Below are 288,358 nucleotides of genomic sequence, written 5' to 3'. Positions count from 1 at the left end.
TTGGCATATCTGCTCAATTGATGCTCCGGCCCTCTCTGCCCAGGAGGTCACTAGCGCTCTAGTAGAGTGAGCCCTCAGGTGTGAGGGAACTAAAACCCCTGATTGCTCATAAGCTAAGGAGAGGAGGGAAGGGTGAAAAATGTAATCTCTGTCAACTGTTGAGTGTGTTTCCTGTCAGATGGAGCTAGTCATCTCTCAGGTGTGCCTTCCTGGAAGATGACTAGAGAAAATGGTAGTTTATAAAATGTTCATTATGCTCATGTGGCAAACAACTGCATGTTTAAAATCAAAATCAACATTATTATTATACAAGATTTAAATAGCGCCAAGAGTTTGCTCAGCGCTTTACAATATAAAGGGATACAATACAGCAATGATACAGTGCAATACAAGAGGGTTAGGAGGGCCCTGCTCCTTGGAGCTTACAATCTAAGAGGGAGGGGCTGGTGGTACAAATGGTAATAACTGTGGGAGATGAACTGATAGGAGGAATAGAAGATTCCGTTATTCGCTGACGGAGGGATAGGCTTTCCTGAAGAGATAGGTTTTCAGAGATCGCCTAAAAATGGGCAGAGTAGGCAATAGTCAGATAGATTGGGGTAGAGAATTCCAGAGGATGGGGAGGCTCTGGAGAAGTCTTGGAGACAAGCATTGGAGGAGGAGACAAGGGAGCTAGAGAGCAGGAGGACGTGCAAGGAGGGGAGAGTACGGTTTGGGTGATATTTGGAGAAAAGATTGGTGATGTAATTTGGGGCAGAGTTAGAAATGGCTTTATATGTTATTGTTAATATTTTTAATTTTATTAGTTGGGCAATGGGAAGCCAGTGAAGGGATTGGCAGAGAGGGAAGTCAGATATGGAAACATTAGTAAGGTGGATGAGTCTGGCGGCAGTATTCATGATAGACTGAAGAGGGGATAGCCTGCGATGAGGTAGGCCAGTGAGGAGGGAGTTACAATAGTCAAGGTGAGAAATAACCAGGGAGTGAATACGTTTTTTAGTGGTTTCAGAGGTTACGAACAAGCATACAGTATCTTGGAGATGTTGCAGAGGTGAAGTCTACAAGATTTGGACAACGATTGGATTTGGGGCTGAAAGGATAGATGGTAGTCTAGGATTACACCTAGTACCCTGGCATGAGGGGAAGGACTGATGGTTGTATTATTGGTCTTCATGGAGAAGTCAGGGGAGGGGCATAGGCTGGAGGAACTAGTATGAGCTCAGTTTTGGAAAGATTTAATTTGAGGAAGTGGAGTGACATCTATGCTGATATGTCACGTAGTAGGTTAGTAATGCGAGAGGAGACTGAAGGGGTGAGGTGAGGGGTAGAAAGATAGATTTGTGTCATTAGAATAGAGATAGTACTTGAAGCTGTGGGATGTTATAGATGGAGAACAGAAGGGATCCAAAGGACAGAACCTTGAGGGACCCCTACAGAAAGAGACAGAGTTATAGGTAGGAGAAGAACCAAGAGAGAGCAGAGTCTCGGAGGCCAAGAGAGTGGAATTTTTGAGGAGGAGGGGATTACATTACATTACATTACATTGAGCTTATATAGCGCCAAAGGGTTTGCTCAGCGCTGTACAATAGAGGGGGGGACAACACATGAAACATTACAGCAACTACAAACAGCACACGAGGGGTTATAGGGCCCTACTCTTTCGAGCTTACAATCTAGGAGGGAGGGGGTAGTGGTACAGGAGGAAGTGGCTGTGGGGGATGGAGTGGTAGGAGGAATGAAGGAGAGCAGCAGTTAGGTGAGGGTGGGGTAGGCTTCCCTGAAGAGGTGGGTTTTGAGGGAGCGCCTGAAGGTGAGGAGGGAAGGTGACAGTCTGATGGATTGGGGTAGTGAGTTCCAGAGGATGGGGGAGGACCTGGAGAAGTCTTGCAGACGTGCGTGTGAGGAGGAGACCAGGGAGCAAGATAGAAGGAGGTCCTGTGAAGAGCGAAGGGTACGGGTAACGTGGTACTTGGGAATCAGGTCGGTGAGGTAGTTAGGGGCAGTGTTGTGAATGGCTTTGTAGGTCAGAGTGAGTAGTTTGAATTTGATGCGTTGGGCGATAGGGAGCCAGTGGAGGGATAGGCAGAGGGGGGTGGCAGAGGTGGAGCGGCTGGTGAGGTGGATGAGTCTGGCCGCTGAGTTCAGGATGGTCTGAAGCGGGGAGAGCCTGCACTGGGGTAGGCCGGTGAGGAGGGAGTTGCAGTAGTCAAGGCGTGAGATAATCAGGGAGTGTACAAGTAGTTTAGCTGTGTCTGGGGTAATGGAGGTGCGTATTTTGGCGATATTGCGGAGGTGGAGTCTGCATGTGTTTGTAAGTGATTTGACATGAGGTTGGAAGGAGAGGTTAGAGTCCAGAATGACTCCAAGGACTTTGGCTTGCTGGGCGGGATTGATGGTGGTGATGTTAGTAGTGATGGATAGGATGGGGGGGGGGGGCGCGGGCAGGAGGGAAGACGAGAAGCTCGGTTTTGGAGAGGTTAAGCTTGAGGAAATGGAGCGACATCCAGTCAGAGATGTCGTTTAGGAGGTGAGTGATGCGGGCGGAGAAAGTGGAGGTGAGGTGGGGGGTGGAGAGGTAAATTTGAGTGTCATCAGCGTAGAGGTGGTAGTTGAAGCCGTGGGAGTGTATGAGTTTGCCAAGGGAGGAGGTATAGATGGAGAAGAGAAGGGGTCCAAGGACAGAGCCCTGGGGGACCCCAACAGAGAGGGGGAGGGAAGGGGAGGTGGCACCATTGTAGGCAACGCTGAAGGAGCGTCGGGATAGGTAAGAGGAGAACCAGGAGAGAGCGGTGTCTCTGATGCCAAGGGAGAGTAGTTTATTAAGGAGGAGGGGGTGGTCAACTGTGTCGAAGGCCGCGGAGAGGTCCAGGAGGAGGAGGACAGAGTAGTCGCCTTTGGCTTTGGCGGTAAGTAGGTCGTTGGTGATTTTGAGGAGGGCGGTTTCGGTGGAGTGTAGGGGACGGAAGCCAGACTGTAGTGGATCAAGGAGGTTGTTGTCAGTTAGGTGGGCGCTTAGGCGGTTGTAGACTAAGTGCTCCAGGAGTTTGGAAGTGAGTGGCAGCAGGGAGATGGGTCTGAGGTTGTTTGGGTCAGAGGGGTCCAGGGAGGGCTTTTTGAGTATGGGGGTGATGTGCGCATGCTTTAGGGGGGAGGGGAATACGCCGGTAGAGAAGGAGAGATTGAAGATGTGGTGAGGGAGCAGATGAGGGAAGAGGGGGGTGACTGGAGGAGTCGAGAGGGGATAGAGTCCAGGGGGCAGGTAGTGAGGCGGGCTTCAGAGAAGACCCTGGTGACTTCCTCAGTGGTAGCGGGGCTGAAGGAGTGCAGAGCTGGTGGGGTTACGGTAAGCGGGGTCTTGGGTGTGGAGGGGGGCAGTGCGGTTGCGAGGTCAGAGGAGGGAAGAAATGAGGGGGAGATGGGGGGGGGGGAGGCTAGGTGGGGAGGTAGATTGCGAGTTGACTATGTCCTGACGGATTGCATCAATCTTGTTGTGGAAATGAGTGGCAATTTCGTGGGCGGTGAGTGAGGTACTGAGTGGAGGAGGAGGGGGAGAGAGCAGGGAGTTGAAGGTGGAGAAGAGTCGGCGAGGGCAGGTGGAGAGGGTGTTAATCAGGTTTACGAAGTAAGCCTGCTTGGCGGCGTGGAGGGAGGAGGTGTAAGTGAGGAAGGCAGATTTGTAGAGGGAGAATGAACGGGGGGACCTGGTTTTGCGCCATAGTCTCTCTAGCGCGCGACTGCGACGTTTGAGGCATTTAGTGTGGTCGTTCTGCCATGGTTGGAGCGGTCTGGGTTTGATGTAGTGTGTGGTTAGGGGTGCCAGAGCGTCTAGGGTAGCTGATAGTGAGTCGTTGTACGTGTTAGTGGCTAGGTCAGGACAAGACAGTGGAAGGATGCTGTCGTGTAGGCGGTCGGCAGCTAAGTGGAGGGGGGCCGGGTTCAGGTTGCGGAGGTTGCGGCTGGTGATGGTTTGGCGCTCTGGGGGGGGGGGGAGTTAGAGGAAGGGGAGATGGAGAACGTGAGGAGGTGGTGGTCGGAGAGAGGGAAGGGGGTGTTAGAGAACTGGTTGAGGGTACAGAGGTGGGAGAAGACGAGGTCCAGGGTGTTCCCAATGATGTGGATGGAGGACTGAGTGTGCTGTGTGAGCGTGAAGGAGGAGGTTAGGTGGAGGAGTTGGGAAGTAGCCAGGCTGTTGTCATTGATGGGGATATTGAAGTCCCCGAGGATGATGGTTGGTAGCTCAGAGGAGAGGAAGAAGGGAAGCCAGGCGGCGAAGTCATCCAGGAAGCGGGGTATGGATCCGGGAGGCCTGTAGATCACTGCGATCCTTAGGGGGGTGGGGGTGAAGAGCAGGATACAGTGAGCCTCGAAGGAGGAGAAGGTTAGGGAGGGAGGGTTAGGGAGGACCTGGAAGGTGCTCAGCGGTGATAGGAGCAGGCCGACCCCACCACCTTTGTGACCGCTCAGTCTTGGTGAATGGGACCAGACGAGACCTCCATAGGAGAGTGCCGCAGGGGAGGTGGAGTCAGTGGCCTGTACCCAGGTTTCGGTGATGGCTAGGAGGTTAAGGGAGTGGGAGATAAAGAGGTCATGGATGGCAGTAAGTTTGTTGCAGACCGAGCGGGCGTTCAGGAGTGCAACCGAGAGAGGGGGGATGGATGCGGGGAGAAGGGGCACAGATATGAGGTTGAGGGGGTTACGGCAGCTGGCAGGAGCAGGGGGTTTCCTAGAGGAGGGGTGAGATGGCGAGGGGCCAGGGTTCGGGGAGATGTCCCCAGCAGATAGGAGAAGGAGAAGGGTGAGAAAGGTGGCATGGGGATGGGAAGTGTAGGAGCGTGTGGGTCTGATAGTGGTGGCATGTGGGTCGACGGGGGAGTGGAGTAGCAGGAGGAGGTGGTGAGTGCCGTAGTGGGGAGAGGGGAGAAGTGAAGGGGCAATGTAGAGCTGTTTTGGGGGGATAGGCAGGTAGAGGGAGGTGATTTTTGGGATGGTGGAGAGGAAAATGAGGAGGAGGAGTGCAGGAGGCATGTTGGGGTGGGTGGGGTGACAGTTGGGTCAGGGGAGGTGAAGGGATACAGGTCAGGGCAAGGTGGTGTGGGGAATCTGTATTGTGGATGGTCAACAGTATCAAAAGCCGCAGAGAGGTCAAGTAGTAAGAGTACAGAGTAGTGGCCATTGGTTTTAGCAGTTAGTAAATCATTAGTGAGTGTTAGTAGGGCAGTTTCTGTGGAGTGGAGTGGCTGAAAATAAGACTGTAAGGGGTCAAGAAGGTTGTTATCAGTGAGGTAGGAGCTCCGGCGATTGTAGACTAAGCATTCTAAGAGTTTAGAGGTAAACGGGAGAAGGGAGATGGGTCTTAAGTTGTTCAGGTTGGTGGGGCCCGAGAGCTTTTTAAGTATGGGAGTGATGTGTGCATGCTTTAGAGGGGTGGGGAAGGCACCATTGGAGAGGGAGAGATTGAAGATGTGAGTGAGGGAGCATAGGATGGAAGAAGAGGGTGCCCGTAATAGTTGAAAGGGGACAGGATGCAGAGGGCAGGTGGTGAGGCGGGCTTCTGAGAAAACTTTAGTGACCTCTTCAGTAGTGGCAAGGTCAAAAGAGGAAAGTGTTGAGGGAGATTTAGCACAAGATATGCTAAGTGGGATAGATGTCTGTGCAGTAGTGTGCCCCTACAAATTGCATCAATCTTGTTTTTGAAATGATTTGCACTGTTGTAAGCAGTGAGTTACTGGGTGGAGGTGGAGAAAGTAGAGAGTTAAAAGTAGAAAAGAGACGACGAGGACTGGATGACAAGCTATTGATGAGAGTGACAAAGTAGGCTTGTTTTGTAGCATGGAAAGAGGAATTGTATGTTAAGAAAGCAGATTTATATAGGGTGAAAGCTTGCTGAGATTTGGTTTTATGCCACATTCGCTCCAGTGCATGACTATGTCGCTTAAGATTTCTGGTGTTGTCAGTCTGCCAGGGTTGTAATGGTCTGGGTACGATACTTTGTGTAGTTAGGGGAGCAAGTGAGTCTAGTGTGGATGAAAGTGAACTGTTGTAGACAGCAGCGGCCAGGTCAGGGCAGGACAGGGGAGAGATTCTGTCATAGAGGCAGTCAGTTGCAGAGTGGAAAGGAGCAGGGTTCAAGTTGTGAAGGTTTCTGCGGGTAATTGTTTGCTGCTTCGGGGGATAGGTGTTTGAAGACACTGTGAAGGTGATGAGATTGTGATCAGAGAGAGGAAAGGGGGTGTTTGTGAGGTTGTAGGGAGTGCAAAGATGGGAGAAAACAAGGTCTAATGTATTCCCATCAGAGTGAGTGGAGGACTGTATGCATTGTGTTAAGGCAAAAGATGAGGTTAGGTTGAAGAGTTGGGATGTAGCCGGGTTGTTAGCATTAATGGGGATGTCAAAAACTCCAATATTGATAGAGGGTATTTCAGAGGAGAGAAAGTAGGGTAGCCAAGCAGAGACGTCATCCAGAAAGTGAGACACAGGTCCAGGAGGCCGATAGATCACTGCAATCCTCAGAGAAATGGGAGAAAAAAGCAGAATGCAGTGAGCCTTGAAATAAGAGAAGGATAGAGAGGACTTGAAAGGTGCTCAGTGGGGAGACATAATTGGCTATAAGGTGTTTTTTCCCTATAAATAGCTCAATCAGGTAAAAAAAGCATTATGGTCACTAGGTCCCTAACCCTCAAGGGGTGTACAATCTAAGGTCCCTAACTCACATTCATACATACACATACTAGGGAAAATTTAGACAGGATCCAATTAACCTACCAGCATGTCTTTGGAGCGTGGGAGGAAACCGGAGTACCCGGAGGAAACCCACGCAGGCACAGGGAGAACATGCAAACTCCATGCAGGAGGCGCCATGGTCGGGAATCGAACCTATGACCCATTTACTGCAAGGCAGAAGTGCTAACCACTAAGCCACTGTGCCGCCCAATCTGACCATATTTTAAATGTGTTAACGTACAGTTAAGGGGGGATATGATCTCCATGTATAATACATAAGGGGGGATATGATCACCATGTATAATACATAAGAGGGGATATGATCTCCATGTATAATACATAAGGGGGGACATGATCTCCATGTATAATACATAAGGGGGAATATGATCACCATGTATAATACATAAGGGGGATATGATCTCCATGTATAATACATAAGGAGGGATATGATCTCCATGTATAATACATAAGGGGGGATATGATCACCATGTATAATACATAAGGGGGGATATGATCTCCATGTATAATACATAAGGGGGGTATGATCACCATGTATAATACATAAGGGGGGATATGATCTCCATGTATAATACATAAGGGGGGATATGATCTCCATGTATAATACATAAGGGGGATATGATCACCATGTATAATACATAAGGGGGGATATGATCACCATGTATAATACATAAGGGGGATATGATCACCATGTATAATACATAAGGGGGGATATGATCTCCATGTATAATACATAAGGGGGGATATGATCTCCATGTATAATACATAAGGGGGGGTATGATCTCCATGTATAATACATAAGGGGGATATGATCTCCATGTATAATACATAAGGGGGATATGATCTCCATGTATAATACATAAGGGGGATATGATCTCCATGTATAATACATAAGGGGGGATATGATCACCATGTATAATACATAAGGGGGGATATGATCTCCATGTATAATACATAAGGGGGGGTATGATCACCATGTATAATACATAAGGGGGGATATGATCTCCATGTATAAATACATCAGTGGTTCATATAGTGAACTCGGTGTAGATCTATTCACACTGAGGTCATCACAGAGGACAAGGGGGCACTCTTTACATCTGGAGGAAAAGAAATTTAATCTCCAAATATGGAAAGGTTTCTTCACAGTAAGACCTGTGAAAATGTTGAATAGACTCCCTTTAACCTCCTTGGCGGTATTCCCGAGTGTAGCTCGGGGTAAAACTTCTATACCAAGAGCGGTAACCCCGAGCTACACTCGGGCTTACCATGCGGCGTTCTCCGGGGGTCCCTGCAGCACTTACCTTGTCCTTCGCTCCCGAGATGTGTCCCCTGCAGCGTCCCCGGCCATCTCCTCCAGCCGATGCCGGCATCCGGCTTCCGTGTTCCGGTCCCTGTGACGTCGGGACGTACGGGCGCCGGAAACGGCAGGAAATTTGAAATTTTTAAAAAATGTCATTTTTGCTGTCATTGCTGTTTTCAATGCATTTCACATACATTTTGTCCCTACTGCTTTGTCCTGTGCCCTGCCTGCATTTTGACTGTTCTTTCTGCCTGGAAACTTAGAAAAGTCCATGGCGTCCAAAAAGCGTCCCTTTACGTCAAAAGCAGTTTTAGACCAGCTAGAGAACAGCGATAGTAAATCAGAACCACTTGCAGAATTGAGTGATAATGATTCGTGGGGAAATTCATCATCAGACACTGAAAACGATTTTGCGACTTTGCTCAGCGATGTGCGAATTTGCCTCTGTATTTCAAATTTCAGTGTTTTTGGTTTGATTATATTATTGAATTAAATTTATTATTATTATATTATTATTTTTTATGATTATTTATTAAATTATAATTTATGATTTCGTGTTTCAAATTTTATCCTACCCGGGATGTTTACTAGACTCTTGTTCGTACAGGTTTCAGTGAGTTATTCCTAAAAATTACAGCCTACAATAAAAAACTACATATTTCCATGCAAAAAAATAGTACCGCTTTCAGCACAAAAAATCGGAAAGAATCATACCGCCAAGGAGGTTAAGAGTTGGTTCTGGCCAGCTCAGTGGATTGCTTTAAAAAAGGCGTGGAATATTTCTTGGATACACAGAATATAACTGGATATAACATTTATAGATACAGTTGATCCAGGGAATATCCGATTGCCTCTTGGGGGATCAGGAAGGAATTTTTTTCCCAGCAGAAGCAAATTGGATCATGCTTTGCTGGGTTTTTTGACCTCCTCTGGATCAACTGTGGGTGTAGGAATATAACTTTTTTTTTTTTAATGGTTGAACTGAGTGGATTTTTGTCTTTTTTCAGCCAGACTAACTATGTAACACCTACTGTAAAACATGGAATAATTAAAGAAAGCTGAAGATTCCTTTATGAACACTGTTAGCTGAGATGTCCATTCAGTAATTCTGAATACAAATAATTTAGGTTAGAAATCCTCTTAAATGTATATTTGTGATCTCCTTGTTTTATTTTCAATACTTAGGATTTCTATTTTTTAGATTTTATACACAAAAGGTGAAGATGCATTTTTCCTACAATTTTTATTATTCATGTATAAAGACTGACACAAAGGTATCCAAATTAATACTTTGGTAAACATTGTATCAGTGCCGCCTATCAGTACCCGTCAGTGCTGCCTATCAGCGCTGCCTAACAGTGCCAATCAGTGCCAAGCAGTAACTTTACTGCTATCATTTTGTCTTTTTGAGACACTGCAATGTATATATGTGTTAAGTCAGCAATATACTGTATAATATATATATACAGGTGTATATATATATATATATATATATATATATTTATATATATATATATATACACTCACTGACCACTTTATTAGGTACACCTGTTCAGTTGCTTGGTAACACATATTACTAATCAGCCAATCACATGACAGCAACTCAATGCATTCAGACATGTAGACGTGGTGAAGACGACTTGCTGAAGTTCAAACCAAGCATGAGAATGGGAAGAAAGGGGATTTAAGTTACTTTAAACATGGCATAGTTGTTGGTGCCAGACAGGATGGTGTGAGTATTTAAAATTTACTAAAATAATGGCACTTCCATGTTGTGTATACTGTGGGAGACCAGATATAGTGAATGCAGGATCCAGGGAGACCAGATATAGTGAATGCAGGGTCCCGGGAGACCGGATATAGTGAATGCAGGTTCCGGGGAGACCGGATATAGTGAATGCAGGGTCTGGGGAGACCGGATATAGTGAATGCAGGGTACTTGGAGACCGGATATAGTGAATGCAGGGTCTGGGGAGACCGGATATAGTGAATGCAGGGTCCTTGGAGACCAGGTCCTGGGTTTAGCAACACTTTAACCTCCCGACCCTTTAAGAGTTTCAGAAGCCAGGAGGAGGGCGGGTTTTAGGTTCACGTGACCGCTGTGATTCGCCATCATGGCGGTCACATGATCGGAAAAGGTCCCAATCGAAGGGAGAGATCAGGACCTTTCCATGAGTCACGGACATATGTGCTGGGAGCACGCAGGGTGTGCGCTCTCAGCACATATGTATTTTCTAATTGCATGCAAGTATGTGGCCGCTGGCATCAAGGCCTAGATGCCGAGAGTCCGCATATTTGCGTGTGCCCAGCGTCAAGGGGTTAATGTTTGTTGGAATAGATAGGGATGTAGGAGGTGCAAGTAGTCTATTGTCCTATAGGTGGCACTGTACCAACTCTACAGGGGAAAAGTGAACTCAGTCCTCTCTGGGAAGGTAGGTATTCAATATGATGCCAAATTCTTGCCAGAGATCAGGCAGCCATCTTATCAAGGAAGCCTTTAAAAAGGGAATCCTATGTCATTTGGGTGAACTTCTAGCGAGTGGTAAGTAAGGGAAGGGAATCCGCTGGTTAGAGACAATGCATAGGGAAAGGTTCCTGGTGAGTAGGGACAGAGCAAGGGCACTGTCTACTGCCGTAGCATCTCCCAACGATCCCTTTCATTGGGCCAGTACAGCGTGATTATACAGTGTGCTGCCACAGCTCCAGCAGAGGCTGTTTTTTGGGAACATCACTGTAACGCACACTACGGGGTCCTTTATTTTTTGCACTATAAACAAAAATAAGACCGACAATTTTGAAAAAACTTTTTTTTTGTAATTTCTGCTATAAAACATATCCAATAAAAATTTTTATAAATGTATCCCAATATATATTCTGCTACATATTTTTGGTAAAAAAATCCCAATAAGCGTACATTGATTGGTTTGCATAAAAGATATATCATCTAAAAACTACGGTGTATACTATAATTTTTTTTTTATACCATTAATGGTAGTGATCAGAGACTTATAGCGGGACTGCGATATTGAGGTGGGCAATCTGACACTAACTGACACTTTGTGGGAACCAGTGACACTAAAACAGTGATTAGTGCTAAAAATATACACTAATGACACTGGCTGGGAAGGGGTTAAACATCTAGGGCAATCAAATGGTTAACTCAGGGGCGGACTGACCATTTGGAAACTTGGGCAGTGCCCGAGGGCCCGGGGTCTGTAGGGGGCCCCATGAGATGCCCCTGGTAACTTTTTCATAGGCTTTTTTGAGTTTGGGCAAGGACACAGGGGCCCCATGATCCCCTATTGCCCGGGGGTTCCGTGAGTTGTCAGTCCGTCCTTGGGTTAACTGTGTGCCTAGCCAGTGTTTACATGTGTAGTTTGTAGTGTTTTTAGCAAGGGATGTGCTGGATTTTATTCCCTGAAAAAAATCCAGCAGATCGCTGCTGTGTCCTGTCTCTCTCCTTGCCAATCAGAGGGTGCAGGTGGTCATCTATTGGCCAGCACCCGATGATCGGCTTCTAGTCACAGCAGAACCCCCACCAGGAAGTGCAGAACCACGCATGTGTATTATATATATATATATATATATATATAATATTGTAAAGCACTGAGTAAAGTGTTGGCGCTATATAAATCCTGTATAATAATAATTATATATATATATAGTTCTGCGCACAGTAGCCGCCCTGTAGCAGTAAAGCTGCTATAGGCCGGTCCCCAACTGGTTATTATTGGGAACCCCTCCATGTTTATGGTGCATAGAGCCAGCAGTCCTTTCTACTTTTTTTTTTTTTTTTATACTTTCATTTAGGTCTTAAAAATTATATAGTCATGAAAAATGAAGGATTAGTTCACCATTTCACAAAAAATTGAAAAGATGAATTAAGTAACCACACCCTCCCTACCCATTGGTCATTGATGAACTTAGGTCCTTCATTGTGAATCTTTCACCACTAATGCTACCCAATGTAGCATTCTGGGCATTTGAAAAAAAAACTAAATTGGAAACAGTAAAAGTCTATACCAGGACTTTAAATATGCATCTCAGGAGTTATTGATTAACCACACAAAAATAATATCAACTGAAATGTGTGCTTTGATTGTATATACATCAGTATAAGTGCAAAAATAAAAGGATCTTTCTTCAAATACAGGTTCTGAGAGATTCTCACTGGTCTGCACATTCATGTGCCAGCACTAGCCAATGACCGCTTGTTGATTTTTTCAAATGTCCAGTGGCTGGTGTTAGCAGCAGAAAATAATTATCAAAAGGGCTGGGGGTTGGGCAGGGGTTTGTGAGTAACAATGGCCAACATTATACAATTTTCTTGTACAATTCTCCTTTAGATTTACCAAACCTAAACACTTTCAATGTTCATGCAGTCAGGCAGGCCCTTGCACTACATAGCTGAAGGTAATATAAAGAATATTGAATAAGAAAATTGTATAATGTATGGGCAGCATTAGTTTGCATTTTCACTTTTTGTACACCTCAAATTGTGGAGTCGACTGTTTCAACATACAGGTATTTGGACAGACAATCATTAGCACTTTATTCAAAGAATACCTATAGATAAAGGTGATGTACTTCAACATTTAACATGCAACATTTACATGTGTATTCAATTTTATGATCTGTATTAATGAAAATGCAGATTTGTCATTTGTAAAACGTAGGTATGCCCCCACATTTTCCACTTTTTCAAATCTGTAATATTGAGATCTGGTGTTTTTGTTTGGGTGCCAATGGTTAGAGCCTCCTTAGTAAGCATGCAGATGCAACCTGTCTTATTTAAAATTTGGCAATATAGGGTCTAGTGTTCTCTAGTTATTGACGTGTGACGTTCTCACTTGCTATTGACGTGTGTTGTGTCATCATGCCAGGATCAAAAGAGCTCTCTAAGGCCCTCAGAAAGGAAATTTGAGATATGGATAACACTGACTGTATAGGAGTCTGGAAAGGGATTTTAAAAAATTACCAAATAATTTTAAATCAATCATTCCACTGAAAGGAAAATAATCTTAAAGTGGTTTAGATTTCAAATGACTTTTAATTTATGAAAATCGTTAGAACCTCCTTAGTAAGTATGCAGGTGGGATCTGTCTTAGTTAAACCTCAGATATCTAACATCTGGTGTTCTTTGGATGATTTTGGATGCTTATGAATCTGGTAATGGATTTAAAAAGATTGCCAAATGATGGTCGCGTAGATTTAAAAAGACTTCTAGTTTGTCCAGGTCTAGGCGGCCCAGCAAATGCAACCCAAGAGCTGACCATTGGATGCTAAGAGAAGTCTCTAAGCATTCCAAAATGTAATTACGGGGTGTTTGGGTAACTCTTCCAACAGCTGAGGTCAAAAGAGATTGCACCAATTTAACCTGCATGATAGATGTGTTCAGAAATATCCTTAACTGTACAAAGAATAGAGAAAAACTGCAATTTGTTACTGAACATGTAGGTAAAAACCAGACCTTCCAGATGTCAGAGTCTGGTAGACAGGTCTACAAAATGCCAACAAGAAATCGACAAAGTCCTATGAGAAATTTTCAAAATACTTGAGGCCAATACAAATTTATTATTTATTAATATTTAATTAAAACCTCAAAAATGAAAGGTAGTGGCTGGTACAGTTACAATGTCATAATGATAATACATTTATTCCAAGTGTATCCCCATCAAAGAACATAGGAATCACTGATTGTGATAAATATATCCAACTCTCTCAGAGTCACACATTAAAGGAGTTATAAAGAAAACTCTAGACATGTTTTTTGAGTGTAAGATATTGACTTCAGAAAAAGTAGGGATTAACGATTTACATCATATTAATCAGCAAACCATTGTGTATATACATACCAAATGTAGTCCATCATATATAATTCAATGGCATAAGTACAGTTACACTTAATATAGCAATATGGAAGAACTATTAATTGTGCCTTTTGGATACATGTGAACCTTCCTCCTTTATGTCCTCACCACATGTGCCATGTGGGCAATGCTACCAGGACCCTTTCCCTTCACCCTGCTGAGTACAAAGGTCATCTCTATTTGTTATGGAAAACCTCTTCTATGGGTAGATGTGCCTTAGAAACCTAAGTAATGGGGACTGGTACTACCCAATACCGTTCTAAGTTGAACAGGAATTAAGTAAGCAATTTTACAACGTTATGGACAGGGGTTCACCTGGCATATTAAAACACCAGAAAATGTATTTTAAAGCATGTTGGCCTGGGATACAAGCAGCAGCAAAAACTACTGTGAGTCTTTTAATAGAGTGTCAAAAGTTGACCTCTAAGACCTATCATCATAGTCTGCGAGATCCATTACCTGCTGGTTCCATTAACAAATTTTATTGCAAAATGCAATCTGCCTACTCTATCCATCATAAATTGTGGACTATTCAATTGGGTGATGCAAATTTGTTTTTTTTATTTACAGATGCAATATACCCACTCAATTGTTCAGAAATGGCAGCTTGTCCATACAGATCTAATAGCTGGGGTGCAAAACTGTTACATAACCATAAAGACATTGTTTTTTAATTTAATATGATGGCTCAATCACTCAGAAATTGTAGCCTGTCCAAAAAGGATTAAAATTGTGGGGCAAATGTGTAAAATTTGTGTGTTTGCAATTTCAAACAAAACAACATAAACTTTTCATTATTTTTAGACGTAATACTGTATGCCCACTCAATCACCATCACCTGTCATCGCCTGGAAGGTGGTGGTTCTACACTGCGGATGGTATGTTTTGTCTCCGAGCCGGTGCATTGCAGCTGGAGGCCTAGTTATAGTACTGGTTCCGCAGGTGGATATCGGTTCTGGTTTGGTCCCTTCGAAGACCAACAACTTCTCCTATGTGTTTCTGTTTTAAGGAATGTTTTGTATATTGAAGTTGAAGTGTTAATAAAAGGCCGTGTTGGCCATTTTACTCCAATTGGTGTTATGTTTTTTCTTTAATGATAGGTTAAAGGAGGGTATGTGAGAGAGTGAGATGGTGGTGTAGGGGTGTAAGCCGCGTACCGGGGTGGGCTCCCCAGGATACAGTGAAGTCACGAACGAGGAAAGCAACCCCAACAGCAGCTTTTGTCACAACAGAATTTTACTTAGATGTGGCAAATAAACAAAAACACAAATGCTGGAATATACAATAAATTTACATACACTCAGCCCAAAGGCTGAGACCCCTGTGCTGCACAGCATGGCGCCTTCTGATGGATGGAAGGTAGAAAGTGTAGTAATTTATCTACTGGCGGGCACAACTAAGCTGCCACACCTTAACTGTTATTATCCTAAAAGAGCAGGAATCAGTGTATGGGTGTACGGTATGGGCTAGCCTGCGGTGCAGCACAACAGCTTACAATCTTACACAAATCTACAATATTCCCCCTCCCATAACTGGTTGTGTAGCACGTGCCTGAGTATTCCTTCTGAGCAAAATGCCAGTCTGGCTTGAGTTTGTAGGATTTTATCAGCTCTCCAATGTGAAATGTCACTTTAAGTTGTGGAGTCCTTCCAATGATCAGTAACAACACTTGTGGCCTGACACAAACAGAGACCCTAACTAACTATAGGCCTGTCTTAGTCCTATATGCGCCAACACTGAAATGAGGTGCGTGCACGATCTTACTGACCCGGGTCTGCTGGTGACTCTGAACAAGTGCCTCTCCAACAGGCCTGCGATATTGCAGTGTATGCTGCATTGTTCCTCTGCTCTCATCAGCTTCTTGGCAGAAATCTCATCAGCTTTCTGGCAGCAATCTCATCAGCTTCACCCAACTGAATTTCTGATTACAGAGGGCTGTCCTCACATCTGGATGGCATCGGATTCTCAGATCACACAGCCCCCCTTCTCTCTCTCAAGCATGGCTGCTCTCCTCTCTTTTTCCTGTTTCACTCTCCAAGTGTAAAACCCCACCCCTTCATGAATATAGAAATCTCTATGCAGTCTGAGGCTGTGTTAGAAAAAACAGTGACATCTTGTGGCTAAACTTCAGAATGTCAGTCAGAACGTTTTTAATTTACCTCAATCAGTGTTCAAACAATGAAAGCTGTTTCCCCATCTTACATGCCACCCCACTAGAGGTTGTCGTCCTCGGCAACCCTCCCCATACAAACTCAAACTCATTCTGGGCATAACGCTGTGGAGGCCCACCAGCATTGGGCCTTGTTGACCTTCGTAAAGTGACAGGCTCAGAAGCACTGGGGATGTCAGGCACATTTAATGGGAGAGAAGCTGCTGACTGCTCAACACTTTCCCTTGGTGGCAAACTTACTAAGGTTGGAGCCTCTGTGGGTACCAGGGCAGGGACAACCAACCATTCCTCCACCTCCTCTAAGGGGATTTCCTCTGTACTCTGAGCAGGAGGAGCCATCCCCTCCACGCACACTGGTTCATCAAAATTACAATGCCTCAACATGTTACGATGCAAGTTTTGTGAGGGCCCCCCAGTCCCTATTGGCTCTACCTCATAGACCACCTCCCACTGCCCATCCAACGTTCCAGACGGCCGCTTGGCTTTGACTATCACTCGATCACCCGGGGCATACCCTTCCTTCTGCACTGGACTTGGATTGGGGTGTACCACTTGTCTAAGGTGCTCCCCCACAACCTTGTGGATCGCTCTCAGCCAGCGGTGGTGCTTTTGCACCCATGCGGTGGTATTTCTTGGTGGTGGCTCCATCGGATCGGGCATTTGGAGATCTTCAATCTCCCATCCGGCCCTCCCAAACATGAGCATATGTGGGGAGTATCCGGTGGTACTGTGTACCCTGTTATTATAGGCCCACATCAGCTCAGGTAGGTTTTTGGGCCACCAAGCCTTTTGGCAGTCCTCCAGAATCCGCAGCAACTGGAGCAAGGTGTGGTTGAACCGCTTGCACGCCCCGTTTCCCTGGGGGTGATACGGGTTGGTGCGGGAACATTCAATCCCATACAGTTGGTACAACTCATTCATTAGAGTACCCTGAAAACATGCCCCCTGGTCCGAATGTATTCGCTGTGGACACCCGAACACCTGTATAAAATGTTTGTAGATCGCCTCAGCGGCCGACTCTGCCGTCTGGTCTCTGGTGGGCACAGCAACCACATACTTTGTGAAATTATCTGTCATGACTAGACAGTACAAGTGTCCCGTGGTAGAGTACCCAATCTGTACATAATAGATCATAAGGAGCTCTAGGGGTGCTGATGTCCGGATGGCCTGGACAGGAGCCTGCTGTTCAGTACTCCTACTCAGCCTGCAGGGCCAACACTTAAGGCATGCCTCGGCCACCATGTCTGCCAAATCTGGACAGTACACAAGCCATTGAAGCCACTTGAACGTTTTATCACTCCCAAAATGGGCACCCCTCTCATGGGCTTCCCGGGCAGCCTCCGGTTCCAATGACATCGGGATGACAATCTGTTGCCGGTACTGCAACTCTGACTGCAAGTATATGGTCCAACACAGGAGGCCCTGGGTAACAGTTAGCTTATTCCACTGCCTCAACAACTTTTGGCCCTCGGGAGTCAGACGAGCACGCTCTTCTGACCAAGGCCAGATCTTGGTCCGGACCCAATCTTTCACTTTCCACAGGTCCAGGCAGCTATCCTGGACCCTCTCCCAATCAGCCAATGTCTTTCCCAGCACCATTGGCATCCCACTTTAATGTGCCACGTCCTGGAACATGGGTAATCGACCAAGGTCAGGAGTTTCAGTGTCCTCTAGCTCCTCATCGGCACTCTGAGCTGACAACCCTACAGGGACTCGGGAGAGTGCGTCAGCATTGCCGTTCTCCCTACCTGACCGGAACTTGATGCGGTATTGGTACTTAGAGAGGTGAGTCAACCACCTCTGCTCAAGCGCACCGAGTTTGGCAATTTCCAGATGTGCTAAGGGGTTGTTGTCAGTCATCACGTTCACCTGTGCACCGGTCAGGTACTCCGCAATCTTTTCGGTCATGGCCCACACCAGTGCCAGTAGTTCCAATTTAAAGGAGCTATAGTTGTCAGGGTTGCGCTCTGACTCCCTCAGAGCTCGGCTGTCATAGGCAATGATTCTCTCACGTCCATCTTGGACTTGGGATAACACAGCCCCCAGACCATGTAGACTTCCGTCAGTGTACAACAGGAATATGGTGTCAAACCGCACATAAGCCAGAATCGGGGCACTAATCAGCGCCCCCTTCACTGCTTCAAAGGTGCCTTGTTGCCGGGGTCCCCACTCGATGGGACGATTCTTCGGGCTCCCTGGAGTGCCCCTTAATAACTTGTTTAACGGGCCCACCAAAAGAGCAAACTTGGGTATAAACCTCCTGTAGTAGCCGGCTAGTCCAATGAACGCCCACACCTCTTGTAGTGTACTCGGCATGGGCCACTTCTGGACGGCCTCCACCTTGTCGGGGGTTGGCTTTACCCCCTCCTGGGTGACCAAATGTCCCAAATACTCTATCTGTTGTCAAAACAGTTGGCACTTCTTGGGCTTGATTTTGAGCCCATGGTCTCGCAGCCATCCTAAGACCTGTCACAGTTTCTGGAGGTGATCCTCAAAAGAGGCCACAAACACTACTATGTCGCCAGGTATATCAATACCGACTTGGACAGGCCGAATGGCATCCTGTTGAACTCGTAGAGACCCATAGGTAGAATGAAAGCCGTCTTCGCTTTGTCCTTCTTGGCCATCAGTACCTGCCAATACCCACTGGCCAAGTCAAGAGTCGAGAAGAACTTCGCATGACTCAGGGCGGACAACGACTCCTCAATCCGCGGAAGGGGGTAGGCATCCAGGACAGTTTGGGCATTCAGCTTCCGATAATCCACGCAGAAACGGAGACTCCCATCTTTCTTCCGCACCAAGACTACTGGAGCAGCCCAAGAACTTTGACTCTCCTGGATCACCTGGTTTTCCAACATGCTGGTCACCATATCCTTCACCTCCTGGTACATTTTAGGCGGGATTTGTCAGTAATGTTCCCTGATTGGTGCAGCATTGCTGGTGGGGATTTCATGTTCGATGGTGGAGGCACACCCGAAGTCCTCATCATGTCTCGAGAAGGCCTCCTGAAACTCCCAAAGGGTGTCTTCCAGCAACTTCTGTTGTCCTGGAGTCAGGATCTTGCAGTCCACCCCCATCTGGGCCATGATCACTCGACCGTTCCACTCCGCTGTCAGGGTCTCCCTTTGATGGACCTCTACAGCATAGGTCCAGGCTGATCTCCTATCTGCCCGTAGCGTGAAGCTCCTCCGACAAGGAATATCCCCTTCAGACACATAAACTTTGGCTAGCAAGGTATTCCCAGGGACGGTTAACTCACAGTCTTCAACGTTGAGGCAGCGTACAGGCACACATCCATCCTTCACAATAGCGAGGGCCCGTGCTACCAGTGGACGAGTCTGCGTTTCTTCTTGGTAAGCGGGCTCGATCAGGACCTCCAGTCCATTCAGTCATTGTCCAGCCCCAACCGGCAGCATCAATATTCGCTCATGTCGAGGTGGGATCTTCACTGGGGTCCTCCGTGGCACCCTCACATGTCCAATGGGCCGACCAGACATGTTGCCCTTTCGCAGACTACAGCTCCTCACCATCTGCTGTAGAACCTTCTGGGTTGGCCGGTGTGTGGTGGCCCGTTGCCAATACCTCGGCCCTTCTTTGGCATAGAGTTGGTGGTCTAGGTCCCTCAGCATGTTCATACCTAGTGTCACAACCATCCTTCTCCTGGACGAATGATCCACCAGCACAACCCCCTTCTTGCTGACGTCTTGCCCACACAGCCGGACTCGCATCCAGACTATTCCTCGGATGTCCATCTCTCTGTTATTGGCAGCTGTCAGCTTGATGACACTCCCGTCTTCTGGCTCCATCATATGTCCAAAGTGTCTTTCAAAGAATTCCAGAGACATAAGGGTGCATTCGGACCCTGTATCAACTAGGCAGCGTACCTTCTGGCCTTCCAACTCGGCTTCCATAACGGGGCTGCTGGCATACAGGTCGTGTTCCTCATACTTAGGGCTTAGCTTCTGGTGTACCGCCGCGGGATGCCCAGCTACTGCGGCGGTCAGAAGTTTAACGTCGGCTCGGACTTCATCTGTTCTGGGCACTCTCTGTCCATGTGGCCATGCTGTTGACAAGCCCAACAGAGGGGGCCCCTTTTGACATGCCCCGCAGCTGAGTTATCCTGAGTGGAGTGGCACGAGGTGCTGAGGTCATTTCCGGAGTACGGGGAGATTCTGCCTTCATCTGGGACACTTCCAGCCGAAGTTCTCTTAATTCTGTCCGCAGGGCCTGGACCACATCCTTTAAGGATTCTGAGTCTTCAGATGCAGACTAACTTCTTGTAGCATGGGTACTACTCACTATTCTATGCACTCTTCCTCTCTCTCCACAGCGGCTAAGTAGATGCTGTAGAATGTCATGTTGGGGCCTGTCTGGGTCATCTCTTGCAATTTTTCCTGTAAGAACTTGTTGGAGAGCACCAGTATGAACTGGTCTCGTAGTAGCCGGTCCACCTCCTGGAAAGCTCCCATGGCCTCTGGATCTCGCCGCTGTATTTCATTTAGCGTCTCCTGTAGGGCATTGGAGTACTGCATCAGGATCTCGCCCTTTCGCTGTGGTCGGTTGAAGAAGTGGCTCTGCAGCTGCACTACTTTAGCACACCCCTGTTGGGCTCTCTCCAGCAGGGAGAATATTTTCTCTAGGGTGTCTCTCTCAGATTCGGGCCTTACCGTTACTGTCCATCTGATGTCACCCGCTAGAGCCCCCAATGCAACCTCTGCCCGCAACTCGGACGTCAGGTTACACATCCTAACCGCACTTTGCTTTCAGTTCAGTCCTGCAACGTCATATTTTTACCGTCAAATTTTGGCAGGTGACTCAACAGTGCCCCCATGGGAATGTACCCTACTGGTACGGGCAGGGTGGGGGCAAGCTGTATCAGCGTTGTTGGGACAACTTGGTCCTGCACCGGCGCACCCTGAGCTGGGTCCTGGACCAATGCCATTGGCGCCAGGGGAAGATCTCCAGCCGCTTTCCCGTCCATAACGGTCGCTGTATCCTGCCGACTACGCCAAGTTGTAAGCTGTGTACCGGGGTGGGCTCCCCAGGATACAGTGAAGTCACGAACGAGGAAAGCAACCCCAACAGCAGCTTTTGTCACAACAGAATTTTACTTAGATGTGGCAAATAGACAAAACCACAAATGCTGGAATATACAATAAATTTGCATACACTCAGCCCAAAAGCTGAGACCCTTGTGCTGCACAGCACGGCGCCTTCTGATGGATGAAGGTAGAAAGTGTAGTAATTTACCTATTGGCGGGCACAACTAAGCTGCCACACCTTGCCTGTTACTACCCTAAAAGAGCAGGAATCAGTGTATGGGTGTACGGTATGGGCTAGCCTGCGGTGCAGCACAACAGCTTACAATCTTACACAAATCTACAATATTCCCCCTCCCATAACTGGTTGTGTAGCATGTGCCTGAGTATTCCTTCTGAGCAAAACACCAGTCTGGCTTGAGTTTGTAGGATTTTATCAGCTCTCCAATGTGAAATGTCACTTTAAGTTGTGGAGTCCTTCCAATGATCAATAACAACACTTGTGACCTAACACAAACAGAGACCCTAACTAACTAACTATAGGCCTGTCACACTGAAATGAGGTGCTTGCATGATCTTACCGACCCGGGTCTGCTTTGCATCCGCTGGTGACTCTGAACAGAACAAGTGTCTCTCCAACAGGCCTGCGATATTGCAGTGTATGCTGCGTTGTTCCTCTGTTCTCATCAGCTTCTTGGCAGAAATCTCATCAGCTTTCTGGCAGAAATCTCATCAGCTTCACCCAACTGAATTTCTGATTACAGAGGGCTGTCCTCACATCTAGATGGCATCGGATTCTGAGATCACTTAACCCCCTTTCTCTCTCTCAAGCATGGCTGCTCTCCTCTCTTTTTCCTGTTTCACTCTCCAAGTGTAAAACCCCACCCCTTCATGAATATAGAAATCTCTATGCAGTCTGAGGCTGTGTTAGAAAAAACAGTGACATCTTGTGGCTAAACTTCAGAATGTCAGTCAGAACATTTTTAATTTACTTCAATCAGTGTTCAAACAATGAAAGCTGTTTCCCCATCTCACAGGGGGTCTTGACTAACCTATCTCTTGTGCACTAGTCAAGAGATGCCCGTAGCGAAAGAAAAGAAAATAGCGCAGGGCAGACATGACGAGGCTAAGAGGGGGTTAAAAAGACAGAAAAGGGTTAAAGAAAAAGGAAGAGGTGGATTTTAGTATATGGCCAAGTACCTCATTGGTAACTGGGGGGTGTAAGGTGGGGTCTGCGAAACCTTTGGGTGTGGATGGGGGAGGGTCATCTAGCAGTTCAGGAAGAGACAGCAGAGAGCGAGCTTCCCTCCCGCCCTCCCTTGGGGTTGTGTGGGTGTTTTGTCACTCCCTGGGGGTTGGGGTTTGTTTAGATTTCGGGGGGGCAGTTGTTGGTCTCTGGAGGCAGCACTTATTTTGAAGCTAAAGATAATGATTTGTGACCCATCGGCAGTATGGTCTGCCCGGGGGCAATCCAGTTAACCAAGGTTTAACTGGAAGGTGGTGGTTCTTCACTGCGGATGGTATGTTTTGTCTCCAAGCCGGTGCGTTGTGGCTGGAGGCCTAGTTATAGTATTGGTTCCGCAGCTGGATATCGGTTCTGGTTTGGTGCCTTCGAAGACCAAAAACATCTCCTATGTGTTTCTGTTTTAAGGAATGTTTTGTGTTGAAGTTGAAGTGTTAATAAAAGGCTGTGTTGGCCATTTTACTCTAATCGGTTTTATGTTTTTTCTTTAATGATAGGTTAAAGGGGGGGTATTAAGAGAGTGAGATGGTGGTGTAGGGGGTCTTGACTAGCCTATCTCTTGTGCACTAGTCATGGGTGAATCTGCACATACATTTCTAGGGCCACAAATCTAAATCTCAAACCTTTGAATTAGCCTCAACACCATGGTGGCAGTAGATTCGAAACCCATCCCTATTTATGAGGATACTGCTTCTAGGTTGTATACCTTAAGGAAATGTGGATTCCACTGGATTGCACTGTTATTAATGTTCATTTCATAGTTGTCATCTTTTTGCTTATAAAATCCAACCATCTTTGTTTGCCTTGTCTTGTTTGGCCATGCCACAAAGTTTAAAACATCAAACTTTACAGGAAAACTCCCATCTTCATTAAAATACACCTCCTCTCCACCAAGGGTCTTAAAATAAACATTCTTCAGAGAATGACTGAGCTATGAAAAAGAAAAATAGTGTGTTAATTACATATCCAGATAACATTGTCGAAGGATCAATTGTACCATTAACAAAATGAACACTTCCTCCCTAGCCCCTCCAAACAAATCTGCCTGTAACCTCCTCAGTACTGGACAGTTTCACCTCCTTCCTGCCCAGGACATTTTAATTACTTGAGCTCCAGAAGGTTTTACCCCTTTCACGACAAGACCATTTTTTGGTGTTTGCACTACTTTAACCGGCAATTGCGTGGCCATGCAACATTGTACCCAAATGAAAATGTTATCAATTTTGTTTCACCAAATAGAACTTTCTTTTGGTGGTATTTGGTCACTACTGTTTTTTTTTTTTAAATTATTTAATATATGAATGTAAAAAGACAGCAAATGTTGGAAATAGAGATGAGCGAATCGAACATGACGAAGTGGAATTCGTTCCGAAGATTTGGAAAAATTATATTCGCGGGGATCTCTGGGAAGGCGCGCAGACAAGGCGCGCTGACCCATAATGCATTCATGACATGTGATCGCATTAGCCAATCAGCAGCCAGCCAGCACTATATATCGCGGCCATCTTAGAATTCTCCATTAGCCTCCGGTCATTCAAGAGAGACAGACCTGTGTGTATTAAGGGACAGAGTTAGGGCCACAGAGACTTTAGGGCCACAGAATCGTTGCTCAGGGACACAGAATCGTTACTCAGGGACACAGAATCGTTACTCAGGGACACAGAATCGTTACTTAGGGTCACAGCTATCAAAGAATCGAAAATTTAAAGTGACATACACCCTTTTTTTTTTTGGTGGCTGTCGTGCACAGTTGGTGCTGCAGTTTGCCGATGTGCAAAATAAACTGACTTTCTGCTTCACAACCACTATTGTACATTCAAAGAGTTAAATCCATTTACACGCCGGCTGGCGGTAATATTTTTTGGGTGATTAGTGCATTCCAGTGACACAAACGTACAGTTTCCAGCCAACGGCAAGCTGCAATTGACCGATTGTGCTAAATAAACTGACTTTCTGCTTCACAACCACTATTGTACGTTCAAAGAGTTAAATCCATTTACACGCCGGCTGGCGGTAATATTTTTTGGGTGATTAGTGCATTCCAGTGACAGAAACGTACAGTTTCCAGCCAACGGCAAGCTGCAATTGACCGATTGTGTACAATAAACTGACTTTCTGCTTCACAACCACTATTGTACGTTCAAAGAGTTAGATCCATTTACACGCCGGGTGGCGGTAATATTTTTTGGGTGATTAGTGCATTCCAGTGACATAAACGTACAATTTCCAGCCAACGGCAAGCTGCAATTGACCGATTGTGCTAAATAAACTGACTTTCTGCTTCACAACCACTATTGTACGTTCAAAGAGTTAAATCCATATACACGCCGGGCGGCGGTAATATTTTTTGGGTGATTAGTGCATTCCAGTGACAGAAACGTACAGTTTCCAGTCAACGGCAAGCTGCAATTGACCGATTGTGCTAAATAAACTGACTTTCTGCTTCACAACCACTATTGTACGTTCAAAGAGTTAGATCCATTTACACGCCGGGTGGCGGTAATATTTTTTGGGTGATTAGTGCATTCCAGTGACATAAACGTACAGTTTCCAGCCAACGGCAAGCTGCAATTGACCGATTGTGCTAAATAAACTGACTTTCTGCTTCACAACCACTATTGTACGTTCAAAGAGTTAAATCCATATACACGCCGGGTGGCGGTAATATTTTTTGGGTGATTAGTGCATTCCAGTGACATAAACGTACAGTTTCCAGCCAACGGCAAGCTGCAATTGACCGATTGTGCTAAATAAACTGACTTTCTGCTTCACAACCACTATTGTACGTTCAAAGAGTTAGATCCATTTACACGCCGGGTGGCGGTAATATTTTTTGGGTGATTAGTGCATTCCAGTGACATAAACGTACAATTTCCAGCCAACGGCAAGCTGCAATTGACCGATTGTGCTAAATAAACTGCCTTTCTGCTTCACAACCACTATTGTACGTTCAAAGAGTTAAATCCATATACACGCCGGGTGGCGGTAATATTTTTTGGGTGATTAGTGCATTCCAGTGACATAAACGTACAGTTTACAGCCAACGGCAAGCTGCAATTGACCGATTGTGCTAAATAAACTGACTTTCTGCTTCACAACCACTATTGTACGTTCAAAGAGTTAGATCCATTTACACGCCGGGTGGCGGTAATATTTTTTGGGTGATTAGTGCATTCCAGTGACATAAACGTACAGTTTTCAGCCAACGGCAAGCTGCAATTGACCGATTGTGCTAAATAAACTGACTTTCTGCTTCACAACCACTATTGTACGTTCAAAGAGTTAAATCCATATACACGCCGGGCGGCGGTAATATTTTTTGGGTGATTAGTGCATTCCAGTGACAGAAACGTACAGTTTCCAGTCAACGGCAAGCTGCAATTGACCGATTGTGCTAAATAAACTGACTTTCTGCTTCACAACCACTATTGTACGTTCAAAGAGTTAGATCCATTTACACGCCGAGTGGCGGTAATATTTTTTGGGTGATTAGTGCATTCCAGTGACATAAACGTACAGTTTCCAGCCAACGGCAAGCTGCAATTGACCGATTGTGCTAAATAAACTGACTTTCTGCTTCACAACCACTATTGTACGTTCAAAGAGTTAAATCCATATACACGCCGGGTGGCGGTAATATTTTTTGGGTGATTAGTGCATTCCAGTGACATAAACGTACAGTTTCCAGCCAACGGCAAGCTGCAATTGACCGATTGTGCTAAATAAACTGACTTTCTGCTTCACAACCACTATTGTACGTTCAAAGAGTTAGATCCATTTACACGCCGGGTGGCGGTAATATTTTTTGGGTGATTAGTGCATTCCAGTGACATAAACGTACAATTTCCAGCCAACGGCAAGCTGCAATTGACCGATTGTGCTAAATAAACTGCCTTTCTGCTTCACAACCACTATTGTACGTTCAAAGAGTTAAATCCATATACACGCCGGGTGGCGGTAATATTTTTTGGGTGATTAGTGCATTCCAGTGACATAAACGTACAGTTTACAGCCAACGGCAAGCTGCAATTGACCGATTGTGCTAAATAAACTGACTTTCTGCTTCACAACCACTATTGTACGTTCAAAGAGTTAGATCCATTTACACGCCGGGTGGCGGTAATATTTTTTGGGTGATTAGTGCATTCCAGTGACATAAACGTACAGTTTTCAGCCAACGGCAAGCTGCAATTGACCGATTGTGCTAAATAAACTGACTTTCTGCTTCACAACCACTATTGTACGTTCAAAGAGTTAAATCCATATACACGCCGGGTGGCGGTAATATTTTTTGGGTGATTAGTGCATTTCAGTGACATAAACGTACAGTTTCCAGCCAACGGCAAGCTGCAATTGACCGATTGTGCTAAATAAACTGACTTTCTGCTTCACAACCACTATTGTACGTTCAAAGAGTTAGATCCATTTACACGCCGGGTGGCGGTAATATTTTTTGAGTGATTAGTGCATTCCAGTGACATAAACGTACAGTTTCCAGCCAACGGCAAGCTGCAATTGACCGATTGTGCTAAATAAACTGACTTTCTGCTTCACAACCACTATTGTACGTTCAAAGAGTTAAATCCATATACACGCCGGGTGGCGGTAATATTTTTTGGGTGATTAGTGCATTCCAGTGACATAAACGTACAGTTTACAGCCAACGGCAAGCTGCAATTGACCGATTGTGCTAAATAAACTGACTTTCTGCTTCACAACCACTATTGTACGTTCAAAGAGTTAAATCCATATACACGCCGGGTGGCGGTAATATTTTTTGGGTGATTAGTGCATTCCAGTGACATAAACGTACAGTTTACAGCCAACGGCAAGCTGCAATTGACCGATTGTGTACAATAAACTGACTTTCTGCTTCACAACCACTATTGTACGTTCAAAGAGTTAAATCCATTTACACGCCGGCTGGCGGTAATATTTTTTGGGTGATTAGTGCATTCCAGTGACCTAAACGTACAGTTTCCAGCCAACGGCAAGCTGCAATTGACCGATTGTGTACAATAAACTGACTTTCTGCTTCACAACCACTATTGTACGTTCAAAGAGTTAAATCCATATACACGCCGGGTGGCGGTAATATTTTTTGGGTGATTAGTGCATTCTAGTGACATAAACGTACAGTTTCCAGCCAACGGCAAGCTGCAATTGACCGATTGTGCTAAATAAACTGACTTTCTGCTTCACAACCACTATTGTACGTTCAAAGAGTTAAATCCATTTACACGCCGGCTGGCGGTAATTTTTTTTGGTGATTAGTGCATTCCAGTGACCTAAACGTACAGTTTCCAGCCAACTGCAAGCTGCAATTGACCGATTGTGTACAATAAACTGACTTTCTGCTTCACAACCACTATTGTACGTTCAAAGAGTTAAATCCATATACACGCCGGGTGGCGGTAATATTTTTTGGGTGATTAGTGCATTCCAGTGACATAAACGTACAGTTTACAGCCAACGGCAAGCTGCAATTGACCGATTGTGCTAAATAAACTGACTTTCTGCTTCACAACCACTATTGTACGTTCAAAGAGTTAAATCCATTTACACGCCGGCTGGCGGTAATTTTTTTTGGTGATTAGTGCATTCCAGTGACCTAAACGTACAGTTTCCAGCCAACTGCAAGCTGCAATTGACCGATTGTGTACAATAAACTGACTTTCTGCTTCACAACCACTATTGTACGTTCAAAGAGTTAAATCCATATACACGCCGGGTGGCGGTAATATTTTTTGGGTGATTAGTGCATTCCAGTGACATAAACGTACAGTTTACAGCCAACGGCAAGCTGCAATTGACCGATTGTGCTAAATAAACTGACTTTCTGCTTCACAACCACTATTGTACGTTCAAAGAGTTAAATCCGGTTTTATTTTTGGGGTGCTTATTGAATTAAAGAGTATGTCAGACAACACGCAGAGGAGTGGCAGAGGAGGCAATGTTTCAGGAGCGAGCAGACGTGGCAGCAGAGGAAGGGGTCGAGGCAGCACTAGTCGCAGCCAGAGGCCAGTGCTCTCGGTGTCATCCAGCGGTCGTGTCTCCACCGACAACCCTGCCGTCATCGATTGGTTGACTCGGTCGTCTTCCTCTTCCCAGGTCACCTCTGACACCTACAGCCAATGGTCGGTGGGTACGTCAGACACAACCGTTAGTTGGCATGGCCCGGGAGCAAGCCCACTGAAATCACGTGTCCTCGACCTGCCCCTGTCCTTTGGTGTTCCCTCACCAAGCGAAGTATCGCATGCTGTGGGCTCAGCCCCACTGTACAGTGAGGAAGAGCTAACAGAGGGCGGTCAGGAACGGGGGGAGACATCCGCCTCTTCAGCAGCCAGGCGAAGAAGTACTGGCGAGGAGAGTGGCTCGGTAGCCGGTCTAGAGACAGGTCTGTCTCCTGACCCACACGCAGCCGAGGGGGCTAGTAGTGACGCGGAGACCCTAATTGATGATGATGAGGCTGATCGCACTTGGCAGCCTCGTCGTCATCAGGCTATTGCTTCCGCATCATCAGGAGAAGAGGGTGCCAGCTTGCCAGCGAGCAAAACAGTCGGTGGGTTGCCCAGGAGGCAGCAGGGTCGCAGCAGTGTCAGTGGAGCCAAACGGCCACGGAGTAGAGCACCAGCTCCACTGCAGCCTACCATCACGGCCAGTAGTGGTGCTGGTGTGCACGGAGGAAGTAGCAGTCAGCCAGTGAGGAGTAGCGGGGGCAAAGTTTCCTACTCGGCGGTGTGGCAATTTTTCGTCAAGCCGCCCGAGGAAGTAAACGTAGCCGTATGTCGACTATGTGGCCAGAAAGTCAAGCGTGGCCAGGGGGCCCATGTTGGGACTACAGCGTTGCGTCAGCATATACAGCGTCGCCATTCGGTGGCCTGGGAAAACCGTGATAAAGATACGGCGGTTCTGCCTGCCCCAGCCCCCGCTCCATCACCCGCTCCATTACTTGCTCCGTCACCCAACGTCAATCGCCCTCTATCAGCCAGTCAAGGCTCCAACACCTCTGCTGAGGGGAGTTGTCGCTCGTTGGCATCTTCCGCTCGTTCAGATGCTCCTTCTCCTGCTACTCCTCTTCACGGATTCCGTCAGCAGTCTTTCTTGGAATCCTTTTCCAAGAGACAACAGTTTGCGAGCACGCACCCGACGGTGCAGAAGCTGAACGTCCTCCTCTCCAAGTTGCTGGTGCTGCAGTCCCTCCCTTTCCAAGTGGTGGACTCAGCACCTTTCCGAGAAATGATGGCTTGTGCCGAGCCGCGGTGGAGAGTGCCAAGCCGTCATTTCTTCACCAAAAAGGCAGTGCCAGCCCTGCATTCACATGTAGAAGAGATGGTGGGCCAGTCTTTGAGCATGTCGGTCTCTGCCAAAGTGCACGGCAGCGCCGACGTGTGGAGCTGTAACTACGGTCAGGGACAGTACATGTCATTTACGGCCCACTGGGTGAACGTGGTGCCGGCACAGCCGCACCAGCAACTTGGACAGGTCACGCCGCTTTTGCCTCCACGTTTGCAGGTCCTTGGTCCAGCAAAGATGTCCGCCTCTACCAAAACCAGTCTCTACCACAAATTGGACCCAGACCTGCCCAGGGTCTCGTAACTAGATTGCACGGAGGAGTAGAGTCCGTTATCGGAATTAAATAGACAAAACGCCACACCAAAAAGAGTGGCCATTTCCAACACTTATTCCAGAAAGAGGAACAACCCGTTTCATATACGGCCCGTAGACGTTTCACGTCTGCCACATTCAGTCGATTTAAGACGCAAGCTCCACTTCCTGTGGTCTCTGACCGTCGATATACCTTTAAGTGTCAGCTTTGAAGCTATATTCCCTCCGGAGCACTGACACTGGTGCCCTTCCGTCAACATGCCTTTAAGTTTCAGTTTTCAACCATATTCCCCACAAAAGCCAAACTCTTGGGTATCCCAGAATCTGCTCAGTGGGTCAGGGGCAGGCAATAAAGCTCCCGGTTCGCAGGTTGTTCTGTCTTATGGATGGAAGTACGACGGTATATGATCTTCTTCGCACCCACGGCATTACCTCATAAAATTTCTGCATTGCATCTGCAATCACAACGCTGACTTCCCGGATCGCCACTCAGCCATTGGACTCTTGATAGTTGTCTCCCCACACTGCTGCTGGGGGGACTTTTTAACCTAGGCCTGTGTATGGCCTTCAATTGAAGCTGCTTCCGCTCCGCCACTCTGCCATTGGACTCTTGATAGTCGTCTCCCCACGCTGCTGCTGGGGGGACTTTTTAACATAGGCCTCTGTATGGCCTTTAATTGAAGCTGCTTACGCTCCGCCACTCTGCCATGGGCCTCTTGGGTATCCCAGAAGCTGCTCAGCGGGTCAGGGCAATAAAGCTCCCGGTTCACAGGTTGTTCCGTCTTATGGATGGAAGTACGACGGTATATGATCTTCTTCGCACCCACGGCATCACCTCATAGAATCTCTGCATTGCATCTGCAATCACAACGCTGACTTCCCGGATCGCCACTCAGCCATTGGACTCTTGATAGTCGTCTCCCCACACTGCTGCTGGGGGGACTTTTTAACCTAGGCCTGTGTATGGCCTTCAATTGAAGCTGCTTCCGCTCCGCCACTCTGCCATTGGACTCTTGATAGTCGTCTCCCCACGCTGCTGCTGGGGGGACTTTTTAACCTAGGCCTGTGTATGGCCTTCAATTGAAGCTGCTTCTGCTCCGCCACTCTGCCATTGGACTCTTGATAGTCGTCTCCCCACACTGCTGCTGGGGGGACTTTTTAACATAGGCCTCTGTATGGCCTTCAATTTAAGCTGCTTACGCTTCGCCACTCTGCCATGGGCCCCTGTACCGCCTCCTCTTGCTGCTGCCAGGTCCAGAGTGTGTCATGGGTCCCTGTACGGCCTCCCATTGCTGCTGACTTCATCTCCAGACTCTGCCATGTGCCACTTTCAGGTCTCCTTACACTGTTGGTGGGTTCCATTTTGTGATAGGGTGCTGTATGGCCTTCCATTGCTGCTGCCTCCACCGCCACCCTGCGCCATGTGCCTCTGTCGTCTGCTCACGCTGCTAACGGCTTCCGCTTTTTAACCGAGGCCTGTGTTTGGCTTCCGAATACTGCTGCATCCACCGCCACCCTGCGCCATGTGTCTCTGTCGTCTGCTCACACTGCTGACGGCTTCCGCTTTTTAACCTAGGCCTGTGTATGGCTTCAGAATAATGCTGCCTACACCGCCACCCTGCGCCATGTGTCTCTGTCGTCTGCTCACGCTGCTGCCAGGTCCATACTGATTCATGGCCCCCTGTACCGGCTCCTCATGAACGTGGTTCAGCGGGTTTGCATCACTTAACGGCAAATCGTTGACAAACGCTGGGACGTTCAGTGTTGTGCGCATTAAGCCAGACACCAAAGGGCAGCACAGACCTGTTATTACTCGCTCAAGCATGGCTGAACAAAACCAGTCTCTACCACAAATTGGACCCAGACCTGCCCAGGGTCTCGTAAGTAGATTGCACGGAGGAGTAGAGTTCGTTATTGGAATTAACTGTGAGGGACTTTTAAACCTAGGCCTGTGTATGGCCTTCAATTGAAGCTGCTTCTGCTCCGCCACTCTGCCATTGGACTCTTGATAGTCGTCTCCCCACGCTGCTGCTGGGGGGACTTTTTAACATAGGCCTCTGTATGGCCTTCAATTTTAGCTGCTTACGCTCCGCCACTCTGCCATGCGCCCCTGTACCGCCTCCTCATGCTGCTGCCAGGCCCGTAATCTGCCATGGGCCCCCGTACCGACTCCTCATGCTGCTGCCAGGCCCGTAATCTGTCATGGGCCCCTGTACCGCCTCCTCATGCTGCTGCCAGGTCCAGAGTGTGTCATGGGTCCCTGTACGGCCTCCCATTGCTGCTGTCTCCATCGCCACACTCTGCCATGTGCCACTTTCAGGTCTCCTCACACTGCTGGTGGGTTCCATTTTGTCATAGGGTGCTGTATGGCCTCCCATTGCTGCTGCCTCCACCGCCACACTGTGGCTCCACACTCTGGTTTTGGCCCCGTGACTGCCCAAATGAGTGAAGCGTGCGGTGATTCTAAGATCGACGGCACTCATCTGCATGTCATACTGACTGACAGTATTATTTCTCTTCCCCAGCAGACTCCAAGGGCATTTAAATTAAAGGTACAGTGTTCTGCACTAATATAAAGGCTCTCTGAAGCCTAGAAACACCCTTTTTATAAGTTAAATTCGCAGCGAATATATTCGGCTCGAAGCGAATTTATTCGGCGAATTCGGCGAATCAGCCGAACCGAATTTTTGAATAATTCGCTCATCTCTAGTTGGAAACAATAGATATTTTCTATTTTGTATTATAAAATACATCCAGTGAAAAAATGAAAATATCAATTTTTTTTATAAATTTGAGCAAAAATGTATTCTGCTACAGCGGTCATAAATGGATTTCCCATTCATGAACAGCTCACTTTTGATTGTGATCTGTGATTGGCTAAGCTAATCACATGGTACAGGTAGCCAGGTACCATGTGATTGCTGTGAGCCAATCACAAATCACAACAATAAGCAAGCTGTTCATGAATGGAACGCTATTCATAACAGGTTGTTTTCCATGTTATTATTATGCAATTGCTGTGACCAATCATAGCAATCACGTAATACCCAGTTACCGGTAACAGTGATTCTGTGTCCAGCTGGGATGCAGTATACTCCTAAACCAGGGCAGGCTCAATCTCATATATATATATTTATACCTGACTGAGCCTGCATGTCCTGCCCTGCTGCAGTAATTGTACTGTAGTAGGGTAGCAAGTGGCTATGTTTTCAGCGCTGTCAAAATCTGAATGACTATTACTCAGTCAAGGAACACTGTACCCAACAAAAATGTTTATAATATTTTATGACAGATATATATTTCTTTTGGTGGTATTTACTCATTACTGGGTTTTTAATTTTTTGCTATATATATGAAAAATATGCTGAACATTAAAAAAAAACATGCTTTTCTCCGTTTCTGTTATAAATGTTTGGAAATAAATAATCTTTCTTCATAAATTTGGGTCAAAATGTATTCTGCTACATTTCTTTGGTATAAAAACCCCAGATAAGTGTATATTACTTACTCTGTGTGAAAATTATATAGTCTATAAAACTATGGTGTATATATATATATATATATATATATTTGAAAATTGACTATTACTGATGTACTGATGGTCTATCTCATTTCTTGAAGCCCTAATATGCCAGGACAGTACAAATACTCCCAAATAACCTCTTTTTTAGAAAGTAGACATCCAAGCTATTTAGTTAGAGGCACGGGCATGGTGAGTTTGTTAAAGTTATAATTCTTTGCCACAATTTATGGAAAATTAAGAAATTAATTTTTTTTCATACAGTTATCGTTTTAACAGGAGATGTCTCAAACACATCACAGGCATACTTCTAATTACAACCCCAAAACAAATTCTGCTATGTTTCCCGAGTACAGCGATACCACATGTGAGACTTTTTCACAACCTAGATACATAGAAGGGCCCAAAATCCAAGGAGCACTTATGGGCTTTCAAGAAGCATAGATTATACGCAAGTTACTTATCTAATTTCCACACTGCCTATCTCATTTTTGGAGACCCAGAAGAAACAACCACAAAATGATATCATTTTTGAAAGTGAACACCTCAAGTTATTTTCTAAGAGGCATGGTGGGTCTTTTGAAGACTTTATTCTTTTGCCATAAATTTTTGGAAAATGAGAAAGGATTTTTTTGCAAAGTTGTACATTTACCGGCCTGATGGTGTACCCACATATAACCCGCATGTCATGGCTATAACATTTGGGGAATATTTTGAGAAACTTTACAATTGTCTTGCTCCTGAGATCCATCCTCCTTTCCAGATTATTATTATACAGGATTTATATAGCGCCGACAGTTTGCTCAGCGCTTTACATTATGGTGGGAGACAGTACATGAGAAAGTACAGTAACAATACGATTCAATACAAGAGGGGTTTGAGGGCCCTGCTTCTTGGAGCTTACAATCTAGGAGGGATAGTGGTACAGGAGGAAATAGCTTTGGGGGATGGAGTGGTTGAAAGAGTAGAGGAGTTCAGTATTAGCTGAGGGCGGGGTAGGCTTCCCTGAAGAGATAGGCTACTTTTGATATATTTTTTTACTCCTTGCGTTTACGTCTGTCGGTCTCTGATGTTACTGCGTTGAGCGCGGGGGTCTCCATAGAGGAACTCCTAGATGTTGTTAAGAATCTTCCCACTCACAAGTCTCCAGGACTGAATGGTCTTCTCTGCTCATATTCTAAATCCTTTATTAGCATCCTCGCCCCTATCTTTTTAACCAGTTTCAGGCTCTCCTGCAGGGATCCCAACTGCACAATGATTTTACACACTCATACATCTCTGTGATCCTGAAGCCGGACAAGGACCATTCTCTCCAGATAATTACTGCCCCATAGCCTTATTGAACTCTGACTATGAAATAGTCACAAAAATGCTAGCCAATAGACTGGCCAAATGTATCTCCAAACTTATACACAGAGATCAGGTGGGATTTGTCCGAGCTAGACACACGGGGGGATGACACTAGGAGGACCATTGACTTGATCGATCTTACCAAGTCCCCGAAACCCACTCTCTTGTTAAGCTTAGATGCCCAAAAAGCATTTGATAGATTGGGCTAGCCTTATATGTTTCTTGTCCTGGAGAGATTTGGATTCAGTGGTTTGTTTGTAAATGCTTTGACAGCCCTCTACTCCACTCCCTCTTCCCAGGTCAAATTGGATTTGTACTTATCAGACGTTTCAGATGTCTAATTGAACGCGCCAGGGATGCCCTCTTTCCCCTTTACTGTTTATTCCGTGTCTAAAGCCTCTAGTAATAGCTATCAGATCCAATCTTTGTATCAATGGGATACATACTCACAATAGTGAGTTTAAGCTATCTTTATTCGCAGATGATATACTACTAACACTGATGGATCCCCATACCACGCTTCCTGTTCTGCATCATACTCTCCAACTCTTTGGTGCCTTGTCCGGATATAAAGTTAACACTACTAAAACAGAAGCGTTACCCCTTCACATACCCCCAGACATTTTATCCTCCCTTAAATTAAATTACCCTTACCGCTGGTGCTCCTATTCCTTGAGGTATCTAGGTACTAACCTTACTTCCACTTACCACTCCCTCTATGAAGCTAATTTTCCAATCCATTACTCAATCCTTAAACTCTTGGGACAAACTTGCCATCTCCTTCCTGGGAAGGATTCATGTACTAAGAATGACCAACCATTCTGCCCAAACTCATGTATCTGCTTGAGACGCTTCCAGTCCCTATCCCTATGTCCAAGCTACGTTCTCTACAGAAATCTTTCCTCCACTCTATCTGGCATAATGAATCTCCCCGAATTGTCCACACAGTTCTCCTTTCACCATGATCTCAGGGAGGCCTGGGGGCTCCAGATTTTGTGACATACTATTTGGCTACTCATCTCCGTACTCTTGTTTATTGGTCTTCTCAGAGTCCCCCTAATAAATGGTCCGAGATTGAATGGCTTCAGCTATGTCCATTACACCCTTGTTTTCTAGTCTGGTCCATGACCCCCACTGAAATTGCCTCACATAAACACAGCCTGCTCGGGTCAATACACTTCACGTTGTCCATATGGAGGCGCTGCAACAGTAAATTCTCTCTAACTTCCCCTTGGTCGCCTCTGACCAATGTTATATTTAATTCTAATCTCCCTGCTAGCTCAACCCCTGCCTGTATCTGCCCTTGGGCTACAGCCAATTTATTTCAACTGAGACATCTGGTAAACCTGGTGTCTCGAAAGCTTAAACCCTTTATAGAGTTACAAAAATCTGTGCACCTGCCTCCTCATCAAGATTATGTTTACCTGCAAATAAGACATTTTTTATTGTCCATGATCCCTTTCCTGACTCTAGAGAAGCCTACTTCTTTTGAACTCATTTGCATTCATGGTCCTTGCCAATGGGGCCTTATTTCCTCCATTTATAAACTATTACTGGACACTTGTCCCTTATCTACAGACCTACATCTTTATATGCGGAAATGGTCCCATACTCTTCAGCGAGATATCCCCCTAGATCAGTGAAATAGGATCATGTGTGGTATATAAAGAAAATACTTACAAAAGTTTGATGTTTTGGTACAAGACCCCTGAGGTTCTCCATGCCTGCAATCCGAATGTTTCTCCTGTCTGCTGGTGATGTGGCAGGGAAATTGGCACCCTTTTTCATATTTTGTGGCTTTGCCAACACATTGCACCTTTCTGGAGTGAAGTGCAAAGCCTTTTTCGGCTTCTTTTACGGGTTCATATCCCTTTTGATCCTATTCATTTTTTATTAGGCCTACCTGTTCCAGGTCTCTCCAAGTTTGCCAAGAAACTATCTTCCCATGTCTTATCAGTGGCCAGGAGAACCATACCCATGCACTGGTTATCTACTACACCTCCCTCACGGTCAGAACTGTTGAAAGTTATTGGTGAGATTAGAACAATAGAGTATTTAAGTGCCATACATGCCAGCCTTGTTCCCCCTTTCGAAGCAATTTGGGATCCATGGGACCATTTTATCTCCAATATGTCTATTCAGATGTCTGATTTTACCGGTTAAGCCACTGTTATCCTACGACATTGTCTATCTGTGCATTTTCATTGATGGGTTCTGTTTCGTTTTTCTTTTGTTGATTTGTGATATGTTACTGTTGTCTCATAATACTATGCAACTTCTTGTCTGTTGTACGTCTTTAAAAACTCAATAAAAATATAATTAAACAAAAAAAAGTTTATAGTACATTTATTAAAATATTTCTCACATACAGCTTGCTGCAACTCCTTCAACACACATGCTACTACTCCTTCTGGGTATGGCAATGCTACATATGTGAGACTTTTTCAGTGCCTTGTCTGATTATGTAGCAGACATTGTATCTCCCGTATCACACAAATCAAACAATTGTATCAAAAATATACTTTAATGGTTGCCTCTGTATGAGAGGTCAGGGAATACAGCTTAGTTAGCATCACGTATTGCAGTCTCTGTTCCTAAAAGCCAACCAAGCCTGGCCTACTGTTAGATGGCTGCTCCCAGGAACACCATGTTCACTGGTAAGGAAGTACAATAAGCTAAAGAATGTTCTTCCAGGAACATAGTCAGTTTGCCGTGTAGATGAGTCAGTTGAGGCTCAGGAAGAGACATGGTCAGTATACGAGCACAGGATCGGTACAGGCATCAGGCAGAAATGTGGTCCATAAGCAGGCAAACTAGGAACACTAATTCTAGCTACACTGGTCTTGTGACACTGTGGCTAGTGCTGTGGTGATTGAGAACTGTTACTGGCTGCGCTATTAGGGCTCGATCACTCGTTGGGGGTAGTAAAACTTTGTGGTTGAGCCACGGACTTACCACTTTTCAACCACTACCCCCTTTAGCTGTAGAGGCAGTGGCTGGGAGTGTACATCTGCTATGACTGTGTCACATACCTAGGTAGTGAGCCTGACATGCAGAGGAAGACCTCTCATACAGCTCTGACTCAGGGGCCACTGAAGGTGGAAAAGCAACCACGAGAGCATGGTGAGGTATGAGTGCCTGAACAATCTGGTAGTCTGCAGCAGTAGCCGACAACTTGCTGGATGGATGGCTGGAGTAGCGCAGTTGACTGTAGGCAGATGTTGCAGCAGAGCAGGCTGGCAGTAGGTGGCACAGCAGAGCAGGCTGATAGCAGATTGGCTGCCAGCAGACAGGGGCTCAGCAGAGCAGGCTGGCAGTAGGTGGCACAGCAGAGCAGGTTGATAGCAGATTGGCTGCCAGCAGACAGGGGCTCAGCAGAGCAGGCTGGCAGTAGGTGGAACAGCAGAGCAGGCTGATAGCAGATTGGCTGCCAGCAGACAGGGGATCAGCAGAGCAGGCTGGCAGTAGGTGGCACAGCAGAGCAGGCTGGTAGCAGATTGGCTGCCAGCAGACAGGGGCTCAGCAGAGCAGGCTGGTGGCAGGCAGGCTGGCAGCAGGCAGATGGCACAACAGAGCAGGCTATTAGCAGGCAGGCTAGCAGTAGACAGCAGTGCGGGATGGTAAGGCAGGATGCAGAGTCAGAAGAACCAGGGTCGGTAACAAACAGGCAGATCAGGCATAAAATGGCAGACAGAAGAGAAGTCAGTTCCCAAGCCAAAGTCAGCAACGGTGGGGGCAGACCAGGCAGAGGCAGGATGCAAGAAGCAAGCTGAGGTCAGGGCAAGTAATGTTCAAGTGAGGTCAGGAGAAGCCGAGTCAATCACAAGAACAGGAATACAGGGGGAGATGCAGATCAGCCAGCAATCTCAGTGCAGCTGCTGCACTTACTTAGGCCATTTGGAGCCAGCATTAGCAGTGAATGTCTGCACGCCTGAGTTAGGCACCTGCAGGATCACACCTGAGCATCTGTGTGTGCCTCAGAGCTCCAGTTGTGGCATGGCCAGTGCATTCCTGACATTGCCGACTCTTATAGTCAACCTCTGGATGCCCACTTGGCTCTCTTTCTGTGGAAAAAGTATTAATAAGGCAGTGACAAGCTGTGACCAATCACAGCTCTCACAGTATTTCTCAATGGCTGCAAGAATGAAGCCAGAGAGGAGAAATGATTGCTTGTACAGCCTTTATGGGTGTAAAAGCAATCAGTGTAAAAAAAAGAAAAAATCTTCATCACCCCTTACAAGTAGTACAGTGTCACTATGGTGACACTATACTGCTAGGGAGACAGTGTGTTAAAAAAAAAGAACATAAATAATAATATAAAAAAATAAAATAAAAATGTAAAAAATGTTTTGAAAAATTATACGTTTTGGTTATAAACTAATTTGGGTTATTTTTTTTTACTAAACAGATAACCGAATAAATTTTGGCCAAGATTTATGAAAAACACTTTTTTTCAACATTTTTGGACTTTCATTTATAGAGCAAAATAAATAAAAATCCTAGTGGTGAATAAATACCACCAAACTAAAGTTTTATCTGTCTCAAAAAAATGCTAAAAAATTCATACGGGTACAGTGTTGCATGACCGCGCAATTGTCATTCAAAGTATGATAGCAATGATAGCTGAAAATTGGCCTGGACAGGAAGGGGGTAAAAGTGTCCGGACTGGAAGTGTTTAAACAGGAGTAGGGAACTTTGGCACCATCTGTCTCCCACATATTATATTACATCATCTCTATCCCGGCATTTTGGCAACAATACACGCCTTCAGCCATGTTTATTGAAAGTGTAACACCTATGCAGACAACATGAGACCAAAGTATGTCATTCAAAGTATGATAGCAATGATAGCTGAAAATTGGCCTGGACAGGAAGGGGGTAAAAGTGTCCGGACTGGAAGTGTTTAAACAGGAGTAGGGAACTTTGGCACCATCTGTCTCCCACATATTATATTACATCATCTCTATCCCGGCATTTTGGCAACAATACACGCCTTCAGCCATGTTTATTGAAAGTGTAACACCTATGCAGACAACATGAGACCAAGAATGGCATATAGTAAGTAACCAGAACAGGATGGATCCATATCTTTCACACCTCTTATCCTGTTCTTGGACAATCAATAACTGCCTAACATTGGGGTGCATATGCTACCTGTGTGGATGTGCAGTAAATGATGGGGAATCTTCCTGACACTCATCAGAATTAAATAAGTGGCTTGTATAATCTACAAAGTGTCTTCAACATTACAGGACAAGTCCAGTTGATTGTGACTAAGTAATACTAGCTGCACAATGACGTTGATAAATGAGACCCTTCAAAGTTATGTTCACTTAGAGCTTTATTATGTTTTAGTAGTCCTATCTCTATAACATGTAATACATGGTAGCTCAGTCTGAGTGTTACCTCCAACGTCTGCCAGTGTTCACGTCTCGTAACTATTTTTCCACCAGACTTGTAATAAATCATCTCATGCAGTGCATGTGCTAGGGCAATGACCGCGGCATACACCTGGAAGGTAATTCGGAAATGTTCCACGTCATAGTAAATCTGCGACAATGTGCTGAGGCTCTCTGTCCCATTGCACTCCCCCCAAAAATTTTCTTTCATTTTTTTAGGCAAACAATCAAATAAGATCTTCCACATATTTTTTATGGTGGGAATATCAGGAAACTTCTCAGGGCTGACAGTCAGCAAGTAATTTTTAAGATCCGGAACCTCCGCTTTACCGAGATGCAACTGTAAGGAGCCATTCAGACTGACAACTCTAACAAAGTCTAAATGGTCTGGAAAGTTAAAAACAAAAATGAAGACATTTCTTAGGTCTGTCTTACTGGTCAGTTCTGAAAATAGGTGAAACTTTTCTTGGTTTCCAATGAAAAGGATAGCGGTACAACTGGACTTTGTTATTATTCTGGCAAGTGCTTTCTGCTCATAAATAAAGAGGATGTCTTTGATTATCAGGGTGAACTCTACACAGATCTTATTTTGTTCCATCATCTGCTGGAGCTCAACACTTGAACGTTGGCTGCTCTCATCACCCGAATACACAATACCAACCCAGGTCCAACCAAAGTGCTTCAGTAACTGAATGATAGCATTATATTGCTTTCTCCCAGCAGGAAATATGGGGTAAAATGAAGGAGACTGAATCCTCTCTTTAAAAAAAGAATCCTGGGTCCCATAGCTCATCTGTGAAAACATAAGGGAAGCCATGGACAGTTGCTTAACGGGATCTACTATAAAAAAAATTACCATTTTTACCACCTTGATAAACATTTAACTGCAGGTGTTCTTGTCACTTCCAGTTAAACTGGAAGTATGAAGCAATGTATACCTTATTCTGTAAACGACCAACGTCCCCAACCCCATACAATAGAGATTAACAAAGGCAGACATGTTTAGTAGTCATTCTGGGTGACAACCATGGATCCTTCCATTCATACAGAGGTAGGCATAGCCACCCTAAGATGGGAAGTATGTTGTTTGCAGATTTATTAGGTGAAAATAAAGGAAGAAAAGCCTGAGGCTTCATTCACACAAGTGCATTGTGGGAATGTGTGTAAAAAATTACGCACTCTGACAGGCTCACAGCACAAAAAAAGGCACTGCAAAATGTACACTGCTCAAGCAAATTAAAGAAATACTTTTTAATCAAAGTATAGCATCAAGTCAGTGAAACTCCTGGGATATTGATCTGGTCAGGTAAGTAGCAGAGGGGGTTGTCAATCAGTTTCAGCTGCTTTGGTGTTAATGAAATTAACAACAGGTGCACTAGATGGGCAACAATGAGATGACCCCCAAAACAGGAATGATTTTACAGGTGGACGACACTGACATTTTTTTCCCTACTCTTTTCTGACCGTTTTTCACTAGTTTTACACTTGGCTAGGATCAATGTCACTACTGGTAGCATGAAGCAATACCTGGACCCTACAGAGGTTACACAGGCAGTCCAACTCCTTCAGGATGGCACATAAATACGTGTCATTGCCAGAAGATTTGCTGTGTCTCCCAGCACAGTCTCAAGAGTATGGAGGAGATTCCAGGAGACAGGCAGTTACTCTAGGAGAGCTGGACAGGGCTGTAGAAGGTTCTTAATTTATCAGCAGGACCGGTATCTGCTCCTTTGTGCAAGGAGGAACAGGATGAGCACTGCCAGAGCCCTACAAAATGACCTCCAGCAGGCCACTGGTGTGAATGTCTCTGACCAAACAATCAGAAACAGACTTCATGAGGGTAGCCTGAGTGCCCAATGTCTTCTAGTGGGCCCTGTGCTCACTGTTCGGCATCCTAGAGCTCAATTGGAATTTGCCATTGGACACCAGAATTGGCAGGTCCACCACTGGCACCCTGTGCTTTTCACAGATGAGAGCAGGTTCACCCTGAGCACATGTGACAGACGTGAAAGGGTCTGGAGAAGCCGTGGAGGACGTTCTGCTGCCTGTAACATTGTTCAGCATGACCGTTTTGGTGGTGGGCCAGTGATGGTCTGGGGAAGCATATCCATGGAGGGAGACAGACCTCTACAGGCTAGACAATGGCACCCTGACTGCCATTAGGTATCGGGATGAAATCCTTGGACCCATTGTCAGACCCTACACTGATGCAGTGGGTCCTGGGTTCCTTCTGGTGCACGACAATGCCTGGCCTCATGTGGTGAGAGTATGCAGGCAGTTCCTGGAGGATGAAGGAATTGATACCATTGAATGGCCACCACGTTCGTCTGACCTAAATCCAACAGAACACCTATGGAATGTCACGTTTCAGTCCATCCGACACCGCCAGGTTGTACCTCAGACTGTCCAGGATCTCAGTGATGCCCTGGTCCAGATCTGGGAGGAAATACCCCAGGACACCATCCGTTGTCTCAGTAGAAGCAGACCCTGATGTTGTCAGGCATGCATACAAGCACGTGGGGGCCATACAAGCTACTGAGGACCATTCTGAGTTGCTGCAATGACATTTCAGCAAAATGGACTAGCCTGCTGCATAATTTATTTCCCTGATTTTCAGGGTGTCTTTGAATTCAGTCCTCTGTAGGTTGATCATTTTCATTTCCATCAAATGATGGGGCATCCTTACATTCCTAACACATTACCCCGTCCATATCAATATAGAGATCCAATATATTTCCCCATTGGAAGCTGATGTGTTTTCAAAGTGTTCCTTTCATTTTTTTTGAGCAGTGCACAACCATATTCTTCTCTTAGGGATTGTATACGGAATACTGGAGGATGTAGTACCTGTAAATCCAAAAAATTATGGAGGCAGCCATTGAATCCATATTCCTCACTTTCCTGGATTTTGCGTTGGTTTTTATGCAAGTTCAATTAAATAAAATATATCCTATATATTCCATCCTCATACCGGATGCATTTCATGACTACTATAACTTAAAGTGGTTCTAAGGACCAGTTCACACTCCATGCGTTTCGGTTGCTTTTTTTTCTGCATCCAAAATGCACAGAAAGTAGATTATATAGTTGTTAATGTCATAGTTCACATCAGTGCATGCAGTTCAAGTGCATTACGGTTGCAGCAAAAAAATGTAGGACAGGCTGCATTTTTTTTCTGCACAGAACTGTACTGGAACACAGTAAAACGCATCAAAAATGTACCGAAATGCACTGGAATGCACAAAAACACATAAGTGCCGTATGGTCTTGTTCCTGTTCCTAGTGCTGAGATTGCTTGTTGCCGAACCTGCCTGACCCGGATTATCGTGACCTTCTCCTGCCCTGATCCCTGGCTTGTCTGACCATTCTCCTGCCTTCTCCTGTTTGTCTGATCTCCTGTTGCTGAACCTGGCCCGTGACCTGTTTATCCTTTTAATGCAATAAATAATTTGCGCTAGTAAATGTATATAAATATATAAAAAATATAAAAATCATCAAATCATAAGTCCAAAAAAAATATATATGCCAATACCACAAAAAAAGTGCAAAAAAACTTTTAAAGTGCAAAAAACTTTTGTGCAAAAAAATGTCTAAATATGAAAAATTTCACCAAAAAAACCTTGATAATATGATGGCAGATCATCCATAGATATATTTTCAGAAACGAAACTCTGCAACACACCAATCCTCATAGATCAAATAACAGGATGAAAGAAACTTTGCAATTAATCGGAAATCCACTTCTCCAGAAGAAAGAGACCACCTTCAATCGTATCCATGGGGGGAAATGCCAGACACTCGAGAGAAACAGAAAGACTTCATGGTGCAATATTATAAAAGCCAATTCCTTTATTAGGTACTCATGGCACTTACTCAAGAGGTGTCCCAGCCGACACCAGCATCAACAGCATGACAGCAATCACATAAAACGAGCCTAGCTACTCAGCACATGCGCAGTAGCTGGCAGCCAAAAAACGTAATGATGTCACATCAATCAAGCTCCGCCCTACGCGTTTCGTCATCGACGTCCTCACGGAGCGGATGCAATTTACATTTACTAGCGCAAATTATTTATTGCATTAATTGTTACATTTACTAGCGCAAATTATTTATTGCATTAATTGTTACACTTTATATATGGTGATTTTTTTGCAGCTGGTACAGTATAAGTAAGTTATATAATTTTGGCCATAGGCGCTATTATTAATTTTTTCTCTGTTTATCCTTTTGCCTGCCGCTCTGTACCGTCTACCTCCGCTGTTACCGACCCGGCCTGTCTGACTACGCTACTACCTCTTCACATCCTGCTCTCACCGGCCACCTGCCATTAGTGGCTACCTCTACCACAGCTGGTTGTACTTGGGGGTCGCGACCTGGTCTCAGGCTGCTTCAAGTCCATCCCCACCATCAGGGGCTCTGGTGAATCAGCAGGCTGAGGCTTAGACTCCGCGCCCCGGGGAACTCCGGCCTGTGGGTCACTAGAGGCTACCACCAGTCAGCTCCTAACAGAACCATACAGGCATGACTGAGCCAGGAGGAGGTCCCTCACCCTTGGATGAGATATGCCAATACCTGGCGGCACTCACCCAAGCTGTCAAAACTCTCCAAGAAAGCTATACACATCTGGAAGGATGAATTCAGACCCTAACCACGCCATCAGCCCCGGCTGATCCGCCTCTTGCCAGGGACCCCGCAGGATCGTCCACTGGAGCAGTGGTCACCATGCCTGTGCCAGAACCTCGAGTGCCAAAGCCTGAGCGGTTCAATGGGGATTGAGGGAAGTTCAGGGCCTTCCAGAATTCCTGTCTATTATACTTTAGCCTGCAGCCATGGACTTTTTCATCAGAATCTGTGAAAGTGGGGTTTGTAATATCCTTACTGCAGGGGGAACCCTAAGGCTGGGCCCACCGTCTGATGGAGAGCCTCCATTCGCACCTGGACTCAGTTTCCTCATTTTTCAAAGCAATGGTGGAACTATTTGATGACCCGCAACGAGCTGCTTCGGCTGAAGCAGTTCTACATACTTTGCAGCAGGGTCGCCGGGCAGCAGAGGACTATGCCTCAGAATTCAGGCATTGGTGCGGGGATACCCAGTGGAATGACGCAGCCTTGTGTCACCAGTTCCGCTTAGGCCTTTCTGATCCGCTGAAAGACGAGCTTGCCAGAGTAGGTGTGCCTGATTCCCTTGAAGGTTTGATAACTCTGGCAATTCAGATCGACCGCAGGCTTCAGGAACACAGGTCTGAAAGATCCAGTAAAGGGATAACCATGAGAGGGAGCCAAACCTATGCAACTGGGGTTGATGCGGCCTTCCCTAACATTTGAAGAGCGCCAGAGACGCTGGGTAAACAACCTTTGCCTATACTGTGGAGCAGCAGGCCATGTGGTACGTTCCTGCCCGGAGAAGTTAAGTAAGTGTTCTTCCATTATTTCTTCTATGACTCCTGCCTGTGTGCCTGTGTAGATAAACCCTCTCACTTGGCCAGACCAATCTCATTTCAGCTTCGCGAGAAGAACGATGCAGGTGATGGCCATTATTAACTCGGGGGCCTGCAGTTGTTTTATTGATCTTAAATTTGCAACGCAGCAACAGATTCCCTTACTGACCAAGGAGCACGGCCTGAACATCCTCTTGGCCGATGAAACTCAAGTTAAATCTGGGTTTGTAGATCGGGAGACCCCTCCTATATGCACTATAATGGCTGATCATCATCAGGAACTCCTCCGCTTGGACGCCATTGCGTCCCCTCTTTTCCCAGTTATTTTGGGGCTTCCTTGGCTACGTGCACACAGCCCCCAAATTAACTGGAGGACTGGGTCAGTTCAGTTTAGTTCACCCTATTGCCAGGAAAATTGCTACCCCAGGTCACCACCAGACACCCAGACTCTGCTTTGTGTAAACACAGACACTGAGCTAGCACAAACGGTTCCTACCGCATACCATCAGTACCTTGACATTTTTAGTCCCCGGGGAGCAGACATCCTTCCCCTGCACAGGGCGTATGACTGTCCCATTGACCTTCTCCCGGGATCTGAAATTCCCTTCGGCCGAATTTTTCCCTTGTCTGAACGGGAGTTGGGGACTTTAAAGGAATATTTTGATGAAAGCCTAAGAAAGGGATTTATCCGTCCGTCCGTCCACATCACCGGCAGGGGCCGGAATCTTCTTCGTGGAGAAAAAGGATAAATCCCTGAGGCCCTGTATTGACTATAGGGAGCTGAACAAAACTACGGTTAAAAACTGTTATCCTCTCCCCTTAGTCCCCAAGTTTTTTCAGAGGTTGAAATCAGCCTCTATTTTTACCAAACTAGACCTCAGGGGTGCATATAACCTGGTTTGTATACGCGAGGGGGATGAGTGGAAGACAGCTTTCCGCACTCGGTTTGGTCATTTTGAATATTTAGTCATGCCCTTCGGGTTATGTAATGCACCGGCCACTTTTCAACACTTTGTGAATGATATATTTAAAGATTTCTTGGACATCTTTGTAATTGTTTACCTAGATGATATCTTGAACTTTTCATCATCTTTGGAGGCACATCAAGGTCACGTCAGAAGCGTGTTGGAGCGACTTTGCCAACACGAGCTCTACACCAAAGCAGAAAAATTTAGTTTTGAACATCCCAGCATCCTATATCTGGGGTTAATCATTTCCACCACTGGAATTGCTATGGACCCTCAAAAAATCTCGGCCATCCAGGAATGGCCGGTACCCACAGATAAGAAAGGGGTTCAGCGATTCATTGGCTTTGCCAAGTTTTATAGGAAGTTTATAAAGAACCTCTCTGGCCTGGTATTTCCTATCACCCAACTCACAAAGATGGGAGTACGCTTTCAGTGGACACCAGAGGCACAGGTCGCCTTCAAGTCTCTCAAGAAGCTGTTTATGACAGCTCCCATTTTAAGTCACCCTGATGCGTCACTACCCTATATATTGGAGGTAGATGCGTCAGAAAACGCAGTGGGGGCAATCCTGTCACAGAGGGTGTAAAGGAACTGATGAATCCGGTGGCTTCTTTCTCCAGGAAGCTTACCCCGTCAGAAAGGAATTATGACATCGGAGATCGGGAGTTGTTGGCCATTAAAACGGCACTAGAAGAATGGAGATACCTATTGGAGGGAGCCTTGCATCCCATTCTGGTCTACACAGACTATAAAAACTTGGAATATCTGAGGACTGCTAAACGCCTCAGACCGCGTCAAGCCAGGTGGATGTTATTCTTTTCAAGGTTCAGCTTCCACATAACATACCGACCAGAGTCCAAGAATACAAAACCTGACGCACTCTCATGTATGTATGAGGACCCCAAAGAAACGCCCAAACCAGATACCATCCTGCCGGCAGATAATTTACTATTATTACAATCAGAGTTCCTGTCTAAATTACAGGCTGCATCCATGGAGCCCCCAACTTACCTGGAATCTCGATACAGAGTAGGGAGGGTCTCTTATGGAAAGGGGAGCAGATCAGGGTACCAGAAGGAGCTTGGACCTTGGTCCTGGGCTACTGCCACGAGCCCACGACCATCCGTTGGCGGGTAATTTCGGAGTACACAAGACCCTAGAGTTGGTGCAACGCACATTTTGGTGGCCAAGTATGGCCAAAGATTGCGAGGCTTATGTAAGTACCTGTGTGGTCTGCAACAGGAGTAAGCCCTCCAGGAGCAAAGCTTGGGGCCTGTTACGTCTTTTACTGGTGCCCGACAGACCATGGAGCATGATCTCCATGGACTTCATAGTGGAACTACCACCATCGCAGAATCATACTGCAATTTTCGTGGTGGTGGACTGCCTGTCAAAGATGGCCCACTTCCTTCCACTGAAAAGTACCCCATCTGCTTCCGAGACAGCACAAGTCTTCATCAGGGAGATAGTGAGACTGCATGGTGTACCCAAAAATATAGTCTCAGATCAGGGTGTTCAATTCACTTCTAAATTCTGGAAAGCTCTATGCGAAAGTCTGGAAGTGGAACTGTCCTTTTCCTCAGCCTACCACCCACAACAAATGGGTAGACTGAGCGAACCAACCAAACGTTGGAATTAGAGATGAGCGAATTATTAAAAAATTTGATTCGGCTGATTCGCCGAATTTGCGGGAGAAATTCGATTCGATGCGAATTTATTCGCTGCGAATTTAACTTATTTAAAGGGTTTCTAGGCTTCAGAGAGCCTTTATATTAGTGCAGAACACTGTACCTTTAATTTAAATGCCCTTGGAGTCTGCTGGGGAAGAGAAATAATACTGTCAGTCAGTATGACATGCAGATGAGTGCCGTCGATCTTAGAATCACCGCACACTTCACTCATTTGGGTAGTCACGGGGCACGACGACGACGAAGAAGAAGAAGAAGAATGAAAAGAAGAAGAAGAAGAATGAAAAGAAGAAGAAGAAGAATGAAAAGAAGAAGAAGAAGAATGAAAAGAAGAAGAAGAAGAATGAAAAGAAGAATGAAAAGAAGAAGAAGAATGAAAAGAAGAATGAGAAGAATGAAAAGAAGAAGAATGAAAAGAAGAAGAATGAAAAGAAGAAGAATGAAAAGAAGAAGAATGAAAAGAAGAAGAATGAAAAGAAGAAGAAGAAGAATGAAAAGAAGAAGAAGAAGAATGAAAAGAAGAATGAGAAGAAGAATGAAAAGAAGAATGAGAAGAATGAAAAGAAGAATGAGAAGAATGAAAAGAAGAATGAAAAGAAGAAGAATGAAAAGAAGAATGAAAAGAAGCAGAAGAAGAATGAAAAGAAGAAGAATGAAAAGAAGAAGAAGAATGAAAAGAAGAAGAATGAAAAGAAGAAGAAGAATGAAAAGAAGAAGAATGAAAAGAAGAAGAAGAAGAATGAAAAGAAGAATGAGAAGAAGAATGAAAAGAAGAATGAAAAGAAGAATGAGAAGAATGAAAAGAAGAATGAAAAGAAGAAGAAGAAGAAGAATGAAAAGAAGAAGAAGAATGAAAAGAAGAATGAAAAGAAGAAGAAGAAGAAGAAGAATGAAAAGAAGAATGAGAAGAAGAATGAGAAGAATGAAAAGAAGAATGAAAAGAAGAATGAAAAGAAGAATGAGAAGAATGAAAAGAAGAATTAAAAGAAGAATGAGAAGAATGAAAAGAAGAATGAAAAGAAGAAGAAGAAGAAGAATGAAAAGAAGAATGAAAAGAAGAAGAAGAAGAAGAATGAAAAGAAGAATGAAAAGAAGAAGAAGAAGAATGAAAAGAAGAAGAAGAAGAATGAAAAGAAGAAGAAGAAGAATGAAAAGAAGAATGAAAAGAAGAAGAAGAATGAAAAGAAGAAGAAGAATGAAAAGAAGAAGAAGAAGAAGAAGGAAAAGAAGAAGAAGGAAAAGAAGAAGAATGAAAAGAAGAATGAAAAGAAGAATGAAAAGAAGAAGAAGAAGAAGAATGAAAAGAAGAATGAAAAGAAGAAGAAGAAGAATGAAAAGAAGAAGAAGAAGAAGAATGAAAAGAAGAAGAAGAAGAAGAATGAAAAGAAGAATGAGAAGAAGAATGAAAAGAAGAATGAAAAGAAGAATGAAAAGAAGAAGAAGAAGAATGAAAAGAAGAAGAAGAAGAAGAAGAATGAAAAGAAGAATGAAAAGAAGAAGAAGAAGAATGAAAAGAAGAAGAATGAAAAGAAGAATGAAAAGAAGAAGAAGAATGAAAAGAAGAAGAAGAAGAATGAAAAGAAGAATGAAAAGAAGAAGAAGAAGAAGAAGAATGAAAAGAAGAAGAAGAATGAAAAGAAGAAGAATTCCAGTACAGCAAAAAGTGTATCTGCAGAGAGCTCCGCTATTTCTGACAGTTCATTTACAGCGGTTGAAACATTGTATCTATTTATTTCCGAATAAAAACATCTGTATCCTAAATGGAAACAAATAGATACAATGTTTCAACCGCTGTAAATGAACTGTCAGAACTGTCAGAGAACTGTCAGAAATAGCGGAGCTCTCTGCAGTGACACTTTTGCCGGCTGATCGGGGAAAATTCGATTCGTGCATCCGAAGTTTGCTAAAATTCGGATTCGATGCGAATCGAATTTTTCCTAATATTCGAAACGAATTCCACTTCGCCAAGTTCGATTCGCTCATCTCTAGTTGGAATAATATCTCAGATGCTACACCTCATTCTTGCAGGACGACTGGCTGGCACTCTTGCCCCTGGCGGAGTTCGCCTACAACAATGCAAACCACTCTACCACCAGGCAGTCCCCGTTTTTCGCCAATTATGGTTTCCATCCAACTTTCTTGCCCAACCTGATCCCAGAAAACCCAGTTCCGGCAGCCCAAGACTCCTTAAAATTTTCCACGTCCAACAATAATCTGTTACAGGAGGCAATGGCTAAGGCTCAGGAGGATAGCAAAAGGGCTTTTGATAAAAGAAGAAGAGGGGAATTGGTCTTGGTCATCTGGTCGTGGTCATCTGGCTCTCACCTGCCACTGGCGGCTACCTCTACCACAGCTGGTTGTACTCGGGGGTCGTGACCTGGTCTCAGGCTGCTTCAAGTCCATCCCCACCATCAGGGGCTCTGGTGAATCAGCAGGCTGAGGCTTAGATTCTGCGCCCCTGGGGAATTCCGGCCTGGAACAGGAACTCTGATTGTAATAATTCCACCAGTCGGCTCCTAACACATTCTATGTATTAAACCTTCTGGGTGTAGCTCAGCCTTCAACTCCCCCCCCCATACTTACCTGAGCCCCAACTCAATCCAGCAATGTTCATGCTCTCCCAGGTCTCTCTCTACTCATTGGCTCACACTGCTGCAGAATCATTAGCTCCTGCTGATGTCAATCACAGCCAGTTAGCCAATGAAGAAAAAACAGGGAGTGCACCCGGCAGGGAGTGCATTGGGGGCACCCGGCAGAGGGGAGCAGCCAGGACAGCTGATGGGGGATCCAAAAAGAAGAAGAGGATCAGTGTTGATCTCTGCATAACCATTGCACAGAGTAGGTACATGTGACGCGTTATTTTTTATTTTTTTTTTAATGACAACCTTTAGAATCTGAAGACTCTGATGTCCCTCAACCTACAGCTGAGACTGTTTCTAATTTTTTGGACTCTTTTTACCACATCTGGATAAAAAAGAGAAACGAAGCGAGCGCCAAGACCAACTAGCAGCTGATACACCAAAGGCAACCATAAAATACCTCAAAGGATAAAATTCAACATAAGGGGTACAGCGCTAAATCAATATATAAGAACCAAAAATTGACTAGGTAAGTAAAGTGCCCATATACAGTGACAAAAAGAAATACACATAATAGATAGAGTGTCATGCATGTAATGGTAAGGATAATAAATATATCCCAAAAAACTCTCCTGTTAGGGAGTATAAAACAGTTCAAATATGTTATGTTGGATTGAGAAGGTGGTCACGAAAGGACAAGTTTTAGTCGGTCTCTGTATACCACTATTATTTAACATACCATCTCTGTCGGCTTCTGCAACTGACATATTATTTAATACAGATTCACTATACCCTTTTTCTACAAACCTCTCTTTCAAGATGGAGGCTTTTGAGTAGTAGGTGTCAAGATCAGAGCAGTTCCTCCGAATCCTTAGGAACTGTCCTTTCGGTATGTTTGACAGCCAGGCTGGGTGGTGACAACTATCCGTAGGGATATAACTATTCCTGTCTGATTTCTTAAAAAATGATTCTGTGATGATCATACTGTCTCCCTTAATTAGTGTTAAGTCTAGGAAATTAATCTGGCTAAGGCTATAATCAAAAGTTAGTTTGATGTTCAGATCATTGTTATTCAGAGTGCTGAAAAAGTTAAGAAGTGTCTGTTCGTTGCCATTCCATAACAGGAAAACATCATCGATGTAGCGTCTATAAAAGGACAATTCAGGCCACTCTCTAGAATAAATAATAACTCTCTAGAATAAATAATGTCCTCCTCCCACCTGGCGATGAAGAGGTTGGCCAGGCTGGGAGCAAATTACGTGGTGACGTCACGCTGCTGAGACCACGAGGAGGTCCAGCGGCCATTTTACTTTCTGTATACAGTCAGTGTTAGTTCCTATGCTGATTCTATTTGTATACCTTACCTTTAATAAAATGTTTTTGGCTGGAAATTACTACACTATGGGCATTCTTCTTTTTGGCTCTGGATGAGCCAATACCACCTTAGAGCCCATTCCTGGAGGCCAAATACCATATACATTGCATATTATGCTTTGGCATCTGGCGAGTGTGCACTTTAAACATTCCTTCTGACACGTCACCTGTGAGATTATCCGGGAATACTCGGATCACCTACTAGAGTAAAGAGGTCACCTACTAGAGACTACCCTGATTACATCGGTTACCATTATTGTTTGAACTGTTTTATACGCCCTAACAGGAGAGTTTTGGGATATATTTATCATCCTTACCATTACATGCACGGCACTTTATCTATTATATGTGTATTGCATTTTGTCACTGTATATGGGCACTTTACTTACCTAGTCAATTTTTGGTTCTTATATATTGATTTAGCGCTGCACCCTTCATGTTGAATTTTATCCGGTGAGGTATTTTATGGTTGCCTTTGGTGTATCAGCTGCTAGTTGGTCTTGGCGCTCGCTTCATTTCTCTTTTTTCTGCATTTGATTTTCACCATTCTGTAGCTGTAGCTGCCAATACTCTTTTATATTTGTGTACATTTTCTGCAATATGAATGACATTTTTGAAATTTAGATCTAAAAGAACCTGTATCCCAGATGATGTGTTCTCTATTACTAATGAGACTGAGGACATTAAAGGGACGTTTATACATTTACAGAACCTAGCATCCTCAGAAATATGCACACTCTGGGATATTTCTTTCTTAAATTTTTAATAATGCAGGAATCGACTTATTGAAATTTCTAGTTTTACGTAAAAAGAAAAAATTGTCGCATTTAGACGCTGAAATCAATAAGGTCCGGGATAAACGTAATCCTTTCAAAGATCTGAATGAATATAAATCGGAATCAGATAGACTGAAAACATATCTGGAAGGAGTTGACAAGGAACAGAAAATTAAAAAACAAAAAAAATATACGGGATTCCAGAGATTACCATGATAATTGTATATTCAAAATGGCAAACTCACAATGACGAATCCCATACTGCCCCCATTCTGGTGGATAACAATACTCCATTACGACCCCCTAGATCATCTGGGAATTTCTAGAAATCCCACCAGAATTATCAATGTCCTTCTAATACAGGTGGTTTCTCTAGGCAACCTGAGAGACCACGGCACAATGAATATACTATACCAGTTAGTAATAGGTTTGATCCCTTCAATCACCTATCAGATAATAATATAGGTTCTCGTGGATTCAATTGGTCCTCCGATAGAGATTACTCAAATAGAATGCCTACCCAACATCATTCCAGACCTAGGACATCCAACAATGATTTTAGACACAATTGGCAACCCCCGAGGAATAACTCTGGGTATCAAAATAACAGACATTATTACTCCCCAAGGCGGAATAATGGAACAGTTAGTAAAAAATAGGTTTAGAGGTTCAAATATAAATTACTGTATCACCCAATATATGGCTTCCATCCAGTAGCCAAAAAATATGCAGACCAACAAAGAAATTTGTGTAAAGAGATTCACAAGAAAGCGGCTACATTATGGACAGAATGCGATACTCAGAAAAATTTCCAAAAAATGATGCTTTATTACACATTAATGATTGACAATCGGGCAATCGCCCTGGTTTACCATCACCTCAGTATGAGACAATACACACAGACCTAAAACCACTTAAAATCACACCAAGACCGGTCTGGATATATATGTGCTGCAAAGGCTATGACAACCTTAGTCTAGAGCATTTGCAGCACCGCACATAGGTTACACTCCCTGTAGGAGGTGTTTTTCAAAAAAATTGTACCATAGGTATATAATATCACATGCTATGCATATAGGCAAATACAGTTACCACGTGGAGAGAAACGTAACCCTAAGCCAATATAAGGCAATATGGGTAAAAAATTGAATGAAAAAAGGGGGATATACCCCAGCAATATAATTATGGATTCATGCAGTACAACCCTGTAAAGGCACATGTGGTTGGGGCCCATCTACCCGTGGTAGACACAAATAGTTGCAAAGATTCATATAGATGAAAGAGACCCTGTTGATGTCTTGATGGAAAGATGAATATAGATAGCAAAGGCCTGCTTTATATGGTTTCTTCACCACAACATGTGGACTACAAACCACTTTAATATTGGTAATAGAATGAGGCCCAATGGGTCTTCCGCCGGTTGCAATATATGTTGTATGCCTTACATCTAGAAAATGCATCATAATGTCACAATCCTGAAATAAGACAAATAATATGAGGATAGTCACTCTGGGTACTCTCACTCAGACGTATATATAGTATAAGTAACAAGAAGCCTTTTTCGTTATTCTTGTAACAGTCCACTCACCACCTGTGCCATGGGTAGTAAAAAATAGAAATATCCTTCATAGGTACTGCCGTGTCTTCAGATCTGTAAGGTTTCTCGCGCATGCCCAGATTTGGTTGAGGTATATTGATGATATTTTCCTTATATGGAGAGGAACATCGGAGGAATTAAAACTCTTCCTGGAGGAGTTAAATCAAAACTCACATATGTGTTTGATGAAAGATGTATCTCCTTTCTTGACCTTGAAATTAGACTTGAAGACAAGAGGCTCCTCACTAAAACGTTCAGAAAACCAACTGCAGCTAATACCTTATTAGAGGCCAGAAGTTATCATCCACATTCACTGATTACAGGAATTCCGGTAGGACAGTTTCTGAGATGTCGGAGAAACTGCTCCAACATTAATGATTTTAGGATGGAAGCGCAGGACCTCTATAAAAGCTTTAGAGAACGGGGATATTCTCACTCTCAGATTAGAAAAGCTCGGAGACGGGCATATCAAACTGATCGTAAGAGTCTATTGTCCCCAAAAAAGGAAGAGAAGGTTAAACTGAGTGGGCAACCTGTTAGAATGATAACTCAATTTGGAGCTCAATGGCAGGCTGTGAAACAAATATTAGAAAAACACTGGAAGATTCTAACCCAATGCCCCAAATTGAGTAAAATTGTAGGTGAGCGCCCCCAAATGGTAGCAAGAAGAGCACCAAATCTTGGTGACCTCCTTATTCATTCTGACTATCAACCGTTAAAACAAACAACTTGGTTGAAGTCACGTACAAAAGGGATGTATAGATGCGGAAAATGTCAGATCTGTAAATATGTGGATCGCACAGATTTTTTCTGTGATTCAAAAAATAGTACTCACTATAAAATTCAAAGTCTTATAAATTGCTCCACAGCCAGAGTATTATATATATTGACTTGTCCTTGCAAAAAGATGTATATAGGTAAAACTAAAAGACAACTTAAAGTACGAATAGGCGAACACCTTAGAGATATCAGATCCAATGACCCTGAAAGTATTTTAGCTCAACACTATGCTAAGCATCATGGGGGTAAATTGTATAGTACAAAAGTGAAAGGTTTTTATGCATTACATTTTCCCCAAAGGAGAGGTGATTTTGTTAAAGATTTATTAAGAAAGGAACAATATTGGATATATAAACTTGATACAATGTTCCCAAAGGGGTTAAATGTTGAGTGAGATCTCCAGGTATTTTTGGATAAATAGCCTTATACAGGGATTTCCTAACTAATATCGCCATCTTGTGGTGAGTTTGCGGTAGTTTTTTATCTCCTTTAATGTTAATAGAACATGATAAGCCTTCCCTCTTTTTGATGTGTCCAGTTGCCTGTCGGTTTAAATGTGATAAAAGACCAGCTGTTGTGCTAAGTAATTAGCCTCTTTCCTATTGAGAATAGTTGCAGGTTAATAAATGTTGAGTGTGACCTCCAGGTATTTTTGGATAAATAGCCTTATACAGGGATTTCCTAACTAATATCGCCATCTTTTGGTGAGTTTGTGGTAATTATTTATCTCCTTTAATGTCAATAGAACATGATAAGCCTTCCCTCTCTTTGATGTGTCCAGTTGCCTGTCATTTTAAATGTGATAAATGACCAGCTGTTGTGCTAAGTAATTAGCCTTTTTCAGATTAAGAATGCTGCAGGTTAATAATTTGCATATGTGGGTGGGTTTAAACCCACTATAAATAGGAAGCTGAAAGGCAGGAATCTCATTGGTCCTGACGAAGATGAGTGAGATACGCCCATCGGCGAAACGCGTTGACATCAGGCGTCAGATACGTCACTTCCGGTCATGCGCATTGGCGATATGCATGCTGACCTACAAGGAGGCAGCCATTTTCACATGCCATGAGTCATGCAAAGCTGTACAGGTGCCATGGAGAGGTTGGAACCCGCAAAATGTCGGCTGATGTAAGCGGTAGTTCCCTGGATCAACACGGCAGTACCTATGAAGGATATTTCTATTTTTTACTACCCATGGCACAGGTGGTGAGTGGACTGTTACAAGAATAACGAAGGAGGCTTCTTGTTACTTATACTATATATACGTCTGAGTGAGAGTACCCAGAGTGACTATCCTCATATTATTTGTCTTATTGCAGAATGGGGACATTATGATGCATTTTCTAGATGCAAGGCATACAACATATATTGCAACCGGCGGAAGACCCATTGGGCCTCATTCTATTACCAATATTAAAGTGGTTTGTAGTCCACATGTTGTGGTGAAGAAACCATATAAAGCAGGCCTTTGCTATCTATATTCATCTTTCCATCAAGACATCAACAGGGACTCTTTCATCTATATGAATCTTTGCAACTATTTGTGTCTACCACGGGTAGATGGGCCCCAACCACATGTGCCTTTACAGGGTTGTACTGCATGAATCCATAATTATATTGCTGGGGTATATCCCCCTTTTTTCATTAAATTTTTTACCCACATTGCCTTATATTGGCTTAGGGTTACGTTTCTCTCCACGTGGTAACTGTATTTGCCTATATGCATAGCATGTGATATTATATACCTATGGTACAATTTTTTGAAAAACACCTCCTACAGGGAGTGTAACCTATGTGCGGTGCTGCAAATGCTCTAGACTAAGGTTGTCATAGCCTTTGCAGCACATATACATCCAGACCGGTCTTGGTGTGATTTTAAGTGGTTTTAGGTCTGTGTGTATTGTCTCATACTGAGGTGATGGTAAACCAGGGCGATTGCCCGATTGTCAATCATTAATGTGTAATAAAGCATCATTTTTTGGAAATTTTTCTGAGTATCGCATTCTGTCCATAATGTAGCCTCTTTCTTGTGAATCTCTTTTCACAAATTTCTTTGTTGGTCAGAATAATGGAACACCCCAAAGACCCCGACAGAGAGGACCACCTTATAGGCCCCCTTCCTCAACAATATAGGAATCCAAATCCTCCCCATCCCCTTGGAGAATGGATGAACAACTGAGTACATCATCCAATGAGCAATATATACCATCTCAGCATCATTTTTTAGAACAAGGCAGACCCAGAAAAAGAAGCGCAATACAAGAGGAAAAAGAGGAGGAAAGAGTATCCATCGATCCAAAGATCCAAAGAAAAGGTGGGTATAGCTGGAAAGGGCATTTATAATCTGAGCAAAACTGAATTCTCAACAGGAGCTCTCTTTATTGGACAAGGGCCTTAAGTTTGGCCCCAAGAAATGTTTGAATAAATTCAATAAATATATTGACATTAATAAGTTTGTTAGACAGCTTACACATAAGAGACATTTTGCTAACCCTACCAATAATCCAGCTGGGCTTAATCCTCCCTCTATCATGTACCTGGTGATGGAGGCCAATGGAGAGAGGGCTTCCCTTGTGGCTAAATTCCAGACTCCCCTGAAAGTGGGACAGTGGGAGTCAGGCACAAAGTTACACAGGTCGCCTGTAGAAGTGCTGATTGGTGGTCCACTCAGGAGCACAGCTGGTGCACGGAGGTTTGCAGACTGGAGGCGCCTGTGCGTGGTATGCAAGCCTTCCAGGATTTGGATGTTTGTTGGATAGTCAGTTCGAGCCAAGGTCAGGTACCGGGCGGGGAACAGAACAGACGTGGTCAGGTGGGATAGCCGAGGTCATGCACGGAGGAGCGAGAGAGAGCGTATCCTTTAGCCAAGGCAAAATCAGATCAGGGGGTCAGTAGAGCAGACAAGTCCAAGTACAAGCCGGGTTGGAATCAGGAAGTCGCAGGTAACAGGAAACAGGAACAAACCACGGGGAGCTAGAGATCATCCAGCAACCAGAGGAAGTGATGAGTCTCCTTATAAAGGCCGTCTGGCAGCAGACTGAGGCTGAGGTGTCCTTCTGCGGCCATGTAGAGTATTGGCAGAAATGCCAGAACTTCTGCTGTGGACAGGACCCTGACACCCTCACAAGGCATTTCTGATTCAGGGGCATTATATGCTCTAACTTCAGAAATGCGTCCCTTTTCAACCCACCCCAACAGTCACATTCATATATTAATGTGTTTAAAGAAATGGTCTTGAAAGATTTGGACGTTTTGAAAGTTAAAAGCTCACGGGGTCAACAATATGTTAATGACGCTGTGGATAGTCTTTTGAACAAAAAAGACTTAGTAATACGACCGGCTGACAAAGGAGGAGGTGTGGTTGTCCTTAATAAGGTAGATTACATGACAGAAGTCTATAAAATTCTTAATGACACTAGTACCTATCGTTTGCTACCCAAAGATCCTATGATACAATATAAAAAGGCACTTAAGACTAATATTAATAAGGGGTATCAAGACCACATTATCAATAAAAAGGAGAAAGAGTTCTTGTGTCCCTCAGCCCCAAAATTGCCGGTTATGTATATCCTACCAAAGGTACACAAAGATCCTATCAACCCCCCAGGTAGGCCTATAATTAGTGGAATAGGGTCAATGTGCTCCAAAATAGGTCAATATATAGACCATTGTCTTCAGCCCCTTGTAACTGGTACCCCATCATACCTGAAAGACACGAAGCAGATGCTTAATGATTGCCGAGATTTATCTACCTATCCTGAAACATTTCTTGTCACTGCAGATGTGTGTCTTCTCTATATAGTAATATAGATCACAAAGATGGGATGGAAGCATTGAAATTTTATCTAGATGGTTTTACTAACATTCCATCTATACAGAAAGATTTTATTTTGCAACTTTTAGGATTTACTATGGAGAACAATTACTTTTGGTTTGATAACAAATTTTACCTTCAGACACGCGGAGTAGCTATGGTAGCAAAATTTTCTCCCAGCCTGGCCAACCTCTTCATGGCCAGGTGGGAGGAGGACATTATTTATTCTAGAGAGTGGCCTTAATTGTCCTTTTTATAGACGCTACATCGATGATGTTTTCTTGTTACGGAATGGCAACGTACAGACTCTTCTTAACTTTTTTGGCACTCTGAATAACAATGATCTGAACATCAAACTAACTTTTGATTATAGCCTTAGCCAGATTAATTTCCTAGACTTAACACTAATTAAGAGTATGATCATCACAGCATCATTTTTCAAGAAATCAGATAGGAATAGTTATATCCCTACGGATAGTTGTCACCACCCAGCCTGGCTTTCAAACATACTGAAAGGACAGTTCCTAAGGATTAGGAGGAACTGCTCTGATCTTGACACCTACTACTCAAAAGCCTCCATCTTGAAAGAGAGGTTTGTAGAAAAAGGGTATAGTGAATCTGTATTAAATAAGACACTTATGTCAGTTGCAGAAGCCGACAGAGATGGTATGTTAAATAATAGTGGTATACAGAGACCGACTAAAACTTGTCCTTTCGTGACCACCTTCTCAATCCAACATAAGCTGATCACTAAAATATTCAACAAAAACTGGGGTATACTAAAGGCTGACCCAGTCCTTACTAAAATATTACCTGATAGGCCAGAGATGACTTTCAGAAGAACAATGGCATTAACAAATGTTATAACCCCTAATGTGGTAAACCCTCCCTCTAGCTTATCCTTTTTCTCCAATGTTACTGGATTTATTCCGTGTAACAAATGCGTTATTTGTGTGTGCAATAATCATCGTAAAAAGGAAGTTCCATTCATTTACCTCAACATATTCTGGAAAAAATACAAAATTGATAAATTTATTACGTGCCATAGCCGATATGTGGTCTATCTTTTGGGGTGCCCCTGTGGCAAACAGTATACAGGGCATACCACAAGGAAATTGAGTGACAGATTGAGGGAACATCTATACAACGTAAAAAGAGGTTTTAAGGATCACTCGCTTTCAAAGCACTTTAAAAGATGTCATAATAAAGATCCCTCCACCCTCACATTTGTGGGCATAGACATGATCAAATCACATTGGAGAGGTACCAATAGGAAAAGGGCAGTCTCGCAACTTGAATCCAAATGAATTTTCGAGATAGGCACCCTTTACCCTAGAGGTCTCAATATTGATATGGATCTCAACTGCTTTATTGATAATAGTTGAGACCACCCATTGGACCTTCTGTTTTTTAAAAATAACATTTCTTTTTATTTTCCTAGCTCTAAATTTTCATATATTCCCCGCTTTAGTGTCCTATCCATTTCATTGCCTAGGATTTTTTCACCATAGCAAATCTATTTATTCTTATCCTTTTTTATCTTCAATGCATGGACATTTTATTATCATCTCCCTTTGCATTTTTTATTTTATTTTTTATTCTCCCAGTTTTTAGCATTTAATTTTTATAGGTGTTCCTATTGTCATCTAATGAATACAGGTGAAACTCGAAAAATTAGAATATCGTGCAAAAGTTCATTTATTTCAGTAATGTAACTTAAAAGGTGAAACTAATATATGAGATAGACTCATTACATACAAAGCAAGATAGTTCAAGCCATGATTTGTCATAATTGTGATGATTATGGCTTACAGCTCATGAAAACCCCAAATCCACAATCTCAAAAAATTAGAATATTGTGAAATATTGTGAATAGGTGCAATATTCTAGGCTCAAAGTATCCCACTCCAATCAGCTAATTAAGCCATAACACCTGCAAAGGGTTCCTGAACCTTTAAATGGTCTCTCAGTCTGGTTCAGTAGGAATCACAATCATGGGAAAGACTGCTGACCTGACAGTTGTGCAGAAAACCATTAATGACACCCTCCATAAGGAGGGAAAGCCTCAAAAGGTAATTGCAAAAGAAGTTGGATGTTCCCAAAGTGCTGTATCAAAGCACATTAATAGAAAGTTATGTGGAAGGGAAAAGTGTGGAAGAAAAAGGTGCACAAGCAGCAGGGATGACCGCAGCCTGGAGAGGATTGTCAGGAAAAGGCCATTCAAAAGTGTTGAGGACTTTCACAAGGAGTGGACTGAGGCTGGAGTCAGTGCATCAAGAGCCACCACACACAGACGGATCCTAGACATGGGCTTCAAATGTCGTATTCCTCTTGTCAAGCCGCTCCTGAACAACGAATGTCAGAAGCGTCTTACCTGGGCTAAAGAAAAACAGACCTGGTCTGTTGCTCAGTGGTCCAAAGTCCTCTTTTCTGATGAGAACAACTTTTGCATCTCATTTGGAAACCAAGGACCCAGAGTATGGAGGAAGAATGGAGAAGCACACACTGCAAGATGCTTGAAGTCCAGTGTGAAGTTTCTACAGTCTGTGCTGATTTTGGGAGCCATGTCATCTGCTGGTGTTGGTCCACTGTGCTTCATTAAGTCCAGGGTCAACGCAGCCGTCTACCAGGAGATTTTGGAGCACTTCATGCTTCCTTCCGCAGATGAGCTGTCAAGGTCCTACCTTTTCCCAGAGGTTATGCTGCTCTATGTGCTGGCATCCATCTTGGGTTTCTGCAGAGCATGGTGGGAGCCTTTTATGCTTTCAGGCCTCTGCGGTCCATCCCCCAGAGGAGTGTGGTTGATCACATTTAAGCCTGTTGTCTGCACTTGCTCTTTGCATTCGTGTCTTGTATGTTTGTGTTGCAGCAAGCTCTGTTTCTACTCTCATGGCTCTCCTGGAAACTGACTCGGCTTTGACTAGACTATTCTCAGCGTTATCCCTTTATCTGACCTCCCGTTGCTGAACCCGGCTTGTGACCTGTATATTCTTGTCTACCGTTCTGTACTGTCTGTCCCGCTGTTATCGACCCGGCCTGCCCGACTACGCTATTGTCTTATCTGGTTCCTACCAGCTATACGCCATTGGCCACAGCTGGGGTGACTCGGGGGCCACGACCTGGTCCCTGGCTGCGTCAAGTCCATCTCCACCATCAGGGGCCCTAGTGAAGGGCAGCCTGGGGCTTAGACTCCGTGCCCTGAGGGACTTCGGTCTGTGGGTGGTGGTTGTCGTCAGTCGGTGCTTGACCCTGCCATTAGGCCTGCCTGTCCGTTCCACAGCTCCTGCCCTGACATGAGCTTTATGAGGATGCTGACTTAATTTTCCAGCGGGCATGGCACCTGCCCACACTGCCAAAAGCACCAAAACCTGATTCAATGACCTTGGAATTACTGTGCTTGATTGGCCAGCAAACTTGCCTGACCTGAACCCCATAGAGAATCTATGGGGCATTGCCAAGAGAAAAATGAGAGACATGAGACTGAACAATGCAGAAGAGCATCATTGGAAGTCAAGAAGAGGTTAAACAGTAAGGGTATTATGTACTGTACCTCTTACTCATTCACGTGAGGAGTGGGCATTCTCATTTTAAAGTAGTTTCTAGATTCTGATAAGTCCCTGCCCACAGACCTCCACTAGATCAGTTGCGGGTTTCCACCAGAAAGGTACCCTTTCAAGTTTGAGGGCATGTGGTCTAGTATGGTTTAGGAGGAGTGGGCATGCACACTTGCTGCTCCTAACTTTCTAGCCTGTTAGGCAGCATACCTGGATGAAGGTCTGGTATGGATTTTGGGGGAAACCACTTTTTTTGTGGGGGTTCCCCCTTGAAATCCATACCTGACACTCCTCAAGGATAAAGGTCTGGTACTGGCCCTGGTGTTTACCCCATGCTGGTCATTTAATAACTTTTTTCTTTTTGCTTACTTCCTCATAAAAAGACAAACAGATTTGCATGATACTTTTGGTCTTTAATGAATCCATGCTGACAATTGCTTAGAACAGTGGTCTCCAAACTGCGGCCTGGGGCCAGATGTGGCCCTTTGATTGCCTTTATCCGGTCCTCAGAGTACTATTCCTATCACCTAGAACATAATTCCACTCACTGACACCAATGATGGGGCACTATTCCACCCACTGACACCAATGATGGGGCATTATTGCTTCCGCTGATACCAACGGTAGGGCAATACGCATCCCACTGACACCAATGATGGGGCACTATTCTGCCCACTAATACCAATGATGTGGCACTATTCCTCCCACTGACACCAACAATGGGACACTATATAAAATATCAAATATAGGGCATTGTTCACTCCCACTGATGCCAACACATTTTCTACTCGCTCTGGCCACAGTCTGGCCCCTCTGAAGTCTAAAGGCCAGAAAACTAGCCCTTTGTTTAGAAAGTTTAGAGACCTCTGGCTTAGAACATTGTTTGTGCTGTGTGGCCTTATATCAAATACTTTAGAAATATGTAAACATTATTGTGAGTATACCAATCTCAATATGTAGAATTGTTGCTCACCTGTGGGTACCTGTAGATTCCAGTCACACTGGCCATGGAAGTCGATGAGGAGGATAGCCTGTGCCCAATAATTCCAACCACTTTGCCTTGTTTATAACAGCTGTAATTTGGCACTATCTTCACTGTCCCTGAAATAATACCGAGAGTACTCTGCAAGGCTTTCCGCTGTGAAGTGCAGGAATCGTAGATGGTGTAACCCAGAGTTATGTTTGGCAAGATGTCTGTTCTGTGGTTTATTTCCTCTATGGCAAACAGGAATGCCAGCATGTGCTGGAGATAAACTGGTCTTGGGCTGAAAGAGACAATTATTTATGCAAAGATATAGTAAACCAAAAATCACCCCTAATCTCCTTTATGTTTCATTGAGCGGCTGTGGAATTCCTGACAGCAACAAATTAACTATGACAATGTATCAGGCAGGTTAAAGAGCATGCCTAAGAATCTTTTTATGCTTTTATTTTTTTATTGAATGCTAATAAAAAATAATGCATGAGGAGCCAATTTAAATCTTTATCTTTGAACAAATGGCGACTGTGGAGTATACAACCTCCTTTCTATACAGTTTCAGAGGTTTCCATTACATCAGGAAGCAGAGGAGTGAACAACAATTCGTAGACACATGGGGAACTGCAGTGATTTTGCAGCCAGGTGCTCAAAGGGATCTGCTAAGTACTAGGGATGAGTTTGTAATGACAAAGGGTTTGCCATGAACTTTGGATGCTTGCAGTTCATGAATAGGAAAACCTAAAGTTGTGTTTACCTGCTCAGCTGAAGCAAACTTTTGTTTGCAGTCGGAAGCCAATCATGTGGTATTGCTACCGCCACTAAATGACAACTTCCTGCTGTGAGGGCAGTAAGTATCTTTGGTTGATAGGACACAAGGGGCCACCTGCATCCTAGCAACCAAGGACACTGTGCAACATCATCGGCAGCTAGGATGCCAGAAGCCTCACAGTCATTATTTGTGTAGCACTACCCCTTAACCTCCCTGGCGGTCTGATTATGTCAGTATTTCTGTGCTCAAAGCGGTACATTTTTTTGCATGGAAATATGTTGTTTTTTTATTGTAGGCCTGTAATTCTTAGGAATAACTTACTGAAATCTGTCCAAACAAGGAGTCTAGTAAACATCCTGGGTATGATAAAACTTGAAACACGAAATCATAAATTATAATATAATAAATAATCATAAAAAATAATAATATAATAATATTAAATTTAATTCAATAAAAAATCAAACAAAAAACACTGAAATTTGAAATATAGCGCCAAGTTCGCACATCACTGAGCAAAGTCGCAGAATCGTTTTCAGTGTCTGATGACGAATTTCCCCCATGAATCATTATCACTCAATTCTGCAAGTGGTTCTAATTTACTATCGCTGTTCTCTATAAAACATAAGGAATGCTGCGCTACATTCAAATCATAGAGAAATGTGAATGTGGGATCCCAAAATATCAAATAAAATGTGACAATGTTATCAATACAGATCAATACGTGCTCATTGATAATATCATAAATCAAATAAATAACTCAAAACATGTGGAAACACAAAAACCATATCTATATATATGAGCATCAACCAAAAATACACATATATATGATGTAATCACACGTGCCTATTGTGAAGTGAAAATAACCATAATAATGGTACACACAAATTAATATCTCAAAGTCCAAAAAATATATTGTTGGTGACAAAAACAGTAAACGGTGCTTCGAAATTATACTGTTAGTGACCACAGGTGAAAAAACTCGTGCAGGTTTCTGGGTGTATACAGATCTGAGAATCCAACCACCATCTGGATTAGCCTCTCACCTCATCCCTTCGACCCTTGCGGATCAAAGAGCAGTAGTGGATCCCTCTCACAGATCCTCCAAGCACCAAAACACTCCAAAGGCAGTTTTCTCAGAGTATAATATTCCCACTATGGCTCTTCTCCAGGAAAAGTTGTAATATCAATCTCTCAAAATGAGACAAAGGAATCCTCCCATAGTGTAGTATATTTAATTATACCATTGCCTTGGCTTAACGCGGTGACGTATTTCCGGCGTGGCGGCCATCTTGGTACACCTGTGCATTCAGCTGTACACCCAAGAGATATATCCTCATCTGAAAGCATGAGGTTTTTTCTTGGACTGGCTGCTACGTAAGTTACAATGTAAATATGCTACATGTTCCTATGGTATAATTAAATATAATTATATTAAATATAATTAGATATAATTAAGCTCACTGCAGGTCCTCAGAACTTGATGGCAAGGATTAGATTTGAAAATGGAGAGACCTCTCATCTATAGACAATCAATGTCCCTTTAAGAACAATATGGAGTCTTCTGCACGCTAGTTGGGGCCCAATTGGCGTGAAGATGATCATTAGTAAGTACCTCTCCTACTAATGGTGGTGAACTTGATGTAAAGTCCCCTGTAAGTCAGTAAGCAAGGACAGATTTGAAGTGGTAAAATATAACAATTGACATAAGTGTCTGTAGGCAAGAACAGCTCTCTCTCTGACAAGGACCACAGGAAACATTAATAGAAGAGTAAATTGCTGTTTCAGTTTGGCACTGCTGTACTCTGGTCTGCAGCTTTGTGTCCTGCAGTCAGCTTGGATGATGAGACTGTAACACAAATACGTTCTAACGGTGGCAGCTGAGAGAACTAGGCCACAGGCTGGTTTCCTGCTTGCAGATTGGCTCACTGGGCAGCGTGGTAAGTCTGACAATCAGCAGACTTTTTCTGCTCCTCCTTTCTCTTTGACTCTGGGTCCGCGGCCTGGTACAACACTCCATCAGTCAGCACACTTCCTCCTCCCTTGATCTCTCCCCTCTCTCTTCCTGGCCAGTCTCCTGAATTTTGAGTTATATATGCCCCCGCCCACACGTAAGCTCCTCTGGGAAATAGAAAAAAATGCAGCGCTTCATATTAGGAATAGACATGACATAAAATGGAAATAAAAAAGGTGAGTAAAAGTCTTAAAAAGTGCAACGTGGTATTCGTGATTCCTTAGATGGTTGTTTGAAATAACGTGACTTCCGTGGATCATGGAAAGTGAGTATATAATGTACTAACCAGATAGCACATGTTAATGTGCATTGGAGTGAATAAGACCTACTCCTGAAGGTACTCTGGAAAACCGGAACTCTGCACAAAGGTGATGTCGTCAGGTGGGGTAGAATCACCAGATGTCATCCGACCAGCGCAGGTATCCTCATTCCAGTGTAATGTATTATTACCAAATAAGGTGCATCGTGCGATATGGACTTCGGCCACCAGGGGGATCAGGCACATGGGTGTACGTATCCTACCATGGATCACCTTAATGGGGGGTGGGGGGCTCGCAGGTTCCAAAAGTATGAGCCCAGAGAGAAAAAAGCTCCAGTAGTGTAGTATTTATTGTAACAGCAGGAGTAACAATTAAAAGCAGGTATAAAATCGTGGAAGCAAGAAAGCAACTAACACTTACATCCAGATATGGTAAGGTAGCATATAGGTCATGGATCCATGTACAAGGGGGGTCTCCCAGACTAAGTGGGTATAATTGCTTCACACACTCTCACCCCATGGTCTCAATATCGATTTAGACATCAATTGCTTCATCGATACTAGCTAATCAATATCACTCATACTCTTATTCCCGTATCTCTATACTCAATATACCTGCGTTTTCATTATGCGTTTTTTACCCTATTATGTCCTACCAGTGACCCTTATTGGATTTGTTAACATAGTGTGCCCCTGTTTTATTTTACATCATTTGATTATGAGTCTTTTTATCTCATTGTTACCTGTTTTATCGAATATTAGGTATTATATTCTTAATTCATTACTAATTTTTATGCTTATATAATGAATATGCACTTTATATTAAAATTGCTTCACCTATTATTTTAATTTTATTATCAGAAGAGAGTACATACAGTGCTTATTTGTACTCCAATGCACATTAACATGTGCTATCTGGTTAGTACATTATATACTCACTTTCCATGATCCACGGAAGTCACGTTATTTCAAACAACCATCTAAGGAATCACGAATACCACGTTGCACTTTTTAAGACTTTTACTCACCTTTTTTATTTCCATTTTATGTCATGTCTATTCCTAATATAAAGCGCTGCATTTTTTTCTATTTTTGTACTATATACTAGAGGATTCAGGTATTTCCTTCATATGCTGGCGGCTGACTGTATACCATAATATTTTATGTTACCCTAGCGCTCGTATATCCAACATTTTATTCCTCTGGGAAATGTAGTTCCCAGGTGCACTGTTCTTCAGTAAAGTCCTGCAATCCAGCATACAAGTTCCACATGGCTATTCTTCAACATGTGACTGCTACTGTTCTGCAGGGCACTGCCATCTTGTATTGGCTTCTACATCCTGCATTAGACATTTATAGCAGGGTGTTACACTTGTTATGGTACAACTATTAATACTTTAGGATAAAAGAAAAACTAAAAAAAATACCCTTTTCCTAAATAGGGGTCTGGTATGGATTTTAAGGGGGAACCCCACACAAAAAAGGTAGTGTGGGCCCCCTACAATTCCTACCAGACCTCTACCAGAGTGTGCAGACTGCCTGATCTTAAAAGAGGGAGGGGTAAACCCCCTCCTGAACCATATCAAGTCATGTGCCCCCAACATAAAGAGAGTACCATGCCAGAGAGGCCTCCCCTGGGAAAACATTGCTTCCTTGTTGATGTGGCCTCTTCCTCACAGCTGCAGCCTGGTGGATGTGGGGATCCATGGGGGAAACTTATATGAATCTTACACTTTCTTTAAAATAAGGGGAACCCAGATATTCATCCCTTACATAAATACAAGGCAAATTACAATGTAAATAAACACACCACACCACATCAGAACTCCAAGGGATGGAGAGTCACATCAATCATGATAAATGATGCCCGTCAACCCACCACGAAAGCCTTGCTGCAAATGACATATCCTAGCCCCACAGCTGAATCTAAACAAAGAAGAATGGGATCCTAGATAATGTCACTGACCAAATGGATATGGACATAACCTTATTTGGTGAATTACATCACAATGGATTCCGGTGACATCATTGACACAATGGGGTTGACTTGAATAGTATATACAAGTAGGTCAGTGCACAAAAGAACATGTAATCAACCAAATGACCATGGCCTCGAAGGCGCCTAGAACAAGTCCATAATAAACTTATAATAGTCCATGTATCTTGTTGTATATGGCACAACGTGGCAGCCTTCCCAGAATGAGCCAACTCTAAGAATGAAAAAATGAAAAAAGAAGGGAGGGGAGGGAAAAAAGCACCTTCTAAGTGCAGTATGCAAGATGGTTTTAATAAACTCCAGTTAAAAACACTCACGAGATAACAAATATAAAAATGCCCTTAAACACAAATGAAGGTGCACTGCCAGATTCCACAGCCTAAACATTCCCTGATCCTGAGATGTGATCACTGTTGATGGAAAAAGAGCCTCAAGCTGCTGCATCTGGACCTGGAAGTTCCTAAAACCAGGAGGAATGCACTCGTCAGGCGGACGTGACGTCATCACGGGGAAGGAACGTCACCACAGGGATACAAGGCTGCATGCTCAGAGCCCACAGCTCCTTCACAAGGCTGTAAATAAGATTCCTCCATACATCACTATGATACAATGTAGCAAGACTTTAAGGGTCTCCTTGTAATGGTGGGTTCACATGTGGTGGCTGCAGTTTGCAGTGTAATGGCTAATTGATTTCCTATGTTCATCCATGGATCCACCTATCCTGACCCTATGTCATCAGAGAGACAAGCAACTTCTTATTGGATTATGCATGCTTGTCCTTCTGGTGAAAGCTTGAGTCCTGGAATCAATTTGGGTCAGGAGAGAGCTCACTGACAGACCAAAAGCTGCACACAGTCACTGACTCTCCAACACATGGACCATCTACTTACACAGCCACAGTATTATTAGTTGCCTCATGCCAATATCTACCAGACTCTTCACGGTGAGGGCGATGCAGACTCACACCACCCTAAGACAGTAGGACACTCTTTCTCCCAACTTCCTAATGTAAAAATATCTTTAACCATGTTGATCTATGCAGTGTGGCATGGCAGAGTGGCAGCAGTCCACCACTGTGCAATAAATTTAGGGCCAAAAACAGAACCCAATGTACAGATATCTGAATGGCTGGGGGCATTATTTCCTCTTCCATAAAATCAAGCAAGCACAGCTTGGGTTCCATTAAAAAGGAAATATGAAAAACATTATTTATTGTGGTTAACACATCAGGCCAATATCTATGACGTTTTGGACGTCTCCAATACATATGTTGGGACTGTACACATTGCGTTATTCTGCTGCCATACTGAATTAACTTCTGAGGGGAGAACATGGAGTATGAACAGTTGAGTTAGCTTTTGAGAGGGTGACAGGGACACCATAGGTAGATATATACACTATATTGCCAAAAATATTGGGAGTCCTGCCTTTACAAGCACATGAACTTTAATGGCATGCCAGTCTTAGTCCGTAGGGTTCAATATTGGATTGACCCACCAATTGCAGCTATAACAGCTTCAACTCTTCTGGGAAGGCTGTTCACAAGATTAGGGAGTGTGTCTATGGGAAGGTTTGACCATTCTTCCAGAAGAGCATTTGTGAACTCAGGCACTGATGTCGGACGTGAAGGCCTGGCTCGCAGTCTCTGCTCTAATTCATCCCAAAGGTGCTCTATCGGGTTGAGGTCAGGATCTGGTGTAAAGACATGTAGGCCAGTAAAGTTCCTCCAAACTCGCTCATCCATGTATTGATGGACCTTGCTTTGTGCACTGGTGCGCAGTCATGTTGGAACACGAAGGGCCATCCCCAAAGTGTTCCCACAAAGCTGGTAGTATGAAATTGTCCAAAATGTCTTTGTATGCTGATGCCTTAAGAGTTCCCTTCATTCAGACTAAGGGGCCAAGCCCAACCCCTGAAACACAACCCCACACCATAATCTCCCCTCCACCACACTTTACACTTGGCACAATGCAGTCATGCAAGTACCGTACTCCTGGCAACCACCAAACCCAGACACGCCCATCAGAGTGATTCGTCACTTCAGAGAACACGTCTCCACTCCTCTGGAGTCCAGTGGTAGCATACTTTACACCACTGCATGCGATGCTTTGCATTGCACTTGGTGATGTAAGGCTTGGATGCAGCTGCTCAGCCATGGAAACCCATTCCATGAAGCTCTCTACGCACTGTTGCTGTGCTCATCTGAAGGCCATGCAAAATTTAGAGGTCTTTAGCTATTGACTCTGCAGAAAGTTGGCAATTTCTGCACACTATGCGCTTCAGAGTGAGCTGACCCCTTTCTGTAATTTGTTCTAATACCACTAACAGTTGACTGAGGAATATTTATGCAGGCCATAAATGGGTCGAAAATCGGACGATTTTTGGATCGTTAGTGGGTTAATTGTTCGGCCATTTTTCGGTATTTTGGCAAATTTTTTTTATTGGTAAAGTTGGAAAAAGATCGTCCGATTTTGCCGATCGGTCAATTTTCGCTGCAATTATGGGCAAATCAGCTAATCTTTTTACCGATAAAAAATCTACGCATGAGCAGTGACCTGCAAGAGGAAGACAAAAAGAAGAAAAAGAAGAAGAGGATGAAGAAGAAGAAGAGGATGAAGAAGAAGAAGAGGAAGAGGAAGAAGAAGAAGAGGAAGAGGAAGAAGAGGATGAAGAAGAAGAAGAGGAAGAATAGGATGAAGAAGAGGAAGAAGAGGATGAAGAAGAGGAAGAAGAGGATGAAGAGGATGAAGAAGAAGAAGAGGATGAAGAAGAGGAAGAAGAGGGTGAAGAAGAGGATGAAGAAGAGGATGAAGAAGAAGAGGAAGAAGAAGAAGAGGAAGAAAAAGAGGAGGAAGAAGAAGAGGATGAAGAAGAAGAGGAAGAAGAAGAAGAAGAGGAAGAAAAAGAGGAAGAAGAAGAAGAGGATGAAGAAGAAGAGGAAGAGGAAGAAAAAGAGGAAGAAGAAGAAGAGGATGAGGAAGGAGAAGAAGTAGAGGATGAAGAAGATGAAGAAGAGGGTGAAGAAGAGGAAGAGGAAGAAGAAGAAGAGGATGAAGAAGAAGAAGAATTCCAGTCCGGCAAAAAGTGTCCCTGCAGAGAGCTCCGCTATTTCTTTGACAGTTCTTTGACATTTATAGCGGCTGCAACAATGTATCTATTTGTTTCTGAATAAAAACATCTGTATCCGAAATGGATACAAATAGATACATTGTTGCAGCCGCTCTCTGCGGAGCTCTCTGCAGAGACACTTTTTGCCAACTGTAGACAGGATGAAAATCGGCTGATTTTTTTTACCATTCCTTGTAACGTCGGCCACTTGAACGACCGATTTTTCGTTTTTTTAAAGAAAATCGGCCGGTTTTCTCCCCATCTATGGCCTGCATTAGTAGCAAGGAAATGTCAAGGATGGACTTATTGCACAGGTGTCAACCTATCATATGACCACTCTTGAATTCACTGAGCTCCTGAGAGCGACCCATTCTTTCACAAATGTTTGTAGAAGCAGTCTGCATGCCTAGGGACTTGATTTTATACACCTGTGGCCTTGGAGGTGATTGAAACACCTGAATCCAATGATTTTGAGGGCTGGCCCAATAGTTTTGGCAATATAGTGTATATATTCATGGGCAAAAATATTGGCACCCCTGTATTTATCTCAGGCAATGCACCATTTCTCCCAATTACAAATGTTTAGGCATTCTCATGTGTATTTGTTTGTATTGGTATGGAAAAAAAAGCCAAGTCTGACACATTGCATGCAAAACCCCCAAAATGGACTGGGCAATATTATTGGCACCATTTTCCTCAGAATTTCAGAGAGAAATGCACTGTAACCAGCATGTACAACATTTGCTGCCTTCCTTCCTTAAATAAGGGCAATAATTGCCACCTGTTTTTCAATGAATGAATGACCTCACTAATAGAACTCCAAGCAGCATGCATGTCATGACTGTTGGGTCTGTTGGATTTCTATTACTCTACTACACCTGCTAGTAAATTATTTGCCATGTAGAAATATCATTTCTACCAAAAACAGTGATTGATCCGGTTAGTGATGTCTGACTGCTATTATTTTGAACACAACTGTATATACAGTATATATGTATATATATATATATATATATTACAAAATATATATTTTTTTACTTTTTTTTTTTTTTACTTATTTATGTATTTTTTATATACCTTTGCCCTATCAGTACAGTGCCACCATAGTGACACTGTACTACTTGTGGGGAGTGATCAGGGATTTTTTTTTTACACTGCTGGCTGTAAAAGCAATCATCTCTCCTTTGATCCTACCTAATCTGGCCTAATAGCTTTGAAAATGGAGAGAATTGATTTTCAAGATTCTCATGTTATTGACTTTGCAAAGTACACAATCTATTTGCCTTTAGTAAACCAACCCCATAGTGTTGATGATACATTACCCTTTTACAGCCATCACTATGACAGGTTCATAATGGGTTTTTAACCACTTCCCGTCCGGCCTATGTACATAAACAGACAGATGAGAGCAATGCAGGAGCAGGTGGCTGTTTTTAAACTTCCTCCCGTATTCACTGCCTGTGCACGCTCCCTGGGAGCGCGCGCTCCGCGATCCAGTGCCCACTGTGCCCATCACTGTACAGGACCTATGTGTGAGGTCCCGATCATATGATCACTGATTGGCTAATCAGTGATCACATGAATGGTAGTAAACAAGATGTCACTTCCTGACATCATTGTTTACTACTTGTTAAACCTGTGAATAATCACAGAGGTCACATGGTACAAGGCTATTCACAACAGCTTTGTACCATGTGACAAGCTGTGACCAATCACAGCTCTCACCGTATTTCTCAATGGCTACAATAATGCAGCCAGAGAGAAGGAGAAATTATTGCTTTTTTTGTATTAACAATTTTTATTGGTTTTCATGTGAGTACAAACAGTATATTTTTTAAAAAAAGAGATAAGGAAAAAAAAAAAAAAGCATATCAGAAAGGTACATCGATGCTAAAACTACTTATGATCAGGACCAGTGGAATCATATAATAACAGTGCGAAAGTAATCAGGGTCTTACATTTTGGGCCGGCATAGAGGAAATTAAGGTATCCCATGGGAGCCAAATCATCTCAAACACAGCAAACGAACAATTATGTAATGCAGTCAAATATTCCATCTGTCTTACATCAGCAATAAGTTTGTACAAAATCGGCAATGAAGGGGGAGTAGAAGATAACCAACACATAGGAATGCTTCTCCTGGCCGCGGTCAGAACATGTACAGCAAGTTTTCTAGCTGGTTTAGGTAGACCCGGGAATGGCAAGCCCAGCAAAAAATGCAGTGGGTCAAATGGGAGAGAGATATGCAACAACGATTGCAACAAGGAGCGGACCTCTTCCCAAAAAGGGGCAATGGAGCTGCATGTCCAAAAGATATGGTAGAGAGAACCAAGATCTCTACTACAGCGCCAGCAGGCAGGAGAAGCATTCGGATTATAAGCATGAAGAACTTCAGGTGTTTTGTACCATAACATCATGATCTTGTATATATTTTCCCTAAAAACCACACAGACAGAAGATCTAGATGCATTTTCCCAGATTTTCTTCCACGTTAATAAATCAATATCACGTTGTACAAATTGAGACCACCTACGCATGTAAAGGTGAGTGTCATTGGATAAAGGGGGGGCATCCATAAGGAGTTTATAAGTATTAGAGATAATACCCCTTTGGTGGGGACCCTGCATACATAAACGTTCGAAGGGGGTAGGCTTCCCCAGGATCAATGAGGGTGATAAGGTAGAAAAAAAATGGCGTATTTGAAGGTATATATATAGGTGATGAGGAGGTAGAGGAGCCTTTTTCTGAAGATCCGGGAATGAGTGTAACTTACGAGTCACCGGGTGTACCAAGTGACGCAATTGAAAAAGGTTAGCTACTACCCAAAGAGACATCCGGGACATGGCCATATTATCTGGAAGATTAGGATTATAGAGGATATTTGTCAGTGGGGAGCAATCAGAGGCCAGTGTAAATTTAGCCTTACATTTCTGCCAAACAGTCAGTGAAAAATGCATGGGACCAAGGAATAGGTGGCGGAAGGAAGAGACATCCACTGCTGAGGTCGACCAAAGGAGGGAACATGGATGAGCTGGGGACAGTTGCAATGATTCGATCTCAGTCCATGTGTTGGGAGGATGGTGGGTGGACCATGACATGAGAAAACGAAGGTGAGTTGCATAGTAGTATGTTATATCCGGCGCCCCCAATCCCCCCCTAGAACGCGGGGAGAGCAGAACAGAACGTGCAATCCTGTGCCGCTTATTGTGCCAAATAAAATGTAGGAAAGATTTCTGAAGGGAGTGAAGTTTGGACATAGGAACGGGGACGGGGAGAGTTGCAAACAGGTATAAAAGTTTGGGTAACACGGTCATTTTTAAGACGTTGATGCGTCCGAGGAAAGAGATGGGCAAGGTATCCCAATGTTTCAGAGAGCGAGAAATTGCTATAAATAGTGGGGGGAAATTGGCCTCGTATATGGATTGGTAAGAGGAAGTAAGATTAGTACCTAAATATTTTAAAGAGTGGGTGCACCACCGGTAGGGAAAGGCTTGCTGAAGCGAGGTTAGAACAGTAGGTGGAACATGTATTGGGAGTGCCTCAGTTTTGGACGTGTTGACTTTGTAGCCTGATAAAGCCCCAAATTGTTTCAGAGTCTCATGCAAAATCGGTAAGGAGGTGTGGGGGCTCGTAAGTGTGAGGAGGATGTCATCTGCAAATAACGATAACTTGTACTCATGGGAATGGGATTGTATCCCGTGAATATCCGGATTCGACCTGATGGCGATGGCTAATGGTTCCAGACAAAGAATGAACAGCAAGGGAGAGAGTGGGCAACCCTGACGTGTGCCATTTGACATCTGAAAGGGAAGTGAAAGAAAAGAAGCTAATCTGACCTGCGAGAAGGGGGATGAATAAAGGGCCTTCAAGGCTGCTACAAATGGGCCTCTAAAACCAAATCTCTCCAAGACCATGAACATATAAGGCCAACTTAAACGGTCGAAAGCTTTTTGAGCATCTAAGCTCAATAACACAGCAGGGGTAGAGGATCGGTTAACCAAGTCAACCAGATCAATAGATCTCCTGGTGTTATCTGCAGCATGTCTGGCAGGTACAAAGCCCACTTGGTCCCTATGTATGAGTATGGAAATAATTCCGGACAGTCGGTTGGCCAAAATTTTAGTGAAAATCTTATAATCGGAATTAAGTAGGGCAATGGGGCGGTAGTTGTCTACAATAGAGTGATCCTTATCGGGTTTAGGGATAACCGAGATATATGCACGGGAGAATTCAGTCTGGGGTGTGACCCCCTTGAAAAGATCTCGATAAAAAGAGAGGAGATGAGGTGCCAGAATACCAATAAAAGATTTATAATAGGAGTAGGGCAATCCATCCGGTCCCAGGGCTTTACGAGAAGGGAGATGTTTAATTGTGTCCAGTAATTCCTCTAGCGTAATGTCAGCATTAAGGGTGGCAATGTCTGAAGGTGATATTCTCGGAAGTGACAAAGGGTCAAAAAAATTATCAAACGATGACTGTGTGAGGGGTGGGTGAAGGTCTGGGGTCAAACAGTTATACAGTTTCCCATAGAATGAGCCAAAAAGGGTTGCCATATCCTGAGGGTCATAGGTAGGGCTTCCATTTGGCTGTATTAAAAGGTCAGGCATCGTATAAGGGGACTGAGCTTTGAGTCGATTGACTAACATACGATGGGGTTTGTTGGAAAATTCATAAAATTTCTGCTTAACCCAGAGGAGGGATTGTGCAGTCTTACTGGAGTCGAGAACTTTAATTCGGTCCCGTAGAGATGTTACCCTCTGGAGCCCGGAAATGGACGGCTTGGCCAGTAACCGTCGTTCCGCAAAAGATAGCTGATGTATAAGAGAGGCCCTAGCACTCGCCGAGGACTTTTTTAAACGAGAACCCATAGAAATACAGAGTCCTCGAAAGACCGCCTTATGGGCCTCCCACAGAGTTGAGGAAAAGGCAACGGAGCCAACATTGTGTGTAAAGTAGGTATCAAGTCCCTGCGACAGTTCATCTCTAAAATGGTCTGTGGAAAGAAAGGTCTCATTAAGGCGCCAATGACATGGTTTGGGTATAACAGGAGGAAAAAAAAGGTTTAAAGTCAAAGAGGCATGGTCAGACCAAGTGATGGGGTTGATTTCAGAAGAAACCAGAAGTGAAAGCAGTGGGGCAGAGATGAAAAAATGATCTAGACGAGAGTAACTACGGTGAGGGGTGGAGTAGAAAGTGAATTGTTTATGAAGGGGGTGTTTAATCCGCCAGGCGTCGAAGAGACGATGCTCCCTTATCAGTCTACGAAAAGATTTTGAAGAGGAGCATTGCCGCCTCGAGGGGGTGGACTCAAAAAGAACCTTCCTGTCTTTATGAGGGGAAAAAATCTAATTAAAATCACCCCCAACAATCACCTGCGAAGTGGAAATGGAATCTAGGTCAGCGAGTGTTTGGGAAAGGAACTGCAATTGACCCGTATTTGGGGCGTATAAATTCAACAGAACAAGGGGGGTGTCACCAAGCATACATTCCAAAATAATAAAGCGACCCTGTTGGTCAACCTTGGAGGAAACAACCCGAAGGGAGCAGTGTGACCTAATCTAAATTGCCACCCCGGCCTTCCCGGAAGGATCAAAGGCCGAATAGGCTTGGGAAAAAAATCTTGAGGCAAAACGAAAGGAGCCAGATGATTTGAAATGGGTCTCTTGGACAAAAATAATGTCTGCTCCTGAGGATCGAAATTCCTTCAAAGCCATCCACCGTTTTTGAATGGAGTTGAGGCCCTTAACATTATACGACAGAAACCTCAAAGCCATTATGAAATAACAACAACTGAACTACATGTATTACCATGACAAATGAGTGAAATACCATTGATGTAGTAGAATAGAAAACAAAAAACATAAAACAAGCAAATAACACAAAAGAAAAGAATATACAGTGAAAAACAGGTATCCGCAAGGATATAAACTTGGGAACGTCAACTAAGTCCAAGTCGTCTAGGCCAATGGCTAGACAAGATCGGGGGTAGCACGACATCCGACACAACCGGGAGGTCGTCAAACCCGGCCAGGAGAAACAGAAGCAAAAAATGCACCCAACAAGGGTTTGGCCGGCCAAAATGACAAAAATTTCATACATGGTATAAAAACCATGTATGAAACAGGAGAGAGAGAACAGCACCAGATTAGCCACAGAAGGTCACCCCTGAGAATCATCAGGCAGGTGGATCACTGGATCGAGAAGAACGCGGACGTTGCGGGGTGCGTGAGAGTCTCTTCCGACCTCCGCGGACTGGTGTCCAGATCTTGTTGGGGGTGGCGGAAGGACGGGATGGGGTAGGCGGCAAAAAGGACACATCATCCGATGAAGGTGGAAGTCCCAACTGTTTTAGGAAAGAGTCCGCTTCATGAAGATCCCGGAGAACAACTTGAGTATTGTCCCTAGAAACGACCAGCTTGAAGGGAAACCCCCAACGATACAGGACACGATGTTGCTGAAGGTGTGTGGTGATCGGCTTCAGAGCACGCCGTTTGGCAAGAGTATTCGGAGAAAGATCGCAGAAGAGTTGGAGTCTGTCACCTTTAAATTCCAAAGAGGATTTGTGGCGAACCGATGATAGTAAGGCTTCTTTGCTTTGAAAGTAGTGGAAACGGACTATAACGTCGCGTGGCCTGGAGCCCTCAACAGGTTTAGGGCCCAGAGAGCGATGAGCCCTGTCCATTCGCCAGTCTGCCTCTGGGATCATGGGAGCAGTTGCGATGAAGAAGGACAGTAGGTGGCGGTGTAGTTGTGCATCAGCAATAGATTCGGCCATACCGCGAATACGGATATTTTGGCGCCGTTCCCTGTTTTCCAGGTCTTCTTGTTGGAGCTGCATTTGGGACATGGAGTGTTTCAGATATGCGTTATCTTCCTCCAAGACATGAACGTATTGCACCAAATCATCAAACTTGTTTTCCAGTTTATCCGTGCGGTCTCCAATCTGGGCTATTTCCCCTCTGAGATCTATAGCCAATTTACCAACTTCAGCGGTTATGGAGGCGGTGATATTACGTAAAAAGATTTGCAACTTATCGTCCAACGCAGAAATTGTAAGCGTAGAGGACAATATAGCCTGCTGAGGGTTTTGGCTAGGGGGAGGAAGATACCCTGGTGTAGGGTGGTCCATAACCCCTCCTGCTGTGGCTTGGGAATCAGAATCCTCCCTTTGGGGATGGATCAGAGCAGAGGCTGTCAGCTGCTCTGTTATAATGCAGGGTGCAGTACCCTCCGCGGCCACCGGGGGTCCGGGAGCCTCCATTTGTGGATGGATCAGAGCAGAGGCTGTCAGCTGCTCTGTTAGAGCGCAGGGTGCAGTACCCTCTGCGGCCACTGGGGGTCCGGGATCGTTCCTCGCACTCCTGACACTACTTGAGGCCGGGGATTGCGGCCTAGTCAAAAATCATCGGAGCGGCGAGGGCCGCGGATCCTGCGGCTGCGGGGAGGGGGGCTTCCAGCGCCCTATCTTCCCCATGGAAGCCTCTCCCTTATGCTGGGCCGGGTGCTTGTACTGTGTGACTCACCCGTAGCAGAGAATATGCCGTGGAGCGGAGCGGGTGAGTCACTACTGGCCGGGGATGAGCGGAGCTCAGCAATCCGCGTCCGACATCATCCCTGGTCGTGCATGCGCCCCCGAAATTATTGCTTTTACAGCCTTTATGGGTGAAAAAGCAATCAGTGTAGAAAAAAAATCCTCATCACCCCCCACAAGTAGTACAGTGTCACCATGGTGACAGTATGTTAAAAAAAATAATAATATGAAAAAAAATAAAAATGTAAAAACAATTTTGAAAAATTATAATTCTTGGTTATAAGCGAATTTCGGTTGCTTTTTTTTTTACTAAAAAGATACCTGAATACATTTTGCCCAAGATTTATGAAGAAAGATTATTTATTTGCAAAATTTTATAAGAAAAACACTTTTTTTTCAAAATGCTCGAGTGCTCGAATGGTCAGTCCGCCCCTGTCCCAGTGGTGAATAAATACCACCAAATTAAAGTTTTATCTGTCTCAAAAAAAATGCTATAAAATTCATATGGGTACAGTGTTGCATGACCGCGTAATTGTCATTCACAGTGTGATAGCACTGAAAGCTGAAAATTGACGTGGGCAGGAAGGGGGTGAAAGTGTCCGGACTTGAAGTGGTTAAATAATCTCACATCTAAACCAGTGTCTATTTATGGCTTTCAACATACAGCAGAGCAAAGGTGGTCCCATTGACCTCTTTGCACACAGTGCAGCCTAACCTAGGAGCGAGAAAGGTTTGCAGGTAATGTTGGGGCACTTTCTTCATTTCGAAAATTAAAAAAAAAAACTTTCAACATTACAAGTAAATTTTGTGCATACTTACAAAATGCAATCTCTGAGTCTGGGTGGGTGAATAAACGATTCTCTACCTAAGGAGGAATCAGCATAGCTAATTTGCAGAACTGCGCCTACAATCGCATCACCTTCTCTGTGTCGTTCCCTAGGGAGCAGAGCTTCCTTCAATTCACATTTTGAGTGTATTTCAGGGTCTTTGGAAAACGGAAACAATGATGATAGCAGGAGTGGATTGCGAAAGTTGGTCAATGCATTCAAATTCCCTGCCTGAAAAAAAGAAACACTATTTAGGTTAACGCCTTAAAAGTCACCTGTACTCTAAAACACCTGAGCTATTCTCATACAGTGAAGGAAATAAGTATTTGATCCCCTGCTGATTTTGAATGTTTGCTCACTCACAAAGAAATGATCAGTCTAAAAATCGAATGGTAGGTGTATTGTAACACTGAGAGACAGAATAGCAACAAAAAATTCAAAAGAAATGCATGTCTAACAAATGATGCACTGATTTGCATGTTCATGAGGGAAATAAGTATTTGATCCCCCATCATTCAGCAGGATTTCTGGCTACCAGGTGTCTTTCATAGAGGTAACAAGCTGAGATTAGAAGCAGTCTCTTGAAGGGAGTGCTGCTAATCTCATTTTGTTACCTGTATAAAAGACACCTGTCCACAGGAGCAATCAAACAATCAGATTCCAAACTCTCCACCATGGCAAAGACCAAAGAGCTGTCCAAGGATGTCAGGGACAAGATTGTAGACCTACACAAGGCTGGACTGGGCTACCAAACTATCGCCAAGCAGCTTGGTGAGAAGGTGACAACAGTTGGTGCAATCATTTGCAAATGGAAGAAACACAAAACAACTGTCAGTCTCCCTAGGTCTGGTGCACCATGCAAGATCTCACCTTGTGGAGTGTCAATGATCATGAGAACAGTGAGGAATCATCCCAGAACTACACGTGAGGATCTTGTCAATGATCTCCAGGCAGCTGAGACCACATTCACCAAGAAAACAATTGGTAACACACTACGCTGACAAGGACTGAAATCCTGCAGTGCCCGCAAGGTCCCTCTGCTCAAGAAAACAAATGTCCAGGGACAGGATAACTGCACCGCATCAAAGGGACGATGGACGGGGCAATGTACCGTCAAATCTTGGGTGAGAACCTTCTTCCCTCAGCCAGGGCATAGAAAATGGGTCGTGGATGGGTGTTCCAGCATGACAATGTCCCAAAACACACGGCTAAGGCATCAAAGGAGTGGCTCAAGAAGAAGCACATTAAGGTCCTGGAGTTGCCAAGCCAGTCTCCAGACCTTAATCCGATTGAAAATCTGTGGAGGGAGCTGAAAGTTTGAGTTGCCAAACGTCAGCCACCAAACCTTAATGACTTGGAGAGAATCTGCCAAGAGGAGTGGGCCAAAATCCCTCCTGAGATGTGTGCAAACCTGGTGGCCAACTACAGGAAACGTCTGACCTCTGTGATTGCCAACAAGGGATTTCCACCAAGTACTAAGTCATGTTTTGTGAAGGGGATCAAATACTTATTTCCCTCATGAACATGCAAATCAGTGCATCATTTGTTAGACATGCATTTCTTTTCATTTTTTTGTTGCTATTCTGTCTCTCAGTGTTACAATACACCGAACATTCGATTTTTAGACAGATCATTTCTTTGTGAGTGGGCAAACATTCAAAATCAGCAGGGGATCAAATAAGCATTTCCTTCACTGTATATCCAAGGATACTGAGCAGCTTGGCAAATATAACCTCTTATCTCTGCCTTTTCTTTCCCCATACTTTGAGAACTGTAATCATGGGCCTAGTCCGATTTAGACACTGTCTTGGTGTCAGTGGGAGGAATTCTGCCCCATCAATGATTTTATTGGATCCTATCATTGTGTCACTAGGAAGAATTGTTCCCCATCGTTTGTGTCATTGGAAGGAGTTGTGTCCTCTTCATTGGTGTAACTGGGGGGAATTATACCCAACTGTTGGTATTAGCACTGAAATAGTGCCCAAAGGGCCAGATAAAAGCAAGCAAAGGGCCACATCTGGCCCACAGGCCACAGTTTGGAGACCAATGCCATACAGGCTGATTTATATAAACTGCACTCATGTAATCAGTGAAGACCACAAATTGATGGAAGCAGACTGCCCTGGAAAATGGCTGCCTACATGAGAACCTAATCACACATGATTTTCCCCCTTCCTAACTGAACCTATTTGATGATACAATAATTTTGGAATTTTGAAGACAGTAGAGTACCATGTAAGGTATTGTTACTGTATAAAAAAAAAAAAAAGCTATAAAAATAATATGGTAGATGATGTGTTCATTTGCTGCTGCAACATTTTTAGAAGGGAACATATTTTAGATCTGGCCATTTCCTTAATAAATACATTAGAATAGTTTAAATGCTTACTGTCATAATTTCTGCAATGACTGTTCTTCTGGCCTTGTTTCCTGTGTCTTTCCTGTGAATAGAGAGTACACACCAATAAACATCAATTTTTTTTTAATATAACATAAAAAGATGCTTCGCCATTTCAGGGAGCTATGTGGGAATCACGTCATGAGGTACATACAGAGAGAAATTATGTGACCATCCTAAGAGTAGGTTTGAACTTGAAACACAGGGAAAGAAGTCCCCAAGCCTTTTTTTTTTAAATGGAAGCACCAAAATTATTAGCACCATGCGATTTTGCGCACTACATATTTTGATGTGTGAGAATGCCATTAAATATGAATGTCATCCCCGCACATCTGCATTTTGCCTTTGGGAGGGGAATGTGTGCGATTATGCACTAGTTCCTGACCTGCCCAAGTGTGCACCTAGGCTAAATGTGCCAACTAGGACTCCAAAACATTCATTAGCAAACCAAGCCAAATAGGACCAATACAAAAGAGGATTCACCAAAGGGCCAAAGTCAAGTGGGCCCAGAATCTTTCTGCACACTAGGGACTCTTTAATTACTGACATTGTACCACTGGATTGGTTTAAAGCCAATGTAATACTGGATAATACCCTGATGAAGTCACGTGGTAACGTGATGTAACGCGTCAGTATGCAACTTCCGGAGACGCATTTCCAGCTGGACGCCATATTGGTACACCATGCAGTACACCCATAGCATGAGGTGTAAAAGCGTTTTGTGAAGGAGATAAATGTGAGTGGGCTTATATACAATTTATCTTCATTTGTTGGCAAAATAAACGTTATTGCACTATGGAGGATGTTTCTGCTTGTGTCTTATTATTATTATTATTATTATATAGTGTTTATATAGCACCAAAGGGTTTGCTCAGCGCTGTACATTATAGTTGGGGACAGTACATGAGACAATACAGTAACAATACACAAGGGGTTCGAGGGCCCTGCTCTTTCGAGCTTACAATCTAGGAGGGAGGGGGTAGAGGTACAGGAGGAAGTGGCTGTGGGGGATGGAGTGGTAGGAGGAGTGGAGGAGAACGGCTGTTAGGTGAGGGTGGGGTAGGCTTCCCTGAAGAGATGGGTTTTCAGGGTGCGCCTAAAGGTGAGGAGGGTAGGTGACAGTCTGATGGATCGGGGTAGTGAGTTCCAGAGGATGGGGAAAGTCCTGGAGAAGTCCTGCAGTCGGGCGTGGGAGGAGGAGACCAGGGAGCTAGAGAGCAGGAGGTCTTGTGAGGTGCGAAGGGCACGGGTAGGGTGGTATTTGGGTATCAGGTCAGTGAGGTCGTTTGGGGCAGCGTTATGAATGGCTTTGTATGTCAGAGTTAGTAATTTGAATTTGATGCGTTGGGCAATCGGGAGCCAGTGAAGGGATTGGCAGAGGGGGGTGGCCGAAGTGGCCATCATTATTCATTATTTACATGGTCCTGATGGGAATGTGATCTGAGAGTGGTATTAAGGAAAGGATCTTATGCGGCATCTCTACATGGATGAGATTATTCTCATAAGGATCGTGCTGTGATCCTAAAAAGGCGAGTTGGCCCTTGTGGTCAAGGTTTGGAGGTGAGGGGGCATTTCTGCTATTTGGACGATTTTTTTCTCCAGAGTGAAGATCACTTGATCACGTGCACGTGTTTATGTGTTTAAAGACCACAGATATATGAAATTGGACATTATTTGAGTTTTCTATTGTTTGATTCACATATGTGTATTTATGTGGTTGATTCACGTGTTTTGTTGAAATTTTGTTCATTTTATGTCAGTTATTTTTAACCACTTGCCTACCAGGCACTTATACCCCCTTCCTTACCAGGCCAATTTTCAGCTTTCAGCGCTGCCGCACTTTGATTGACAATTGCGCGGTCATGCAACATTGTACCCATATGAAATTTTGATCATTTTTTTCTCACAAATAGAGCTTTCTTTTGGTGGTATTTAATCGCCACTGGGCGCTTTACTTTTTGCGCTATAAATTAAAAAAAGTGCAAAAAATTTGAAAAAAAAAAAAAGTTTATTTGTTTCTTTTATAAAATTTTTCAAACAGGTATTTTTTCTCCTTCACTGATTTGCGTTGATGAGGCGGCACTGATGGGCACTGATAGGCGGCACTGATGGGCACTGATAGGCAGCACTAAAGGGCACTGATAGGCAGTACTAATGAGGTGGCACGGATAGGCGGCACTGATAGACAGCACTAATTAGGGGTCACGGATAGGCGGCACTGATATGCAGCACTGATAGGCGGCACTGATAGGTGACACTGATGATGGGTACTGATAGACGGCACTGACTGGCATCACTTCTGGGCACTGACTGGCGGCACTGACTGGCACAACCCCTGGGCACTGACTGGTGGCACTGACTGGCAGCACTGGTGGGTGGCACTGGTGGGTGGCACTGGTGGACAGCACTGGTGGGTGGGCACAGGTGGGTGGCACTGGTGGGCACAGGTGGGTGGCGCTGGTGGGCACAGGTGGGTGGGCACAGGTGGGTGGCACTGCTGGGCACATGTAGGTGGCACTGCTGGGCACAGGTAGGTGGCACTGCAGAGTGGCACAGGTGGGGGCACTGCTGGGCACAGGTGGGGGCACTGCTGGGCACAGGTGGGGGCACTGCTGGGAATGGGTGGGCGGGGCTAGTGGGCGCACAGCTGATCGGAACTTGCGGGGGTCACTGCTGGGCACCGATCATCAGGGCACTGATCATCAGTGCCCTGATGATCGGTGCCGATCCCCGCTCTGACAACTGCCGGTTCTCGGCAGTACTTTCCTCACGATCTGACAGCGTGAGGAAAGTGCAGCCGAGAACCGGCACTTGCATTTTCCTGTGATCAGCGTGTCATTGGACACCGCTGATCACGTGGTAAAAGGCCGGTGGGATCGGCCTTTCACCACATCTCGTGATCAGCTGTGTCCGTAGGACACAGCGATCACGGAGATCGCCGGGTGCGCGCCCCCTGGGGCGCGCAGGAGAGCGCGTTCTGGGAGGACGTCATATGACGTCCACTCAGAACTGGCCGGCCGCGGTGAAGCCGTCATTCGGCTATGCGCGGTCGGCAAGTGGTTAATTGGCATCATACACATATGAATGTTTCCCTTTAATATAAGGGAACACATATTTATCACTTATAGTCCCCTACAGGGACAGGGGGAGTTTTGTGTGTTTTTTCCATTTGGAAAAAGGGATTCACTTTATATGGTACAAGTTATCCTGTGTTTTTTCACCTAAGTGCACCTGAGTGGATCCATCTGGATCAGAGCACTGTGTGAATATAATATATTTCATTATTACACTGTATATACTGTATATATGTGTGTTATCATTTACATTGGTGCACTTTATTATTATTAGTTTACACTCTGATACTTATTAGGATTAGCGCTTCACCATTTATTTATTACAAGGCCAATGTGCTGCCTATATTTAAAAAGGGGTCAAAGTCTTTACCAAGTTCCTTTTCGTTGAACTTCTATAGTTGGGAAGATTCTGGAGAGTTTAATAACAGACCACATAGATGAGTTCTTGCTGAGAAAAAAAATGTGATTTCTGGTAGATCACAAACTTAATAATGGCAGCAATGCCAAGCTGTGGTTTCTAAAGGGAGCAAAATCCTCTCTTGTAATAAAAGAGATATAGACTCCAGAGAGAGAGATATCATTTCCCCCGGTACAAATCATTAGTAAGACCTCATCTGGAATATGCAGTTCAGTTTTGGGCACCAATTCACAAAAAGAACATTGGGGAACTGGAGAAAGTACAGAGAAGGGCAACCAAACTGATAAGAGGCATGGAGGAGCTCAGCTATGAGGAAAGATTAGAGGAACTGAATGTATTCTCTTTTGAGAAAAGGAGATTAAGGGGGGATATGATCTCCATGTATAATACATAAGGGGGGATATGATCTCCATGTATAATACATAAGGGGGGATATGATCAACATGTATGATACATGAGGGGGGGATATGATCAACATGTATGATACATAAGGGGGATATGATCTCCATGTATAATACATAAGGGGGGATATGATCTCCATGTATAATACATAAGGGGGATATGATCAACATGTATGATACATGAGGGGGGGATATGATCAACATGTATGATACATAAGGGGGATATGATCTCCATGTATAATACATAAGGGGGGATATGATCACCATGTATAATACATAAGGGGGGATATGATCTCCATGTATAATACATAAGGGGGATATGATCACCATGTATAATACATAAGGGGGGATATGATCTCCATGTATAATACATAAGGGGGGATATGATCTCCATGTATAATACATAAGGGGGGATATGATCTCCATGTATAATACATAAGGGAGGATATGATCTCCATGTATAATACATAAGGGGGGATATGATCACCATGTATAATACATAAGGGGGGATATGATCACCATGTATAATACATAAGGGGGGATATGATCTCCATGTATAATACATAAGGGGGGATATGATCTCCATGTATAATACATAAGGGAGGATATGATCTCCATGTATAATACATAAGGGGGGATATGATCTCCATGTATAATACATAAGGGGGGATATGATCTCTATGTATAATACATAAGGGGGATATGATCTCCATGTATAATACATAAGGGGGGATATGATCTCCATGTATAATACATAAGGGGGGATATGAACTCCATGCATAATACATAAGGGGGGATATGATCTCCATGTATAATACATAAGGGGGGATATGATGACCATGTATAATACATAAGGGGGGATATGATCACCATGTATAATACATAAGGGGGATATGATCTCTATGTATAATACATAAGGGGGGATATGATCTCCATGTATAATATATAAGGGGGGATATAATCTCCATGTATAATACATAAGGGGGATATGATCTCCATGTATAATACATAAGGGGGATATGATCTCCATGTATAATACATAGGGGGGATATGATCACCATGTATAATACATAAGGGGGATATGATCTCCCTGTATAATACATAAGGGGGTATGCTCACCATGTATAATACATAAGGGGGATATGATATCCATGTATAATACATAAGGGGGGATATGATCACCATGTATAATACATAAGGGGGGATATGATCTCCATGTATGATACATAAGGGGGGATATGATCTCCATGTATGATACATAAGGGGGGATATGATCTCCATGTATAATACATAAGAGGGGATATGATCTCCATGTATAATACATAAGGGGGGATATGATCTCCCTGTATAATACATAAGGGGGATATGATCACCATGTATAATACATAAGGGGGGATATGATCAACATGTATAAATACATCAGTGGTTCACATAGTGAACTCGGTGTAGAGTCATTCACCCTGAGGTCATCACAGAGGACAAGGAGTCCACAGTGGGAGCCATTGGCTCCTGCTGCTGTCAATCAAATCCTGTGAGGAGGGAGAGGGATGGGGAGGCAAGGCTGAGTCTATGGACACACACATCTGCTGCCATAGCAAGCTCTTATTATGGGAGCAGACACAGCAGAGGAGAAAGCTAAAGCACCAGCTTGGGAAATCAGAATACGAGGCCTGGATCTGCTCTGTGCAATATCAGCCCTAACTTGCTGAATAAAACCTGTCAACCCTCCCCACACAAAGCAGAACGAGTTCCCAAAGCTGCCAACAGCTATATGAAGGAAGAGGCTGGGAAAGTGATGACATCAGTGCCACAATATGGCCATGGTTATATTTAGGCAATGCTGTAATGCTCCTTTCTCCATTCCCGGCCATGTAATTGAATGGGTTGACTGACATCAGTAGTTGGTAAGAACATAATGGTTGTAAGCAGCCTCTACTTCCTTAGCAAGCTTTGATAGGACAGAGCCAGGATAGGGGGGACATCATTGTCCAAATATGGCCATTTAATCATATTTAGGCAACAGTGTAACCTTCTTCATCTGATGCCCATTTATTTATATGAACGGATATTAACCACTTGCCTACAGGGCACTTATACCCCTTTCCTTACCAGGCCAATTTTCAGCTTTCAGCGCTGTTGCACTTTGAATGACAATTGCACGGTCATGCAACACTGTACCCATATGACATTTGTGTCATTTTATTCTCACAAATAGAGCTTTCTTTTGGTGGTATTTACTTGCGTCTGGGTGTTTTATTTTTTGCGCTATAAACAAAAAAAGAGCAAACAATTTGAAAAAAAAAGTTTCTTTGTGTCTATTATAAAATTTTGCAAACAGGTACTTCTCTTTCACTGATGTGCGTTGATGAGACTGCATTGATAGGCAGCACTGATAGGCACTTATAGGCAGCACTGATGGGTACTGATAGGCAGCATTGAAGGGCACTGATAGGCAGTACTAATGAGGTGGCATGGATTGGTGGCGCTGATGATGGGTACTGATAGGCAGCACTGATAGGCAGCACTGTTATGCACTGACTGGCGACACTGCTGGGCATTGACTGGTGCAGCTTATGGACACTGACTGGCGGCACTGCTTGCTGCACTGATGGGCACTGCTGGGTGGCACTGGTGGGCACAGGTGGGTGGCACTGGTGGGCACAGGTGGGTGGCACAGGTGGGTGGCACTGCTGGGCACAGGTGGATGACACAGGTGGGTGGCACTGCTGGGCACAGGTGGATGACACAGGATGGTGGCACTGATGGACACAGGTCGGCGGCACTGCTGGGCACAGGTGGGCAGAACTGGTGGGTGGCATTGCTGGACACAGGTGGGCGGCACTGCTGGGCACAGGTGGGCATAACTGGTGGGTGGCATTGCTGCACTTTCCTCACGATGTCAGAGAATGAGAAAAGTGCTGCCGAGAACCGGCAGTTGTCTGAGAAGGGACCGGCACCGATCAGTGCCCTGATGATCGGTGCCGGTCCCTTCTCTGACAACTGCTGGTTCTCGGCAGCACTTTTCTCATGCTCTGACATCGTGAGGAAAGTGTAGCCGAGAACCGGCAATTGCATTTCCCGGTGATCAGTGTGTCATTGGACACGGCTGATCACGTGGTAAAAGGCCGCTGTGATTGGCCTTTTACCACATCACGTGATCAGCTGTGTCCTTAGGACACAGCGATCACAGAGATCACTGGGTGCGCGCCCCTGGGGGCAGCAGGAGAGTGCGTTCTTGGAGGATGTCCTATGACGCCCTCCCAGAACTGGCCGGCCACAGTGCAGCCATCATTCGGCTATCTGCGGTCGGCAACTAGTTAACAGCCATGTAAGTGAAAAAGCTGGGTGACGTCAATGGTTGGTAGGGACGCAGTGGGTGCAAGCATCTGCTGCTTCCTTAACAACCATTATTAGCTGAAAGCTGTCATGTCCATCCACATGGAATGCCGTAAATGTTCAGACAAACATCTGAACAGCCAGTGTTTGGTCTGAACTTACATTCAGACTGAACACGGAGCTCACCCCTAATCCTGACACTGACCACCAACAAAAGATGGCATTCTTTTTAAGACGGACTATAAACATGAGGCGGGCATTCTTCCTCACACTGACCACCAACAAAATATGGCATTCTTTATAACATTGACCACCAACACAAGGGAGGATTGTTCCTTCACCATCACTGTTGGTGATAACGGTCAAAATGGCAAATAGAGAGAGAAAAGCTCCCTAATGAGAACACCGACACAAATAGCAATATAATCCTAACCATCTAATCATTCTCCACTCTATTCAAACTGAAAAAAAAGTTTAGCATTCAGTTAAATTTTAAATTTCTACAGACTTCTCTGATATGTTTCACTCCTCCTTTGTTTCACCGTATTTTGTTTTCCAGTATGTCTGTGTCTGTGATACTACAAGTCCCAGCATTTCTATCCAGTGTCTGCGATACTACAAGTCCCAGCATCTCTATCCAGTGTCTGTGATACTACAAGTCCCAGCATCTCTATCCAGTGTCTGTGATACTACAAGTCCCAGCATCTCTATCCAGTGTCTGTGATACTACAGGCCCCAGCATCTCTATCCAGTGTCTGTGATACTACAAGTCCCAACATCTCTCTTCTGTGCCTGTGATACTACAAGTCCCAGCATCTCTATCCAGTGACTGCGATACTACAAGTCCCAGCATCTCTATCCAGTGTCTGTGATACTACAAGTCCCAGCATCTCTATCCAGTGTCTGTGATACTACAAGTCCCAGCATCTCTATCCAGTGTCTGTGATACTACAGGCCCCAGCATCTCTATCCAGTGTCTGTGATACTACAAGTCCCAACATCTCTCTTCTGTGCCTGTGATACTACAAGTCCCATCATCTCTATCCAGTGTCTGTGATACTACAAGTCCCATCATCTCTATCCAGTGTCTGTGATACTACAGGTCCCAGCATCTCTATCCCGTGTCCGTGATACTACAAGTCCCAGCATCTCTATCCAGTGTCTGTGATAATACAAGTCCCAACATCTCTATCCAGTGTCTGTGATACTACAGGTCACAGCATCTCTATCCTGTATCTGTGATACTACAAGTCCCATCATCTCTATCCTGTGTCTGTGATACTACAAGTCCCATCATCTCTATCCCGTGTCCATGATACTACAGGTCTCAGCATCTCTATCCTGTGTCTGTGATACTACAAGTCCCATCATCTCTATCCCATGTCCGTGATACTACAAGTCCCATCATCTCAATCCTGTGTCCGTGATACTACAGGTCCCAGCATCTCTATCCCGTGTCTGTGATACTACAAGTCCCAGCATCTCTATCCTGTGTCCGTGATACTACAGATCCCAGCATCACTATCCCGTGTCTATGATACTACAGGTCCCAGCATCTCTACCCCGTGTCTGTGATGCTACAAGTCCCAGCATCTCTATCCCGTGTCTGTGATACTACAAGTCCCATCATCTCTATACAGTGTCTGTGATGCTACAAGTCCCAACATCTCTATCCCGTGTCTGTGATACTACAAGTCCCAGCATCTCTATCCTGTATCTGTGATACTACAAGTCCCAGCATCTCTATCCAGTGTCTGTGATACTACAAGTCCCAACATCTCTATCCAGTGTCTGTGATACTACAAGTTCCATCATCTCTATCCAGTGTCTGTGATACTACAAGTCCCAACATCTCTATCCAGTGTATGTGATAATACAAGTCCCATCATCTCTATCCAGTGTCTGTGATACTACAAGTCCCATCATCTCTATACAGTGTCTGTGATGCTACAAGTCCCAACATCTCTATCCCGTGCCTGTGATACTACAAGTCCCAGCATCTCTATCCTGTGTCTGTGATACTACAAGTCCCAGCATCTCTATCCAGTGTCTGTGATACTACAAGTCCCATCATCTCTATCCAGTGCCTGTGATACTACAAGTCCCAGCATCTCTATCCAGTGTATGTGATACTACAAGTCCCATCATCTCTATACAGTGTCTGTGATACTACAAATCCCATCATCTCTATCCTGTGTCTGTGATACTACAAGTCCCAGCATCTCTATCCTGTATCTGTGATACTACAAGTCCCAGCATCTCTATCCAGTGTCTGTGATACTACAAGTCCCAGCATCTCTATCCTGTGTCTGTGATACTACAAGTCCCAGCATCTCTATCCAGTGTCTGTGATGCTACAAATCACATCATCACATTCTGGCATCTGTAGTTAAAGATGTCCCTGACTTGACATTTAACCCCTTCACGATAATCGTATGCAAATTAGGGGCCCCACTGGACTGGGCTTTTTTTCCGTAGGGCCGCTAATTTGCATAGCTGTCTTTGTGCTGGGAGAGCGCTGCAAAGTGCGTTCCCAGCATGGAGACCTGAGTCTAACTAAAAGTCCTGGATCCCCTTCTAACAATTAGGACCCGGAACACCCAATTCAAGGTCACCCGATCGCTGTGATAGCCTCTGATTGGCTATCACAGGGATCAATCACTGTGAATCCCGCCCCTGTGATTTCTCTCTCTTAATGGAGGAGAGAGATAGATGATCTCTCTCTCTGTCAGGGGCGGACTGACCATTTGGAAACTCGGGCACTGCCCGAGGGCCCGGGGTCAGTAGGGGGCCCCGTGAGATGCCCCTGGTACCTTTTTCATAGGCTTTTTTGCGTTTGGGCAAGGACACAGGGGCCCCATGATCCCCTATTGCCCGGGGGCCCCATGAGTTGTCAGCCCGCCCCTGCTCTCTGAGGAAAAAAACAAACGAGAAAAAGAAAGTGAGAAAAAAAGAAAGAGAGAAAAAGAAAGAAAAAGAAAGAAAGAAAAAGAAATTGAAAAAAGGTTTGACCTAGGTCAGTGCCAGGGTTAACATTTGGGTCAAGGTCAACGTTCATGGTCAAAATTCAGGGTCAAGTGTCAGGATTTTTTTTTTCCTGTCAAGATTTTTTTTTCCAATTCTTTAAATTAGTATCAGTGTCTATTAATGTGCACTATTATTGTATCTAATAATGTGCACTATTATTGATGGGCTGTACTACGGCTACAAACAACTAACATACACATATGAGGTATCACTGCAATCGTCAGGAGCAGGAGAAATTATTTGGGGCGATTGATTGGTGGTAGGTTATGGTAGTAGCAAGAAACATACAGTTACATTGAAATTTGTTTTTTTTTGTTACTATTTTGGGCCAGTTTTCCTTTGATAATAAAAATAAATAGTGTTTTTAGAAAAGCGCCACACCCTAAATCTCTAAAGCAGCAAATTCCACTCCAAAAAATCCCAAATTAATTTTTTGATCAAACAAATAAATAAAAGGAATGCGCTAAATAATAATGTGAAAAAAAATATATAAAAAATTATTCATAAATCATTAAATATTCAAAATCAAAAAGTCTTCAAATAATGTCCATACTGTGTTGAAGCCACCACCAAAAAATGTTGAATCACTCACCAGAGCTAAATGCTGAACAATTGGACTCACAACAAGCATTTTTTGCTCTGGGGCAATATATATTTTTATATTTTGATTTTGAATATTTAATGATTTATGAATCATTTTTTATATATAATTTTTATATATATTTTTTTTTCACATTATCATTTATTTGATAATAAAAATAAATTAGGAGATATCCATTACCATTTGCCACCAAATGAAAGCCCAATTTGTCCTGAAAAAGAAACAAGGTATAATCCACCTGGATACACAAAGTAATTGTGATGAGATGTATGCTTTTGCAACACACATGTCAAAGTTGCAAAATTGTGCTTAGGCGTTAAGATTTGTTTTACCCTTAGGGGTTAATATCTATGATATGGTAAGTCCTTCTATTTAGTGCCAAGCATACTAACAATTGTGATATCCATTAAAAATAAATCAGTGATGTAGCGCTGCTAAATAATAGCTACAAAAAATAAAAGAGTGACATAGCTGAATAAAACGTCCATAATGAGTCCATATATGCAAAATCAATCAATTTGTAATAAAGATTCTTCCATAATTCATGTGTTTTCTTCTTGTGCTGATATCCTCAAACACCATAAAGTGAAACAGTGCTCATGACATATAGTGCCACCTCCGTGCCCACAGAACTCTCACCTCGGAAATGCACTTTATGATATCAAATAGAAAGAAGGATTCTTCACTTTTTCAATCCACAGCCATGTGATAGAAATCAAACACCTCTGAGCTTTCAATAGATTGTCAAACCAGAGCCAGGGATCGGTCCCTTTAACCCCTCGCCTACAGGACACTGTCACCCCCTTCCTGCCCAGGCCAATTTCCGGCTTTCAGCGCTGTCACACTTTGAATGACAACTGCGCGGTCATGCAACACTGTACCCATATGACATTTTTATCATTTTTTTTAGATAGAACTTTCTTTTGGTAGAATTTAATCACCTCTAGATTTTTTATAAACAAACCAAAAATAACAGAAAATTTTGAAAAAAAAAGTTTTTTCTTAGTTTTTGTTATAAAATTTTGTAAATAAGTAATTTTTCTCCTTCACTGATGTGCGCTAATGAGGCTGCACTGATGGGCACTGATAGGTGGCACTGATGGGCACTGATGAGGAGGCACTGGTAGGTGGCACTGATGGGCATTGACAGGCATCACTGATGAGCACTGAAAGGCAGCACTCATATATGGCACTGATAGGCAGCATTGATAGGTGGCACTGACTGGCACTGATAGGCGTCACTGACTGGCACTGTTAGGTGGCACTGATGGGCACTGTTAGGCGGCACTGATAGGCATCACTGACATGCACTGATAGGCAGCCAGGGGCGGACTGACCATTTGGAAACACGGGCACTACCCGAGGGCCCAGGGTCAGTAGGGGGCCCCATGAGATGCTCCTGGTACCTTTTTCATAGGCTTTTTTGAGTTTGGGCAAGGACACAGGGGCCCCGTGATCCCCTATTGCCCGGGGGCCCCATGAGTTGTCAGTCCGCCCCTGTAGGAGTCACTGACTGGCATTGATAGGCGGCACTGATTGGCAGCAATGATAGGTGGAACTGACTGGCATTGATAGGTGGCACTGACTGGCACTGATAGGTGGAACTGACTGGCATTGATAGGTGGAACTGACTGGCACTGTTAGGCGGCACTGACTGGCACTGTTAGGTGGCACTGACAGGCACTTATAGGGGCACTGGTGCGCACTGATAGGCAGCACTGACAGGCACTAATAGGTGGCACTGACTGGCACTAATGGGTGGCACTGAAAGGCAGCTCAGATGGACACTGATATCTGGCACTGATGTGCACTGGTATGCACTGATATGTGGCATTGATGTGGCATTGATGGGCACTGACAGCTGGCATTGATGGACACTGACAGGGGACACTTCTGGGGCTACACTGATCATTAGGGCACACTGATCATCAGTGCCCTGATGATCAGTGTAGATGTCCCCTCTGAGGAATGCCGATTACCGGCTCACCTCTCCTCCGCTCTGTCAGCGTGACAGCTCGTGAGGAGAGAAATGCCGATAACCGGCATTTCCCTATTTATATGTTATCAGCTGTGATTGGACACAGCTGATCACATGACCAAGCCAACGTCTTCGGCTCTTTCCATTGATTGGTGATCTGCTCCCAGAACGAGAGAACTGCCTTGTGCCCGTCATTTCTTTATATGGCTGGCGGGAGGTGGTTAAGGGTGATGGAGGTCACACATTTCTATCCATAAAAGGGAACAAAGGACACTCCCATGGTGCAGTATGTACTAGGATAAAAATGTATTAAGAAACAGTAATACACTCACATGTAGTAAATTATTAAAATGCCATAAAATCATCAAATGCAGGCTTCGCTTGTTGTCAGCTGAACTCACTATTTATGGCCCATGAAAAACTGGCCCAACATAGTAAAAAAAAATGTTTTTTTGCAATGTAAATGTCAGGGGCAGACTGACAACTCATGGGGCCCCCCAGGCAATAGGAGATCATGGGGCCCCTGTGTCCTTGCCCAAACTCAAAAAAGCCAATGAAAAAGGTATCAGGGGCATCTCATGGGGCCCCCTACTGACCCCGGGCCCTCGGGCACTGCCTGAGTTTCCATATGGTCAGTCCACCCCTGGTAACTGTATGTTTCTTGCTACTACCATAACCCAGCATAGAATAACCCCAAATAAGTCCTCCTGAATCTTTATTACAAATTGATTGATTTTACATATATGGACTCATTATGGACGTTTTATGCAGCTATGTCATTCTTTTATTTTTGTAGCTATTTAGCAGCCCTGCATTACTTATTTATTTTTAATTTGCTTTACTATTGTGGGACACAATTTGATGTTAGCAGCAGCCACTATCATCACAATTTTTATTTTCCTTTCTGCTTGTGTGAGTTTTTTTTCTCCCTCTCTCTCATTATTGAGATAGCTCAGGGATTTCACTCCTATATTCCACTAGTATGCTATCCATTGTCTTTGGTGCTGTAAGTCCCATCATTTACGTCTGTTTTTTGTTTTACTGCAAGTCCCATTGATACTACCCATTGTCTGTAGCACACATGCTGCAATGTCACCCTTATTACTGCATTCAGTTTCAATGCTTTATAAATAAGTTCAGCAGATTTTTTTTTCACAATTTCACTAAAAATTTATAGAAATGCACTATAAATGCATTAAAAATGTATGTAAACCCGTATGTAGAAAAGCACTCTGAGCACGGGGGATTGAGGATTGAACTAGTCCTAAGGCCCCATTCACACCGCCACTGTCTAACCTGCATTTGTAAGTATTTAAATGACATTTCTAAACACATATAAATGGATGTAATGATTCTTCCATGATGCCATTCACAATGAGTGTTTAGTTTAGGTGCGATCAGATTTGTTGAGTTTAGAGAAATCCGACTTCTGTGTGTCTAGGATCTGATTGTACACTCAAAACCTGACTAATGCAGGGACATCTGGACAGCGGAGAAAGTGATCTGGGAGGAATAAACGGTCTGTATATGTCCTAGATGACTTCTACTGTGTTTAGAAATGGTAAATACAAGAGTGTCAATGTGAAGACCCATTGTGTGTCAGGATCTCTTCATTCTATGACTCAAAGAGGACAATGAAGTCTACTAATCTCAGATGTGAATGTCTCTATGTTATATCCCCCCCCCATGCTATCCAGGAATGAAGGTGGCTAATATGTTAGATGAAGACTCTATGTGTGTGACAGGGTCTCTTTATTCTATGGTACATTGTACAAAATTCATCCTCAGCCTCGTGTATTCACCTCTACTAATCTCAAATGTGAATGTCTCTGTCATATCCCTATCATTCCATCCAAGAATGAAGGTGACTAATATGTCAGATGAGGACTCTACGTGTGTGACAGGGTCTCTTTATTCTATGATACATTGTACAATATTCATCCTCAGCCTCGTGTATTCACGTGTTATTTCCCCCCCCCCCCCATGCTATCCAGGAATGAAGGTGGCTAATATGTTAGATGAAGACTCTATGTGTGTGACAGGGTCTCTTTATTCTATGATACATTGTACAAAATTCACCTCTACTAATCTCAGATGTGAATGCCTCTGACTAGCTCTACTAATCTCAGATGTGAATGTCTCTGTGCCATGCCCCCCCCCCCCTGCTATCCAGGGATGAAGGTGATTCAGCATGTAATATGTCAGATGAGGACTCTACGTGTGTGACAGGGTCTCTTTATTCTATGATACATTGTACAAAATTCATCCTCAGCCTCGTGTATTCCCCTCTACTAATCTCAGATGTGAATGTCTCTGATTAGCTCTACTAATCTCAGATGTGAATGTCTCTGTGCCATGCCCCCCCCCCCCCCCGTGCTATCCAGGGATGAAGGTGATTCAGCATGTAATATGTCAGATGAGGACTCTACGTGTGTGACAGGGTCTCTTTATTCTTTGATACATTGTACAAATTCATCCTCAGCCTTGTGTATTCACCTCTACTAATCTCAGATGTGAATGTCTCTGTGCCATGCCCCCCCCCCCCCCCGTGCTATCCAGGGATGAAGGTGATTCAGCATGTAATATGTCAGATGAGGACTCTACGTGTGTGACAGGGTCTCTATATTCTATGATACATTGTACAAAATTCATCCTCAGACTCATGTATTCACCTCTACTAATCTCAGATGTGAATGTCTCTGTGTCATATCCCTACCATTCCATCCAAGAATGAAGGTGACTAATATGTCAGATGAGGACTCTACGTGTGTGACAGGGTCTCTTTATTCTATGATACATTGTACAATATTCATCCTCAGCCTCGTGTATTCACGTGTTATTCCCCCCCCCCCCCCCCATGCTATCCAGGAATGAAGGTGGCTAATATGTTAGATGAAGACTCTATGGGGTTTATTTACTAAAGCTGGAGAGTCCAAAATCAGACTCCCTTCTGCATAGAAACCAATCAGCTTCCAGGTTTCATTGCCAAAGCTTCATTGAACAAGCTGAGGTTAGAAGCTGATTGGTTTCTATGCAGAAGGGAGTCTGATTTTGGACTCTCCAGCTTTAGTAAATAAACCCCTATGTGTGTGACAGGGTCTCTTTATTCTATGATACATTGTACAAAATTCATCCTCAGCTTCGTGCATTCACCTCTACTAATCTCAGATGTGAATGTCTCTGATTAGCTCTACTAATCTCAGATGTGAATGCCTCTGACTAGCTCTACTAATCTCAGATGTGAATGTCTCTGTGCCATGCCCCCCCCCCCTCCCCCGTGCTATCCAGGGATGAAGGCGATTCAGCGTGTAATATGTCAGATGAGGACTCTATGTGTGTGACAGGGTCTCTATATTCTATGATACATTGTACAAAATTCATCCTCAGCCTCGTATATTCACCTCTACTAATCTCAGATGTGAATGTCTCTGTGCCATGCCCCCCCCCCCCCCCCCCCCGTGCTATCCAGGGATGAAGGTGATTCAGCGTGTAATATGTCAGATGAGGACTCTATGTGTGTGACAGGGTCTCTTTATTCTATGGTACATTGTACAAAATTCATCCTCAGCCTCGTATATTCACTTCTACTAATCTCAGATATGAACGTCTCTATGGCATATCCCCCCGTGCTATCCAGGGATGAAGGTGACTAACACTTTAGATGAAGACTCTACGTGTGTGACAGGGCCCCTTTATTCTATGGTACATTGTACAAAATTCATCCTCAGCCTCGTATATTCACTTCTACTAATCTCAGACGTGAATGTCTCTGTGCCATGCCCCCCCCCCCCCCCGTGCTATCCAGGGATGAAGGTGATTCAGCATGTAATATGTCAGATGAGGACTCTATGTGTGTGACAGGGTCTCTTTATTCTATGATACATTGTACAAAATTCATCCTCAGCCTCGTGTATTCACCTCTACTAATCTCAGATGTGAATGTCTCTGTCATATCCCTATCATTCCATCCAAGAATGAAGGTCTAATATGTCAGATGAGGACTCTACATATGTGACAGGGTCTCTTTATTCTATGGTACATTGTACAAATGTCATCCTCAGCCTCGTGTATTCACCTCTACTAATCTCAGATGTGAATATCTCTATGTCATATCCCCCCGTGCTATCCAGAAATGAAGATGACTAATATGTCAGATGAGGACTCTACATGTGTGACAGGGTCTCTATATTCTATGGTACATGTACAAAATTCATCCTCAGCCTCGTATATTCACCTCTACTAATCTCAGATGTGAATGTCTCTGATTAGCTCTACTAATCTCAGATGTGAATGTCTCTGTGCCATGCCCCCACCCGTGCTATCCAGGGATGAAGGTGACTCAGCGTGTAATACGTCAGATGAGGACTCTACATGTGTGACAGGGTCTCTTTATTCTATGATACATTGTACAATATTCATCCTCAGCCTCATGTATTCACCTCTACTAATCTCAGATGTGAATGTCTCTATGTCATATCCCTACCATTCCATCCAAGAATGAAGGTGACTAATATGTCAGATGAAGACTCTATGTGTGTGACAGGGTCTCTTTATTCTATGGTACATTGTACAAAATTCATCCTCAGCCTCGTGTATTCACCTCTACTAATCTCAGATGTGAATGTCTCTTATTAGCTCTACTAATCTCAGTTGTGGATGTCTCTGTGACATGCCCCCCCCCCCCCCGTGCAATCCAAAGATGAAGGTGATTCAGCATGTAATATGTCAGATGAGGACTCTAAGTGTGTGACAGGGTCTCTTTATTCTATGGTACATTGTACAAAATTCATTCTCAGCCTCATGTATTCCCCTCTACTAATCTCAGACGTGAATGTCTCTGATTAGCTCTACTGATCTCCGATGTGTAGGTCCCCCTCCCGTGTTATCTGGAGAGGAAGGTGAATCGGTGTGTAATATGTCAGATGAAATGACATGAAGTGATGATCTGTGTGTATCTCTATTCTGTATCTCCCCCTCCCTCCCTCCTACATGAAGGATGAAGATGATTCTACTTACAGGCGCTCTACCGGCAGAGTGTCCGGGGATCTGCGGCTCTGGAAGATACCTGCTAAGTTCTGCTCTCTTTATATAGATAAGTTCTATGTACAGAGAGATGGGGAGATCGACAGGGGAATATGGGGAGCGAAGATGCACCTGACAAGATAGTAACATGGAAGATAATTATTTTCTATTAAAGAGAGAGACAAGAAAAGATCAGCGATGCCAATTTTACTTTATATGGAGTTATTAAAAGATATACTGCAAACCATATTCAGATATTGGTAATGAAACCATTATGAGCCAACTTTTTCAAACTTTTGTGCTCACATAGTAAGTGCCAATGGCCCCTCTTTAGAAAAAAATACAATTTAGTTAAATAAATCTATACATGGAACATACTATATACACATATTCAATGTTGATTTATAGAAAAAGAATTTGAACAGTTTAATTTTCATATCAAAGTATACATTTGGTACTCAACATCACAAATTAAAATTGAAAGACACAAACTAATACATGAATATATGAACGTAAGAAACAAAATTTCCTCTTTTTTATCTGTAAGTCCTGGTTGCCCACCCCATAACCCCTTTGTCTGCTGCACGCCCTGTTTTGTACTCCAGGGTGATCACTCTCCATCCTCGTCATCTTCAACTTCCACATAATCTGTCACTCCATCCTCTGTTCACCCTATCATCCACCATTTCTGCTGACTCCATCTTCTATTCTCTCTTTCCTCCTGTGATAGATATTTTGGGACCACAATAATTTTTAACATTATTGTGAACTTCTGATAGGGGTCTAAGTCTCAATTCCTGCAACTTTTTTACCATCTGTTTCATAACCTCAACACCCCCCCCCCCCCCCCCCTTCCTTTTTGAAGCTTTCCTGTTCATGGCAGTATGGCTACCTGGCTGAATAAGCACTGGAGTTGTCATTTCTCGTTCAAACTTTTTTATTAACCTCCTTGGCAGTATGATTCTTTCCGATTTTTTGTGCTGAAAGCGGTACCATTTTTTTGCATGGAAATATGTAGTTTTTTATTGTAGGCCTGTAATTCTTAGGAATAACTCACTGAAATCTGTACAAACAAGATTCTAGTAAACATTCCGGATATGATAAAACTTGAAACACGAAATCATAAATTATAATTTAATAAATAATCATAAAAAATAATAATATAATAATAAATGTAATTCAATAATATAATCAAACCAAAAACACTGAAATTTGAAATACAGAGGCAAATTTGCACATCGCTGAGCAAAGTCGCAAAATCTTTTTCAGTGCCTGATGAGGAATTTCCCCCACGAATCACTATCACTCAATTCTGCAAGTGGTTCTGATTTAATATCTTTGTTCTCTAGCTGGTCTAAAACCGCTTTTGACGTAAAGGGACGCTTTTTGGATGCCATGGACTTTTCTCAGTTTCCAGGCAGAAAGAACAGTCAAAATGCAGGCAGGGCACAGGACAAAGCAGTAGGGACAAAATATATGTGAAATGCATTGAAACAGCAATGACAGCAAAAATGAAATTTTTTAAAAATTTCAAATTTGCCGCCGGTTCCGGCCCCCGTACATTCCGACGTTATAGGGACCAGAACACAGAAGGCGGATGCCGGCATCAGCCAGAGGAGATTGCCGGGGATGCTGCAGGGGACACATCGCGGGAGCGAAGGACAAGGTAAGTGCTGCAGGGACCCCCAGAGCAACGCCGCATGGCAAGCCCGAGTGTAGCTCGGGGTTGCTGCTCTTGGTACTCAAATTTTACCCCGAGCTACACTCAGGAAAACCGCTAAGGAGGTTAATTTCAGTAACATAAAAAAACAACAGGTGTAGGACAGTCCATTAACATATACGGAGAGGAGGATTACTGCATAAAAAACTTGTTGCGAGGAACCATAGGGTAACATAAAGGGGCATGGAAATACAAGTGAAGATGGGACCATAATGAGCAACTGAGAAGGAGCACTATTCCCAATAACCATTTGGGGGTTCCGTATGAGGCATGAGGAGGGAGATAAAAGTGAGCAGAAAGAAGAAAAAGAAGTAAGAAAAAAGAGAGGGGGGAGGATTAGGGGAGACTGATGGAGAGAGAGGGAGAGAGAGGGAAAGGACGTGTGACTTCCAGAAGAGAATAGAAAATCTTGGAACCAGTTCAATGCAAGATGCGGTTTTTAGGATTATTACGATGCCTGATTAGAGGACATCAGGGAAGGAGCAGCGAGTCATCGAAGTTTGGTGGGAGGAAACATTCCACCCATGGGGTCCAGGTTGACAGACACTTAGGGACCGAATCTAAATTGGTAGCCTCAATTTTGACGTGGATCATTGCTTGTGAGACCTTGTTTTGAACTGCTAATATACTCAGAGACGGCGACTTCCATGATTTGGCCATGATCTGTTTAGCTGTAGTGGTGATTTGTAGGAGTAGTTTAATAATGGGTGTCACGGCTATAGCGGGTAGCTCTCTAGACCCACAGCTAGGGTTTCCCAGGGCGTGGGGTCTAAGCCCCAGTCTGCTTGTTCACCAGAGCCACTGATGGTGGGGATGGACTTGGAGCAGGCTGGGACCAGGTCGCGGCCCCCGGTACACCCAGCTGAGGTAGAGAAGACTGCAAGAGGAAGCAGGATACAGGGTGACTATTACGTACCGGATTGGGGAGCCTGAAATGGAGAGAATGCGTCCTCTTACAACTCCCGCTCGGAGTCTCTGAAGGTGGGAGCAAGGGTGCAGAGTCAGGAGTGGCGGGAGTGCCGTGCGGATCTTGCAGCTGCCAGTAGGTAGCTAGGAACTCAGGAGATCCGGACAAAGCCACGTGTGGGTGCAGCAACGTAGGTGCTGCAGCAGGCAGGTGTGGCGGTGGTCTGGATGCGGAACCGTAAGTGCAGCGGTAGGTAGGCAAAATGCAGGTCAGGTGCTGTTGCAGACAGAATCATATAGCAGAGTCAGGCAGGCCGGGTCAGTAACAAGCGGGCAGATAAGTACAAGAGGAGCAGGCAGGAGAATGGTCATGAATAGTCGGGGTCGGTGCAGGCAGAGTTCTTTCTTAGGTGAGTATACAGAAGAGCAGGTAGCAGGATCAGAATCAGGAATTTGAGCACAGGAACGTATTTAAACCAGAAGGCAGTGATTCTTCATTGCAGCAGGTTTAAATAGCCCGCCGCCCATGACATGAGTGCTTACTGTGCATGCGCAATCTTCCCGCGCTACTGCGCATGCGCAGCTGCACGCTCCCGTGCCTGCGCACTCGCTCCGCTGCTACTTGAGGGGATCCGTCGCCGTCGCACCGCTGCACGGTGACAGGATCCCTGACAGTGCCCCCTCCCTAAGGAAAGCCTCTGGATGCCCAACTGGGCCATCTTTTCTGGATGCCTGAGTTTAAATGCTTTGATCAATTCTTTGGCATGGATGTTAGCTTCCGGCTCCCAAGAATTATCCTCTGGGCCATACCCTTTCCTTTTAATCAAGTATTGAAGTTGGTTCCTCCTCTTCCTGCAGTTAATAATGGTCTCAACTTTGTATTCCTCTTTGCCGTCGACGATTACTGGTTCAGGTGGCCCCGATTCCCGACCCGGAAAGGGGTTAGAGGGTGCAGTCTTGAGTAGCGATACATGAAATACGGGATGAGTCTTCAGGGAATCTGGTAATATGAGTTCATATGCTACATCGTTGATTCTCCTTTTTACAGGAAAAGGCCCCTATGAATTTTGGGCCTAGCTTCTTCAAGGGCCAAGTTAATCTTAGGTTGGTTGTTGACAGCCATACCTCTTGTCCCGGTTCCAGGATCAGTTCTCCTTTCCTCTTTCTATCAAAAAACTTCTTGGTGTCCAGCTGAGCCTTTAAGATTGTTTCCTGTAGAATCTTAATATTTCGCTGTAGGAATTCAGAGATATCCTGGACTGCTGGAATTGCTGATTCTGGTATTGAATTGGAAATAGATGCAGGGTGATATCCACAGTTCGCAAAGAAGGAAGATTGTCTTGTGGCCGAGTGTCTTGAGTTATTGTAAGCAAATTCTGCCAAGGGTAAAAGAGATACCCAGTCATCCTGAGAGAAGGATGTAAAACATTGAATATACTGCTCCAAGGTTTGATTGGTTCTCTCCGTCTGGCTGTTCATCTGGGGGTGATAGAGAGAAGAGAGCGAGAGTCCGACTCTCAATTTTTCACAAAGGGCTCTCCAGAACTTTGAGGTGAACTGCACCCCTCAATCTGAAACAATGTTTCCTGGAACACCATGGAGCCTCACCACTTCTTTAATGAAGACTTGGGCTGTTTCCGCTGCGGATAGTACTCCTTTCAGGGCAATGAAGTGGGCCATCTTGGAGAATCGGTCTACAATAACACAGATGGCAGAATATCCTTCAGATGGGGGTAGTTCCACGATGAAATCCATTGATATCATCTTCCAGGGATGGTCAGGAACTGGTAGAGGCCTCAATAATCCCCAGGCCTGGCTATGACTGCCCTTATTCTGGAAGCATGTGGGACAGGAGCTCACGTAGACCTTACAATTCTTCTCCCATTCAGGCCACCAAAACAGATGTTGTACTAAGTCCAAGGTCTTGTGGACCCCGAAGTGCCCTGCCAGCGGATGGTCATGACAGAGCTTCATAATTGTTAGTCGGGTGACTTCGGGTGCAAAAATTCGGTCTCCCGACCACAGTAATTAGAGATGAGCGAATCGAACATGGCGAAGTGGAATTCGTTTCGAATATTGGGAAATATTCGATTTGCGCCGAATCCGAAAATTAGCCAACTTCGGATGCACGAATCAAATTTTCCCAAAAATGGCGGCGACATGTGTGGCGACGGAGCGGGGATCTCTGGGAAGGCGCGCAGACAAGGCGCGCTGACCCATAATGCATTCATTCATAACATGTGATCGCATTAGCCAATCAGCAGCCAGCCAGCCAGCACTGTGTAATGGTGGAGCTATAAATCGCGGCCATCTTACAATTCTCCATTAGCCTCCGGTCATTCAAGAGAGACAGACCTCTGTGTATTAGGCACAGAGTTAGGTCCACAGAGACTTTAGGGCCACAGAATCGTTACTTAGGGACACAGAATCGTTACTTAGGGCCACAGAATCGTTACTTAGGGACACAGAATCGTTACTTAGGGCCACAGAATCGTTACTTAGGGACACAGAATCGTTACTTAGGGACACAGAATCGTTACTCAGGGACACAGAATCGTTACTCAGGGACACAGAATCGTTACTTAGGGACACAGAATCGTTACTCAGGGACACAGAATCGTTACTTAGGGACACAGAATCGTTACTCAGGGACACAGAATCGTTACTCAGGGACACAGAATCGTTACTTAGGGACACAGAATCGTTACTTAGGGACACAGAATCGTTACTCAGGGACACAGAATCGTTACTTAGGGACACAGAATCGTTACTCAGGGACACAGAATTGTTACTCAGGGACACAGAATCATTACTCAGGGACAGACACAGAATTGTTACTCAGGGACACAGAATTGTTACTGAGGGACATAGAATCGTTACTCAGGGACACATAATTGTTACTCAGGGACACAGAATCGTTACTCAGGGACACAGAATTGTTACTCAGGGACACAGAATTGTTACTCAGGGACAGACACAGAATTGTTACTCAGGGACAGACACAGAATTGTTACTCAGGGACAGACAGAATTGTTTCTCAGGGACACAGAATCGTTACTGAGGGACACAGAATCGTTACTCAGGGACACAGAATTGTTACTCAGGGACAGACACAGAATTGTTACTCAGGGACACAGAATTATTACTCAGGGACACAGAATTGTTACTGAGGGACACAGAATCGTTACTCAGGGACACAGAATTGTTACTCAGGGACACAGAATCGTTACTCAGGGACACAGAATTGTTACTCAGGGACACAGAATTGTTACTCAGGGACACAGAATTGTTACTGAGGGACACAGAATCGTTACTCAGGGACACAGAATTGTTACTCAGGGACACAGAATTGTTACTCAGGGACAGACACAGAATTGTTACTCAGGGACACAGAATTGTTACTGAGGGACACAGAATCGATACTCAGGGACACAGAATTGTTACTCAGGGACACAGAATTGTTACTCAGGGACACAGAATTGTTACTCAGGGACAGACACAGAATTGTTACTCAGGGACACAGAATCGTTACTCAGGGACACAGAATCGTTACTTAGGGACACAGAATCGTTACTCAGGGACACAGAATCGTTACTCAGGGACACAGAATCGTTACTTAGGGACACAGAATCGTTACTCAGGGACACAGAATCGTTACTCAGGGACACAGAATCGTTACTTAGGGACACAGAATCGTTACTCAGGGACACAGAATCGTTACTTAGGGACACAGAATCATTACTCAGGGACACAGAATCGTTACATAGGGACACAGAATCATTACTTAGGGACACAGAATTGTTACTCAGGGACACAGAATTGTTACTCAGGGACACAGAATTGTTACTCAGGGACAGACACAGAATTGTTACTCAGGGACACAGAATTGTTACTGAGGGACACAGAATCGTTACTCAGGGACACAGAATTGTTACTCAGGGACACAGAATCGTTACTCAGGGACACAGAATTGTTACTCTGGCACACAGAATTGTTACTCAGGGACACAGAATTGTTACTCAGGGACAGACACAGAATTGTTACTCAGGGACAGACACAGAATTGTTACTCAGGGACACAGAATCGTTACTGAGGGACACAGAATCGTTTCTCAGGGACACAGAATTGTTACTCAGGGACACAGAATTGTTACTCAGGGACAGACACAGAATTGTTACTCAGGGACACAGAATTGTTACGCAGGGACACAGAATTGTTACTGAGGGACACAGAATCGTTACTCAGGGACACAGAATTGTTACTCAGGGACACAGAATCGTTACTCAGGGACACAGAATTGTTACTCAGGGACACAGAATTGTTACTCAGGGACAGACACAGAATTGTTACTCAGGGACACAGAATCGTTACTCAGGGACACAGAATTGTTACTCAGGGACACAGAATTGTTACTCAGGGACACAGAATTGTTACTCAGAGACACAGAATCGTTACTCAGGGACACAGAATCGTTACTCAGGGACACAGAATCGTTACTCAGGGACACAGAATTGTTACTCAGGGACAAAGAATTGTTACTCAGGGACACAGAATCGTTACTGAGGGACTCAGAATCGTTACTCAGGGACACAGAATCGTTACTTAGGGACACAGAATCATTACTCAGGGACACAGAATCGTTACATAGGGACACAGAATCATTACTCAGGGACAGACACAGAATTGTTACTCAGGGACACAGAATTGTTACTGAGGGACACAGAATCGTTACTCAGGGACACAGAATCGTTACTTAGGGACACAGAATCGTTACTCAGGGACACAGAATCGTTACTCAGGGACACAGAATCGTTACTTAGGGACACAGAATCGTTACTCAGGGACACAGAATCGTTACTCAGGGACACAGAATCGTTACTTAGGGACACAGAATCGTTACTCAGGGACACAGAATCGTTACTTAGGGACACAGAATCATTACTCAGGGACACAGAATCGTTACATAGGGACACAGAATCGTTACTTAGGGACACAGAATTGTTACTCAGGGACACAGAATTGTTACTCAGGGACACAGAATTGTTACTCAGGGACAGACACAGAATTGTTACTCAGGGACACAGAATTGTTACTGAGGGACACAGAATCGTTACTCAGGGACACAGAATTGTTACTCAGGGACACAGAATCGTTACTCAGGGACACAGAATTGTTACTCTGGCACACAGAATTGTTACTCAGGGACACAGAATTGTTACTCAGGGACAGACACAGAATTGTTACTCAGGGACAGACACAGAATTGTTACTCAGGGACACAGAATCGTTACTGAGGGACACAGAATCGTTTCTCAGGGACACAGAATTGTTACTCAGGGACACAGAATTGTTACTCAGGGACAGACACAGAATTGTTACTCAGGGACACAGAATTGTTACGCAGGGACACAGAATTGTTACTGAGGGACACAGAATCGTTACTCAGGGACACAGAATTGTTACTCAGGGACACAGAATCGTTACTCAGGGACACAGAATTGTTACTCAGGGACACAGAATTGTTACTCAGGGACAGACACAGAATTGTTACTCAGGGACACAGAATCGTTACTCAGGGACACAGAATTGTTACTCAGGGACACAGAATTGTTACTCAGGGACACAGAATTGTTACTCAGAGACACAGAATCGTTACTCAGGGACACAGAATCGTTACTCAGGGACACAGAATCGTTACTCAGGGACACAGAATCGTTACTCGGGGACACAGAATTGTTACTCAGGGACAAAGAATTGTTACTCAGGGACACAGAATCGTTACTGAGGGACTCAGAATCGTTACTCATGGACACAGAATCGTTACTCAGGGACACAGAATCGTTACTCAGGGACACAGAATTGTTACTCAGGGACACAGAATCGTTACTCAGGGACACAGAATCGTTGAATTAAAGAGTATGTCAGACAACACGCAGAGGAGTGGCAGAGGAGGCAATGTTTCAGGAGCGAGCAGACGTGGCAGCAGAGGAAGGGGTCGAGGCAGCACTAGTCGCAGCCAGAGGCCAGTGCTCCCGGTGTCATCCAGCGGTCATGTCTCCACCGACAACCCTGCCGTCATCGATTGGTTGGCTCGGTCGTCTTCCTCTTCCCAGGTCACCTCTGACACCTACAGCCAACGGTCGGTGGGTACGTCAGACACAACCGTTAGTTGGCATGGCCCGGGAGCAAGCCCACTGAAATCACGTGTCCTCTACCTGCCCCTGTCCTTTGGTGTTCCCTCACCAAGCGAAGTATCGCATGCTGTGGGCTCAGCCCCACTGTACAGTGAGGAAGAGCTAACAGAGGGCGGCCAGGAACGGGGGGAGACATCCGCCTCTTCAGCAGCCAGGCGAAGAAGTACTGGCGAGGAGAGTGGCTCGGTAGCCGGTCTAGAGACAGGTCTGTCTCCTGACCCACACGCAGCCGAGGGGGCTAATAGTGAGGCGGAGACCCTAATTGATGATGATGAGGCTGATCGCACTTGGCAGCCTCGTCGTCATCAGGCTATTGCTTCCGCATCATCAGGAGAAGAGGGTGCCAGCTTGGCAGCGAGCAAAACAGTCGGTGGGTTGCCCAGGAGGCAGCAGGGTCGCAGCAGTGTCAGTGGAGGCAAACGGCCACGGAGTAGAGCACCAGCTCCACTGCAGCCTACCACCACGGCCAGTAGTGGTGCCGGTGTGCACGGAGGAAGTAGCAGTCAGCCAGTGAGGAGTAGCGGGGGCAAAGTTTCCTACTCGGCGGTGTGGCAATTTTTCGTCAAGCCGCCCGAGGAAGTAAACGTAGCCGTATGTCGACTATGTGGCCAGAAAGTCAAGCGTGGCCAGGGGGCCCATGTTGGGACTACAGCGTTGCGTCAGCATATGCAGCGTCGCCATTCGGTGGCCTGGGAAAACCGTGATAAAGATACGGCGGTTCTGCCTGCCCCAGCCCCAGCTCCATCACCCGCTCTGTTACTTGCTCCGTCACCCGACGTCAATCGCCCTCTATCAGCCAGTCAAGGCTCCAACACCTCTGCTGCGGGGAGTTGTCGCTCGTTGGCATCTTCCGCTCGTTCAGATGCTCCTTCTCCTGCTACTCCTCTTCACGGATTCCGTCAGCAGTCTTTCTTGGAATCCGTTTCCAAGAGACAACAGTTTGCGAGCACGCACCCGACGGTGCAAAAGCTGAACGTCCTTCTGTCCAAGTTACTGGTGCTGCAGTCCCTCCCTTTCCAAGTGGTGGACTCAGCACCTTTCCGAGAAATGATGGCTTGTGCCGAGCCGCGGTGGAGAGTGCCAATCCGGCATTTCTTCGCCAAAAAGGCAGTGCCAGCCCTGCATTCACATGTAGAAGAGATGGTGGGCCAGTCTTTGAGCATGTCGGTCTCTGCCAAAGTGCACGGCAGCGCCGACGTGTGGAGCTGTAACTACGGTGAGGGACAGTACATGTCATTTACGGCCCACTGGGTGAACGTGGTGCCGGCACAGCCGCACCAGCAACTTGGACAGTTCACGCCGCTTTTGCCTCAACATTTGCACGTTCTTGGTCCAGCAAAGATGTCCACCTCTACCACCTCTTCTTCCGCCGTGTCCTCAGCCGCCACCCCCGTGCCAAGTCCCATTACCCGACCGGCATATCACATGTGCAGGGCGCAACGGTGTCACGCTGTGCTGCACCTGGTATGCCTTGGCGAACGTAGTCACACAGGGGAGGAACTTCTGAGTGTAATGAACAGAGAAATCGACAGATGGCTGTCTCCGCGCAAACTGAAAATCGGAACCATGTTGACCGACAACGGAAAGAACATGGTGTCTGCTCTGCGTCAAGGAAGGTTGTGCCATGCGCCATGCATGGCTCACGTGTTCAATCTGGTTGTCAAGCGGTTCCTAAAATCCACCATCCCACTGCAAGACATCCTTAAAATGTCACGTAAACTTTGCATGCATTTCAGCCATTCCTACACCGCAAAGCACACCCTCCTTGAGCTGCAGCGGCAGAACGGAATTCCACAGCATCGCCTGATCTGCGACGTTGCAACAAGGTGGAATTCAACCCTACATATGTTAGACCGCCTTTACGAACAGCGAAAGGCCATCACCGATTTCCTGATGTTACAAGCGGAGAAAGGTACTCCCCTGTGTAACTTAGATGTCAGCCATTGGCAGCTCATGCGTGACACCTGCCGCTTGCTCAGGCCCTTTGAGGAGGCCACGCTATTCGTGAGTCGGCAGGACTATGGGATGAACGACGTCATTCCTCTGTTGCACGTCCTGGAACAAATGCTGTTAACAATGGCTGGTCAGGTTGCGGTAGACGTGGCGCACAGATCTCAACGCCACATGACCCCTGTGGGGGCAGGACAGGAAGAAGAGGAGGAGGTAGAGGAGGACATTGGTGCTCAGGAATTATTGAGTGAAATGGGTGGTTTTTCCACTCAGCGGACAGGAGTGGAGGAGCAGGAGCATCTGGTAGAGGAGGAGGAGGAGACAGAGGACCCAGAAGCACCGTGGCAGTATGCTGTGGAGATGGAGGCAGGGAGTCCCTCGCATTCCTTGGCACAAATGGCCCATAGCATGCTCGGTTGCTTGCGTAGCGACAGCCGAATAATAACCATCAGACAGAGGGATGACTTTTGGCTGTCCACCTTGTTGGACCCTCGCTACCGTTCAAAAATGGTGGCCTTTTTCACACCTGCTGAGAGGGAGGCCAAAATAACGTACTATAAAAACCACCTATGTAGTCAGTTGGTCTCTGCCTTTCTGCGCCAACGTCCATCCTCAGACACTGTGGGCCCTGTGCGCTCGCGTTCCGCTGCCATGGCAGCAGGGGAGGGGTGGGGTGGTAGGAGCAGTGGCAGCTCCACCAGCAGCGGCTGCCTCAGTCTGCAGTCGATGATGAGTAGCTTTCTTCACCAGCGCAGTGAGGAAACTACTAACCAGGCGCAGCAGCAGCAGCATCAGGTGGACCTGGAGCAGGACCTCAAACAACAGGCTCGGGCCTACTTGGACAGCACCCTGCCAACCGAGGTAGACAATCCCCTTGACTACTGGGCAACGAAACTTGACCTTTGGCCCCAACTAGCTGAATTTGCCCTTGAAAGGCTGTCATGCCCGGCCAGTAGCGTGGCATCGGAGCGCGTGTTTAGTGCGGCAGGAGGTATTGTAACTCCGCGGAGGACACGACTGTCCACCCAAAGTGTGGAGAGACTCACGTTTGTGAAAATGAATCAGGCGTGGATTAGTTTGGATTTCAAACCACCAGTTCCTGACACAACTGACTAAATCCGCCATGAATCATGCCCCAAACATGTTATTATTTTTAACATAGGCCTCTGTATGGCCTTCAATTTAAGCTGCTAATGCTTCGCCACTCTGCCATGGGCCCCTGTACCGCCTCCTCATGCTGCTGCCAGGTCCAGAGTCTCTCATGGGTCCCTGTACGGCCTCCCATTGCTGCTGTCTCCATCGCCACACTCTGCCATGTGCCACTTTCAGGTCTCCTCACACTGCTGGTGGGTTCCATTTTGTCATAGGGTGCTGGCAGATTACGGGCCTCTCATTGCTGCTGCCAGGCCCGTAATCTGCCATGGGCCCCTGTACCGCTTCCTCATGCTGCTGCCAGGTCCAGAGTGTGTCATGGGTCCCTGTACGGCCTCCCATTGCTGCTGTCTCCATCGCCACACTCTGCCATGTGCCACTTTCAGGTCTCCTCACACTGCTGGTGGGTTCCATTTTGTCATAGGGTGCTGGCAGATTACGGGCCTCCCATTGCTGCTGCCAGGCCCGTAATCTGCCATGGGCCCCCGTACCGCCTCCTCAGGCTGCTGCCAGGTCCAGAGTGTCTCATGGGTCCCTGTACGGCCTCCCATTGCTGCTGTCTCCATCGCCACACTCTGCCATGTGCCACTTTCAGGTCTCCTCACACTGCTGGTGGGTTCCATTTTGTCATAGGGTGCTGGCAGATTACGGGCCTCCCATTGCTGCTGCCAGGCCCGTAATCTGCCATGGGCCCCCGTACCGCCTCCTCAGGCTGCTGCCAGGTCCTGAGTGTCTCATGGGTCCCTGTACAGCCTCCCATTGCTGCTGTCTCCATCGCCACACTCTGCCATGTGCCACTTTCAGGTCTCCTCACACTGCTGGTTGGTTCCATTTTGTCATAGGGTGCTGGCAGATTACGGGCCTCCCATTGCTGCTGCCAGGCCCGTAATCTGCCATGGGCCCCCGTACCGCCTCCTCAGGCTGCTGCCAGGTCCAAAGTGTCTCATGGGTCCCTGTACGGCCTCCCATTGCTGCTGTCTCCATCGCCACACTCTGCCATGTGCCACTTTCAGGTCTCCTCACACTGCTGGTGGGTTCCATTTTGTCATAGGGTGCTGGCAGATTACAGGCCTCCCATTGCTGCTGCCAGGCCCGTAATCTGCCATGGGCCCCCGTACCGCCTCCACATGCTGCTGCCAGGTCCAGAGTGTCTCATGGGTCCCTGTACGGCCTCCCATTGCTGCTGTCTCCATCGCCACACTCTGCCATGTGCAACTTTCAGGTCTCCTCACACTGCTGGTGGGTTCCATTTTGTCATAGGGTGCTGGCAGATTACGGGCCTCCCATTGCTGCTGCCAGGCCCGTAATCTGCCATGGGCCCCCGTACCGCCTCCTCATGCTGCTGCCAGGTCCAGAGTGTCTCATGGGTCCCTGTACGGCCTCCCATTGCTGCTGTCTCCATCGCCACACTCTGCCATGTGCCACTTTCAGGTCTCCTCACACTGCTGGTGGGTTCCATTTTGTCATAGGGTGCTGGCAGATTACGGGCCTCCCATTGCTGCTGCCAGGCCCGTAATCTGCCATGGGCCCCCGTACCGCCTCCTCAGGCTGCTTCCAGGTCCAGAGTGTCTCATGGGTCCCTGTACGGCCTCCCATTGCTGCTGTCTCCATCGCCACACTCTGCCATGTGCCACTTTCAGGTCTCCTCACACTGCTGGTGGGTTCCATTTTGTCATAGGGTGCTGGCAGATTACGGGCCTCCCATTGCCGCTGCCAGGCCCGTAATCTGCCATGGGCCCCCGTAACGCCTCCTCATGCTGCTGCCAGGTCCAGAGTGTGTCATGGGTCCCTGTACGGCCTCCCATTGCTGCTGTCTCCATCGCCACACTCTGCCATGTGCCACTTTCTGGTCTCCTCACACTGCTGGTGGGTTCCATTTTGTCATAGGGTGCTGGCAAATTACGGGACTCCCATTGCTGCTGCCAGGCCCGTAATCTGCCATGGGCCCCCGTACCGCCTCCTCAGGCTGCTGCCAGGTCCAGAGTGTCTCATGGGTCCCTGTACGGCCTCCCATTGCTGCTGTCTCCATCGCCACACTCTGCCATGTGCCACTTTCTGGTCTCCTCACACTGCTGGTGGGTTCCATTTTGTCATAGGGTGCTGGCAGATTACGGGCCTCCCATTGCTGCTGCCAGGCCCGTAATCTGCCATGGGCCCCTGTACCGCCTCCTCAGGCTGCTGCCAGGTCCAGAGTGTCTCATGGGTCCCTGTACGGCCTCCCATTGCTGCTGTCTCCATCGCCACACTCTGCCATGTGCCACTTTCAGGTCTCCTCACACTGCTGGTGGGTTCCATTTTGTCATAGGGTGCTGGCAGATTACGGGCCCCCCATTGCTGCTGCCAGGCCCGTAATCTGCCATGGGCCCCCGTACCGATTCCTCATGCTGTTGCCAGGTCCAGAGTGTCTCATGGGTCCCTGTACGGCCTCCCATTGCTGCTGTCTCCATCGCCACACTCTGCCATGTGCCACTTTCAGGTCTCCTCACACTGCTGGTGGGTTCCATTTTGTCATAGGGTGCTGGCAGATTACGGGCCTCCCATTGCTGCTGCCAGGCCCGTAATCTGCCATGGGCCCCCGTACCGACTCCTCATGCTGCTGCCAGGCCTGTAATCTGTCATGGGCCCCCGTACCGCCTCCTCATGCTGCTGCCAGGTCCAGAGTTTGTCATGGGTCCCAGTACGGCCTCCCATTGCTGCTGTCTCCATCGCCACACTCTGCCATGTGCCACTTTTAGGTCTCCTCACACTGCTGGTGGGTTCCATTTTGTCATAGGGTGCTGGCAGATTACGGGCCTCCCATTGCTGCTGCCAGGCCCGTAATCTGTCATGGGCCCCTGTACCGCCTCCTCATGCTGCTGTCAGGTCCACAGTGTGTCAAGGGTCCCTGTACGGCCTCCCATTGCTGCTGTCTCCATCGCCACACTCTGCCATGTGCCACTTTCAGGTCTCCTCACACTGCTGGTGGGTTCCATTTTGTCATAGGGTGCTGGCAGATTACGGGCCTCCCATTGCTGCTGCCAGGCCCGTAATCTTCCATGGGCCCCCGTACCGCCTCCTCATGCTGCTGCCAGGTCCAGAGTGTCTCATGGGTCCCTGTACGGCCTCCCATTGCTGCTGTCTCCATCGCCACACTCTGCCATGTGCCACTTTCAGGTCTCCTCACACTGCTGGTGGGTTCCATTTTGTCATAGGGTGCTGGCAGATTACGGGCCTCCCATTGCTGCTGCCAGGCCCGTAATCTGCCATGGGCCCCCGTACCGCCTCCTCAGGCTGCTTCCAGGTCCAGAGTGTCTCATGGGTCCCTGTACGGCCTCCCATTGCTGCTGTCTCCATCGCCACACTCTGCCATGTGCCACTTTCAGGTCTCCTCACACTGCTGGTGGGTTCCATTTTGTCATAGGGTGCTGGCAGATTACGGGCCTCCCATTGCCGCTGCCAGGCCCGTAATCTGCCATGGGCCCCCGTAACGCCTCCTCATGCTGCTGCCAGGTCCAGAGTGTGTCATGGGTCCCTGTACGGCCTCCCATTGCTGCTGTCTCCATCGCCACACTCTGCCATGTGCCACTTTCAGGTCTCCTCACACTGCTGGTGGGTTCCATTTTGTCATAGGGTGCTGGCAGATTACGGGCCTCCCATTGCTGCTGCCAGGCCCGTAATCTGCCATGGGCCCCCGTACCGACTCCTCATGCTGCTGCCAGGCCCGTAATCTGTCATGGGCCCCTGTACCGCCTCCTCATGCTGCTGCCAGGTTCAGAGTGTCTCATGGGTCCCTGTACGGCCTCCCATTGCTGCTGTCTCCATCGCCACACTCTGCCATGTGCCACTTTCAGGTCTCCTCACACTGCTGGTGGGTTCCATTTTGTCATTGGGTGCTGTATGGCCTCCCATTGCTGCTGCCTCCACCGCCACACTGTGGCTCCACACTCTGGTTTTGGCCCCGTGACTGCCCAAATGAGTGAAGTGTGCGGTGATTCTAAGATCGACGGCACTCATCTGCATGTCATACTGACTGACAGTATTATTTCTCTTCCCCAGCAGACTCCAAGGGCATTTAAATTAAAGGTACAGTGTTCTGCACTAATATAAAGGCTCTCTGAAGCCTAGAAACACCCTTTTTATAAGTTAAATTCGCAGCGAATATATTCGACTCGAATCGAATTTATTCCGTGAATTCGCCGAATCAGCCGAATCGAATTTTTGAATACTTCGCTCATCTCTAACAGTAATCCTTCTCTGGAGGACAGGGTTACTCTTGGAGGAGAAGGAGCCCCGGAAGATGCCTGCAGAATCTGTGAAAGAAGATCAGGTTGTAAGAGGCAGAAATTACCTGCAGAGAGTACTGTATCTGGGCTAGGAGGATCTTTTGGATCATCAAACATTTTGGACAGGGCATCTGGTTTGACATTTTTGGAGCCTGGCCTGTAGGTGATATGGAAGCTGAATTGAAAGAAGAAAAGCGCCCCCCTGGCCTGTCGAGGTTTTAGACGTCTTGCCATCTTTAGGTACTCCAGATTCTTATGATCCGTGTAAATTAGGATGGGATGTGCTGCACCTTCTAACAGATATCTTGATTCTTCCAAGGCGGATTTGATGGCCAGTAATTCCCGATCCCCTACATCATAATTCCTTTCTGCCGGAGCTAATTTCCTGGAAAAGAAAGCAACAGGGTGAAGCAGAAGTTTTAGACCCTGTCGCTGTGAGAGGACGGCCCCAATAGCACTTTCTGAAACATCTACTTCTACCACAAAGGGTAGTACTGGGTCCAGATGGCTCAGTATGGGTGCTGAAGTAAAGAGCTTTTTTAAAGTTTCGAAGGCATCTTGAGCTTCTGGAGGCCAATAAAATCGGACTCCCTGCTTGGTCAGTTGCGTGATCGGAGTAATGATGGCCGAGAATCCTCTGATAAACCTTCTATAAAAATTGGCAAAGCCTATGAAGCGCTGAATTCCTTTCTTATCGGCTGGTGCAGGCCATTCCAGTATAGCAAAACTTTCTGAGGATCCATCTTAAACCTTCCGTCGATATAATTAATCCCAGAAACTGAATGCTTTGGCGTTCAAATTTTTCTGGCTTCGCATACAATCCATGTAGATGGAGGCAACTGAGGACCCTTTGCATGTGACACTGGTGAAGCTCGATGGAAGCAAAAAAGATCAGAATGTCATCGAGATATACGATCACGAAGATGTCTAAGAAATCCCTGAAGATATCGTTCACCAGATGCTGGAAAGTGGCTGGAGCATTGCACAGCCCGAAGGGCATGACTAAATATTCATAATGCCCAAATCTGGTACAGAAGACTGTTTTCCACTCATCCCCTTCCCTGATTCTTATAAGGTTGTAAGCCCCTCTCAAGTCCAGTTTAGTGAAAATGGTTGCTGCTCTGAGCCTCTGGAAAAGTTCCAGAATTAGTGGCAGAGGATACCTATTCTTCACTGTAATATTGTTTAATTCCTGGTAGTACACACATGGATGGAGGGAATGATCTTTCTTTTCGATGAAAAAAATTCCTGCCCCAGTTGGAGAAGTAGAGGGCCGGATGAACCCCTTCTTGAGATTATCATCGATGTAATTCTTTAGTGCCTCCAACTCACGCTCAGATAGTGGAAAGATCCGACCGAAGGGGATCTCAGCCCCAGGTAGGAGCTCTATCGGGCAATCGTAAGGCCTGTGAAGTGGTAGGCTGTCTGCACCACGTTTGCTGAAGACGTCTAGGAAGTCATGGTATGCTGCCGGAACTAGCTGGCCTACTTCGGTATCGTTTTCCACGCACAACAGAGGCCCGGACGAAGCAGGAACGTGGGGAAAGCAGTGTTCCTGGCAGTAGGCTGATTCAAAGTCCACTTTACCGGATACCCAATTTATGCCAGGGTTATGGGCCTGTAACCATGGAATTCCCAGGATAACAGGGAATAGTGGTGACAAAATGACATCTAGACGTAATAGTTCCTTGTGCCCAGATGGAGCTATTATCACGGAAAGCGGGATTGTTTTTTGTGTGACTGCCCCAGATTTAATATTGGACCCGTCGGCCAGGAATACTGCCAGTCTCTGTGGTTTACTCCTTAAAAGTATCTGATGTTGCTGAACAAAAGTTATATCAATGAAACAACTGCAGGCTCCGGAGTCAATAATTGCGGTTACTGATAGTGTTCTTTCCGAAAGCTGAAATGAAATGGAGACAGTAAGCTGAGCAGAGTTGACAACAGGCATCTTGGCAGGCAGGGTGGACAGAGACTTACTTAATTTTGCAGGGCAGTTTCGCAAATGTTCCCCACAGTAGAGACATAAGTTGCCCTGTCGGCGGCGTTGCCATTCTTCCGGAGTGAGGGTGGTACGGAGTAACCTAATTTGCATAGGCTCGGACCCGTCAGAACTAGGTGTGGCGGAGCTGGTGGATGTCATGCTTGTTGGAGGAAGTGGAACCCTAGGCAGCATCCATGTGGGGCGAACCTGACCTGCGGCCCTTTCCAGCCTTCGTTCCTGGAGTCGGTGGTCGATCTGAATGGTCAACTTAATAAGCTCCTCCAAGGTGTTTGGTACCCCAACTCGAGCTAACTTGTCCTTCAAGGGTTCAGCCAAGCCCAAGCGAAATTGGTAGTGTAGGGCGGCGTCATTCCAACTAGTATCAGCGCTCCAGCGCCTGAACTCGGTTACATAGACCTTGCTGGAGAGAGTGTAAGGCAGCTTCCGCAGATGCAGCTCGCTGAGGGTCATCATAAAGTTGTGCCATCGCTTCGAAGAACCTTTCTAAGGAAGACAGTTTGGCATCTGCCTTCTCCATTAATTCATGAGCCCATGCCTGTGGTTCACTCTGGAGAAGGGAGATTACAAATCCCACTTTGGTTGCTTCGAGAGAGAAGGTGCGAGGTTGCAACACGAAATACAACTCGCATGCGTTTTTGAAGGCTCTGAATTTGCAACGATCGCCAGAAAATCTCTCGGGCTTGGGCACCCGAGGCTCAGGAGGCAGCATCATCACAGTGGGACCCGCCACGGTTCCCAGAGCGGCAGCTGGAGGGGCCGGAGCCGAGATGCTAGCGGCGGATGCCGGTGGGGATAGGGCCTGAAAACAATCCTCCAGACGGTTGTATCCCCCTTTCAGACCTTTGAAGGCTTGTATTAATGCCACAATGTGCTGGCAAATTTCTTCCAGAGGAGAGGCCCCTCTCTCAGACTTCGACATGGCCTTCTGGTACTGTCAGGGCTATAGCGGGTAGCTCTCTAGACCCACAGGTAGGGTTTCCCAGGGCGCGGGGTCTAAGCCCCAGTCTGCTTGTTCACCAGAGCCCCTGATGGTGAGGATGGACTTGGAGCAGGCTGGGACCAGGTTGCGGCCCCCCGGTACACCCAGCTGAGAAGACCGCTAGTGGAAGCAGGCAGGCCGGTAACAAGCGGGCAGATAAGTACAAGAGGAGCAGGCAGGAGAATGGTCAGGAATAGCCGGGGTCGGTGCATGCGGAGTTCTTTCTTTGGCGAGTATACAGAAGAGCAGGTATCAGGATCAAAATCAGGAATTTGAGCATAGGAACATATTTAGACCAGAAGGCAGTGATTCTTCATTGCAGCAGGTTTAAATAGCCTGCCGGCTGTGACGTGGGCGCTTACTGCGCATGCGCGAGCTTCCCATGCTACCGCGCCTGTGCACTCACTCCGCCGCTACTGGAGGGGATCTGTCGCCGTCGCACCGCTGCACGGCTACAGGATCCCTGACAATGGGATTTGGAAATAGAGGTGTGGCGCAAATTTAAAAACACCACAGTTGGGTCTGGAGGTAATGATTTTGCAAAAAGCTGGGAACAACATAAGGAAAACTTTGGCCCAAAAGGTTTAGGCAATCGGGCAGGACCACCAGACATGAAAGTAAGTCCCTACTGTCACGCAACCCCAAAAACATTCAGAAGAGTAGTTGGGGGTATATTTAGCAATGCTCACTGGGGCTAGGTACCACTTAGTCAAAACTTTGTAATTAGTTTCCAAAGCCACCACGTTCTGTGAAGAGGATTTGGTAGCAGACCATATGCGGTCCCAATCCGTTGGGCTCAACTGGATTCCCAGGTTTTCTCCCATAAGGAGGTGGAGTCGTCATTTCTAACACCTAGGGATTATTGTCATAGATCTTCCTGGGGGAACTGGCTTCAAAGGAGGTATGCTCGGCTGGACATTGGCTTATCATAAATTTCATCTGATGAGCTACAGTTGGCCAATATCTTTCACAAGTCACAGAGCCCCCCTTTGAACAGAAATGGCAAAATACTGGAACTTCATGAAGGACGTGACTACGTGGAATGGAGGGGAAGGGGGTATAAAAGTAAGCCATTGCTCTCTTTCTGTCTTTCATAGCCCAGGCCTCAGGATATCAGGATGTCTTCGTAATGTACCACCATTGTTCTATGTTTCTTCACCTCCACAACATCTCCAAGATACTCCCGTTCCTAACCCCAGAAACTACTAAGCAACTTATTCACTCCCTGGTTATCTCTCACCTTGACTATTGTAACTCCCTTCTCATTGGCCTACCTCATCGCAGGCTATCCCCCTCCAGTCTATCATGAATGCTGCTGCCAGACTCATCCACCTTACTAACCGTTCCATATCTGACTTCCCTCTCTGCCAATCCCTCCACTGGCTTCCCATTGCCCAACGGATAAAATTAAAAACATTAACAATAACATATAAAGCCAATATAACTAATAACTATATCTAATATAATATCTAATAACTCTGCCCCAAATTACATCACCAATCTTGTCTCCAAATATCACCCAAACCGTTCTCTCCGCTCCTCACATGACCTCCTGCTCTCTAGCTCCTTTGTCTCCTCCTCCCATGCTCATCTCCAGGACTTCTCCAGAGCTTCCCACATCCTCTGGAACTCTGCTCACTATTAGGCGATCTCTGAAATCTATCTCTTCAGGAACGCCTATCCTGCCCTCAGCTAATAATGGAATCTTCTACTCCTCCTACCAGTCCATCCCCCACAGTTACTACCTTTTGTACCACTAGCCCCTCCCTCTTAGATTGTAAGCTCAAAGGAGCGGGGCTCTCCTAACCCTTTTGTATTGAACTGTGTTGTTGCTGTATTGTCTCCCGTTATATTGTAAAGCGCTGAGCAAACTGTTGGCGCTATATAAATCCTGTATAATAATAATAATAATTTTGTTCTTGGGTTAAGTTATCCTTTACTCTTATCCTTGAGCTCTCAATGAATTTAATACACTTATCATAATTAGAAAGGAGGTACAACTGGTAAATTTTTGGTAGTAGACCCAGTTAAGCAACTGTTCATGGCTTGCATTGTGTTTTCACAGATAAGCTATGGGATCCAGGATTCTTTATATACTGACAGAATTAAATTCCCTTCATTTCACCACATATTTCCTGTGTGGAAAAGGCAGTATAATGCTGTCATTCAATTACTGATGCACTTTGGTTGGACCTGGGTGGGTATTATGTCTACAAATAAGGAGAATAGCCAACGTTCAAGTATAGAGCTCCAGAAGATGATGGCGCAAAATAGGATCTGTGTAGCATTCACCCTGACAATCCAAGAAACCCCTAATACTCGTGAAAGGAAAGCACTTTCTAAAATATTAACAAAGTCCACCTGTACCGCCATCATCCTCATTGGAAACCAAGAATACTTTTACCTATTTTCAGATCTGACCAGTAAGACAGACCTAAGAAATGTCTTTATTTTTGTTTTTAACTTTCCAGACTCTTTTGACTTTAACAAAGGTGTCGTACTGAATGGCACTTTACTGTTGCATCTGGGTAAAGCAGAAGTTCCATGTCTTAAAGATTACTTGCTGACGGCCAGCCCTGAGAAGTTTCCTAATGCTTCCATAATGCTACATTTGTGGCAGAAAGTATTTGATTATTTTCCTAAAGAAACGCAGGGAGCTTTTATACGAGACAGCAACAGGACAGAGATCCTCAGAACCTTGCAACAGATTCACTATGACGTGGAAAGTTTCCGATTTGCCTTCCAGGTTTATGCCGCGGTCTATGCCCTAGCACATGCGCTGCATGAGCGGCTTTATTACAAATCTGATGGAACAGCAGCCAAGAGGGCAACATTGGAAGGCATGGGAGGTAACCATTCTGACTGAGCTTCCATGTATTACATGTTAACCCCTTCAATACCGCGCACTTTTACCCCCTTCCTGCCCTTGACAATTTTCAGGTTTCAGCACTCTCACACTTTGAATGACAATTGCACGGTCATGCAACATTGTACCCAAACTAAAATTTTATAATTTTCTTCACGCAACTAGAGCTTTCTTTTGATGGTATTTAATCACCACTGGGGTTTTTATTTTTTGTTAAATTAACAAAAAAAAAGACCAAAAAGTTTGAAAATAAAACACAATTTTATTTGTTATAAAAGTTTGCAAATAAATAATTGTTCTTCATAAATTTAGGCCAAGATGTATTCTGCTACATGTCTTTGGTGAAAATAACCCAAATTAGTATTTATTATTTAGTCTGTAGGAAAGTTATAGAGTTCACAAACTATGGGATATATCTGAAAATTGATCAATCCTGAAGTACTGACAGCCAATCTAATTTCTTGAGGTCCAAGAATGTCAGAACAGTACAGATATCCCCCAAATGTCAGGACAGTACAGATATCCCCCGAATGTCAGAACAGTATAGATATCCCCCAAATGTCAGAACAGTACAGATATCCCCCAAATGTCAAGACAGTACAGATATCCACCAAATGTCAGGACAGTACAGATATCCCCCAAATGTCAGAACGGTACAGATATCCCCCAAATGTCAGAATGGTACAGATATCCCCCCAAATGTCAGGACAGTACAGATATCCCCCCAAATGTCAGGACAGTACAGATATCCCCCCGAATGTCAGCACAGTACAGATATCCCCCAAATGTCAGCACAGTACAGATATCCCCCAAATGTCAGCACAGTACAGATATCCCCCAAATGTCAGAACGGTACAGATATCCCCCAAATGTCAGAATGGTACAGATATCCCCCAAATGTCAGAACAGTACAGATATCCCCCAAATGTCAGGACAGTACAGATATCCCCCAAATGTCAGCACAGTACAGATGTCCCCCAAATGTCAGGACAGTACAGATATCCCCCAAATGTCAGGACAGTACAGATGTCCCCCAAATGTCAGCACAGCACAGATATCCCCCAAATGTCAGGACAGTACAGATGTCCCCCAAATGTCAGGACAGTACAGATATCCCCCAAATGTCAGGACAGTACAGATATCCCACAAATGTCAGGACAGTACAGATATCCCCCAAATGTAAGGACAGTACAGATATCCCCCAAATGTCAGAACAGTACAGATATCCCCCAAATGACCCCTTTATGCAAAGTAGACAGTCCAACGTATTTCATAAGAGGCATGGCGAGTTTTTTGAAGTTGTAATTTTTTGTCATAATTTTAAAAGAAGAAGTTAAAAAAATGATATTCACAATTTTTTTTACATACTGTCACCAGTGCAGTACAGCATCATCATATAACTGGCATGGCGGTGATCAGGGACACTGACTGGTGACAGTACGAAAAAAACAAATTGATAATTTTTTTTATTATTTTAAATTTTTAATTACATTTTTTCTATTTTTAAGATTTTTTTCATATTTCACTATGACCAAAGTAGTATAATGTGTTACCATAGTAACATTGTACTACTTTGGGGAAGTGATCAGTATTTTTTTTTTTTACACAATTTGCTTATAGCAAAGAATTACTTTGCTGTAAGCAAGCATTTACCTGAATGAAATCGACTCATTCAGGGTTTTTGTGATTAGCTGTGATTTGGCCACGGCTAATCACATGACACAGCTGGGCTGTGATTGGCCCAGCTTCTGCATGTGATCGCTGTGACCATTCACAGCTAGACACACTTGTATACAATGGATGGCATGAAAGGAAGCCATCCACTGTATACAACTGTCATGTGACCTGCTGTGATTGGTCACAGCAGGTCACATGGTACTGGCAATGGGCCGGTACAAAGATCTGTCATCAGCTGTGTCCGAGGTAGACGGCCAGTGGCAGATCGTGCCGCAGCGTGACCCTGCGGGTATGCGCAATGCGCGCTCCGGAAAGGACGCCATATGGTGTCCACCCAGAGGGACAAGGTGTTCGCCGGGCAGCATCTGGCTATAGGCCGGGCGGCAACAGGTAAAGAAACATGAATACCAAAGCATAAAAAATAGCTTTAAAGTAAACAGGTCTGTGAAGGTTCTAATTTATCCAAGTCATGGTGCAACTAGTAGTAGTTAGTCACATTCAACTGGATTTGTCACGTTGAAGACATTTCATAGCTTATTTAAGCCACTCCTTCAGTTCTGATAAGTGTCAGGAACAGCAATTTTAACCCCATTCCTGACCAGGCCAATTTTCAGCTTTCATTGCTGCCACACTTTGAATGTCAGTTGCGCAGTCATGCAACCCTGTACCCATATGAAATATTTATCCGTTTTTTTTAAGACAGATAGAGCTTTCTTTGGTGGTATTTGATCACCACTGAGCTTTTTATTTTTTGCTAAATAAAATAAAAAAGCACAAAAATTTTGAATAAAAATCTTTCGTAGTTTCTGTTATAAAATGTTTCTTCTCCACTGATGTTCGCTAATTAGGCTGCACTGGTCGGCACTGAAGAGGCTGCACTGATGGACACTGATGGGCACAGAATAAGGCTGCACTGATGGGCACTGATAGGCTGCATTGATGGGCACTGATAGGCTGCACTGATGGGCATTGATAGGCTGCACTGATGGGCACTGATGAGGCTGCAATGATAAGGGTACTGATGGGTACCGATAAACTGCACTAATGGGCATTGATAGGCTGCACTGATGGGCATTGATAGGCTGCACTGATGGGCACTGATGAGGCTGCACTGATAAGGGTACTGATGGGTACCGATAAACTGCACTAATGGGCATTGATGGACACTGATAAGGAGGCACTATTGAGGATGCATTGATGAGGTAGCACTGATGGGTAGTGTTGGGCTATACGTTCCAGTTGAACGTTAGTTCGACTCAAACATCGGCCAATCGTGTGTTCAGTGAATACACGAACGGTAAGGGCATTCGGCTGGCTGTTCTCCCACCACGCCCAACAATGCACTGTGTCCTGACAGTGCGTTCTGATTGGCCAAAGCAATGCACCTAGGTCAGGTGCGATGCTTTGGCCAATTACAGCACATTATGATGTCACAAGGGGGTGTGGTGACCCCACCCCCCTTGTGACATCATCACAGTATTTAAAAACTGTCATCCCAGCACAGCTGTCAGATGGCTGGAAGCCAGCGTTGGGAGCAGAGCATTTATTTTTGTTTTTTCGGGTTGGCAGTGGCGGCGGCCATCGTGATTGACGTTGGATCTACTTCGGTGGGTATTTTTTAAATTGTTGTTTTTAATAAAGGACCTGTGATAGACTGTCTACTGTCATTTTTATACTATACTTTTTTTTGTGAATGAGTAGCGGTACCATATACCTCATACTCATTCATGGGGGGAGCGGGATCTAGGGGCCCCCTTTGTTAAAGCAGGCTTCCAGGCTCCAATGAGCCCCCTGCCTGCAGACCCCCACAACCACCGGCCGCGGTTGAGGGGAAGAGGCCCTTGTCCTTATCAATATGCATCATCAAAGCACCCCCCCCTTTTTTTTTAATTTTGGCATGGCGGTCCCCTTAAAATGCATACCAGACTCGAAGGGCTTGGTATGGATGATGGTTTTTTTTTACAATTTTTTGATTGCCGGGCAATGCTGGCAATTCTTTTTTACATTCAGTTGTCAGCGGAGAACCCTGCTGGCAGTTGAAACACAGAGGCGGACTGACCAATTGGAAACCCGGGCACTGCCCGAGGGCCTGGGGTCAGTAGGGGGCCCCATGAGATGCCCCTGGTACCTTTTTCATAGGCTTTTTGAGTTTGGCCAAGGTCACAGGGGCCCCATGATCCCCTATTGCCCGGGGGCCCCATGAGCTGTCAGTCCGCCCCTGTTGAAACATTAAAGTTTTTAGTAACTGTGCGGTATCTTACCACATACTCAGATGCGGTAAGCTATCACTTAGCGAATTGTCCCCTCTATTTGAAGTTCGCAGTCGAACTTTAGTTATGTTCGATTGTTCAATTGTGAACCAAACAGGGGATTGTTTGGCTCATCGCTACTGATGGACACTGCTAGGCTGCACTAATGGGCACTGATAAGCTACATTGATAGGCACTGATTGACACTAATGGAGCTGCACTGATAATCAGGGCATTAATGATCTGTGCTCTGATTATCAGTTTAATCTACTGTATGTACTGACAGCCTTGCTGTCCTTTCTCTCATACAGACAAAGCGAGTGAGCCAAGGACTGCCGATAACTGGCAAGTTTGTTTACATGTGATCAGCTGTGATTGGACACAGCTGATCTCATGGTAAAGGGCCACTGTGATTGGCTCTTTACCCCGATGTGTGACCAGCTGTGTCCAAAGGACAAAGCAGTCACAGGGCACACCCGATGCAAGCCCCAAGGCGGTGGTGCAGTTTTGGGAGGACATCTATAGATGCTCTCCCAGAACTGGATGACCGCGCTTTAGCCATCTTTTTCGGCTGTAGTTTGCTTTCCTCTTCTCAGATCCCCTGCCGGAACTCCTGGCCCCTCCCCCCTGCTGAGTGCCCCCAAAGAAAGCTGCTTTCTCTGGGGGCACTAGTGCATGCTTGCTCCTGTGCCGGCCTTGTGTGTTCAAAAGACATACAGTGTGTTTCTGCCCCGTTTCCACTCTCTCCTCACTGGCTGTGATTAACAGCAGTGGAAGCCTATGGTCAATGAGGAGAGAGAGACCTGGGAGAGCCGAGACTCTTGTGCACAGCGCTGGATCGCGATCAGGCTAAGGTAAGTATTGGGGGGGGGGGGGGGGCTGAGGGATGGGACCATGAATGTTTTAGAACCACTTTGTTCTAGTCACTTAATCCCATTCTTGGACTCTGCTTAGGTAGTCTGCATAGGTATTAAACTTTTAATTTACATGGTAGAAAGTGTAAATTGTCAAAACACCAGGAAGAGCTGTTATAATGTCTAATGTGAGAAGCAGATTGTGTTAAAAGCCCCCACCCCTGTTTAATGATGGCTTTCCCAGTTTGACAAAGATGACTTCTTTCACATCTCTTGCAAACAAGCTGCCATCTCTTTCCAAAATTTGATACTCAATTTCCTCCAAATAATGTCTGTTTTGCTTAATATAGGAAGACTGCTGAGTCTTGACCTATAGAACTTTTCCTCCCATATTCAGCCATTCACTTGTTGAGAGGTTGTCTTGTCTTCCCAATGTAGCTCTATCCTCTTAGGAGTTTCTGAAGTTTTGGGTCCCCCTGTAGTCCTGAACAGCCAGTCTACAAGCATTTCCTTGCAGACTTGCACTCCAGAGACAGAAAACAGTCCTTGAACTTGTTTTTTTTAATTTTATTAGGGAATTTGAACTTGGATGGGGATGAGGGATACATGGGATATCCAAGGAACTGTTATATGGAGGAAAAGTTCTTAAAACTATGTACAAGTGTTCAGAAGTGTTTTCTCTTTTTAGAGAGCTCTCCAGCCTCTCCTAGTGTACCACCCCAAAAATGATAGTTCCCCTCTATCCAGCTATCTGGAGGAATCCCTGGACAAGGTGACCCAGAATCTGCACAGTCCAGCTAGGGGCTAGTCAGGTTTCCCACCCAAATGCCCTCTCCCCTACTTCGGTCCAGGGGGTGTAGAGGTACTCACTGTCACTCTCCTGTAAGCTGTAAGTTGGCAGCTGCCTTCAGGCCTTTTGCTGGGCTGGCTCCTTCCTTAGCTCCACAGGTGGCCATCTCTCAGGGGGTCCATGAGGTTCAGCTTTCCCCCCTAGTCGAGATCCTCCCTGGAGGCAGGCCCTTTCCCACTGGGTCGTCTCCCAGGCTCCACACTTCATCTCCCGATCTCACATCTTCCACCCAAACTCTCCCTGTTACTGAGCAGGCTCACCTATGTTTAAAGACTGTTCCAACCCCATGCCAAGCCTTTTGCTTGGGGATTGGTCAGGGTCCCCTAAGCATACAGATAAGCCACTCTTTCAGCCCCACCCACTCACTTCTAGAGACTTTTCTAAGTCTCTAGATCAGGGAGAAGTATCAGAGAGCTGATTGGCAGAGCCTCTTGCCCTGACCCAAATTTTACCCCTCTGATTATCTTCCCAGCTGCTACTCAGCATCCAACTAAAAAAGAATTAACCTAGCTCCCCCTAGCCATTCTAGGAAGGTGCTACACCAATATACATGTCTGAAATTCTCTCTAAACTGAACTTCATATACTAAGCTATTTTGGTTGTGTTTGGGTTGTGTAAGCATCTCTATCAGTATACTGCTGAGCTTGAAAGACACAGGGATGCAATGTCTGGTGGGCAGTGGTACTTCTTGACTCACTAGAACATAAACTGAGGGTTATAGGAACCTTGCTACATTGAGCTGAGATAGCAACAACAAACAAAGACAAAAAACAACAAAGATCACACACAGGGTTAAAAAAATGTGAAAGTGACGACATGTTTTGTGTTGAAAGTGGAGTGGAGTAACATTCTTTTGCCTTGATGAGACACCTAGCTAACAATTGGGAAGCTTCATTTTCATCATTTGCTGCGTGCGCTGCTAGTAATATGGAGACATACTATGATGGCATATACAGTTTCTTGGAAAACGTCGTTTGTTAAGCATAAGCATGGTCAACACGGTCAACTGACCGAAAGAGACAAAAGGACATTGTTCAGGATTGTGACCTAGAATAAGAAAACAACTGTTCCAAAAGTGACTGCAGAGCTCAATCTCAGTCCAATGAAGACTGAGTCCCGTGAAGACTGAGACTGAGCTCTGCAGTCATAATCTTTGATACTGTACCTCACAACCCGGGAAATGAATTGTCAACTTCAGTCACAGAGGCACCAACAATTTGCCCTCTTTGAAGCTCAGTAAGCTCTGACATGACTCCGGGGTCGGCGCATGGATAGACAATACAGGAGGAATGTCAGGAACGAGCCGGAGTCGGCGCACGGATAGACAATACAGGAGGAATGTCAGGAACGAGCCGGGGTCGGCGCACAGATAGACAATACAGGACGAATGTCAGGAAGGAGCCGGGGTCGGCGCACAGATAGACAATACAGGAGGAATGTCAGGAACAAGCCGGGGTCGGTGCACGGATAGACAATACAGGACGAATGTCAGGAACGAGCCGGGGTCGGCGCACGGATAGACAATACAGGAGGAATGTCTGGAACAAGCCGGGGTCGGTGCACGGATAGACAATACAGGAGGAATGTCAGGAACGAGCCGGGGTCGGTGCACGGATAGACAATACAGAAGGAACGTCAGGAAAGAGCCGGGGTCGGTGCATGGATAGACAATACAGAAGGAACGTCAGGAACCAGCCGGGGTCGGTGCATGGATAGACAATACGGGAGGAATGTCAGGAACGAGCCGGGGCCGGTGCACGGATAGATAATACAGGAGGAATGTCAGGAACGAGCCGGGGTCAGTGCACGGATAGACAATACAGAAGGAATGTCAGGAAGGATCCAGGGTCGGTGCACGGATAGACAATACAGTAGGAATGTCAGGAACGAGCCGGGGTCGGTGCACGGATAGACAATACAGTAGGAATGTCAGGAAGGAGCCGGGGTCGGCGCACGGATAGACAATACAGGAGGAACGTCAGGAAGGAGCCGGAGTCGGCGCACGGATAGACAATACAGGAGGAATGTCAGGAACGAGCCGGAGTCGGCGCACGGATAGACAATACAGGAGGAATGTCAGGAACGAGCCGGAGTCGGCGCACGGATAGACAATACAGGAGGAATGTCAGGAACGAGCCGGGGTCGGCGCACAGATAGACAATACAGGACGAATGTCAGGAAGGAGCCGGGGTCGGCGCACAGATAGACAATACAGGAGGAATGTCAGGAACAAGCCGGGGTCGGTGCACGGATAGACAATACAGGACGAATGTCAGGAACGAGCCGGGGTCGGCGCACGGATAGACAATACAGGAGGAATGTCTGGAACAAGCCGGGGTCGGTGCACGGATAGACAATACAGGAGGAATGTCAGGAACGAGCCGGGGTCGGTGCACGGATAGACAATACAGAAGGAACGTCAGGAAAGAGCCGGGGTCGGTGCATGGATAGACAATACAGAAGGAACGTCAGGAACCAGCCGGGGTCGGTGCATGGATAGACAATACGGGAGGAATGTCAGGAACGAGCCGGGGCCGGTGCACGGATAGATAATACAGGAGGAATGTCAGGAACGAGCCGGGGTCAGTGCACGGATAGACAATACAGAAGGAATGTCAGGAAGGATCCAGGGTCGGTGCACGGATAGACAATACAGTAGGAATGTCAGGAACGAGCCGGGGTCGGTGCACGGATAGACAATACAGTAGGAATGTCAGGAAGGAGCCGGGGTCGGCGCACGGATAGACAATACAGGAGGAACGTCAGGAAGGAGCCGGGGTCGGCGCACGGATAGACAATACAGGAGGAATGTCAGGAAGGAGCCGGGGTCGGCGCGCGGATAGACAATACAGGAGGAATGTCAGGAAAGAGCCGGGGTCGGCGCACAGATAGACAATACAGGAGGAACGTCAGGAAGGAGCCGGGGTCGGTGCACGGATAGACAATACAGGAGGAACATCAGGAACGAGCCGGGGTCGGTGCACGGATAGAAAATACAGGAGGAATGTCAGGTACAAAGCCAGGGTCGGTGCACGGATAGACAATACAGGAGGAATGTCAGGAACGAGCCGGGGTCGGTGCACGGATAGACAATACAGGAGGAATGTCAGGAACGAGCCGGGGTCGGTGCACGGATAGACAATCGGGGGGAATGTCAGGAATGAGCCAGGGTCGGTGCACGGATAGACAATACAGGAGGAATGTCAGGAAGGAGCCGGGGTCGGTACACAAAACTAAATGGATTCAGAAGAACACTGGGGAGCTCCAACAACAAATGTTGCTCAGGCAATGTGGCCCAGTCTGAGCACATCTTAAATAGACAGGCAGACAAGTAGGTGGGACAAGAAGTGATGGAAGGGAAGGACATAAAACCCAGGGAATAGTAGACGATGCCCATAGGTGAGCACAGAACAACACACATGTGAGAAATCAAGAGCAGCATGGAGGTAAGAGTAAACACACAAAAGGCTGCAAGCTAACTTGTGACAGTTTGGTTAGACCAGATCACAAGTCCACTAAAACATGGAGTTAGTCTATAAGTTGGAATGTATACAACCTTATGGATGCACTGCACCATCATCAATGTAATTACTATTATTTGAACTTCCACTTTTGTCCAAATGGTGTAATAGTGCTGTAAAAAACACAGGGTGCTAATGGAAAAATCCAATCTCTAATGGAAGTGAGGGTTCAACAACTGCCATAGTGAAGGACCACTACACATCCACCTCAAACCAAGCGTAAGCCTCACGTTTAGGTGATTTTATGGGCCAAATTCTGGGTTTCCTTATCTCTATTATTTGGTTTTATTTCAAGACCAGTTCTTGCAAGATATACTATAGAAGTATTCTTGACTGTACAACAGCTCTTCACTTTACCGCAGTTTTTCAAAGTCTTTAATCTGAACTGGACTATAACTGTGACTTCTGACACATCTACAGTATTACCAGTATAATCCAGAATGGGACTTTTTGTTTCTTGATCAAACATTTTATTGATTTTTCCAGTGCCAAAAAAAACAAGCATAAGACATTTCTGATACATGTACAACAAAGAAGAGAGGGATAAAGGGGAGCAGGTTGCCCTACAACAGGGAGGGGATGTTGAATAAAAAACATGTAATGAGGAACCATTGGGAGACATTTGGAAGTTTTGGGGACTTTTTTTCTAAATGCATGAACTAACAACTTCAATGAGGGTGCTAAATCAGGGAGGTACTTTGTGTCTTGGTCCATTTTACCTCTACCCTAACAACATCTTCTTATTCACATCTGCTCTTCTAGTATGTTAAATGACTCAATTTAATAATGAACTTGTCACAAAGCAAACATCTACATGATAGAAATTTTCACCAATTAGGAAGGAATTTTTTCCTAGCGGAGCAAATTGGATCATGCTGTGCTGGATTTTTTTTTGCCTTCCTCTAGATCAACTGTGGGTATAGGAATATAACTTTTTTTTTTTTCCTATGGTTGAACTGGATGGACTTTTGTCTTTTTCAGCCAGACTAACTATGTGTGTAACTATGTAACCAATTCTTTGACCTCATGCACACAGGGTGTTTTTGCAGCCGCTTTTAGGGGTGTCAGGTGTTTTTATTCAAACAGCCCTCCATGTTATCCTAGGTGTCCATGCAAACATAGACTTTTAGAAGCTTTTAGTAGCAGTAGCGTTTACCAGCAGGGAAGAAAAAACAGAGCCAGTGCGTCCAGGAGCAGCAGCGTTTTGGCAGAAAAAATGCTTGACACGTCCAAACGCATCTAAACGCTAGGCGCATTTAGCTCTTGAGTGTTAATTCATTTCAATGGCCAGAATAAATGATCATTCTGGCCAATGAAATGAATCAACACCCAAGTGCTTGATGCTTGTAAATGCACCAAAATGCTTTTAAAAGCATTAGATACTTTTACAAGCGTCAGACTTTTTTTCTGAAAAAAGGCTGCTGCCAGGAGGACATCTTCTATGAGATTTTTTTTAACGTCCTGTGTGCGTGAGGCCTTCTACTCATATGGGCAAAGAGTGTAAATCTATTCAAAGACTTACTGTTCTAAAAGCTTTTAACCTAACTCTCTAAACTAATTGCTGAAGTCTTCAAGTAAGTCTTCAAGTATATTGTATATGCAAAGCCCAGACTTCTAACTATTAAAAAAAGATAAGTTCCCCAGAACACAGATGGGGCTCTAAATTATCAGGAACCTGATCCTTCCTCTTGCAAATTATATACAACACAATACATGACTTGTATATATAGCTTACTGCAGCCTTGCTCAACCATTGTACCTCAGAGGAACCTTTGAAATACTCGGGGGAACCATTGTAAAAAATGATTAATTGGTGGTCAGTGGGAAGAATATCCCTTACATTGGGGCTAGTGGGAAGGATGCCCCCCTTACGGCACTGGTCAGAATGCCACCCTTATAGACAGATAGAAAGATCTTTGGGTTCTGCCAAGTGGCATTGACCTCAGAACAATGCAAGTACAATCAAATAAGAGGTCTTTCAGCAAAAAATCAAGAAACCCTCAGCAACTTCTGAAAGAAACCTAGGGTTCCACTAAACCCTGGTTGAAAATGGCTGGCTTACTTTAACCTTGTTTTTGAAATTACTATAATATCCTTACTTATACAGTAATTCTATCCTAAAACAGTTTTTTTTGTAAATGTTTTAACTTTTTTTTCTCACAGACAAGTGTTATAAGTGTCCAGAGGATCAATGGCCCAACGAGAGAAGAGATGCCTGTATACAAAGAGCAACTGAATTCCTATCTTATGGAGATACATTAGGATTATCTCTTACAGTTACGGCTTTGTCGTTCTGTTTTGGAACTATTATTGTGTTTGGAGTATTTTTTAAACACAAAAATACTCTAATAGTGAAAGCCAATAACCAGAACCTTAGCTTTATCCTTCTCCTCTCGCTGATCCTGTCCTTTCTATGTCCTCTTCTGTTCATTGGACGTCCCACAAAGATTTCCTGTCTCCTCCAACAAGCTGTTTTTGGAATAACTTTTTCTGTTGCAGTTTCTTCAGTTTTGGCTAAAACAGTCACCGTAGTTTTAGCTTTTAACATGACCAAACCTAACAGCAAACTGAATAAATGGGTGGGGAAACATTTCTCTACATCTCTTCTGATTGTCTGTTCTCTAGCAGAGATTGTAATTTGTATCCTTTGGTTGACTTTTTCTCCCCCATTCCCAGAATATAACACCCAGTTAGAAATTGGAAAGATAATATTACAGTGTAATGAGGGATCTGCCATTGCTTTCTACATTGTGATTGGATACATGGGAGGTTTGGCTGTTTTCAGCTTTATTGTAGCTTTTTTAGCCAGGAAACTTCCAGATGTGTTCAATGAAGCTCAGTACATCACATTCAGCATGCTGGTCTTCTGTAGTGTTTGGATCTCCTTCATCCCAGCCTACCTCAGCACCAAAGGGAAATACATGGTGGCTGTGAAGGTCTTCGCCATCTTGTCCTCCAGTGTTGGACTCCTGGGCTGCATCTTCATTCCCAAATGTTACATCATTCTTATGAAACCAAAACTTAATGTGAAGGCAACTGTAGCCCAAAAAAAAACATTTATTTAATTGATTATATATAAGACATCTGTATTCAGTAAACAAATGGCATGAAAAAAATGTTGTAAATTAAGAATAGTGAGTTTTAGAAAAAAATAAAATTTTTGCCTTGCTAATTAATGATTTCTTTTGGTGAAAGTAGTAAAAGTATTTGTTGTTTTAGAAATAAACAGATAGATTAACCCTTCTACACTATAAGAGGAATTTATTTTCAGAGGAGGAAACAATGCACCACATCTCAAAACATACAAGAAAAAAAGAAAATTGCTCAAAGGGCTGGGATTTTTAAGGTGCAACTCATATACAGTTGCAAGAAAAAATATGTGAACCCCTTGGGAGTACATGGAGTTTTGCATGAATTGGGCATAAAATGTGCTCTGAACGTCATCTGAGTAACAACAATAGAAGAAAACAGTCTGCTGAACATAATACTACACAAACATTAGATGTTGCCATGGTTTAATTGCACATAACATGTAAACATTCACAGTGCAGGGAGGAAAAAGTATGTGAGGCCCTAGCTTAACGACTTCTCCCAGAGCTAATTGGAGCCAGGAGTGAGCCAACCTTGACTCCAATCAGTGTGATGATATTGGATGTGTTGCTGACAGCTGTCTTGCCCTTAAAAAACACACACCTGTTTTGGGTTTACTGGTTTCAAGAAGCACTGTCTGATGTGAACCATGCCTCACAGAAAAGAGCTCTCAGAAGACCTACGATCAAGAATTGTTGACTTGCATGAAGCTGGAAAGGGTTACAAAAGTATCTCCAAAAGCCTTGATGTTCATGTGTCCACGGTAAGACAGACTGTCTACAAATGGAGAAAGTTTAGCACTGTTGCTACTCTCCCTAGGCGTGGTCATCCTGTAAAAATGACTGCAAGAGCACAGCGCAGAATGCTGCATGAGGTAAAGAAAAATCCCAGAGTGTCAGCTAAAGACCTACAGAAATCTCTGTCACATGCTAACATTTTTGTTGACACATCTACAATAAAGAAAACATTAAACAAGAATGGAGTACATGGGAGGAAACCACGGAGGAAGCCATTGCTGTCCAAAAAGAATATTGCAGCACGTTTGAAGTTTGCAAAAGAGCACCTGGATGTTCCACAGCACTACTGGCAAAATATACTGTGGACAGATGAAACCAAGATTGAGTTGTTTGGGAAGAACACACAACACTATGTGTGGAGGAAAAAAAGGCACAGCACACCAACATCAAAACCTCATCCCTACTGTAAAACATGGCGGAGGGAGCATCATGGTTTGGGGCTGCTTTGCTGCCTCAAGGCCTGGACTGATTGTTGTCATTGATGGGAAAATAAATTCCAGAGTTTATCAAGACATTTTGCAGGAAAACATACGACCATCTGTCCGCCAACTGAAGCTCCGCAGAGGATGGGTGATGCAACAGGACAATGACCCAAAGCATACAAGTAATTCAACAAAACAATGGCTGCAACAGCACAGAATACGCCTTCTGGAGTGGCCCAGTCAGAGTCCTGACCTCAACCCGATTGAAATGCTGTGGCATGACCTTAAGAGAGCGATTCACACCAGACATCCCAAGAATATTGCTACACTGAAACAGTTTTGTGAAGAGGAGTGGTCCAAAATTACTCCAGATCGTTGTGCAGGTCTGATCTGCAACTACAGGAAACGTTTGGTTGAGGTTATTGCTGCCAAAGGAGGGTCAACCAGTTATTAAGTCCAAAGGTTCACATACTTTTTCCTCCCTGCACTGTGAATGTTTACATTTTATGTGCAATTAAACCATGGCAACATCTAATGTTTGTGTAGTATTATGTTCAGCAGACTGTGTTCTTCTATTGTTGTGACTTAGATGACATTCAGAGCACATTTTATGCCCAATTCATGCAAAACTCCACGTAATCCCAAGGGGTTCACATACTTTTTCTTGCAACTGTACAGTATATTCCAACAAATACAATTCCATAGCTTTTATTGATCATAGCAAATAAAAAGATATGTTTTTCCAATAAAATCAATAAACACTTTATATCATTAAAAATTCTTGGATACAGTGTCCACAACTTGAATCACTGAAGATTGCTACAGTGCAGTCATCTCTACATGTTTCTCCTGTTCTTCCTCAGAAGATATATATTACCATACCCAAGTAATTGTGGAAAATCAAACAGACAATTCATTAACTTACTCATTATACATAATAGATAAAAACAAAAAAAATGAGCAAAGTATATGTATATATATATATATATACACACAATTTATTTAATGTAGAAATTTGATGAAGGGCATCTCAGCAATCACAGCAGATTAGTTGAAAAATAAATCAAATAATGTTTTGAGGATAGTAATCCGGGGTGGATGCATCAGTTGGAACATTCCCAATGGGGTGGTATTTAGTAGGCACAGGAGGGACACCAAGGAGTTAACTCTGAAAAATGAATGAACAAAGTATGTGTATACCATTTATGTATTAATCACATATTAACTTAGCTGTTCATCAAAAGCGGGAGCTAAATAATAACACAAAAACCGAGACTCGGGTACATTCAAGGGCTACGCAAGAATTCCTATAAACCCATTCAAGACAGACAAAGGTAAAAGCAAGAATAGCAATGGTTAAATCCCAACACCAATAGGGGCTGCTTTTGCTCTGCAACAAACAAGCAACCAAAGGTTACCCAAAATAGGTAAACAAGCTTAATGGATATCAAAAACAGTGAAACAAACACCAAACAGAATCATCCACATCCACCATTTATGTTGCAAATGACAGAAGGATAACACAGCCCAAACCAATGGTTCCCACAAGTGCCTGCAAGATGGTTGCTGAAACCCACTCCTATAAATAACCCTGTCCTACCTAGCATGATGACATCAAGGTGACATGACATGGACACTTGGGGACACCACCACGCATGCTCAAACCAACATCCAGGCTCACACATTGCTGTACTAGCATGCCTCGAGGGCCTCAGCCCCATACCCCAGCAGCTCACAAAGTACAAGCTAGATTCTGAGCTATGACACCTGAACTGGTGGCCCCGCATTACCTAGTGGAGCTGCCAGAATGACAAAGGCATAAAATATATAAAGGATGGCAAGAGCTCTGCTGGAACCAAATTAATCAAACAGGCATGTAATGGCTCAAGGATGGGACAAAGATCCAAAAGGGGACTAAGTGAAGCACACAGCACAAGGAAAGTGCAGATAGGGTGTCATGCCATGGTGCCGAGCAGACTGAACAAGCACAACCACAGGAATATTTGCAGTGCCTCATCCTACCTAAACCACATAATTGGAGAATTCCAACCAAATGTGCCAATTAGGGATGGGCTTCCTGTTTGAGTCGAACATAGGTCCGACTTGAACATGGGCCGTTCATGTTTTCGAAGAACACATGAACGGCACGGGCATTCGGCAGGCTATTTATCCTCTGTGCCCCACAATGCACTGTGCTCTGACAGTGCATTGTGATTGGTCAAAGCAATGTACCTGACCATAGGCCCTGGTAATCTCATGACGGTATATAAGAACTGTCATCACGGGCGCAACTGTCAGACGGCAGGAACCTTCGTCATGAACGTTTTTTTTTCTCCTTTTTTGGGTAGAGGCAGCAGCAGGCATCATGATTGACATTGGATCTACTTTGGGGGACATTTTTTAAATTTTTATTTTTAATAAAGGAGCTGTCAAAGACTGTCTCCTGTCTTTTTTTACACTACACTTTTTTTTGTGAATGGGTAGCAGTACCATGTACCACATACTCATTCACATAGGGAGGCAGAATCTGGGGGCCCCCTTGTTAAAGGGGGCTTCCAGATTCTGATAAGTCCCTAACTCACAGACCCCCACATCCATAGGTCATGGTTGTGTGGAAGAGTCCCTTGTCCCCATCAACATGGAGACAAGAAGCTTTGGGGGGAGCCCCACCCTGCTCCAAAGCACCCCTCCATGTTGAGGGCATGTGGCCTGCTATGGTTCAGGAGGGGGGGCGCTCGCTCATTCCCCCCCTTTCCTGACCTGCTGGGCTGCATGCTCGGAAAAAGGTCTGGTATGGATTTTGGTGGGTACATTCATTCAAACCATGTAATATACACATCTAAAAAATAAATAATCAGTTAACACATTTCAGCAACAAATCATGATGAACTGTATATATACAGTTTACATAAAATAATATTGTTTAAAAATAAATTCATAAAATACTTTATACCCAAACATGAAATATAATCTGAATAAAATGAATTAAATCAGATCAAATATATCCCACTTAAAATTCATAAAGAATACATAAAAAATACATAGAAAGAAGAAATTAATCCACCAAAAGTAAAAATATAATTAACAATCCCCAACAAATTATATTATAGACCACAGGGAAATTACTCAAGGAAGAATGGATAAATGGATAATAAAACCCCAAGTCCAATGACAACCTTAAATATTTGTCAACACCTGTGGTGCCACCTCCCCTTCCCTCCCCCTCTCTGTTGGGGTCCCCCAGGGCTCTGTCCTTGGACCCCTTCTCTTCTCCATCTACACCTCCTCCCTTGGCAAACTCATACACTTCCACGGCTTCAACTACCACCTCTACGCTGATGACACTCAAATTTACCTCTCCGCCCCCCACCTCACCCCCACATTCTCCGCCCGCATCACTCACCTCCTAAACGACATCTCTGACTGGATGTCGCTCCATTTCCTCAAGCTTAACCTCTCCAAAACCGAGCTTCTCATCTTCCCCCCTGCCCGCGCCCCCCCCCCCATCCTATCCATCACTACCAACAACACCACCATCAATCCCGCCCCACAAGCCAAAGTCCTTGGCGTCATTCTGGACTCAAACCTCTCCTTCCAACCTCATGTCAAATCACTTACAAACACATGCAGGCTCCACCTCTGCAACATCTCCAAGATACACACCTTCCTTACCCCAGACACCACTAAACTACTTGTACACTCCCTGATTATCTCACGCCTCGACTACAACAACTCCCTCCTCACCAGCCTGCCCCAGTGCAGGCTCTCCCCGCTTCAGACCATCCTGAACTCAGCGGCCAGACTCATCCACCTCACCAACCGCTCCACATCTGCCACCCCCCTCTGCCTATCCCTCCACTGGCTCCCTATCGCCCAACGCATCAAATTCAAACTACTCACTCTGACCTACAAAGTCATTCACAACACTACCCCTAACTACCTCACCAACCTGATTCCCAGGTATCACCCTACCCGTACCCTTTGCTCTTCACAGAACCTCCTTCTATCTTGCCCCCTGGTCTCCTCCTCCCACGCACGTCTGCAAGACTTCTCCAGGTCCTCCCCCATCCTCTGGAACTCACTACCCCAATCCATCAGACTGTCACCTTCCCTCCTCACCTTCAGGCGCTCCCTGAAAACCCAACTCTTCAGGGAAGCCTACCCCACCCTCACCTAACTGCCGTTCTCCTTCCTACCACTCCATCCCCCACAGCCACTTCCTCCTGTACCACTACCCCCTCCCTCCTAGATTGTAAGCTCGAAAGAGTAGGGCCCTCTAACCCTCGTGTGCTGTTTGTAGTTGCTGTACTGTTTCATGTATTGTCCCCCCCCCCTCTATTGTACAGCGCTGAGCAAACCCTTTGGCGCTATATAAACTCGATGTAATGTAATAGTAGTGAGCTCTTGATCCACAACTTGGGGTTCCCCGGGGCGTGGAGTCTAAGCCCTAGCCTGCTTGTTCATCAGAGCCCCTGATGGTGGGGATGGACTTGCAGCAGGCTGGAACCAGGTCGCGGCACCCAGGTACATCCAGCTGAGGTACAGGAGACCACTAGTGGGAGAAGGGTACAACAGGAATAGACACAGGAAATCCAGTAGGCAAGTCGAGGTCAGGACAGGCGGAAACCTAGCAGTATAAAACAAATAATAAGGAAAAACGAGTGCTAGATCTATAAGGTGGAGCAGCTGGCATGAAAGGTAACAATCTCAGAACCTTCTATGTACACACATAATTGTCAACATAACAAGTTATTTCTCACACCTGGCATAGACATACTTGCAATTGCACCCCAAAACACATTCTGCTATACCTCCTGAGTATTGTGATGCCACATGTGTAAGACATTTCCACAACCTGGCCACATACAGAGATCCAATGTCCAAGTAGCAGCTTCACAAGTTGTAGGAGCATAGAAGGGGCATAAATGACACATCTAATTTCCTGACTACCTATCACAGTTTTGAAGGCACTGGAGCACCAGGACGATGGAAACACCCACAAAACGACCCCATTTTGGAAAGCAAACATCCCAAGGTATATTCTATCAGGCATAATGAGTCTTTTGAACATGTTATTTTTTTCCAAAAGTTTTTAGAAAATGTGGAAAGAAAAATTAAAGCTATTTTTTTTGCACAAAGTTGTCAATTTATACGATATTTATAACTCACAGCCTGTACATACCAAGAATTATGCCCCAAAATGCATTCTGCTACTCCTTCTGAGTATGGCGAAACCACATGTGTGAGACTTTTCCACAGCCTGGCCTCATACAGAGACCCAACATCCAAGTAGCACCTTCACGCATTCTAGGAGCATAAAAGGGACATAAATTACACATCTAATTTGCTGACTACCTATCACAGTTTTGAAGGCCCCAGGCACCAGGACAATGGAAAAACAAACAAAATTACCACATTTTGCAAAGAAAACACTCAAAAATATATTACTGAAAGCATAATGAGTCTTTTGACGTGTCATTTTTTTGTCAGTTTTTAGAAAATGTGGAAAGAAAATGAAAAAGTATTTTTTTTACACAAAGTTGTCAATTTATAGGATATTTCTTCTACTCGAAAATACATTTTGCTACTCCTCCTTAACATGACAATACCACATGTGAGACTTTTTCACAGCCTAGCTAAAGAAAGGATAAGCAAAAGATTACCTGTGGTTTTAGGAGAGCATTGGACCAGGAAGCAGGCAACAGCCACAGGATTCACCCAGGCAGCAGGCAGGAATATGGTGGATAAACAAGCCAGGGTCAGAACAGGCAGCAGGCTGAGATCCAGGCAGAAGGAAAAAACATGGTACATAAAAAGTCCTAGGTCAGCACAGGCAGCAAGCAGAGATATAATTAGCACAGCCAAAGTATTGGTCCAGGCAGCAGGCAGGAACATGGTCCAAAAAAGTCTTGGGTCAGTACAGGTAGCAAGAGGATATATGGTCAGCACAGCCATAGTATTGGTCCAGGCAACAGCCAAGAACATGGTCCATAAAAAGTCCCGGGTCAATGCAGGCAGAGTTATGATCATCACAAAGTATTGGTCCAGACAGCAGGCAGGAACATCAGGCTTAGGGCCTTGTTCAGGTAGGACCGGGGCACAGAGGTAGAGGCTTTTTCCCACCCAAACTCTTTGAAGCCTCTGGACAAACAGACCCTGTTCTGGGAATTACAAAACACAGAGAAAACCAAACACTGGTTTTTCTCTATTCTGAAGCCCCTCACATATGTGAGACCCCTGTGTGATCTTGAATCCCATTATTGCAGTAGCAGGGCAAAAGATCAATCCAAGCAGCAGGCAAAAAACATTGTCGATTCAACAGGCCGAGGTCAGCCCAGGAAGAAGGCATAAACGTGGTTGATAATCCAGACGGCAGGCAGAAGCACAGTCGATAAACAGGCCATGGTCAGTTCCGGTGGAAGGCAGAAATGTGGTTTAGAGGTAATGCAGACGGCAAGAAGAGGCATTGTCGGTAAACAGGCCTGGGTCAGTTAAGGTGGAAGGCAGAGGCATGGTCAATCAAGGCAGAGGGCAAAAGATTAGCATAGATAATACAAATGGGGAAATTGCAGGCTGTTAAAAATATGGGGAACTAATATCTTACTAAAGTGTGATAACGTCTGAAGCAGTCTTCGATGCATAGGCCTGGTTGGGAGGGACATTGGGGACAATGAAAACTAGTGCCTCTCCTAACTCCCCCTCTGTTGCATACCTTACATTTTTTTCGGCGTCTTCTTCCTGTTTTTGATGGTGGAATACTCTCAGGGAAATGGCGTTCATGAAGTCTATTGACACAAATGGAGCAAATGGTTTGTGGTGGAGATCCTTGCTGATAGATTAGGGCAGTGATGACATCTTCTGTGAATTTGAGGAAAGGGGTAGGTCTTTCCATTGATTTTTGATAGGTGATGTATGCATTAAAAATGGCCATGTGGAAAAAGAATATTGCAACTTTTTTGTACCAGTAGAGGGACTTCCTTGCTGATAAATATGGCTGATCGTTTAACCCACCCCCCCATGAATTGATTATAATTGTGGATACACCCTGGCTTTTGGATGGAACCTTGTCTTCTATGAATTTCCACCATGATGTAATTATGGATAGTGGACAGGGCATAAACATCTCTCCTATCCCTCCACTTCATGAACAGCACTTCCTCATTCCTCAGACTTGCAGATTCCCCTCTGTGTAGAATTGTGTTCACTATTTTTTGTGGGAAGCCCTTCCTGTTTGTTCGGGCAGTACCGCAGGCCATCATTTTCTCAAGGTACAGGTGGCGGAAAAGGGGCAGGCTTGTGTAATAATTGTCTAGCTGGATGTGATACCCCTTTTGGAAAAGTGGAAAAGCCAGGTCCCAGACAATTTTTCCACTTGTGCCAATGTAGGTTGGGCACCCAGGGGGCTGGAGCTGGGAGTATTTGCCTTAATACACGTGAAAGGCATGCACATATCCCATGGCACTTTCACAGAGCTTGTTGAGCTTCAATCCATATCTGGCCCTTTTACTGGGAATATATTGCTTGAATCCCAGCCGGCCAGTAAAGTGATTCGTCCACACAGATATTTTGGTCAGGGACATAAAGTTAAAAAAAATTTTAGAAAAAAAATTAATTAGGGGGCGAATTTTATACAATTTGTCATAGCCTTGCTGATCTCGGGAGGGCACTAGGAATTATCACTGAAATGCAGGAAGCGCATTATTATGTCATAACGTGATCTGGACATTGCAGATGAAAGGATGGGAATGTGATGGATGGGGTGGGTGGACCAATATGAATGTAATTCATTTTTTTTGTAACACCCTTATTGATCGTAAGGCCCCAAAACAATTTAAGCTCCTCTACTGTTAGCCGTCGCCATTTGAATGGATGGGCATAGCATGAATTGGGGTTGTCTGCAATATATTGTTGGGCAAATAGGTTAGTCTGATCTACAATTGATTGAAGGAAATTATCAGGAAATAATAAATTACAAAAAATCAGTTGGGGAAAAATGATCTGTGTTGGGCTGCACGCCTGGTTGTGCGGTGAAAGAGTGCATTGTAGCTGATCCAGAGCTGGAAGGCAACCACAGAGGGTTTGCCAGACTGTCTGGGAGGTATGTTTGGGCCCTGACTCTTGGGGACTGTCATGATATTGCAGTGCTGGTGCTGGGCCTGTCATCCTGGGGTCTAGCTACGTTTGCATTTGCTGACTAACCATATGGGTGTAATGGCATTGGTACATTGGCGCTGCTCGTGGTTGCCTGGTCTTCAGAACGTCTTACTCTTTTAGGAGGGACTGCTTCCTTTTCCACTTCAGTTACCGATCCACTGCTTTCTATTGGCTAATAATCCAAATCGGACGGTGAGAGCTCCCCACTGCTTTTGTCCGTCATGCTGAGTATTTGGAAAGCCTCCTCACTAGAGTCATATTTTTTGACATATATTCAGAATGTCAGGCAACTGTGATGGGTACACTGCTGATGGGCTGCAGTGATGGTGGCTCTGTTATGGGTACTCTGATTAGGCTGTGCTGATGACAGGTACACTGACAGGTTGCACAGGTGTATGCGCTGATAGGTACACTGATAGGCTTCCCTTATGGATGTGCTGACAGGTACACTGATGGGCTGCTGGACAGGTACACTGATGGGCTCTGCTGGACAGGTACACTGATGGGCTCTGCTGGACAGGTACACTGATGGGTTCTGCTGGACAGGTACACTGATTGGCTGCTGGACAGGTACACTGATGGGCTCTGCTGGACAGGTACGCTGATTGGCTCTGCTGGACAGGTACGCTGATGGGCTCTGCTGACAGGTACGCTGATGGCTCTGCTGACAGGTATCATGATGGGCTCTGCTGACAGGCTGCACGACAGGTACACTGCTGATGGGCTGCAGTGATGGTGGCTCTGTTATGGGTACTCTGGTTAGGCTGTGCTGATGACAGGTACACTGACAGGCTGCACAGGTGTATGCGCTGATAGGTACACTGATAGCCTTCCCTTATGGATGTGCTGACAGGTACACTGATGGGCTGCTGGACAGGTACGCTGATGGGCTCTGCTGGACAGGTACACTGATGGGCTCCACTGGACAGGTACGCTGATGGGCTCTGCTGACAGGTACGCTGATGGCTCTGCTGACAGGTATCATGATGGGCTCTGCTGAGAGGCTGCACAACAGGTACACTGATGCGCTGTGCTAACAGGTATGTGATGGACTGTGCTGACAGGTATGCTGATGGGCTGTACTGACAGGTACACTGATGGGCTGCATGACAGGTACACTGATGGGTTGTACTGACAGGTACACTGATGGTCTGCACGACAGGAACACTGATGGGCTGTACTGATAGGCACGTGATGGGCTGTACAACAGATACACCGATGGGCTGTGCTGACAGGTACGTGATGGGCTGTATGACAAGTACACTGATGGGCTGTGCTGGCAGGAACGTGATGGGCTGTATGACAGGTACACTGATGGGCTGTGCTGACAGGTATGTGATGGGCTGTATGACAGGTACACTGATGGGCTGTGCTGACAGCAACGTGATGGGCTGTATGACAAGTACACTGATGGGCTGTGCTGACAGGAACGTGATGGGCTGTATGACAGGTACACTGATGGGCTGTGCTGACAGGTATGTGATGGGCTGTATGACAGGTACACTGATGGGCTGTGCTGACAGGAACGTGATGGGCTGTATGACAAGTACACTGATGGGCTGTGCTGACAGGAACGTGATGGGCTGTATGACAAGTACACTGATGGGCTGTGCTGACAGGAACGTGATGGGCTGTATGACAGGTACACTGATGGGCTGTGCTGACAGGAACGTGATGGGCTGTATGACAGGTACACTGATGGGCTGTGCTGACAGGAAAGTGATGGGCTGTATGACAAGTACACTGATGGGCTGTGCTGACAGGAACGTGATGGGCTGTACAACAAATACACCGATGGGCTGTGCTGACAGGTATGTGATGGGCTGTATGACAAGTACACTGATGGGCTGTGCTGACAGGTATGTGATGGGCTGGATGACAGGTATTTGTCTATTTTGCAAATATATGTGTATTTATATATTTTTTGGGGAAAATGAGGATTAGCCTGTAATATGGGTTGTGTTAAGGCAGCTTATTTTGAATGGCCAAAAAAATTGAAGTGCAGCCTCTTGTTGCCACAGCTTGCCACAATGTACAGTATTGTTTTATAGTGCGCTGTGGCCTGCTGTAGGATATATGCAACAGAGCTGAATGGGGCCCCAAAGCATTAATATAGTGTATTACATAGCTTCATAGTCTATAAGGTTGAAAAAAAAAACACATCCACTTCAACCTACACTATACTGCCAAAAGTATTGGTTGGCCTGCTTTTACACGCACATGAAATTTAATAGCCTCCCAGTCTTAGTCCATAGGGTTCAGTATTGAGTTGGCCCGCCCTTTGCAGCTATAACAGCTTCAACTCTTCTGGGAAGGCCGTCCACAAGGTTTAGGAGGGTGTCTATGGGAAGGTTGGACCATTCTTCCAGAAGCACATTTGTGAGGTCAGGCACTGATGTCGGACGAGAAGGCCTGGCTCATAGTCTCTGCTCTAATTCATCCCAAAGGTGTTCTATCAGGTTGAGGTCAGGACTCTGTGCAGGCCAGTCAATTTCCTCCACCCCAAACTCACTCTTCCATGTTTTTATGGACCTTGCTTTGTGCACTGGTGCGCAGTCATGTTGGAACAGGAAGGGGCCATCCTCAAACTCTTCCCACAAATTTAGGAGCATGAAACTGTCCAAAGTATCTTGGTATAGTAACACCTTAAGAGTTTCCTTCACTGGAACTAAGGGGCCAAGGCCAACCCCTGAAAAACAACCACACACCATAATTCCCCCCTCCACCAAACTTTACACTTGGCACAATGCAGTTCCATTACCACTGCAGTACTATTCTCCTGGCAACCACCAAACCCAGACCCGTCCATCGGATTGCCAGTGTGATTCGTCACTCCAGAGAACACATCTCCACTGCTTTAGAGTCCAGTGGTGGCATGCTTTACACCACTGCATCCGATGCTTTGCATTGCTCTTGGTGATGTAAGGCTTGAATGCACTGACCCTGCTGTTGTTCTCAGATGCTTCCACTTTGTTATAATACCTCTAACAGTTGACCGTGGAATATTTAGTAGCCAGGAAATGTCACGGATGGACTTATTGCACAGATGACAACCTATCACGGTACCATGCTTGAATTCACTAAGCTCCTGAGAGCGACCCATTCTTTCACAAATGTTTATAGAAGTAGTCTGCATGCTTAGGGGCTTGATTTTATACACCTGTGGCCATGGAGGTGATTGGAACACCTAAATCCAATGATTTGGAGGGCTGGCCCAATACTTTTGGTATTATAGTGTATATGCGTTTACATGCTATGCAGTAACACAATTGTTACCACAATGCACCACATTGCAAGTATGAATTTCAGGCCTTGATGAATGCAGCATTAGAGGTACCAACCAGTTTGATTGTTGATCTCGTTCTCTGGACACGGCACACAGAGGTGGCAGCAGGAATGTCTTCCTCTCTGATGAAGTTTTTGGTATCCGGGGAGGCAGCTCTCAGAGCACACAGAACGTGGAGTCTAAAGACAAAATCCAGGTTACAAGATCATTTTTAATATATTAGTTATTGTTATGGATGTGTTCTGTGATAAAGTATACCACAGTACTAAGTTCTCTTCAGAGTAAGTCAAAGTGTTGGATCTGACCAAATATTTCAAAAAATACTATTTCGCTACCAAGGGATAATTAATAAAAGATTCCTTTAAGAACACTGTTAGTGTAGTTGACCATTGTATTCCATCAGTAATTCTGAATACACATTATAAAGAATATAAAAGATTCTTAATTGTATATTTATGAACTGTTTTGTTTAGTTTCATTTTCATTATTTGTGACTTTTTTTAGGCCTTGTACATAAATAAATAAATACATTTACAGCCAACTTGTCATCTTTGGAATGATTGGGTAATTATTTATCTTTGAAGTTTTTCAGTATGGTCTGAGTTACGGTGAACACTCAGGTTTGTCATGTAGAAAATAGTTATACCCTGCATTTACTACCTCTTCAAATCCATGAAATTTGAATTTAGAGTGCCAGATTAGGTGTCAAAATGTATAACCTCCTTATGGAATATGCAAGTGGAATCAGTCTTATTTAAATCTCAGATATCTAGGGTCTGATGTCTGTTTTGCTATTGATGTGTTTTGTGCCATCATGATCAATAGAGCTCTCTAAGTTCTTCAGAAAGAAGGTTGTGGAAGCCTATGAGTCTGGCAAGGAATTAAAAAGATCAACAAATCATCTGAAATCAATTATTCCACTATTAGAAGAGAATCTAAAAGTGCCATATAATGTTTCAAATGACTTCTAATATGTCTGGATGGTTCAGCAAGTTCAGACCAAGAGTTGACTGATGGTAAAAGAAGTCTCCTGGGTTCCCAAAATTTCACTGAGGGGTATTCAGGTAACTTTTCCAACAATTGGGCTCAAAGTGCATGCCTCTACAATCAGAAAGAGACTGCAACAATTTAACCTGCATGAGGAGTGAGCTAATAAAATGTCTTTGCTGTACATTATTATTATTATTACATCGGGTTCATATAGCGCCAAAGGGTTTGCTCAGCGCTGTACAATAGAGGGGGGGACAATACATGAAACATTACAGCAACTACAAACAGCACACGAGGGGTAGAGGGCCCTACTCTTTCGAGCTTACAATCTAGGAGGGAGGGGGTAGTGGTACAGGAGGAAGTGGCTGTGGGAAATGGAGTGGAAGGAGGAATGAAGGAGAACGGCTGTTAGGTGAGGGCGGGGTCGGCTTCCCTGAAAAGGTGGGTTTTCAGGGAGCGCCTGAAGGTGAGGAGGGAAGGTGACAGTCTGATGGATTGGGGTAGTGAGTTCCAGAGGATGGGGGAGGACCTGGAGAAGTCTTGTAGTCTTGCGTGGGAGGTGGAGACCAGGGAGCAAGATAGAAGGAGGCCCTGTGAAGAGCGAAGGGTACGGGTAGGGAGGTACCTGGGAACCAGGTTGGTGAGGTAGTTAGGGGCAATGTTGTGAATGGCTTTGTAGGTCAGAGTGAGTAGTTTGAATTTGATGCGTTGGGCAATAGGGAGCCAGTGGAGGGATAGGCAGAGGGGGGTGACAGTGGTGGAGCGGTTGGTGAGGTGGATGAGTCTAGCCGCTGAGTTCAGGATGGTCTGAAGCGGGGAGAGCCTGCACTGGGGTAGGCCGGTGAGGAGGGAGTTGCAGTAGTCAAGGCGTGAGATAATCAGGGAGTGTACGAGTAGTTTAGTGGTGTCTGGGGTAAGGAAGGTGCGTATCTTGGCGATGTTGCGAAGGTGGAGCCTGCATGTGTTTGTAAGTGATTTGACATGAGGTTGGAAGGAAAGGTTTGAGTACATAATGACGCCAAGGACTTTGGCTTGGGGGGCGGGATTGATGGTGGTGTTGTTGTTGGTAGTGATGGATAGGATGGGGGGGGGGGCGCGGGCAGGGGGGAAGACGAGAAGCTCTGTTTTGGAGAGGTTAAACTTGAGGAAATGGAGCGACATCCAGTCAGAGATGTCGTTTAGGAGGTGAGTGATGCGGGCGGAGAATGTGGGGGTGAGGGGTGGAGAGGTAAATTTGAGTGTCATCAGCATAGAGGTGGTAGTTGAAGCCATGTGAGTGTATGAATTTGCCCAGGGAGGAGGTGTAGATGGAGAAGAGAAGGGGTCCAAGGACAGAGCCCTGGGGGACCCCAACAGAGAGGGGGAGGGGAGGTGGCACCGTTGTAGGAAACGCTGAAGGAGTGTCGGGATAGGTAAGAGGAGAACCAGGAGAGAGCGGTGTCTCTGATGCCAAAGGAGAGTAGTTTATTAAGGAGGAGGGGGTGGTCAACTGTGTCGAAGGCCGCAGAGAGGTCCAGGAGAAGGAGGACAGAGTAGTCGCCTTTGGCTTTGGTGGTTAGTAGGTCGTTGGTGATTTTGAGGAGGGCGGTTTCGGTGGACTGTAGGGGACGGAAGCCGGACTGTAGTGGATCAAGGAGGTTGTTGCCAGTTAGGTGGGCATTTAGGCGGTCGTAGACTAAGCACTCAAGGAGCTTGGAAGTGAGTGGCAGCAGGGAGATGGGTCTGAGGTTGTTTGGGTCAGTGGGGTCCAGGGAGGGCTTTTTGAGTATGGAGGTGATGTGCGCGTGCTTTAGGGGGGAGGGGAATACGCCGTTTGAGAAGGAGAGATTGAAGATGTGGGTGAGGGAGCAGATGAGGGAAGAGGGGGGTGACTGGAGGAGTTGAGAGGGGATAGGGTCAAGGGGGCAGGTAGTGAGGCGGGCTTCTGAGAACATCCTGGTGACTTCCTCAGTGGTAGCAGGGCTGAAGGAGTGCAGTGCTGGGGGGGTTACGGTAATCGGGGCCTTGGGAGTGGTGGGGGGCAGTGCGGTTGCGAGGACAGAGGAGGGAGGAGATGAGGGGGAGATGGGGGGGGCTAGGTGGGGAGGTAGATTGTGAGTTGACTATGTCCTTACGGATTGCGTCAATCTTGTGGAAATGAGTGGCAATCTCACGGGCGGTAAGTGAGGTACTGAGTGGAGGAGGGGGGGGGGAGTAGGGAGTTGAAGGTGGAGAAGAGTCAGCGAGGGCAGGTGGAGAGGGTGTTGATCAGGTTTACAAAGTAGGCCTGCTTGGCGGCATGGAAGGAGGAGGTGTAAATGAGGAAAGCAGATTTGTAGAGGGAGAACGCACGATGGGACCTGGTTTTGCACCACAGTCTCTCCAGCGCGCGACTGCAACGTTTGAGGCATTTAGTATGGTCGTTCTGCCATGGTTTGAGCGGTCTAGGTTTGATGTTGCGTGTGGTTAGGGGTGCCAGAGAGTCTAGGGTAGATGATAGTGAGTCGTACGTGGTGGTGGCTAGGTCAGAACATGACAGTGGAAGGATTCTGTAGTGTAGGCGGTCGGCAGCCGAGTGGAGGGGGGCCGGGTTCAGGTTGCGGAGGTTAAGGCTGGTGATGGTTTGGCGCTCTGGGGGGGGGGTTAGGGGAAGGGGAGATGGAGAACATGAGGAGGTGGTGGTTGGAGAGAGGGAAGGGGGTGTTAGTGAAATGGTTGAGGGTACAGAGGTGGGAGAAGACGAGGTCCAGGGTGTTCCCATTGATGTGGGTGGAGGATTGAGTGTGCTGTGTGAGCACGAAGGAGGAGGTTAGGTGGAGGAGTTGGGAAGTAGCCGGGTTGATGTCGTTGATGGGGATATTGAAGTCCCCAAGGATGATGGTCGGTAGCTTAGAGGAGAGGAAGAAGGGAAGCCAGGCGGCGAAGTCATCCAGGAAGCGGGGTATGGATCCGGGAGGCCTGTAGATCACTGCGATCCTTAGGGGGGTGGGGGTGAAGAGCTGGATGCAGTGAGCCTCGAAGGAGGAGAAGGATAGGGACAGGGGTTAGGGAGGACCTGGAAGGTGCTCAGCGGTGATAGGAGCAAGCCGACACCACCACCTTTGTGACCGCTCAGTCTTGGTGAATGGGACCAGACGAGACCTCCATAGGAGAGTGCCGCAGGGGAGGTGGAGTCAGTGGCCTGTACCCAGGTTTTGGTGATGGCTAGGAGGTTGAGGGAGTGGGAGATAAAGAGGTCATGGATGGCGGTAAGCTTGTTGCAGACCGAGCGGGAGATCAGGAGTGCAACCGAGAGAGGGGGGATGGATGGGGGCAGGAGGGGCACAGGTATGAGGTTGAGGGGGTTGCGGGGGCTGGCATGAGCAGGGGGGTCCCTAGAGGAGGGGTGAGGTGGTGAGGGGCCAGGGTTCGGGGAGATGTCCCCAGCGGATAGGAGAAGGAGAAGGGTGAAGAGGGTGGCATGGGAATGGGAAGTGCAGGAGCGTGTGGGTCTGATAGTGGTGGCACGTGGGTTGACGGGGGAGTGGAGTAGCAGGAGGAGATGGTGAGTGCCGTAGTGGGGAGAGGGAAGAAGTGAAGGGGCAATGTAGAGCTGTTTTGGGGGGGTAGGTGGGTAGAGGGTAGCGATTTTTGGGATGGAGGAGAGGAAAACAAGGAGGAGGAGTTCAGGTGGCATGTTGGGGTGAGTGGAGTGCTGGTCGGGTTGGGGGAGGTGAAGGGATACAGGTCAGGTTAAGGTGATGTGGAGAGTCTGTATCACCGTGGAGGAGTCCAATTGAGTCCTTCCGTAGGGGGAGAGTGGGAGTGGAGGGTAGCAGCTGGCTGGCTGCAGTCTGTGGGTGCAGTATGCTGGTGTCAGTGGGTGCTGCGGCACGTCTTCAGTGGGTCCGGTGGTTCGGCGAGTGGAGGGGTCGTAGGGTGCAATGTCTGACGGTGTTGGTAGGCACGGCATCTGGTGATGCTTGCTGCTTGGTGACTGGAGATGTTGATGCCAGGCGTCAGGTGCTGAGGGCTCGGCGTCGGGAGGCGCTGAAGGTGCTGAAGGGCGCAGCGTCAGGAGGTGTTGAAGGGTCGTCGTCAGGACGTGTTGTGGACCGACGTCTGGAGGTGGAGTGGGGTAGGTGCAGTAGGGCTCAGCGTCCGTGGGAGAAGTGAGCCAGTGCATGCGGATGTTGCGGGTCAGCGACTGAGGGTGCTAGGGGCCCAGCGTCTATGGGAGCGGTAGGGCCTGGTGTCAGTGGGTGCTGAAGGCCGCGTGGCAGGCTTGACTCCGCCGGATTGGATAGGGCTCAGGGCTGTGTGGTGGTAGGTGCCCGGCCGCGTTTTACCCGGAGGGGAGCAGGGGGGCAACTGGTGATGGAGGCTTACCCTCTCGGTGCGGGTGGCGGAGGTGCGGCGACGTCTCGATTCGCTGGGTGGCCTGGAGAGGTCCCTGGTCCGTGGCTGGGCTCCAGCTGATGCAGGGTGCTGGGTGGTCTGAAGCAGCCCCTGGGTGCCGGGTGCAGGTAGCTGGGTGCCTGGTAGCTGGGTGCTGGGTGTCCAGAGGTGGTAGCTGGGTGCCCGGAAGCTGGGTGCTGGGTGCCCAGAGATGGTAGCTGGGTGCCGGTAGCTGGGTGCAGGGCGGTCTGAGGTGGACCCAGAGCCGATGGGGAGGGCTCAAGGGAGACAGGCAGGCCAGCGGGCTTGGTTGTGGAGCAGCTGGGAGGTGGAGCAGCTGGGCTGCGGGCTGGGTGGCGGAGCAGCGATCATTGGGCCTAAGCTGGTTCCTGGTGGTCAGGGATGGACCAGGGCTGGTGAGGAGGGCCCTGGGGAGCCTGGCAGGTCGGCGGGGATCGGGGGACAGAGCGGCGGCGGCGACCCGGGCCGATGCCCGGCAATCTGGTTCGGCCGCGGCTTCGGGTGTGGGGTAGGCTGCAAGTCCCGGAGCTCCGGGAAAAGGACCAGTGACCTTCCTTGCCCGACGAGCAGGGACCGGAGAGTCGTGGGGGCCCCGCTAGGGTCCGCTGCCGCCCAGATGGCAGCGATTTGGGTAGTGAAACAGTGGAAGAACAATAGACCCAGACTACATTTTGTCAGTGTCAATGTCAGTGGCTGGAAACCAGTTATACAAGATGCCTGCAAGAAATCAACCAAAAAGTGTTGCAATTAACTTTAAACCAAGGTGAGTAAATGTTTTAATATTTATTAATATTTCATCAAAATCTCAAAAATATAAAGGAAGCTGCAGTTACAATGTCATAATGCTGATACATATCCTCTGAGTGCAGTTCCATCAAATGAACATGGAAATGAAGGATAATGCTGAATCTATCCAACTCTCTTGGTGTTACGGGTAATGGGGTTATGATGAAAACTTTGATGTGTTTTATAGGCATAAAAAGTTCTTTTTAAGGGAGTGTCTATCAGATATAATACTATGTGTAACTGTCAGGGCCTGGACTTGAACGCAGGACCTCTACTGTGTCTGGCAATAACTCTTTTCACTGAGCTACCTGAGATGCTGGACAGTACTCTGCCTGATCCTGCCTTGTACCTTGTTATCTGCTGAACCTCGAACTCTTTGCTCTTCCAAGAACTTCCCGATTTTAGCCATGTCTCTGCACTTCCTGTTTGCCAGATTATTGTGCCTTCACCAGCCAATATCTCGCTCTTGTCTCTCCTGCTGCCATCTGTACTTTTGCTACTACTTGTTACCGACCTTTGGTTTGTTCCTCGACTACACTTCTGCCTGCTCCCAACCTGCAAACACTGGTTACCGACCTTTGGCTTGTTTGCTGGCTATGCTTATGTTTGACCCCTACCTGCTATATCTGCTATTGGAGCCTGGTTCCCTCACCTCCTGGTGGGGCAATCCTGAGGACTGCAACCTTGTACAAACATGCAGCAAAACCTATCTCCACCATCAGAACTCTGGTGAAAACCAGTTAGTGTTTAGACCCCTCACCTCAGGTGAGCCCACATCATTTGTCAGGGTAACCTGCTTGGATACCATCCTGCTGGCTGGTGGGAGCTTTTCTGCTGCTATAGGTACTGGTCTCCAAGCCTGACACCTGACTGTGACAGTAACGCATGGTTAATACTGTTAATTTTCTCCAAAAGCCTTCCGGTAACTGGAACTACCTCACCTGGCTATAGATTCACAAGCAACAGTGAGGTTAAACATAGAGTTTTTATCTTAGCCAGATCACCATATGTTATTTCAATCTTTACCTATCCAAAAAATAACCATTTCAGGGATAGGCATTCACAGCTATAACTAGAGATGAGCGAATTTCTCAAAAATTCGATTCGGCTGATTCGGCGAATTCCAGTGTGAAATTCGATTCGATGCGAATTTCTTCGCTACGAAGATGACTTATAAAAAGGGTTTCTAGGCTTCAGAGAGCCTTTAAATTAGTGCAGAACACTGTACCTTTAATTTAAATGCCCTTGGAGATGAGGAAAGAGAAGGAGAAGGAGAAGGATGAGAAGAAGGAGAAGGATGAGAAGAAGGAGAAGGAGAAGGATGAGAAGAAGGAGAAGGAGAAGGATGAGAAGAAGGAGAAGGAGAAGGATGAGGAGAAGGAGAAGGATGAGAAGAAGGAGAAGGATGAGAAGAAGGAGAAGGAGAAGGATGAGAAGAAGGAGAAGGATGAGAAGAAGGAGAAGGAGAAGGATGAGAAGATGGAGAAGGAGAAGGATGAGAAGAAGGAGAAGGAGAAGGATGAGAAGAAGGAGAAGGAGAAGGATGAGGAGAAGGAGAAGGATGAGAAGAAGGAGAAGGATGAGAAGAAGGAGAAGGATGAGAAGAAGGAGAAGGATGAGAAGAAGGAGAAGGAGAAGGATGAGAAGAAGGAGAAGGATGAGAAGAAGGAGAAGGATGAGAAGAAGGAGAAGGAGAAGGAGAAGGAAAAGCAGAAGGAGAAGGATGAGAAGAAGGAAAAGGAGAAGGATGAGAAGATGGAGAAGGAGAAGGATGAGAAGAAGGAGAAGGAGAAGGATGAGAAGAAGGAGAAGGATGAGAAGATGGAGAAGGAGAAGGATGAGAAGAAGGAGAAGGAGAAGGATGAGAAGAAGGAGAAGGATGAGAAGAAGGAGAAGGAGAAGGATGAGAAGAAGGAGAAGGAGAAGGATGAGAAGAAGGAGAAGGAGAAGGATGAGAAGAAGGAGAAGGAGAAGGATGAGAAGAAGGAGAAGGATGAGAAGAAGGAGAAGGAGAAGGATGAGAAGAAGGAGAAGGAGAAGGATGAGAAGAAGGAGAAGGATGAGAAGAAGGAGAAGGATGAGAAGAAGGATGAGAAGAAGGATGAGAAGAAGGAGAAGGATGAGAAGAAGGACAGTTCTGTGACAGTTTCTGTCTATTTCTGACAGTTCTGGGACATTCACTCCATACAGCTGTTTCAACCGCTGTATGGAGGGAATGTCATGGAACTGTCAGAAATAGACTATTAATGACAGTTCTGGGACTGTCCTTCCATGCAGCGGTTGAAACATTGTATGTATTTGTTTCCATAAATGGATCCATTTATGGAAACAAATAGATACAATGTTTCAACCGCTGTATGGAAGGACAGTCCCAGAACTGTCATTAATAGTCTATTTCTGACAGTTCTATGACATTCCCTCCATACAGCGGTTGAAACAGCTGTATGGAGTGAATGTCCCAGAACTGTCAGAAATAGACTATTTATGACAGTTCTGGGACTGTCCTTCCATACAGCGGTTGAAACATTGTATCTATTTTTTTCCATAAATGACATTCTGCAAATACACTTAGAGGAGCGCTGCAGATACACTTTTTGCCGGCTTGGAATTAATCTTATTTTCATCCTACTTCTTCTTCTTCATCCTCATCCTCATAAGAAGAAAAAGAAGAAGTAGGATGAAAATAAGAATAATTCCAAGCCGGCAAAAAGTGTATCTGCAGCGCTCCTCTAAGTGTATCTGCAGAATGTCATTTATGGAAAAAAATAGATACAATGTTTCAACCGCTGTATGGAGTGAATGTCCCAGAACTGTCATAAATAGTCTATTTCTGACAGTTCTGGGACATTCACTCCATACAGCTGTTTCAACCGCTGTATGGAGGGAATGTCATAGAACTGTCAGAAATAGACTATTAATGACAGTTCTGGGACTGTCCTTCCATAGAGCGGTTGAAACATTGTATCTATTTGTTTCCATAAATGGATCCATTTATGGAAACAAATAGATACAATGTTTCAACCGCTCTATGGAAGGACAGTCCCAGAACTGTCATTAATAGTCTATTTCTGACAGTTCTATGACATTCCCTCCATACAGCGGTTGAAACAGCTGTATGGAGTGAATGTCCCAGAACTGTCAGAAATAGACTATTTCTGACAGTTCTGGGACTGTCCTTCCATACAGCGGTTGAAACATTGTATGTATTTGTTTCCATAAATGGATCCATTTATGGAAACAAATACATACAATGTTTCAACCGCTGTATGGAAGGACAGTCCCAGAACTGTCATAAATAGTCTATTTCTGACAGTTCTATGACATTCCCTCCATACAGCGGTTGAAACAGCTGTATGGAGTGAATGTCCCAGAACTGTCAGAAATAGACTATTTATGACAGTTCTGGGACATTCACTCCATACAGCGGTTGAAACATTGTATCTATTTTTTTCCATAAATGACATTCTGCAAATACACTTAGAGGAGCGCTGCAGATACACTTTTTGCCGGCTTGGAATTATTCTTATTTTCATCCTACTTCTTCTTTTTCTTCTTATGAGGATGAGGATGAAGAAGAAGAAGTAGGATGAAAATAAGATTAATTCCAAGCCGGCAAAAAGTGTATCTGCAGCGCTCCTCTAAGTGTATTTGCAGAATGTCATTTATGGAAAAAAATAGATACAATGTTTCAACCGCTGTATGGAAGGACAGTCCCAGAACTGTCATAAATAGTCTATTTCCGACAGTTCTGGGACATTCACTCCATACAGCTGTTTCAACCGCTGTATGGAGGGAATGTCATAGAACTGTCAGAAATAGACTATTAATGACAGTTCTGGGACTGTCCTTCCATACAGCGGTTGAAACATTGTATGTATTTGTTTCCATAAATGGATCCATTTATGGAAACAAATACATACAATGTTTCAACCGCTGTATGGAAGGACAGTCCCAGAACTTGTATGTATTTGTTTCCATAAATGGATCCATTTATGGAAACAAATACATACAATGTTTCAACCGCTGTATGGAAGGACAGTCCCAGAACTGTCATTAATAGTCTATTTCTGACAGTTCTATGACATTCCCTCCATACAGCGGTTGAAACAGCTGTATGGAGTGAATGTCCCAGAACTGTCAGAAATAGACTATTTCTGACAGTTCTATGACATTCCCTCCATACAGCGGTTGAAACAGCTGTATGGAGTGAATGTCCCAGAACTGTCAGAAATAGACTATTTCTGACAGTTCTATGACATTCCCTCCATACAGCGGTTGAAACAGCTGTATGGAGTGAATGTCCCAGAACTGTCAGAAATAGACTATTTCTGACAGTTCTGGGACTGTCCTTCCATACAGCGGTTGAAACATTGTATGTATTTGTTTCCATAAATGGATCCATTTATGGAAACAAATACATACAATGTTTCAACCGCTGTATGGAAGGACAGTCCCAGAACTGTCATTAATAGTCTATTTCTGACAGTTCCATGACATTCCCTCCATACAGCGGTTGAAACAGCTGTATGGAGTGATTGTCCCAGAACTGTCAGAAATAGTCTATTTCTGACAGTTCTGGGACATTCACTCCATACAGCTGTTTCAACCGCTGTATGGAGGGAATGTCATGGAACTGTCAGAAATAGACTATTAATGACAGTTCTGGGACTGTCCTTCCATACAGCGGTTGAAACATTGTATGTATTTGTTTCCATAAATGGATCCATTTATGGAAACAAATACATACAATGTTTCAACCGCTGTATGGAAGGACAGTCCCAGAACTGTCATTAATAGTCTATTTCTGACAGTTCCATGACATTCCCTCCATACAGCGGTTGAAACAGCTGTATGGAGTGAATGTCCCAGAACTGTCGGAAATAGACTATTTATGACAGTTCTGGGACTGTCCTTCCATACAGCGGTTGAAACATTGTATCTATTTTTTTCCATAAATGACATTCTGCAAATACACTTAGAGGAGCGCTGCAGATACACTTTTTGCCGGCTTGGAATTAATCTTATTTTCATCCTACTTCTTCTTCTTCATCCTCATAAGAAGAAAAAGAAGAAGTAGGATGAAAATAAGAATAATTCCAAGCCGGCAAAAAGTGTATCTGCAGCGCTCCTCTAAGTGTATCTGCAGAATGTCATTTATGGAAAAAAATAGATACAATGTTTCAACCGCTGTATGGAGTGAATGTCCCAGAACTGTCATAAATAGTCTATTTCTGACAGTTCTGGGACATTCACTCCATACAGCTGTTTCAACCGCTGTATGGAGGGAATGTCATAGAACTGTCAGAAATAGACTATTTATGACAGTTCTGGGACTGTCCTTCCATACAGCGGTTGAAACATTGTATGTATTTGTTTCCATAAATGGATCCATTTATGGAAACAAATACATACAATGTTTCAACCGCTGTATGGAAGGACAGTCCCAGAACTGTCATTAATAGTCTATTTCTGACAGTTCCATGACATTCCCTCCATACAGCGGTTTCCGGCAAAAAGTGTATGTGCAGAGTTCCTCTATTCTGCAGATACACTTAGAGGAGCTCTGCAGATACACTTAGAGGAGCTCTGCACATACACTTTTTGCCGGCTTGGAATTATTCTTATTTTCATCCTACTTCTTCTTCTTCTTCTTCTTCTTCTTCTTCATCCTCATCCTCATCCTCTTCTTCTTCTTCTGAGGATGAGGATGAGGATGAAGAAGAAGAAGAAGAAGAAGTAGGATGAAAATAAGATTAATTCCAAGCCGGCAAAAAGTGTATGTGCAGAGCTCCTCTAAGTGTATCTGCAGAATAGAGGAACTCTGCACATACACTTTTTGCCGGCTTGCAATTATTCTTATTTTCATCCTACTTCTTCTTCTTCTTCATCCTCTTCTTCTTCTTCTGAGGATGAGGATAAAGAAGAAGAAGAAGAAGAAGTAGGATGAAAATAAGATTAATTCCAAACAGGCAAAAAGTGTATGTGCAGAGCTCCTCTAAGTGTATCTGCAGAATAGAGGAACTCTGCACATACACTTTTTGCCGGCTTGGAATTATTCTTATTTTCATCCTACTGCTTCTTCTTCTTCTTCATCCTCATCCTCAGAAGAAGAGGATGAGGATGAGGATGAAGAAGAAGAAGAAGAAGTAGGATGAAAAGAAGAATAATTCCAAGCCGGCAAAAAGTGTATGTGCAGAGTTCCTCTATTTCTGACAGTTCTCTCACAGCTTCTTCACATGTACAGCGGTTGAAACATCTGTATCCTAAATGGAAACTAATAGATACAAATTAGTTTACTAATTGTATCTATTAGTTTCCATTTAGGATACAGATGTTTCAACCGCTGTACATGTGAAGAAGCTGTGAGAGAACTGTCAGAAATAGAGGAACTCTGCACATACACTTTTTGCCGGCTTGGAATTATTCTTCTTTTCATCCTACTTCTTCTTCTTCTTCTTCATCCTCATCCTCATCCTCTTCTTCTGAGGATGAAGATGAAGAAGAAGAAGTAGGATGAAAAGAAGAATAATTCCAAGCCGGCAAAAAGTGTATGTGCAGAGTTCCTCTATTTCTGACAGTTCTCTCACAGCTTCTTCACATGAACAGTGGTTCAAACATCTGTATCCTAAATGTAAACTAATAGATACAATGTTTCAACCGCTAAACATGTGTTCCTTCTGTCAGAGAACTGTCAGAAATAGCGGAGCTCACTGCAGGGACACTTTTGCCGGCTGATCGGGAAATGTTCGATTCGCGCACCCGAAGTAGGCAAAATTTCGGTTTCGCCGCGAATCGAATATTTCCTGAAATTCGACTCGAATTCCGGTTCGCCTGGTTCGATTCGCTCATCTCTAGCTATAACGATAATCACCAATTTCCTATTGGAATAAACATCTGTTCCTGTAAGTAATAGGTGACAGCTTAACAAGTGGTTGCCACTGTTACTGGTAGTTCCTAAAAATAAACACATCCCCCCTCAATTCAACCCCTGTGCCATTAGAACGTGTTAATACTATCAAATATTTGGGTATACAAGTATTTAGATTACCTGCTATTTTCCTAAATCTAGAACCCCTTTTTTCCCTTATCAAAGCCAAATCTCAAACTTGGGCTAAATTGCCACTTGGGGTGATGGGTAGAACTGGGTTGATGAAAATGGTCTTATTACCCAATATTCTTTACATACTTTGGCACTCCCCAGTCTATATCCCATTACGGTATTTTAAGGCTATGGACACGATCCTAAAATCTTTTGTCTGGGATGGAGGTAGACATAAACTGACTTGGCATGTCCTTAAAAACCCTACCATTCCGGTGGGTACAGCCCTTCCAGATTTTGGTCTCTATTACTTGGCAGCCCAACTTTCCCACCTTTACCATATCAATAAAACTGAGACGGAAAGGTTCTGCGCCTTAGTATTTGACCCGGAAATGACGCCTGAGTTACATCCATTTTGTGATATTATTACAGGTATTCAGGGATCTACCGCACAGCCCTTCATCAAAGAATGGCCTTTCATTATAGGAGAATCTGAGATCTCTCCACCTCCAAGATAAAAGCCCCACAATTTCATATAGATATCCCACTTTTGTCCAACCGACTGTTGCTTTAACTTCTCACTGTTCCTGACCACAAGTTGTGGACCTCTAGAGGCATATACTGTACCTTCTCTCTCATGTAATGTCAAATGGGACATTAAGATAATTTGAGGTCTTGATGCGGGAGTTTTACCTCCCAAATTTTATGCTATTCCGTTACATTCAGGTATGACATGCCCTAGTGTCCCAATTCCATAATGGTTTCCCGATTGTCATGGAGCTGGTCCTTCCTTCCCCATCCTCCAGGTTTGCTGGCTGCCACCCCCCACTCCTCAGCAGCCCCTCACTCTTCTGTTCCGTCCATGCTGGGACTTCTAGTCCTCCGTGTCCCTGACACAGGCAGCTCTCAGCAGCCCTTCACCCCCCTGGCTTGCAGTTTGGCCTCCTGCTGCAGGAATCCAGAAAGAGGCCCCCTCCTCCCTTCCCCTCATGCACAAATTCCTGGGCTCCCTGGGCAGGTCTGGAGACCTGGGAGACAGGGCCCATTGCCATGGTAACCCGACAGGAAGTATCCGGTTACCAACAAGGCACATAGCTCTATACTTAAGAGAGAGCAAGGAAACACCTTGTGTGTTCTCCTGGCTGGGTGTGTGAGAGAAGGCTGTGCTGAGGGCCAGCTTCTCTCATCCGACCATCCCCCATCCTCCTTCTCATCTCCCTCACTGACCAGACTGTCCATGCTGCTGGATCCTCTCTGGTGTGGGGTGAACTCTCTGCTGCCTGGAACCCATTCCCTGCCTGGACTTACCTCTTGTTCCCTGTGAGCCTGCGGGCTGGACATTTTCCCTGCCTGGACTTACCTCTTGTTCCCTGTGAGCCTGCGGGCTGGACATTTTTCCTGCCTGGACTTACCTCTTGTTCCCTGTGAGCCTGCGGGCTGGACATTTTCCGTACCTGGATTTAACTCTTTGTTGCCCGTGAGCCGAACGGACTTAACCCTTTCCTGCCTGGAGCTGCCTGTGTGGACTGTAACCCTCTGTGTCCGGCTCCCCGCATCCAGTAAGTGGACTAACCCCGTGCTGCCCAAAAGACTGAACCCTGTGGATTACCATACTCCTGTGGTTCCATATTTTCTTCCAAAGAACTTTACTGTGTTGCTGTGTCTGGTGTGGATCTGTGGACTAAAGGAACTGTTGTCTGTGCCCCAAAAACCTCCTCAAAAACCTCCCCAATAAACGGCACACATTGGGTTCCGTGCAATCTGTCTCTGTGTGCTCTCTGGCTCTCTTGACAACTGGTTGGCAGCGGCGGGACAAGAGCACTCGAGATGGCAGATGATGGACCAGAGCTTCAAAGCACAAGTGGCAAGAGCCCTTGGGTCATCTGGTACGAGGAAGAGATGGTCATTCTAGGAGAGGATGCCACCATAGAAAGAAAGATGGCGGCCATTGAAAAGGCTCAAAAGAGACAAACAGAGTGGGAAGCTGCAAAGAATCAAGCAGCTGCTCCTGTGGTGGTCCCTGTGGCACGGGAGGCCCAGAGAATATCCAGGAAGGAATTTAAGCCCTACCAAGAGCACACCGGAGATGTGGATGGGTTCTTCCAGGACTTTGAATATCAGTGCGAACTACTGGAGGTCCCACCCACAGACTGGACTCGCCATGTGGTAGGGCTGCTTGACGGAGGGGCTGCTGAAGCCTACCGAATGATGGACCCCCTCAAGAGACGTAACTATGAGAAGATAGAAAGGGCCATACTGGACTACTACGCGGTCTCATCGGAGTCATATTGGGCCCAGTTCCGGACTACACCCCGCCTCCCAGAGACCTCCTTCAAAATGTTTGCACACAAGTTGTCGGTAGCCTGCCACCAGTGGCTGGAAGGAGAGAAGGCAACCTCCCCTGAACAGATCATCCAGGCCATCCTGAAGGAACAATTCCTTTTCAAGTGCCCCCCCGAGCTCCGACAGTGGGTGCGTGCCTGCCACCCTGGATGAAGCTGCAGCCTTAGCGGATGAGGCTCTCCTCATTAACCCACAATGGAAGAAGCCTGCTGCTGAGGCACCCCAAGCGGCCAGGATGCCCAATCCTACACCGGTGCCCTACACGCCTCCTCATCGCCGGGTGGCCCCACAACCAGTGCCAGCGCTACAGCCCCTACTCCCACCCCGTTCAGCCACCTCACAATGGGGCCCCAGACCAGCCTTAGATAGGCGGTGTTTTGGCTGTGGACAGATTGGTCACTACCAGGCCAGCTGCCCCGCCAAGAAACAGACTCTCGGGCCTAGCTTGCCCCGACCAGTAAATTTTGTGGATCTGTACCAGGCTCCTGAGGACTTGCCACCCCCCCTTCACACTGGGATATCACTCCCGCAGACAAGGGCACCCCCCCAGGAGTCTTTGGCCTACACCCGGTGGGGGCCCCTACCCAGAACCTCCAAGGAAAACACTTGCAAGAGGTCACTGTGGATGGACAAAAGGCGGTGGGCTTCCAAGACTCAGGGGCCTTCCTCACCATTGTGGACCCCCGAGTGGTGCACCCTGACGCTGTACAGCCAGGCCCTGGGATAGTGATTCAACTAGCAAGGGGCACCAAACGCTTCATCCCTCTTGCTACTGTCAATCTGGACTATGGCTTGGGGCCTAAACCCTGCAATGTGGGTGTAATGAGAGGACTGCCTGCAGATGTGCTTCTTGGGAATGATGTGGGCGATCTTCAATGCCACTTTGTGGGAGCCGTCACACGAAGTCAGGCCTGCCGGGAAACCGCTGAGAGGAAGGAGGCACCCCAGCATGTGGACGGACCTCCGCTGCCCGCCGTGAGTGACTCGCCTTCCACTGCTGACAATACTGGGGTGACATGGGACCGGGACAAGTTTCAAGGGGACTTAGCCACCGACCCCACTCTGACAAGCTTCTGGGCCCGGGTAGGGCTGACTGGTCCAGGAACCGGCGAAAGAATAGTGCAGGAAAATGGGTTGCTGTACCAAGTGGCGGAGACCGACGCTGAAGGGGGGCCCCAGACCGTGGCTAAACAGCTGATAGTTCCCCAACAATTCCGGACCCAACTGCTACACCTTACCCACGATATTCCCATGGCTGGGCATCACGGAAAGCTACAGACCGAAAAGAGGTTGGCCCAGGCCTTCTATTGGCCTGGGATGTCCCAATCGGTAGCTCGCTACTGCCGTACCTGCGATACCTGTCAGCGACATGGAAGAACGGGTGGCTTTTGGGCCCCTCTACAGCCCCTACCCATCATTGAGGAGCCGTTCCAATGAGTAGCTATTGACATTCTGGGCCCCTTAGCTCGCCCCAGCAAATCTGGAAAGCGGTACATCCTGACCATCATGGACTATGCTACTCGTTATCCCGAAGCAGTCGCCCTGTCCAGCATCAAAGCTCCCAAAGTTGCAGAAGCCATGGTTACCGTCTTTACCCGAGAGGGCTTCCCTGCTGAAATCCTGTCAGATCAGGGGACTCAGTTCACGTCAGGCCTTGTTCAGTCCCTCTGGCAGACCTGTGGAGTGCGGGCCATCAGGACAAACCCCTATCACCCCCAGATCAATGGACTGTGTGAACGCTTCAACGGGACCCTGAAGGCCATGCTACGGGCCTAGAGCCAGACTGGGAAAGATACCTGCCCCACCTCCTCTTTGCCTATCAGGAGGTGCCCCAGGAATCTACAGGATTTTCCCCCTTTGAACTGCTGTATGGGCGGAAAATCCATGGCCCCCTGACCCTACTGAAGGAATACTGGGAGGGTCAACTACCAGATACCGGGGTCCCTGTGGTGCCCTATGTCTTGGAACTGCGTGAAAAGATGGGACAACTAGCTGGCCTAGAAGCTGACCATCTCCAAGCAGCCCAGGTCCAGCAAAAGACATAGTATGTCCGCAAGGCACGCACCCGGGAGTTTACTGAAGACCAACAGGTCCTCATGATTGTCCCAAATCCCCAGGACAAATTGCAAACCACATGGGAGGGACCCTTCTGTGTCATTAGGAAAGTGAATGACACTAACTATATTCTTGGACTAGATGATCGGGGGAGATGGCAGAAAACGGTACATGTCAATATGATCAAGGAGTACCATGATCGAAACCCCCTTGTTATGGCCGTCTGTCCAGTACCTTCTGAGGAGGAGGAAGAGGCCGTACCGGATCTCTTGGAAGCAGCACACCATCCAACTGATGTGCACCAGGTGCCCCTGAGTCTGCAGCTGCACCCGGGTCAACAGAGGGCCATGAATGCTGTCCTGGGCCAGCGCAGTTCCGCTTTTTCGGCACAGCCTGGAAAAACCACTATCACCACTCACCATGTGGAGACCCTGGGAACCCGGCCCCTCCAACAGGCCTCATATCGTGTCCCCAAAGTTGTTAAGAACACTATGCGACAGGAACTGAACGAAATGCTGAATCTGGGAATTATTCAGCCCTCCCAGAGCCCCTGGGCCTCTCCTGTTGTTCTTGTCCCCAAGAAAGATGGTAGCATTCGCTTTTGTGTTGACTACCGACGCCTCAATGGTTAGTGACGCCTACCTGATGCCCCGTATCGATGACCTGCTGGACCGGCTGGCTGGAGCCCGCTATGTCACTACTCTGGACTTGAACAAGGGCTACTGGCAAATCCCTTTATCTGCAGAGGGTTGTGAGCGCTCCGCCTTCATCACCCCCTTTGGCCTGTTCGAGTTTCTCAACATGCCTTTTGGCATGAAAAATGCTCCTGCCACCTTCCAGCGCACGGTGGACCAGCTGCTGCGGGGCTGTCATGACTTTGCCTGCGCCTACCTGCATGACATCGCCATCTTTAGTGAAACATGGGAAGACCACCTCCAGCATGTGGGCTTTGTCCTGGAGTGAATTGCAGGAAGCTCACCATTCGACCAGACAAATGCCAGATGGGGATGGCAGAGGTGCAATATTTAGGACACCGGGTGGAAGGGGGTAAACTGCGCCCAGAACCGGCTAAAATAGAAGCCATTAGGGAATGGCCCACCCCCAGACCAAGAAACAGGTTATGGCGTTTCTGGGCACTGCTAACTATTACTGCAAATTTGTTCCTCATTTCAGTACAATTGCGAAGCCCCTCACAGATCTCACCAAGAAGACCATGCCCCGGATGGTAACCTGGACCCTGGCCTGCCAAACCGAATTTGATCAGTTGAAGGAGGCCCTTTCCCATGACCCCGTCCTAGCAGTGCCCAACTACCAGCGAAGGTTCCTTGTACAGACGAACACCTCCACTTATGGGCTGGGGGCCGTCCTCAGCCAGGTAAATGAGGAGGTGGAGGAGCACCCTGTGGCCTTCCTTAGCAGGAAACTATTAGACCGGGAGGTTGCCTATGCCACCATAGAGAAGGAGTGCCTGCCCATAGTGTGGGCGTTGAAGAAACTTCAACCCTATTTGTATGGCCAGGAGTTCACCATCCTCATGGACCATAACCCCCTCACCTGGCTGAATCGTGTCTCCAGGGATAATGGCCGCCTCTTACGTTGGAGCCTGGCCTTACATTCCTACAATTTCACTATCCAATACCGATGGGGAAGCCAGCACCACAATGCAGATGGGCTGTCCCGTCAGCAAGGCCCCCAGTAAATGCAGTCCACAAGTGCCTCTATGGGAACCTGTTGAGGTTCCCCTGGTGGCACTTGTAGAATGGAGGGGGGAGGGGTTGTCAAGGAGCTGGTCCTTCCTTCCCCATCCTCCAGGTTTGCTGGCTGCCACCCCCCACTCCTCAGCAGCCCCTCATTCTTCTGTCCCATCCATGCTGAGACTTCTAGTCCTCCGTGTCCCTGACACAGGCAGCCCTCAGCAGCCCTTCACCCCCCTAGCTTGCGGTTCCGCATCCAGACTACTGCCACACCTGCCTGCTGCTGCACCTACGTTCCTGCACCCGCACCTGGCTTGTGTCCGTATCTCCTGAGTTCCCAGCTACCTACTGGCAGCTGCCAGATTGGCACTCCCGCCACTCCTGGCTCTGCACCCTTGCTCCCACCTTCAGGGACTCCGAGCGGGAGTCGTAAGATGACGCCTTCTCTCCATTTCAGGCTCCCCAATCCGGTACGTAATATTCACCCTGTATCCTGCTTCCGCTAGCAGTCTTCTCTACCTCAGCTGGGTGTACCGGGGGCCGCGACCTGGTCCCAGCCTGCTCCAAGTCCATCCCCACCATCAGGGGCTCTGGTGAACAAGCAGACTGGGGCTTAGACCCCGCGCCCTGGGAAACCCTAGCTGTGGGTCTAGAGAGCTACTCGCTATAGCCGTGACACCCATTATTAAACTACTCCTACAAATCACCACCGCAGCTAAACAGATCATGGCCAAATCGTGGAAGTCACCATCTCTGAGTATATTAGCAGTTCAAAACAAGGTCTCACAAGCAATGATCCACATCAAAATTGAGGCTACCAATTTAGATTCGGTCCCTAAGTTTCTGTCAACCTGGACCTCATGGGTGGAACGTTTCCTCCCACCAAACTTCGATGACTCACTGCTCCTTCCCTGATGTCCTCTAATGCCGCATCGTAATAATCCTAAAAACCGCATCTTGCATTGAACTGGTTCCAAGATTTTCTATTCTTTTCTGGAAGTCACACGCCCTTTCCCTCTCTCTCCCTCTCTCTCCATCAGTCTCCCCTAATCTTCCACCCTCTCTTTTTTCTTTCTTCTTTTTCTTCTTTCTGCTCACTTTTATCTCCCTCCTCATGCCTCATACGGAACCCCCAAATGGTCATTGGGAATAGTGTCCTTCTCAGTTGCTCATTATGGTCCCATCTTCCCTTGTATCACCATGACCCTTTATGTTACCCTATGGTTCCTCGCAACAAGTTTTTTATGCAGTAATCCTCCTCTCCGTATATGTTAATGGACTGTCCTACACCTGTTGTTTTTTTTATGTTACTGAAATTAATAAAAAAGTTTGAACGAGAAATGACAACTCCAGTGCTTATTCAGCCAGGTGGCCATACTGCCATAAACAGGAAAGCTTCAAAAAGGGGGGGGGGGGGTGTTGAGGTTATGAAACAGATGGTAAAAAAGTTGCAGGAATTGAGACTTAGACCCCTATCAGAAGTTCACAATAATGTTAAAAATTATTGTAGGCCCAAAATATCTATCACAGGAGGAAAGAGAGAATAGAAGATGGAGTCAGCAGAAATGGTGGATGATAGGGTGAGCAGAGGATGGAGTGACAGATTATGTGGAAGTTGAAGATGACGAGGATGGAGAGTGATCACCCTGGAGTACAAAACAGGGTGTGCAGCAGACAAAGGGGTTATGGGGTGGGCAACCAGGACTTACAGATAAAAAAGAAGAAATTTTGTTTCTTACGTTCATATATTCATGTATTAGTTTGTGTCTTTCAATTTTAATTTGTGATGTTGAGTACCAAATGTATACTTTGATATGAAAATTAAACTGTTCAAATTCTTTTTCTATAAATCAACATTGAATATGTATATACAGTATGTTCCATGTATAGATTTATTTAACTAAATTGTATTTTTTTCTAAAGAGGGGCCATTGGCACTTAGAATGTGAGCACAAAAGTTTGAAAAAGTTGGCTCATAATGGTTTCATTATCAATGTCTGAATATGGTTTGCAGTATATCTTTTAATAACTCCATATAAAGTAAAGTTGGCATCACTGATCTTTTTTTGTCTCTCTCTTTAATAGAAAATAATTATCTTCCATGTTACTATCTTGTCAGGTGCATCTTCGCTCCCCGTATTCCCCTGTCGATCTCCCCATCTCTCTGTACATAGAACTTATCTATATAAAGAGAGCAGAATTTAGCAGACATCTTCCAGAGCCGCAGATCCCCGGACACTCTGCCGGTAGAGCGCCTGTAAGTAGAATCATCTTCATCCTTCGTGTAGGAGGGAGGGAGGGGGAGATACAGAATAGAGATACACACAGCTCATCACTTCATGTCATCTCATCTGACATATTACACACCGAGTCACCTTCCTCTCCAGATAACACGGGAGGGGGACCTACACATCGGAGATCAGTAGAGCTAATCAGAGACATTCACGTCTGAGATTAGTAGAGGGGAATACATGAGGCTGAGGATGAATTTTGTACAATGTACCATAGAATATAGAGACCCTGTCACACACGTAGAGTCCTCATCTGACATATTACATGCTGAATCACCTTCATCTTTGGATTGCACGGGGGGGGGGGCATGGCACAGAGACATTCACAACTGAGATTAGTAGAGGTAATAAGAGACATTCACATCTGAGATTAGTAGAGGTGAATACACGAGGCTGAGGTTGAATTTTGTGCAATTTACCATAGAATAAAGAGACCCTGTCACACACATAGAGTCCTCATCTGACATATTACACGCTGAATCACCTTCATCTTTGGATTGCACGGGGGGGCATAGCACAGAGACATTCACATCTGAAATTAGTAGAGGTAATCAGAGACATTCACATCTGAGATTAGTAGAGGTGAATATATGAGGCTGAGGTTGAATTTTGTGCAATGTACCATAGAATAAAGAGACCCTGTCACACACTTAGAGTCTTCATCTGACATATTAGTCATCTTAATTTCTGGATAGCACGGGGGGATATGACATCGAGACATTCACATCTGAGATTAGTAGAGGTGAATATACGAGGCTGAGGATGAATTTTGTACAATGTATCATAGAGTAAAGAGACCCTGTCACACATAGAGTCCTCATCTGACATATTACACGCTGAATCACCTTCATCCCTGGATAGTACGGTGGGGGAAGGGGGGGGCATGGCACAGAGACATTCACATCTGAGATCAGTAGAGCTAATCAGAGACATTCACATTTGAGATTAGTAGAGGTGAATACACGAGGCTGAGGTTGAATTTTGTACAATGTACCATAGAATAAAGAGACCCTGTCACACACGTAGAGTCCTCATCTTACATGTTAGTCATCTTCATTCTTGGATGGAATGGTAGGGATATGACATAGAGACATTCACATCTGAGATTAGTAGAGGTGAATATACGAGGCTGAGGATGAAATTTGTACAATGTATCATAGAATATAGAGACCCTGTCACACACGTAGAGTCCTCATCTGACATATTACACGCTGAGTCACCTTCATCCCTGGATAGCATGGGTGGGGACATGGTCCAGAGACATTCACATCTGAGATTAGTAGAGCTAATCAGAGACATTCACATCTGAGATTAGTAGAGGTGAATATACGAGGCTGAGGATGAATTTTGTACAATGTATCATAGAATAAAGAGACCCTGTCACACGCATAGAGTCTTCATCTAACATATTAGCCACCTTCATTCCTGGATAGCACGGGGGGGGGGGGGATATAACATAGAGACATTCACATCTGAGATTAGTAGACTTCATTGTCCTCTTTGAGTCATAGAATGAAGAGATCCTGACACACAATGGGTCTTCACACTGACACCCTTGTATTTAACTTTTCTAAACACAGTAGAAGTCATCTAGGACATATACAGACCTTTTATTCCTCCCAGATCACTTTCTCCGGTGTCCAGATGTCCCTCATTAGTCAGGTTACGAGTGTACAATCAGATCCTAGACACACAGAAGTCTGATTTCTCTAAACTCAACAAATCTGATCGCACCTAAACTAAACACTCAGTGTGAATGGCATCATGGAAGAATCATTACATCCATTTATATGTGTTTAGAAATGTCATTTAAATACTTACAAATGCAGGTTAGACAGTGGCGGTGTGAATGGGGCCTTAGGACTAGTTCAATCCGCAATCCCCCGTGTTCAGAGTGCTTTTCTACATACGGGTTTACATACATTTTTAATGCATTTATAGTGAATTTCTATAAATTTATAGTGAAATTGTGAAAAAAAAAATCTGCTGAACTTATTTATAAAGCATTGAAACTGAATGCAGTAATAAGGGTGACATTGCAGCATGTGTGCTACAGACAATGGGTAGTAACAATGGGACTTGCAGTAAAACAAAAAACAGACGTAAATGATGGGACTTACAGCACCAAAGACAATGGATAGCATACTAGTGGAATATAGGAGTGAAACCTCTGCGCTACCTCAATAATGAGAGAGAGGGAAAAAAAAACTCACACAAGCAGAAAGGAAAATAAAAATTGTGGTGATAGTGGCTGCTGCTAACATCAAATTGTGTCCCACAATAGTAAAGCAAATTAAAAATAAATAAGTAATGCAGGGCTGCTAAATAGCTACAAAAATAAAAGAATGACATAGCTGCATAAAACGTCCATAATGAGTCCATATATGTAAAATCAATCAATTTGTAATAAAGATTCAGGAGGACTTATTTGGGGTTATTCTATGCTGGGTTATGGTAGTAGCAAGAAACATACAGTTACCAGGGGTGGACTGACCATATGGAAACTCAGGCAGTGCCCGAGGGCCCGGGGTCAGTAGGGGGCCCCATGAGATGCCCCTGATACCTTTTTCATAGGGTTTTTTGAGTTTGGGCAAGGACACAGGGGCCCCATGATCTCCTATTGCCTGGGGGGCCCCATGAGTTGTCAGTCTGCCCCTGACATTTACATTGCAAAAAAACATTTTTTTTTACTATGTTGGGCCAGATTTTCATGGGCCATAAATAGTGAGTTCAGCTGACAACAAGTGAAGCCTGCATTTGATGATTTTATGGCATTTTAATAATTTACTACATGTGAGTGTATTACTGTTTCTTAATACATTTTTATCCTAGTACATACTGCACCATGGGAGTGTCCTTTGTTCCCTGTTATGGATAGAAATGTGTGACCTCCATCACCCCTAACCACCTCCCGCCAGCCATATAAAGAAATGACGGGCACAAGGCAGTTCTCTCGTTCTGGGATCAGATCACCGATCAATGGAAAGAGCCGAAGACGTTGGCTCGGTCATGTGATCAGCTGTGTCCAATCATAGCTGATCACATATAAATAGGGAAATGTCGGTTATCGGCATTTCTCTCCTCACGAGCTGTCACACTGACAGAGGGGAGGAGAGGTGAGCCGGTAATTGGCATTCCTCAGAGGGGACATCTACACTGATCATCAGGGAACTGATGATCAGTGTGCCCTGGTGATCAGTGTAGCCCCAGAAGTGTCAGCTGTCAGTGTCCATCAATGCCAGCTGTCAGTGCCCATCAATGCCACCTGCCAGTGCCCATCAGTGCCACATATCAGTGCCTACCAGTACACATCAATGCCACATATCAGTGTCCATCTGAGCTGCCTTTCAGTGCCACATATCAGTGCCAGTCAGTGCCACCTATCAGTGCTGCCAATCAGTGCCACCTATCAGTGCCAGTCAGTGCCACCTATCAATGCCAGTCAGTTCCACCTATCAGTGCCAGTCAGTGCCACCTATCAATGCCAGTCAGTTCCACATATCAGTGCTGCCAATCAGTGCCGCCTATCAATGCCAGTCAGTGACACCTACAGGGGCGGACTGACAACTCATGGGGCCCCCGGGCAATAGGAGATCATGGGTCCCCTGTGTCCTTGCCCAAACTCAAAAAAGCCTATGAAAAAGGTACCAGGGGCATCTCATGGGGCCCCCTACTGACCCCGGGCCCTCGGGCGGTGCCCGAGTTTCCAAATGGTCAGTCCGCCCCTGGCTGCCTATCAGTGCATGTCAGTGATGCCTATCAGTGTCGCCTAACAGTGCACATCAGTGCCACCTAACAGTGCCAGTCAGTGACGCCTATCAGTGCCAGTCAGTGACACCTATCAATGCTGCCTACCAGTGCCATATATGAGTGCTGCCTTTCAGTGCTCATCAGTGATGCCTGTCAATGCCCATCAGTTCCACCTACCAGTGGCTCCTCATCAGTGCCCATCAGTGCCACCTATCAGTGCCCATCAGTGCAGCCTATCAGTGCCCATCACTGCAGCCTCATTAGCGCACATTAGTGAAGGAGAGAAATTACTTATTTACAAAATTTTATAACAAAAACTAAGAAAAATTTTTTTTTTTCAAAATTTTCAGTTATTTTTGGTTTGTTTATAAAAACCCCAGAGGTGATTAAATACCACCAAAAGAAAGTTCTATCTAAAAAATGATAAAAATGTCATATGGGTACAGTGTTGCATGACCGCGCAGTTGTCATTCAAAGTGTGACAGCGCTGAAAGCTGGAAATTGGCCTGGGCAGGAAGGCGGTATAAGTGTCCTGTAGGCGAGGGGTTAAAGGGACCGATCCCTGGCTCTGGTTTGACAATCTATTGAAAGCTCAGAGGTGTTTGATTTCTATCACATGGGTGTGGATTGAAAAAGTGAAGAATCCTTCTTTCTATTTGATATCATAAAGTGCATTTCCATGTGCTCCGAGGTGAGAGTTCTGTGGGCACGGAGGTGGCACTATATGTCATGAGCACTGTTTCACTTGATGGTGTTTGGGGATATCAGCACAAGAAGAAAACACATGAATTATGGAAGAATCTTTATTACAAATTGATTGATTTTGCATATATGGACTCATTATGGAGGTTTTATTCAGCTGTGTCACTCTTTTATTTTTTGTAGCTATTATTTAGCAGCGCTACATCACTGATTTATTTTTAATGGATATCACCATTGTTAGTATGCTTGGCACTAAATAGAAATGCGAGGACTTATATCATAGATATTAACCCCTAAGGGTAAAACAAATCTTAAAGCCTAAGCACAATTTTACAACTTTGACATGTGTGTTGCAAAAGCATTCATCTCATCACAATTACTTTGTGTATCCAGGTGGATTATACCTTGTTTCTTTTTCAGGACAAATTGGGCTTTCATTTGGTGGCAAATGGTAATGAATATCTCCTAATTTATTTTTATTATCAAATAAATGATAATGTGAAAAAATATATATAAAAAATTATATATAAAAAATTATTCATAAATCATTAAATATTCAAAATCAAAATATAAAAATATATATTGCCCCAGAGCAAAAAGTGCTTGTTGTGAGTCCAATTGTTCAGCATTTAGCTCTGGTGAGTGATTCAACATTTTTTGGTGGTGGCTTCAACACAGTATGGACATTATTTGAAGACTTTTTGATTTGGAATATTTAATGATTTATAAATAATTTTTTATATATCATTTTTTACATATGTTTTTTTCACATTATTATTTAGCGCATTCATTTTATTTATTTGTTTGAACAAAAAATTAATTTGGGATTTTTTGGAGTGGAATTTGCTGCTTTAGAGATTTAGGGTGTAGCACTTTTCTAAAAACACTATTTATTTTTATTATCAAAGGAAAACTGGCCCAAAATAGTAACAAAAAAAACCAAATTTCAATGTAACTGTATATTTCTCGCTACTACCATAACCTACCACCAATGAATAGCCCCAAATAATTTCTCCTGCTCCTGACGATTGCAGTGATACCTCATATGTGTATGTTAGTTGTTTGTAGCCGTAGTACAGCCCATCAATAACAGTGCACATTAATAGACACTGATGCTAATTTAAAGAATTGAAAAAAAAAAATCTTGACAGGAAAAAAAAATCCTGACCCTTGACACTGAATTTTGACCATGAAAGTTGACCTTGACCCAAAAGTTAACCCTGGCACTGACCTAGCTCAAACCTTTTTTCAATTTCTTTCCTTTTTCTTTCTTTCTTTTTCTCTCTTTCTTTTTCTCTTTTGTTTTTTTCTTCTCTGAAAGGACAGAGAGCAGAGGCGGGCTGACAACTCATGGGGCCCCCGGGCAATAGGGGATCATGGGGCCCCTGTGTCCTTGCCCAAACTCAAAAAAGCTTATGAAAAAGGTACCAGGGGCATCTCATGGGGCCCCCTACTGACCCCGGGCCCTCAGGCAGTGCCCGAGTTTCCAAATGGTCAGTCCACCCCTGACAGAGAGAGAGATAATCTATCTCTCTCCTCCATTTAGAGAGAGAAATCACAGGGGGGGGATTCACAGTGATTGATCCCTGTGATAGCCAATCAGAGGCAATCACAGCGATCGGATGACCTTGAATCAGGAGTTCCGGGTCCTAATTGTTATAAGAGGACCAAGGACTTTTAGTTAGACTCAGGTCTCCATGCCGGGAATGCACTGTGCAGCGCTCACCCAGCACAAAGACAGCTACGCAAATTAGCGGCCCCACGGAAAAAAGCCCAGTCCAGTGGGGCCGCTAATTTGCATACGGTTATCGTGAAGGGGTTAAATGTCAAGTCAGGGACATCTTTAACTACAGATGCTAGAATGTGATGATGTGATTTGTAGCATCACAGACACTGGATAGAGATGCTGGGACTTGTAGTATCACAGACACTGGATAGAGATGCTGGGGCCTGTAGTATCACAGACACTGGATAGAGATGATGGGACTTGTAGTATCACAGACACGGGATAGAGATGATGGGACTTGTAGTATCAGAGACACTGGATAGAGATGATGGGACTTGTAGTATCACAGACACTGGATAGAGATGATGGGACTTGTAGTATCACAGACACGGGATAGAGATGATGGGACTTGTAGTATCAGAGACACTGGATAGAGATGATGGGACTTGTAGTATCACAGACACTGGATAGAGATGATGGAACTTGTAGTATCAGAGACACTGGATAGAGATGATGGGACTTGTAGCATCAAAGACACTGGATAGAGATGCTGGGACTTGTAGTATCACAGACACTGGATAGAGATGATGGGACTTGTAGTATCACTGACACTGGATAGAGATGCTGGGACTTGCAGTATCACAGACACGGGATAGAGATGATGGGACTTGTAGTATCACAGACACGGGATAGAGATGCTGGGACTTGTAGTATCACAGACACTGGATAGAGATGACGGGACTTGTAGTATCACAGACACGGGATAGAGATGTTGCGACTTGTAGTATCACAGACACTGGATAGAGATACTGGGACCTGTAGTATCACAGACACTGGAGAGAGATGATGGGACTTGTAGCATCACAGACACTGTATAGAGATGATGGGACTTGTAGTATCACAGACACTGGAGAGAGATGCTGGGACTTGTAGTATCACAGACACTGGATAGAGATGATGGGACTTGTAGTATCACAGAGACTGTATAGAGATGATGGGACTTGTAGTATCACAGACACTGGAGAGAGATGATGGGACTTGTAATATCACAGACACTGGAAAGAGATGATGGGACTTGTAGTATCACAGACACTGGATAGAGATGATGGGACCTGTAGTATCACAGACACTGGATAGAGATGATGGGACCTGTAGTATCACAGACACTGGATAGAGATGATGGGACTTGTAGTATCACAGACACTGGATAGAGATGATGGGACCTGTAGTATCACAGACACGGGATAGAGATGATGGGACTTGCAGCATCACAGACACTGTATAGAGATGATGGGACTTGTAGTATCACAGACACTGGGGAGAGATGATGGGACTTGTAGTATCACAGACACTGGATAGAGATGATGGGACTTGTAGTATCACAGACACTGTATAGAGATGCTGGGATTTGTAGTATCACAGACACTGGAGAGAGATGATGGGATTTGTAGTATCACAGACACTGGAGAGAGATGATGGGACTTGTAGTATCACAGACACTGGATAGAGATGATGGGACTTGTAGCATCACAGACACGGGATAGAGATGCTGGGACTTGTAGTATCACAGACACTGGAGAGAGATGATGGGACTTGTAGTATCACAGACACTGAATAGAGATGATGAGACTTGTAGTATAACAGACACTGTATAGAGATGATGGGACTTGTAGTATCACAGACACTGGATAGAGATGATGGGACTTGTAGTATAACAGGCACTGTATAGAGATGATGGGACTTGTAGTATCACAGACACTGGAGAGAGATGATGGGACTTGTAGTATCACAGACAAGGGATAGAGATGCTGGGACTTGTAGTATCACATACACTGGATAGAGATGATGGAACTTGTAGTATCACAGACACGGGATAGAAGTGCTGGGACCTGTAGTATCACATACACGGGATAGACATGATGGGACCTGTAGTATCACATACACGGGATAGAGATGATGGGACCTGTAGTATCACAGACACGGGATAGAGATGATGGGACTTGTAGTATCACAGACACTGGATAGCGATGATGGGACTTGTAGTATCACAGACACGGGAAAGAGATGATGGGACTTGTAGTATCACAGACACTGGATAGCGATGATGGGACTTGTAGTATCACAGACACGGGATAGAGATGTTGGGACTTGTAGTATTACAGACACTGGACAGAGATGCTGGGACTTGTAGTATCAAAGGCACTGGATAGAGATGCTGGGACTTGTAGTATCAAAGGCACTGGACAGAGATGCTGGGACTTGTAGTATCACAGACACTGGATAGAGATGCCGGGACTTGTAGTATCACAGACACGGGATAGAGATGCCGGGACTTGTAGTATCACAGACACAGGATAGAGATGCTGGGACTTGTAGTATCACAGACACTGGATAGAGATGATGGGACTTGTAGTATTAAAGGCACTGGATAGAGATGCTGGGACTTGTAGTATCACAGACACTGGATAGAGATGCCGGGACTTGTAGTATCACAGACACAGGATAGAGATGCCGGGACTTGTAGTATCAAAGACACGGGTTAGAGATGATGGGACTTGTAGTATCACAGACACTGGATTGAGATGCTGGGACTTGTAGTATCACAGACACAGGATAGAGATGCCGGGACTTGTAGTATCACAGACACGGGATAGAGCTGATGGGACTTGTAGTATCACAGACACTGGATAGAGATGCTGGGACTTGTAGTATCACAGACACGGGATAGAGATTATGGGACTTGTAGTATCACAGACACTGGATTGAGATGATGGGACATGTAGTATCACAGACACTGGACAGAGATGCTGGGACTTGTAGTATCAAAGGCACTGCATAGAGATGCTGGGACTTATAGTATCAAAGGCACTGGACAGAGATGCCGGGACCTGTAGTATCACAGACACTGGATAGAGATGCCGGGACTTGTAGTATCACAGACACTGGATAGACATGATGGGACTTGTAGTATCACAGACACGGGATAGAGATGCTGGGACTTGTAGCATCACAGACACGGGATAGAGATGCTGGGACTTGTAGTATAACAGACACTGTATAGAGATGATGGGACTTGTAGTATCACAGACACTGGAGAGAGATGATGGGACTTGTAGTATCACAGACACAGGATAGAGATGCTGGGACTTGTAGTATCACAGACACTGGATAGAGATGATGGGACTTGTAGTATTAAAGGCACTGGATAGAGATGCTGGGACTTGTAGTATCACAGACACTGGATAGAGATGCCGGGACTTGTAGTATCACAGACACAGGATAGAGATGCCGGGACTTGTAGTATCACAGACACAGGATAGAGCTGATGGGACTTGTAGTATCACAGACACTGCATAGAGATGCTGGGACTTGTAGTATCACAGATACTGGATAGAGATGATGGGACTTGTAGTATCACAGACACTGGATAGAGATGATGGGACTTGTAGTATTAAAGGCACTGGATAGAGATGCTGGGACTTGTAGTATCACAGACACTGGATAGAGATGCCGGGACTTGTAGTATCACAGACACAGGATAGAGATGCCGGGACTTGTAGTATCAAAGACACGGGTTAGAGATGATGGGACTTGTAGTATCACAGACACTGGATTGAGATGCTGGGACTTGTAGTATCACAGACACAGGATAGAGATGCCGGGACTTGTAGTATCACAGACACGGGATAGAGCTGATGGGACTTGTAGTATCACAGACACTGGATAGAGATGCTGGGACTTGTAGTATCACAGACACGGGATAGAGATTATGGGACTTGTAGTATCACAGACACTGGATTGAGATGATGGGACATGTAGTATCACAGACACTGGACAGAGATGCTGGGACTTGTAGTATCAAAGGCACTGCATAGAGATGCTGGGACTTATAGTATCAAAGGCACTGGACAGAGATGCCGGGACCTGTAGTATCACAGACACTGGATAGAGATGCCGGGACTTGTAGTATCACAGACACTGGATAGACATGATGGGACTTGTAGTATCACAGACACGGGATAGAGATGCTGGGACTTGTAGCATCACAGACACGGGATAGAGATGCTGGGACTTGTAGTATAACAGACACTGTATAGAGATGATGGGACTTGTAGTATCACAGACACTGGAGAGAGATGATGGGACTTGTAGTATCACAGACACAGGATAGAGATGCTGGGACTTGTAGTATCACAGACACTGGATAGAGATGATGGGACTTGTAGTATTAAAGGCACTGGATAGAGATGCTGGGACTTGTAGTATCACAGACACTGGATAGAGATGCCGGGACTTGTAGTATCACAGACACAGGATAGAGATGCCGGGACTTGTAGTATCACAGACACAGGATAGAGCTGATGGGACTTGTAGTATCACAGACACTGCATAGAGATGCTGGGACTTGTAGTATCACAGATACTGGATAGAGATGATGGGACTTGTAGTATCACAGACACTGGATAGAGATGCCGGGACTTGTAGTATCACAGACACTGGATAGAGATGATGGGACTTGTAGTATCACAGACACGGGATAGAGATGATGGGACTTGTAGTATCACGGACACTGGATAGAGATGATGGGACTTGTAGTATCACAGACACTGGATAGAGATGATGGGACTTGTAGTATCACAGACACTGCATAGAGATGATGGGACTTGTAGTATCGCAGAAACTGCATAGAGATGATGGGACTTGTAGTATAACAGACACTGTACAGAGATGATGGGACTTGTAGTATCACAGACACGGGATAGAGAAGTTGGGACTTGTAGTATCACAGACACTGGATAGAGATGCCAGGACTTGTAGTATCACAGACACTGGATAGAGATGCTGGGACTTGTAGTATCAAAGGCACTGGATAGAGATGCTGGGACTTGTAGTATCAAAGGCACTGGACAGAGATGCCGGGACTTGTAGTATCACAGACACGGGATAGAGATGCCGGGACTTGTAGTATCACAGACACGGGATAGAGATGATGGGACTTGTAGTATCACGGACACTGAATAGAGATAATGGGACATGTAGTATCACGGACACTGGATAGAGATGCCGGGACTTGTAGTATCACGGACACTGGATAGAGATGCTGGGACCTGTAGTATCACAGACACAGGATAGAGATGCCGGGACTTGTAGTATCACAGACACGGGATAGAGATGCCGGGACTTGTAGTATCACGGACACAGGATAGAGATGCTGGGACCTGTAGTATCACAGACACAGGATAGAGATGCCGGGACTTGTAGTATCACGGACACGGGATAGAGATGCCGGGACCTGTAGTATCACAGACACAGGATAGAGATGCTGGGATCTGTAGTATCACGGACACAGGATAGAGATGCTGGGACTTGTAGTATCACAGACACTGGATAGAGATGTTGGGACTTGTAGTATCACAGACACTGGATAGAGATGATGGGACTTGTAGTATCACAGACACTGGATAGAGATGCTGGGACGGGACTTGTAGTATCACAGACACGGGATAGAGATGATGGGACTTGTAGTATTACAGACACTGGACAGAGATGATGGGACTTGTAGTATCACAGACACTGGATAGAGATGCTGGGACGGGACTTGTAGTATCACAGACACGGGATAGAGATGATGGGACTTGTAGTATTACAGACACTGGACAGAGATGCTGGGACTTGTAGTATCACAGACATGGAAAGAGATGCCGGGACTTGTAGTATCACAGACACGGGATAGAGATGCCGGGACTTGTAGTATCACAGACACGGGATAGAAGTGCTGGGACCTGTAGTATCACATACACGGGATAGACATGATGGGAGCTGTAGTATCACATACACGGGATAGAGATGATGGGACCTGTAGTATCACAGACACGGGATAGAGATGATGGGACTTGTAGTATCACAGACACTGAATAGCGATGATGGGACTTGTAGTATCACAGACACGGGATAGAGATGATGGGACTTGTAGTATCACAGACACTGGATAGCGATGATGGGACTTGTAGTATCACAGACACGGGATAGAGATGATGGGACTTGTAGTATTACAGACACTGGACAGAGATGCTGGGACTTGTAGTATCAAAGGCACTGGATAGAGATGCTGGGACTTGTAATATCAAAGGCACTGGACAGAGATGCTGGGACTTGTAGTATCACAGACACTGGATAGAGATGCCGGGACTTGTAGTATCACAGACACGGGATAGAGATGCCGGGACTTGTAGTATCACAGACAGGGGGTAGAGATTATGGGACTTGTAGTATCACAGACACTGGATTGAGATGATGGGACATGTAGTATCACAGACACTGGACAGAGATGCCGGGACATGTAGTATCACAGACACTGGATAGAGATGCCGGGACTTGTAGTATCACAGACACAGGATAGAGATGCCGGGATTTGTAGTATCACAGACACAGGATAGAGCTGATGGGACTTGTAGTATCACAGACACTGCATAGAGATGCTGGGACTTGTAGTATCACAGATACTGGATAGAGATGATGGGACTTGTAGTATCACAGACACTGGATAGAGATGCCGGGACTTGTAGTATCACAGACACTGGATAGAGATGATGGGACTTGTAGTATCACAGACACGGGATAGAGATGATGGGACTTGTAGTATCACGGACACTGGATAGAGATGATGGGACTTGTAGTATCACAGACACTGGATAGAGATGATGGGACTTGTAGTATCACAGACACTGCATAGAGATGATGGGACTTGTAGTATCGCAGAAACTGCATAGAGATGATGGGACTTGTAGTATAACAGACACTGTACAGAGATGATGGGACTTGTAGTATCACAGACACGGGATAGAGAAGTTGGGACTTGTAGTATCACAGACACTGGATAGAGATGCCAGGACTTGTAGTATCACAGACACTGGATAGAGATGCTGGGACTTGTAGTATCAAAGGCACTGGATAGAGATGCTGGGACTTGTAGTATCAAAGGCACTGGACAGAGATGCCGGGACTTGTAGTATCACAGACACGGGATAGAGATGCCGGGACTTGTAGTATCACAGACACGGGATAGAGATGATGGGACTTGTAGTATCACGGACACTGAATAGAGATAATGGGACATGTAGTATCACGGACACTGGATAGAGATGCCGGGACTTGTAGTATCACGGACACTGGATAGAGATGCTGGGACCTGTAGTATCACAGACACAGGATAGAGATGCCGGGACTTGTAGTATCACAGACACTGGATAGAGATGCCGGGACTTGTAGTATCACGGACACAGGATAGAGATGATGGGACCTGTAGTATCACAGACACAGGATAGAGATGCCGGGACTTGTAGTATCACGGACACGGGATAGAGATGCCGGGACCTGTAGTATCACAGACACAGGATAGAGATGCTGGGATCTGTAGTATCACGGACACAGGATAGAGATGCTGGGACTTGTAGTATCACAGACACTGGATAGAGATGTTGGGACTTGTAGTATCACAGACACTGGATAGAGATGATGGGACTTGTAGTATCACAGACACTGGATAGAGATGCTGGGACGGGACTTGTAGTATCACAGACACGGGATAGAGATGATGGGACTTGTAGTATTACAGACACTGGACAGAGATGATGGGACTTGTAGTATCACAGACACTGGATAGAGATGCTGGGACGGGACTTGTAGTATCACAGACACGGGATAGAGATGATGGGACTTGTAGTATTACAGACACTGGACAGAGATGCTGGGACTTGTAGTATCACAGACATGGAAAGAGATGCCGGGACTTGTAGTATCACAGACACGGGATAGAGATGCCGGGACTTGTAGTATCACAGACACGGGATAGAAGTGCTGGGACCTGTAGTATCACATACACGGGATAGACATGATGGGAGCTGTAGTATCACATACACGGGATAGAGATGATGGGACCTGTAGTATCACAGACACGGGATAGAGATGATGGGACTTGTAGTATCACAGACACTGAATAGCGATGATGGGACTTGTAGTATCACAGACACGGGATAGAGATGATGGGACTTGTAGTATCACAGACACTGGATAGCGATGATGGGACTTGTAGTATCACAGACACGGGATAGAGATGATGGGACTTGTAGTATTACAGACACTGGACAGAGATGCTGGGACTTGTAGTATCAAAGGCACTGGATAGAGATGCTGGGACTTGTAATATCAAAGGCACTGGACAGAGATGCTGGGACTTGTAGTATCACAGACACTGGATAGAGATGCCGGGACTTGTAGTATCACAGACACGGGATAGAGATGCCGGGACTTGTAGTATCACAGACAGGGGGTAGAGATTATGGGACTTGTAGTATCACAGACACTGGATTGAGATGATGGGACATGTAGTATCACAGACACTGGACAGAGATGCCGGGACATGTAGTATCACAGACACTGGATAGAGATGCCGGGACTTGTAGTATCACAGACACAGGATAGAGATGCCGGGACTTGTAGTATCACAGACACAGGATAGAGCTGATGGGACTTGTAGTATCACAGACACTGCATAGAGATGCTGGGACTTGTAGTATCACAGATACTGGATAGAGATGATGGGACTTGTAGTATCACAGACACTGGATAGAGATGCCGGGACTTGTAGTATCACAGACACTGGATAGAGATGATGGGACTTGTAGTATCACAGACACGGGATAGAGATGATGGGACTTGTAGTATCACGGACACTGGATAGAGATGATGGGACTTGTAGTATCACAGACACTGGATAGAGATGATGGGACTTGTAGTATCACAGACACTGCATAGAGATGATGGGACTTGTAGTATCGCAGAAACTGCATAGAGATGATGGGACTTGTAGTATAACAGACACTGTACAGAGATGATGGGACTTGTAGTATCACAGACACGGGATAGAGAAGTTGGGACTTGTAGTATCACAGACACTGGATAGAGATGCCAGGACTTGTAGTATCACAGACACTGGATAGAGATGCTGGGACTTGTAGTATCAAAGGCACTGGATAGAGATGCTGGGACTTGTAGTATCAAAGGCACTGGACAGAGATGCCGGGACTTGTAGTATCACAGACACGGGATAGAGATGCCGGGACTTGTAGTATCACAGACACGGGATAGAGATGATGGGACTTGTAGTATCACGGACACTGAATAGAGATAATGGGACATGTAGTATCACGGACACTGGATAGAGATGCCGGGACTTGTAGTATCACGGACACTGGATAGAGATGCTGGGACCTGTAGTATCACAGACACAGGATAGAGATGCCGGGACTTGTAGTATCACAGACACTGGATAGAGATGCCGGGACTTGTAGTATCACGGACACAGGATAGAGATGATGGGACCTGTAGTATCACAGACACAGGATAGAGATGCCGGGACTTGTAGTATCACGGACACGGGATAGAGATGCCGGGACCTGTAGTATCACAGACACAGGATAGAGATGCTGGGATCTGTAGTATCACGGACACAGGATAGAGATGCTGGGACTTGTAGTATCACAGACACTGGATAGAGATGTTGGGACTTGTAGTATCACAGACACTGGATAGAGATGATGGGACTTGTAGTATCACAGACACTGGATAGAGATGCTGGGACGGGACTTGTAGTATCACAGACACGGGATAGAGATGATGGGACTTGTAGTATTACAGACACTGGACAGAGATGATGGGACTTGTAGTATCACAGACACTGGATAGAGATGCTGGGACGGGACTTGTAGTATCACAGACACGGGATAGAGATGATGGGACTTGTAGTATTACAGACACTGGACAGAGATGCTGGGACTTGTAGTATCACAGACATGGAAAGAGATGCCGGGACTTGTAGTATCACAGACATGGGATAGAGATGCCGGGACTTGTAGTATCACAGACACGGGATAGAAGTGCTGGGACCTGTAGTATCACATACACGGGATAGACATGATGGGAGCTGTAGTATCACATACACGGGATAGAGATGATGGGACCTGTAGTATCACAGACACGGGATAGAGATGATGGGACTTGTAGTATCACAGACACTGAATAGCGATGATGGGACTTGTAGTATCACAGACACGGGATAGAGATGATGGGACTTGTAGTATCACAGACACTGGATAGCGATGATGGGACTTGTAGTATCACAGACACGGGATAGAGATGATGGGACTTGTAGTATTACAGACACTGGACAGAGATGCTGGGACTTGTAGTATCAAAGGCACTGGATAGAGATGCTGGGACTTGTAATATCAAAGGCACTGGACAGAGATGCTGGGACTTGTAGTATCACAGACACTGGATAGAGATGCCGGGACTTGTAGTATCACAGACACGGGATAGAGATGCCGGGACTTGTAGTATCACAGACAGGGGGTAGAGATTATGGGATTTGTAGTATCACAGACACTGGATTGAGATGATGGGACATGTAGTATCACAGACACTGGACAGAGATGCCGGGACATGTAGTATCAAAGGCACTGGATATAGATGCCGGGACTTGTAGTATCACAGACACGGGATAGAGATGCCGGGACTTGTAGTATCACAGACACTGGATAGAGATGATGGGACTTGTAGTATCACAGACACATGATAGAGATGATGGGACTTGTAGTATCACAGACACGGGATAGAGATGATGGGACTTGTAGTATCACGGACACTGAATAGAGATGATGGGACATGTAGTATCACGGACACTGGATAGAGATGCCGGGACTTGTAGTATCACGGACACTGGATAGAGATGCTGGGATCTGTAGTATCACAGACAAAGGATAGAGATGCTGGGACTTGTAGTATCACAGACACTGGATAGAGATGATGGGACCTGTAGTATCACAGACACAGGATAGAGATGCTGGGACTTGTAGTATCACGGACACGGGATAGAGATGCTGGGACCTGTAGTATCACGGACACAGGATAGAGATGCTGGGACCTGTAGTATCACGGACACAGGATAGAGATGCTGGGACTTGTAGTATCACAGACACTGGATAGAGATGTTGGGACTTGTAGTATCACAGACACGGGATAGAGATGATGGGACTTGTAGTATCACAGACACTGGATAGAGATGCTGGGACATGTAGTATCACAGACACGGGATAGAAATGATGGGACTTGTTGTATCACAGACACTGGATAGCGATGATGGGACTTGTAGTATCACGGACACAGGATAGAGATGCCGGGACTTGTAGTATCACGGACACGGGATAGAGATGCCGGGACCTGTAGTATCTCGGACACGGGATAGAGATGCTGGGACCTGTAGTATCACGGACACGGGATAGAGATGCTGGGACTTGTAGTATCACGGACACTGGATAGAGATGTTCGGACTTGTAGTATCACAGACACTGGATAGAGATGCTGGGACATATAGTATCACAGACACGGGATAGAGATGATGGGACTTGTACTATCACAGACATTGGATAGACATGCTGGGACATGTAGTATCACAGACCCTGGATAGAGATGATGGGACTTGTAGTATCACAGACACTGGATAGAGATGATGGGGCTTGTAGTATCACAGACACTGGATTGAGATGATGGGACTTGTAGTATCACAGACACTGGACAGAGATGCTTGGACTTGTAGTATAACGGACACTGGATAGAGATGCCGGGACTTGTAGTATCACAGACACGGGATAGAGATGATGGGACTTGTAGTATCACAGACACGGGATAGAGATGCCGGGACTGGTAGTATCACAGACACAGGATAGAGATGATGGGACTTGTAGTATCACAGACACTGGATAGAGATGATGGGACTTGTAGTATCACAGACACGGGATAGAGATGATGGGACTTGTAGTATCACGGACACTGAATAGAGATGATGGGACATGTAGTATCACGGACACTGGATAGAGATGCCGGGACTTGTAGTATCACGGACACTGGATAGAGATGCTGGGACCTGTAGTATCACAGACACAGGATAGAGATGCTGGGACCTGTAGTATCACAGACACTGGATAGAGATGATGGGACCTGTAGTATCACAGACACAGGATAGAGATGCGGGGACTTGTAGTATCACGGACACGGGATAGAGATGCCGGGACTTGTAGTATCACGGACACGGGATAGAGATGCCGGGACCTGTAGTATCACGGACACAGGATAGAGATGCTGGGACTTGTAGTATCACAGACACTGGATAGAGATGTTGGGACTTGTAGTATCACAGACACTGGATAGAGATGATGGGACTTGTAGTATCACAGACACTGGATAGAGATGCTGGGACATGTAGTATCACAGACACGGGATAGAGATGATGGGACTTGTAGTATCACAGACACTGGATAGAGATGATGGGGCTTGTAGTATCACAGACACTGGATTGAGATGATGGGACATGTAGTATCACAGACACTGGACAGAGATGCTGGGACTTGTAGTATCACAGACACGGGATAGAGATGCCGGGACTTGTAGTATCACAGACACTGGATAGAGATGATGGGACTTGTAGTATAACGGACACTGGATAGAGATGCCGGGACTTGTAGTATCACAGACACTGGATAGAGATGATGGGACTTGTAGTATCACAGACACTGGATAGAGATGATGGGACTTGTAGTATCACAGACACGGGATAGAGATGCTGGGACTTGTAGTATCACAGACACTGGATAGAGATGATGGGACTTGTAGTATCACAGACACGGGATAGAGATGATGGGACTTGTAGTATCACGGACACTAAATAGAGATGATGGGACATGTAGTATCACGGACACTGGATAGAGATGCCGGGACTTGTAGTATCACGGACACTGGATAGAGATGCTGGGACTTGTAGTATCACGGACACTGGATAGAGATGCCGGGACTTGTAGTATCACGGACACTGGATAGAGATGATGGGACTTGTAGTATCACGGACACTGGATAGAGATGCCGGGACTTGTAGTATCACGGACACGGGATAGAGATGCTGGGACCTGTAGTATCACAGACACTGGATAGATATGCTGGGACTTGTAGTATCACAGACACAGGATGGAGATGCTGGGACTTGTAGTATCACAGACACTGGATAGAGATGATGGGACTTGTAGTATCACAGACACAGGATAGAGATGCTGGGACTTGTAGTATCACAGACACTGGATAGAGATGATGGGACTTGTAGTATCACAGACACTGGATAGAGATGATGGGACTTGTAGTATCACAGACACTGGATAGAGATGACGGGACTTGTGGTATCACAGACACTGGATAGAGATGATGGGACTTGTAGTATCACAGACACTGGATAGAGATGATGGGACTTGTAGGATCAAGGACATTTTGTAGAGATGCTGGGACTTTTTTTATGTACTGGAAAACAAAATACGGTGAAACAACAGAGGAATGAAACATATCAGAGGAGATTGTAGAAATTTAAAATTTAACTGAATGCTAAACTTTTTTTCTCAGTTTGGATAGAGCGGAGAATGATTAGATGGTTAGGATTATATTGCTATTTGTGTCGGTGTTGTCATTAGGGAGCTTTTCTCTCTCTATTTGCCATTTTGACCGTTATCACCAACAGTGATGGTGAAGGAACAATCCTCCCTTGTTTTGGTGGTCAATGTTATAAAGAATGCCATCTTTTGTTGGTGGTCAGTGTGAGGAAGAATGCCCGCCTCATGTTTATAGTCCGTCTTAAAAAGAATGCCATCTTTTGTTGGTGGTCAGTGTCAGGATTAGGGGTGAGCTCCGTGTTCAGTCTGAATGTAACTTCAGGCCAAACACTTGCTGTTCAGATGTTTGTCTGAACATTTAAGGCAATCCATGTGGATGGACATGACAGCTTTCAGCTAATAATGGTTGCTAAGGAAGCAGCAGATGCTTGCACCCACTGCGTCCCTACCAACCATTGACGTCACCCATCTTTTTCACTTACATGGCTGTTAACTAGTTGCCGACCGCAGATAGCCGAATGACGGCTGCACGGTGGCCGGCCAGTTCTGGGAGGGCGTCATATGAACATCCTCCAAGAACGCACTCTCCTGCTGCCCCCAGGGGCGCGCACCTGGCGATCTCTGTGATCGCTGTGTCCTAAGGACACAGCTGATCACGTGATGTGGTAAAAGGCCAATCACAGCGGCCTTTTACCACGTGATCAGCCGTGTCCAATGACACACTAATAACCGGGAAATGCAATTGCCGGTTCTCGGCTACACTTTCCTCACGTTGTCAAAACATGATGTTCAGTGCCCTGATGATCAGTGCCCAGCAATGCCACCCACCAGTTCTGCCCACCTGTGCCCAGCAGTGCCGCCCACCTGTGTCCATCAGTGCCACCCACTAGTGCCCATCAGTGCCACCCACCAGTGTCCATCCTCTAATCTTTCCTCATAGCTGATCTCCTCCATGCCTCTTATTAGTTTGGTTGCCCTTCTCTGTACTTTCTCCAGTTCCCCAATGTTCTTTTTGTGAATTGGTGCCCAAAACTGAACTGCATATTCCAGATGAGGTCTTACTAATGATTTGTACCGGGGGAAATGATATCTCTCTCTCTGGAGTCCATACCTTTTTTATTACAAGAGAGGATTTTGCTCCCTTTAGAAACCACAGCTTGGCTTTGCATGCCATTATTAAGCTTGTGATCTACCAGAACTCACATTTTTTTTTCCCCAGCAAGAACTCATCTACAGTATGTGGTCTGTTATTAAACTCTCCAGTATCTTCCCAACTATAGAAGTTCAACGAAAAGGGACTTGGTAAAGACTTTGACCCCTTTTTAAATATAGGCACCACATTGGCCTTCTAATAAATAAATGGTGAAGCGCTAATCCTAATAAGTATCAGAGTGTAAACTAATAATATTAAAGTGCACCAATGTAAATGATAACATACATATATACAGTATATACAGTGTAATAATGAAATATATTATATTCACACAGTGCTCTGATCCAGATGGATCCACTAAGGTGCACTTAGGTGAAAAAACACACAAAACTCCCCCCTGTCCCTGTAGGGGACTATAAGTGATAAATATGTGTTCCCTTATATTAAAGGGAAAAATTCATATGTGTATGATGCCAATTAAAAATAACTGACATAAAATGAACAAAATTTCAACAAAACACGTAAATCAACCACATAAATACACATATGTGAATCAAACAATAGAAAACTCAAATAATGTCCAATTTCATATATCTGTGGTCTTTAAACACATAAACACGTGCACGTGATCAGGTGATCTTCACTCTGGTGAAAAAAATCCTCCAAATAGCAGAAATGCCCCCTCACCTCCAAACCTTGACCACAAGGGCCAACTCGCCTTTTTAGGATCACAGCACGATCCTTATGAGAATAATCTCATCCAGGTAGAGATGCCGCATAAGATCCTTTCCTTAATACCACTCTCAGGTCACATTCCCATCAGGACCATGTTAATAATGAATAATGATTGCCACTTCGGCCACCCCCCTCTGCCAATCCCTTCACTGGCTCCCGATTGCCCAACGCATCAAATTCAAATGACTAACTCTGACATACAAAGCCATTCATAACGCTGCCCCAAACTACCTCACTGACCTGATACCCAAATACCACCCTACCCGTGCCCTTTGCTCCTCACAAGACCTCCTACTCTCTAGCTCCCTGGTCTCCTCCTCCCACGCCAGACTGCAGGACTTCTCCAGGACTTCCCCCATCCTCTGGGACTCCCTACCCCAATCTATCAGACTGTCACCTACCCTTCTCACCTTTAGGCGCACCCTGAAAACCCATCTCTTCAGGGAAGCCTACCCCACCCTCACCTAACAGCCATTCTCCTCCACTCCTCCTACCACTCCATCCCCCACAGCCACTTCCTCCTGTACTTCTACCCCCTCCCTCCTAGATTGTAAGCTCGGAAGAGCAGGGCCCTCGAACCCCTCGTGTATTGTATTATTACTGTATTGTCTCATGTACTGTCCCCCCCCTAATGTACAGCGCTGAGCAAACCCTTTGGTGCTATATAAACACTGTATAATAATAATAATAATAATAATAAGACACAAGCAGAAACATCCTCCATAGTGCAATAACATTTATTTTGCCAACATATCAAGATAAAATGTATATAAGCCCACTCACATTTATCTCCTTCACAAAACGCTTTTATACCTCATGCTATGGGTGTACTGCATGGTGTACCAATATGGCGTCCAGCCGGAAGTGCGTCACCTGAAGTTGCGTACCGATGCGTTACATCACGTTACCACGTGACTTCATCAGGGTATTATCCAGTATTACATTGGCCTTACGCCAATCCAGTGGTACAATGTCAGTAATTAAAGAGTCTCTAGTGTGCAGAAAGGTTCTGGGCCCACTTGACTTTGGCCCTTTGGTGAATCCTCCTTTGTTTTGGTCCTATTTGGCTTGGTTGGCTAATGAATGTTTTGGAGTCATAGTTGGCACATTTAGCCTAGGTGCACACTTGTGCAGGTCAGGAACTAGTGCATAATCGCACACAGGCAAAATGCAGATGTGCAGGGGTGACATTCATATTTAATGGCATCCTCACACATCAAAAAATGTGGTGCGCAAAATCGCATGGTGCTAATAATTTTGGTACTTCCATTTTTAAAAAAAGGCTTGGGGACTTCTTTCCCTGTGTTTCTCGCAAGTTCAAACCTACTCTTAGGATGGTCACATAATTTCTCTCTGTATGTACCTCATGACGTGATTCCCACATGGTTACCTGAAATGGCGAAGCATCTGTTCTGTTATATTAAAAAAAAATTGATGTTTATTGGTGTGTACTCTCTATTCACAGGAAAGACACAGGAAACAAGGCCAGAAGAACAGTCATTGCAGAAATTATGACAGTAAGCATTTAAACTATTCTAATGTATTTATGAAGGAAATGGCCAGATCTAAAATATGTTCCCTTCTAAAAATGTTGCAGCAGCAAATGAACACATCATCTACCATATTATTTTTACAGATTTTTTTTTTTATACAGTAACAATACCTTACATGGTACTCTACTGTCTTCAAAATTCCAAAATTATTATATCATCAAATAGGTTCAGTTATGAAGGGGGAAAATCATGTGTGATTAGGTTCTCATGTAGGCAGCCATTTTCCAGGGCAGTCTGTTTCCACCAATTTGTGGTCTTCACTGATTACATGAGTGCAGTTTATATAAATCAGCCTGTATGGCATTGGTCTCCAAACTGTGGCCTGTGGGCCAGATGGTGCAGTTTGCTTGCTTTTATCTGGCCCTTCGGGCACTATTTCAGCCACTGATACCAACAGTTGGGTAAAATTCCCCCCAGTTACACCAATGAAGGGGACACAACTCCTTCCAATGACACAAATGATGGGCAACAATTCGTCCTAGTGACACAATGATAGGATCCAATGATATCAATGATGGGGCAGAATTCCTCCCACTGATACCAAGACAGTGTCTAAATCGGACTTGGCCTGTGATTACAGTTCTCAAAGTATGGGGAAAGAAAAGGCAGAGATAAGAGGTTATATTTGCCAAGCTGCTCAGTATCCTTGGATATACAGTGAAGGAAATGCGTATTTGATCCCTTGCTGATTTTGAATGTTCTCCCACTCACAAAGAAATGATCTGTCTAAAAATCGAATGGTAGGTGTATTGTAACACTGAGAGACAGAATAGCAACAAAAAAATCAAAAGAAATGCATGTCTAACAAATGATGCACTGATTTGCATATTTATGAGAAAAATAAGTATTTGATCCCCTTCACAAAATATGACTTAGTACTTGGTGCAAATCCCATGTTGGCAATCACAGAGGTCAGATGTTTCCTGTAGTTGGCCACCAGGTTTGCACACATCTCAGGAGGGATTTTGGCCCACTCCTCTTGGCAGATCCTCTCCAGGTCATTAAGGTTTGGTGACTGACATTTGTCAACTCGAACTTTCAGCTCCCTCCACAGATTTTCAATCGGATTAAGGTCTGGAGACTGGCTACACCACTCCAGGACCTTAATGTGCTTCTTCTTGAGCCACTCCTTTGTTGCCTTGGGTCATTGTCATGCTGGAACACCCATCCATTTTCAATGCCCTGGCTGAGGGAAGAAGGTTCTCACCCAAGATTTGACGGTACATTGCCCCGTCCATCGCCCCTTTTTATGCAGTGCAGTTGTCCTGTATCCTTAGCAGAAAAACACCCCCAAAGCAGAATGTTTCCACCACCATGTTTGACAGTTGGGATGGTTTTCTTGGGGTCATGGGGAGCATTCCTGCTCCTCCAAACACGGCGAGTTAAGATGATGCCAAAGAGCTCGATTTTGGTCTCATCTGACCACAACACTGTCAACCAGTCCTCCTCTGCATCATTCAGATGTTCAGTGGCAAACTTTAGACAGGCCTAGACATGTGCTTTCTTGAGCAGAGGGACCTTGCAGGCACTGCAGGATTTCAATCCTTGTTGGTATAGTGTGTTTCCAATTGTTTTCTTGGTGACTGTTGTCCCAGCTGCCTGGAGATCATTGACAAGATCCTCACGTGTAGTTCTGGGATGATTACTCACTGTTCTCATGATCATTGACACTCCACGAGGTGAGATCTTGCATGGTGCACCAGACCTAGGGAGACTGACAGTTGTTTTGTGTTTCTTGCATTTGCGAATGTTTCCACCAACTGTTGTCACCTTCTCACCAAGTTGCTTGGCGATAGTTTGGTAGCCCAGGCCAGCCTTGTGTAGGTCTACAATCTTGTCCCTGACATCCTTGGACAGCTCTTTGGTCTTTGCCATGGTGGAGAGTTTGGAATCTGATTGTTTGATTGCTCCTGTGGACAGGTGTCTTTTATACAGGTAACAAAATGAGATTAGCAGCACTGCCTTTAAGAGACTGCTTCTAATCTCAGCTTGTTACCTGTATGAAAGACACCTGGTAGCCAGAAATCCTGCTGAATGATAGGGGATCAAATACTTATTTCCCTCATAAATATGCAAATCAGTGCATCATTTGTTAGACATGCATTTCTTTTGAATGTTTTCTTGTTATTCTGTCTCTCAGTGTTTCAATACACCGAACATTCGATTTTTAGACTGATCATTTCTTTGTGTGTGGGCAAACATTCAAAATCAGCAGGGGATCAAATACTTATTTCCTTCACTGTATGAGAATAACTCAGGTGTTTAGAGTACAGGTGACTTTTAAGGCGTTACCCTAAATACTGTTTCTTTTTTCAGGCAGGGAATTTTAATGCATTGACCAACATTCTCAATCCGCTCCTGCTATCATCATTGTTTCCATTTTCCAAAGACCCTGAAATATACTCAAAATGTGAATTGAAGGAAGCTCTGCTCCCTAGGGAACGACACAGAGAAGGTGATGCGATTGTAGGCGCAGTTCTGCAAATTAGCTATGCTGATTCCTCCGTAGGTAGAGAATGGTTTACTCTCCGACCCAGACTCGAAGCTTGCATTTTGTAAGTATGCACAACATTTACTTGTAATGTTGAAAGTTTTTTTTTTTAATTTTTGAAATGAAGAAAGTGCCCCAACATTACCTGCAAACTTTTCTCGCTCCTAGGTTAGGCTGCACTGTGTGCAAAGAGGTCAATGGGACCACCTTTGCTCTGCTGTATGTTGAAAGCCATAGCTAGACACTGTTTTAAATGTGAGATTATTTAACCACTTCAAGTTCGGACATTTCCTTTCTGTTTAGGACAATTTTCAGCTTTCACACTTTGAATAACAATTACGCGGTCAGGCAACACTGTACCCATATGAATTTTATAGCATTTTTTTGAGACGGATAAAACTTTAATTTGGTGGTATTTATTCACCACTGGGACAGGGGCGGACTGACCATTCGAGCACTCGGGCACTGCCCGAGGGCCTGGGGTCAGTAGGGGGCCCCATGAAATGCCCCTTGTACATTTTATAGGCTTTTTTGAGTGTGCTTTGAGTGTGGGCAAGGACACAGGGGCTCCATGATCCCCCATTGCTCGGGGGCCCCATGAGTTGTCAGTCCACCCCTGCACTGGGATTTTTATTCTTTTGCTATATAAATGAAAAAGTCCAAATATTTTGAAAAAAAAGTGTTTTTCTTATAAAATTTTCAAATAAATAATCTTTCTTCATAAATCTTGGGCAAAATGTATTCAGCTATCTTTTTAGTAAAAAAAAAACAACCCAAATTAGTTTATAATGAAGAATTATAATTTTTCAAAATTGTTTTTACACTTTTATTTTTTTTTTATATTATTATTATTTTTTTAACATACTGTCACCATGATGACACTGTACTATTTGTGGGGGGTGATGAGGATTTTTTTTTCTACACTGATTGCTTTTTCACCCATAAAGGCTGTAAAAGCAATAATTTCTCCTTCTCTCTAGCTGCATTATTGCAGCCATTGAGAAATACGGTGAGAGCTGTGATTGGTCACAGCTTGTCACATGGTACAAAGCTGTTGTGAATAGCCTTGTACCATGTGATCATTCACAGGTTTAACAAGTAGTAAATAATGATGTCAGGAAGTGACATCTTGTTTACTACCATTCATGTGATCACTGATTAGCCAATCAGTGATCACATGATCGGGACCTCACACAGAGGTCCTGTACAGTGATGGGCACAGTGGGCACCAGATCGCGGAGTGAGCGCTCCCAGGGAGCACGCACAGGCAGTAAATACTGGAGGACATTTAAAAACGGCCACCTGCTCCTGCACTGCTCTTGTCCGGCTGTTTATGTACATGGGCTGGACGGGAAGTGGTTAAAAACCCATTATGAACCTGTCATAGGGATGGCTGTAAAAGGGCTGTATCATCAACACTATGGGGTTGGTTTACTAAAGGCAAATAGATTGTGTACTTTGCAAAGTCAATAGCATGAGAATCTTGAAAATCCTCTCCATTTTCAAGGCTATTAGGCCAGATTAGGTAGGATCAAGGGAGAGATGATTGCTTTTACAGCCAGCAGTGTAAAAAAAAAGTCCTGTTCACTCTTCACAACTAGTACAGTGTCAATATGGTGGCACTGTACTGATAGGGCACAGGTATACAAAAAATACATAAATAAGTAAAAAAAAAAAAGTAAAAAAATATATATTTTGTAATATATATATATATATATATATATATATATATATATATATATATATAAACATATATATATATATATATATATATATACTGTATATACAGTTGTGTTTAAAATGATAGCAGTCAGACATCACTAACCGGATCAATCACTGTTTTTGGTAGAAATGATATTTCTACGTGGCAAAAAATTTACTAGCAGGTGTAGTAGTTTAATAGAAATCCAACAGACCCAACAGTCATGACATGCATGCTGCTGATTCTGTGTAATTGAATCACTCATTGAAAGGGGCATGTTCAAAATAATGGCCGTGTGGAGTTCTATTAGTGAGGTCATTCATTCTTTGAAAAACAGGTGGCAATTATTGCCCTTATTTAAGGAAGGAAGGCAGCAAATGTTGTACATGCTGGTAACAGTGCATTTCTCTCTGAAATTCTGAGGAAAATGGGTCGTTCCAGACACAAGAACAGCGTACCTTGATTAAAAAGTTGATTGGAGAGGGGAAAACATATAAAGAAGTGCAGAAAATGATAGGCTGCTCAGCTAAAATGATCGCAAATGCTTAAAAATGGCAACCAAAACCCGAAAGACGTGGAAGAAAGCGAAAAACTACCATTCAAATGGATAGAATAGCCAAAATGGCGCGGACTCAGCCAACAATCAGCTCCAGGAAGATGAAAGAAGGTGTAAAGTTCCCTGTGAGGACTGTTACAATTAGAAGATGCCTATGTGAAGCCAAGCTATCTGCAAGAAGCCCCCGCAAAGTCCCACTGTTGAAAAAAGATGTGCTGAAGAGGTTACAATTTGCCAAAGAGCACATTGACTGGCCTAAAGAGAAATGGCGCAACATTTTGTGGACTGATGAAAGTAAGATTGTTCTTTTTGGGTCTAGTGGCCGGAGACAGTTTGTCAGACGACCCCCAAACACTGAATTCAAGCCACAGTACACTGTGAAGACAGTGAAGCATGGTGGTGCAAGCATCATGATATGGGGATGTTTCTCATACTACGGTGTTGGGCCTATTTATCGCATACCAGGGATCATGGATCAGTTTGAATACATCAGAATACTTGAAGAGGTCATGCTGCCTTATGCTGAAGAGGAAATGCCCTTGAAATGGGTGTTCCAACAAGACAACGACCCCAAACACACCAGTAAACGTACCACATCTTGGTTCCAGACCAACAAGATTGACGTTATGGAGTGGCCAGCCAAATCCCCGGAACTTAATCCAATAGAAAACTTGTGGGGTGACATCAAAAATGCCGTTTCTGAGGCAAAACCAAGAAATAGAGAAGAACTGTGGAATGTAGTCCAATCATCCTGGGCTGGAAGACCTGATCACAGGGGCCAGAAGTTGGGTGACTCCATGCAACACAGATGTACAGCAGTTCTCAGAAACAGTGCGACTACAACCAAATATTCATTAAGTCATTCAAAGGAAAGCAAAATCTTCAAACATTTTTCAGCTTATATAGTGAATGTTTGAGTTTGTAAAGAAGAATACAAACACTGCTATGTTTTTGAACCGTCTAATATTCACTTTTCTTCAATTTTGTTAGAGGAACAACACAAATTTGATATACTTTTCTTCATGTTTTGATTTGGAATAGAATGTGTCGTGTTCCCAATGCATTTGTGTGTATGGAAATAAAAGCTATTAGAAGGATTTTCAGCTTTATTCACTTTTTTCAACACACTGCTATTATTTTGAACACAACTGTATATATATATAAATATATATATTATTTTTTTTTAATATATACTGATTTGTGTTATTTTATTTAACAAGAAAGGTAGCATAATACATTGTGGCATAAATTTATGAAGATAAATTATTTATTTGCAAAATTTTATAAGAAAAACACATTTTTATTCAAAATGTTCAGTCTTTTTTTTCATTTGTATAGCAAACCCAGTGGTGATCAAATACCACCAAAAAAAAGCTCTATTTGTGTGGGAAAAAAAAGATAAAAATTTCATATGGGTACAGTGTTGCATGACCGCGCAATTGTCATTCAAAGTGTGACAGTGCTGAAAGCTGGAAATTGGCCTTGGCAGGAAGAGGGTGAAAGTGTCCTGTAGGCAAGAGGTTAAAGGGACCGATCCCTGGCTCTGGTTTGAGAATCTATTGAAAGCTCAAAGGTGTTTGATTACTATCACAGGGCATTTGGAAAGTAAAAAATACAGTTCAATGGAGAGCAGCTTTTTTAATAAAGGAAGAAAATGAAACATAAAAAAGCACAATTTATTTAACCCCTTTCCTACAGGGCACTTATACCCCCTTCCTGCCCAGGCCAATTTCCAGCTTTCAGCACTGTCGCACTTTGAATGACAATTGCGCGGTCATGCAACACTGTACCCATATGAAATTTTTATCATTTGTTTGAGACAGATAGAGCTTTGTTTTGGTGGTACTTAATCACCTCTGTGATTTTTATTTTTTCTTAAACAAACCAAAAACCACTGAAAATTTTGAAAAAAAGTGTTTTTTCTTAGTTTGTGTTATACAATTTTGTAAATAAGTGATTTTTCTCCTTCACTGATATGCACTAATGAGGCTGCAGTGATGGGCACTGATAGGCTGCACTGATGGACACTGATAGGTGACACTGATGGGCACTGATGAGGAGGCACTGATAGGTTGCACTGATGGGCATTGACAGGCATCACTGATGGGCACTGATAGGCAGCACTGATACATGACACTGATATATGGCACTGATAGGTGACACTGATAGGCAGCACTGACTGGCACTGATAGGCAGCACTGGCTGGCACTGTTAGGCGGCACTGACTGGCACTGTTAGGTGGCACTGACTGGCACTGATAGGTGGCACTGATGAGCACTGATAGGTGACACTGACTGGCACTGATAGGTGGCACTGATTGGCAGCACTGATAGGTGGCACTGATTGGCATTGATAGTTGGCACTGACTGGCACTGATGGGTGACATTGAAAGGCAGCTCAGATGGGCACTGATATGTGGCATTGATGTGCACTGGTATGCACTTATATGTGGCATTGATGTGGCACTGGCATGTGGCACTGATGAGCACTGACTGCTGGCATTGATGGCCACTGACAGGTGGCACTTCTGGGGCCACACTGATCATCAGGGCACACAGATCATCAGTGCCCTGATGATCAGTGTACATGTCCCCTCCGCGGAAAGCCGATTACCAGCTCTCCTCTCCTCTGTCAGCGTGACAGCTCGAGAGGAGAGAAATGCCAATAACTGGCATTTCCGTGCTTACATGCGATCAGCTGTGATTGGACACAGCTGATCACATGACCGAGCCGACATCTTCGGCTCTTTCCGTAATCCACTGTGACCCTGCGATTGCCGTGCTGCGCGCTCCCTGAGCCGCGCATGCGCGGTGAGAATGGAAGGACATCATATGATGTTCTATCAGAATGAGAGAACCACCTTGCGCCTGTCATTGTACTATATGGCGGACGGAAGGTGGTTAAATAGCATGCTTGGTGAATTATTATTAATATATTATTATTATTCAGGATTTATGGCGCCAACAGTTTGCTCAGCGCTTTACAATATAATGGGAGACAATACAGCAATAATACAGTTCAATACAAGAGGGTTAGGAGGGCCTGATCCTTGGAGCTAATAATCTAGGAGAATGCCTTAAAATTTATATTTCCAATTTAACGGTCACATTTGATAAAAACCCCACTATATGTTTCTAATGTGTTATCATTCATACAGCATGCCTAAAAAAAGGTTAAACCTGTTTACGCTGACAATACACATATATTATATTACACATATATTATTTTATGTATACTATTATGTATTCTATACATTATTTAATAAGGCCAAACTAATTTTAAATAATTTACCCTTTTTTTCTTTTTTGGCTGTGGAGCTGTAGTTAGCCACTTTTCTATGCCAGGTTACCTCAATATCAATTGCCTTAGGCCAGTGGTGGGCAACCTTTTTTTTCAACTGAGCCAAATCTCGCCAAAACCACGATTGAAATTTATTTTGAGAGCCACATTTTTAAAACTGAAAATACATCCCCCATATAGTAATTCATCCCCCATAGTAATTCATCCCCCATAGTAATTCATCTCCCATATAGTAATTCATCCCCCCTATAGTAATTCATCCCCCATATAGTAATTCATCCCCCCTATAGTAATTCATCCCCCATATAGTAATTCATCCCCCATATAGTAATTCACCCCCCATATAGTAATTTGTCCCCCATAGTAATTCATCCCCCATATAGTAATTCATCCCCCATAGTAATTCATCCCCCATATAGTAATTCATCCCCCATAGTAATTCATCCCCCATATAGTAATTCATCCCCCATATAGTAATTCATCCCCCATAGTAATTCATCCCCCATATAGTAATTCATCCCCCATAGTAATTCATCCCCCATATAGTAATTCATCCCCCATAGTAATTCATGCCCCATAGTAATTCATCCCCCATATAGTAATTCATCCCCCATATAGTAATTCATCCCCCATATAGTAATTCATCCACCATAGTAATTCATCCCCCATATAGTAATTCATCCCCCATAGTAATTCATCCCCCATAGTAATTCATCCCCCATAGTAATTCATCCCCCATATAGTAATTAATCCCCCATATAGTAATTCATCCCCCATAGTAATTCATCCCCCATATAGTAATTCATCCCCCATAGTAATTCATCCCCCATAGTAATTCATCCCCCATATAGTAATTCATCCCCCATAGTAATTCATCTCCCATATAGTAATTCATCCCCCATAGTAATTCATCCCCCATATAGTAATTCATCCCCCATATAGTAATTCATCCCCCATAGTAATTCATCCCCCATATAGTAATTCATCCCCCATAGTAATTCATCCCCCCTATAGTAATTCATCCCCCATAGTAATTCATCCCCCATATAGTAATTCATCCCCCATATAGTAATTGATCCCCCATAGTAATTCATCCCCCATATAGTAATTCATCCCCCATAGTAATTCATCCCCCATATAGTAATTCATCCCCCATAGTAATTCATCCCCCATATAGTAATTCATCCCCCATAGTAATTCATCCCCCATATAGTAATTCATCCCCCATAGTAATTCATCCCCCATAATGTAATTCATCCCCCATAGTAATTCATCTCCCATATAGTAATTCATCCCCCATAGTAATTCATTCCCCATATAGTAATTCATCCCCCATAGTAATTCATCCCCCATATAGTAATTGATCCCCCATATAGTAATTGATCCCCCATAGTAATTCATCCCCCATATAGTAATTAATCCCCCATATAGTAATTCATCCCCCATAGTAATTCATCCCCCATATAGTAATTCATCCCCCATAGTAATTCATGCCCCATAGTAATTCATCCCCCATATAGTAATTCATCCCCCATATAGTAATTCATCCCCCATATAGTAATTCATCCACCATAGTAATTCATCCCCCATATAGTAATTCATCCCCCATAGTAATTCATCCCCCATAGTAATTCATCCCCCATATAGTAATTCATCCCCCATAGTAATTCATCCCCCATATAGTAATTCATCCCCCATAGTAATTCATCCCCCATATAGTAATTCATCCCCCATATAGTAATTCATCCCCCATAGTAATTCATCCCCCATATAGTAATTCATCCCCCATATAGTAATTCATCCCCCCTATAGTAATTCATCCCCCATAGTAATTCATCCCCCCTATAGTAATTCATCCCCCATAGTAATTCATCCCCCATAGTAATTCATCCCCCATATAGTAATTCATCCCCCATAGTAGTTCATCCCCCATAGTAATTCATCCCCCATATAGTAATTCATCCCCCATAGTAATTCATCCCCCATATAGTAATTCAGCCCCCCTATAGTAATTCATTCCCCATATTGTGTCAATTCACTTACCTGTGCTCCGTGCGTTCCTCTTGCCGTGTTCCCGCGCCGTTCCGGTCTTCAGGGCGGACTGTGAGAGTAGAGGAGTTTGTCACGCTGCCCCGCCTACATCCTGACAGCCAATGTTTGCCACGCTCCGCGGGCCGGATTAAAAGGTCCGCCGGGCCGTAGTTTGCCCATTGCTGGGCTAGCTGCAGAGTCCTGACTTTTGGGGAGAGAGGAGGGAGGGGAGCGGGCGCCAAGCACACAGAAGAGTGTAAAGAGCCGCATGTGGCTCGCGAGCCGCGGCTTGCCGACCACTGCCTTAGGTAATCTGTGGGTGACCGGTTTACTCTGGTATTGGGCACTCCCACTACCCCACCCAAACTGTAGACTTCTAAGTGATGCTTTGGATTGGTGTAATTATACATTTCCCTTTTTTGTTCCTTTTGCTACATGTCTGCAATCTGATTGCCTTAAGATACTTACTGTATTGATAGCATCAAAGATATTGTTCCTCATCTTTAATCCCTATCCTTTACATATACTTCCTCCTTTTTTTTTTACTCTCTTCTCTTCCCTTAAAGATAAAAATACCAATCTCTAGACCCTGTGACCAATAACAGGTCTATTATATATTTGTCCTATTATCAGTACATTTAACTGTTGTTATTTGCTTACTGCCACAATGGTTTACTCCTTGTTGGGGAAAAAGTTTTTCTCTTTCATCCGCATCCAAAGAGATTAGCTACAGTGCCATAGGCTGTAAACATTTTGACAATGTTGCGCACAGTGGACACAGGACATTAAGATCTGTTAATTGATACTGTTGCCAATAATATTGCCCAGTCCGTTTTGGGGGTTTTGCATGCAATGTGTCAGACTTGGCTTTTTGTTCCATACCAATAGAAACAAATACACATGAGAATGCCTAAACATTTGTAATTGGGAGAAATGGTGCATTGCCTGAGATAAATACAGGGGTGCCAATATTTTTGCCCATGAATATATACACTATATTGCCAAAACTATTGGGCCAGCCCTCAAAATCATTGGATTCAAGTGTTTCAATCACCTCCAAGGCCACAGGTGTATAAAATCAAGCCCCTAGGCATGCAGACTGCTTCTACAAACATTTGTGAAAGAATGGGTCGCTCTCAGGAGCTCAGTGAATTCAAGCGTGGTCATATGATAGGTTGACACCTGTGCAATAAGTCCATCCTTGACATTTCCTTGCTACTAATGCAGGCCATAGATGGGGAGAAAACCGGACGATTTTTCTTTAAAAAAACGGAAAATCGGTTGTTCAAGTGGCCGACGTTACCAGGAATGGTAAAAAAAATCAGTCGATTTTCATCCTGTCTACAGCCGACAAAAAGTGTCTCTGCAGAGAGCTCCACTATTTCTTTGACATTTACAGCGGCTGCAACAATGTATCTATTTGTATCCATTTTGGATACAGATGTTTTTATTCGGAAACAAATAGATACATTGTTGCAACCGCTATAAATGTCAAAGCACTGTCAAAGAAATAGCGGAGCTCTCTGCAGGGACAATTTTTGCAGGACTGGAATTCTTCTTCTTCATCCTCTTCTTCTTCTTCCTCTTCTTCATCCTCTTCTTCTTCTTCATCTTCTTCATCCTCTACTTCTTCTTCTTCCTCTTCTGCTTCATCCTCTTCTTCTTCTTCTCCCTCTTCTTCTTCCTCCTCTTCTTCTTCCTCTTCTTCCTCTTCTTCTTCTTCCTCTTCTTCTTCATCCTCTTCTTCTTCTTCTTCCTCTTCTTCATCTTCTTCATCCTCTTCTTTCTCTTCTTCTTCCTCTTCTTCTTCTTCATCCTCGTCTTCATCCTCATCCTCTTCTTCTACTTCATCCTCTTCTTCTTCTTCCTCTTCTTCTTCCTCTTCTTCTTCCTCTTCTTCTACTTCTTCATCCCCTCTTCGTCATCATCCTCTTCTTCTTCATCATCCTTTTCTTCTTCATCCTCTTCTTCTTCATCATCCTCTTCTTCTTCTTCTTCACCCTCTTCTTCTTCATCCTCTTCTTCTTCTTCATCTTCTTCTTCTTCATCCTCTTCTTCTTCTTCATCCTCTTCTTTTTCATCATCCTCTTCTTCCTCTACTTCTTCTTCATCCTCTTCTTCATCCTCTTCTTCCTCTTCTTCATCCTCTTCTTCTTCATCCTCTTCTTCTTTTTGTCTTCCTCTTGCAGGTCACAGCTAATGCTCAGATTTTTTTATCGGTAAAAAGATCGGCCAATTTGCCCATAATTGCCATGAAAATCGGCCGATCGCCAAAATCGGCCGATCTTTTTCCAACTTTACCGATAAAAAAAATCTGCCAAAATACCCGAAAATGGCCAAACAATTAACCCACTAACAATCCGAAAATCGGCCAATTTTATTTTCGGTCGAAAAATCGGCCGATTTTCGACCCATCTATGGCCTGCATAAATATTCCTCGGTCAACTGTTAGTGGTATTAGAACAAATTACAGAAAGGGGTCAGCTCACGCTGAAGCACACAGTGTGCAGAAGTTGCCAACTTTCTGCAGAGTCAATAGCTAAAGACCTCTAAATTTTGCATGGCCTTCAGATGAGCACAGCAACAGTGCGTAGAGAGCTTCATGGAATGGGTTTCCATGACCGAGCAGCTGCATCCAAGCCTTACATCACCGAGTGCAATGCAAAGCATTGCATGCAGTGGTGTAAAGTATGCTACCACTGGACTCCAGAGGAGTGGAGACGTGTTCTCCGGAATGATGAATCACTCTGATGGGCATGTCTGGGTTTGGTGGTTGGCAGGAGTACAGTACTTGCATGACTGCATTGTGCCAAGTGTAAAGTTTGGTGGAGGGGGGGATTGTAGTGTGGGGTTGTGTTTCAGGGGTTGGGCTTGGCCCCTTAGTCCCAATGAAGGGAACTCTTAAGGCATCAGCATACAAAGACATTTTGGACAATTTCATACTACCAGCTTTGTGGGAACAGTTTGGGGATGGCCCTTCCTGTTCCAATATGACTGCGCACCAGTGCACAAAGCAAGGTCCATCAATACATGGATGAGCGAGTTTGGAGGAACTTTACTGGCCTACATGTCTTTACACCAGAACCTGACCTCAACCCGATAGAGCATCTTTGGGATGAATTAGAGCAGAGATTGTGAGCCAGGCCTTCACGTCCGACATCAGTGCCTGACCTCACAAATGCTCTTCTGGAAGAATGGTCAAACTTTCCCATAGACACCCTCCTAAACCTTGTGGACAGCCTTCCCAGAAGAGTTGAACCTGTTATAGCTGCAAGTGGTGGGTTAACTCAATATTCAACCCTACGGACTAAGACTGGGATGCCATTAAAGTTCATGTGTGTGTAAAGGCAGGAGTCCCAATATTTTTGGCAATATAGTGTATATATATCTAACTATGGTGTCCCTGTCACCCTCTCAAAAGCTAACTCAACTGTTCATACTCCATGTTCTCCCCTCAGAAGTTAATTCAGTATGGCAGCAGAATAACGCAATGTGTACAGTCCTAACATATGTATTGGAGACGTCCAAAACGTCATAGATATTGGCCTGATGTGTTAACCACAATAAATAATGTTTTTCATATTTCCTTTTTAATGGAACCCAAGCTGTGCTTGCTTGATTTTATGGAAGAGGAAACATGCCCCCAGCCATTCAGATATCTGTACATTGGGTTCCTTTTTTTGGCCCTAAATTTATTGCACAGTGGTGGACTGCTGCCACTCCGCCATGCCACACTGCATAGATCAACATGGTTAAAGATATTTTTACATTAGGAAGTTGGGAGAAAGAGTGTCCAAGTGTCTTAGGGTGGTGTGAGTCTGCATCGCCCTCACTGTGAAGAGTCTGGTAGATATTGGCATGAGGCAACTAATAATACTGTGGCTGTGTAAGTAGATGGTCCATGTGTTGGAGAGTCAGTGACTGTGTGCAGCTTTTGGTCTGTCAGTGAGCTCTCTCCTGACCCAAATTGATTCCAGGACTTAAGCTTTCACCAGAAGGACAAGCATGCATAATCCGATAAGACGTTACTTGTCCCTCTGATGACATAGGGTCAGGATAGGTGGATCCATGGATGGACATAGGGAATCAATTAGCCATTACACTGCAAACTGCAGCCACCACATGTGAACCCACCATTACAAGGAGACCCTTAAAGTCTTCCTACATTGTACCATAGTGATCTATGGAGGAATCTTATTTACAGCCTTGAGCTCTGAGCACGCAGCCTTGTTTCCCTGTGGTGCCGTTCCTTCCCCGCGATGACGTCACGTCCGCCCGACGAGTGCATTCCTCCTGGTTTTAGGAACTTCTAGGTCCAGATGCAGCAGCTTGAGGCTCTTTTTCCATCAACAGCGATCGCATCTCAGGATCAGGGAATGTTTAGGCTGTGGAATCTGGCAGTGCACCTTCATTTGTGTTTAATGGCATTTTTATATTTGTTATCTCGTGAGTGTTTTTAACTGGAGTTTATTAAAACCATCTTGCATATTGCACTTAGAAGGTGCTTTTTTCCCTCCCCTCCCTTCTTTTTTCATTCTTAGAGTTGGCTCATTCTGGGAAGGCTGCCACTTTGTGCCATATACATCTAGATACATGGACTATTATAAGTTTATTTTGGACTTGTTTTAGGTGCCATGGAGGCCATGGTCAATTGGTTGATTACATGTTCTTTTGTGCACTGACCAACTTGTATATAGTATTCAAGTCAACCCCATTGTGTCAATGATGTCACCGGAATCCATTGTGATGTCATTCACCAAATAAGGTCATGTCCATATCCATTTGGTCAGTGACATTATCTAGGATCCCATTCTTCTTTGTTTAGATTCAGCTGTGGGGCTAGGATATGTCATTTGCAGCAAGGCTTTTGTGGTGGGTTGACGGGCATCATTTATCATGATTATTATTATTATTATTATTATACAGGATTTATATAGCGCCAAAAGTTTGCTCAGCTCTTTACATTATGGTTGATGTGACTCTCCATCCCTTGGAGTTCTGATGTGGTGTGGTGTTGTGTGTTTATTTACATTGTAATTTTCCTCTTATTTATGTAGGGGATGAATATTTGGGTTCCCCTTATTTTAACCACCCCCCGCCCGCCATATAATAATATGACGGGCGCAAGGTTGTTCTCTCGTTCTGGGAGGACATCATATGACATCCTCCCATTCTCACCACACATGCGCGGCTCAGGGAGCGCGCAGCGCGGTGATCGGCGGTGTGCTGTGTCCCTCGGACACAGCGGATCACCGATCACGGAAAGAGCCGAAGATGTCGGCTTGGTCATGTGATCAGCTGTGTCCAATCACAGCTGATCACATGTAAATAGGGAAATGCCGGTTATCGGCATTTCTCTCCCCTCGAGCTGTCACACTGACAGCTCGAGAGGAGAGGAGAGCAGGTAATCAATCGGCTTTCCGTGGAGGGGACATGTACACTGATCATCAGAGCACTGATGATCAGTGTGCCCTGATGATCAGTGTAGCCCCAGCAGTGCCACCTGTCAGTGTCCATCAGTGCCTTGTGTCAGTGCTCATCAGTGCCACATGCCAGTGCCCATCAGTGCCACATCAATGCCACATATCAGTGCCTACCAGTGCACATCAATGCCACATATCAGTGCCCATCTGAGCTGCCTTTCAGTGTCACCCATCAGTGCAAGTCAGTGCCACCTATCAATGCCAATCAGTGCCACCTATCAGTGCTGCCAATCAGTGCCACCTATCAGTGCCAGTCAGTGCTGCCTATCAGTGCTCATCAGTGCCGCCTATCAGTGCGCATCAGTGCTGCCTCTCAGAACCAGTCAGTGCCGCCTAACAGTGTCAGTCAGTGTCACCTAACAGTGCCAGGCAGTGCCGTCTATCAGTGCCAGTCAGTGCTACCTATCAGTGATGTCTATCAGTGCCATATATCAGTGCCATGTATCAGTGCTGCCTATCAGTGCCCATCAGTGATGCCTGTCAATGCCCATCAGTGCAACCTATCAGTGCCTCTTCATCAGTGCCCATCAGTGCCACCTATCAGTGTCCATCAGTGCAGCCTATCAGTGCCCATCACTGCAGCCTCATTAGCGCATATCAGTGAAGGAGAAATATCACTTATTTACAAAATTTTATAGCAAAAACTAAGAAAAAATGTGTTTTCTTTTCAAAATTTTCAGTGGTTTTTGGTTTGTTTAAGAAAAAAGTAAAAACCCAGAGTTGATTAAATACCACCAAAATAAAGCTCTATCTGTCACAAAAAAATGCTAAAAATGTCATATGGGTACAGTGTTGCATTTCCGCGCAATTATCATTCAAAGTGCGACAGCACTGAAAGCTGGACATTGGCCTGGGCAGGAAGGGGGTAGAAGTGCCCGGTAGGCTAGCGGTTAAAGAAAGTTTAAGATTCATATAAGTTTCCCCCATGGATCCCCACATCCACCAGGCTGCAGCTGTGGGGAAGAGGCCACATCAACAAGGAAGCAATGTTTTCCCAGGGGAGGTCTCTCTGGAAAGGTACCCTCTTTATGTTGGGGGCACATGACTTGATATGGTTCAGGAGGGGGGCTAATCCCTCCCCCTTTTAAGATCAGGCAGTCTGCACACTCTGGTAGAGGTCTGGTAGGAATTGTAGGGGGCCCACACTACCTTTTTTGTGTGGGGTTCCCCCTTAAAATCCATACCAGACCCCTATTTAGGATAAGGGTTTTTTTTAGTTTTTCTTTTATCCAAAAGCATTAATAGTTGTTGTACCATAACAAGTGTAACACCCTGCTATACATGTCTAATGCAGGATGTAGAAGCCAACACAAGATGGCAGTGCCCTGCAGAACAGTAGCAGTCACATGTTGAAGAATAGCCATGTGGAACTTGTATGCTGGATTGCAGGACTTTACTGAAGAACAGTGCACCTAGGAACTACATTTCCCAGAGGAGCTTACGTGTGGGCGGGGGCATATATAACTCAAAATTCGGGAGACTGGCCAGGAAGAGAGAGGGGAGAGATCAAGGGAGGAGGAAGTGTGCTGACTGAAGGAGTGTTGTACCAGGCCGCGGAGCCAGAGTCAGAGAGAAAGGAGGAGCAGAAAAAGTCTGCTGATTGTCAGTCTTTCCACGCTGCCCAGTGAGCCAATCTGCAAGCAGGAAACCAACCTGTTGCCTAGTTCTTCCAGCTGCCACCGTTAGAATGTATTTGTGTTACAGTCTCATCATTCAGGCTGACTGCAGGACACAAAGCTGCAGACCAGAGTACAGCAGTGCCAAACTGAAACAGCAATTTACTCTTCTATTACTGTTGCCTGTGGCCCTTGTCAGAGAGAGAGCTGTTCTTGCCTACAGACACTTATGTCAATTGTTATATTTTACCACTTCAAATCTGTCCTTGCTTACTGACTTACAGGGGACTTTACATCAAGTTCACCACCATTAGTAGGAGAGGTACTTACTAATGATCATCTTCACGCCAATTGGGCCCCAACTAGCGTGCAGAAGACTCCATATTGTTCTTAAAGGGACATTGATTGATTATAGATGAGAGGTCTTTCCATTTTCAAATCTAATCCTTGCCATCAAGTTCTGAGGACCTGTAGTGAGCTTATCTATTTATTGATAGTTGTTCTTGCTCGCTGGTGATTCAACAGCCACCTCAGATTGGAGGCAGTGGATTATTTCTGAAAGCAGGTCTGCTAACAGTTACTGGTATTTTACTGTGGATGCTGTTACTTTACTTAAAGCTGACAAGATGGATTATATTGTTGCATGGGCTAATGCTATTTTGTGTTATTTTTTTTATTGAGTTAAATTCAAGCTCAGTATAAACTCCATATTGATTTACAGTAACTTGTCTGTGAGTCCCTTTTACAGTGGTGACTTATTCAAGTCACAAGAATGCAGTGGTGTCAGCAGAGGTTGGGCTTTCAGAGAGAGGTCCAGAATGACATGACAGGGAACCCAAAAATTACTAAGCAACCCTTAACCTCCCTGGCGGTATTCCCAAGTGTAACTCCGGGTAAACTTTCAGTACCAAAAGCGGTAACCCCGAGCTACACTTGGGAATACCCTGCACCGTTGCTCCGGGATCCCTGTATCACTTACCTTGTCTTGCGCTCCCACGACGTCCCTCCTGCAGCGCCCCCTGGCCAACTCCTCCGGCCGATGCTGGCCATCTTCCGGGTTCCGTTCCCTGTGAGCGTCAGGGATGTACGGAACGCATGGGGAATGGAACTGGCGGGAAATTTAAAAACGTTAAAAAGTGACATTCACTCAATACACTAAAATCACATAGTAAAACATTCCTGTATCAAACAATTTCACATACATTTTGTCCCGAGTGCTTTGTCCTGTGCCTTGCCTGCATTTTTACTGTTCTTTCTGCCTGTAAACTGAGAAAAGTCCATGGCGTCCAAAAAGTGTCCCTTTAGGTCAAAAGCAGCTTTAGACCGGCTAAAGAACAGCGATAGTAAATCAGAATCACTTGCAGAATTGAGTGATAATGATTTGTGGGGGAAATTCGTCATCAGATACTGAAAACGATTCTGCGACTGAGCTCAGTGATGTGCAAACTTGGCGCTATATTTCACATTTCAGTGTTTTTGGTTTGATTAACTTATTGAATTAAATGTATTATTATTATATGATTATTTTTTATGATTATTTATTATATTATAATTTATGATTACGTGTTTAAAATTTTATCATACCCGGGATGTTTACTAGACTCCTTGTTTGGACAGATTTCAGTGAGTTATTCCTAAGAATTACAGGCCTACAATAAAAAAACAACATTTTTCCATGCAAAAAAATGTACCGCTTTGAGCACAGAAATACTGACATAATCAGACCGCCAGGGAGGTTAAGGGGTAGTGCTACACAAATAATGACTGTGAGGCTGCTGGCATCCTAGCTGCCAATGATGTCGCACAGTGTCCTTGGTTGCTAGGATGCAGGTGGCCCCTTGTGTCCTATCAACCAAAGATGCTTACTGCCCTCACAGCAGGAAGTTGTCATTTAGTGGCGGTAGCAATACCACATGAATGGCTTCCGACTGCAAACAAAAGTTTGCTTCAGCTGAGCAGGTAAACACAACTTTAGGTTTTCCTGTTCATGAACTGCAAGCATCCAGAGTTCATGGCAAACCCTTTGTTATTACAAACTCATCCCTAGTACTTAGCAGATCCCTTTGAGCACCTGGCTGCAAAATCACTGCAGTTCCCCATGTGTCTACGAATTGTTGTTCACTCCTCCGCTTCCTGATGTAATGGAAACCTCTGAAACTGTATAGAAAGGAGGTTGTATACTCCATAGTCGCCATTTGTTCAAAGATAAAGATTTAAATTGGCTCCTCATGCATTATTCTTTATTATTATTCAATAAAAAAATAAAAGCATAAAAAGATTCTTAGGCATGCTCTTTAACCTGCCTGATACATTGTCATAGTTAATTTGTTGCTGTCAGGAATTCCACAGCCGCTTAATGAAAAATAAGGAGATTAGGGGTGATTTTTGGTTTACTATACCTTTGCATAAATAATTGTCTCTTTCAGCCCAACACCAGTTTTTCTCCGGCACATGCTGGCGTTCATGTTTGCCATAGAGGAAATAAACCGCAGAACAGACATCTTGCCAAACATAACTCTGGGTTACACCATCTACGATTCCTGCACTTCACAGCTGAAAGCCTTGCAGAGTACTCTCGGTATTATTTCAGGGAAAGAGAAGATAGTGCCAAATTACAGCTGTTATAAACAAGGCAAAGTGGTTGGAATTATTGGGCACAGGCTATCCTCCTCATCGACTTCCATGGCCAGTGTGACTGGAATCTACAGGTACCCACAGGTGAGCAACAATTCTACATATTGAGATTGGCATACTCCCAATAATGTTTACATATTTCTAAAGTATTTGATAAAAGGCCACACAGCACAAACAATGTTCTAAGCCAGAGGTATCTAAACTTTCAAAACAAAGGGCCAGTTTTCTGGCCTTTAGACTTCAGAGGGGCCAGACTGTGGCCAGAGGGAGTAGAAAATGTGTTGGCATCAGTGGGAGTGAACAATGCCCTATATTTGATGTTTTATATAGTGTCCCATTGTTGGTGTCAGTGGGAGGAATAGTACCACATCATTGGTGTTAGTGGGCAGAATAGTGTCCCATCATTGGTGTCAGTGGGATGCGTATTGCCCTACCGTTGGTATCAGTGGAAGCAATAATGCCCCATCATTGGTTTCAGTGGGTGGAATAGTGTCCCATCATTGGTGTCAGTGAGAGGAATTATGTTCTATTTTTTATGTCGGTGATAGGAATAGTACTCTGAGGACCGGATAAAGACAATCAAAGGGCCACATCTGGCCCAGGCCGCAGTTTGGAGACCACTGTTCTAAGCAATTGTCAGCATGGATTCATTAAAGACCAAAAGTATCATGCAAATCTGTTTGTCTTTTTATGAGGAAGTAAGCAAAAAGAAAAAAGTTGTTAAATGACCAGCATGGGGTTAACACCAGAGCCAGTACCAGACCTTTATCCTTGAGGAGTGTCAGGTATGGATTTCAAGGGGGAACCCCCACAAGAAAAGTGCAGTTTCCCCCAAAATCCATACCAGACCTTCATCCAGGTATGCTACCCAACATGCCAGAATGTTAGGAGCAGCAAGTGTGCATGCCCACTCCTCCTAAACCATACTAGACCACATGCCCTCAAACTTGAAAGGGTACCTTTCTGGTGGAAACCCGCAACTGATCTAGTGGAGGTCTGTGGGCAGGGACTTATCAGAATCTAGAAGCTACTTTAAAATGAGAAGGCCCACTCCTCACGTGAATGAGTAAGAGGTACAGTACATAATACCCTTACTGTTTAACCTCTTCTTGACTGTGCTATAGACCAATGATGCTCTTCTGCATTGTTCAGTCTCATGTCTCTCATTTTTCTCTTGGCAATGCCCAATAGATTCTCTATGGGGTTCAGGTCAGGCAAGTTTGCTGGCCAATCAAGCACAGTAATTCCAAGGTCATTGAATCAGGTTTTGGTGCTTTTGGCAGTGTGGGAGGTCAGATAAAGGGATAACGCTGAGAATAGTCTAGTCAAAGCCGAGTCGGTTTCCAGGAAAGCCACGAGAGTAGAAACAGAGCTTTCTGCAACACGAACATACTAGACACGAATGCAAAGAGCAAGTGCAGACAACAGGCTTAAATGTGATCAACCACACCCCTCTGGGGGATGGACCGCAGAGGCCTGAAAGCATAAAAGGCTCCCACCATGCTCTGCAGAAACCCTAGATGGATGCCAGCACATGGAGCAGCATAACCTCTGGGAAAAGGTAGGACCTTGACAGTACCTCCTCCTCAAGGGCCCCCCCCCCCCCCGTGGCTCAACAAAAGGCTTCTGAGGAAAGCGGGCATGAGAAGCGCAGAGGAGGGCAGGAGCATGAACATCCGCGGAAGGAACCCAGGAACGCTCCTTGGGACCATAACTGCGCCAATAAACCAGGAACTGCACCCGACCACGCACCAATCGAGAGTCCAGGATCCGGCTCACCTCATACTCCTCATGACCGTAAACCCGGATGGGACAGGGCCGAGGCAGAGAGGTAGTGAAGCGATTGCAGACCAGAGGCTTCAACAGGGATACAGGGAAGACATTAGAGATCCGCATCCCAGGAGAAAGGGCAAGGGCATAGGCAATCGGATTCACCTTGCGGAGGATGCGAAAAGGGCCAACAAAACGGGGGGCCAGTTTGGGTGTGGGCACCCAAAGATTGAGGTTGCGAGTAGACAACCACACCCGATCTCCAACCTGGTATGAAGGAGCGGGCAGCCGTCTGCGATCAGCCTGGAACTTCTGGCGCTGTGCTGAGTCCTTCAAGGACTTCTGGATCTGCCCCCATGAAGAACGCAGGGCAGCAAGATGGTTCTCTACAGAGCATGGCGAGAACCTCTCAGGTAATACCGCAGGTTGGAATCCATAGTTGGCCATGAAGGGAGACATCCCGGAGGAGGAGTTGACAGCTGAGTTCCTGGCAAACTCTGCCCATGGCAGGAGATTGTCCAAATCGTCCTGTTGGTCCAAGATATAGCAGTGAAGGAATTGTTCCAGGGCCTGGTTGGAACGATCCGCAGCCCCATTGGATTGCGGGTGGTAGGCCGAAGAGAAGGAGAGCCTGATACCCAACTGGGAGCAGAAGGCGCGCCAGAACCTGGACACGGACTAACTCCCACGGTCCGAAAAAATCACCCTGGGCAACCCATGCAGGCGAAAAATCTCCCTGGCAAAAACCGTGGCCAGTTCTTGCACAGTTGGTAATTTCTTGAGCGGAACACAATGGCACATTTTGGAAAAACAATTGACGACCATGAGAATGACCGTATGGCCCCGAGACACAGGGAGGTTTACAATAAAATCCATGCCCAGGTGTGACCAGGGACGCTCCCCATTGGGAATGGGTTGCAGAAGGCCCAATGGAAGATGCCGTGGAGATTTATTCTGGGCACAGACCGAACAGGCGATGTCGGCATGGAGAGTTGGCCACCAGAATAAACGAGAGACGACCCAGGACAACTGGTTCATCTCTGGTTGACCAGCAGTCTTGGAGTTATGGTAGCGCAATCCCTCATGTACGAAACATCTACCATCCGGTCTCTCGGGAGGAGCGTCAGTTTGAGCCACCAAAATCTGCTCCCCAAGGGGAGAAGTCAAACTGGTGCGAATGGCAGCCAGGATCTGATCCGGAGGTATGACCGAGGTTGGCTTAGAGTCCTCCCTGGACAACTTAGAGTATTGCCGCGACAATGCATCAGCCCTGACATTTGTGGAACCAGGCAAATAGGAGATGACATAGTTGAAACACAACAAGAACAAGGCCCATCTGGCCTGATGGGGCGTCAGTCTCTTGGCCTCTGAGAGATATGTCAGGTTCTTGTGATCGGTAAGAATGAGGACCGGAACCGCGGAGCCCTCGAGCAGGTGCCTCCATTCCTTGAGAGGCTGAATGATGGCCAACAACTCCCTATCTACAATCTGGTAGTTGCATTCTGCAGAGGAAAGCTTCCTGGAGTAGAACCCCCAGGGAAGTAGGGGTCCATCGGGCGACCGACGCTGAGACAGGAGAGCGCCTACTCCCGTCTCAGATGCACCAACCTTGAGGACGAAAGGCAACCCAGGATTGGGATGAGACAGTATCGGAGCCGAAGCGAAGGCGGATTTCAGAGCCTCGAAAGCTATGATGGCCTCGGATGGCCACTCGTGAGGATTACTGCCCTTCTTGGTTAGGTCTGAGAGAGGCTTTGCCAGCGTGGAGAAGTTCCTGATGAACGTCTGATAATAGTTGGCGAAACCCAAAAAGCGCTGAATGGGCCAAAGACCATTGGGACGAGGCCATTGCAGAACCGCCGCAAACTTCTGAGGGTCCATGGAGAATCCCACCGCAAAAATGATGTAGCCCAAAAAGGCAACCTGGGACCGGTGGAATTCACACTTCTCAGGCTTACAAAAGAGTTCGTTCTCACGTAACCGTTGCAGCACTCGCTTGACATGCTGGATATGGGACTCCATGGAGGCAGAGTAAACCAGGATGTCATCCAAGTAAACCACCACGCACTGCTGCAACAAGTCACAAAAGACATCATTTATGAACTCCTGAAAGACCGCAGGCACGTTACACAACCCGAAGGGCATCACCAGGGATTCATAGTGACCGGTTCTGGTGTTAAACGCGGTCTTCCACTCGTCCCCTTGCTTGATCCGTACGAGGTTGTACGCCGCCCTAAGGTCGAGTTTGGTGAAGACCGTTGCTCCCTTGAGGCGGTCGAACAACTCGGTAATCAACAGAATAGGGTAGGCATTCTTGATGGTGATTCGATTGAGACCCCTATAATCGATGCAAGGCCTCAATTCACCACCCTTCTTCTTTAGGAAGAAAAAGCCCGCTCCTGCTGGGGAGGTAGACTTATGAATGTGCCCCCGGGAAAGTGCATCCGCAATGTACTCCTCCATGGCCTGATTCTCCGCAATCGAAAGAGGATACACCCTGCCACGTGGAGGAGTGGCACCAGGTTGCAAGGGTATGGTGCAGTCGTAAGGATGATGGGGAGGTAAGGCACCAGCGCGCACCTTGTCAAACACGTCCAGGTACTCCCTATAGTCGGTAGGCAACACAGAGTCCGAGGAGGCACACAACACCTTAACCGGCCCACGGATGCACCCGGCCCCACACTGTGGAGACCACGAGAGAATCTCGGCCGTTCGCCAATTAAAGGTTGGATTGTGCCTCTGGAGCCAGCGATAGCCCAACACCACAGAATAGTGCGGGGAAGAAATTACCTGAAAACAGGCCAACTCCCTGTGAACAGCCCCAATAGCTACTTCAACCGACAGGGTCTCGTGGGTAACCTGCGGCGGTTGCGGGGGCCTGCCATCTATCTCCTTGAGAACCAATGGGGTAACTTGAGCCTGCAGGGGAATGGAGTGCTGGGCAGCAAACGAGCTGTCCATAAACAACCCACCGGCCCCAGAGTCTACCAATGCCTGGGTCGTCACCGAGCCCTCCGCTCAAGAGAGGACAACGGTGATCAGTGGTTTATCTTTGCGGAACGCCGGGGACGAGGAAACTCCACCCAAGATCTGTCCCCGACAGGATCTCAGGTGCGAGCGTTTCCCGGACGGACCGGACAGGACTGCCGAAAGTGCCCACCAAGGCCACAGTACAGGCAGCAACCCTCCCGACGCTGAGCGGCCCGCTGTCCCTCGGAAAAGCGAGCAAACTCCAGCTGCATGGGCTCACCGCCAAACAAGCCATCCCCAGGAGGCGTGGGAGGAGAGGGAGGAATGAGTGGGACAGAAAACGCAGGCGCCAGTCAGTTGGGAGGCCTCCGCAGGTGCTCCTTGAGTGAAGGCCTCTCCCTGAGCCTGGTGTCAATCAGGATTAGGAAGGAAATTAGTGCTTCCAGCTCCACAGGCAGTTCCTTGGCTGCAATCTCGTCCTTCAACGCATCTGAAAGGCCATGAGAAAAAGCAGCCACCAGAGCCTCATTGTTCCAGCCCACCTCTGCCGCCAGGTTACGAAACTCTATGGCGTACTCGGCAACGGTCCGTGAACCGTGATGCATGGACATGAGCATCTTGGCAGCCGAGGCGGAGCGAGCAGGCACGTTGAATACCCTACGGAATGCGTCGACAAAACTCGTGAATCACCGGGTCATTCCTCTCCCATAAGGGATTTGCCCAGGCTAAGGCCTTGTCTGAGAGCAGCGAGATTAGGAAGCCCACCTTTGACCTCTCAGTCGGAAAAACGTGGGGTATTAACTCAAAATAAATGCCCACCTGGTTGAGGAACCCACGACACTGACTTGGCTCACCCCCATAGCGCTGTGGAAGAGGGGCTTTTACCAGTCATACCTCTGGGCACCGCGGGTGCAGCAGCAGCCGCGGCGGTAGGCGCAACAACCAAAGCAGCAGCAGGGGTGACCACCGGAGTGAAAACCGGCCTAATAGCACCAGGAGTAAGGTGCACGGTGTGTGGAAGCAGCGTCTGCAATGCCTGAGCGAACTGATCCAACAGGAGATCCTGTTGATCAAGTCTGGCGAATAACATGGGAAGCGAAGGCGTACCTGCATTCTCAGGATTCATGGCATTCATGTAATGTCAGGGCAGGAGCTGTGGAACGGACAGGCAGGCCTAATAGCAGGGTCACGCACCGACTGACGACAACCACCACCCACAGACCGGAGTCCCTCAGGGCGCGGAGTCTAAGCCCCAGGATGCCCTTCACCAGGGCCCCTGATGGTGGAGATGGACTTGACGCAGCCAGGGACCAGGTCGCGACCCCCTAGTCACCCCAGCTGTGGTAATGGCTGCCGCCAATGGCGTATAGCTGGTAGGAACCAGATAAGACAATAGCGTAGTCGGGCAGGCCGGGTCGATAACAGCGGGACAGACAGTACAGAACCGTAGACAAGAATATACAGGTCACAAGCCGGGTTCAGCAACGGGAGGTCAGATAAAGGGATAACGCTGAGAATAGTCTAGTCAAAGCCGAGTCAGTTTCTAGGAGAGCCACGAGAGTAGAAACAGAGCTTGCTGCAACACAAACATACAAGACACGAATGCAAAAGAGCAAGTGCAGACAACAGGCTTAAATGTGATCAACCACACCCCTCTGGGGGATGGACCGCAGAGGCCTGAAAGCATAAAAGGCTCCCACCGTGCTCTGCAGAAACCCAAGATGGATGCCAGCACATGGAGCAGCATAACCTCTGGGAAAAGGTAGGACCTTGACAGCTCATCTGCGGAAAGAAGCATGAAGTGCTCCAAAATCTCCTGGTAGACGGCTGCGTTGACCCTGGACTTAATGAAGCACAGTGGACCAACACCAGCAGATGACATGGCTCCCCAAATCAGCACAGACTGTAGAAACTTCACGCTGGACTTCAAGCATCTTGCAGTGTGTGCCTCTCCATTCTTCCTCCATACTCTGGGTCCTTGGTTTCCAAACGAGATGCAAAAGTTGTTCTCATCAGAAAAGAGGACTTTGGACCACTGAGCAACAGACCAGGTTTGTTTTTCTTTAGCCCAGGTAGGACGCTTCTGACATTTGTTGTTCAGGAGCGGCTTGACAAGAGGAATACGACATTTGAAGCCCATGTCTAGGATCCGTCTGTGTGTGGTGGCTCTTGATGCACTGACTCCAGCCTCAGTCCACTCCTTGTGAAAGTCCCCAACACTTTTGAATGGCCTTTTCCTGACAATCCTCTCCAGGCTGCGGTCATCCCTGCTGCTTGTGCACCTTTTTCTTCCACACTTTTCCCTTCCACATAACTTTCTATTAATGTGCTTTGATACAGCACTTTGGGAACATCCAACTTCTTTTGCAATGACCTTTTGAGGCTTTCCCTCCTTATGGAGGGTGTCATTGATGGTTTTCTGCACAACTGTCAGGTCAGCAGTCTTTCCCATGATTGTGATTCCTACTGAACCAGACTGAGAGACCATTTAAAGGTTCAGGAACCCTTTGCAGGTGTTATGGCTTAATTAGCTGATTAGAGTGGGACACTTTGAGCCTAGAATATTGCACCTTTTCACAATATTTCACAATATTCTAATTTTTTGAGATTGTGGATTTGGGGTTTTCATGAGCTGTAAGCCATAGTCATCACAATTATGACAAATCATGGCTTGAACTATCTTGCTTTGTATGTAATGAGTCTATCTCATATATTAGTTTCACCTTTTAAGTTACATTACTGAAATAAATGAACTTTTGCACGATATTCTAATTTTTCGAGTTTCACCTGTATTCATTAGATGACAATAGGAACACCCATAAAAATTAAATGCTGAAAACTGGTAGAATAAAAAATAAAATAAAAAATGCAAAGGAAGATGATAATAAAATGTCCATGCATTGAAGATAAAATAAGATAAGAATAAATAGATTTGCTATGGTGAAAAAATCCTAGGCAATGAAATGGATAGGACACTAAGGCGGGGAATATATGAAAATTTAGAGCTAGGAAAAATAAAGAAATGTTTTTTTAAAAAACAGAAGGTCCAATGGGTGGTCTCAACTGTTATCAATAAAGCAGTTGAGATCCATATCAACATTGAGACCTCTGGGGTAAAGGGTGCCCATCTCGAAAATCCATTTGGATTCAAGTTGAGAGTCTGCCCTTTTCCTATTGGTACCTCTCTAATGTGATTTGATCATGTCTATGCCCACAAATGTGAGGCTGGAAGGATCTTTATTATGACATCTTTTAAAGTGCTTTGAAAGCGAGTGATCCTTAAAACCTCTTTTCATGTTGTATAGATGTTCCCTCAATCTGTCATTCAATTTCCTTGTGGTATGTCCTGTATACTGTTTGCCACAGGGGCACCCCAAAAGATAGACCGCATATCGGCTATGGCACGTAATAAACGTATCAATTTTGTAGTTTTTTCCAGAATATGTTGAGGTAAATGAATGTACTTTCCTTTTACGATGATTATTGCACACACAAATAACGCATTTGTTACACAGAAAAAATCCAGTAACATTGGAGAAAAAGGATAAGCTAGTGGGAGGGTTTACCACATTAGGGGCTATAACATTTCTTAATGCCATTGTTCTTCTGAAAGTCATCTCTGGTCTATCAGGTAATATTTTAGTAAGGACTGGGTCAGCCTTTAGTATACCCCAGTTTTTGTTAAATATTTTAGTGATCAGCTTATGTTGGATTGAGAAGGTGGTCACGAAAGGACAAGTTTTGGTTGGTCTCTGTATACCACTATTATTTAACATACCATCTCTGTCGGCTTCTGCAACTGACATAAGTGTCTTATTTAATACAGATTCACTATACCCTTTTTCTACAAACCTCTCTTTCAAGATGGAGGCTTTTGAGTAGTAGGTGTCAAGATCAGAGCAGTTCCTCCAAATCCTTAGGAACTGTCCTTTCGGTATGTTTGACAGCCAGGCTGGGTGGTGACAACTATCCGTAGGAATATAACTATTCCTATCTGATTTCTTGAAGAATTATTCTGTGATGATCATACTGTCTCTCTTAATTAGTGTTAAGTCTAGGAATTTAATCTGGCTAAGGCTATTAACAAAAGTTAGTTTGATGTTCAGATCATTGTTATTCAGAGTGCCGAAAAAGTTAAGAAGAGTCTGTACGTTGCCATTCCATAACAAGAAAACATCATCGATGTAGCATCTATAAAAAGGACAATTCAGGCCACTCTCTAGAATAAATAATGTCCTCCTCCCACCTGGCCATGAAGAGGTTGGCCAGGCTGGGAGCAAATTTTGCTACCATAGCTACTCCGCGTGTCTGAAGGTAAAATTTGTTATCAAACCAAAAGTAATTGTTCGCCATTGCAAATCCTAAAAGTTGCAAAATAAAATCTTTCTGTATAGATGGAATGTTAGTAAAACCATCTAGATAAAATATCAATGCTTCCATCCCATCGTTGTGATCTATATTACTATATAGAGAAGACACACATCTGCAGTGACAAGAAATGTATCAGGATAGGCAGATAAATCTCGGAAATCATTAAGCATCTGCTTCGTGTCTTTCAGGTATGATGGGGTACCAGTTACAAGGGGCTGAAGACAATGGTCTATATATTGACCTATTTTGGAGCACAGTGATCCTATTCCACTAATTATAGGCCTACCTGGGGGGTTGATAGGATCTTTGTGTACCTTTGGTAGGATATACATAACCGGCAATTTTGGGGCTGAGGGACACAAGAACTCTTTCTCCTTTTTATTGATAATGTGGTCTTGATACCCCTTATTAATATTAGTCTTAAGTGCCTTTTTATATTGTATCACAGGATCTTTGGGTAGCAAACGATAGGTACTAGTGTCATTAAGAATTTTATAGGCTTCAGTCATGTAATCTACCTTATTAAGGACAGCCACACCTCCTCCTTTGTCAGCCGGTCGTATTACTAAGTCTTTTTTGTTCAAAAGACTATCCACAGCGTCATTAACATATTGTTGATCCCGTGGGCGTTTAACTTTCAAAACGTCCAAATCTTTCAAGACCATTTCTTTAAACACATTAATATATGAATGTGACTGTTGGGGTGGGTTGAAAAGGGATGCATTTCTGAAGTTAGAGCATATAATGCCCCCTGAATCAGAAATGCCTTGTGAGGGTGTCAGGGTCCTGTCCACAGCAGAAGTTCTGGCGTTTCTGCCAATACTTTACATGGCCGTAGAAGGACACCTCAGCCTCAGTCTGGTGCCAGACGGCCTTTATAAGGAGACTCATCACTTCCTCTGGTTGCTGGATGACCTCTATCTCCCCGTGGTTTGTTCCTGTTTCCTGTTACCTGCGACTTCCTGATTCCGACCCGGCTTGTACTTGGACTTGTCTGCTCTACTGACCCCCTGATATGATTTTGCCTTGGCTAAAGGATACGCTCTCTCTCACTCCTCCGTGCATGACCTCGGCTATCCCACCTGACCACGTCTGTTCTGTTCCCCAACCGGTACCTGACCTTGGCTCGAACTGACTATCCAACAAACATCCAAATCCTGGAAGGCTTGCATACCACGCACAGGCTCCTGCAGTCTGCAAAGCTATCTCCGTGCACCAGCTGTGCTCCTGAGTGGACCACCAATCAGCACTTCTACAGGCGACCTGTGCAACTTTGTGCCTGACTCCCACTGTCCCACTTTCAGGGGAGTCTGGAATTTAGCCACAAGGGAAGCCCTCTCTCCATTGGCCTCCATCACCAGGTACATGATAGAGGGAGGATTAAGCCCAGCTGGATTATTGGTAGGGTTAGCAAAATGTCTCTTATGTGTTAGCTGTCTAACAAACTTATTAATGTCAATATATTTATTGAATTTATTCAAACATTTCTTGGGGCCAAACCAGGGGCGGACTGACCATTTGGAAACTCGGGCACTGCCTGAGGGCCCGGGGTCAGTAGGGGGCCCCATGAGATGCCCCTGGTACCTTTTTCATAGGCTTTTTTGAGTTTGGGCAAGGACACAGGGGCCCCATGATCCCCTATTGCCCGGGGGCCCCATGAGTTGTAAGTCCGCCCCTGGGCCATTTTGATACCCAGAGTTATTCCTCGGGGGTTGCCAATTGTGTCTAAAATCATTGTTGGATGTCCTAGGTCTGGAATGATGTTGGGTAGGCATTCTATTTGAGTAATCTCTATCGAAGGACCAATTGAATCCACGAGAACCTATATTATTATCTGGTAGGTGATTGAAGGGATCAAACCTATTACTAACTGGTATAGTATATTCATAGTGCTGTGGTCTCTCAGGTTGCCTAGAGAAACCACCTGTATTAGAAGGATGTTGATAATTCTGGTGGGATTTCTGGAAATTCCCAGATGATCTAGGGGGTCGTAATGGAGTATTGTTATCCACCGGAATGGGGGAAGTATGGGATTCGTCATTGTGAGTTTGCCATTTTGAATATACAATTATCGTGGTAATCTCTGGAATCCCGTATATTTTTTTTTGTTTTTTAATTTTCTGTTCCTTTTCAATTCCTTCCAGATATGTTTTCAGTCTATCTGATTCTGATTTATAATCATTCAGATCTTTGAAAGGATTATGTTTATCCCGGACCTTATTGATTTCAGCGTCTAAATGCAACAATTTTTTCTTTTTTCGTAAAACTAGAAATTTCAATAAGTCGATTCCTGCATTATTAAAAATTTAAGAAAGAAATATCCCAGAGTGTGCGTATTTCTGAGGATGCTAGGTTCTGTAAATGTATAAACGTCCCTTTAATGTCCTCAGTCTCATTAGTAATAGAGAACACATCATCTGGGATACAGGTTCTTTTAGATCTAAATTTCGAAAATGTCATTCATATTGCAGAAAATTTACATAAATATAAAAGAGTATTGGCAGCTACAGCTACAGAATGGTGAAAATAAAATGGAGAAAAATGAGAAATGAAGCGAGCGCCAAGACCAACTAGTAGCTGATACACCAAAGGCAACCATAAAATACCTCAACGGATAAAATTCAACATGAGGGGTGCAGTGCTAAATCAATATATAAGAACCAAAAATTGACTAGATAAGTAAAGTGCCCATATACAGTGACAAAATGCAATACACATATGATAGATAAAGTGCCGTGCATATAATGGTAAGGATGATAAATATATCCCAAAACTCTCCTGTTAGGGCGTATAAAATAGTTCAAACAATAATGGTAACCGATGTAATCAGGGTAGTCTCTAGTAAGTGACCTCTTTACTCTAGTAGGTGATCCGTGTATTCCTGGATAATCTCACAGGTGACGTGTCAGAAGGAATGTTTAAAGTGCACACTCGCCAGATGCCAAAGCATAATATGCAATGTATATGGTATTTGGCCTCCAGGAATGGGCTTCAAGGCGGTATTGGCTCATCCAGAGCCAAAAAGAAGAATGCCCATAGTGTAGTAATTTCCAGCCAAAAAAACGCTTTATTAAAGGTAAGGTATACAAATAGAATCAGCATAGGAACTAACACTGACCGTATACAGAAAGCAGAATGGCCGCTGGACCTCCTCGTGGTCTCAGCAGCGTGACGTCACCACGTAATTTGCTCCCAGCCTGGCCAACCTCTTCATGGCCAGGTGGGAGGAGGACATTATTTATTCTAGAGAGTTATTATTTATTCTAGAGCAGTGGTTCTTAACCTTGTTGGAGGTACTGACCCCCACCAGTTTCATATGCGCATTCACCGAACCCTTCTTAATTGGAAAAATAAAATATGATTTTTCAAATTCAAAACATAGGTATATATTTAGGTATATATTTATACGTAGGTGCACAAAATGAACAAAACCATTAAGAACAAAGAACAAAACCATTAAAACATGATTTTCACACAAAAACAAAAACATAATAATGAATATTTACTGCACGAATCATATGAGTCGGGTGTGGGTCTTCACCTCCGCCGAACCCGCGAGACTGACTCACCGAACCCCTGGGGTTCGATCGAACCCAGGTTAAGAACCACTGTTCTAGAGAGTGGCCTGAATTGTCCTTTTAAAGACGCTACATCGATGATGTTTTCTTGTTATGGAATGGCAACGTACAGACACTTCTTAACTTTTTCGGCACTCTGAATAACAATGATCTGAACATCAAACTAACTTTTGATTATAGCCTTAGCCAGATTAATTTCCTAGACTTAACACTAATTAAGAGAGATGGTATGATCATCACAGAATAATTTTTTAAGAAATCAGACAGGAATAGTTATATCCCTAATGATAGTTGTCACCACTCAGCCTGGCTGTCAAACATACCGAAAGGACAGTTCCTAAGGATTCGGAGGAACTGCTCTGATCTTGACACCTACTTCTCAAAAGCCCCCATCTTGAAAGAGAGGTTTGTAGAAAAAGGGTATAGTGAATCTGTATTAAATAACATGTCAATTGCAGAAGCCGACAGAGATGGTATGTTAAATAATAGTGGTATACAGAGACCGACTAAAACTTGCCCTTTCGTGACCACCTTCTCAATCCAACATAACATGTTTGAACTGTTTTATACTCCCTAACAGGAGAGTTTTTTGGGAAATATTTATTATCCTTACCATTACATGCACGACACTCTATCTATTATGTGTATTTCTTTTTGTCACTGTATATGGGCACTTTACTTACCTACTCAATTTTTGGTTCTTATATATTGATATAGAGCTGCACCCCTTATGTTGAATTTTATCCTTTGAGGTATTTTATGGTTGCCTTTGGTGTATCAGCTGCTAGTTGGTCTTGGTGCTCGCTTCGTTTCTCTCTTTTATCCAGATGTGGTAAAAAGAGTCCAAAAAATTAGAAACAGTCTCAGCTGTAGGTTGAGGGATATCAGAGTCATCAGATTCTAAAGGTTGTCATTAAAAGAAAAATAAAAAATAACGCGTCACATGTACCTACTCTGTGCAATGGTTATGCAGAGATCAACACTGATCCTCTTCTTCTTTTTGGATCCCCCACCAGCGGTCCTGGCTGGTCCCTTCTGCCGGGTGCCCCCAATGCACTCCCTGCCGGGTGCACTCCCTGTTTTTTCTTCATTGGCTAACTGGCTGTGATTGACATCAGCAGGAGCTACTGATTCTGCAGCAGTGTGAGCCAATGAGTAGAGAGAGACCTGGGAGAGCATGAACATTGCTGGATTGAGTTGGGGCTCAGGTAAGTATGGGGGGGGGGAGTTGAAGGCTGAGCTACACCCAGAAGGTTTAATGCATAGAATGTGTTAGGAGCCGACTGGTGGTAGCCTTTAGCGGACCACAGGCCGGAGTTCCCCAGGGCACGGAGTCTAAGCCTCAGCCTGCTGATTCACCAGAGCCCCTGATGGTGGGGATGGACTTGAAGCAGCCTGAGACCAGGTCGTGACCCCCGAGTACAACCAGCTGTGGTAGAGGTAGCCGCCAGTGGCAGGTGAGAGCCAGATGACCACGACCAATTCCCCTCTTCTTCTTTTATCAAAAGCCCTTTTGCTATCCTCCTGAGCCTTAGCCATTGCCTCCTGTAACAGTTTATTGTTGGACGCAAAAAATTTTAAGGAGTCTTGGGCTGCTGGAACTGGGTTTTCTGGGATCAGGTCGGGCAAGAAAGTTGGATGGAAACCATAATTGGCGAAACACGGGGACTGCCTGGTGGTAGAGTGGTTTGCATTGTTGTAGGCGAACTCCGCCAGGGGCAAGAGTGCCAGCCAGTCGTGCTGCAAGAACGAGGTGTAGCATCTGAGATATTATTCCAACGTTTGGTTGGTTCGCTCAGTCTGCCCATTCGTTGTGGGTGGTAGGCTGAGGAAAAGGACAGTTCCACTTCCAGACTCTCGCATAGAGCTTTCCAGAATTTAGAAGTGAATTGAACACCCCGATCTGAGACTATATTTTTGGGTACACCATGCAGTCTCACTATCTCCCTGATGAAGACTTGTGCTGTCTCGGAAGCAGATGGGGTACTTTTCAGTGGAAGGAAGTGGGCCATCTTTGACAGGCGGTCCACCACCACAAAAATTGCAGTATGATTCTGCGATGGTGGTAGTTCCACTATAAAGTCCATGGAGATCATGCTCCAGGGTCTGTCGGGCACCGGTAAAGGACGTTACAGGCCCCAAGCTTTGCTCCTGGAGGGCTTACTCCTGTTGCAGACTGCACAGGTACTTACATAAGCCTCGCAATCTTTGGCCATACTTGGCCACCAAAATGTGCGTTGCACCAACTCTAGGGTCTTGTGTACTCCGAAATGACCCGCCAACGGATGGTCGTGGCAGTAGCCCAGGACCAAGGTCCGAGCTCCTTCTGGTACCATGATCTGCTCCCCTTTCCATAAGAGACCCTCCCTACTCTGTATCGGGATTCCAGGTAAGTTGGGGGCTCCATGGATGCAGCCTGTAATTTAGACAGGAGCTCTGATTGTAATAATAGGAAATTATCTGCCGGCAGGATGGTATCTGGTTTGGGAGTTTCTTTGGGGTCCTCATACATACGCGAGAGTGCGTCAGGTTTTGTATTCTTGGACTCTGGTCGGTATGTTATGTGGAAGCTGAACCTTGAAAAGAATAACGCCCACCTGGCTTGACGCGGTCTGAGGCGTTTAGCAGTCCTCAGATATTCCAAGTTTTTATGGTCTGTGTAGACCAGAATGGGATGCAAGGCTCCCTCCAATAGGTATCTCCATTCTTCTAGTGCCGTTTTAATGGCCAACAACTCCCGATCTCCGATGTCATAATTCCTTTCTGACAGGGTAAGCTTCCTGGAGAAAGAAGCCACCGGATGCATCAGTTCCTTTACACCCTCTGTGACAGGATTGCCCCCACTGCGTTTTCTGACGCATCTACCTCCAATATATAGGGTAGTGATGCATCAGGGTGACTTAAAATGGGAGCTGTCATAAACAGCTTCTTGAGAGACTCGAAGGCGACCTGTGCCTCTGGTGTCCACTGAAAGCGTACTCCCATCTTTGTGAGTTGGGTGATAGGAGATACCAGGCCAGAGAGGTTCTTAATAAACTTCCTATATAAATCGCTGAACCCCTTTCTTATCTGTGGGTACCGGCCATTCCAGGATGGCCGAGATTTTTTGAGGGTCCATAGCAATTCCAGTGGTGGAAATGATTAACCCCAGATATTGGATGCTGGGATGTTCAAAACTAAATTTTTCTGCTTTGGCGTAGAGCCCGTGCTGGCAAAGTCGCTTCAACACGCTTCTGACGTGACCTTGATGTGCCTCCAAAGATGATGAAAAGATCAAGATATCATCTAGGTAAACAATTACAAAGATGTCCAAGAAATCTTTAAATATATCATTCACAAACTGTTGAAAAGGGGCCGGTGCATTACATAACCCGAAGGGCATGACTAAATATTCAAAGTGACCAAATCGAGTGCGGAAAGCTGTCTTCCACTCATCCCCCTCGCGTATACGAACCAGGTTATATGCACCCCTGAGGTCTAGTTTGGTAAAAATAGAGGCTGATTTCAACCTCTGAAAAAACTTGGGGACTAAGGGGAGAGGATAACGGGTTTTAACCGTAGTTTTGTATAGTCAATACAGGGTCTCAGGGATTTATCCTTTTTCCTCACGAAGAAGATTCCGGCCCCTGCCGGTGATGTGGACGGACGGATAAATCCCTTTCTTAGGCTTTCGTCAAAATATTCCTTTAAAGTCCCCAACTCCCGTTCAGACAAGGGAAAAATTTGGCCGAAGGGAATTTCAGATCCCGGGAGAAGGTCAATGGGACAGTCATACGCCCTGTGCAGGGGAAGGATGTCTGCTCCCCGGGGACTAAAAAGGTCAAGGTACTGATGGTATGCGGTAGGAACCGTTTGTGCTAGCTCAGTGTCTGTGTTTACACAAAGCAGAGTCTGGGTGTCCGGTGGTGACCTTGGGTAGCAATGTTCCTGGCAATAGGGTGAACTAAACTGAACTGACCCAGTCCTCCAGTTAATTTGGGGGTTGTGTGCACGTAGCCAAGGAAGCCCCAAAATAACTGTTAATAGAGGGGACGCGATGGCGTCCAAGCGGAGGAGTTCCTGATGATGATCAGCCATTATAGTGCATATAGGAGGGGTCTCCCGATCTACCAACCCAGATTTAACTTGAGTTCCATCGGCCAAGAGGATGTTCAGGCCGTGCTCCTTGGTCAGTAAGGGAATCTGTTGCTGCGTTGAAAATTTAAGATCAATAAAACAACTGCAGGCCCCTGAGTTAATAATGGCCGTCACCTGCATCGTTCTTCTCGCGAAGCTGAAATGAGATTGGTATGGCCAAGTGAGAGGGTTTATATACACAGAATTTCACAGAATTTCTAGAGTTAATGTGGTTACACCCCTTTAGCACCTGATGGATAAATGCATGCACTAGCTGTATGGATTTGAGCACAGGGATCTCTTGCTTTTTGGTTTATATACACAGGCACACAGGCAGGAGTCATAGCAGAAGTAATGGAAGAACACTTACTTAACTTCTACGGGCAGGAACGTACCACATGGCCTGCTGCTCCACAGTATAGGCAAAGGTTGTTTACCCAGCGTCTCTGGCGCTCTTCAAATGTTAGGGAAGGCCGCATCAACCCCATTTGCATAGGTTCGGCTCCCTCTGATGGTTCTGGATTCCGAGTACTGGCAGGGGAGTTTGGAATGGTTAGAACCTGTGGCAGCATCCATGTGGGTTTTAACCCTTGACTGGATCTTTCAGAGCTCTGTTCCCGAAGCCTGCGGTCGATATGAATTGCCAGAGTTATCAAACCTTCCAGGGAATCAGGCACACCTACTCTGGCAAGCTCGTCCTTCAGCGGATCAGAAAGGCCTATGCAGAACTGGTGACGCAAGGCTGCGTCATTCCATTGGGTATCCCCACACCAGTGCCTGAATTCTGAGGCATAGTCCTCTGCTGCCTGGCGACCCTGCTGCAAAGTATGTAGAACCGCTTCAGCCCGAAGCAGCTCGTTGTGGGTCATCATATAGTTCCACCATTGCTTTGAAAAATGAGGAAACTGAGTCCAGGTACGAATGGTGGCTCTCCATCAGACAGTGGGCCCAGCCTTAGGGTTCCCCCTGCAGTAAGGATATTACAAACCCCACTTTCACAGATTCTGATGAAAAAGTCCATGGCTGCAGGCTAAAGTATAATAGACAAGAATTCTGGAAGGCCCTGAACTTCCCTCAATCCCCATTGAACCGCTCAGGCTTTGGCACTCGAGGTTCTGGTGCAGGCATGGTGACCACTGCTCGAGTGGACGATCCTGCGGGGTCCCTGGCAGGAGGCGGATCAGCCGGGGCTGATGGCGTGGTTAGGGTCTGAATTCGTCCTTCCAGATGTGTATAGCTTTCTTGGAGAGTTTTGACAGCTTAGGTGAGTGCCGCCAGGTATTGGCATATCTCTTCCAAGGGTGAGGGACCTCTTTCTGGCTCAGTCATGGCCGTATGGTTCTGTTAGGAGCTGACTGTTGGTAGCCTCTAGCGACCCACAGGCCGGAGTTCCCCGGGGCGCGGAGTCTAAGCCTCAGCCTGCTGATTCACCAGAGCCCCTGATGGTGGGGATGGACTTGAAGCAGCCTGAGACCAGGTCGCGACCCCCAAGTACAACCAGCTGTAGTAGAGGTAGCCACCAATGGCAGGTGGCCGGTGAGAGCCAGATGTGAAGAGGTAGTAGCGTAGTCAGACAGGCCGGGTCGGTAACAGCAGAGGTAGATGGTACAGAGCGGCAGGCAAAAGGATAAACAGGTCACGGGCCAGGTTCAGCAACAGGAGGTCAGACAAACAGGAGAAGGCAGGAGAATGGTCAGACAAGCCAGGGATCAGGGCAGGAGAAGGTCACGATAATCCGGGTCAGGCAGGTTTGGCAACAAGCAATCTCAGCACTAGGAACAGGAACAAGACCATACGGCACTTAAGCATTGCAGGAGCCAGCTTTAAATAGAGCGCCCTGCGCTGTCATTGGTGACAAGCAAGTGCGCATGCGTGGCCGAAACTGCCGCCGCGGGCGCCCAGGTCCTAGCGCCCGCATATTAGTGCGTTTTGGCAATCTGCGCATGCGCAGACCTATGTGCCGTGGCGATCCCTGACAGAATGTATTAAGGTAAAAAAAATCCTTCTCTCCTGAGGGCCGGTTTACACTATAGAAACTCAGTCCAGATGAGTTTCTGCATACGCATTTTTGACGCGTTCCGCTCCGTTTATGATGCATTTTTGATGCGTTCCAGTGCATTTGTATGCATTCCAGTTCATTTTCCCCTCTTTTTCTTCAATTTAACCGCTTGCCGCCCTGCCACTGTATATATACGTGTGCAGGGCGGCAGTGGAGTGCAAATAAAAAGGATAATCTCCTGCGCCAAAATGTAGATGTAAATGATTGAATGATTAAAGCAGCCTGTATTAGTAGTGCCACAGCCACAGCACCAAAATCAACAACTCTATATAAAACCAATTAATACGGCGCTAAATAAGCAAAATAAGATAAACCATATAATATAGTGGCTGACATATATAAGGAGTGGCTGACATATATATAAAGAGTGAAGTGGACAGCTTTGAGGATAACATGCATGAAGGTGAGCAAAAACGTGAATAATGTCCTTAATGGGTAAACATAAGGTGAATGGTGTCCTTAATGGGTCACACAGACTTCATGCAGGTGTGAGCCACAATGTGCCAATCCTCTACGGCTGGGGTGCCCCCTCACCTTCCTGCTCAGGCCCCCAGGGACCAAAGAGCTTATAATGCTGATTGTAATGATCCTGCTGGTCGGTGGATCCTGCTGGTAATAGTGGTGTCACTCACTCCTCCTGGTAGGTCTTAGTATGGAATAGTAACCTCAGCACTGCCCGTGATGTCTCTCCGATAAAGGCTACGGATCTGATAGTAAGCAGGCCTTTACACCTCTCCAAGGGTGTACTGTGTTCAGGACTTGGAGCACCAAGATGGCGTCCCCGCCGGATGTGACGTCAAGCCGTCAATCGTAGGAAGCTCCTCCCTCTGGCGTATCTACGCGTTACGTCACTCAAACACGTGACTTCATCAGGATATACGCCTACTAGCGGTGGAGCTTGATTTATTGGTCGATTACCCAATCAGCATTGCTGATGGGCGGTGCCGACCGCCATTGGAGTGAAGTACAATAAGGGGCGGACAGTCTTCTAGGTATCTTGGTTAAAATAAAAATAAAATCTCAAACCGAACGATCGTATCGGGGGTGGATATATGGGATGAAAATATATATAGGTGGATTACGGTCACTCAGGTGCAAGCTCCGATGACGAAGTAAGGCAACCTAAAGCGGCACTCTAACCTCAATTCCCACCATAGAAACAATATTATAAAAGGAAAATGTAAAATAGTTTTGGATTAAACCAAATTAAAAGGAGATAAAACATTAGGGGGATCTATAATAAAGATAACCCCTAGTAGTACCTATTCATCAAGGGTGACTAGGTATATATCATAAATATAAAGACCAGATCGCCCATATATACAGTACACCATAGGGTTGGTCAATGACCATAACATGACATTATAATTAACAATACAGAGCCTAATGCAAACATAATGCAGAACATAGAAGGTGTTAGGGGTCTGATTTAATAGTTGCTGATGAAGCAATTCAGGTCGAATTCAACGTTGAGGCCCCTCGGGGCTTGTGACCTCAAAAGGAAAATCCATTTGGATTCCATTTGACTAATAGATCTCACTTTATTGCTCCCCCTCCAGTGTCTTTTATATTTTTCTATTGCCCAGAATTTAAGTTTGGACGGATCATTATGATGGTGGGTGGTAAAATGCCTGGGAACACTGTGTTTAGTGTGGCCCTTTTTTATATTTTGGATATGTTCCCTAATCCTCTTCCACATGGGCCTCTTAGTTCGTCCCACGTATTGCAGCCCACACTCGCACTGGAGACAATATACTACCCCTTCTGTGTGGCATGTAATAAACTCCTTGATGGTATATGTCATTCCTGTAGTGGTTGCTTGGAATTCTCTCATTTTCCTATTACTTCCTTTTGTGGCCTTGCAGGCGTAGCAGGTCTTACACGGGTAGAAACCCTTTAGATCAAAAAGTGTATTGCTGCGGTTAATCTGAGGGGGGTCAATCACATTTTTGACTATACTAGTTCTAATGCTGGGGGCCTTCCTATATATAAACAATGGTTTAGCAGGTAGGGCTTTCTCTAAAAGGGGATCCGATTGGAGGATAGGCCAGTACTTCTTAAATATTTTCTCGATTTTTTTATAGTGCATGTTGTAATCTAAAATGATAGATACGCGGTCATCTAGATGTGCCTCCTTAATCTTATCTGTCAACAATTGGGTTCTGTCCATTTTCCCCACTTCGTCGATTTTTTTAGAAATGAGATGTTTACTATAACCTTTTTGTTCGAATCTATCCCCTAGTTTTTGGACCTGGTTGTTATAATCCTCTATCTCGGTACAGTTTCTCCTTAGACGAATGAACTGACCCTTGGGAATATTCAAAAGCCACTTAGGATAGTGGCAGCTGTCCAGTGCAATGTAGCCATTCCGGTCAACATTTTTGAAATAAGTAGTGGTGGTTAATCTGTTTCTTTTGATTGCAATGTTTAGGTCCAAGAAATGAATGGATTCTTCACTGGTTTCCCATGAAAGTGAGATATTCCGGTCATTAGAGTTAAGCGTTTGTAAAAATAACTGCAAGGAGGTCTCATCACCCCTCCAAAAGATTATCACATCATCTATATAGCGTTTGTATAACGCCAACTCCTTAGGTGTTTGGGAGTAGATGGAATATTGTTCCCAGTGGGCCATAAACAGGTTGGCCACGCTCGGGGCAAAGCGGGCACCCATGGCAACCCCTCTTATTTGTTTATAAAATTGATGTCCATGCCAGAAATAGTTATGGGTGAGGCAAAAATCTAGACAGTCAATAATGTACTTCTGCTGTTTCACTTGTAAGTTACTATATTTGTTCAGACCCCAATTAGTGGATGAAATTGCATTATCATGGTCAATTATGGTATATAAAGAGGAGACATCAGCTGTGGCTATTCGCAGGTTGTCCGTATTCTGGATGGTATCAAGTAACTGGATCAGATGTTTAGTGTCCCTAAGGTAAGCACGTGTCTCTTTGACTAGGGGTTGTAAAAAAATATCCACATATTGTCCCAATCTAGATAGGATAGAATCGATGCCGTTCACTATGGGCCTCCCTGGGGGGTTATGGAGGTCCTTATGGATTTTAGGGACTAAGTAGATGACCGGTATCCTGCATGTGTCAGGCACAAGGAATCTTACTTCTTTTTTATTCAGGATCTTATCCTGCATTCCTTTATTAACCAAGGATTCTAATTCTTGTTTATAGTTGGCGGTGGGATCCTTTTGTAAGATTTTATATGTAGTAGTGTCTGCCAATTGCAGATTCAATTCCTTCAAGTACTGGTCTTTAGATAGGACTACTATCCCACCTCCTTTGTCAGCTGGTCTGACCACTATGTCATCCCGCTGGGATAATTTCTTTGTACCCATTTGTATCAAATTGTTACCAGATAGACGTGGTAGTTTAAGTTTCTCTATATCTTGTTGCAGCATCTTTTTAAATACTTCAATTTGATTGTTTTTACTTATCTGTGGGTTAAACAATGATTTGTTCCTCAGCTCGGTATGCATATATTGGCTGGCCCCTCTGTTGGTATTATGTGTATTGCCTGGTATCCCTGCAAAATGTTTTTTAATGTTGAGTTTCCTAGTGAACTTCAACATATCTACATAGATACTAAATTTATTAGCAGGTTTAGGTGGGGCAAACTTAAGTCCCTTATCTAATACTTCCAGTTCTTCTCTAGAGAGATCTGCCCCACTGAGGGGTTGGAGTTTTCAACCTCAGTGGGGCAGATCTCTCTAGAGAAGAACTGGAAGTATTAGATAAGGGACTTAAGTTTGCCCCACCTAGTATACAAAAGGATCCCACCGCCAACTATAAACAAGAATTAGAATCCTTGGTTAATAAAGGAATGCAGGATAAGATCCTGAATAAAAAAGAAGTAAGATTCCTTGTGCCTGACACATGCAGGATACCGGTCATCTACTTAGTCCCTAAAATCCATAAGGACCTCCATAACCCCCCAGGGAGGCCCATAGTGAACGGCATCGATTCTATCCTATCTAGATTGGGACAATATGTGGATATTTTTTTACAACCCCTAGTCAAAGAGACACGTGCTTACCTTAGGGACACTAAACATCTGATCCAGTTACTTGATACCATCCAGAATACGGACAACCTGCGAATAGCCACAGCTGATGTCTCCTCTTTATATACCATAATTGACCATGATAATGCAATTTCATCCACTAATTGGGGTCTGAACAAATATAGTAACTTACAAGTGAAACAGCAGAAGTACATTATTGACTGTCTAGATTTTTGCCTCACCCATAACTATTTCTGGCATGGACATCAATTTTATAAACAAATAAGAGGGGTTGCCATGGGTGCCCGCTTTGCCCCGAGCGTGGCCAACCTGTTTATGGCCCACTGGGAACAATATTCCATCTACTCCCAAACACCGAAGGAGTTGGCGTTATACAAACGCTATATAGATGATGTGATAATCTTTTGGAGGGGTGATGAGACCTCCTTGCAGTTATTTTTACAAACGCTTAACTCTAATGACCGAAATATCTCACTTTCATGGGAAACCAGTGAAGAATCCATTCATTTCTTGGACCTAAACATTGCAATCAAAAGAAACAGATTAACCACCACTACTTATTTCAAAAATGTTGACCGGAATGGCTACATTGCACTGGACAGCTGCCACTATCCTAAGTGGCTTTTGAATATTCCCAAGGGTCAGTTCATTCGTCTAAGGAGAAACTGTACCGAGATAGAGGATTATAACAACCAGGTCCAAAAACTAGGGGATAGATTCGAACAAAAAGGTTATAGTAAACATCTCATTTCTAAAAAAATCGACGAAGTGGGGAAAATGGACAGAACCCAATTGTTGACAGATAAGATTAAGGAGGCACATCTAGATGACCGCGTATCTATCATTTTAGATTACAACATGCACTATAAAAAAATCGAGAAAATATTTAAGAAGTACTGGCCTATCCTCCAATCGGATCCCCTTTTAGAGAAAGCCCTACCTGCTAAACCATTGTTTATATATAGGAAGGCCCCCAGCATTAGAACTAGTATAGTCAAAAATGTGATTGACCCCCCTCAGATTAACCGCAGCAATACACTTTTTGATCTAAAGGGTTTCTACCCGTGTAAGACCTGCTACGCCTGCAAGGCCACAAAAGGAAGTAATAGGAAAATGAGAGAATTCCAAGCAACCACTACAGGAATGACATATACCATCAAGGAGTTTATTACATGCCACACAGAAGGGGTAGTATATTGTCTCCAGTGCGAGTGTGGGCTGCAATACGTGGGACGAACTAAGAGGCCCATGTGGAAGAGGATTAGGGAACATATCCAAAATATAAAAAAGGGCCACACTAAACACAGTGTTCCCAGGCATTTTACCACCCACCATCATAATGATCCGTCCAAACTTAAATTCTGGGCAATAGAAAAATATAAAAGACACTGGAGGGGGAGCAATAAAGTGAGATCTATTAGTCAAATGGAATCCAAATGGATTTTCCTTTTGAGGTCACAAGCCCCGAGGGGCCTCAACGTTGAATTCGACCTGAATTGCTTCATCAGCAACTATTAAATCAGACCCCTAACACCTTCTATGTTCTGCATTATGTTTGCATTAGGCTCTGTATTGTTAATTATAATGTCATGTTATGGTCATTGACCAACCCTATGGTGTACTGTATATATGGGCGATCTGGTCTTTATATTTATGATATATACCTAGTCACCCTTGATGAATAGGTACTACTAGGGGTTATCTTTATTATAGATCCCCCTAATGTTTTATCTCCTTTTAATTTGGTTTAATCCAAAACTATTTTACATTTTCCTTTTATAATATTGTTTCTATGGTGGGAATTGAGGTTAGAGTGCCGCTTTAGGTTGCCTTACTTTGTCATCGGAGCTTGCACCTGAGTGACCGTAATCCACCTATATATATTTTCATCCCATATATCCACCCCCGATACGATCGTTCGGTTTGAGATTTTATTTTTATTTTAACCAAGATACCTAGAAGACTGTCCGCCCCTTATTGTACTTCACTCCAATGGCGGTCGGCACCGCCCATCAGCAATGCTGATTGGGTAATCGACCAATAAATCAAGCTCCACCGCTAGTAGGCGTATATCCTGATGAAGTCACGTGTTTGAGTGACGTAACGCGTAGATACGCCAGAGGGAGGAGCTTCCTACGATTGACGGCTTGACGTCACATCCGGCGGGGACGCCATCTTGGTGCTCCAAGTCCTGAACACAGTACACCCTTGGAGAGGTGTAAAGGCCTGCTTACTATCAGATCCGTAGCCTTTATCGGAGAGACATCACGGGCAGTGCTGAGGTTACTATTCCATACTAAGACCTACCAGGAGGAGTGAGTGACACCACTATTACCAGCAGGATCCACCGACCAGCAGGATCATTACAATCAGCATTATAAGCTCTTTGGTCCCTGGGGGCCTGAGCAGGAAGGTGAGGGGGCACCCCAGCCGTAGAGGATTGGCACATTGTGGCTCACACCTGCATGAAGTCTGTGTGACCCATTAAGGACACCATTCACCTTATGTTTACCCATTAAGGACATTATTCACGTTTTTGCTCACCTTCATGCATGTTATCCTCAAAGCTGTCCACTTCACTCTTTATATATATGTCAGCCACTCCTTATATATGTCAGCCACTATATTATATGGTTTATCTTATTTTGCTTATTTAGCGCCGTATTAATTGGTTTTATATAGAGTGGAGTGCAAAACCATGTTTTAAAACGTGCTCCGCCCTCCCGACACATTCACGGGTAGGGGGCGCGCGTGCGCGCGCGCTCACGCCGACCCGTGGGTGACACGATTCGATCCAGGAGGGATCAATCATTAGATTTCAGCCAGTGATTTCTGGCTGAAATCACATGATCGGTCCCTGTACTATCCTGTCCTGTGTTGACATTTACACAGGGCAGGATATGATGTCATTCTTCTCTGCCTGGACACATTCCGTTCCAGACAGAGAAGAAGACATCCAAACAGTGAGTAAAACACTACACACTGACAGTTAGAACACTCTAGGTCACATTTAACCCCCTGATCGCCCCCCTCCCCCCCCAATTAACCCCTTCACTGCCCTGTCACCAGTGTCACTGATCAGTGAAGCAATATTTACTGATCAGTGTCGCTGGCGACTTCCGATAGAGTTAGCGCCCCTCCCAGATAGCGCCAGTTTGCCCGCTAATACACCAGTAGTCCCGTCTAACCCTTTGATCGCCCCCCTCCCAGTTAACCCCTTCACTGCCCTGTCACCAGTATCACTGATCAGTGAACCAATTTTTACTGATCACTGTATCAGTGTCGCTGGCGACTTCCGATAGTGTTAGCGCCCCTCCCAGATAGTGCCAGTTTGCCCGCTAGTGCACCAGAAATCCCATTTAACCCCTTGATCGCCCCCCCCCCCAGTTAACCTCTTCACTGCCCTGTCACCAGTGTCATTGATTACAGTGAACAGATTTTTATTGATCACTGTATTAGTGTCACTGGTGACTTCTGATAGTGTTAGCGCCCCTCCTAGATAGCGCCAGTTTGCCCGCTAATGCACAGGATTTTTTTTACCAAAAACGTAGCAGAATACATTTTGGCTTAAATTTATGACTAACTTTGAGTTTACGATATATTTTTTATAGCTGAAAGTAGAAAATATTGTTTTTTTTTCAAAATTTTCTTGTTTTTTTTGTTTATAGCGCAAAAATTATCATTTGAATTAGTGCAGCGCCAAACAGCAAAAAAAGGCCTGGTCATTAAGGGGGGTAAATCCTCTGGAGCTCAAGTGGTTAAACAGGGACATGTGCATTCTAGTGCATTTTTGTTGTGTTTTTGTGCATTCCAGTGCATTTCGGTACATTTTTGATGCGTTTTACTGTATTCCAGTAAAGTTCTGTGCAGAAAAAAAATGCAGCCTGTCCTACATTTTTTTTCTGCAACCGGAACACACTGGAACTGCATGCACTGATGTGAACTATGACATTAAGAACTATATAATCTACTTTCTGTGCATTTTGGATCCAGAAAAAAAAGCAGCCGAAACGCATGGAGTGTGAACTGGTCCTTAGAACCACTTTAAGTTATAGTAGTCATGAAATGCATCTGCGATGTCTTGGAGGGGGTTAAATAATTTTGCTCCGGTATGAGGATGGAATATATAGGATATCTTTTATTTAATTGAACTTGCATAAAAACCAACGCAAAATCCAGGAAAGTGAGGAATATGGATTCAATGGCTGCCTCCATAATTTTTTGGATTTACAGGTACTACATCCTCCATTATTCAGTATACAATCCCTAAGAGAAGAATATGGTTGTGTACTGCTCAAAAAAATGAAAGGAACACTTTGAAAACACATCAGCTTCCAATGGGGAAAAATATCATGTTGGATCTCTATATTGATATGGACTGGGTAATGTATTAGGAATGTAAGGATGCCCCATCATTTGATGGAAATGAAAATGATCGACCTACAGAGGACTGAATTCAAAGACACCCTGAAAATCAAAGTGAAATAAATTATGCAGCAGGCTAGTTCATTTTGCTGAAATGTCATTGCAGCAACTCAGAATGGTCCTCAGTAATTTGTATGGCCCCCATGTACTTGTATGCATGCCTGACAACATCAGGGTCTGCTTCTACTGAGACAACGGATGGTGTCCTGGGGTATTTCCTCCCAGATCTGGACCAGGGCATCACTGAGATCCTGGACAGTCTGAGGTACAACCTGGCGGTGTCAGATGGACTGAAACATGACATTCCATAGGTGTTCTGTTGGATTTAGGTCAGGCGAACGTGGTGGCCATTCAATGGTATCAATTCCTTCATCCTCCAGGAACTGCCTGCATGCTCTCACCACATGAGGCCGGGCATTGGCGTGCACCAGGAGGAACCCAGGACCCACTGCATCAGTGTAGGGTCTGACAATAGGTCCAAGGATTTCATCCCGATACCTAATGGCAGTCAGGGTGCCATTGTCTAGCCTGTAGAGGTCTGTCTCCCTCCATGGATATGCTTCCCCAGACCATCACTGACCCACCACCAAAACTGTCATGCTGAACCATGTTACAGGCAGCAGAATGTTCTCCACGGCTTCTCCAGACCCTTTCACGTCTGTCACATGTGCTCAGGGTGAACCTGCTCTCATCTGTGAAAAGCACAGGGCGCCAGTGTCGGACCTGCCAATTCTGGTGTTCAATGGCAAATTCCAATTGAGCTCTAGGATGCCGGGCAGTGAGCACAGGGCCCACTAGAAGACATTGGGCACTCAGGCTACCCTCATGAAGTCTGTTTCTGATTGTTTGGTCAGAGACATTCACACCAGTGGCCTGCTGGAGGTCATTTTGTAGGGCTCTGGCAGTGCTCATCCTGTTCCTCCTTGAACAAAGGAGCAGACACCGGTCCTGCTGATAAATTAAGAACCTTCTACAGCCCTGTCCCGCTCTCCTAGAGTAACTGCCTGTCTCCTGGAATCTCCTCCATACTCTTGAGACTGTGCTGGGAGACACAGCAAACCTTCTGGCAATGACACGTATTTATGTGCCATCCTGGAGGAGTTGGACTGCCTGTGTAACCTCTGTAGGATCCAGGTATTGCCTCATGCTACCAGTAGTGACACTGACCCTAGCAAAGCGTAAAACTAGTGAAAAACGGTCAGAAAAGAGTAGGGAAAAAAATGTCAGTGTCCTCTACCTGTAAAATCATTCCAGTTTTGGGGGTCATCTCATTGTTGCCCATCTAGTGCACCTGTTGCTAATTTCATTAACACCAAAGCAGCTGAAACTGATTGACAACCCCCTCTGCTACTTACCTGACCAGATCAATATCCCAGGAGTTTCACTGACTTGATGCTATACTCTGATTAAAAAGTATTTCTTTAATTTGCTTGAGCAGTGTACATTTTGCAGTGCATTTTCATGTGCTGTGAGCCTGTCAGAGTGCATAATTTTTACACACATTCCCACAATGCACTTATGTGAATGAAGCTTCAGGCTTTTCTTCCTTTATTTTCACCTAATAAACCTGCAAACAACATACTTCCCATCTTAGGGTGGCTATGCCTACCTCTGTATGAATGGAGGGATCCATGGTTGTCACCCAGACTGACTACTAAACATGTCTGCCTTTGTTAATCTCTATTGTATGGGGGTTGGGGACGTTGGTAGTTTACAGAATAAGGTATACATTGCTTCATACTTCCAGTTTAACTGGAAGTGACAAGAACACTTGCAATTAAATGTTTATCAAGGTGGTAAAAATGGTAATTTAATTTATAGTAGATCCCGTTAAGCAACTGTCCATGGCTTCCCTTATGTTTTCACAGATGAGCTATGGGACCCAGGATTCTTTTTTTAAAGAGAGGATTCAGTCTCCTTCATTTCACCCCATATTTCCTGCTGGGAGAAAGCAATATAATGCTATCATTCAGTTACTGAAGCACTTTGGTTGGACCTGGGTTGGTATTGTGTATTCGGATGATGAGAGCAGCCAACGTTCAAGTGTTGAGCTCCAGCAGATGATGGCACAAAATAAGATCTGTGTAGAGTTCACCCTGACAATCAAAGACATCCTCTTTAGTCATGAGCAGAAAGCACTTGCCAGAATAATAACAAAGTCCAGTTGTATCGCTATCCTTGTCATTGGAAACCAAGCAAATTTTCACCTATTTTCAGAACTGACCAGTAAGACAGACCTAAGAAATGTCTTCATTTTTGTTTTTAACTTTCCAGACTATTTAGACTTTGTTAGAGTTGTCAGTCTGAATGGCTCCTTACTGTTGCATCTCGGTAAAGCGGAGGTTCCGGATCTTAAAAATTACTTGCTGACTGCAAGCCCTGAGAAGTTTCCTGATATTCCCACCATAAAAAATATGTGGAAGATGTTATTTGATTGTTTGCCTAAAAAAATGAAAGAAAAAGTTTGGGGGGAGTGCAATGGGACAGAGAGCCTCAGCACATTGCCGCAGATTTACTATGACGTGGAACATTTCCGAATTACCTTCCAGGTGTATGCCGCGGTCATTGCCCTAGCACATGCACTGCATGAGATGATTTATTACAAGTCTGGTGGAAAAATAGTTACGAGACGTGAACACTGGCAGACGTTGGAGGTAACACTCAGACTGAGCTACCATGTATTACATGTTATAGAGATAGGACTACTAAAACATAATAAAGCTCTAAGTGAACATAACTTTGAAGGGTCTCATTTATCAACGTCATTGTGCAGCTAGTATTATTTAGTCACAATCAACTGGACTTGTCCTGTAATGTTGAAGACACTTTGTAGATTATACAAGCCACTTATTTAATTCTGATGAGTGTCAGGAAGATTCCCTATCATTTACTGCACATCCACACAGGTAGCATATGCACCCCAATGTTAGGCAGTTATTGATTGTCCAAGAACAGGATAAGAGGTGTGAAAGATATGGATCCATCCTGTTCTGGTTACTTACTATAATGCCATTCTTGGTCTCATGTTGTCTGCATAGGTGTTACACTTTCAATAAACATGGCTGAAGGTGTGTATTGTTGCCAAAATGCCGGGATAGAGATGATGTAATGTAATATGTGGGAGACAGATGGTGCCAAAGTTCCCTACCCCTGTTTAAACACTTCCAGTCCGGACACTTTTACCCCCTTCCTGTCCAGGCCAATTTTCAGCTATCATTGCTATCATACTTTGAATGACAATTGCGCGGTCATGCAACACTGTACCCATATGAATTTTTTAGCATTTTTTTGAGACAGATAAAACTTTAGTTTGGTGGTATTTATTCACCACTAGGATTTTTATTTATTTTGCTCTATAAATGAAAGTCCAAAAATTTTGAAAAAAAGTGTTTTTCATAAATCTTGGCCAAAATTTATTCGGTTATCTGTTTAGTAAAAAAAAAAATAACCCAAATTAGTTTATAAGCAAAACTTATAATTTTTCAAAAAAAATTTTTACATTTTTATTTTATTTTTTTATATTATTATTTATGTTCTTTTTTTTTTAACACACTGTCTCCCTAGCAGTATAGTGTCACCATGGTGACACTGTACTACTTGTGGGGGGTGATGAAGATTTTTTTTTTTTTTACACTGATTGCTTTTACACCCATAAAGGCTGTACAAGCAATCATTTCTCCTCTCTGGCTTCATTCTTGCAGCCATTGAGAAATACTGTGAGAGCTGTGATTGGTCACAGCTTGTCACATGGTACAAAGCTGTTGTGAATAGCCTTGTACCATGTGACCTCTGTGATCATTCACAGATTTCACACATAGTAAGCAATGATGTCAGAATTGACATCTTGTTTACTACTGTTCATGTGATGGCTGATTGGCCAATCAGCGATCACATGATCGGGACCTCACACAGAGGTCCCGTACAGTGATTGGACAGCGGCACCGGATCGTGGTGCTGCGCAATCCCAGGGAGTGTGCACAGCCTATAAATGCGGGCACCATTTATGAACGGCCACCCACTCCTGCACTGGCTGTTTATGTACACGGGCAAGACGGGAAGTGGTTAAGGATGTTTTTTCCAGTTTGATATACAGTGTGCTCTCTTTCCAAAATTTGCATTTCTCTGTCCTTGAAAGAATGATCCTTTTCTTAAGGATGTTTTTTCCAGTTTGACATACAGTGTGGTCCACGGGTGGACTGAGAACTCATGGTGCCCCCGGGCAATAGGGGATCTTGGGGCCTCTGTGTCCTAGCCCACACTCAAACCACACCTAAAAAAAGCCTATGAAAGGTACTAGGGGCATCTCATGGGGCCCCCTACTGACCCTGGGCCCTCAGGCAGTGCCCGAGTGCCTGAATGGTCAGTCTGCCCTGTGTGTGGTCTCTTTCCAATTGTGCTCTTTTTACAGAATTTTCACTTCTCTGTCCTTGAAAGAATGATCCTTTTCTTAAAGACATAGGAAAACAGCCTTGACCTAAACAGTTTTGCCTGCAAGAAGCAGTAACCAAGGAACAGGTGGATAACAAGAGAGCTTTTGACAAGAAAACAAGGGGGGAACTGAGTCTCCAGCCCGGTGATAAAGTATTGCTGTCTACAACAAACCTTAGGTTGGCATGTCCCTCAGAGAAGCTTGCACCTAAGTTTGTGGGACCGCTTCCAGTTAAGAGGAAGCCTAATGAGGTATTGTCTGAATTATCCTTACCTGACTTGTTTAACATTCATCCAGTGTTCCATGTTTTGTTGAAACCTAAAGTACCTGCTCCTTTTCTAGATAGGGTGTCTGGTCCACCTGAGCCTGTGATTGTTAATGGAGATGAAGAATATGAGGTGGAAGCCTGGACTGTAGGAGAAGGTGGAACAAACTGCAATACTTAATTAAATGGGAAGGGTATGGCCTGGAGCCAAGAAAAGTATCAATGCCTTATTAATGCTTTTTCCACAGAAAGAGAGCCAAGTGGGGATCCAGAGGTTGACTATAAGGAGTCGGCAATGTCAGGAATGCACTGGCCATGCCACAACTGGAGCTCCGAAGCACACACAGATGCGCAGGTGTGACCCTGCAGGTGCCTGACTCAGGCATGCGTGCATTCACTGCTAATGCTGGCTCCAAATGGCCTATGTAAGTGCAGCAGCTGCACTGAGATTGCTGGCTGATCTGCATCTCCCCCTGTATTCCTGTTCTTGTGATTGACTCGGCTTCTCCTGACCTCACTTGAACATTACTTGCCCTGACCTCAGCTTGCTTCTTGCATCCTGCCTCTGCCTGGTCTGCCCCCACCGTTGCTGACTTTGGCTTGGGAACTGACTTCTCTTCTGTCTGCCATTTTATGCCGGATCTGCCTGTTTGTTACCGACCCTGGCTCGTCTGACCCTGCATCCTGCCTTACCATCCCGCACTGCTGTCTACTGCTAGCCTGCCTGCTAATAGCCTGCTCTGTTGTGCCATCTGCCTGCTGCCAGCCTGCCTGCCACCAGCCTGCTCTGCTGAGCCTCTGTCTGCTGGCAGCCAATCTGCTACCAGCCTGCTCTGCTGTGCCACCTACTGCCAGCCTGCTCTGCTGATCCCCTGTCTGCTGGCAGCCAATCTGCTATCAGCCTGCTCTGCTGTGCCACCTACTGCCAGCCTGCTCTGCTGCAACATCTGCCTACAGCCAACTGCGCTACTCCAGCCATCCATCCAGCAAGTTGTCGGCTACTCCTGCAGACTACCAGATTGTTCAGGCACTCATACCTCACCATGCTCTCGTGGTTGCTTTTCCACCTTCAGTGGCCCCTGAGTCAGAGCTGTATGAGAGGTCTTCCTCTGCATGTCAGGCTCACTACCTAGGCATGAGACACAGTCACAGCAGATGTACACTCCCAGCCACTGCCTGTACAGCTAAAGGGGGTAGTGGTTGAAAAGTGGTAAATCCGTGGCTCAACCACAAAGTTTTACTACCCCCAACGAGTGATCGAGCCCTAATAGCGCAGCCAGTAACAGTTCTCAATCACCACAGCACTAGCCACAGTGTCACAAGACCAGTGTAGCTAGAATTAGTGTTCCTAGTTTGCCTGCTTATGGACCACATTTCTGCCTGATGCCTGCACCGATCCTGTGCTCATATACTGACCATGTCTCTTCCTGAGCCTCAACTGACTCATCTACACGTCAAATTGACTATGTTCCTTGAAGAACATTCTTTAGCCTTCTGTACTTCCTTACCAGTGAACATGGCGTTCCTGGGAGCAGCCATCTAACAGTAGGCCAGTCTTGGTTGGCTTATAGGAACACAGACTGCTATACGTGACGCTAACTAAGCTGTATTCCCTGACCACTCATACAGAGGCAACCAATAAAGTATATTTGTGATACAATTGTTTGATTTGTGTGATACATGAGATACAATGTCTGCTACATAATCAGACAAGGCACTGAAAAAGTCTCACATATGTAGCATTGCCATACCCAGAAGGAGTAGTAGCATGTGTGTTGAAGGAGGTGCAGCAAGCTGTATGTGAGAAATATTTTAATAAATGTACAACTTTTTTTTGTTTAATTATATTTTTATTGAGTTTTTAAAGACATACAACAGACAAGAAGTTGCATATTATTATGAGACAACAGTAACATATCACAAATCAACAAAAGAAAAATGAAACAGAACCCATCAATGAAAATGCACATATAGATAATGTTGTTGGATAACAGTGGCTTAACCGGTAAAATCAGACATCTGAATAGGCATATTGGAGATAAAATGGTCCCATGGATCCCAAATTGCTTCGAAAAGGGGAACAAGGCTGGCATGTATGGCACTTAAATACTCCATTGTTCTATTCTCACCAATAACTTTCAACAGTTCCAACCGTGAGGGAGGTGTAGTAGATAACCAGTGCATGGGTATGGTTCTCCTGGCCACTGTTAAGACATGGGAAGATAGTTTCTTGGCAAACTTGGAGAGACCTGGAACAGGTAGGCCTAATAAAAAATGAATAGGATCAAAAGGAATATGAACCCGTAAAAGAAGCCAAAAAAGGCTTTGCACTTCACTCCAGAAAGGTGCAATGTGTTGACAAAGCCGTAAAATATAAAATAGGGTGCCAATTTCTCTGCCACATCACCAGCAGACAGGAGAAACATTTGGATTGCGGGAAATGGAGAACCTCAGGGGTCTTGTACCAAAACATCAAACTTTTGTAAGTATTTTCTTTATATACCACACATGATCCTATTTCACTGATCTAGGGGCATATCTTGCTGAAGAGTATGGGGCCATTTCCGCATATAAAGATGTAGGTCTGTAGATAAGGGACAAGTGTCCTGTAATAGTTTATAAATGGAGGAAATAAGGCCCCATTGGCAAGGACCATGAATGCAAATGAGTTCAAAAGGAGTAGGCTTCTGTAGAGTCAGGGAAGGGATCTTGAAAGAAAAAAATGTCTTATCTGCAGGTAAACATAATCTTGATGAGGAGGCAGCTGCACAGATTTTTGTAACTCTATAAAGGGTTTAAGCTTTCGAGACACCAGGTTTACCAGATGTCTCAGTTGAAATAAATTGGCTGTAGCCCAAGGGCAGGGGTTGAGCTAGCAGGGAGATTAAAATTAAATATAACATTGGTCAGAGGCGAGAAAGGAGAAGTTAGAGAGAATTTACCGTTGCAGCGCCTCCATATGGACAACATGAAGTGTATTGGCCCGAGCAGTCTGTGTTTATGTGAGGCAATTTCAGTGGGGGTCATGGACCAGACTAGGGAACAAGGGTGTAATGGACATAGCTGAAGCCATTCAATCTCAGACCATTTATTAGGGGGATGCTGAGAAGACCAATAAACAAGAGTACGGAGATGAGTAGCCAAATAGTATGTCACAAAATCTGGAGCCCCCAGGACTCCCTGAGATCATGGTGAAAGGAAAACTGTGTGGACAATTCAGGGAGATTCATTATGCCAGATAAAGTGGAGGAAAGATTTCTGTAGAGAACGTAGCTTTGATATAGGGATGGGGACTGGAAGCATCTCAAACAGATACAAGAGTTTGAGCAGAATGGTTGGTCATTTTTAGTACATGAATCCTTCCGAGGAAGGAGATGGCAAGTTTGTCCCAAGATTTTAAGGATTAAGTAATGGATTGGAAAAGGGTGGAAAATTAGCTTCATAGAGGGAGTGGTAAGTGGAAGTAAGGTTAGTACCTAGATGTCAGGGCAGGAACGCTGGAATGGGCAGGCAGGCCTATGGTACGGTCACGCTGCGACTGACGACAGCCACTACCCACAGACCAGAGTCCCTCAGGGCGCGGAGTCTAAGCCCCAGGCTACCCTTCACCAGGGCCCCTGATGGTGGGGATGGACTTGACGCAGCCTGAGACCAGGTCGCGGCCCCCGAGTGACCCCAGCTGCGATAACGACTGCCGCCAATGGCGTACAGCTGGTGGGAGCTAGATGGGATCACGAGTAGAGTAGTCAGACAAGCCGGGTCAATAACAACGGAGCAGACAGTACTAGACGGTAGGCAAAGAATACTCAGGTCACGGGCCGGATTCAACAACGGGAGGTCAGATAAAGGGTTAACGCAGAGAGTAGTCTTGTCCAAGCCGAGTCGGTTACCAGGAGAGCAATGGGAACAACACAAGAGCTTGCAACAGGGCAACATACAGGACACAAGTGCAGAGCACACTTGCAGACAGCAGGTTTAAATGTGCTCAACCACACCCTTCTGAGGAGGAGCCGCAGAAGCCTGAAGGCATAAAGGTTCCCACCATGCTTTGCAGAAAACCAAGATGGAGGCCAGCTCATGGAGATGCACAAGCTCTGAAGAAAGGTAGGACCTTGACAGTACCTCCTCCTCAAGGGCCCCTCCCCCTCCGTGGCTCCACAAAAGGTTTCTGAGGAAATCGGGCGTGAAAAGCGCGGAGGAGGGCAGGAGCATGAACATCCGCGGAAGGAACCCAGGAACGTTCCTCGGGACCATAACCACGCCAATGGACCAAAAACTGTACCCGACCGCGGACCAACCGAGAATCCAAGATGCGGCTCACCTCATACTCCTCATGACCGTCGACCCTGATAGGACGAGGACGAGGCAGAGAGGCAGTAAAGCGATTACAGATCAGAGGTTTCAACAGGGATACGTGGAAGACATTGGAGATGTGCATCCCAGGAGGAAGAGCAAGGGCATAGGCAACCGGGTTCACCCTGCGAAGAATGCGGAAAGGACCAACAAAACGGGGGGCCAGCTTTGGTGTGGGCACCCGAAGCTTGAGGTTGCGAGTGGACAACCACACCCGATCTCCGACCTGGTATGAGGGAGCGGGCAACCGTCTACGATCAGCCTGGAGCTTCTGGCGCTGTGCTGAGTCCTTCAAGGACCTCTGAATCTGCCCCCATGAGGAGCGCAGAGCAGCCAGGTGGTTATCCACAGCCGGAATGTCCTGTGGAGAGAACAACTCAGGCAATACAGCGGGTTGGAACCCATAGTTGGCCATGAAGGGGGACATCCCAGAGGAGGAGTTGACAGCCGAGTTCCTCGCAAACTCTGCCCATGGCAGGAGATCGGCCCAGTTGTCCTGATGATCCGATATATAGCAACGAAGGAATTGTTCCAGGGCCTGGTTGGAACGCTCCGCAGCCCCATTGGACTGAGGGTGGTAGGCCGAAGAGAAGGAAAGCTCGATACCCAACTGGGAGCAGAAGGCGCGCCAGAACCTGGACACAAACTGGCTCCCACGGTCCGAGACAATCACCTTGGGCAACCCGTGCAAGCGAAAGATCTCCTTGGCGAAAACCGTAGCCAGTTCCTGTGCAGTCGGCAATTTCTTGAATGGAACGCAATGGCACATCTTAGAAAAACGATCGATCACCATAAGAATGACCGTATGACCTTGAGACGCAGGAAGATCCACAATAAAATCCATTCCCAGGTGTGACCAGGGACGCTCCCCATTGGGAATGGGTTGCAGAAGGCCCAATGGAAGGTGCCGAGGAGATTTATTCTGGGCACAGACCGAACAAGCTGCTACATATGAGGCGATGTCAGAACGGAGAGATGGCCACCAGAATAACCGAGAAACGACCCAGGACAATTGGTTTCTACCAGGATGACCGGCAGTCTTGGCATTATGGTAGGTACGTAGCAAGCGGGTACGCAATCCCTCAGGTACAAAACATCTTCCAGCAGGTCTCTCAGGGGGAGCGTTAGTTTGAGCCGCCAAAATCTGCTCCCCAAGGGGAGAAGTCAGGTTGGTACGAATGGCAGCCAGGATCTGGTTTGGAGGAATGACCGAGGTCGGCTCAGTGTCCTCCCTGGACAGCTCAGAGTATTGCCGCGACAAGGCATCAGCCCTGACATTCTTGGAACCAGGCAAGTAAGAGACCACATAGTTAAAACGTGACAAAAACAGAGCCCACCTGGCCTGACGGGGTGTCAACCTCTTAGCCTCCGAGAGATATGTGAGGTTCTTGTGGTCAGTGAGAACTAGGACCGGGACCACAGAACCCTCAAGCAGGTGCCTCCATTCCTTGAGAGCCAGAATAATGGCCAACAACTCCCTGTCTCCAATCTGGTAGTTGCACTCTGCAGAGGAAAGCTTCTTGGAGTAGAACCCACAAGGAAGTAGGGGTCCCTCGGGTGACCGTCGCTGGGACAAGAGGGCGCCTACTCCTGTCTCAGATGCATCAACCTCGAGAAGAAAAGGCAACCCAGGATTGGGATGAGACAGAATTGGGGCCGAAGTGAAGGCGGCTTTCAGAGCCTTGAAAGCTGAGATGGCCTCGGGTGACCACTCGTGAGGGTTACTGCCCTTCTTGGTCAGATCTGAGAGAGGCTTTGCCAATGTGGAAAAGTTCCTGATAAACTTCCGATAATAGTTGGCAAATCCCAAAAAGCGCTGAATGGACCGAAGACCACTGGGACGAGGCCACTGCAGAACCGCTGAAACCTTCTCAGGGTCCATAGAAAAACCCATCGGGGAAATGATGTAGCCTAAAAAGGCAACCTGGGATTGGTGAAATTCACACTTCTCGAGCTTACAGAAAAGCTCGTTTTCACGTAACCGTTGCAGCACCCGCTTAACATCCTGGATATGAGTCTCCATAGACGCAGAGTAAACCAGGATGTCGTCCAAGTAAACCACCACGCACTGCTGCAACAAGTCACCTAAGACATCGTTAATAAACTCCTGAAAGACCGCGGGTGCGTTACACAACCCGAAGGGCATAACCAGGTATTCATAGTGGCCGGTTCTGGTGTTGAACGCGGTCTTCCACTCATCGCCCTCCTTGATCCGTACAAGGTTGTAGGCAGCCCTAAGGTCTAGCTTAGTAAAGACCGTTGCTCCCTTGAGGCGGTCAAACAACTCGGTGATCAACGGAATAGGATAAGCATTTTTAATCGTGATCCGATTGAGACCCCTAAAATCAATGCAGGGTCTCAGCTCACCTCCCTTCTTTTTCACAAAAAAAAACCCAGCTCCTGCTGGAGACGTAGACTTGCGAATGTGCCCCCGGGAAAGCGCATCCGCAACGTATTCCTCCATGGCCTGATTCTCTGCCACCGAAAGAGGATACACCCTGCCACGCGGAGGAGTAGCACCAGTTTGTAAGGTTATGGCACAATCGTATGGACGATGAGGAGGCAGGGCACCGGCGCGCACCTTGTCAAACACGTCCAGGTACTCCCCATATTCAGTGGGCAGCACAGAGTCCGAGGAGGTGCACAGCACCTTAACCGGACCACGGATGCAACCAGCCCCACACCGTGGTGACCATGAGAGAATCTCGGCCGATCGCCAATCAAAGGTCGGATTGTGCCTCTGAAGCCAGGGATAGCCCAAAACCACGGAGTAGTGCGGGGAAGAAATTACCTGGAAACAGGCCAATTCCCTGTGAACAGCCCCAATAGCTACCTCCACCGGCAGGGTCTCGTGGGTAACCTGCGATGGCTGCAAGGGCCTGCCATCTATCGCCTCGAGAACCAATGGAGTCTCTCGAGCCTGCAGAGGAATGGAGTACTGGGCCGCAAACGAACTGTCCATAAACAAACCGCCAGCCCCAGAGTCTACCAGCGCCTGGGCCGTCACCGAGCCTCCTGCCCAAGAAAGGACAACGGTGATAAGCGGTTTATCTTTACGGGAAACCGGGGACGAGGAAACTCCACCCAAGATCTGCCCCCGACAGGATCTCAGGTGCGGGCGTTTCCCGGACGGACCGGACAGGACTGCCGAAAATGCCCCCCGAGTCCACAGTACAGGCAGCGACCCTCCCGACGCCGAGAAGCCCGCTCCCCCTCGGAAAGGCGAGCAAACCCCAGCTGCATGGGCTCACAACCAGACAAACCATCCCCAGGAGGCGTGGGAGGAGAGGGAGGCACGGGTGGGACAGAAAACGTAGGCGCCAAACGGTTAGGAGGCCTCCGCAGCCGCTCCTTAAATGAAGGCCTCTCTCTGAGCCTGGTGTCAATCAAGATTAGGAAGGAGATGAGTGCCTCTAACTCCACAGGCAGTTCTTTGGCTGCGATCTCGTCCTTCAACGCATCCATGAGACCATGAGAGAAAGCAGCCACTAGAGCCTCATTGTTTCAACCCACCTCTGCCGCCAAAGTACGAAATTCGATGGCGTACTCGGCAACGGTTCGTGAACCCTGATGCATGGACATGAGCAATTTGGCAGCAGAAGCGGAGCGAGCGGGTACGTCGAATACCGTACGGAAGGAGGCAACGAAACGGGTAAACACGTGAATCACCGGGTCATTCCTCTCCCATAAGGGATTAGCCCAGGCCAAGGCCCTATCAGAGAGCAGCGAGATTAGGAAGCCCACTTTTGCCCTCTCAGTAGGGAAAGCGTGAGGTATTAACTCAAAGTAAATCCCCACTTGGTTAAGAAAACCACGACACTGACTCGGTTCCCCCCCAAAGCGCTGAGGAAGAGGGGCAGAACCAGTCATACCTCTGGGTATCGCGGGTTCCGCAACAGATGCAGAGGTAGGTGCAACAACCGGAGCAACAGTGGGAGAGTCCACCGGAGTAACAACTGACCTAATAGCCCCAGGGGTAAGGTGCGCTGTGCGTGCAAGCAGAGCCTGCAACGCCTGAGCGAACTGATCCAACAAGCGATCCTGTTGGTCAAGTCTGGCGAGTAACATAGGGATCGAAGGCGTACCTGCACCGTCAGGATTCATGGCACTTGTGTAATGTCAGGGCAGGAACGCTGGAATGGGCAGGCAGGCCTATGGTACGGTCACGCTGCGACTGACGACAGCCACTACCCACAGACCAGAGTCCCTCAGGGCGCGGAGTCTAAGCCCCAGGCTACCCTTCACCAGGGCCCCTGATGGTGGGGATGGACTTGACGCAGCCTGAGACCAGGTCGCGGCCCCCGAGTGACCCCAGCTGCGATAACGACTGCCGCCAATGGCGTACAGCTGGTGGGAGCTAGATGGGATCACGAGTAGAGTAGTCAGACAAGCCGGGTCAATAACAATGGAGCAGACAGTACTAGACGGTAGGCAAAGAATACTCAGGTCACGGGCCGGATTCAACAACGGGAGGTCAGATAAAGGGTTAACGCAGAGAGTAGTCTTGTCCAAGCCGAGTCGGTTACCAGGAGAGCAATGGGAACAACACAAGAGCTTGCAACAGGGCAACATACAGGACACAAGTGCAGAGCACACTTGCAGACAGCAGGTTTAAATGTGCTCAACCACACCCTTCTGAGGAGGAGCCGCAGAAGCCTGAAGGCATAAAGGTTCCCACCATGCTTTGCAGAAAACCAAGATGGAGGCCAGCTCATGGAGATGCACAAGCTCTGAAGAAAGGTAGGACCTTGACACTAGATACCTCAAGGAATGGGAGCACCAGCGGTAAGGGTAATTTAATTTAAGGGAGGATAAAATGTCTGGGGGTATGTGAAGGGGTAACGCTTCTGTTTTAGTAGTGTTAACTTTATATCTGGACAAGGCATCAAAGAGTTGGAGAGTACCATGCAGAACAGGAAGCGTGGTATGGGGATCCATCAGTGTTAGTAGGATATCATCTGTGAACAAAGATAGCTTAAACTCATTATTGTGAGTACATATCCCATTGATACTAAGATTGGATCTGATAGCTATTGCTAGAGGCTCTAGACAGGGAATAAACAGTAAAGGGGAAAGAGGGCATCCCTGGCGCGTTCAATTAGACATCTGAAATGGGGGCGATAAGTACAAATCCATTTTGACCTGGGAAGAGTGAGTGGAGTAGAGGGCTGTCAAAGCATTTACAAACAAACCACTGAATTCAAATCTCTCCAGGACAAGAAACATATAAGGCTAGCCCAATCTATAAAATGCTTTTTGGGCGTCTAAGCTTAACAAGAGAGTGGGTTTCGGGGACTTGGTAAGATCGATCAAGTCAATGGTCCTCCTAGTGTTATCCCCCGTGTGTCTAGCTAGGACAAATCCCACCTGATCTCTGTGTATAAATTTGGAGATACTGTCAGGAATGGACTCGCCAATAGTGGTGGAACTCACCTGCCTTGTGGGTTGCAGTACCAGGACTGGCCAAACGGGTGCTCTCAGCAACCAGAGGCTCACTCCTGCAGTCAGCCAAAACACCTGAGGCTTATTGCAGGAGGTGCATATAAGGAATGGCCAGACTTGCAATCAGGGCCTTGGTGTATGTTTCCCAAGAGCCCCTGTACCTGCATCCTGTCTGCTTTCTGTCTGATCCTGCTTGATCCCTGACTCTGATTGAACTCCGCCTGTCCTGACCTCTGCTATTCCTGACCACTCTCCAGTCTGCTCCTTTGGTACCTTGTCCGCCTGATTGTTCCTGACCCAGCCCGTCTGACTACGCTCTGCCTGCTCCTTTGTACCTTGCCTGCCCGTTTGCTACCAACCTGGCCTGCCCGACTACGCTTAGTATTGTTCTTTTGTTATCTGTTGGGGGTTTTGGTTTGGTTTGTTTGCACTGTGTTTATGTTTAGTCTTGCACTGCGTTTATGTATTGTTTAGTCTTAAATAAATTATATTGTTTATACTATATCTGAAGCCTGCGTTTCCCTGTGTCAGTCCACACACCTCTGGTCATACCCGGAGCCCTGATATTACACCAAGGCCAATCCTGACCAGAATTGGCTGCACAGGGAAGCCATCTTGGCTTATTGTTGCTGGGAAGGATGAATCTTGATGAGGTGGTGTATTTGTCTCTGCTAGTGTTTGATGACCGAGATTATGCTTATCAGACTCTGAAGGAGTATACCCGGGATCAACTACTAGAGTGCATAAGGATCGCTCATTGCCTAGTAGATCAGGGCACAGAGTTCTCTGAGGTGCAACCATTGATTCAGGTTTGTGCAGAGTTGGTTTCATCTGGTACCCCCGAAAGCAGTGATGAATTTTTGCCGCCATTTAGTGCCGACCAGGTAGAGTCCCTGGTGTGGTTATTGGAGGATGATGTGGATTACTTTCTGGAGCGTTATTCTGCATGTTCACAACAGCTACTAAGTGACTGTATAAACGCAGTGCAGTCTTTGACCAGACAGGCTTTGTGTAAGCTGAGCTTTGTTCAACCCATACTGTAGACATGGTCAGACTTGTTGCACCCAGCCTCAGTCAGCTCCCACTCGCTGCACCTATCCATTCTTTAACCCTGTAAAGAAGTCCTCTGTAGCAACTGCGCCCTCCTTTGTTCCATCTCCCAGCTCTTCTCTGCCTACAGCTGCTCTATCCACTTACAAACCTGCGCTTACTTCCTGTGCTCCAGTAACTAAAACCAGGAAAAAGCGAAAATTCTTTCCAACCAGTACCATCCTGCCAGTATCCAAACCGGTCAGCCTGCCGTCTGAGAACCCGCCTTCCGTGGTTCAGCCTGGTGCCCCGGCACCCGCAATTCAGCCTGATACCCTGATTCTTGACGACCCGATGCCTGCTGTTTTGCCAGATGACCCGGTGCCCACTGTTTTGCCAGATGACCCGGTGCCCGCAGTTTTGCCAGATGACTCGGTGCCCGCTGTCTTGCCAGATGACTCGGTGCCTGCTGTCGAGGTTGACGATCCGATGCCTGCTGTCTTGCCAGATGACTCGGCGCCCGCTGTCTTGCCAGATGACTCGGCGCCCGCTGTCTTGCCAGATGACTCGGTGCCCGCAGTCTTGCCAGATGACTCGGTACCCGCTGTCTTGCCAGATGACTTGGTGCCCGCTGTCGAGCTTAAAGACCCGATGCCCGCTGTTTTGCCAGATGACTCGGTGCCCGTGGTCTTGCCAGATGACTCGGCGCCCGCTGTCTTGCCAGATGACTCGTGCCTGCAGTCTTGCCAGATGACTCGTGCCTGCAGTCTTGCCAGATGACTCTGTGCCCGCTGTCTTGCTTGACGACCCGATGCCTGCTGTCTTGCCAGATGACCTGGCACCCGCTGTCTTGCCAGATGACTCGGCGCCCGCAGTCTTGCCAGATGACTCGGTGCCCGCTGTCTTGCTTGACGACCCGATGCCTGCTGTCTTGCCAGATGACCCAGTGCTCGCTGTTTTGCTAGATGACTCGGCGCCCGCAGTCTTGCCAGATGACTCGGTGCCCGCTGTCTTGCTTGACGACCCGATGCCCGCTGTCTTGCCAGATGACGCGGTGCCCGCTGTTTTGCCAGATGACTCGGTGCCCGCTGTCGAGCTTGACGACCAGATGCCCGCTGTTTTGCCAGATGACTCGGTGCACGCTGTCTTGCCAGATGACTCGGTGCCTGCTGTCTTGTCAGATGACCTGGTGCCCGCAGTCTTGCCAGATGACTCGGTGCCCGCTGTCTTGCCAGATGACTCGGTGCCTGCTGTCGAGGTTGACGACCCGATGCCCGCTGTCTTGCCAGATGACTCGGTGCCCGCTGTCTTGCCAGATGACTCGGCGCCCGCTGTCTTGCCAGATGACTCGGCGCCCGCTGTCTTGCCAGATGACTCGGCGCCCGCTGTCTTGCCAGATGACTCGGCGCCCACTGTCTTGTCAGATGACTCGGTGCCCGCAGTCTTGCCAGATGACTCGGTGCCCGCTGTTTTGCCAGATGACTCAGAGCCCGCTGTGTTGCCAGATGACTCGGTGCCCGCTGTCTTGCCAGATGACTCGGTGCCCGCTGTCTTGCCAGATGACTCGGTGCCCGCTGTCTTGCCAGATGACTCGGTGCCCGCTGTCTTGCCAGATGACTTGGTGCCCGCTGTCTTGCCAGATGACTCTGTGCCCGCTGTCTTGCTTGACGACCCGATGCCCGCTGTCTTGCCAGATGACCCGGCACCCGCAGTCTTGCCAGATGACTCGGTGCCCGCTGTTTTGCCAGATGACTCGGTGCCCGCGGTCTTGCCAGATGACTCGGTGCCTGCTGTCTTGCCAGATGACTCGGTGCCCGCTGTCGAGCTTGACGACCCGATGCCCGCTGTTTTGCCAGATGACTCGTGCCCGCTGTTTTGCCAGATGACTCGGTACCTGCTGCTCCGCCTGGTGGCCCAGTGCCTGCTGCTCCGCCTGGTGGCCCGGTGCCCACTGCTCCACCTGGTGATCCGGCGTCCAGCCTGATGTGCCTCCGTCCGGTGCCCAGCCTGATGTGCCTCTGTCTGGTGCCCAGCCTGATGTGCCTCTGTCCGGTGTCCAGCCTGATGTGCCTCTGTCCGGTGTCCAGCCTGATGTGCCTCTCTCCGGTGCCCAGCCTGATGTGCCTCTCTCCGGTGCCCAGCCTGATGTGCCTCTGTCCGGTGTCCAGCCTGATGTGCCTCTGTCTGGTGCCCAGCCTGATGTGCCTCTGTCCGGTGCCCAGCCTGATGTGCCTCTCTCCGGTGCTCAGCCTGATGTACCAGTCCTTGATATCCCGCCAATTACCGGATCCGGGCGGTGGAACATTTTGCCCATATAGGATGGTTTGGAGCTTCCTGAGGCCGCTCCTTAAGGGGGGGGTACTGTCAGGAATAGACTCGCCAATAGTGGTGGGACTCACCTGCCTTGTGGGTTGCAGTACCAGGACTGGCCAGCGGGTGCTCTCAGCAACCAGAGGCTCACTCCTGCAGTCAGCCAAAACACCTGAGGCTGACTGCAGGAGGTGCATATAAGGAATGGCCAGACTTGCAATCAGGGCCTTGGTGTATGTTTCCCAAGAGCCCCTGTACCTGCATCCTGTCTGCTTCCTGTCTGATCCTGCTTGATCCCTGACTCTGATTGAACTCCGCCTGTCCTGACCTCTGCTATTCCTGACCACTCTCTAGTCTGCTCTTTTGGTACCTTGTCCACCTGATTGTTCCTGACCCGGCCCGTCTGACTACGCTCTGCCTGCTCCTTTGTACCTTGCCTGCCCGTTTGCTACTGACCCGGCCTGCCCGACTACGCTTAGTATTGTTCTTTTGTTATCTGTTGGGGGTTTTGGTTTGGTTTGTTTGCACTGTGTTTATGTTTAGTCTTGCACTGCGTTTATGTATTGTTTAGTCTTAAATAAATTATATTGTTTATACTATATCTGAAGCCTGCGTTTCCCTGTGTCAGTCCACACACCTCTGGTCATACCTGGAGCCCTGACAGATACATTTGGCCAGTCTATTGGCAGCATTTTTGTGACTATTTCATAGTCAGAGTTCAATAAGGCTATGGGGCAGTAATTATCTGGAGAGAATGGTCCTTGTCCGGCTTTGGGATCACAGAGTGTGTAAAATCATTGTGCAGTTGGGAATCCCTGCAGGAGAGCCTGAAACTGGTTAAAAAGATAGGGGGCGAGGATGCTAATAAAGGATTTAGAATATGAGTAGAGAAGACCATCCAGTCCTGGAGACTTGTGAGTGGGAAGATTCTTAACAACATCTAGGAGTTCCTCTATGGAGACCCTCGCGCTCAACGCAGTAACATCAGAGACCGACAGACGTAAACGCAAGGAGTAAAAAAATATATCAAAAGTAGCCTATCTCTTCAGGGAAGCCTACCCCGTCCTCAGCTAATACTGAACTCCTCTACTCTTTCAACCACTCCATCCCCCAAAGCTATTTCCTCCTGTACCACTATCCCCTCCTTCCTAGATTGTAAGCTCCAAGGAGCAGGCCCCTCAAACCCCTCTTGTATTGAATCGTATTGTTACTGTACTGTCTCATTTACTGTCTCCCACCATAATTTAAAGCGCTGAGCAAACTGTCGGCGCTATATAAATCCTGTATAATATTAATCTGGAAGGGAGTATGGATCTCAGGAGCAAGACAATTGTAAAGTTTCTCATAATATTCCCCAAATGTTATAGCCATGACATGCGGGTTATATGTGGGTACATCATCAGGCCAGTAAATGTACAACTTTGCATAAAAATCCTTCCTCATTTTCCAAAAATTTATGGCAAAAGAATAAAGTCTTCAAAAGACCCACCATGCCTCTTAGAAAATAACTTGAGGTGTTGACTTTCAAAAATGATATCATTTTGTGGTTGTTTCTTCTGGGTCTCCAAAAATAAGATAGGCAGTGTGGAAATTAGATATGTAACTTGCGTATAATCTATGCTTCTTGAAAGCCCATAAGTGCTCCTTGGATTTTGGGCCCTTCTATGCATCTAGGCTGTGAAAAAAAAACACATATGTGGTATTGCTGTACTCGGTAAACATAGCAGAATTTGTTTTGGGGTTGTAATTAGAAGTATGCCTGTGATGTGTTTGAGACATATCCTGTTAAAATGATAACTGTATGAAAAAAATTAATTTCTTAATTTTCCAAAAATTGTGGCAAAGAATTATAACTTTAACAAACTCACCATGCCCGTGCCTCTAACTAAATAGCTTGGATGTCTACTTTCTAAAAAAGAGGTTATTTGGGAGTATTTGTACTGTCCTGGCATATTAGGGCTTCAAGAAATGAGATAGTACATCAGTAATAGTCAATTTTCAAATATATATACCATAGTTTTATAGACTATATCATTTTCACACAGAGTAAGTAATATACACTTATCTGGGTTATTTTTACCAAAGAAATGTAGTAGAATACATTTTGACCCAAATTTATGAAGAAAGATTATTTATTTGCAAACATTTATAACAGGAACGGAGAAAAGCATTTTTTTTTTTTTTTTAAATGTTCAGCATTTTTTTCATATATATAGCAAAAAATTAAAAACCCAGTAATGATTAAATACCACCAAAAGAAATCTATATCTGTCATAAAATATCATAAACATTTTTGTTGGGTACAGAGTTCCTTGACTGAGTAATAGTTATTCAAATTGTTACAGCGCTGAAAACATAGCCACTTGCCACCCCACTACAGTACAATTACTGCAGCAGGTCAGGACATGCAGGCTCAGTCAGGTATATATATATATATATGAGATTGAGCCTGCCCTGGTTTAGGAGTGTACTGCATCCCCGCTGGACACAGAATCACTGTTACTGGTAACTGGGTATTATGTGATTGCTATGATTGGTCACAGCAATCGCATAATAATAACATGGAAAACAACCTGTTATGAATAGCGTTCCATTCATGAAAAGCTTGCTTATTGTTGTGATTTGTGCTTGGCCCACAGCAATCACATGGTACCTGGCTACCTGTACCATGTGATTAGCTTAGCCAATCACAGATCACAATCAAAAGGGAGCTGTTCATGAATGGGAAATCCATTTATGACCGCTGTAGCAGAATACATTTTTGCTTAAATTTATAAAGAAATTAGATATTTTAATTTTTTCACTGGATGTATTTTATAATAGAAAATATCTATTGTTTCCAACATTTGCTGTCTTTTTACATTCATATATTAAATAATTAAAAAAAAAACAGTAGTGACCAAATACCACCAAAAGAAAGTTCTATTTGGTGAAACAAAATCGATAACATTTTCATTTGGGTACAATGTTGCATGGCCACGCAATTGCAGTGCAAACACCAAAAAATGGTCTTGTTGTGAAAGGGGTAAAACCTTCTAGAGCTCAAGTAATTAAAAATGTCCTGGGCAGGAAGGAGGTGAAACTGTCCAGTACTGAGGAGGTTACAGGCAGATTTGTTTGGAGGGGCTAGGGAGGAAGTGTTCATTTTGTTAATGGTACAGTTAATCCTTCGACAATGTTATCTGGATATGTAATTACCGTATTTTTTGCCGTATAAGACGCACTTTTTCTTCCCCAAAACTGGGGGGGAAATGTCAGTGCGTCTTATAAGGCGAATATGGAGCGGCCGGTCCGGTATTTCCACCGAGGCCGTGTCAGAATACCGGGCCGGCCGCTCAGCTCTGCAGCGGGACCTTACCTGTTCTCTATCCAGCGGCGTGCTGTCTTCCTGGCTTCTGTAGTGTGGGCACTGGGCATGACAGCCGGGTGCCCAGTGCGCATGCGCGAGAAGCGGTGCGCTTTGTGAATGGTAAGGCGGTACCTGGGACACATGACAGATCCCAGAAGCCGCCGGACCAATCACAAAGCGCAAGTGCTTCTCGCTCATGCGCACTGGGCACCCGGCTGTCATGCCGAGCGCCATTACAGAAGCCGGGAAGACAGCGCGCGGCTGGATCGAGGAACAGGTAAGATCAAACAAAAATGTCTCTGGTCATCCCTGTGCTGTCCGCAGTCTCTGGTCATCCCTGTGCTGTCCGCAGTCTCTGGTCATCCCTGTGCTGTCCGCAGTCTCTGGTCATCTCCTGTACTGTGTCTGCAGTCCATTAGTTCAGAATTTTTTTTTCCTGTTTTCTGCCTCTAAAACCTAGGTGCGTCTTATGGTCAGGTGCGTCTTATACGGCGAAAAATACGGCAACACTCTATTTTTCTTTTTCATAGCTCAGTCATTATCTGAAGAATGTTTATTTTAAGACCCTCGGTGGAGAGGAGGTGTATTTTAATGAAGATGGGAGTTTTCCTATAAAGTTTGATGTTTTAAACTTTGTGGCATGGCCAAACAAGACAAGGCAAACAAAGATGGTTGGATTTTATAAGCAAAAAGATGACAACTATGAACTGAACATTAATAACAGTGCCATCCAGTGGAATCCACATTTCGTTAAGGTATACAACCTAGAAGCAGTATCCTCTTAAATAGGGATGGGTTTCAAATCTACTGCCACCATGGTGTTGAGGCTAATTCAAAGGTTTGAGATTTAGATTTGTGGCCCCAGAAATGTATGTACAGATTCACCCATGACTAGTGCACAAGAGATAGGCTAGTCAAGACCCCCTACACCACCATCTCACTCTCTCACATACCCCCCTTTAACCTATCAGTAAAGAAAAAACATAACACCGATTGGCGTAAAATGGCCAACACAGCCTTTTATTAACACTTCAAATTCAACACAAAACATTCCTTAAAACAGAAACACATAGGAGAAGTTGTTGGTCTTCGAAGGCACCAAACCAGAACCGATATCCAGCTGCGGAACCAATACTATAACTAGGTCTCCAGCCACAACGCACCGGCTCGGAGACAAAACATACCATCCGCAGTGTAGAACCACCACCTTCCAGTTAAACCTTGGTTAACTGGATTGCCCCCGGTCAGACCATACTGCCAATGGGTCCCAAACCATTATCTTTAGCTTCAAAATACGTGCTGCCTCCAGAGAACAACTGCTCCCCTGAAACCTGAACAAACCCCCCCTGGGGAGTGACAAAACACCCACACAACCCCAAGGGAGGGTGGGAGGGAAGCTCGCTCTCTGCTGTCTCTTCCTGAACTGCTAGATGACCCTACCTCATCCACACCCAAAGGTGTTGCAGACCCCACCTTACACCCCCCAGTTACCAATGAGGTACTTGGCCATATACTAAAATCCACCTCTTCCTTTTTCTTTAACCCTTTCCTGTCTTTTTAACCCCCTCTTAGCCTCGTCATGTCTGCCCTGCGCTATTTTCTTTTCTTTTGTTACGGGCATCTCTTGACTAGTGCACAAGAGATAGGTTAGTCAAGACCCCCTGTGAGATGGGGAAACAGCTTTCATTGTTTGAACACCGATTGAAGTAAATTAAAAACGTTCTGACTGACATTCTGCAGTTTCGCCACAAGATGTTACTGTTTTTTCTAACACGGCCTCAGACTGCATACAGATTTCTATATTCATGAAGGGGTGGGGTTTTACACTTGGAGAGTGAAACAGGAAAAAGAGAGGAGAGCAGCCATGCTTGAGAGAGAGAAGGGGGGCTGAGTGATCTGAGAATCCAATGCCATCCAGATGTGAGGACAGCCCTCCGTAATCCGAAATTCAGTTGGGTGAAGCTGATGAGATTGCTGCCAGAAAGCTGATGAGATTTCTGCCAAGAAGCTGATGAGAGCAGAGGAACAACGCAGCATATACTGCAACATCTCAGGCCTGTTGAAGAGACACTTGTTCTGTTCAGAGTCACCAGCGGATGAAAAGCAGACCCGGGTCGGTAAGATCGTGCACGCACCTCATTTCAGTGTTGGCACATATAGGACTGAGACAGGCCTATAGTTAGTTAGTTAGGGTCTCTGTTTGTGTCAGGCCACAAGTGTTGTTACTGATCATTGGAAGGACTCCACAACTTAAAGTGACATTTCACATTGGAGAGCTGATATCCTACAAACTCAAGCCAGACTGGCATTTTGCTCAGAAGGAATACTCAGGCACGTGCTATACAACCAGTTATTGGAGGGGGAATATTGTAGATTTGTGTAAGATTGTAAGCTGTTGTGCTGCACCGCAGGCTAGCCCATACCGTACACTCATACACTGATTCTTGTTCTTTTAGGGTAATAACAGGTAAGGTGAGGCAGCTTAGTTGTGCCCGCCAGTAGGTAAATTACTGCACTTTCTACCTTCATCCATCAGAAGGCGCCGTGCTGTGCAGCACAGGGGTCTCAGTCTTTAAGCTAAGTGTATGTAAATTTATGGTATATTCCAGCATTTGTGGTTTTGTTTATTTGCCACATCTAAGTAAAATTCTGTTGTGACAAAAGCTGTTGTTGGGGTTGCTTTCCTCGTTCGTGACTTCACTGTATCCTGGGGGGAGCCCACCGCGCTTACAACTTGGCGTAGTCAACGGGATACAGTGACAGTTATGGACGGGAATGCGGCTGGAGATCTTCCCCCGGCGCCAATGGCACTGGTCCAAGACCCAGCTCAGGGTGCGCTGGTGCAGGACCAAGTTGTCCCAACACCACTGATACAGCTTGCCCCCGCCCGTACCAGTAGGATACATTCCCATGGGGGCACTGTTGAGTCACCTGCCAAAATTTGACGGTAAAAATATGACGTTGCAGGACTGGACTGAAAGAGTGCGAAGTGCGGTTAGGATGTGCAACCTGACGTCCGAGCTGCGGGCAGAGGTTGCATTGGGGGATCTAGAGGGTGACGTCAGACGGACAGTAATGGTAAGGCCCGAATCTGAGAGAGACACCCTAGTGAAAATATTCTCCCTGCTGGAGAAAGCCCAAGGGGGCATGCTAAAGTAGTGCAGCTGCGGAGCCACTTCTTCAACTGACCACAGCGAGAGGGCGAGACCCTGATGCAGTACTCCAATGCCGTACAGGAGACCCTAAATGAAATACAGCGGCGAGATCCAGAGGCCATGGGAGCTTTCCAGGAGGTGGACTGGTACGAGACCAGTTCATAGCGGGGCTCTCCAACAAGTTCTTACAAGACAAGAGATGACCCGGACGGGCCCCAACATGACATTCTACAGCATCTACTTAGCCGCCGTGGAGAGAGAGGAAGAGTGCATACCTGTGGCGGTGAGAATAGTGTGTTGTACCCATGCTACAAGAGGTCAGTCTGTATCTGAAGACTCAGAATCCTTAAAGGATGTGGTCCAGGCCCTGCGGACAGAATTAAGAGAACTTCGGCTGGAAGTGTCCCAGATGAAGGCAGAATCTCCCCGTTCTCCGGAAATGACCTCAGCACCTCGCACCACTCCACTCAGGATAACTCAGCTGTGGGGGCACGTCAAAAGGGGACCCCTCTGTTGGGCTTGTTGACAGTACGGCCACATGACTAGAGACTGCCCAGAACAGATGAAGGCCGAGCCGACGTTAATATTCCGACCGCCGCAGTAGCTGGGCTTCCTGCGGCGGTACACCAGAAGCTAAGCCCTAAGTATGAGGAACACGACCTGTATGCCAGCAGCCCCTTTATGGAAGCTGAGTTGGAAGGCCAGAAGGTACGCTGCCTAGTTGATACAGGGTCGGAATGCACCCTTATGCCTTTGGAGTTCTTCGAAAGACACTTTGGACATATGATGGAGCCGGAAGAGTGTCATCAAGCTGATGGCTGCCAATAACAGAGAGATGGACGTCCGAGGAATAGTCTGGATGCGGGTCCAGAATGTGGGCAAGACGTCGGCAAGAAGGGGGTCGTGCTGGTGGATCATTCGTTCAGGAGAGGGATGGACGTGACACTAGGTATGAACGTGCTGAGGGACCCAGACCACCAACTCTATGCCAAAGAAGGGCCGAGGTATTGGCAACGGGCTACAACACACCGGCCAACCCAGAAGGTTCTACAGCAGATGGTGAGGAGCTGTAGTCTGCAAAAGGGCGACATGTCCGGACGGCCCATTGGACACGTGAGGAGGCTCTAACCATTGGCACCCAAACAAAAACACCAGATTTCAATATTTCAATATATATATAAAATTCTAAAGGAGAATTGTACAAGAAAACTGTATAATGTGTGGCCATTCTTATACACAAACCCCTGCCCACCCCCCAGCTCTTTCAATAGTTATTTTCTGCTGCTAACACCAGCCACTGGACATTTGAAAAAATCAACAAGCGGTCATTGGCTAGTGCTGGCACATGAATGTGCAGACCAGTGAGAATCTCTCAAATCCTGTGTTTGAAGAAAGATCCTTTTATTTTTGCAATTATACTGATGTATATACAATCAAAGCACACATTTCAGTTGATATTATTTTTGTGTGGCTAATCAATAACTCTTGAGATGCATATATAAAGTCCTGGTATAGACTTGTATTGTTTCCAATTTAGTTTTTTTTTCACATACCCAGAATGCTATATTGGGTAGCATTGGTGGTGAAAGATTCACAATGAAGGACCTATGTTCATCAAGGACCAATGGGTGGGGAGGGTGTGGCGACTTAATTCATATTTTCAATTTTTTGTGAAAAGGTGAACTAATCCTTCATTTTTCATGACTATATAATTTTTAAGACCTAAATGAAAGTATAAAATTTGTTTTAAAAAAGTAAAAAGGACTGCTGGCTCTATGTACCATAAACACGGAGGGGTTCCCAATAATAACCAGTTGGCGACCGGCCTGTAGCAGCTTTACTGCTACAGGGCGGCTACTGTGCGCAGAACTATATATATATATAATTATTATTATACAGGATGTATATAGCGCCAAGAGTTTGCTCAGCGCTTTACAATATTATATATATATATATATATATATATATATATATATATATATATATAAATAATACACATGCGTGATTCTGCACTTCCTGGTGGGGGTTCTGCTGTGACTAGAAGCCGATCATCGGGTGCTGGCCAATAGATGACCACCTGCACCCTCTGATTGGCAAGGAGAAAGACAACACAGCAGCGATCTGCTGGGTTTTTTTCAGGGAATAAAATCCAGCACATCCCTTGCTAAAAACACCACAAACTACACATGTAAACACTGGCTAGGCACACAGTTAACCCAAGGGTGGACTGACAACTCACGGGGCCCCCGGGCAATAGGGGATCATGAGGCCCCTGTGTCCTTGCCCAAACTCAAAAAAGCCTATGAAAAAGGTACCAGGGGCATCTCATGGGGCCCCCCACAGACCCCGGGCCCTCGGGCAGTGCCCGAGTTTCCAAATGGTCAGTCCGCCCCTGAGTTAACCATTTGATTGCCCTAGATGTTTAACCCCTTCCCAGCCAGTGTCATTAGTGTATATTTTTAGCACTAATCACTGTTTTAGTGTCACTGGTTCCCACAAAGTGTCAGTTAGTGTCAGATTGCCCACCTCAATATCGCAGTCCGGCTATAAGTCTCTGATCGCCACCATTAATGGTATAAAAAAAATTAAAATTATAGTATACACTGTAGTTTTTAGATGCTATATCTTTTATGCAAACCAATCAATGTACGTTTATTGGGATTTTTTTTACCAAAAATATGTAGCAGAATATATATTGGGATACATTTTATAAAAATTTGTATTGGATATGTTTTATAGCAGAAATTACAAAAAAAAAATTGTCGGTCTTATTTTTGTTTATAGTGCAAAAAATAAAAGACCCCGTAGTGTGCGTTACAGCGATGTTCCCAAAAAACAGCCTCTGCTGGAGCTGTGACAGCACACTGTATAATCACGCTGTACTGGCCCAATGAAAGGGATCATTGGGAAATGCTACGGCAGTAGACAGTGCCCTTGCTCTGTCCCTACTCACCAGGAACCTTTCCCTGTGCTAAGCATTGTCTCTAACCAGTGGATTCCTTTCCCTAACTTACCACTCGCTAGAAGTTCACCCAAATGACATAGGATTCCCTTTTTAAAGGCTTCCTTGATAAGATGGCTGCCTGATCTCTGGCAAGAATTTGGCATCATATCAAATACTTACCTTCCCAGAGAGAACTAACTGAGTTCACTTTTCCCCTGTAGAGTTGGTACAGTGCCACCTATAGGACAATAGACTACTTGCACCTTCTACATCCCTATCTATTCCAACACACATTAACCCCTTGACGCCGGGCACACGCAAATATGCGGACTCTCGGCATCTAGGCCCAGCGCGCTCCCAGCACATATGTCCGTGACTCACGGAAAGGTCCTGATCTCCCCTTTCGATTGGGACCTTTTCCAATCATGTGACCGCCATGACGGCGAATCACAGCGGTCACATGAACCTAAAATCCCGCCCTCCTCCTGGCTTCTGAAACTCTTAAAGGGTCGGGAGGTTAAAGTGTTGCTAAACCCAGGACCCTGCATTCACTATATCTGGTCTCCCCAGACCCTGCCTTCACTATATCCAGTCTCCCTGGACCCTGCATTCACTATATCCGCTCTCCCCGGACCCTGCATTCACTATATCCAGTCTCCCTAGACCCCGCATTCACTATATCTGGTCTCCCTGGACCCTGCATTCACTATATCCAGTCTTCCCGGACCCTGCATTCACTATATCTGATCTCCCCAGACCCTGCCTTCACTATATCCGGTCTCCCTGGACCCTGCATTCACTATATCCGCTCTCCCCGGACCCTGCATTCACTATATCCGGTCTCCCCGGACCCCGCATTCACTATATTTGGTCTCCCTGGACCCTGCATTCACTATATCCAGTCTCCCTAGACCCCGCATTCACTATATCTGGTCTCCCTGGACCCTGCATTCACTATATCCGGTCTCCCCGGACCCTGCATTCACTATATCCGGTCTCCCTGGACCCTGCATTCACTATATCCAGTCTCCCCGGACCCTGCATTCACTATATCTGGTCACCCCGGACCCTGCATTCACTATATCTGGTCTCCCACAGTACACAGAACATGGAAGTGCAATTATTTTAGTAAACATAAACTGCTAATTATCTTTTCTCATCAGCAGTTAGAACAGTCTTGTGACTTCAGCAAAGCACTGGTTAAAGCTTGTAGGAGTTTTCTTTCTGCTCTAGGAGGATGCAAAACCCCTGACCCTCTGTCTGGACAGTGCTGATTGGCCCTGAGCTGATCACATGCACTCTCCCAAGAAAAAAAAATCCTTTCTAGCAATACACACCAAACTGAGCATGTGCATGTGGCTACGGGTTCAGTCTGTATTATAAGGTGGACATTTGTGCAAGAGGAGGGGAAGAGAAGACAGGATCAAGTGACCTTTGTACACAATGCAGAGGATTAACCCCTTAGGTTCCACAGTGAGTATAACAAGCATGCTTTACAGCATATACAGACTGATTTTACTGTTGTGGGTTTAGTAACACTTTGAGGAAATGCTGCCTGGAACCCTATCATTACAGGGAGTGGGGCTTACACATAATAAAGCCCTTATTATTACTCTACTATTGGTAATTGGTTGCTATAGCATGAATGGCTGCTTTCGTCCACCAGGTCACAAAATGAGCATGTACATTGTAAAGTCATGACTGACCCGAACACGGATCTCATTCCTACTTATCATCCCCTTAACCAGCCTAGACCCTAATTCTTTCAAATATTTGCAATTTTTTAATAAAAGAACACATCAGTGTACAGGCAGAAATGTAATCTTGTATAAGATCATAATGTAATACTCTCTGTTAGCTAGAGGAAATATGTTTTACTAATTAGTTATAGTACATATGAGAATCTGAAACTGTAGTCAAGCTAAAGAAATCTATAGAATTGGGGACAATCAGAGATATTGACATAAATTGATCCCAATTCACAGGGTAGAAACCGCACTGAGATCCTTCAGGTAGTGCGCAAGGTAATAAGCCTCCAATGAACAATTCAAAAGAGAAATAGAATAGGAAAAAGAGTAGAGAGCAAAAGGGATCAAGATAGGCGGGGGGGGGGGGTACAGGGAGATGTTTTTGGAGTCTCTTTAACCACTTGCCTACAGGGCACTTATAACCCCTTCCTGCCCAGGCCAATTTTCAGCTTTCAGTGCTGTCACACTTTGAATGACAATTGCGCAGTCATGCAAATCTGTACTCATATGACATTTTAATTATTTTTTTGAGACATAGAGATTTCTTTTGGTGGTATTTAATCACCTCTGGGTTTTTTATTTTTTGCTAAACAAACCAAAAACAACTGAAAATTTTGAAAAAAAAAATGTTTTCTTAGTTTTTGTTAGAAAATTTTGTAAATAAGTGATTTTTCTCCTTTACTGATGTGTGCTAAGGAGGCTGCAGTGATGGGCACTGATAGGCTGCACTGATGGGCACTGATGAGGCACTGGTAGGTGGCACTGATGGGCATTGACAGGCATCACTGATGGGCACTGAAAGGCAGCACTCATATATGGCACTGATAGGTGGCACTGATAGGCGGCACTGATAGGCAGCACTGACTGGTACTGTTAGGCAGCACTGATGGGCAGCACTGACGGGTACTGATAGGTGGCACTGATACAGTGTTTAGCAAAGTATTAATTTGGATACCTTTGTGTCAGTCTTTATACATGAATAATAAAAATTGTAAAAGGTGTAGGAAAAATGCATCTTCACCTTTTGTGTATAAAATCTGAAACACAGAAATTCTAAGTATTGAAAATAAAACAAAGAAAAAAACAGGAGATCACAAATATACATTTAAGAGGCTTTCTATCCTAAATTATTTGTATTCAGAATTACTGAATGGACATCTCAACTAACAGTGTTCATAAAGGAATCTTCAGCTTTCTTTAATTATTCCATGTTTTACAATAGGTGTTACATAGTTACATAGTTAGTCTGGCTGAAAAAAGACAAAAGTCCATCCAGTTCAACCATTAAAAAAAAAAGTTATAATCCTACACCCACAGTTGATCCAGAGGAAAGGAAAAAACCAACAAAGCATGATCCAATTTCCTCCTGCAGGGAAAAAAATTCCTTCCTGATCCCCCGAGATGCAATCAGATATTCCCTGGATCAACTTTACCTATAAATGTTATTTCCAGTTATATTCTGTGTATCCAAGAAAGAATCCAGGACTTTTTTAAAGCAATCCACTGAGCTGGCCAGAACCAACTCTTGAGGGAGTCTATTCCACATTCTCCAGAAACCTTTCCGTGTTTGGAGATTACATTTCTTTTCCTCCAGACATAAAGAGTGCCCCCTTGTCCTCTGTGTTGACCTCAGGGTGAATAACTCTACACCGAGTTCACTATATGAACCACTGATGTATTTATACATAGAGATCATATCCCCCCTTATGTATTATACATGGAGATCATATCCCCCCTTATGTATTTATACATAGAGATCATATCCCCCCTTATGTATTATACATGGAGATCATATCCCCCCTTATGTATTTATACATGGAGATCATATCCCCCCCTTATGTATTATACATGGAGATCATATCCCCCCTTATGTATTATACATGGAGATCATATCCCCCCTTATGTATTATACATGGAGATCATATCCCCCCTTATGTATTATACATGGAGATCATATCCCCCCTTATGTATTATACATGGAGATCATATCTCCCCTTATGTATTATACATGGAGATCATATCCCCCCTTATGTATTATACATGGTGATCATATCCCCCCCTTATGTATTATACATGGAGATCATACCCCCCCCTTATGTATTATACATGGAGATCATATCCCCCCTTATGTATTATACATGGAGATCATATCCCCCTTATGTATTATACATGGAGATCATATCCCCCCTTATGTATTATATTTGGAGATCATATCACCCCTTATGTATTATACATGGAGATCATATCCCCCCTTATGTATTATATTTGGTGATCATATCCCCCTTATGTATTATACATGGAGATCATATCCCCCCTTGTGTATTATACATGGAGATCATATCCCCCCTTATGTATTATACATGGAGATCATATCCCCCCTTATGTATTATACATGGAGATCATATCCCCCCTTATGTATTATACATGGAGATCATATCCTCCTTATGTATTATACATGGGGATCATATCCCCCCTTATGTATTATACATGGAGATCATATCCCCTCTTATGTATTATACATGGTGATCATATCCCCCCCTTATGTATTATACATGGAGATCATATCCCCCTTATGTATTATACATGGTGATCATATCCCCCCTTATGTATTATACATGGTGATCATATCCCCCCTTATGTATTATACATGGAGATCATATCCCCCCTTATGTATTATACATGGAGATCATATCCCCCCCTTATGTATTATACATGGTGATCATATCCCCCTTATGCATTATACATGGTGATCATATCCCCCCTTATGTATTATACATGGTGATCATATCCCCCCTTATGTATTATACATGGAGATCATATCCCCCTTATGCATTATACATGGTGATCATATCCCCCCTTATGTATTATACATGGAGATCATATCCCCCTTATGTATTATACATGGAGATCATATCCCCCTTATGTATTATACATGGAGATCATATCCCCCTTATGTATTATACATGGAGATCATATCCCCCCTTATGCATTATACATGGTGATCATATCCCCCCTTATGTATTATACATGGAGATCATATCCCCCTTATGTATTATACATGGAGATCATATCCCCTTTATGTATTATACATTGTGATCATATCCCCCCTTGAGTATTATACATGGTGATCATATCCCCCTTATGTATTATACATGGTGATCATATCCCCCTTATGTATTATACATGGAGATCATATCCCCCTTATGTATAATACATGGAGATCATATCCCCCTTATGTATTATACATGGAGATCATATCCCCCCTTATGTATTATACATGGAGATCATATCCCCCCTTATGTATTATACATGGAGATCATATCCCCCCTTATGTATTATACATGGTGATCATATCCTCCCTTATGTATTATACATGATGATTCTATCCCCCCTTATGTATTATACATGGAGATCATATCCCCCCTTATGTATTATACATGGAGATCATATCCCCCCTTATGTATTATACATGGAGATCATATCCCCCCTTATGTATTATACATGGAGATCATATCCCCCCTTATGTATTATACATGGAGATCATATCCCCCCTTATGTATTATACATGGTGATCATATCCCCCCCTAACTGTACATTAACACAGTTAATATGTATGGGGGACAGAACATGAGACAATACAGTGACAAAACAATACACAACGGGTTTGAGGGCCTGCTCTTTTGAGCTAACAATCTAGGAGGGAGGGGATAGTGGTACAGAAGGAAGTGGCTGTGGGGGATGGAGTGGTAGGAGGAGTGGAGGAGTTTGGCTGTTAAGTGAGGGTGGGGTAGGCTTCCCTGAAGAGATGGGTTTTCAGGGTGCGCCTAAAGGTGAGGAGGGTAGGTGACAGTCTGATAGATTGGGGTAGTGAGTTCCAGAGGATGGGGGAAGTCCTGGAGAAGTCCTGCAGTCAGGCGTGGGAGGAGGAGGCCAGGGAGCTAGAAAGTACGAGGTCTTGTGAGGAGCGAAGGGTACGGGTTGGGTGGTATTTGGGTATCGGGTCGGTGAGGTAGTTTGGTAGTTTGATATTTGTGTGGATGTTACGTGCATTCCCACATTTAGAATGAAAATTGCCATATTTTTTCTAATATGTGTAGTTCTTATATCGTCATTGCTACCTAGTGGCCATAATGCTTTTTTTACCTGATTGAGGTATTTATAGGGAAAAAACACCTTATAGCCAATTATGTCTCCCCACTGAGCAACTTTCAAGTCCTCCCTAACCCTCCCTCTCTATCCTTCTCTTATTTCAAGACTCACTGCATTCTGCTTTTTTCTCCCATTTCTCTGAGGATTGCAGTGTTCTATCAGCCTCCTGGACCTGTGTCTCGCTTTCTGGGTGGCTTCTCTGCTTGGCTACCCTACTTTCTCTCCTCTGAACTACCCACTATCATTCTCGGAGATTTTAACATCCACATTAATGCTAACAACCCGGCTACATCCCGACTCTTCAACATAACCTCATCTTTTGCCTTAACACAATGGACACAATCCTCCACTCACTCTGATGGGAATACATTAGACATTGTTTTCTCCCATCTTTGCACTCCCTACAACTTCACAAACACCTCCTTTCCTTTCTCTGATCACAATCTCATCACCTTCGCAGTCTCCTCATCTTCAAACACCTATCCCTCCAAGCAGCAAACAATTACCCGCAGAAACCTTCACAACTTGAACCTTTCTCTTTTCCACTCTGCAACTGACCGCCTCTATGACAGAATCTCTCCCCTGTCCTGCCCTGACCTGGCCACTGCTGTCTACAACAGTTCACTTTCATCCACACTAGACTCATTTGCTCCTCTAACTACACAAAGTATCGTACCCAGACCATTACAACCATGGCAGACTGACAACACCAGAAATCTTAAGCGACATAGTCATGCACTGGAGCGATTGTGGCATAAAACCAAATCCCAGCAAGCATTCACCATATATAAATCTGCTTTCTTATCATACAATTCCTCCTTCCATGCTAAAAAACAAGCCTACTTTGTCACGCTCATCAATAGCTTGTCATTCAGTCCTCGTTGTCTCTTCTCTATTTTTAACTCTCTACTTTCTCCCCCTTCACCCAGTAAATCACATTTACTGCTTACAAGAGTGCAAATCATTTCAAAAACAAGATTGATGCAATTCATAGGGGCACTCTACTGCACAGACATTCATCCTACTTAGCATATCTTGTGCTAAATCTCCCTCAACACTTTCCTCTTTTGACCTTGCTACTACTGAAGAGGTCGCTAAAGTTTTCTCAGAAGCCCGCTACACCACCTGCCCTCTGGATCCTGTCCCCTTTCAATTTTTACGGTCACCCTCTTCTTCTGTCCTATGCTCCCTCACTCACATCTTCAATCTCTACTTTTCCAATGGTGCCTTCCCCACCCCTCTAAAGCATGCACAGGTCACTCCCATTCTTAAAAAGCTCTTGTTGGACCCCACCAACCTGAACAACTTAAGACCCATCTCCCTGCTCCCGCTTACCCCTAAACTCTTAGAACGCTTAGTCTACAATCGCCTGAGCTCCTACCTCACTGATAACAACCTTCTTGACCCCTTACAGTAAGTGAAATTACTACACTCCACTGAAACTGCCCTACTAAAACTCGCTAATGATTTACTAACTGCTAACTGCTAAAACCAATGGCCACTACTCCGTACTCTTACTACTTGACCTCCTCTGTGGCTTTTGATACTGTTGACCATCCCCTCCTCAAAAAACTCCACTCTCTTGGCCTCCGAGACTCTGCTCTCTCCTGGTTCTCCTCCTGGTTCTCCTCCTACCTATCGCAGCACTCCTTCAGCGTTACGTATAGCTCTGTCTCCTTCTCTACACTTTCTCTTTCTGTGGGGGTCCCTCAGAGTTCTGTCCTTGGACCCCTTCTCTTCTCCATCTATACCTCCTCAGTTGGTCAATTGATAAACTCCCATGGCTTCATGTATTATCTCTATTCTGATGACACACAAATCTATCTTTCTACCCCTCACCTCACCCCTTCAGCCTCCTCTCGCATTACTAACTTACTATGTGACATATCAGCATGGATGTCACTCCACTTCCTCAAACTAAATCTTTCCAAAACTGAGCTCATACTATTCCCTCCAGCCCGTGCCCCCTCCCCTGACTTCTCCATCAAGACCAATAATACAACCATCAGTCCTTCCCCTCATGCCAGGGTACTAGGTTTAACCCTAGACTCCCATCTGTCCTTTCAGCCCCAAATCCAATCGTTGTCCAAATCTTGTAGACGTCACCTCCGCAACATCTCCAAGATACGCCCGTTCTTAACCTCTGAAACCACTAAGCAACTTATTCACTGCCTGGTTATCTCTCTCCTTGACTATTGTAACTCCCTCCTCATTGGCCGACCTCATCGCAGGCTATCCCCTCTTCAGTCTATCAGCCTCCCCCATCCTCTGGAATTCTCTACCCCAATCTATCAGACTATCGCCTACTCTGCCCATTTTTAGGCGATCTCTGAAAACCTCTCTCTTCAGGAAAGCCTATCCTGCCGTCAGCTAATAATGGAATCTTCTATTCCTCCTATCAGTTTATCTCCCACAGTTATTACCTTTTGTACCACCAGCCCCTCCCTCTTAGATTGTAAGCTCCCAGGATCAGGGCCCTGCTAACCCTCTTGTATTGAACTGTATCGTTGCTGTATTGTATCCCTTTATATTGTAAAGCGCTGAGCAAACTGTTGGCGCTATATAAATCTTGTATAATAATAATGTTGATTTTGATTTTAAACATGCAGTTGTTTGCCACATGAGCATAATGAACATTTTATAAACTACCATTTTCTCTAGTCATCTTCCAGGAAGGCACACCTGAGAGATGACTAGCTCCATCTGACAGGAAACACACTCAACAGTTAACAGAGACTAAATTCTTCACCCTTCCCTCCACTCCTTAGCTTATGAGCAATCAGCGGTTTCAGTTCCCTCACACCTGAGGGCTCACTCTACTAGAGCGCTAGCGACCTCCTGGGCAGAGAGGGCCGGAGCATAGATTGAGCAGATCTGCCAAGCGGACACATGGACAAGCCAGGACACCTTTGTGAGACACTACAGGGTAGAGTTGTTGTCACCTCAGGACCTGATGTTCTGCAGGAAAGTATTACAGACAGTGGTCCTGCCCTAAGGTAGGCCTGAGTACCTTGCTTATGGTCTCAGGTGTTCCATCCTGGCAGATGACTAGAAGAAAGTACCAGTTACACTTACTGGTAACAGTATTTCTGGGAAATCTTCCAGGATGGCGGGCCTACTTCACACCCTTATCTGGTGATGGTTATTTCAAGACAGGTTACCTTTCATGCACCAGGGTGTGGGAATACTCTTATATAACTGAGGAGTGGAGGGAAGGGCAGGGAATTTAAACTCTGTCAATTGTGGATTGTGTCTCCTGTCAGGTGGAGCTAGTCATCACTCAGGTGTGCCGTCCTTGAAGATTTTCCAGAAATACCGTTACCGGTAATTGAAACTGTTTTTTTTTTATGTATTTGAGAACTTAGTATAGTTGTAATCATGGATTTTGTCTTTAGACTCCGAGTTCCGTGTGCTCTGAGAGCTGCCTCCCCGGATACCAAAAAGTCCATCAGAGAGGAGGACATTCCTGCTGCCACATCTGTGTGCCCTGTCCGGAGAACGAGTTCACCAATCAAACTAGTTGGTACCTCTTGTTATGCTGAGTTCATCTAGGGCTGAAATTTAAGTTAGTAATGTGATGCATTGCAGTACCGTGTTATCCCAGCTCACGTAAACATGTATTATAACAATAGATCACCACACCATTCAGTTCTGTTGCATATGTGCTGCAGTACACTGCAACACACTGTAATGGGTACCCCTTGCAATGCTGCGTTCATCTAGGGCTGAAATCCAAGTTAGAGATGCATTGCAGTAATGCGCTACTCTGCATTATGATAATCTACAGCAGGAAAAAGGCTTCATGCCCATTTTTCTGTCCGTTCAAAATGAATGGGCTGCCTTAACATTACACATGTTCAAGGTTAGGTCCACCTTTTGCAGGAAAATAATAAATACACATTATTATTAATACTATACAGGATTTATTTAGCGCCAACAGTTTGCGCAACGCTTTACAAAATGAAGGTAGACATTACAGTTACAATACAATTTGGTACAAGAGGAAACAGAGGGCTCAGCTCATTAGAACTTACAATCTAGGAGGAGGGGTTGAGTGATACAAAAGGTAATAGCTGTGGGGGGGATGAGCTGATGGAGGAAATAAATGGCAGTTTACTAGGTAGAAGCAGGATAGGCTTCTTTAAAGAGAAAGGTTTTCAGGGATTGTCTAAAGGTATATAGATTAGGAGACAGCCGGACAGATTGGGGTAGGGAGTTCCATAGGATGGGAGAAGCTCGGGAGAAGTTCTGGATGCGAGCATGGGAGGAGGTGATACAGGTATTAGAGAGCAGAAGGTCTTGGGAGGATCGAAGAGAGTGGTTTGGTTGATATTTTGAGACCAGGTTGGTAATGTAGCTGGGGGCAGAGATGTGGATGACTTTGTAAGTTGTTGTTAGTATTTTGAATTTTATTTGTTGGGCATGTGGAAGCCAATGGAGGGATTGGCAGAGAGGGGTAGCAGACACTGAATGGTTGGTAAGGTGGATGAGCCTGGCAGCAGTATTCATGATGGACTTGGAGGAGGGATAGCCTATGTAAAGGTAAGCCAATGAGGAGGGAGTTGCAGTAGTCCAGGCGAGAGATGACCAGGGAGTGAATTAGGAGCTTTGTGGTATCATTGGTTAAAAAGGGGCATATTCTGGAGATGTTGTGGAGGTTGAGGTGGCATGATTTGGACAGGGATTGGATGTGGGCCTGAAAGGATAGTTCAGAATCCAGGGTTACCCCTAGCACCCTGGCATGCAGGGATGGGTTGATAGTGGTGCTATTGATCCTGACCGAGAAATCAGGGGAAGAGGCACATGGGGGAGGACATATTATGAGCTCAGTTTTGGATACATTGAGTTTTAGGAAGTGGTGTGACATCCAGTCTGATATGTCTGTTAGTAAATTGGTGATATATGAGGAAACTGATAGGGTGAGCTGAGGAGTAGAGAGATAAATTTGTGTGTCATCAGCATAGAAATGGTATTGGAAATCATGGGAAGCTATCAGCTGACCCAAGGAAGAAGTGTAAATCGAGAATAGGAGAGGTCCAAGGACAGAACCTTGGGGGACCCCGACAGTAAGAGGAGTAGGAGAGGAGGAAGTAGAGTTGTAAGTGACACTGAAGGTGCGGTGAGATAGGTAAGATTCAAACCAACAGAGAGTATAGTCACAGAGACCAAGTAAATAGAGTTTTTTTTGAGGAGGGGGTGGTCAACTGTGTCAAAGACAGAGGAGAGGTCCAAAAGCAAGAGTAGTGACCATTGGTTTTAGCGGTTAGTAAGTCGTTTGTGAGTTTTAGGAGAGCAGTTTCTGTGGTGTGTTGTGGGAAAAATCCAGACAGAAGGGAATCGAGAACATTATTCTCAATAAGGTGGCAGCTCAGCCAGTTGTAGACTAGACGTTCAAGGAGTTTGGAGGCAAAAGGGAGTAAGGAGATGGGTCTTAGAGTGCTAAGATTGGCGGGGTCCAGTGTGGCTCTTTTAGGTATGAAGTTGACTAGCGCATGTTTTAGAGAGTTGGAGAAGATGCCAGTAGACAGGGAGAGATGGAAGATATGAGTTAAAGAATGAAGGATAGAGCCAGAGGGTGACCGTAGAATTTGCGAGGGAACAGGGTCCAGGGGGTAGGTGGTTAGGTGGGCTTTAGAAAACAGTTTACCAACCTCTTTAGTAGCTGGGTTAAACAAGGGAAGTATAGATTGTGCAGGTGGACAAGGAGTGTAGGGTGAGGGGTTTAACTATACAGTGGAGATCTCGTCACAAATTGTATCAAACTTATTTTTTAAGTGATTAGCGATCTCCTGGCCAGTGAGTGAGTTAGTGGGTGGAGGTAGAGAAGGACGAAGTAGAGAGTTAAAAGTATAATAGAGTTGATGGGGATTGTGTGAGAGGGTGTTAATAAGAGTGATAAAATAGGTCTGTTTGGCAGTGTGGAGACAAGAATTGTATTTTTGAAGGGCAGATTTATATTGGTCGAAGTCTTGCTGGGTCCTAGTCTTACACCATAAATGCTCCAGAGCACGGTTACGTTTTTTGAGGCATCTGGTATTGTCTGTTTGCCAGGGCTGTAGCGGTCGGGCCTAATTCTGTGTGTAGTGAGGGGGGCCAATGTGTCCAGGGTGGATGACAGTGAACTATTGTAGACAGAAGTGGCCAGGTTGCGGCAGGACAAGGCTGAGATTTTGTCATAGAGACAATATTTTGCTGAAAAAAGAAGAGAAGGGTTACGATAACGAAGGTTTCTACGGGTAACTGTTTGGTAGTTGGAAGAGAAGGAGAAGGATGCCACAGAGAGAGTGAAGCTAATAAGGGAGTGATCAGAGAGAGGAGGAGGAAAGCTGGTGAGGTTGCAAGGAGGAGTGCATAGGTAGGAGAATACAAGGTCGAGACAGTTACCATTGGAGTGAGTAGAAGCATGCGTCCATTGTTTTAGGTCAAAAGAAGTGGTTAGGCTCAGACATTTAGATGTAGCAGGAGTGTTAAGATTAACAGGGATGTTGAAGTCACCAAGAATGATAGTGGAATTTCAGAATGAACGGGCTGCCTTAACATTACACATGTTCAAGGTTAGGCCCACCTTTTGCAGGAAAATAATAAATACACATAGGCTTGCAACAAAAAAAATGCATTTATAATTTTTTGCATATGAGCTTACAAAGTTTTGCAGCCACAATTAGTGGATCGCAAGTGCAGTGCAAAGCTCCTGCAGACTGTTCCCCCAGCACTGTCTTTACTGAGGTACAAACTTTCAGCTGTTAAGCTGGAGGTCAATGGACTACTAATGTGGTGATCACCGCACTTGTGTTCCATTGAGAACTTCAAATCCATCGTCCATGGTGAAAGACGTGATTTAGAGTTCATTCTTCCCCCCCGGCATGCTGTCAGAGTGGGTATATTTTGTGGTTGGGTGATCTGATCGGCATCACGTTACACGCTACACCCTAAAAATGAGTATCAAATGTAAGATGGTCTCAATGGTGCAGTTAGCCTTTACCACATTAATGCAGAATCCAAGAACTGCTCAATGTACAAAGGCATGACTGTGGTTAAAAACCATGAACAAAGACTGACCTGGTGGTTTTGGTTGGATTAGGAAAAAGTCCTCACACATGATAAGTAGGAGCATGTACATAGTATTTAACCAATTCAATACCGGGCATTTTACCCCTTCCTGCCCAGGCCATTTTTCAGGTTTCAGCGCTCTCACACTTTGAATGACAATTGTGCGGTCATACAACACTGTACCCAAACTAAAATTTTATCATTTTCTTCACACAACTAGAGCTTTCTTTTGGTGGTATTTAATCACCACCCGGGTTTTTATTTTTTGCTAAATTAACAAAAAAAGACCGAAAATTTTGAAAAAAAAACACGTTTTCTTTGTTTCCGTTATAAAAGTTTGCAAGTAACTAATTGTTCTTCATAAATTTAGGCCGAGATGTATTCTGCTACATTTCTTTGGTGAAAATAACCCAAATTAGGATGTATTATTTAGTTTGTAGGAAAGTTATAGAGTTCACAAACTATGGTATAGATCTGAATATTGATCAATCCTGAAGTACTGACAGCCAATCTAATTTCTTGAGGTCCAAGAATGTCAGAATAGTACAGATATCCCCCAAATGTCAGAACAGTGCAGATATCCCCCAAGTGACCCCTTTTTGCAGAGTAGACAGTCCGACGTACTTCATAAGAGGCATGGCGAGTTTTTTCAAGTTGTATTTTTTTGTCAGAATTTTTCGGAAAATGAAAAAATAAAAAAAATTATTTTCACTATTTTATTTTTACATACTGTCACCAGTGCAGTACAGCGTCATCATATAACTGGCATGGTGGTGATCAGGGACACTGATTGGTGACAGTGTGAAAATTTTTTTTTTTTTTTTAATTTTTCTTTTATTATTTTACATTTTTTATTACATTTTTTTTTTTTTTTTAAGATTTTTTTTCATATTTCACTATGACCAAAGTAGTACAATGTTACCATAGTAGTGTATTGAGCGAATGTCACATTTTTACATTTTTGAATTTCCCACCGGTTCCGTCCCCCGTACGTCCCGAAGTCGCAGGGGATGGAACCCGGAAGACGGATGCCGGCATCGGCTGGATGAGATGGGACGCTGCAGGGGGGACATCGCGGGAGCGCAGAACAAGGTAAGTGATGGAGGGAATCCCTGAGCAAAACTGCAGGGTATTCCCGAGTGTAGATTGGGGTTACTGCTTTTGGTACTGAAAGTTAATCCTGAGCTACACTCGAGAATACCGCCAGGGGGGTTACAATATGTCCTGGAACGCTGTTGCGCTCTTCATTCACCCTCATGTAGACCAGAAGTGACCCAATCAGCCCCACCCCAGAGCTCTGTGAATGTGTGCCTACAACTTCTGACAGCCTTAGCGGCTGTGGCCTTGTAGTATTCAGTGGAGCACCGTGGTAGTTCATTGATTCTTCCTGTCAGTATATTGCTCATACATCCCGTACGGCAAGCAGATATTCTGACAGGTCTGCAGGAGACCTGCATGGCATCAGTGGTCTACTGATCACTAGTGCAATGCTTTCCAGGCTCCTATAGACAAAAATAATAAATGCACATTTTTTTTTTACCTGCAAAAAAATGTAGGTTTATTATTTTTATCTAAAAGGTGAACTTATCCTTTAAAACTACAAAATGCATTTTATTCTGCGAAATAAAGTATTTGGATGTTTTACTAAAGCAGACGACTTGTGCCTGTCCTTTGAAAAGCCACATTGGGCTCCTCTGACAATTGAACTACCAACTGGTTTTTTTTCAGCTGACTCTTCTTACCAATTTGTTCACTCACCTGAGAATCCCAGAGAGCACCCAGGATGGGAATGTCGGAGGCATAGAGAGTGACCACACTGACCTTGTGTGGAGACAGGCTTTCTCCACTCATGCACTAGGAAGGCCACGTGTTCCCCCTTGTTGGGTGACCACTGCCTCAACAGTTGCCTCAACAAGTCTAGACTGAACTTTTTTCCTTTTATGAGGAAGCATTTTACCCTTGTATCTGAATTATTCTACTACACTATAAGGTCTCTCTCACCTCCCTCTCTTTTCTTTTTTAGTGAACAATCTGAGCTTTACCAGAGACTCCTGGTCATCTCCGTTGGTTTGCTATCTACCACCAAACCCCAGACTCTAAACAAAGTCATGGAGGGTTGGGCAAGGACTTGTAGGTCCAAAGAAAATAGTTTTAAATTTTTATTTGGTGGGGAGACTTTATTTTCTAATGATTAAAGTGAAACATTTAAAATGTAAAACTCTATTAAACAACATGCATTCTCTTCATCTATACCAGACCCTTAGGCCTCGTTCACATGTACAATGATGCCTATTTATTGCAGTGAACAGCTGTTTTTTTAAAACATATGTAACTTCCAGGTGTTGTGTGCAGGTAGCCTATTGAAGTCTATTACGAGGCAGTGGCTGCATAGACATAGTTTCTGGTCCTAATTTAACAGGCATGCAGGTGTGCTTGAGTGGCCCCGAACATACACTATATTCAGGGCAAATCACCTACACCTCCATGCCTGTCACATTAGAACCAGTGGCTGTGCCCATGCAGATGCTGCATCCTAATAGACTTCAAAGGGTTGCCTTCACACAGCACCTGGAAGTCTAAACACTGTAAAAAATGTCCCATTCTCGCTATACGGCATCATTGTCCCCCTTAAGCTCTGCACAGCTAGGCAACATGCGTTTTCAACATTTGCATCCAAAGTCAGTAAACAGTCCATGGGCCTGGATTGGTTTTTTTTCGTTTTATTAGGGGTTATCAACTTGGATGGGGTAAAGCGATTATGGGATGTCCAATCTGATTGAAGAAACAGAATGATGAGTACTTTCCTGCTCTGGCACACTTAGAAAAAGAAAACGACAAATACTTGGCTATGAACTATTTCTTGAAGACTTGTCAGAATTTCCAGGAAAACTCTCCTTTCTATACCATGGGGGTGTAGAAGTACTCACACTGTCCTTGTCCTGCAGCTGTGGAAAGAACTGCTTTCAGGCCTTCTAGCTGGGCTGGTTCCTCTCCAAGCTTTGCATGCTATCCTTCCCCAGTGGAGTGCAGGGCACCAAAGCTCCATCTTTCAGCTTCTCCTCAGCTTCCAGCCTGGAAGCAGAACCCCCCCTCCTCCGGGGCTCCCTTCCAGGTTACACTGAAACACCTCTCGGCAATCCATCTTCCACCTGACAAGCATGACTCTCTCATATTTATAGATTGGCCTACTACACTGCTAGACTTCTGTGACTTGTCATACTCCCATAAATATGCAGATTGAAGTCTCCACCCCTATATTCTTTGGTTCTGAAAGCTTCCATGGACCTCCAGAACCAGGTGGAGGTGATAGAGCCCCAACCTACTGAGTCATCCAGCCTGACCTCACACTGAACCCTCAGTAATTTGGGCTCACTCACTACCATGAGCCAAAAATGAATTTACCTCACACTAGGCCTACCTAGTGGGCACTGCAAAAGTAAACTGTAAACAAGGTAAATCTATTCAACAAGGCGCTGTCCTAAAATGTTTACCATATATCTCTAAGGTAATTGCTTTCTAAAATATGGAAGCCATAGGGTATCCCTGTGGGAGACTCACAGATGTGTGATTCGAGGGGAATTGTTAGCTTTGTTGGCCCAAGCAAAGAAAATCCGCCAAGATAAAGTCGTAGGTCTTACTGACCGTATACATGTGCTAGAAAATCTCCAAAAACAGTCTTGCGCACGACATTCCTTGTTGGAGCTTTCTCAACTGCGCTCTCTCTTAATAGAGGAGTTGGGCATACAAACGAGACGTAGGTATGTATTGAGGCAGAGAGTGTTCTGTGAGTACGGAAACAAAAGTGGGAGACAGTTGGCTAGGATGGTACAGACGGTGAGATCATCACTACAGATATACCACCTTCGAGGACCTCACGATAAGCTACACTCCTGCAGTGAGGAAATAGCACATCAATTTGAATGTTACTATAGGAACCTTTAGAATTTGCAATCGGAAATACAGGTTACTTCCATTTCCCATACCCAGCACATTAGGCGATTTTGGCTAAATATGGCCCAAAGGCTATCTCCCATCAGGTGGCTCACAATCTTCAGCATAGTCTTTCCCTGGAAGAGCTTATTACTGCCCCAAAACAGATGAAACCCCCGTAAGAGTCCTGGTCCTGATGGCCTGACTTTACAGTACTACAAGTGCTTCCAGGAGGTTCTTGCACCTCGCCTAATGGAGCTGTTTAATTCTGTAGCAGATTCTGTCTCTTTCCCTAGAAGCCATATTACTGTAATCCCTAAGGAAGGAAAGGATGCATCCAGAGTTGAAAGCTATAGGCCAATATCGCTTCTTAATGTTGATTTAAAGTTGTTCGCAAAGATGTTAGCAAATAGGTTACTTCCTTTCTTACTCTATTGGGTAGGGCTGGACCAGATGGGTTTTGTTCCGGGCAGAGAGGCCCGTGATAATACCATTATAGTCCTCAACCTGCATCACTGGCTTATGACCAGTCAAACCCAGGGTTTTTTCTATTCCTTGATGCCAAAAAGGCATTTGTCAGGGTTGCGTGGCCCTACGTGCAAGAGGTTCTCCAAGCAGTTGGGTTGCTCCCCAGGATGGTGGCCAATATATTGGCATTGTATTCCAACCCGACTGCCTGGGTCTGAGCTAATGGACACTTGTCGGAGGCCTTTCCTATAACTAATGGCACCCGACAAGGTTGCCCTCTTTCCCCTCTAATTTTTGTTTTAACTCTGGAACCTTTTTTGAATAGAATTCGATCGCATATGGATATAAAGGGCCTTTTCGGTAGGAGGTAGGGAATACAAGGTGGCTGCATTTGCCGATGATCTCATGTTGTTTTGACAGTCGCCCCAGCTTTCTTTGCCTGTTTTGCTCTGCCAATTGGACCGCTTCCATACTCTTTCCCATTTGAGGATAAATTATTACAAATCTTATACCCTGAATGTCTCCTTGCTACAGTCTGTTGTTGCTCAGTGTATGGAATACTTCCCGTTTGCTTGGCAAGGCCGCGATATTACCTACTTGGGTTTGCAGATTCCAGCTTCTTTGGCTGAACTCTATGACAGAAATTTTAAATCACTTCTTCATACAACTCAAGATAATCTCCAGCAATGGGCCAATCTTAATGTCTCATCATTTGGGATTAAAATGAACATATTTCTCAGATTGCTGTACCTGATGCAAACCGTTCCCATTGCTCTCCCAAAGTTGTTTTTTAAAACATATAAGACAGCTTGCTTATAGTTTATGTGGAAAAACTTGGTGCCCCATATTAAATATTCCTGGTTTACTCTCCCAAAACTGAAGGGGGTATCGGCCTCCCAGACCTCCATAGATATTGTTTGGCTTGCCAATTGGTTCGTATCGTAGACAGATGTATCCATGCTGCGGGGAAAGCATGGGTGGATCTGGAAAGGGATTTGAGTCATCGAACTTTGCGGCTCTTGTCCTGGACCCCCCCCCAACATTGGCTGAAAGCAGTGCTAGATCATCCTCTTATAGGCCGCTCACTTAAAAATATTCAGGAGGCATGTAAGTCCCCGCTTTTTTCGTCCAACCCTGGTCCTTTAACATCCCTCCATGGCAATAAGGACTTTCCTCCCGGGCTTTCAGACACGTTTCTAAACTTAGGGTGGCCTCACAGTGATATTTTGAGTTTTCACTTCTTTCTTCGGGGGAAATTTGTCTTGCTTGCACATCTTGAGTCCATTTCCTCTACGAAGGCTTTTTCATCCTGGATCAGACAAATTAAGCATTTTCTACAACCTACCACTGCAATGCAGCCGTGGAATAGGTCCCTAACAGCTTTTGAAGCCTTGTGTACTCGAAAACGTCCCCAATGCCATTTGATTTCGGCAATATACTCTATGCTGCTTGCGTGTTCTTCAGATGTACTGGATAAAGCGAGAGAAGCTTGGGAAAAGTAGTTCCAACTCACATTTGTGGATGATGTCTGGGAAAAGCTTACTGAGTCTGTGCACAAGGGCTCACTTAATGTGGCGGTTCAGGAAAATGCCTACAAAGTTAGGATGCGGTGGTATAGGACTCCGATGCTCCTGCATAAATGCTACCCCTCGGTATCTAACCTTTGTTGGACATGTGGTAGACAAGAGGGATCTATGCTTCACATTTGGTGGAGTTGTGACCTTCTGACACCCTTTTGGTCTACTGTCCATAAATTTATTTGCCAAATTACAGCGTTACCCATGGATTTTACTCCATCTCAATATCTATTGCATCACGCCACCCTCCCTCGAAGGAAATATTTTAAATCACTTGCCATGCACATGGCGAATGCGGCTAGAATGTGTATACCATTCCACTGGCGCTCACAGACTGTCCCAATGATTAGAGAATGGTTTCTGAGGATTAATACAACTGAGGAAATGGAAGAGCTTATTTATGTTTCACATGAAAATATACAGACGTTTCACACAGTTTGGTCTGACTGGATTTACTTTAAATCCACTGAGGATTATCTGGGATGTATTTTAAAGACCTTGCTGGATGGCCCTTCTTTGGGCATCTGGAGATGCTCCTTTTCAGTTATATCCCCCAGACACTGTTAATAGGGGTGGCTTTGGCATTTTTGAGGTGCTAGGTCACGTGCCTGTGGGAAAGGTGGACTAATTGTTTATTAATTGTTTATTGGGATTTTTTTATTTTTTTTCTGTAATCCCACTATATTTGTAGATCTGGAGTACTAAAGCTGTTATCAGAGCTACATTATTGACTGTTTTTTTTTACCTGTACCAGTGGCTTGGCAGGTCTACTCTTCTGACAGAATACGGTTTGTATATTTCTTTTCTTTTGTACACAGAACGTTGGATTGTATTCTATTTTGCTGTAAACCAACTGTTTGTGTCCTGTTTTTCTTTTCTAAATGTCCCCTTTCTTTTTGCTGTGATGATTTCATGTAAAAATAATTCTGGAATGCTATTGCTGTTGATATCATTTGTTCTTAATAAAAGACTTTATGGAAAAAAAAAAAAAAATATGAACGTAATTTAGCATTTTAAAGCCCATACTTCCAATTACTTTATAAAAAGGTTCCTCAGAACACAGAAAAGGATTTAAAACATTCACAATCATTCAGAATCTTATCCTTCCTCCTTTCAAATTATATACAACACAATACAGGACTTATAAATGTAGCTTACAGTATATTCATTAGATTGTTTGTATCTTTGAAATTACAGTAATATCAGTCAAACATATGCCTCCTCCAGTTTTTTCAAATGCTTGAACTTTTTTCTTCTCTCAGACATGGAAAGATGCTACAAGTGTCCGGAGGATCAATGGCCCAATGAGAGAAGAGATGCCTGTATACAAAGAGCAACTGAATTCCTATCTTATGGAGATACATTAGGATCATCTCTTACAGTTACGGCTTTGTCATTCTGTTTTGGAACTATTATTGTGTCTGGAGTGTTTTTCAAATACAAAAACACTCCAATAGTAAGAGCCAATAATCAGAACCTCAGCTTCATCCTTCTCATCTCACTGATCCTGTCCTTTCTTTGTCCTCTGCTGTTCATCGGACGTCCCACAAAGATTTCCTGTCTCCTCCGACAAACTGTTTTTGGAATAACTTTTTCTGTTGCAGTTTCTTCAGTTTTGGCTAAAACAGTCACCGTGGTTTTAGCTTTTAACATGACCAAACCTAACAGCAAACTGAATAAATGGGTGGGGAAACATTTTTCTATATTTCTTCTGATTGTCTGCTCTCTAGCAGAGATTGTAATTTGTATTCTTTGGTTGACTTTGTCTCCACCATTCCCAGAGTATAACACCCAGTTAGAAATGGGAAAGATAATATTACAGTGTAATGAGGGATCTGTCATTGGTTTTTACACTGTGATTGGATACATGGGAGGTCTGGCTGTTTTTAGCTTTATTATAGCATTTTTAGCCAGGAAACTTCCAGATGTGTTCAATGAAGCTCAGTACATCACATTCAGCATGCTGGTCTTCTGTAGTGTTTGGATCTCCTTCATCCCAGCCTACCTCAGCACCAAAGGGAGATACACAGTGGCTGTGGAGGTCTTCGCCATCTTGTCTTCCAGTGCTGGACTCCTGGGCTGCATCTTCAGTCCCAAATGTTACATCATTCTGATCAAGCCAGAATTGAATGTGAAGGCAACCGTATCCCAAAGAAAAGCAACATCTGCATTCAACTCATAAAATGTTGTAAATTAGGGATAGTGAGTTTTAGAAAAATACAATTCTTGCTTAATGTTTTCATTTTGTAAAAGTAGTAAAAGAATCAGTTGAAGAAAAAGAAAATGATTGAAATGAAACAAATGTTAAACAATTTCAACCAGTCGTCTCTGATGTGGAGGCTTCATGTTATCTCTAACAGTTTTTATTTTGTAATCATTTCAAGCACATCTTTTAGTAACCTTAAAATTAAGGCCTACGTGGCAACATTATTTTCTTTAAACCTCGTTTTTATGCTTATTATTAACATGTACTCTTGCTATGAATTTATCTCCCAAAGAAATGCTCATCCTTTGATGCTTGGACCACCTTTCACTGTCATGGAGGCTGTCTTCATGATGCCCTACTTGTGGTTCTGATTTGCATGCTGGCATCAGGTCATGATACTCCCCAGCTTGACCAGTACTGAGACTATAGAATAGTTCTCCTACCTCCCATTGAATGCATTCAAGCACGAAATATAGGAATTGTGCACTAGCTAATCCCCGGTTTACAGTATATTATTAAATGTATTTTTTACTAAAGTTGAATGGCCACCACTTCACACAGACACACGCTAACATCCTGTAAAAAGGCTTTCCAGAAGAGTGGAGGCTATTGTAACTAGTGATGGGCCGAACAACCCCCTGTTTGGTTTACGGTTGAACATCC

General features: G+C 45.2%; 3 protein-coding genes across 3 annotated transcripts; all 3 read left to right on the top strand.

Annotated features, from left to right (window-relative positions):
• Nucleotides 1-121,916: 121,916 nt before the first annotated feature.
• LOC149434563 (vomeronasal type-2 receptor 26-like) lies at nt 121,917-134,792 on the top strand. Its single transcript, XM_089663634.1, has 2 exons — nt 121,917-122,559; nt 133,891-134,792. The coding sequence occupies exons 1-2, from the start codon at nt 121,917-121,919 to the stop codon at nt 134,790-134,792; spliced, it is 1,545 nt and encodes a 514-aa protein (XP_089519760.1).
• A 31,364-nt stretch (nt 134,793-166,156) lies between these two features.
• LOC149434561 (vomeronasal type-2 receptor 26-like) lies at nt 166,157-287,901 on the top strand. Its single transcript, XM_089663633.1, has 5 exons — nt 166,157-166,761; nt 211,760-212,051; nt 260,999-261,223; nt 275,860-275,983; nt 286,752-287,901. The coding sequence occupies exons 1-5, from the start codon at nt 166,157-166,159 to the stop codon at nt 287,669-287,671; spliced, it is 2,166 nt and encodes a 721-aa protein (XP_089519759.1). The 3' UTR covers nt 287,672-287,901.
• LOC149434562 (vomeronasal type-2 receptor 1-like) lies at nt 241,136-242,068 on the top strand. Its single transcript, XM_089663632.1, has one exon. The coding sequence runs from the start codon at nt 241,136-241,138 to the stop codon at nt 242,066-242,068; it is 933 nt and encodes a 310-aa protein (XP_089519758.1).
• Nucleotides 287,902-288,358: the final 457 nt, after the last annotated feature.

This window comes from Staurois parvus, unplaced genomic scaffold, assembly GCF_062004578.1.
Source record: "Staurois parvus isolate SC_StPar_1 unplaced genomic scaffold, SC_StPar_1.0 ptg001733l, whole genome shotgun sequence".
Classification (NCBI taxonomy): Eukaryota; Metazoa; Chordata; class Amphibia; order Anura; family Ranidae; genus Staurois; species Staurois parvus.
This window is presented reverse-complemented; position numbering and strand designations above follow the sequence as displayed.

Coding starts and splice junctions, on each gene's coding strand:
- LOC149434561 (XM_089663633.1), top strand. CDS start 166,157: ATGGCCCACCCCCAGACCAAGAAACAGGTTATGGCGTTTCTGGGCACT. Junction 166,762..211,759: donor TCCCGTCAGCAAGGCCCCCA/GTAAATGCAGTC, acceptor TGTCTCTTTCAG/CCCAACACCAGTTTTTCTCC. Junction 212,052..260,998: donor GAATCTACAGGTACCCACAG/GTGAGCAACAAT, acceptor TCTTTTTCATAG/CTCAGTCATTATCTGAAGAA.
- LOC149434563 (XM_089663634.1), top strand. CDS start 121,917: ATGTCTACAAATAAGGAGAATAGCCAACGTTCAAGTATAGAGCTCCAG. Junction 122,560..133,890: donor AACATTGGAAGGCATGGGAG/GTAACCATTCTG, acceptor TTTTTCTCACAG/ACAAGTGTTATAAGTGTCCA.
- LOC149434562 (XM_089663632.1), top strand. CDS start 241,136: ATGGCTTCCCTTATGTTTTCACAGATGAGCTATGGGACCCAGGATTCT.